This window comes from Perognathus longimembris, chromosome 13, assembly GCF_023159225.1.
Source record: "Perognathus longimembris pacificus isolate PPM17 chromosome 13, ASM2315922v1, whole genome shotgun sequence".
NCBI classification, from domain to species: domain Eukaryota; kingdom Metazoa; phylum Chordata; class Mammalia; order Rodentia; family Heteromyidae; genus Perognathus; species Perognathus longimembris.
The window spans coordinates 31,649,048-31,937,405 of record NC_063173.1 but is presented as its reverse complement, the minus strand read 5'-3'; the positions used below and the strand labels follow the sequence as shown (position 1 = coordinate 31,937,405).

Genomic DNA, 288,358 nt, shown 5'->3' with positions numbered 1-288,358 from the left:
CTTTTAAAGCACTTCATTTTTCTAGAATTTATGTGCATTATTCCCTTTAATTCTTAGCACAGGCTTGTGAAATGGGGTTAATTGTCATTATTAACAGCATTGCATATATAAAAAAAAACTGAGAAACAAAAAGCTTAAATGATGGGGGGGGGGGCTGGGGATATGGCCTAGTGGCAACAGTGCTTGCCTTGTATACATGAGGCCCTGGGTTCGATTCCCCAGCACCACATATACAGAAAACGGCCAGAAGTGGCGCTGTGGCTCAAGTGGCAGAGTGCTGCTAGCCTTGAGCAAAAAGAAGCCAGGGACAGTGCTCAGGCCCTGAGTCCAAGGCCCAGGACTGGCCAAAAAAAAAAAAGCTTAAATGAACTGAACAACTCCTAGGGGAAGAGGGAAAGGGGGAGAGGGGAGAGGGGAAATGAGGGAGAACCTAACAAATTGTACAAGAAATATACCCACTGCCTTACATATGAAACTGTAACCCCTCTGTACATCACTTTGACAATAAATAGTTATTCAGAAAAAAAGCTTAAATGATGTTCTTGAAACGATGGAATTAACAGCTAATAAAAAGTGAGTGTGTGTGTGTGTGTGTGTGTGTGTGTGTGTGTGTGCTCACTCATACGTTGGGATGAGATCTAAATTTTCTTAACTGTTTACCCAGAGCTCAGTGACTTTTAATACCCAGACAGGAGAAATCCCAGGTACAAAGTAAGGATGTAAGCAAGGTATATATCAGCTCATTTGACTCTCTTTGGCCTGTTTTCAGATGTCATTCAAAGCCTCTTAGTACTTTTCATCTTCCCAGAGTTCCTTTCCAGAACGTCTGGCTTCCCCTCTCTCACACCCCACCACTATGAAAAGTTTAACTTAGATTTGCGTCCTTGAACCATACAACTTCGCCTTTGCCATGAAAATCACCCAAATCCAGTTTCCAGGCCTCTTGATCTGAATTCTTGGCTCATGAATGCTAGGCAAACATGTACATTCAATATAATGTGTGGGGTGTGTGTGTGTGTGTGTGTGTGTGTGTGTGTGTAATCACAAGCCAAAACTGATAATTATGCCCAGTGATGTTTTGGTATCAATAAAATAAAGTCCTTCCTAACAACAAGGCTAAAAGAAACCAAATCATGCTGCCTGGGTAAGGACAGGCAGGCATGGATCATGATCCGTGAACTCCTAGTTCTCTGGCTCCCAGGCAGGCCCAATGCCTCAAGTCACTGGGTTAGATTCTTGTACACTGCTTCCCAGTCCTCCAGTCTACAGTTATAAGGGAATCTGTGCTGAGATATCTCGGCCTTACTCTTCTCCCATACTCTTTTCACAGGAGTCTTTGAGAGTTAATGCCCTCAGTCACTATGATGACTACATGAGGGAGAATTTCATAGGCCTGCTAGAAATAGGGTCAGAGAAATTCAATCATCCTTTAATTATACCATAGGGGGGGGAAAAAACTGCAAGCCCTTATTACCCAGCTTCTTGGAATAACTTCCTTTTGTTTATAGGTTCTTTCCAAACCTTTACTTCTTAGAGTGTTTAAAGGTTTCCCCCAAAATCACTGAATCTCATCTCTATTTTTAAAAGGTTGAAAACATTTCTCAGTGAATTTGAATGCTGGAAAACCTCTTAGCATTAAAGCAGCCTTACAGTTTGGTCTACTCTTCGTTGTTCTCACAGTGGCTGTTTCTACCAAGTACAGCAGTGAGGCAGGAATAAGAAGGGAGAGATGATGAGCAATTACTCACCTGCTTACCTCCTCCCAGGGTTCCATTTCAGCATGCTCAAGGAAATATGTGTTGGCAATGCTATTCTCAAGGTGATATGAAATGATTTTAGAGAAAACAGATGAACACAGGATCCTAGAACACATAGATTTGATTACTCAAGGCTAGTATAGGTTGTTGTGTCTCCCATCCTCCCCAGACAAGGTGCAAGCATCTCCCTGCCTCTTTGCCATATTCTCCTCAATTCCAGTATTGTTTGTGCCAGTAAATTGAGGAGTAGAACACCTTCTTTGTGCTAGTAAGTGCTGGACACTTTCTTTTTAAGAAGTTTATGGTGTTATGGAAAATGAAAGCAATAAATTTTTTATATTGTCCAGGAAAGAATTAAAGGTAAATTACAGAGGGGGGAAAAATCAAGGGTAACAATATGAAAGTGGGCTAACACCAAGGTACAAACTATAGACAAGAAGCAAAATACACCATGATATTATTCAGCCTTAAAAAGAAAGCAAATCCCAACACATAACACACTATGGAGGAAACTTTTAGACATTACACCAAGTAAAACAGTACACTCAAAAACACTCAAAACACTCAAAAACAGTACATTTTCCCATATATATGAAGTACCTACAATTGTTAAATTCATAGTGACCAATTATGAAATGCTGGTTGTCATGGACTGGGGAAAGAAGGGATTGGGGAGTGGTCTAGTGGTCATAATGCTTTAGTTTGGGAAGATGGAAAGTTCTAGAGGGGGATGATGGTGATTGTAGCACAGCAATGTGAATGCACTGAATGTTAAGAGCTTTGCTCTTAGAAGTGGTTAAAGTAGCCAATTTTATGTTGTAAATATTTTACCACAATAAAAACACTGGATTTCAAAAGCTTAGTATTTTTAGAAAGAATAAAAAATATCTCCTTCCTTCTTTTTATAATTATTAGAACTTAAAATGTTAATATCCTAATGTTTTAGATACCCTAGGCTAAATGAAACATGTTAGGGAAACTTTTTAATGCAAACCATCGAGGAAGAATTATAAAACAAATTCAGGAGGATCCGCAGATACACACACACACACACACACACACACACACACACACACACACACACACGAAATCACAAGGAATATTCACAACAAGGAATGAATATGTTTAAGGCCCTCAGATTAAATGTTTAAGAAACCTGGGCTAGCCAAATAAAATGTGCTTCCAGTCTGAATAACCTGGAGGCAAACTGTTCATGATATTTGACATAGAAAGTTCCATATTTGCTAAGAGGATGCAAATTTGAGTGCTCTCATAGCCAATGTAGAAAGAGATCTTTAGCCAGGCACATAGTTGACAGTGAGATAAAAGAAATAGTTGATAGTAAGATAAAAAAAAAACCCAATATATAATTATTCACAGATACTTGTGCCCTTGATGCTGAGAGGAAGAAATCTTTCATTTTCTGGCTCCATAGAAAGAACATCACAACAGACTGCAAATACCTTAGAGTCTGAGACAAGTCCTAATAAATGTTTCTAATCCTTTACCTCCTCAGAACCCATTATTTTATAGAACCATGGCATATAAGTCTTCTGCCAGAGGACAGTAAACCAAAATAAAGCTGAGTAGATGGTAGAGATGAATGCCAGTAGCATTGCAGGAAGGGTGAACTTCCTGAAGTCACCAGTGGGGCAACCCTTTCTAAAGACAGTAGGGCAGCAGTAGTAGCTTTAGGCAAGGTAGGGTTGAGGTTCTCCTTATACATAATGGGTACTCCAAAAATAGATGTTGCATGAATATGTAGATGTCTTAATCCATTTTAGGCTTCTATAACAAGATATTTTAGGCTGGGTAATTTATAAGCAACACAAATTCATTGCTTCCAGTTCTGGGAGGCTGAGGAATCTAAGAAAAAGGTGCCAAAGAAAATTAAAGTCTACTACAAGCTTGTTCTCTGTTTCATGAATGGTACCTTTTAGCTTGTCCTCAAATGACTGAGGGGCAAAAGAGCTCTCTAGAGCCTTTTTTTTTCCTCCAGAGCCTTTATAAAGTTACAAATTCATTATTGAAAGTGGACTCCTTGTGACTTACTTACTTCCTAAAAATTCTGCCCTACCCTATCCTATCGCACCAAATTTTGTGAAGTACCACTCTTCAGACCTTAGCAGTAGGGAAGAAAGCAGCATAGTAATTCCTAGGTCAAAGGTACAGAGAGAGCATTTTTGAGGACAATCTGGATGATGGGCATAAGCCACGGCTTTCCTAGTAGAAGAGGTTAAAAAAAAAATCTTCCATGACCTTCATTTCAAAGAAGGGGAAAGGAAAGTAATATACTAGAAGCAAAATGGAATGTTTCAGAGAGCGAGAGTGAGAGAGAAACATCAAACATGGTAAAGACTGAATGAAAGTCTGTGGTGGGTATGGAGATGTGCTTTTCAGATTTCCTCTCATTCTAGGTATGTTTCCCAGATGTATTTCTCAGATGGGGCCTTCAGCTGGCAGTTATTTTAGGGTTTGCTTTAGCTGCAGGGAATTCCCTTGTCCAAGAGCAAAGCTCCTCTCTGTGGTGCCCACATCCTGACACTGTTCACATTGGGAATATAAAGTTCAGCCCACCTCAGCCCAGGGAAGGCAATTCTAATTGGTGGTTTGTGCTCTAGAACTTGAATTTGTAAGACTTGTGTAGAGTTCAGTTTCTCCTATTTAATTTGACTTCTTCCCCTTCCTTTCCACATCTCTTGCTCCCTAACAAATATCCTGCAGCCCTAACTCCATCTCAGAGTATGAGAGGTTTAGTTCCACAGAACTGAATCTCTCAAAGCCTAAGAAACATGAAGAATAAGGGACACAAAAGCCCCCAGGATGCATCCTCTGTCTCTCATCTCTCCTATCTCTTTGCTTATTTCTTCTGTTTCAGATTATCTTTGCCCAAATATTGGGAAATTTGATCATGAAGAGCTTCTGGTAGTTTTGCCACAGAACTGATCAGATTGTTATTGCTTAGTCTCTGACAAAAAAAAATGTTCTGAATCCCAGGAATGAATGAATACAAATAGCATTCCTGGAGTCAGGTGCTTATCTCCAATTCTGGCCTGGGATGTCAAGGCATTATAACTGGACAGCCTTGGGCCAAATCTATTTCTCAGGAATGGGATTATGTAAGAACACATTTGTCAGCCCCATAGATTTATGGGGCTTGGGAGAGGGTTACTAAGTATAAACACGATGATAGCATTTACATTTTGTAGAAAGTAGCAATTGATTTTGAAGGATTTTGACATATATTTATTTATCTATTATTTTGTGATTCTAGGGATCAAAGCCAGGGCCTCACCCATACTTTCAGGGTGAATTCTCCACTGTTGAGCTATACTCCTAATTTGGGAATTATAATGTCATCATTACAAGTACAACATCTTCATCTAGCTAATTGACTTTCAAACACTTAAAGCAGCAGGACTCTACTCAAACAAAACTTAACCTGGGAACACCAATAAAGCAGATATGGACAGATGTACTGACTTAAGAGAGAACAAGAACCCCAAATCTAGTCTCTTATCCTTCTCAAATTCCATTTCTCTAAGAACCAATGAATTACCTTGTTCATTCATTCAGAGAGCATTCACAGTAATCTTATTCAGCCTCAGGCATTGTGCTAGATTCTAAAAGACAATGTCTGAGTCAGAAAAAATAATAAAAATGAAATGCCTATTTCTGGAGTATACTGTGATGATTGTAGAGCATAGCTTGGGAGTTCTATTCCAAAAAAAGTCCTGTAGAATTAGGGAGATGAGAAAGAATTAGGAGAGAAAAGTGATGCTTTAGAAATACTGACCTGGTATTTTTAGGACCTGTCCATTTCATTTGGGAAAGATTGATCATGTTGATTAATTAGAAGAGCGTTGCAAAAGCTGAGACAGGAAATGATGGGTCTAAACTAGAGGAAAGGGAGAGGAAATGGAAAGGAAGAATGGATACCAGAAGTAAAATGAAAGAAAAATTGATGAGTCTTGGTGACAACTTCTTAATGGATAGGGCTAGTGTCTATTAATGCATGATATTAAAACAATGCCATGTACATTTATAGATATTAGTTCTAACCCCATTTTCCAGCTCAATCAGATGAGTAATATATTCCAATCCACATTACTGCGCTTCCATATGAATCATTCATGCATTCTTGACAGCCCATTCCTTCCCATTCTTTTGTGGCCCTGACCACACACACATGTTTCTCATGGCTCAAATACAACACTGATGGCTGACAGCAGCCCATGCCATTCCTCATGTCCTCTTTGGACACAAATATAATCAGTAGTGAATTCTTGAGAGTTTAAATTCAACTGATATCAAATATGTCTTCAGCCAAGATAATGCTATCTAGCTTCTCAGGAATTTGTCTTGTGTCATGCAAAAAATTTAATATTCCATTTACATGTCTTAAGTTCATGAATAGTTCATAATATGATACTATAAAATAATATCCATGTATCTGGTCTTTGTAATGACTTGATACTTTTTGAGGCATCTTCAGGCTGAGGATACTAATACAACTTTTCCCTTGCACTTTCATTTTGCAACTTAGATTTTCTAAGAGTTTTGCAAGCACACTTCTTGAAATGTTCTTAACCATTGATTTTCCAGTGCCCTACCCAATACACACTTCATAGCTGAAGAAATTATAGACACTACCCTGGATTTCTTCCACATTTCAACCCTATGCTCTTATCCACGAGAAGATTATCCAAGAAAATATGAGGATGTATATGTTTTATAACAATTCTCCAAAAAAAAAAAGGATCAGGGATTTGTTAATTACCAAAAACTTGTTTATAGGCAAATCACTATAGGAAAGGATTGAAACTTAATTTCAAGGGCAGTTCATCTCTTTGTGTACCATACTTTTAGGTGCTTATTCCTAAGTATCCACTTAGGCTACCAGATATGTGAAAGCAGAGAGCATGTATCATGTGTTCTCTTATGTCACCCACTAAAATAGGGGTCACAAATTCAAGGCCATATGCCATTAATGTATTTGTTCATTTGACAAATGTTTATCGAGTGCCTACGATGTACCAGGCCCTGTTACAGGAACATGAGATATAGAAATACATAAGGAGGGCACAGTTGTTACCTTTATAGAGATGTACTGTGTAGCATGAAATTGACATAGGAAGAGTAGGACCTAGTAGAGAAGGAATAGGCAATAGTAAGAATTCTGAGTAGGTTTAAATGAAGGAAGTATAGAGGATGGAAACAATATAGAGACCATTGCTCCTCTCTCCCCATTCTTCACAACTTCCTATCCCTGCCTTAGTCCTCCATGAGCATGGCAGAGACAGGCATTGGCAAAGCACAGTATGCACATTAAAGTTCTAAATATCTCTGTGCCCCTTTTATTGGCCAACATAAATTGGTACCTCAGATCAAGTGAGAACATGATTGATAGTGGCTCCCACATGGAAGCAACTGGGGGTGACAAACCCATATTAATCTGTTCATTCACTCAGTAAAAATGTATTGACAAGTTACTGTTAATGTACTGATGAGTAATAACAGTTACTGACATCATTGGAACACATAGGTAGTTGTATAATGCAAATAAATATATAGTTACAATGCCAGTAAATCCTTGTGTATGTAACAATTAATCTGGGACCTTGTAATTCCTCAAACCTGAACTCTCAACGTCTAGTCACAATGAAAACGCAGCTACTGCATAATCTCCTCCAGATGATTTTTCCATATTTAGGTCACTTTTAATTATTCTAAAGTTCTCTTTCTAGAACCTGAGTGAACTGTCTAAACATCCTTATTCTAGCCACTGGGAGCACACATATAAAGCTGATATGCTTTGCCCACCAAGTGTTTATAAACCACTAGCCATCATTCCCCCCACCCCCTGCAGCCTTGTATTTCACAACCCCCATCCTATTGTGTGCTCTGTAAGTTCCTACCTGATCTTTGTCACTTCTCTTTGGACATATTGTACAGGCTATGGTTGGCTGATAGGTAGTTTGAATGGGCCTTATCCCTAGCTTCATACTCAAGGGAGATATTGTTGTTAGCTCTATACACTTTGCCCCTGGGCTCACAAGAAGCCCTGAAATCTATCTCTACACTTCTCTCTAAACAGCTATGATCCATGAATTTGTGCTGACATAACAGTAAAATATTTTTTACTATCCATGTCTAGCAATGTCCCTCTAAAATAAAAGGCAAAGAACTAAAGTGCAGGACCCAGTACTGGATTTTAATCCCTAGTTCATACTAGGCATAATTGCAACTTCAATCTGAATCATCTTAACTATCATCAATATGTGTTCTATTACCTGGCATGCTCTTGCAAATACTCAGGAGGCAGGCATCTGAAGGAATTCATATCCTTCATGCTTGCAGGGACCAATGAGAAAATGCAGATAGGTTTAACAGATCCTTGACACATTATCTAGTCTCCTCTTTTGCTTCTCTCTTGATCACTTATGATCTGACATAATCTTTTCCTAAGTCTGCTTAGATAAATCCCATAAAAAGTGTGAATAAGCATTGAAAATCTTAGGAAGGCCAAGATAAATAAGAATGAATCTCCTGTTTGGCATTCATCTAAGTCAGAATTACAAAAGCAGAATTATAAAAGCATTGATTTTCTATAAATTGATTTATAAACTAAACACAATCCCAGTGTAAATACCAGCAAACTAATTTGGGGAGCTAGACAATACAATGTCAATGTTTACATGGTGAAACAAACATTGAAGGATAAGTAAGAAATACGGAAAGGTGAAAAACTACAGGAGGTATATAGCCTTACAAAATGTAAAGACAAATGCAAAGCTTCCATCATTTAAACTGTTTGATCTTGGTACCTGAATATACAAATAGACATGTGATTAAGTAAAGTTTTGAATTAGATCCAAAAGTATGCAACTTATTATATGCTAAAGATAACATTTAAGATCTCTACGGTAATGAAAGACATTCTTTAATATACACTTCTTGTACAACTGGTAGCCATTTGGAGGAAGATAAAATTACATTCATATTTCACATCATCCATATGAAGACACTTCAAATGGATTAGATATGTAAATGTAAAAGTGAAATATAAGTAATAGAAAAAATCATAAGCAAACTTTAACCTCAGCGTAAGAAAAATCTCAAAAAACTCAAAATTCAGAAGCAATTAAAAGAGGTTGATAAAATTTGCCACATAAAAATTCAAAAACCTTTTATATTGCAAAAGCCCCATAAACTCAAAAGCCATCTCTATCCATGACTCAAGATTTACAACATATACCAGAAAGGGCTAACAGTCTTAATATACAAGTAATTAATCTAAAAAAAATATGAGAATACATGTCTTTAAAAATCCTGTTGTTTCCTCCTTTCTCTGTTAGTATTCTGATTCATGTGTAGTTCAGAAACTGTTTTGGTTTTCTCTTGTGACACAATATACATATAAAATACATTCTTTTCAAGTATATGCTTTGGTGGTTTTTGTTAAATTCATAAAAGAATATGCTTTGGTGGTTTCTGTTAAATTCATAATTGTGCAATCCATACCACAGCTTAACTCCAGAACATTTTCATTATCCTCAAAATAAACCCTATCTGTCTTAGCAGATGTCATCTCTCATTCTCGTCTTCCTTTGCTCCTGGAAACCACTAATCTACTTTCTATCTCTATGGATTTTCCTGTTGTGGATATTTCCTAGTAAGGGAACCATGTAGCACATGACTTTAATTTCTGGCTTCTTTCACTTTTTACAGGATGTTCTCAATCATCATCCACATTGTAGCATGATGGTTTGTTCATTTTTTAAGAAAATGACTGGAGCATACTAATTATACAAGTTAGTGTGTTTCACTGAGACATTTCTCTACATACATGTCATGAATTGATCATACTCATTCTCTCTCCTTCCCTGCTTCACTCTCCTTCCATCCTTTACTTATTCTCAAGTCATTTAAAATTTTCCATATGAGAGAAAATATATACTAGTCTATCTATATGTGTGTCTGATTTATTTTATTTAATATGATATCCTCTACTTCCTTTATTTCTTTTCAGAAACAACGGGATTTTGTTCTTTTCTTTATGGCTGAATAATATTCCACACCATATATTCTTTCCCCATCTGTCGGTAGATCACCTGGTAGATTTATTTTTCAATTCTTTAAAGCCTCTCCATATTGTTTTCCATGGTAGCTATACTAACTTACATCTCCATTAACAGGAAATAAGAATTCCCTTTTCTCCACATCCTTGTCAGCATTTCTAACTTTTTTGCTTTTGATTAATAACTGTTGTGAGACAGAATCTTAATGTAGTTTTGATTTGCATTTCCTTGATGGCTAAATGTATCAAGCACTTTTTCTGTATTCATTGTCTATTTAGTTCCTTATATATCATTGCCTTTTTAATTAAATATTGTTACGATAAAGGTGATATACAGAGGAGTTACCGTTTCATAAGTCAGGTAATGAGTACATATCTTTTTGGACAATGTCACCCCTTCTTTCCCTTCTTTCCCAGTTTGTTTCCTCACGACTCTGCCCACAATTGTGTAGTTTATTCTTAACATAGTGTCTACTGAGTACCACTGCTGTATCTGTTCACCTTTTGTCCCTCCATTTCTGTGTTCCCCCTTACTCTTGTAAAGTCAGGTAAATGAACAAACTAGACAAAAAGAAAAATCTAATTTCCATTTCCTAGAGTTTATTTTGACAAATATATGATCAGAGACACCGAGGCATTGTGTCTTTGTGTTCCTCCCCTAACAGTATCATGCCATGGCCACTGTGTTTGCAGCACTGAGGTCTGAACTCAGCCTTGAATTTACTAGTCTGGTGCTCTACCACTGGAGCCCTACAACTGCCCCTATATTACCTTCATCCTCTATCAGATGACTAGCCAGTAATAGTTTTACCCTCTTTTGTAAGGTGTATCTTCACTGTGTTGATTGCTTCCTTAGCTATATAGAAGCTTCTTAATGTGGTATATTCTCATTTGTCAGTTTTCATTGTTTTCAGAACTATTGTAGTCCTATCAAGAAAATCATTACCTGTGCCAATATCTTGAAGTCTTTCCACTGTATTTTCTGATGGTAATTTCAAAATTACAGATCTTACAGAAAGAACTTGATCCATTTTGAATTGATTTTTTTAAGTAAGTGTTTAGTTTCAGTTTTTCCACCACTATTTCTTGAAGAAGATACCTAGTTTTTCCAGTATTGTTTATTGACGGGAAAAACTACTTTTTCCAACACTGTTTGTTGAAGGGCTTGTACTTTTTTTTTTTTTTTTTTGCCAGTCCTGGGCTTTAGACTCAGGACTTGAGCACTGTTCCTGGCTTCTTTTTGCTCAAGGCTAGCACTCTGCCACTTGAACCACAGTGCCACTTCTGGCTGTTTTCTACATATGTGGTGCTGAGGAATCGAACCCAGGGCTTCATGTGTACGAGGCAAGCACTCTTGCCACTAGGCCATATTCCCAGCCCAGGGGCTTGTTCTTTCTTGAATGTTTCTTGTACATTTGTTTCTAGGTTCTCTGCCCTCTTCCATTGGTCTGTATGTCTTTTTTTAAATGCTAGTTCCAAGATGTTTCTGTATTAAAGCTTTTCAGTATGCTTAGAAATCGACATCATAAAAATCCCCATTGGATATTTTGTCATAACAGGTTACTGTGAGACCAAAAGTGTTAAAAAGAATCATGCACAAATGCTGTGACCTGGTGAGATATTAATCCATATAATAAAATAAATATTCATATCACAATAATAACATAATCAAACATATAAAGGAAAGCAAAAATCTTTTTCACAATAAACTCTAATTGACAAACGTAGAACATAGAAAACTGTCTACGGCCCTGAACGCGCCTGATCTCGACTGATCTCGGAAGCTAAGCAGGGTCGGGCCTGGTGAGTACTTGAATGGGAGAACATAGAAAACTGTAACATTCATATAAATGTCACAGTGATAATTATGTCAGACAAGTTTTACAGATAGATGGCAAAATTCTAAAAGTTGGCAAATGGGAATGCATCAACTTAGAAGTCTGAGGAGAAAAAAAAGATTTCCTGGCTGGAAGTAGTTTACCCAAGGTACCTTGTTAAGTACAAAGGGAACCAAAGTACCTTTAATGTAATGAAGGACAGACATGAACTCAACAAACTGATTGAGATAAACATCATCAGCCATAAATCATGTCAGCCTCAAGAAGTCAGTACGATGCACTGAGAAAGTGACAAGAGAATTTTTGAGGTATTATCATGAAGACCCACATAACTTAAATAATGAAATCTAAACTGAGTGATGTTGTATAAAGCAACAGAGTATTCATCAAGAGTGTGACTGTTAAAAAAGACATCGATATACAAGACTATAAAGAGGAGGTGAACCTCATTCCTTGCCTACTCTTAAAGTGCTAACCCAGAAGCTCTAACAGCACTTTGGTGCTGTGTGTATGTGTGTGTGTGTGTGTTTTATCAGATAGTATTTAGTCACATGACTGGGGATTTTTATGGTTGTACTGGGCACAATGACAGTAAACAGAACTGGTTTCTGTTGTTATAGAAGAAGCAAGAAATGAATGTGCAGGAATATAATTAGCCATCCCTAACATGACCGTGAACCAGGGAGAATTGTTAACAGCTCAGGAACACAACCGTGTCCTGTCTCTTGCAAAGAATTTACTTCAGTCAAAGACAAGGAGTGATGAAAAAGGGACCTAATATAAACCACATAGAGAGATTAAAAGAAAACAGAAGAAACAAACAGAGAAGACAAGTGGTAGATGAAAATAAAACATGTATCAAAAAAGAAAGTTGCATCTAGGCAACTGATCAAACATATTGCCATATAATCTAAGTATTTAACAAAACTTTTAACAACTCATCTCAAAGAAGAGTTGTGAAAGTCAAGGAAAGGCTGCCTAGCCGTGCTGGATTGAAGAGGAAATGAAAGAATCCTTTGGGTGTCCTGTCCAAAAAAATAAAATTGTCAAGTCACTAATGTGGATAATACAAAAGTGGATGGAAACCAGTTGACCTTTGCCATTTCCAAGCACCATTTACTACTATATGTTAGAGGGCAAATGCTAAGCATTTTGCAATCCAAGAATTTCAATGAGTTTAAACCAGAGGTCAGGAAACATTTTAGTAAAGAATCAAATGGTAAATATTTTCAGCTTTGTAGGTCATACCATCTCTGTTGAAATATTTGGTCCTCTGGTTTTCTTTAAAGAAGCCATAGATAATATGCAAATAAATGGATATTGGTATATTTATTTATAAAAACAGGTACCCTACTAGGTATGGATGGTAGGCTGTAATTTGCTGTCCCCTCAGCTAACCAATCACTCAACTATAAGGGAAAAAAAGAAATATTTTCAAGGTTGTGAGCTTTAAGAAGGTATAATAGAAAATGCAAGAAGACAAAACTTGGGTGGACAAAAGATAAATGAAAAAACAGAAATACTGGCAGAAAATAAAAAGCTAAAATATGCTCTAGTACCTGGCGAACAGAAAAAGAGGCATACCTTCCGGAGCCTTTGGCAGCAAGTTCCTTAGAGGCCCAGTGACGTGAAAGGATAATTCAAGAAACCAAGACATCTGTTGGAAGCCAGAAAAATTATGATCAGTTCTAAATAAAGAAGCTGATGTCACATTCACAGAGCCCTTTTAAGAACATCGAGCAATTCCCAGGGATATTTGGCTTGTTAACCCACAGTGACAGCTGAAGTTAGAAGGCCCCAATATTCTCAAATATAAAATGAACAGGGTGAATTTAATCAGGCATTCCTCAGCCCTGCCTACCTCATTAGAATCACCTGAGGCATTTTTTAATGCCTATTCCTCAGTCCCATCCTAGACCATTTATTTAAATTAGAATTTCTGGAGACAAGAAAGACGGTATTATTTTTAAGTTCCCCAAATATGTAGATATACCACCAATGGAGAAGACCACTAAATTAGATAATTTTTGAGGTACTTACCATCTCATATATTCTATAAACATAAATGTACATTTAATGTTCAGAATCAATTTGGGATGTACTTTTTTCTGAGTAGGGCAATAATGGATCTTGAAACCAAGGCTTTGAGCTTGCTACACAGGGCTCTACCATTTAAGCCACATCCCACAGCTCTTTGTGCTTTCAATATTTTCCCCTAATGTCTCACTTTTGGCCGTGTTGTGCCTGAATTGCAGTCCTTTAATTATGAAAGAGGTGACAATGATCAAGACCATTGTATTCATAAACTGCTTTGTTCAATGGCAGCTCCTTTGTACAACTACTTAAACATAATAAAAATGCAATTATTATTATTATTATTACTATAATAGTAGAAGGAAAACTGCAGCCAGTCACCAATGGCTCACACTTATAATAATCATACCTACTCATGATACTGTGAACTGAGAATTGTCATTCCCAGGCAGCCAGGGTATAGGAAAGTATGAGAGACTCTTATCTCCAATTAACTACCAAAAAGCTGGAAGTAGAGCTATGCTAGTTGTAGAGCACTAGCCTCGAGCAAAAAGCTTAGAAACAGTACTCAGGCTCTGAGATCAGCCCAGTACTGGCACAAAAAAAAAAGAAAGGAAGGACGGCAGCAAGGGAGGGAGGGAGGGAGGGTGGGAGGGAGGGAGGGAGGGAGGGAGGGAGGGAGGGAGGGAAAAGTAAAGAAAAAGGAAAAAGTTCCCCAGCAAGCAAGTTATCAATTATCATAGTATTTTAAAACTCTTAAGTTTTATAGGATATTTGTTTGCCTCTAAAGAGTACTTCACCTAATTTCAATCTCTAACCTACTTCTTAAACATTATATTTCCAAAATTACCGAAGTCAAAGAGAGATTCCAAAACAGGAAGAAAAGTAAATGAATCTCAATAGAGAAATCAGATGATTAGTAATGACTAGAAGTTCTAGTTTTCTGAACTTGAGCTATGTTGACTTGCACCTGTTATTAACAATGCTCTCTTTCACTCCCAAGCATTTTTCTAGTGTAGACAAAACACTAAATCACAACTCTACCATACATGTTAACAATAATATGTGAGTCATATCTCTATTAGAACAGATGCAAAAACTCATGCTTGGAAATACATTAATGATTAATAGTATGTCCTCACTCCTTTACAGGAGTGTGTGATTGAGAAATGGTCTTAGTCTGTAGTGTATGAGGTAGACCTTCAGGATGTCAGAGATTCAGTGATTATTGTCTTCATGAAGGGCTGCCAGTAGGACTTGAAGAATGGATAGTAGACAACAAAATTGAGGTTGCTGGTAATGAAGACAAACGAATTCAGATGGGAAACAGGACTTGATAGATGCTAAGAGAAAATCAAGTTGATGGTCAGAGTCCCAAAATCCAAATCTGATCAGAAGCAATAAGAGGTATGAAAAGTCCCAAACAGACCCCAGGAACAGGAAGAGGTTGGTATGTAACAACTTTGTCAAAGAAGTTCTTACTGTTTTTTCAGCCTTTTATTTGCCTTATCTCCAGGGTAAAGCAGTAAGCTACTAGCATTCAAGAAGATACATAAATGGTAATTTATACCAATTTTTAAAATGAAGTCCATTGTTGGAAAGACTCCTCCAGTTCAAATCTTTAACTAATTTAGACTGCCTGATTATTTAAAAAAAAAAAACTTTTCTAGTCAGGTTTTCAAAGAAGATGAATCAAAAGTCCAACCATCATAAACTAGTGTTATTTGATCTTCTAAGACTTTCATGCATTCGGTGGAAAATTATAGCCTGCAAGAAACACAAATAGAGGATCACATCAATCAAAGCAATCCCACCTAGGGCCATCCCAACATGAAAACCAGTGGCAGTGTGCACTTAAAGTGAGTTATAACATGTATTCATTCAACAACTGTTCATCTACTGTGTACTTTACACTGTCTCCTTGGCAAATTACAAAGTTTTGTGAAAATGTAGAAAACAAAAACAACAAGAATAAATATATCTATAACAGAATAGATTGTGGTTTACAGCTTGTGTAGAACATATTGATTTAATCATTGACTTAGTACCCTATAAAGCCTACAGAAAGCAGTGGCCAGCACCTCAGCCCTTAGTTTATCCCATTCTTCCTTTCCAGACCTTCAAACATCTCACCTTTGCTGCTTACCTTAAGGTTTAATGAGACTACTTCTTTCCAGCATACTCTACAATTGTTAAAACTAATTTTAGTCAAGTTCTATTTGCTGCAAATAAACAATTTTCCTGTGACTAAGACAGATGACAGACAATTTCGGTTTGGCAAATAAAGCAGTAATTGCTAGTGACTATGACAGATAACAAGGTGAATTTGATATTTTAATATAAGAAAGTAACAACTTTTTCTGACATTTGATAAAATTCATGGCAAGAACATAGCAGCAGAAGGTAATTTCTTCTTCAAAACAATGGACCAAAAATAGAAGGAAAGGGAAAACCCAGTGACAAGTGCGATTTAATCTTAGTGGAATTTCTTAAACTCAACCCTGGATTGAGTATAAAATGAGAGAGAAACAGAACTGATTTTTGAAGTATACTAAAGCCTATTTAATCAGATAGTAAAAATTATAGGCGGTTAATATCTTCCTGACATATACTGACAGGCTTGAGTTTTCATAATTGCATAATGAAATCCTACACTTACTTCCACAGGTTGAAGTTGGGCATCATGAATGTTTGAACAATCATCTTAGGCTATCACTGGATGACTTTGCTTATTTAAGCTTGGTCAAAGCCACTAGTTTCAACAATGTAGCTATGTTTGTTCTTAAAGCAATGTTTACACAATTATCTAAGTTGTCTCTTCTATGTAGTTACTTTCTGAAATGTAAATGGAATAGAAAGGGAAACCTATCAATATTACTAACCACTAATATCCAACCCCAAGCTACTTACAAAACTGAAGTCATTAATTGTGTCATAAATGGCAGATCTTGAACTGGAAGTATAGCTTAACACTTCACTAACATGCAGGAGGCCCTGGGTCTCCCTCCAACATGGCTATAAAACAAAACAAAAACCATTGGATCCTTTGCCATTTGTTGAGGACATTAGATCAGGCCACAAAACAAAGGATGAAAAATAACATCAGAAAAAAATGTATAAGAAGGTAGAGCTTTTACCAACTTTTTCCACATTTTTGATATAACTAAACATTCTTTATTCTGAAAACTGGTCCTTCATCAAAACACTGAGGGCTATTCAATATCTGTTCAATGTGCATATTCTGTTTCCTGTAGGTGTCAGAGAATTAAAAAATAAAATAAAATAATGAATGACTTCTAAGACAAAACCTGTAGATAGGCAAGCTAGATGTTTATGAGAAACTTCAATTCAGTTGAGGGTGACTAGAGGTCCCTTGCAACTCAAAGTAGCTAAGGATTATTTTACTTACTTATCTGACTGCCAATATCAGCTCCTAAAAAATAGAAGCTACAGTAAGGGTGCTACTATTTTGAACCAAATTCTGTCTAACAAAAGACTCAGTGGTTACCATATCATCCTAGAATCTGTAATAAGGAGAAGAAATACAGGGCAGGTAGGGCAGATGCTGACATATGCTGAAGATTTTTTAAAAAGTAGATGTCAAAAGCTTCAGTGGAAGGGGGTGGGAGTTATAACCCAGAAGGGGCAGAGCTGTAGATGAATCTTACTAGTTGTGTGGCACTAGCAGGATATTTTATTCCTCTACATCTGAATGTTCTCCTTTGAAAAGTAATGACAGCAAAAAGAATACAATCTGCCTAAGTAAATCCTTATTATCTAAGATTTTGTTTTCTTTAAGTTTTAAACAATGGAGGAAGTAGTAGTATACATCACATAGGTTTATTGGGAGAATGAACTAAGAAAATGCATGTAAAATGCATGTCATTGAGTTTGTCAAACATTTTAAATGCTTGCACACAATATTACCTACATCCTTTAAAATTTTATAGGGAAAGAGTAAGGAACTGGGGCTGGGAATATGGCCTAGTGGCAAGAGTGATTGCCCCGTATACATGAAGCCCTGGGTTCAATTCCCCAGCACCACATATATAGAAAATGGCCACAAGTGGCGCTGTGGCTCAAGTGGCAGAGTGCTAGCCTTGAGAAAAAAAAAAACAACAGAAAAAGTAAAGAACTGATGAAAGAAACTGGTCTGGTTGGCTCAGATATACAATGAATAGAAGATGGGAGAAAAGAAACGATAGATAAGAATGAACACCAAAGACTATTGTCAACTTCTAAGAAAAAGAGATTTAAAAGGCTAGCGGCTCAGAAATAAGGTTCTATGTCTAAAGACAAAGATCGGAACTTCTTTAGTTATAATCTGAAGGAAGAAGAGGGACAGAATTCACACTCCCTTTGAGAACAACCATGCAAAGTTAGCAGATGAAAAGGAGAAAGCAGAGCTACATAATTTCTATTTGAAGTCTGTATTTTCTAGGAGAATAGTCCTCAACTGAAAAGGAAAGAGGAAGCCAGGCAAAGAGAGTCGGCATCAAACAGTAGGTTAAAAGACAAAATGAACCCTCACACAAATTCTGGTCTCCAGATCCATAGACTAAATGGTGTCTCACAGTGATCAGAAATGCAATTGCTGAGCACAAGGAAACTGGTTATTATCATAAAGCTCTGAAATTATACTGCCAAAGAAGCATATATGGAGGTAGATATACACTCATTTAAATAAATGGGTCATTTTCCAGTACCATCAAGAATAAATAAATTAATAAGTCACTTAGATCTTTATAGATTTTATTGTGCTTTATAAAACCTACAGAGTTCACTTTGATGCATTCTTATATGTAATATTTAATTATTCAAACCAAATATGTTTCAAAAGCCAGTCAACCATTAGTACATATCATCCATTATGAAAATTGGCTTCATCCTTCCGAAGACTGACAGAGAGGTCAATGAAGACTAATTCTTAATCATCCAACAATTTTTTGAATATTTATTATATGATAAATGAACTGGGAATGTAAAGATGAGCTTTTCTCTCTACAGAGGGAGATACACAGTCATGTGAATGAATAGCATTCTAAACATAGTTTATAATACCAAATTCAGGTTCAAGGAAATGGCTATGAGACCCAGAGATAAAACAATAATAAAGTTGATACAGTGATAGTCAGAGGTGTGAACAATTGCTTTAGAAGCTATTTCTAGTTAAAGAAAAGATATCACAAGGCCTGAGCCTAGTGTATGATATTGGGATTTCAAATCAGGGTCTTTAAAAAAAACATTTTATTGTAAAGGTCATGCACAGAGGGGTTACAGTTTCCGAAGCCAGGTAATAAGTGCATTTTTTTTTTAACAGTGTTACCTCCTCCCTTGTATTCTGCCACTTTTCCACTCTGAACCCTTCTCCCTGCTGAAGTTGTAAAGTTCATTTCCATCATAGTGTCTAGTGAATATCAGTGTTGAATTGGTTCATAGTTTGTCCCACTATTTCTGTGATTCCTTTCCCTTTCCCAAACCAGATAAACTTATATACCAGACAAAGTGTAAAAAAAGAAAAAGAAAAAAAAACAGTGATATCAAGGAATTAACCAAAGGGAATAAAAGGAAAGAAAAAGAAATAATTGCAAACAGTAAGATAAAAAACAAAAAAACTCTTGTTTCTATTTCTTGGAGTTGATTTCAATTCGCATCATTTTATATGGTCATTTCTCATAGCTATTGAGCCATTGTGATCCTTTCCTAAGAATGCCTTAGGCATTTTCTAGTTATTACAAATGATGGAAATCATGCAGCTTATGTTTCTTTGGGTTGGTCTACTTTGCTTAATATAATTTTTTCCAAAATTTTCCATTTCCTTAGGAATGGGACAATATAATTCTTTCTTATGGAAGCACAGAATTCCATTGTGTATATATACCACATTTTCTTGATTCATTCTTTCACTGAAGGGCATGTGGGTTGATTCCCTATCTTAGCTGTGGTAAATAATGCTGCAATGAACTTGTGCTTGTAGCTTTAGTACAGGCTAGTTTGTGGTCATTTGGATAAAAGCCCACAAGTGGGATTGCTGGATCACAGGGAAGCTCTATATTTAGCCTTTTGAGGAACCTCCATACTACTTTCCAGAGTGGATGAACAAGTTTACATTCCCACCAGCAATGTGTTCCCTTTGGTCACATTCGGCCAGCATTTGTTATTATTTGTTTCCTTATTAATGGTCATTCTAACTGGGGTAAGGTGGAATCTCAAAGTTGTTTTGATTTGCATTTCTTTTATGGACAGAGATGTAGAGCATATCTTTGTTTATTGGCTGTTCTTATTTCTTCTTCAGAGAAGTCTCTCTTTATTTCTTTATTCCACTAGTTATTGGGGTTGTTTGCCTGAGGATTTTTTTTGGGGGGGGGGCTCATTCTCTTTAGATCTAAGTATAATTTAGATATGAGGTCTTTATCTGATGCATAAATAGTAAAAATCTTCTCCCAATCTGTGGCTTTCCTATTTATCTTGTTAGTTATGTCCTTTGCCATGCAGGAACACTTCAGTTTGATGCAATCCCATTTATCTAGACTTTCTTTGATTTGTTGTGTTTCTGGATCTTTATCTGGGAATTTTCAACCTGTGCCAAGGAGCCCTATCCCTTCCTGTAATGCTTTCAGGGTTTCTTGTCTTCTATTGAGATCGTCGATCCATTTGGAATTGACTCTACTGCAGGGTGATATGTAAGGATATAACTTCAGTTTTCTGCATGTATAAAGTCAGTTCTGCCAGCACCATTTGTTGAAGAGGTTGTCTTTCTTCCATCCTGTGTTTTTGGCTCCCTTATCAAAAATTAGGTGGTTATAAGTCTGTGGGCTCATTTCTGGGTCTTTTATTTTATTCTATTGATCCTTAAGCCTGTTCTTGTGCCAGTACCAAGCTGTTTTTATTACTGTGTCTTTGTAATAGAGTTTGAAATTTAGTATTGATATTCTTCCAGCACTGTTCTTCCTGCTAAGGATTGTTTTTTGCTATTCAGGGTTTTCTATTCTTCCATATGAACTTTTGGATTGCTTCTTCTATAACATTCAAGAATGTTGTTGTGATTGTGGTGGATATTGCATTGAATTTGTAGAAAGCTTTGGGCAGTATTGTCATTTTCACAATGTTAATCCTCCCAATCCAGGAGCATGGGATATTTCTCCACTTGTTTAAAGCTACTTTAATTTCCTTTTTCAGGTTTTTAACTTTTTTATTATAAATGACCTTTACATCTTTGGTTAAATTAATTCCTAGAAATCTTATTTTATTTTTTGAGGCTAGTACAAAAGGAGTTGCTTTCCTGATTTCAGCCTCACTCTTCTCATTGTTGGCATACAGAAAAACTAATGATTTTTGTGGTTTAATTTTATATCCTGGTACTTTACCAAAGTTTCATATCAGCTCAAGTAACTTGGGAGATGAATCTATGAGGTTCTTTAAATGTAGGATCTTGTCATCTGCAAAGAGGGAGAATTTTATTCCTTCTTTCCCTATATGGATCCCCTTTATGTTTCTCTCTTGCCTTATTGCTCTAGCTAAGAATTCCAATACTATATTGAAAAAGAGAAGAATGAGCAGACATTCTTGTCTCCTTCCTGATTTTAGGGGAAATGTTTTTAACTTTTCACTTTAAAAAGTATAATGCTTGCTCTAGGTTTGTCACATATAGCCTTTATTATATTGAGGAATGTTCATGGATTCCTAGCTTCTCCAGAGCTTTTATCATAAAGGAGTGTTGGATCTTGTCAATTTTTTGCATCTATTGATATGATCATGTAGTTTTTGTCCTTGCTCCTGTTGATTTGCTAAATAACATTAACTGACTTTTGTATATTGAACCAGCTTTGCCTCCCTGGAATGCATCCTATTTGGTCACAGTGTATGATTTTTTCAAAATTAGTTGTCCAAGTAGAATTTTATTGAGAATTTTTGCATCATTGTTCATCAGAGATGGAGCTACAGTTCTATTTCTTTTATGTGTTCCTATCTGGTTTTGGGATACGGGTTATGCCTGCTTCATACAATGAGTTTGGTAGTGATCTTTTGCTTCCCATTTCATTGAAGAGTTTGAGGAGTATTGGAGTGACTTCTCTTTGAAGGTCTTATGGAACTCAACTGTCAATCCAACTGGTCTTGGGCTTTTCTTGGGCGAGAGGTCTTTTAATGCTATTTCTATTTCATTACAGTACTTGTTAAGGGTCTATGTAATTGGCTTAAATCTTTTTGGTTTAGTTTGGGTATATCAATATTTCCTAGGAATCCTTCCATTTCTTCCAGATCCTTCAATTAGTTACTATAAAGGTTTGCAAAAACTTCTCTTATAATGTTATGAAACTTGTTTGTTTCTGTCCTGATGTTCCCTTTCTCATTTCTAATTTTATTTATTTGGGTGTGTTCTCTTCTTTTTCTGGTCACATTTGCTAAATGTTTGTCAAATTTTTAAATTTTTTCAAAGAACCAACTCTTTGTTTTGTTAATTTTTCTATGGATAATTGGTTATAATTCATTTATTTCTGAATTAGATTTGATTATTTGTTTCCCTCTAGTGTTTTGGGATTTGGATTGTTCCTCTTTTTCAAGGAGCTTAAGGTGAATTATTAAATTGTTGGTTTGATCTCTTCAGTGACCCACTGGTTATTCAACAATGTGTTCCTCAGTCTCGATAAGTTAGAGAATTTTCTATGGTGATTTTTTTATGTTGAGCTCTAATTTTGTTCTGTTATAGTCTGACAGGATGCAGGGAATAATTTCAATATTTCTGAATTTGCACATATTTGCTTTGTGGCCTAAAATATGATCTATTTTGGAGAATGTTCCATGTGCTGCTGAGAAGAATGTATATTCTGATGCTGCTGGGTAAAATATTCTGTCAAGTCTAGTTGGTAGATGCAGTTATTTAGTTCTGAGGTTTTTCTCTTGTAAGGTCAGGGTTTTAAACTTGCTCGACAAGTGTTCTACCACTTGAGCAAAGCTCCATCTTTCTTTGTTTTTGTTTTTCACTTTCTAGATAAGACTTAGTGCATTTGTCCCCAGCCTTGCACCACCATCCTCCTACCTCAGCTGCACCAGTACCTGAGATTTACTATCATGTGCCTCCACATTAATGAAATTTTGATAGTTATAGAAAGAGAGATTTTTATATGAAAGAAAGAAAGGAAAAACCTCTCATCTGAGGAGACAAAATAAATATTCAGGCAAAAACATGGATTGGTACCGCATACTTCAGAACTTCGTGTTGCTTGAAGACTGGCATGATAGCGCCACAGGAAAGATGTAGGCAGAGATGATGCTCAAAGAGCTATGGAAAGTCACTAATAGCTTTGAGTACCAGAAACAGGGTTTGAATTCAATTGTACCACAGTCACTATAATCATCACAATTCCCTCAGCATATAAACTTTATGTGCATTATCTTTCTTAATTCTTTCAATTGTCCTACAAGAAAACATGGCCTCCACCTCACAAAATGGAAGCTTGTTAAAGAGCTTGTTTAAAAGGCTTGTCTAAATTCATAATGCAATTTATGTGGTAAAATTCAGATTTAAATAGTTCTGCAATTTCAAAACTCATAGCCTATATAAGTAAACTATATTATTTTGATTGTTGAGTAAATTGAAAGGAAACACTTCTTTGGTCCATCTTGGGGCTTGTACTTGGGTTTTGGGTACAGCAAAGAACACTTTTGAAGAGGAAAGCATGGTCAAAACTGCATTTCTGAAAGATTAAACACAACCACACTGTAAGGGAACTGATTTACATAAGAAGTATTATACCAGAAGCTAGGAATCTTGGTGTGCATTATGAAACTTTATCTACTGTATTCAACTACTGATTTGATATCAGAAGAGGACCAAGCAAGATCAGTCAAAGCTTTAAGTCTGACTACAATTCAGAAAGTTCAGATAATATTAATAAATACGATACACAAGAGGAAATGAGATTTCTTGAGAAAGATTGTTAATCTTTTCTCAGGAATATTCATCTTGAGGTATTGATGGCATATATGCTTATCCTAAACCAATAACATCAGTTAGTTTCCATAGTACCTAACATTTAAATTCATGGTATGGAGAAGAAGAGTTTCAAACATCTGTAAGTGATTCTATCATAAAAGTACATATTTAAAACAAAATGTTAAATGGAGAGTTTGGGCTGGGAGGAGAATGAAGGAGAATGATGTAAAGGGTGCATATGGATCAAGACGCATTGAACTTATAAACTGATTTGTTGAATGGTAATTCCTTTGTATAACTACTTAATTATAGTAAATATATAATTTAAAGAAAAAAAAGAATTAAAAATGTTACACATAGCCCTGAAATTGAGAAACAATTAGTGATTTGATTATGCTTGAAATTCGTGTCCTCTTTTAATCTAGCCACCAGCATTGAGTTTTTTTTAAATTCAATTGCTTTGATAAATGTTTCTTACATGTTCTGTTATTTCTGAGAAATAGCCAAAGATCTTTCCCCCCTCAAGGAATGTTTCTCTTAAAATGTATCCAGTAATAGCTGAATAAATTGTTCAGCATGTAGATAAATAAAATACTCCAAATAACCAAGTAAGTATTAGGGTTATCCTAATATAAATTGGAAAAGGTAATCCAAACTCTCACTTTAAACTATAATTAGCTCATGGTTTTGAGAATCGTGCAACCATGTGGCCCACATGGTGAAAAGAGCACAATGCTGCTTGTACAGAGTAAATGGCTCGTTGTGGGTCTCAATGCCCAGTTATGTGCTAGAACTTGCACATTGGATATCTCATTTAACTCTAAACCACTCTGAAACTGGCAACTATTATCCTTATATTCAAAAATAGATAAGGCAGTTGGGGCTGAAAAATAACAGAACTTGCCCAAGGTAGGAAGTAGAGACGGTCAGGTTTCAAAAACACAGCTTAGAGCCATCTTCCTAGAAACCACTGCTCCATAGGAGCCAAGTGGAGTAAGAAGCAACTGCGCAGGCTGAAGCACAAAAGAAGAAAGATGAGGCAGAGGACCAAGTAAACAGGCTTGTGTACACATTGAGGCCTGAGGAACAGAAATAAGAAATACCATAGGTGCAGAGGCTGATACGAGTTGGACTGCAAGGCGCTGTCTACGATTTCCCTGTGGATCTAGAATTTCCATTGCCAAGATGATCTCTTAAAGATACCCACATTGTTTATAATCAAGCATCCCCTAATGGTTCTGTGCTCTGGACCTTTGACATTCTGGACTAGTTCTGTTCATAATTGTAGCCGAATGTGACACATGTACAATAAACCATCTCTTTTGCTGTTGCAAAAAAAAGGGAGGGGGGAACACAACTATTTTTGTTTTATTTTTGTTTTATTTTTGCTTAGCTTCCTTGCTTAGCTGATGATCTACCACTTGACCCATGCCTCTAGATCAGTTTTTGCTGGTTAATCAGAGCTAGGGTTTCACAAACTCTTGCCGAGGGTTGGCTTTGAACCAAGAGCATCCAGATTTCAGCTTCCTGAGTAGCTATGATTACAAGTGTGGGCCATTGGTATCCAGATATCTTAATTCTTTGTGCCTTATATTTTCTACTATTAGCCTTTCCTCAATTCTCTGCATCTTCCAACACTATGTTTGATGCATGTTTCTACCACCAATTTTCACACAAAAACAAACTAGTGCCTGTGTTCTACACAGCTATGAAGTTCTAGGGTTGTATACTCAGGATTCAAATTCACAGGTCAGGATTCATATTCTGGCTTTGCATTTGCTAAATTTACAAACTTACAAAATGGAATGGGTCTCAAGCTTACTTGGTAACATAAGAATAATACAACTCAAATGATACCTGGATCCAGGGACAATTGATGAAATGACCTTGTGACCTAGTGAATATAAAACCCTATTATTATTACCATATTGTCATAAGATGCTCTTAAACTTACTGTCTTTGGTTGCAATCGCCCGTTTACTTTTCTGTTTCACACTCAATTACATCATTCTTGAGACTGTCTTATTAAGCTGTGGTTAACCTAGAGCTTAGCACAAGTGCCTATCTGCTACGTAAGAGTCACCCAAATGCTTTTGCTAAAAGAGGGAAGAAAGAAGGGAGATAGGTAGGCTATGACTGCCCATTCCACAGGTGTTCACTTTTCCCTGGCACAACCTCCATTGAGGCATGTAAACACATGCAGATGAAAATAAACTGCTATTTTCCTTGTGCTCTAGCTAAGGATCAGAAGTCTTAGAAGGTAGATTTTGTTATGACATCCATAAGGCCGAGTATAATCTAGAATTCCTAATAGTTAACTAGTGATTGGACAAAGACAAAGCATAGGTGGTCTTTGAAGTATTGGCCCTCTTCAGGAGAAATGACTGGCATCCTTAGCACTACAGCCCAAGTCTGATGTATAAACTATAAGTATCCTCCCTATAGTCTGAATGTAGCCGCAAAAATCAATACAAGTCCCAGGCAGCCACTAACTCCAGCACTGTCATGAAAAACGCCCAGGGCTCACCTTTTCTTTTTTTTTTTTTAATTTATCTCATCTATGCCTATTTCCACTTTGTCACCTTCGTCTCCTAGCAGGCCAGAGCCTGTTCTTATTCTTCTGGTGGAAAGAACACATTTGGATTTAACTATGTATTATTTCTACCGATTCAAACAAACCTCTGCATACAAGTTAGAACAAAATAGACAAACAATTATGCCTGGTTAGTATAAAGCTAAAAGTAAGGGCGCCCATAGGCCATGATAATAAAACAGAATTCTTCCTAGTTCTCACATTTCTTCTAAATTAAGGTAAATTTCCAGTTAAGGATGCCAACTAGGCCGAAGTAATCACAGAGAGGAGAGCTGGACATGAGGATGAAGAGCCCTATTCATTAGTGATGCAAAAATCCATTGTTAGGAACAATTCTCTTAGGACAGCCTTGTGGATGCTGCATAATTCACGGAGCCCCACAGTACTTAGGAAGTGATGGTTAAATATTGAAAATCTGATTGGAAGATGGAAGTGGCTTCCTGCTCTTTCCTGTAATTGCCTTGTCTGATTTTTTTTTTCTCGTGAACAATGTATCACTGGAATTTTTGACTATGATAGAGAGCGCCCTCCTGAAAGTTCTGCCCTGAAGGCTCGGGACTTCAGCTCCACAGGAGCTATGTGATGGAGGGCTTCATATATTTCCACTGCACCTGCCATCCCCCTCTTCCCTTGTCAAGCCCCAGGATGTTTTGTAGAACATAGCAGCCTCTCCTCCCCCCAGCCTGTCTCCCTCCACTCTTGCACATTACGGGCAGCTTAATGAGTTGAAGAGACAGAGCCAGCCTGGGCATCTTATTACAATCACATTCCATTTTCTTCAAATAAACTCTGTTCAGAACAAAAGCAGGACCTTCTGGGCACAGCCTTTGTTGTGAATGTTTAATCATAACATTTTGGTGGGACCCAGAATATTTTGATGATTGCTTTCAAGTAATTTGTGATATACGTGCTTAGCGGATGATGTAACTGTGTATTGCTGATGTGCTTCTTTCCCTCCATCTCTTCATGCAGGGTACTTTTCTATGACAGTATCCTCTACAAATGCAAACAGATGTATTTCCCATGACCTTAACCCTGACAAATACAGTTTCTTTATAGATTTCAGTTAAAAGTTTTGAAAGTGTTTCAAAATGCAGTCTCCAAAGGCCCTGTTAATACTTGGACTTTTCACACTCCTGACCATTTTTAGATATCTCAGGAATGTCATAACAGTAATGAGATATCAGGATGAAGGAAATAATAGAAAGCATATAGGCTCTGACATTTAAAAACTTACCATACACATGTTCATTTCCCATAAACTTTGCTCTTAATTAACTCACATTATAGAAAATAGCTTTGAAAATGTTATAAAGTATATACTCAAGGGAAAAGTATCTAGAAGATAAAAGTGAGTGGAGATGTAAAAATCTTGTAGAGAGAATTCATAATACTTTGGGAGATCACTCTACAACTAAAAAGTAGAAATTTTCCTAATAGAGTTTTAATACATAAAACTAAGTTAAGATGGGTGCCCTTGGCTTATGTCTGTAATCCTAGCTACTCAGGAGGCTGAACTATTAGAATCAAGGTCTGAAGCTACCTCAAGGAACAAATCTGGAGACTCTCATCTCCAGTTAACCAGCAAAAAGGTAAAACTAGAGGTGTGGTTCAAGTTGTAGAGTATCAGGCCTAAGTACAAAAAATACAAACTCAAGAGCCCAAGGCCCTGATGTCAGGTCTTAGTCTCTCTCTCTCTCTCTCTCTCTCTCTCTCTCTCTCTCTCTCTCTCTCTCTCTCTCTCTCCCCCCCCCTCCCTCTTTCTCTCTCTCCCTCCCTCTCATTCTCTCCCTCCCTCTCTCTCTTTCTCTCCCTCCCCCCTCTCCCTCACACACACACACACACACACACACACACACACACACACACACTCCATTATAACCTCACACCTCAAATGCCACAATTGGTTCAATAATCATTTCCTGGTTTGTTGCTTTTTTCCCCCACGTCTAGTGTTAAAGGAGACAAAAAGAGAATTTTGAGCAGCCGGGAGTGTTCCTTATCTGTGCCTGCAAATACAGGCATCTTTTGTGTAGATTTTTACCAGTTTGGTAAGGTGATTAAAAACACTGGCTTTGAAATCAAAAGAGCTTGAGATTAAGATGATTTTGAAGGTTTTAAAATTATGACTTCTTATTTCAAAATAGTTTTCAGACTTGCAAGGTTGTACAGAAATGGTACTGATAGTTTCCATGTACCCCTCACCCAGTTTCCCCTAGTAAAAATGTCCTACCTTACCACAGTATTTTCAAAACTAAGCAAATAGGGGCTGGGGATATAGCCTAGTGGCAAGAGTGCCTGCCTCGGATACACGAGGCCCTAGGTTCGATTCCCCAGCACCACATATACAGAAAACGGCCAGAAGCGGCACTGTGGCTCAAGTGGCAGAGTGCTAGCCTTGAGCGGGAAGAAGCCAGGGACAGTGCTCAGGCCCTGAGTCCAAGGCCCAGGACTGGCCAAAAAAAAAAAAAAACCTAAGCAAATAATATTGATACAATACATTCTCTAGCACAGAGCTTATTTGTACTTAATTAGATTTGCATGAACTACCTTTGAGGGGTTTGTGTAAATGTGGCTAGTTCTATGATTAATTTAGCTATCACTATAATTAGTATATAAAACTATTTTATAACCAAGAAGACACTCTTGAGTTCATCTTCATACTCATACTCATATACTGCCTGCAAACTCACTTCCTGGCAACCATAGATCTATTCGCCATCATAATTTGCTCATTTCAATAATATATACATAGAATCATAGAGTATGTAACCTTTTGAAACTGATTCTGATCATTCAGCATAACCCTTTTAAAAGCTATCTGAGGCCTTTCATGTAGCAATAGTTGATTCTACTTTATTGTTGAGTAGAATCTTGTCATATGGCTGTTATACTGTTTGTTTTTCCATTAGCCTATTGTAGAACACTTAGATTGTTAAGAGTTTTTCACTGTTACAAATAAAGCTGTGGGTCGGGGGGTAATTCAGTGGTACAACACTTGCATAAAGCCAGAGTTTGGTCCTATGAACATTCATGAATAGAATTTTGAGTTTTCTTTTTTCTAAGATAAACATTCATGAAAGAGAATTACTACATGAAATGACTTTTGTGTGTTTAATAGAACCTATCAAAATTCTTTTCCAAAGTGGTTAAACTAGTTTAGATTTCTTACTAGTACTTGTTATTATCAGTATTTTATATTTTGGTTATTTTAATATGTATGTGACAGAATCACATGCAGGTGTAATTTACATTTTCATTATAATGATACGGAATTCCTTTTCTGCTTGATACTTGTCCTTGGAGGATTAAATCACATGACTAGAGGTAGAAAGTCAAGACTCATCATTGTGAGATATAGCAAGACTAAGTGGAGGCAACAAGCATGTTAAAGAGATTAAGTAACCTTTTCCTAAATGTGTTTAAGAAGGGTCAGATGTATAGCCTATTTGTACAGTGTGTACTTAGTATGCACAAGGGCCTTGCACTCAATTTTTATCACCAATATTTGTATGTGTGTATAGATATAAAATATCTATTGTGTATGTATATTGTATAAGATAAAATATGAATACACTAATGCATACGTAACTATTAATGTTATGATATAAATAAAATACAATGTAAAATTGACATATAATACAAGTATTATATATTCTGTTATATGTGTATACACACACACAATTCTCACAGATTATAAAGATATGGGAATAATTTACAGCACCAAGATGACTCTCCTATCTTTTTTGCTTGTGGGATAGAATTGGTTGGTGAGGCCACTCAACACAAAGAAAGTAGGAAGAAAAGGAAAAGAAACACTAAGGTAATGGTCTTAAATTTTTGTCAAGTGTGGTGGCACACATCTATCTGTCTTTTGTAAGGCTGAGGAAGCAAGATTGAGAATTGGAGGCTGCATGGTGAGGTCCTATCTCAAAAAAAACAAAACACAAACAGAATGACAAAGGTTTTCTATTTCACTTAAAATGCACTTTAGTGTTTTGTGTACATCCAGGTAAAGAAATTATTGGCAATTGGGAAAGTGGTAGATTTCAGTGCATGAACTATAAAATTGGGAGTCACCAGACTATTGGGATATAGAGTAAACACAGGGAGAACTCTAGGGAGCAAGAAATAGTTACCATATCTCATTCCATCAAAAATTTCTCAATCAGTTGAGATAAGAGAATAAAAAGCACAAAACTAGCACTTTTAAAATGTAATGGAACCTCAGGGCATGCATCACTCTTCTTTTACAACTCTTGTACCTTGAAATTGGCCCATCGTGTCTCAAATACAAAAGAACAAAGTGAACTGTGAAAACTTCCATTTTACAGCTGAGCTATATTCAGTCCTTGAAGCACACCACTGCCAATAGAAAATTCAGGCTGGCAGAGAAATCGGAGAATCCCACAGAGTTTCTAGCCTATGATATCAGAAGACAATGCGAATTCGTTTCAGCAGCCCCTTCTATTTGTGGACAAAGGCAAGGGACATAAATCCTGAGGGTGAAGTCTCCCAACTGACTCACAGAGTGTGGCCAGGAGGTGTCAGTGCCATAGTGACCAGTCATCAGTGGGAAAATAGTATTTGAGATGTAAGGTAGGCAATAGAAGATCCTGAGAGAATTGTAGGAATAAAGAGGCCCCAGGAACAAGAAAGATAATCCATTATTAGAACTGTAGTATCTAAAGCTTGCGGGGGGGGGGGGGGGGCGGGGGGGGGCGGCGAGCAGGGAGGGTGCTGAATCTCAGAGAAAAGTATTAAACACCTACCATGTTTAATCTGGTTTATCAACTACCGCATTTTATTAGTTCTGCCTCTCAATTGTCTTAAATTCAAGAACTCTGTGTATGTCCATTGCTATTGCTTTGGTTCAGGCTGCTATCATCTCTTGCTGGGACCACCTTTTCCCTGGTCCTCTGCTTCCAATTTTGCCCTTTCACTCTAAACTCACTCTTGTCACTACAACTGGAGTGACTTTTATTAGTATAAATCTGGTCATGTCAACTACTTTCATTTTAAAGTCGTTTCTGGATTTGTAGACCAGACAACGGACTGGAGAAAAGGTTAACAAATGTTATCCATAAAGGCCCATGTAATAAATATTTGTGGCTTTGTAGGCCACACAATTTTTCAACTCTGTCATTCAGTGCTGCCACTCTAGTGTAAAATCAGTAAAATAACAATAATTGATAATAATAAAAACAATAGATAAATAGATGAGTGTGGCTCATTCTAACGAAGTTTTGTTTCAACAAATGAGTATACAATGGATATGCTCCCTTTCCCTGGTAGGTTTGTTGATCCTAGAGTAGATCAAAGGCATTGTGTCTTTTTTATTAGGCCATTTGGATTGGAATTCTGAGCATGAAATCCTCAGAGAAGTTCTATTGTTGAGAATGAGCTGCCTCTATACCACAGAAGAGGCTGGGAAAGAACAGCAAGTCTCTGCTTTCCATAAAACATCTGTGCTGGCACTCATTACATCAGGTGCAGCTGTGGGTGCAGAAGCACAGTAATGACAGCTGGAGGGGAAGACAGCCTCCAGTTCCATTCCAAGAAGAAAGAAAAATATCTGAGGGTTTGGGTAGTAATGAAAAGTAGCAAGGAGAATCTGAGTATTAGAAAATTCCTGGCAGGTAGAAATGAAAAAGGATGGGCATAGGAGAGCAGTGAGCGATCAGAGGAACAGAGCAAGGACCACAAGAAAGAATAAGATAAGAAGCGGAGGGAGAAAGAAATACAAGGTACCTATTCTAGGCTCCTGAACCATACTCAGAAATGGGGGAGGGGGGAAATACTACTTCAAAGTGGGCAACATTCAAACCACAGTAACTTGTCAAACAAAAAGAGTTGCAATTACATTTGTTGCATAAACTGATAGAAAAGAGATATAGGGAATTTAAGAGAAAATTGAAATGAATTTGGGCATCATTCATTATAACATTTGTATTCACCTGGAAAATAACAATCATAAAAGCAATGAATGTGTTACTTGTTCACAGTAAGATTGGCGGGAAAATAGACATATTTACTTCAGTTCCATGTCATCCTCTTGCTATCCCAGGGTTATTTACAGTATGGACACAAATATAAAGAAAAGAGAGAGTCTGGGAAGATCTAGGCAAAGAAGTAGAAAACTGGCTCCCAAGACTCTGCCTGACCTAGCTGTTCCTACATGTGAAGCCTCATCTCACACCAATGTCCATGCTACTTTTCTTGCTCTACTTCTCTCTCTTATTCTCTCTGCCTAAAATATCCCTGGGTTAAAGATGTTGCTTGGTGGTTAGAGCACATGCTAGCATACATAGAGGAACTGGGTTTGATACCCAGCTACGGCAAGAAAATAAACAGAAAACTGTGATCATTCCCACCATACAACACCATCTTTGCCTAATGTACTCTAGGTGTGCTCCAGATAAAAAGATTCCATTGTTTTAAGTTTATGGCATAGAGGAAAATCTTTGGTTTTTTCTTAGTTCTCTAACAACTTTTATCTAACTGTGCAATTTGGGGTTATTTTATCATCTCTGAAAATTAACTTACTCATTAGGAAAAAACAGAGCTAAAAATATCAACTGCATGCAATACAGAGTAGTCAGAGAATTAGACACGACAATAGGAAGGGCTTTGAATAATACAAGGCACTATATTTGGAAACCTCCACAGGGACTGAACTCCTTCTCATCCTGTTCCTCATATTCTCTTTTCCTCTCTCCAGTAAGCAATAGAGATTCAGTTTCCTTTCCTCCTCTGTAATAGTTGTCACCTCTCAGTCCCTTGAAATCATGTTATTCAAGACTGGTTGTTCTCCCTATCCGTGATTGTATTTGATGACCTATGTATCTGACTGCTAATTATCACCAGAAAACAAAACTCTCAAATTGGTGTTGTTAGTCACAGAGCTCTGGAGATATTCTACAGTTCATGTTTCATATTTCAGAGTAACTAAAATGCCCTTGGACCTCTGCCTCCTCACTTTCTTCTCAAATATTAAGTATGACAAAACCACCCACTCTTTTTAATTTTTTTCTTAAATTGAATTATGTTTTATTTTCTTTAAGTGGTTGTACAAAGGGTTTATAGTTCCACAGTTTATGAGTACAATCAATCTTTATCATTGAAAGCATAGGTATCGGCTATCCCAGAGGACCATGTGGAGATAATCACAGACAGGAGAAGAAGGTTAAGGAGGTTTATTAGTGGGGCCATAGTTCCCACGGGGGAGGGAGCTACATGGAGTCTGCACCTTATCCATGTGGCAGCTTCTCTCTGGGGGTAAAAGGGGAAGTAGTTAGGTAGTGAGTAGGAGTGGCTCATTAGGTATGGGTGGATCTGGGGGCTAGTGGGAGGAGCTGAGGACCTGAGGCTAGGGAAATGCTAACAATCATGATCATCCCTGCCATCATTCTACCCCATCCCTCCCAACACTACCCAACCCTTCAATTTTCCTAGTTTCATAGAATATACATTGCATATTGTGATTACATTCTCCTCAACCCTTTCTGTCTTCATTTCTCTACTCCCTCTCCTCACACACACACACTTCAAGTACCAACTTCCGGATATTCATTTTATTCGACTGTAAGATTCAGATGTTAGCAAAATCCCTGAGAACGCTCCCTCAAGAATGTTCTACTAGGTTAAGAATGTTTCGCAGGAAGAGAGGTTTTAGCCTTGTCTGAGGTCACTTTATCCCCTGAAAGTCCCTAGTTAAGCTGATTCCATGACACCTCCACCCACAGACACAATCAGAAAGAAGAGAGGAAGTACATGGTGGAGAGCTGCCACTCTACAAAAGCTCTGCACACTGCTCACTAAACAGGCAGCTCTCTCCAGCTGATCTCAGCCCAACCTCTCAGTTCTAACTATTCAATCTTTGCCTTCAGCCGGTCATCATCAATCAAAAGTCAACAAGTGAGATAAAGACAATTAGCTGAAAATACCATTGAGAAGGAACCTTTCTCTGAAAGTTCACTCTGAAAATACTGGTATAACCTTTTGCATAAAAACTTGTCTGATGTCAGAATTGGAAAGTGTCCTCAATTCTGTAATCTGTGTTTTCTCTGGCTCCCTACAGTAATGTTCATTTCAGATTGATAGATTGCTCTAAGAAAAGGTTTATTAAAAATGGAGTGATTCTGTTTTAAGGAAAACTTTATAGGCGTGAAACAAAACCTTTACAGGCTTTAATGGTTCTTATGTGGTTAATTCGGTTCATTCTCTTAAGCTGTTCTGTGCTTTATTCTCTGGCATTACCGTTTAGGCGCTAATAACTAAATTTTTTGCAGCCACCTTGGATGACCTATGTAAATCCTTTCCCATCTTCTGTGATAACAAGATTTTATTTTGAGATTTGTAAAATTTTCTTTGCTCTGTTTGAGTACCATGACCATTTTGAAGAGTAGCTATCTATGACATACCCATTGTTCAGCACTTTGAATATAACTTTTAGTTTTCCACCCAACACAAGTATGTGATCAGGAAAAGAGCTCCTCAACATAAGCTTAGCTCCACTCAAAGCCAATCAAAGTGACCTCATAACCCCTGGCCAGTGACTGGATAAAGGATTAGCAAGTGGCCCCATCCTGCCCAGTGACATGGGACAGAGTAAGAATAGTAAGAAAACTTTCAGAGGTTGAAAAGATACCCAAAGCACTTCACAATTAATTCAAATTTAAGTCACAATATTAAAAGATGAAATACATATATGTGACACAGGTCCCTTCCAGAACCTCACTGGAAAGACAACAAAGAAATCCCTTGAAAGTATAAATTATATGAAAAAAAGAAGATATGGGAAAACAGTGAAATTCATTTGTACAACGAATATGCACTCATGAGAAAAGAGAGGGATGGGATTCAGAGTGGAAAAGCAAACAATGAAATTTGAAAGAAAACATTCAGACAAGTGGGAACTGACTTGCAGCCTCAAGAAAGCTAAATACAAACCATCCATGGTATAAGCTGAGAAGCCATTCCATTTCCCAGGAATGCCCCCATACTCTTAGGAACTGAAAACTAGCCAAACATATTTTTTGAAGTCTTAATTTTGAAAAGAAAGAAAACATATAGATAGCTCAAACTCTTTTTTATTCCTAGTCATTGCCTCACCCACAAGGAAGAGCTGCTCTGTGAAGTACCCAGTACCTGATACTGCATACACCAGAAAAGGGACGAAGTCACATTCCACATACTCATTTCTGAGAGCCTCATATCTCTGCTACAACTTGGGTTTTCAAAATGTTAGCAGCCATAATTGTATCCTCTAGGCAGAATAATCTCAAGAATCTATTCAGCTCAAGAGAAAAAAATTAGAGATAATATTGTAAAAAATAACTCTAGGAAAGCTGCCTAGCTAGATCACAGTGAAAATCAGTGAACAGTGCCCCATTAACTTCTTAGAGGCCCACCATTAACAAAGATTAGACTGCAAAGGATCACCCAGACATTTGATGAAGGCTCTACCATGAAGTAGAGAAACTAAAGCAGATTTTTAAAAAGCAACTGAGGAGATAGTTATGATGTAGGAAGAAGAAAACTTTAAGAAAGTCAATGACATTAGATACAGGAGAGGTATCTTGTATCAATAAAGTAAATAGCATGTTATTTCATAAGAGATGTGGGAAAGAGAATGAAAAGACAGAAAAGAGCTCTTGAAAATCGAAATTTTCAATGAAAAGTTAGAAGATAAATCTGAGGTATCCCCCTACAAAAGCAGAACAAAAAAGAAGGAAAAAAGAGGAGGAAGAGGAATAGGTAGAAGACAAAGAGTAGAGAAAAAAATCCAACATCTACATAATAAAACTGTAGAAAATGGGAAAAAAAAGATAGGGGAGAAAATCACGCAGAAGTTTTTTTTTTTAATTCTTAGTAATAGAGGTAGTCAATTTTCAGATTGTCAAATACAATTAATAAAATTACTAGAAGACACAAGGTTCTGGCTTCACCACCAAGACTATCAAAAGAAAAGAAAAGAACAAACTCACTAAGGCTTTAATGTGATCTGAATATTTATGACCTCTTCAAAACACATGTGTTGAAACCTCATCACAAAATTTGTGCTGTACAAGGTCATAGGCATATATGCACAAATATATTAACCCAGTGAAGTATAGTAGACACAAAAGAAGTATAACTCCTTTGAACAACTTATAGGTAGTTTAATAAATACTAACAATCTGAAACTTTTGGTGTCAGAGGTTAAGGGAAAGGGGATTCGATGAAGAAGGGAGGAAGGGTGGGTAAATGCAGTCATGAAAAATTACTTGTAAACTATTATATCCACCCAAATTACTCCTCAGGTATGTATACTTTATTTTCAATTTCAAAGTTATTTTCTGTATGCCCTATTCCAGAGAACTATAGGAGGATTTACTCCATCTGTAAAGGTGAATAAGCCAAAAAATTAATAACAAGAAATCCAGGGGGAATGGGGAGGAGGTAACAAACAGTACAAGAAATGTACCCAAGGCCTAACATATGAAACTGGAACCTCTCTGTACATCACTTTGACAATAAATAAGAAAAAAAAAAGAAAAAGAAATCCAGAAATACAGATTCAATATAAGAAATAGATATAAGAAACTCTGAGATGAAGGTAGAATGAGACCCTCAGGGTAAAGTGAACAGCAGACAAAGCGAAAAATTAGTCTATATTGGTATAAGTCAGAAGATTCTGGAGAAGATATATCTCTAAGGGGGAAAAAAGATTGATAAGTTGAGTTGTTAAGGCATCTGGCATTCATGAGGGAATAATCCTTAGTCCAAAGCCAAAATGCTCACTCAGCAAGATAAAAAGGAGGGTGAAACTGTGGCTCTTATGATAATTATAATTCTAAAAACATCCAGGTCTTCAGATTCATATTACATTAGATGACAAATGAGCCTAATTTAAATTGATTTATGTTGGGTCTTTCTATTTCTTGAAGGAAAAAAAATTATTAGATACATATGAAATTTGTTTCAGCAAATCAAAGGGGGAGTCAAGGTGCTTGACATGTGGTCTGGGATTTGGGAAGCCATCATGAATTAAGGCAATACACGCATTAGTCATCTAAACATCCTTGCTTGCTTTCTCCTGCATCTATTCAATCCCTTCACTGGAGCCAGAATTTCCTCTGCTTACTTACATCATCTGCTAATTTTTTTCTATTTTAGCGAGTTTTCACAGTGTTGTTCTAGTTTATAGCCTCATTTCAAATTGAACTCTCATTGTTGAAAAAGTATATAGAATAGAGCCAGTTCATATTTTAATAGTAATCCCTCCCTTTCCCAGTGTCTGATCATCTTTTTAATTCATTCCTATTGATTATACTTTCTGTCATTGTCAAATCAACACATATTGATGGGGGAAGAAAAAGAGTATTGGGGTCATGGTGATATAAAATTGATCATTTAGACTTGATCATTTAGATTGATCATTGCAACAGATGATTATTTGTAGGCAAAGGGTGGCTTTTTTTTCTTAAAATATGCTGAGACATAGAATACATTGCCTTTTTGAAACATCAAAAATCAGAAAGAATATACAAACTCCTTTAATGGCCCATTCCTCTTATGTTACCTCATAATAAAGTCATTTTAAAGTCCAAGCCATTAATTCCTGCTATAATCATTTTATCTTGTGATATCACTGGAAATAAGATATAGCAAACCCCTCCATATCAATAAGATCTGCTTGGGAAACTTATATCCCTTGGGTAGCTTCATCTTCAAGCCAAAAAAGAAAAAAAACACAAACAAACAATTCCATTTCTTTACACATTTGAAATAATATACCTCATTCACTATATTTAGAGAACTTATCACCATGAAATTCATGTGAGATCAGTTTCTGTTTAACAATAATGAAAAGCATTATGCAGAATACTAAAGGCGCTATTTTAAGATATGGCACTTTTATTCACAGACTGAATTGAAGTGAATACAATTTGCAGACAAAAAATATCTTCTCTTCTTGCCTTGATCATGAAATGCATAGGTCCTTTTCTAGGAGCCAGAAATTAATGATGGGTAATAATATATGGATCTGCATATAGATTGTACATTGTAAAGAAATACCCCTACACCAAAATAATGTTCCTTTAAATGCATATAAACTCTGTGATAGCTTAATTCATGCACATCTCTCTAGATAATGCTAATATGCATAATATATACATAGCAAGTTTTGACTGATTAGATGTGTATATATTGAAAGAGACAAAAAGACAAGTTAAAGACATGTAAGTATGTGCTACTGACAACTGGTATTTTAATATATATTTTAATAATTTAGTATGCCTTTACTACTGACCTTTGTTGGACCAGAAGAAATTATAAACTGGTTTAGTCACAACATCATGGCATATTCATTAAGGCTTATTCAAATACAGAAACGATCTCATTTGTAACCTATATGTCCACAAAATAAGAAATGTATTATTTTTAATATGATCAATAAGTGGTCGTTTGTCAAATGCTTGCTACATACTAGGAATGATGTGTGAGGATTTCATTTCTTTTAAAGATACACAGAGAAAGCTAATCTATATACAAATAAGGTCAAGTGTTTCTTTATGTTCTCATACTTATTTGTTTCTCCCCATTGAAGTTCCCATCACCCAGGCAGATCTGGTCATCTTAAACCTGAGCTTAGTGTTAAACTGCTCCCTTTGCCACTTTGTCCTTGATAGTAAATACTTCGTGAGATCTCTCATTGGCCCATGTTTTGAGAGCAGAAATAGTCTTCTTACCTAACTTTTTTTTTTTAACAATGTTATCATAAAAGCTAGCATTGTATGAAAAAAAACTGGAGAGAAATTACTGGGTTAGGCAAAGGTTGAATTCAACTTTTTCTACTTAGTATTCGTGGGTAAAAATGGTGCCAAATTCCATCATCTGGGAAGTGGTACAGGTAAGTAGATGATCTCTGTAATGCATATTCTTATATTTCAACATGTATGCACTAAACGATATTCAAATAGCTGGCAAACTATTATTTCTAGGTATGTCTGATGGAGGACAGGCAAATGCTCTCACGCTTATTTACCTGAGATATCCATCTTCTACAGTCACTGAACATCAGAACTCCAGTTTCTCAGGCCTTCAGGCTGGATGAAATACTAGCCACCACTCCCCACAAAGCTATGATTGGCTAAATTACAATACAAATGGAATGCTCCAATGTATGGATATGTCTTCTATTAAAGTGAAAGTAATGATTTGGAAAAGAAATGTGAATGTCTTGGTACTGATAAAAGTGTGTATTAAACTCTGATATTCATTTCTGTCTCCCCACCCTAAGGAGAAGTAGCCTCCTTGCCCTCACAGGAATTAGTTTCTACAGGCCTAGAAGAATTTACTTTCTCACTTCCAGTGACAACAGTGTTCTTACTCCCAGCCACCACACCAGTCAAAGTGGCATGAGCTTTTTAACCCCTGAGGGATTCACATTGCATGCTTAAGAAGTTGTCAATTTCTTCCCCTCAGGCAATTGCAATATAAGAGTGTACTGGTCCTCAAAACCTATCCATTCTCAAAAAAGAAAGTCTCGCCTTGCCTCTACATTCAAATTCTAGCAAGATCTGAATAATGTTACAATGTGTGATCCATGAGGAAGTATGTCATATGCCAAAAGAACTTCTGCAGGTTTTTAATGTATATAAGCAGAAATCTAGGGAATGTTTGTGGGGATAGGAATTAAGAGTGTGAAGTAATAATGAAAGAAATGTAAGTAAAATTGGATTAGGTTGAATTTATTGATATAGGTTTCCTAAACAGAGATTCTGTATTTATGTTGGAGCTTGGCATATCTCCAACAGTCTGGTTGGTTGGCTGGTTGATATATGCATTAAAAGATGGCCTCTCATAAGCAGATTGGAAGTGATCCATCCTCCTTGGTTTAATGTATGGATAATTTGGGAAATAAAATTGTTAGAGTGAAATTATTACTTATTACTTATCCATACTGGGAAGACTCAGAAAATGTATCTTTCACCAAAACTTTGAGAAATAAATTTTGAAGGGGGACCCCAAATTCCTCAAAGAGCTCTTTTATAACTTTTCTCTGTAGGCCAACCAGTGGAAACCATAGCCACTCAAAAGCAAAATCTAAGTAGAATGGGAGTAATTTCGTCTTAGAGTGGCAGGCCCAATTAGTAACACTCAACTGCCAAAATGGTGGTGGATAACAGCACAGTGAAAGTAGCAGTCAGACCTCTGACACTGACTAGTTTAATCGTGGTATCCTAAAAGTGCATATATAGGAATTCTATTGAGCTGTCAAAACATAAATATAGAATATATCATGTGAACATAAACAAAATCAAATAATAAAAACACAGGTCCACCCCTCAATCAATTCCAAAACATGCACCGGTTTACAAACTCAGAACTTCTTGAGCAAAGGGTAGGCCAGGTCCTTTCAAGGAGGTATCCTGGTGTACTACTAAAAAATTATGCTGTTGATCTTTCTTTCAGCTTTCCTCAACTGGACCTATGAACTTTCACCAGAAAAACTATGGAGTAGGCAAAAGGAAATGACCAGACCTCCCTTAGATGACTGACACCAGCTCCAAATTGCCATGTATTCTAGCAGAACATCATAGTGGCTTTTCATTCAGAGTACAAGCTTACAGAAGTCAGGTTACCAAAGGATTTTTAACTCAGGATCATCTCATAATGGGTCTGGTAGGCCCTTGACTCAATCATGTTGATTTATTTACAGTTCTGGAATGCGTAATTGGAATAGACATGCTACAACTTATATAACAGCTGACAAAATTTCCACATTAGTTCTCTGACCTCTAGATTGGGTGTGGGGAGGGCTATTATGGGGGAAAAAAAGTCCAAATGGAAGCCAATGGAATGATTTCTACCTACATAAATACTAACTCAAAAGGCAATACTGCATTCTTGGAAGGATTTTAGAGATTAGTGCCACCCTCAAGGACTTGAAAGGTAATGATTTCCCTCACATTCCCATTCAATCTCTTTGGCCTGTGAAAAAGACAGATGGATCTTAAAGAATGACTGTGGACCATCCTAAGCTTAACTAAATGGTGGCTCCATTCTCAGCTGCTGTACCAGATTTGGTTTCATTGCCTGAGCAATAAACACAAAGAACTGAGAACGTGGTGAAAAAGAATTTGCTACCCTCAATGGGAAGAAATTTTGAAAATATCTCTATCCATGCAAATGTTCACTAATAGGCAACCTCAGCCTTGAAGGACATTTAATAATCAAGAGGATACAGTGGTCTCTTTCCCCAGCCACTCCTGTCATTGCTTAAGGGGCTCATGAACAAAGTGCCATGGTGACAGGAATGAATGAAGTAATGTGGACTTCCATTCTCTAGCCTCATCCTGGTTATTGCCACTACTGAGTGTACAGTCTACCAGCAGCAGAATCCAGTGCTAAGATCCAATATGGCACCACTCCCCAGAGTGATCAGCCAGTCACCTAGTAGTAGGCTGATTGCAATAAATCACTTCAGTTGTAGAAAAAAACAAACATATTTTATCTTCGCTATCCCTGGGTATGGATTTGCCTGCCCTGTGTGAAATGCTTCTGCCAAAACTAGTATGCATGGACTTGCAGAATGCCTGATCTCCATCGTAGTACTCTACACAGCCTTGTTTCTGATTAAGAAACTAACTTGACTGCTAAAGAAGTGCAGCAATGGGTCCATACTTGTAGAATTCACTGGCATTACTGTGTTACCCTCTATCTTGAAGTTTTTCTGAAAGAATGGCTTTCTAAGTGCTCAATTACAATGCCACAAAAATGGAAGTACTCAAGCAAGATTCTTCACATGCTTAGAATCAGCATTCAATCTGGGAATATTTCTCCTATGATTCATGGGTCCGGGAATCAAAAGGTGGAAACAATAGTAGCAACTTTGATTCACAAGTGAACCACTAGAAAAATATTTTTTGTTTTGTTTATACAACTCCATGTTCTGTTAGCCTAGAAGTGTTAGCTCTAGAAGGAAGAATGCTTTCATCAGAAGATACAATGATAATTCCACTGAGCTGGATGTTAGCACTGTCACCCAACCACATTGGGTTCTTCATGCCTCATAGTCAACAGGCAGAGAAGGAAGTTATATTGTTGGCTAGGGTGACTGGTCCAGACTGCCAAGCAGAAATTAGACTGCACCTCCATAAAGAAGGAAAAGAACAGTGTGTCTGTCGTCCAGGAGATCCCTTAAGGAGTGTCTTAATATTAGCATTTCCCAGTGAGTGAGGTCATTATGAACCTGCATCTCAATCCAGGTTGAGATGAATGGTCCAAACCTTTCAGGAACAAAGATCTGGGTCACTCTATAAAGAAAAGAACCACAACCAACTGAGGTGCAAAAACACTATACAATGAGTAGAAGAAAGAAGTGATAAACTAGAATCATGTTACCAGTTACAGAAATGAGTATTGCAATTCTCATATATGCATCTGCTTCATTTTATTATAAACACATTTGTGTGTATGTATACATCTATTAAGCAAAAATAAAACCAAATATTTCTTTTGTCTCCTATTCATGTTACCATGTAATTGAGCATACATTGACTTTATATCAATATGTTGTATTGCTTATATGTCATTATATTTAAGTGATGGGTTTTCAGGAGAAGACTGAGCATTACTCAGGATATAGCTCCTCTTCTGGGAGAAGGGAACTTTTTTGCTTGTGAGCAGACTAACTTATTGTGAGAATTTTGACCTTAGTATTGTCCTTATTCAGAGATGAAGTGCTGTGGTTAACCATAACCCGAGGCAGCACAACAGGATACCAGTACAAAGAAAATAGAGAGAAGATGGAGACATAAGACATGAAAATCAGTGGGGACCAGAGGTCCCAAGGCTCACTGGCCTTTGGGCCCACAAGCAAGCAAATTTATTTGAGTTTATACAGAGGTTACCATGGATACATGCAAAAAAAATAAAGCATCTCTATTAATATTACAATTAGAGCTTAAACTGAGTTTGTCAGAGACATTGGTTCCCTTATTTTATGAGACAGGAGACTGCAGCCCAGGGAAAAGTCCAGACATGATGTCCACTTATCTAGTCCAAGGTTAAGTTGTCAAAGACTTTTGTCCAGCTTACAAGGTCCCCTGTGCAGCTGCCACCCTAAGAAAGGGGTGGGGGCAACAACCCAGTCTCTTAACCTCCAGAGCTATCTACTTTAATGCTTTCCACATTCCAAGTGCTGTCCAGGTGGCTTTCTAACCTCTCAAACCTTTTCCAGGTTTTACAGCTCAGCTTCAGAGTTCCTTACAAGTATGATTTAAGAAAATGAAGATAGGTACTCAGTTATTAAAGTGTGAGCCCATAAGGTTAATTTTACATGTCAATTTGAGTAGACAATGGGATTTCCAGGTTACTGTTAAAACATTGCTTCTGGGGTGTCTGTGAAGATGTTTCCAGAATAGATTATTCTCTAACTTGATAGAGTGAGAAGATCACTCTCACAAACATAAGTAGGTATCATCTAACCTGGTGAGAACTAAAAGGTAGAAGAAGAGAAGTAGAGCTGTGGCTCAAATGGTACTAATCTTGAGCACAAATGCTCAAGGACAGTGCCTAGGTCCTGAGTTCAAGCTCCAGGACTACCACAAAGAAAAAGTAGAAGAATGAATTTACCCTTTCCTTTAACCAGAATCTATCTTCTCTTGCCCTTGGGTATCAAAGCTCTAAACTTAGTTATACCAGCCATCCTACCTCACTCCTTCCTCTAGATCTCAGGCCTTTTGGACTTGGGCTGAATTTTAATATCTGATTTTTGGCCCTTTCTGGTTATCCAGTTTGCAGAAATATCATGGATCTTCTGTGTACCCATAAATGTGCAGGCCAATTCGTATACATGTGTATGTGAACAGACGTGTGTGTGTGTGTGTGTGTGTGTGTGTGTGTGTGTGTGTGTGTATCTTTTTGGACTCTGGAGAATCTTGACCGAAACAGTTCTCAACATTCATCTTGAAGATTTGGAGTTTCTGCTTTCTAAAATTCACCCAGTCTCCACTAAGGGGTGGCAGTGGCTATGAGAGCATAGACTTCAAAGTGACTTGGAGTTATCCCCAGAAGCTTCTTTCAAATACACCTTAACCTGGGAAAAAGGAGTCATGGCTAAGTTCCTCCTGTCACTTTGGAAATATGCCTATATAAACATATGTATAACACATATTCAATGGTGAGATATTTTCTTCCTCTTTCCTTTGTTGCCTTACTATGTGTTATATATGTATATATATAAGTATATGCATATATATGTATGTATATAACTATACTAAGTTACTATGATCAGTCACTTCATCTACTCCTCCATGCAGGCCAATGACATGTTTTTATACAGTCAGTCTGGAACTTTCCTGGTTGACCTAAATTCTAATCACAGAAGTAAATGAGTGAACAAATACATTTTTAAAGTAAAATAAATGTTGATCGATTTGTGGAAAGGAGAAAGATGTCTGCATATTTCCACAGTTATTTGCATTTGTTGCCCAATTCATCAATATTCTTGTTTTCTTCAGATGTAACAACAAATGTTGACTCTTTTTTAATGCAAACACTATTCCACCAAGTCACAACAGTCCAGTTCGTCCACATGACACTTCAAATTGCATGTTTTAGAGCATAAGAGATACAAATTTGCCAGTCCACCTCCTTGTCTATTCCACCAATTCTTTAATTACAGAGATTGATTAAACTTCAGCAGATGGAGGGTAGAGAGGAGGAAAATCCCTCCTGCACAGCTAGAAGCAGCTGCTCTTAATTATAAGACATTAAAGAAGAAAGCAGCCTATTAGCTCAGAACAACTGCAGAAACCAATCACAGAGCATAAAATCCTATCTTCTTCGATCTTTGCCAAATTAAGGCAGTTGTTCCAGACACTACTTCCTAAATCGAAATTATACATTAAACAAGGAGTTTCCTGTGATTATGTTAATACAAAAAATCAAGTTTGTTTCTATAGCACTATTTTATCGATGTAATCTACTCACACAACCAGCATATGCAAAATGAAAGTGTCAATTATTTTCAACACAGGAAATGAGTAGCTCTACAGGGTAATATTTCTATTTAAATCACCCTTAGATTTCTATAGTTTCATTTAATTTTTCTCTCTATAAATAAATTTCATGTCTACTATAGAAAATGGAGAATAACATTAGGCTTTAAGAAAGAATATAAGACTATCACATTTCCTATGCTATTACTTTATAATAAATATTACCATTTTGGAATGTATGCCTCTAGTCTATTTTCTACTCAAGGAGATTTGTTTTTAAAAGTAGTACATCACGCCAGATCTGTATTATATCCTCTTTTCTCTTTATGAACTCATGAATGCCATTTACATTAAATATTTCTTTTACATTATTTTATTGACTACAAGTTAGCCACTAAAGTAGCCTGGTTATAATTGAAAATTTTTTCTTACTACACATTAAGAATGGTTCCAGATTTCACTATTACAAACACTGTGGGATGACTCAGGATTGATCCATTTTTGCATCCATCTATGATCATTTCATTCTGTGTAATCCCTCAAGATAGATATGCTGGGTCAGAGTTTACAAAATTTTCATACTCCAAATTGTGTTCACAAAAGATTTAAAAAATGAATACTTTTTTTGATAAGAGAAAGATATGGGGCTGGGAATATGGCCTAGTGGTAAAGTGCTCGTCTCATATACTTGAAGCCCTGGGTTCGATTCCTCAGCACCACATATAGAAAAAAAGCCGGAAGTGGCGCGGTGGCTCAAGTGGTAGAGTGCTAGCCTTGAGCAAAAAGAAGCCAGGGGCAGTGCTCAGGCCCTGAGTTCAAGCCCCAGGACTGGCAAAAAAAAAAAAAGACAAATATAAAAACATAAAAGAAAGATATGTTATGCCAACTCAAGTTTTTTAAATCTTAAGGTTTTATAGAGTAAGTAAATGAAAGAAAATTACTTTTGAAAAGTCTAATGGTCTGCATTGGGGCTCAAGACAGGCATAGGCTTTTTTTTCCTATAGTTTTACAGCCGATTTTGTAGTATAGCCGGATCTAAGGACCACTGGGGCTTGTTAGTGAGTTTCCTGGTCTACCCAGTTATTTTATTTCTAGAGAAGAGGTAACTGAATTACAAACTCATAATTTTTTTCAACAGAATGACTAGAAGAGAATTTTTTCAGAGAGATGCAACTAAGAATTCTCAGAAATGAGTTTTATGGCTATCTTTTGTCCACATTTCTATGGATAAGCCATGCACACTAAATATGTAAGCTGCATCAGGAATTGAAAAAAAAGCAACAGAAACTGAACCATCTTCTCTGGAATCCAAGAACAAATCTATATGAAACAAATGAGGTGGACCCTTTTCACCTATTTGTCAGTTTAATTTTGAGATATTTTTAAAGGAATGAATCAATATGAAATCTGGAAATATGGTACCCAACACCATAAATTCTCACAGGCAGGAAGAGGAGATTCCACTATTTCCTCTTTCTAAGCTTTAGTAATCTCTTGGAACATTATAATCCTAAAGAAATCTGATCAGCGGCTTACTCACACTGCTCTCAGTTTCCAGTCCTGGTTAGCAGCAGTAACTTCCCTCCAGTCTCCCCTCCTCCCTCAGGCACAGTCAGCTGTCCATCCCTGTGGTTGCTAATTGACAAATAGCGTCTTCACCCCACTCACACCCACCCCTTAGTAGAGCATGCTTGTCCATTTATATCTTTGGCATTGTCTCATCATCTCTCCCATTTGACCTCAACCCTTTGCATTCAAGTCTAAACATCTCTGCAATTCTCATTGAGGGGCTTAACCATGCCAGCTTAAGCTGACAAGGAGATCAAGTTACTAAAGACAGGAACTATTTGTATCTGAAAATGTTGGCTTCTATTGTCTTTGGCCATTTCCTACAGGATAGAACCACATTGCTAATAAATAATACAAAAGTAAAACCTAATAGTTATTACTTTGTTTAATAGTCCAAGCATATTATGTGTGGTACCTTTAGTATTCACAGATAACTCATTTTATAGTGGAGAAAACTGAACCTTATGGAGATCAACATGCTCATTTAAGGCCACTGATAAATAACCAAGCAAGCTTCTACCATCCAATTTGAGCATCCACATGAGTGTTCACTTTGCTTCTAAACTTAGTCTTGCATGGAAAGCCATTCATTATTATTCTTCAAGTTATTGAGGCAAACTCTCACCTAATCACCATACTTCATGTTCTCGCTGAATACTATCTAACAATAGCAAATCTCATTGGAGTAAGCCACACAATCCTGCTGAGCTTGAACAGAGAATTCTACAAAAATCATCTCCAAATAGAGAGATTTCTTCTAGCTATTCTTCTAGTTATCTCTTCTAGCATCTGAACATCCCCCACCTTCCCAAATATTTTCGTGTCAGAGTTATTGGTTTATTTTCAGGAGAAGGTCTGTTTTCCTTATGCCTCTTCTTTATGCTTATACCAAATCTATCCATCTATCCAGACCATAGTCACATCTTCCATATGCTGAATTTGCTGTTCATTTACCTTCTGAGGAAGTCATTCCTTTTTTGCTCATAAATTTTGGGTTCACTCAACTATCAAATTGTTGGTATGTGTGCTATATTGTGGAGAATAGTTCATGTTAAAAAAAAAAAGATTAGGAGCTAGCTAACTAGGATAGTGGGGGGGGGGCAGGGAACGACAGAAACAAATTCAGTGTAACCCTGGCAAATTCCTTCTCTTTCTTGCTTTCATCATATTTCATATGAGGAGTTTAAGGTTAAATAAATTCAGTTCTTCTGTTTCTTTTTGGACATATTATCTTTGATTGAAATTCTGGAGATAGTTAACTAGTATTGAAAAGACATTAATTTTGAGTCCAACAACAACAAAAAAAGATTGTATCTAAACCCACATAACTACTATTTGGTTTCAAGTTTTACAATAAACAAATATGAAATTTTATTTAAATTCAGATGGCTTAATGCTTTCAGGTAAAACTAGGTTGGGTACACAAAATACATTTTCAGCTTAGTATATTTTCAATTTAGGATAGTTGCAATGGTATATGAGGATACAAACACATTCTAAAGCCACATTTGTTCTATGACTGCCTGGTTGTTCCAACACTATTTGTTGAAGGGGTATTTTTCTTATATTGAATTGTCTGTATAACCTTTTGAAAAAAATCACTAGAATGTGTTAGAATGGGCCTATTTCTGAGTTCTGTGTTTTATTCTATTGATTTATCATTTTTCCTTTATTGCACTGAATTGATTGCTGTAGCCTCATAAATCTCAGAATATGATAGTGTGATTTTGCCAGATTGTTTTTGTTGATTTCCCAGCCTTTCTGCGTTTTTTAAAAAAATTGTTCTGTTTGTTATACTTCCTTTGACCTTCCATATACATTTTAAAATACACTCATCTGTATCTATAAGAGCATTGCTAAGAGATTTGCTTAAAAGTGAGTTTAATCTATAGATCAATTTGAGGAGAGTTTTGTCTTTACTACACTGATTATTGGATTTACTTCATTAGGCTGTTATCATTTTCAGCACACAGACCTGGTTTATATCTTGTTAGATATTTGCCTAAATAATTTTGTGAAGCTAATGTAAATTTTTATATAGTTTTCAGCAGCTGGAGATATAGCACAAGAGTAAAGCACATGCTTAGAATGTTCAATCAACATACAACACACACATACAAACATAACACACACATACAAACACAACACACACACACACACACACACACACACACACACACTGAATTTCTAATTTCCCCATTGCTAGTATCAAGAAGTAATGACTATGCTGACTTTGTACCTTGCAACATCATTAAATGCACGTGTTAGTACATGGAGTCCTTTCATGGATTCACCAGGGTTTTCTGCATAAATAATTATATCATCTGAGAATCTGAGTGTCTTTTATTTCTCTTTCTTTCCTTATTAACTAGACAACCCACCCAGAACTATGTTGAGCAACAAAAATGGACAGTCACACCTTGTTGATAAGAGAAAAGCTTTCACTTTTTTCACCATTAAGTATCAGATTCCTATGCCTGGTGTTGTTTTTGTAGCACTGGAGTTTTGACTTCAAAGCCTTGAGCTTCCTAGGCAATTGCTGTGCACTTGAGTTATACACCCAAACCTAGATTGCATGGTTTTAGATTTTTTTTTTTTTCCAGTCCTGGGCCTTGGACTCCAGGCCTGAGCACTGTCCCTGGCTTCTTTTTTTGTTCAAGGCTAGCACTCTGCCTCTTGAACCACAGCGCCACTTCTGGCCATTTTCTACATATATGGTGCTGGGGACTTGAACCCAGGGCTTCATGTATAGGAAGGAGGCAAGCACTCTTGCCACTAGGCCATATTCCCAGCGGTTTTAGATTTTTTAAATCAGGTTTATGTTTTCCTTACTATTTCCAGATTATAGTGGATATTTATCATAAGACATGTTGAATTTTTTTCAACTTTTTTTCCTGCATCCATTGATAAGAGCAATTGATGAAATAAGCTCTTTCCCCTCTTCTTCATCTACTTCCTCCTCCTCCTCCTCCTCTTCCAAATTCTTCTGCGTCTCCTTCTTTGATATAGAATCTCAATATGTTGCCCAAGGTGGTTTCTAATTCCTGATCCATTTACCTCAGTCTCTTCAGTTCTGAGATTGTAAGTGTGAACCACCATGCTTGACTCTAAGATTATTGATATGGTGGGTTATAATGATTAAATTTTTTCCATCTTGAAACAGATTTACAGTCCTAGTATAAACTCTACTGGGTCATAATGTATTATTGTTTTATGTATTAAAGAATTTACTTTGTTCATATTTGTAAGATTTCTAAAAAATTTCTTGTAAAAGTAATGTACAAAGGGGTTACAGTTACATAAGTCAGGTACATTTCCTTTTTAACAGTGTCACGCTCTCCCTCATTTTCTCCCAGTTTTTCCTCTCTCTATTTCCCTGCACATCAAGTTGTATAGTTCATTTCCAACATAGTGTCTAGTGGGCTTCACTGCTGAATTGGTTCACCCTTTGTCTCACCCTTTCTGTGTTTTTCCCCTTCCCTTCCTCAAATTGGACAAACTTATATACAAGACACATGCTACAGAATCCAAAAACAGTGACAGAAGGGAATAAACTAAAGAAAAAAAACTAAAAGAACCATAAACAGTACCAAAAAAATTCTTTTGCTTGCATTTCTTGGAGTTCATTTCAATAAGCATCATTGTATGTGATCATAGCTATGGAGCCCTTGCAATCCTTTCCTAAGAAAAATATCCTCCTTTGTTCTCACTGTGTGAATCTTTAGACTGGTGTTTAATTAATCATGTCCAGGTGTGATTATTTATCTTTTACTATCTATTGGGTTTACTTGTGGATTTAAAAGCATTGAGGAATATTTATAAGATATAGTGGATCCAAAGTGTTTTATTCTTCAAAAAAATTTATACTGGCTTTGGTATGTGAGTAACTTTAGCTTCATGAAGTGAGTTGAGGGTGTTACCACCTCATCTTTTTTCACATACCAATTTCTGAAGCCTATTATATAAAATTTGTGTTAATTTTTTTTCATGTTTTAACAGAATTTTTCAGTGTAACAGTCTGTGCCTGGAAATAGCTCATTTGCTGTTTTGGAAACTTTTACTAGCAAATTCAATTCCTTTCCTTCTTTCTCTCTTCCTTTCCCCTTATCGCTCTCTCTCTCTCTCTCTCTCTCTCTCTCTCTCTCTCTCTCTCTCTCTCTCTTCCTTCCCTCTCTCCCTTTCTCCCTCCCTCCCTCCTTCCTTCCTTCCTCCCTTCCTTCCTTTCTTCCTTATTTCCTTTTTTTCACCAGTACCAGGACTTGAACTAAGGGGCTCATTTGGCTTTCTTGCTTATAGATTGTTCTATAACTTGAGGTATGACCCCAGCCCACTTTAAGGATGATTAATTGGATATGGTGTCATGAAGACTTTCCTGCCTGGTCTGACTTCAAACATCAAACCTCTAGGTCTCAGCATCATAAGTAGCTAGAGTTAGAGGGATGAGCCATTAGTGCCTGGCTACAAATTCAACTTGTCAAATAGTTGCACAACTAATTGAATTATATATGATATCTTGTGTAACTTTTGGTAATTCTAAAAGGTATCTGTGGTCCTATTTGCAGGACCTCAGTCTCCCTTGGCTCCTGCACGCATGTCTCTTTTACTAGGAAATACTCATATGTGTATATTGCCAGAGTACTCACAGTGTGTTGTTTAAAGATTTAATCAATTTTAAAAGACAAATGACTCCAAAAGCAATACTTACAAAATGATTTGGTGTAAACCAACTGGACAACACTTGGGGGGAGAGGGGAAAGGAGAGGGGGAGGGGAGAAAATGAGGGAGGAGGTAACAAGTAGAACAAAAATGTACTCACTGCCTTTCACATGAATCTGTAACCCCTCTGGATCACACTTAGACAATAACGAAAAAAAAGTTCCCTCCAAAGCTTATCTCCTGCTGTCACCCATCTATCTCAGTCAGCCACCTCTGATATCTCTTCTCCTTCCTCACCTGGACCAACTCCATTGTAGCCCCTATCACCTTCCATCTCGGGAACTCTTGATCTCTCCCACCTCAGGAACTTCCTTAAAAATCCCATCCTCCCAACTCTCCTTTCACTTACCCTAAATTATTTTTCTCTATCACACTTGTCACCATCCGACATTGTGATATTGCCCTTCATCCACTTACCTTTTTGTTGTCTGTTCCCCTGAAACACTCATACACTTTTATGAATAGAAGCTCCACAGACGAGGTTGAAGGCAGTTAGGTGCGCTTTTGTAACTTCAGCGACTAGCATAGTATATTACACACAGTCTTCTCTGTCTGACCCTCTTGCTCCTCCATGCTCTCTTCCCTTTGTTTGTACTCCTCTGTCTCTCACTATTTCCCTCCTCCTGTTACTCTTCTTCCTCTGTCATTTGTATATGTTTCATGGTAAACATTCCTTTGCTCTTGGAACCCTTGAGAAAATGGTGTCTAAATTACATTTTAGTCCTCTAGAAACAACTAGCTTACCTGGCAAAGAATATAAGAGGTATGGCATATTTAATATGTATATGCTAGAAATCACTGTATTAAGTGCTACATTATTCAAGGTAAATATGTGTTCCCAACTCACTACTTTATTTCAAAAAGAAACAAGTAAAAACACAATAAATAAGAGAACCACAAAAAGCAATATGTTACTCCATGAGGAGGGAATTATGAGAGGTTTAAAAATAGATCTAATGTGGTCAAGACAAATCTGGCAATAACAATCAATTAGAGAGAAGACTAATGGCACAGTGTGAGTTTGGTGCAGAAGTTTCCCCATTTGATCAACCCCCTAGGTTGATCAAGATGATTCAAGTGTTCCTCTCACAATGAGTCATCCATAATTTTAGGCTTGCTTTAGCTGTGTTTGTGGTTATGAAATGATCCTCATGCTACCATTCCTAATATTAGAAGATTCCGTTCTAACCAGTACAAATTGTTAGGCAAGGGAGTAGGTGTTTATAGTATGGGTTTATTTGTTCTTCAGCAGGCCTGGGTTACAGTGAACTCAGCATTTACTGAATAAGAAACACATACTAGAACTTTCCTTAATTTGCTGAATGGGACTAAACAAGAGGTGCTTGGGGGCACATTCAGGGGAACTCAAAGAGCTAGATGGAGGAGTGGAGAAGGTGAATAGTAATAGCTTAAGTGTTCTTCAGGAACAAAATTGCTCTTCCGAGTAAACATTTAGAAAACTGGCACATCCATAACTTCAGGGTTCAGAAGGCTGAATATGCCAAAGCAACAACAACAACAACAAAAATAAAGCCTTGAGGACATACCTCACTTCATCAGTGGAAATGTTTTAGAACTTTATTTCATGACCTCCAAGTTCAACTGTGTAAGGCAGAAATTTAAAGCCTCAAGAGACCAACTAAGAGGGGAACCATACAATATTTAAATGAACGTTCGAGAAAATGGCAGAAATAGCTTGAGAGTTATTCCTGAGTGGTAAGTACTGCTCATTTTCTCCATTTGATAAAGTAAAAAGTAGACCTCAGAGAGAAGTAACACTCCCAAGAGTCAGAGACAGGATGCAAGTCCTGTCCTTAATGGTTCAAGATCTTCACTTGTCTTTGCTCCTCATGTGCTGAAACTCTAGAAAACAGACTGTGGTATTCTAGGCTTGGTTGTACACCGGAATCACTTGGAATCTAACAAACTGCTGACACATGGGTACAAACTCTGTAGGTTCTGATTTAGCTGGACTGGAGTACAATCTAGACCACAAGATTCTTTTAAATGCTCCCCAGGTGATTTTAATGTTTGGTCAGAATTGAGAACAACTCTGGGGAAATTATTTTTAATTATAGATTCCTTGAACTCAAAACCAGGTTTTATGGCATTAGAGTCCCAGAGGTGGATTACAGTGATAATACTATTTTTATAATCTACCACCTATTTTATAATAGTGTTTTTATAATCTCCCAAGGTCTTGCTAGTAAGCAGCCAAATTTGAAGGCTTCTGTGGCTAGTTAAAATATACAGGTATTAGACCCAGTTAGTCCTTGCCTATGTTCTCATGAAGAGCAGACTTTATGAAATGGTCAAAGGAAAAGTGATTAATGTGAAAATGCTTTAAAAGCTATAAGGCATCATAGACTGGTAGATATTGTTATTATTATCATTATTACTCTGCCCTGGAATTCTTGATTTTTTAATCTCTGAAATTGACTGCCTCCAAATCAACTGTATCTAAAGGAAAGAGTCCCATCTTTCTAACTCTCTTCTAGCAATTCCTTCTTTTATCATCTGCACAACTCAGAGGCAGTCAATTGGCTCAAGAATAAGTAGCTGTATCTGATTAGAGGAAAGAGTACACAAAGGAAGCTTGCCCTAGTGAGGGGAAATGGAAACAGATGAGAATTGTGTATCTTCAACCGCAGGCATTTGTTGTCAAAGATATGAATTTAGCCAAAGGACTGAAACATTAGCCAATATGCTTTCCCAGCACTCAAATTCAATTCACAAATGAGACTTCCCATTACCCAGAACATCCCATCCCATTGGGAGCATACAGCATCTCCATCTGGGGTTTCTGTGTCTAACTCTATAATGGGAATATTAGGACTGACTTGGGAGTGGGAAGAAGATACATAAAGAAAAAGAATACATTACACAAATGCTTTCTCCATTCACCTCCAACTCTTACTTTCTAATGGGTCAGTACTGTTCAAATTTTCAGGAAATGGCGTAAAAGGGCGGATGACTTCCTGGGAATATCTAGGAAAAAATTGTAGAATATTAAGGCCTGAGATTCTCTCCTAGAATATGAGGGTCCATATCTATATCCTAACAAGTCTTTACCTTCTCTTTGGCTTCTTCTGTGGTCTAACTCCCTATCCATGGAGTTTTTCCCTATCCATGGAGTATTCTCCTATATAAACCTCTGGATCATGCATCTCATGGATAGAAGTGGGCAGTCATGATTTATTTTTTGCCAGTCCTGGAGACTGGGCACTGTCTCTGAGCTTCTTTTTTTGCTTAAGGCTAGCACTCTACCAACTTGAACCACAGCGCCACTTCCAGCATTTTCTGTTTATGTGGTGCTGAGGAATCAAACCCAGGGTTTCATGTGTGCTAGGCAAGCATGCTACCACTAAGCCACATTCCCAGCCTAGTCATGATTTTTTTTTAAAGATGTGATTTCTGAAAGAAAAATCAAAGAAAATTACCCAAATTTGGGGGAGGAGAACGAATATAATTATAAATATACATTTTTAAATCTCTATTACCTAAAGCAGTGTATAGCACCTCATTCCTACCAGAAACTCTGATGGCAACTTCTCCACCTCACTGTGCTACTACCAATAAGAAGGTATTTCCAGCATGGAAGTGGGTATTTCAACATAGACACACACACACACACACACACACACACACACACACACACACACACACACTACTGAGTCATGCAAATCTATGTATGAAACAACATATCCCCTCAAAAATTGTCCTTCAGAAAGAAATTGCCAGCTGAGGATATAGCTCAGTGGTAGTGTATTTTGCCTAGCATATGTCATTCCCTAGCTTTCACTATGAATACCACGTCAAGAAGAAGAAAAAGAGGAAACGAGGAAGAAAGAAGAAAGAGGAGGAGGAGAGGAGAAGGAGAAGAAATGAACAGGGAGAAAGAGAGGGAGAGAAGGGGAGAAGGAGGAGAAAGAATAGGAAACAAAGGAGAGGAAAAGGGAGGCAGGTTTTGTATTAATGTACTGTGTCACTGCTTTTCTTAAAACAACAAAGTACTCATTAGGGCAGACATGTTAATCAAATCAATGCTAGTTTGAACAACTAAGAAAAAGTTACCTAACAAAAACATTAAACAGAAAGCAAGTAAATTTAATGAATAGTATTTATTTCTGTAACTACAATCTCACAATTTTATTTATTGATCATAAATATATACTTACAAGATAATTTTTTTAAATCCTGGCATTAGATCAGTGGTAGAGTCACGGTACAATGCTTTTTTAGCATGCATAAGGCCCTTGGTTTGATTTCTGGCACCACATTTTTTTAAATCCTCGTATTATATAAGTTAGTACTTGAAACTATATGTAAAATTTCCTGTGCTAGATCAGGCACATACAAATGACATCTCAAATAAGTGAAAAATAAGTACTCTCAACCACTACTAGGTAACTCAAGCATTGATTTCAATAATAGGGAAAACATTGTTATCTTTCTTACAAAATGTGAGTAAGAAGAAAAATGATATAAAATTTGGGTTCAAAAAAGTAATATTCCTAACTATGCTTTTCTAAATGGAACTATATATACATATGTTCATCAAATTTCACGTTAAATATTGTAAACAAGCATTTGACTATTCATTCACTTCCACGCCTTATTTATCTAGGCTTCCAAAATCTCTTTTAAAATATTTGTCAGAAAAAAAATGGAAGAATACTTAGATTACAGGCATCAATAGGAGAATGGTTGATTCTCACAATATATTTCAGAGACTTAAAATGCATCAATACATTGTGACTCCATAAATGGTAACGAGATACATTATGGCATGCTTCTTGTTCTTATTTGAAAATGAAAACTGGGTGTATGTGAAACAAGAGTTCTTTGGGAGAGTGTAGGAAATATTGCTCTTTCTACAAAGGATATGACCAATCTCAAATGTACCTACAGCAGTTTCATTTCCTTGGGTCTCCAAGCAGAATTACTCCCATGTATAGGTACTGTCTTACTGCCACTATAGTGGAGCTATCTCCTCATAGGCAGTGCATTTCATCTAAGAGAAAGTTGAATTTACGTTCTTCACTGCATCCTGCTGCCCAGTGGAGGTCTACCCTTATCCAGTGATTGATTGATATAACAAGAGCTCTTTAGGTGTGGCCCCAATCCCTTAAACAGAGAATTCTGTAGTCCTTTTTACATTCAATAGTGTCATTAGGCCATTTACCTTACCAAATAACATCTAAGTACCAACTAATGGTAGATCACCTAGCACTTCCTATGTGCCATGTGCCATGTGCCATGTGCATGCTAGTGTAACATGAATTGTAACTACAATGAATCCAGCAACCCAGGTGTGGTATTAGTGATGATTACATGAATAATAATGACCAATGACATTAAGGCATACTATGTAGTAGGCCCAAAATAAAACTCTTAACACTTGGTTATGACTATAGTGCTCCCTGAAAATTAGTGCTGTTGTATATACAGTTAACAACTAAACCGGGAGTTAAAAAACCGATTCAGTAAAAGTATCTGTCCAGAAAAGTAAAAATAATCTAACCAGAATCACTTAACTAGTAACTGGCCTAGACCAATTGCTTAGCCCTCTATGGCATTTTATTTCACAATCTTTAATTCTCCAAAGTTTGCTTCCAAACTACTTCAGAACAAAAGTAGTTTGGCTATATCCCAGAGTTACAGTTTTTAATCAAAGTGACTGGTTTTAATACAGTAGCTCCAGCTTGTGGCAGACAGAAGGAAATAACGTACATTGGTAAAAAGACCACCTGCTTAAACTCAAAATTTTTAAATGTTCAACAATCAACTAAAACTATTTTTATTTTTGTGTTTCTTTGAAAAATTACTGCTTGTATCAAATATTTTATGCCTATTAACTTAAAAAACCTAAGAAGTGTTATTGATGTCATAGGAAAAGCCAGGCCAACCTAGACTTGGATCTAAATTTTGAGTTTAGATAAGATAGTCACTTCTTATCTACAAAAATGTGCATAATTATACTTTCTCTGTAGACTTTTCATGTCATGTAATTTATAAAGAATCCATTCAATAAATAATCATTTTCTGTTTAAAGAAATGGGCTTGTTTGCTTTCCTCCCCTTTTGGTGCTAATGTTATTTTGAAAGTTTTCATTAGGAAGGGATTGTATTATGCTCAAAGTGGTATTTTATTTTTAGGCTCACATTTGGCTGAAAAAGAGAAGAGTTAATACTAAGTATAAGTAAGGATGTATGCATGATGGCTCATATCTGTAATCATGGGAGGCTGAGATCAGAAGAATCACAGTTGGAGGCTAGCCTGGGAAAAATGTTCATCAGATCTCCATCTCAACGAATAGATGGGTACAGTTGTTGGGGATTCACACTGCCCTTCCCCCAGCCCTGGGTAGTGTGGGAGGGAGCCCCTCCCACCTTCCGGCCTTAACAGGAAGAGAAGCCCCCAGCCCTTGGGGCGAACACGTGCGTGCCATCATGGCGGGGACTTCTACAGAGACCCAGCTCTTGGGGGGCTGTAGCCCCCACCCACAGGGGAAGTTTCATGACATCATCTGATGGGCAGCCCACTCAGCCAATCAGTCAGTCACCTCAAGTCCTTCCCCTTCCACCTTTGTCATCGTAATAAATTCTTCCACCCGCCCTCTACGCGGCTGAGGCACATGGACCATCGAATCATCTCCCCGATGTCTCTCTCTCTGCTGCCATTCCACATGTAAGGGGACTGGGGAGGGAGACTTCGGCAACCTTTCCTCAATTTAGCGTAATCCATTAGAACACGCTTTGCTTTCTTCTGGCAGAGGGACAAAGCCGAGTCTTCTTTCATAGTTTAGAATTCAGGCATCTCCCCTGGAGAAGTGGGGAGAGGGGTCCCAGAGAGACCCCGACATACGGTGGTATGCACCTATGATCCTACTCGTGCAGGAAGCTTAAAATAGTAGGATCACTGTTCAGTCCTGCCTGTGTATGAATTGAACACTATCCAAAAATGATTAAAGCAAAAGGAAATGAGGACATAACTCAAATGGCAGAGAACTTGCCTACCAATGCAAGACCTTGAGTTCAACCACAGTACCATTTGAAAACAAAACAAAACTAATAAACAAGAATTTTAAAAAGCCTATAAGAATACCTGAAGTCTTCTTTGAGATTTGCTTTTGATGCAGGAAATTCAATTTTCCACCAACAAAAAAGAAACCTGGAGTTTTCTTGACAAAAGCTGCAGACCAAATAATCCTCTCAACACATATCTGCTAGTACATTTTCATAGCTGTCTTGCTGTTGCCTTTCCATCCAGAGAATCTTTTAATATAATGGATAACTAAATGTATTATTTGTATACTCATTCTATTAAAACCACATGATAGAATTTGAAGTATTGAATGTAAATAAAAAGAGAATTGTTAGATCTTCATAAAAATTATGTCTACACTAACACTAATGTGTTATTTTACCTTTACATTTGAGTAACTAATAATAACTCATTCATATTTTAGGATTCTTTTGTAAATATAGATTAAATTTTCAAATACAGATGCTCCTTGGATTAATATGAGGTTCCATTCCAATAACATGATTGTAAGCTAATTATTGTAAGTCAAAGTGCCTTAAAAACACACCTAATCTACCAGACATGGAATGCTTGCAAACACTGCTCACTAGAGACTATCAGCTATTTACCCTCATGGTCCCATGGCTGACTGAGAACTGAGGGTTTGCTGATTCTGCTCAGCATTGGAACAATTGTCCAGCTCCAGGAAAAGATCACAATTCAAACTTTTAAATGTGATTTGTTCTGAATGTGTGCTACCCTCACACCATCATAAACTTGCATCAGATGGTCAAGGATTGTCTGAATAACCTTATCTTTATTACTTTGCAGATGGAGAGTTCTGTTTTAAATCAAAGCAGTAGAATCTGCCAAGGTAGAGGGAAGTAACTGTAATTTTGGAAAGATTCTATGTTTCAAAAATGGAAATGCTCTAGACCAGACATTATACTGAATTAGATAGTCCATAGGATATAGCACAGGTATGTTTAAATCCTGGTGATATAAGAGCTATGGGCATGGCCTCACAATTGCACAGCTTTGAGTTCAAGGTTCAGTACTGACAAAAACAAAAAGTTCTGTTAATGTAACATATTATCCTGTTCACTTGCCAATAAAATTGGTAAGAGATGATGTCTTATAACTTTAGAGTTGCTATGAGGATTAAGGAGAATGATGTGCTTGAGGAGCCTGAGATCCAGTGTGAACTAAACATTCCAATGAATCCTACATACTTTTGCATGTTTCTGTGTATAGAAAGTCCTCCCCTGGCCAATTCTGAGCAAGCTGTATTAAGTAGTTTTAAATCATCAGAAACTAAAGGTAAGCTGGGAATGTGGCTTAGTGGTAGAGTGCTTGCCTAGCATGCACAAAGCCATGGGTTCGATTTCTCAGCACAATAGAAAAAGCAGGAAGTGGTGCTATGGCTCAAGAGGAAGAGTGCTAGCCTTGAGCAAAAGAAAGCCAGGGACAGTGCTCAGGCCCTGAGTCCAAGCCTAGGACTGGCAAAAAAACAAACAAAGAAACCAAAGGCAAACACCAAACAAAAATTAAAATAAAAGCCATTGTGGAAAAAAACCTATAACTATAGATTAAGTTATTTATTGTAAAACTCATAGAAAATATTTTGGAGGTATACATAAAAAAGGAGGGGAGGAGGTATCATAATTTAAACAATTCTATAATTTTCAAAAGTTTATGGCCATCTCATAGCTTTGTTGATCCATCCTTTTCACAGGAATACAATAGAAAAAATGAAGAATATACTAAAGGTCTCAGGAATCTTCCTCTTAAAGTTTGTTCTGTTATAGAAGCAGCTATTTGTAAAGCAGTGGCTAGAATTCCTTTTTCTGTTTAATTAGATTAAGTAACTTGTAGCTTCTTTCATCTTATTGATTATGGATAAAGCTTGGCATAGTAGTGTACTCATATAATCTCAGCATTGGAGTTATGATCCTCCTCATCAGAAAGATCATAAGTTCAAGGCAAGCCTGGCTACACAGACACTCTATTTCCCAAAAAAAGAAAAGCAAAAGAAATATTTAAAAAATGAGAAATACCCAGAAGAAATTAAATTTTGAATGAAGGCTATTTGGATAGCAATGCTTGATCACAATTTTTATGGGGCATAAAATATTGCTTTTTGTTTCAGCAGGCAACCCATATCCAACTGAGCAACACTCAAATAGCATATCTGATAATGGAAAGAAGTAGCCATTAACAAAATGTTCTTATTTTGCTTCATCTCTCAATTTTCATAAGGCTTTGAAATGATCTTCCACTTTCCAGGGGCACCAAGTTTTCCACACTTGGAACAAATGTGCAAGGTAGACCATTTCATGCCATGTAGCTAGCTAAGGAAAAACAATGCGTAAATGATTGTTAGTAGCATACAGAATTAAAGTATCCCTTATCTCATTTGATCTTCAATAACCCTGTGGCATTGGCAAGGCAGGTATTTTGTATACTCTCTATTTTATTTATGAGGAAATTAGAGCTAAAGGAGACTATGTACCAAGTAGTAAGGCTAGCAAGTGAGAAAATGTGTAGGACAGGGAAGGGGGAATGTTAACTTTCTCTCAAAGGGAGGGCAATGATGGACAGTAATAGAAGGGCAGACATCTTCCGCTAGAATAAGGCAATTCATTAGGAGAGTAGGGAGTTGATAATATATGGAAGCAGGCCATCTTCCTTGGGTTTTTTGGGCCTGAGCCTGAGATATTTTGCAGCTAGTTATAAGAATTCAAGTAATATGATTCATTCTGGCACCATTTAAACTTTAAGTACATGTCAGAAGTAAGAACAAAAGAGAATATGCCACCAACTTGACTTATTTTGGTGAATATAAAAGCTGATTACTCAAAGCTTAAAATAAGATGACTTATATAGCAATGCTTCTTACCCCACCCTTAGGGAGTGTTGGGTAGAAGGACTTATGTGTTGTGCTAGGTAGCATGAAGGGAGGGGAAAAACAGAGTAGGGCAACCCAAAGTCAAAGTCAACAACCTTTATGAATCTGAGCCATGGACTCATTGCCTAAAGGGACTGAGGGAGGAACCAAGTTTCCACCCTCTTCATGTAGAAATGAGAACAATTGTTGATAGAAAAAGGAAAATCTTTTCCTATTCTTCTCTCTCCAGAATAAGAATGATTAAGGCAGCACAATGCATGCCATCCCAAACCTCCATATCCTAATTAAAAGTAAAAATTGAATAATTTCAAAATATATACGTATACAAATGAGATATAAAATAGCAATGAGTAAGGTGTCTCCATCCTTGGGTCTAATGTGATTACATGCAGTAATTAATGATGAATTTGTAACCAGCCCTGTTGGCTGTGTTCATATGCCAAGTGTGGTAGTCTAATGGATCATCGGTTATGGGTGTAGATTTCTAATCTAAAGGCACTGAAACTGCTAGTAGAGAGTGATCAATTTTAAGCAGTTGCAGAAACTTGAATGTAGGAAAACGACAAACCCGCAAGAATTATCGGACTGAAAACCAGCCAGGTTTTTAGGTTAGTTACTTCGAAACAAATGTTATCTTATTGGTCCACAGATTTAGGGGGGACAGAATCAAACTCAAGTCCAGTGCATGCAGACAAGACTACAATTTAGCTCTCTGCCAGCCTGAGATTCCGCCTCAGGACATCTGTCCCGCTTGAATTTAGCCTGTCGTCCTGTGTGTGCTTGGACTTGTAGCATCAGTACCGACAGAGAGAACTGTGCTGCTGGATGGCAAATTCCTGTAGGCATGGCTTTGTGTGAAGCTGAACAGACCTCTCTCATTAGTAAAGACTTTGGATGATGGATTATAGTCCCTGGATGATCAAACCATGTCAGCCATTCCCACACATGGAGATCACATGGAATCAATGAAACCAGGCCAGCCTGAGGCCAAAATAAAAAGTAGGCCAAACCTGTCCTTAGCTTGCTCAAACCTGATGTCTATACCTGTCTCCTTTCTTTCAACATGCTCCACTTTTCCTGCCTTCTTCCTACTCTCCACCCAAACAAGGCCCAAACCTTCTTTACTGCCTCTGGCTATCTATGCATCTCTCCTAGTCACAGTCAACCGATTATGCTTTGCCCCACACCACCAAACACTTTCGGAGTTTTAATTATGAGACAGATAATATGCTGTGTACGAGAAATACAACTATATACTACATGAATGCGAGTACACCCACATCTGAGCCTTTATGAGATCTTAAAATCCTCTCAGTATAGTCTGAATATCCTACTATATGGTAGACATGATGCAGGTTATAGAAAAGGATGCAAAGATTAAGAACCCTTTTTTGAATCTCCAGAAACCTCTTGAAATCAAGAAAAGACAAGCCAGAGAGGCAGGAGAGCTATGTAATGGAAAGAGCTATGTGCTGCCTTTTCCACCAGCAAATATGAAAATATCTAGCTGCTCTCCCTACTTTTATCTTTGTCCTCTGTAATAAATAATAACAATAACAATGGATAGACCATACATCTATTTGCCATCTAGGAACCAGAGTTTCTCTTGAAAAACAAAAAACAAACCAAGCTACTTTCTGTGTATAATGTCCCAAAGGTTCCTTTGTTCACAGAACAGAATCCAAACTTCTCAGCTGATGAGGTTTAGTATGATAAAGTTCCCATCTTACTGTTATGTTCCTCAAACATTCCTTTTCTTTGGGCTTTTATCTATTCGGTCTTCTGACTGAAATATATTTCTGCTAGATATTTGTTTTATGAACCTTATACCTTCTTTGACAGCTCAGTTCAAAATACTTCTTTAAGAATGCTTTGGCTGACAAGCCTGTCTAAACAACACTTCCTCGATCAAGTTTGTGGATATTTTCTTTATGTGTCGCTATTCAAAACAACCTCCACCTTTGTTAATTTTTTGTTTGTTGGTTGGTTTACTTGTAGAGTTGAGCCTTCCTTCTCCAAAACTTCTCCATCTAACTTAAAGGCACCATCATTCTTGCAATGGTTTCAATGACACAGATAAAAAGAATGCCCAGCAGTCATCTTGGATACCTTTCTTTCTGTACAGATCACTTAGGAATCCTATGCATTTTATCTCAAAATGGAATTGCTTCTCCCTGCCTTCTGTACAGCCACCCTCATATTTCACTGCATTACCTCATAACTGGTCTCTCTGCTACCCTCTTGCTCCCACATAGTCTATTTCAACAGCACAGCCACAATGGCCTCTTTAAAAATGAGCCTATTCAAGTCATTTTCCCTCTCAAAATTTTCCAGTGGCTTCTACCTTAACTCAGTAAAAGCTGATAGATCTATGCTGTCTAGTTTATCACATGTGGCTACCAGGCCCTTTGTGAGGCTAGTTCTAATTGAGATGTATGGTAAGTGTATAACACTAGATTTCAAGGACTTAGCATGAAAAATTGAAAAAAATGCCTCATTGAATATTTCATGTATCTATTACATGTGGATATGTTAACATTCTTGACACATTGGGTTAATTAGTATATCATTGAAATTATTCTAACTTGTGACCAAATTATTCTAAAATGTTATAAATATACAAAAGTGAATCTAGACTCACATTTGTGTCTTGCATTTCATTTCTGCTACACAGCACTTACATAGAGAGCATGTAAGTAAGACAATGAATGAGACCACTTAGTGAATAAGTATAGGAAGAAAATAGAAGAAATCTAAGGATGGAATCTTGCAAGCCCTACAACATTAACAGGTCAGCGAGATAAAGAAGAACCATTTTAAAAGAACTGGGGGTGGGGGCGCGGGGGATATCCAATGAGATCAGAGAAGACTCAGATGATATCCTAGAAGTCAGACGAGTAATGTCATGCAATGGAGAGAGCAGTCGGTTGTTTCTTGTGAGATGAGGACTGAGAACTGATGCTTTGCTTTGAAAACATAGAAGTCATTGGGAATATTAACTGAGATGTTTTGGTGAAATGTTTCAGATAAAAATAATTAAAATGGTTCAGAAGTTAGAGAGTGAATTAGGAGTGAAGAATACAATGGATATCATTATGAAAGAGTTTAGTAATGAAGGGGATATGAAAAATAGGAAGGCATCTAGAGGTGAGTATAGAATCAATGAAGAGTGTTTTACTATGAGAAATACAGCCTGTATATGCTGATGGAAATAAAATGATAAGGATGAAGAGAGCCTCTCTAAAATTTCTAGAGTGAAATCTCTAGTCCTTAAGTAGAGACAAGGTCCTGGGATCTAGTGTATGAAAGAAAGGGTATGTTTTAGATAGAAACATGAAAATTCCCTCACTGTAGGAGAGCAGAGATATGAGTTGGTTGATAGAAGGGATGGAAGGGCCCTTCTCACTGTTTCCATTTTTAGTTAATAAGGAATCAAGGTCATCAGATGAAAGTGAAGGAGTAAGGGCTGAAAGTTTGGGAAGAGGTTTGAAATTGTGTTTGTGAAGTAACAGTGAGTAGACTGAATGAATTACAAGTTCTAGGCCCACTTGAATTTACAGGTTAATGTGTTTAAAGTAAGACCATGCAATAAGATTGTGTATTTTTCTCCAGCCAAGTTCAACAACAACAAAAACAAAACAAAACAAAAAACAATAGAATCGGAAGAAGATCACAAATAACTAGGGTTAAAGTTCTGCTGAAGAAGAAACCAGGAAAACCAGGAAGTCCTCAGTGTGTATAGTGAGTGGCTATTACAATCTAGGATGGATAAAAAGATAATAAAGGATGAATAAAGATATATGGAATCTGAAGGACAAAGAAGAGCCAAATGTATTATTGGATCAAAAAAAATTAAGTTAGGGTACTAGGTACTGTGAGTGGGAAGGGATGAAATGGTGGTCCTAGAGATTGCTGACTGTGGACAGACTATAGAAGGGTAGCCCTGTCTTTATCAAGTTAGAATATTAAGGGCTCCTTCTGCATGAATGAGTGGCTGAGGCTGGGGAGAATGTGAGCAGTTAAGAAAAGATCAAAGGACTCAAAAGCCAGAGTATTGAAATGATCCTCTATACGAAGACAGATATCACTTAAGAATTGTGACAGGTATATTGTTGGAATGAGTGAGCCAGGGGCTTTAGTCTTCAGACAATGGGAGTGAGTAACCCCAAGTCAATTGATGACTGCACTGATGAAGGCAACTGGTCATGATGTCATACTCCACACCAAAGTTCTTCAAGGCAGATGACAATATGATCGGCCAGTAGCAATGCAAAGCAAAGAGACTTACTTAGAAGTCCAGAATTCACATTACATTTCACTGACTCCACAAGAGGCACAATCTATTCAAAACAAGAAGAAAAGAAAAAAGAAGCCTGTAATGATTTACAGTTTCCCTATTTTAAACTCAAAGGAATGAAGAACAGAAAACAAGCACAATTTGATCAAGCAAAATACCTGCATTCTAAATATAGCATGTGGTTGTATGCTTTGTAGATCAACTTAAAGGAAATTCTTGTGGATTTCTGGTCTGGAGATGTTGCCTAATACCAGCATGGGAGAAGATATTTTAGAAAGTAATCTTTAACAAATGGAAAAAGGAAGAATAGTTAAATATAGTCATACTCAATATACATATGTGAAAATGAGACCATGTAACTTGAATGTATGGGTGGATTGGTAAGAGTTAGAAGAGAATGATAGAAGGGATGACCTGAATCAAGATACCTTGTACTTATAAACTAAGTTTTTTGGGTTTTTTTTAACAACAGAAAGCAGTCTTTAAACAGTACCTGGACATTTCTCCCCATATGCAGATGTTTCTATCATGAACTTCCTTCACATTAACGATAATCATTTTTTTAAAAAAATGGACTAAGGATGAGTATTCATCACAATTAAAAGATAATATTTTACCTGATTAACTCTGAATAAGGGAAGTTTAAGTCAAGTTCACTGAGAACCAGCGAGATGAGTCAGTTGCTAAGATCTGTAGAAATGTTCTTAATGATTTTTATAATTGTTTCCTTAATAATGGAATCTTAATAAGCAGGTCAATGTTAAATTAATAATGTGGAAGTACTCTAAAAAGCATATTAAAACATCATCTTAGTCCATTCATGCAAGCCATAATACAGTTTTTTTCCCCTTCCTGATAGCATATCATCTATCAGAAGGAAATATTTAAGCTAGGAGATGAAGGTTGAAACATAAAATTAACAAGGAGGAGAAATAATAGTTTTAACAATAGCCAGACAGAAGCTATGTAAGCCCAGAGCTATGTTCTTTTTTTCCCATTTATTCAATGAATGATCACTGAGTTCGGATAATATGTGAGACACTTTGCTATTGGCTGGAGAGTCAGAGATGAATAAAATACAGTTATCTCAGAGGTATGCAATCTCTGGCTGACAAAAAATAAACACTTCAGTAAAGATAACATAAGGTTGATCATTCATATGAAGTGTGTCAGTGAGAATGGGACATGTGGAGTGGTTAACAGAAGTTTACTGGACAGATAAAAGAAGCATGCTGAGTAGCAAGAAGAGCACATGAGAAGATAGAACAGATATCAATAAGCATAGCACGTGGAGTATGAGCAGCTCTATGGGGAAGGAGTGTATGATCTAGAAGGAAGAAGTAAGTTATGCTGCTGCTTATGGAATTGTCAACGTGCTTTGCTCTACATCTGCTACCATTACCCACTGTTACCACCTTTCTCCCCTAATCCTCCATCATTCAAAGACAGTCACTTTCCAGAGGAAATCCACACATAGCAAACATGTGGTATGTGTAGTTATTACTGATTAGGAGGTTGTGCAGAAGGATTACAGTACAAATATCAGAACTGTCCCATTGTGACCTTCTTCCCCTTCATCACCTTCTTCCTGCATCTCATCTTGACCCAAGTAGGCTAGCACTGAGTGACCTCATGGTGCAATGGTACCACATCTGATTCCATGTAGAATTTCTCCTTTCTTTTCTACAATTTTAGTACCTTACAACTATCCATTCAACAACAGACAATATACAAAGGGGACTCACTCTCAAAGGAATTTTTTTTTAATCTCTACTAAGAAACAAACTTTTCCCTCTGGTTATATTTCTAAAACATGGTTCTAAGCTATTGCTTCAAATTTTTAAATCCTGCAGTAGCTTTCTCTGGTCAAAAATTAAATAAGAAAGTAAATATCCAAGCATTCTGAAGCCACCGCAATCTGCCTCAACCTAAAGGTTAAACCATCTCTTTACTTTCATATCCTGTTCAATCGCAATTGTGTTTATCCCATGCCAGGTTTTTGTAGGGAATTGTTTGTTTGTTCTTTCTACATAGTTTTGTTCACACAGCTGTCTCTCTCTGGAATTCCTAGTCTCCAAAGAAACCTCTGTGAAAATTCTAATCATCATTGGACACTATTGGACACCATTTCTTTCTTACTAAAGTTGGATTTCTAGGACTGGGAATATGGCCTAGTGGTAAAGCGCTCACCTTGTATACAGGAAGCCCTGGGTTCAATTCCTCAGCACAACATATATAGAAAAAAAAGCCAGAAGTGGCGCTGTGGCTCAAGTGGTTGAGTGCTAGCCTTGAGCAAAAAGAAGCCAGGGAAAATGCTCCGGCCCTGAGTTCAAGCCCCAAGACTGGCAAAAAATTAAAAAATTAATAATAAAGTTGGATTTCTAATCATTGAACACCATTTCCTTGTTTCTACAGTACGATTTCTCCATCTAGGAGTTGCTAGCATTCTACACTGGATAATTCTTTGTTGTAAGGGTTGATCTTGCGCATTGTAAAATGTTTATTATATTCCTGACCTCTATCTACTAGATGAACATAACCATCCTCATTCCTAGCCACTATCCATAGTCCTGACTATCTTTTTTAAAAAAATCTCCAGATATTGCCCCTGTATTGTGGGTTTTCAAATCACCTCTGGTTGAGAAATACTCTGTGGTGTTCTCTGGTTACTTCCAATGAGAATTTATTAGTCATTAAAATGCCTTCAAAGAATTGGCTTGGAATATGGCCTAGTGGCAAAGGTGCGTGCCTCATGTACATGAAGCCCTGGGTTCGATTCCTCAGCACCACATATCTAGAAAAGGCCAGAGGTGGCACTGTGGCTCAAGTGGCAGAGTGCTAGCCTTGAGCAAAAAGAAGCCAGGGACAGTGCACAGGCCCTGAGTCCAAGCGTCAGAACTGGCCAAAAAAAAAAAAAAAAAAAAAAAAAAAAATTCCTATAAAGAAAACAAGTAGAAAAGCAACAATTCAGACACCACAACATCAGAACCATCTTTATTTCGTTCGTTTGTTGCATATGTGCCTCTCCTCTTCCACTGGGCTTGTGAGCTGCATATGTGCCTCTCCTCTTCCACTGGGCTTGAAGTGAGCTGCATATGTGCCTCTCCTCTTCCACTGGGCTTGTGAGCTGCTTGAGAAACGAGTCTTACTGGTAATCTCTAGGGTCAGCACAATGCTTTACCATGGTACATAACTAGAATGTACTTGTTGTATTCTGTTAATAGGGCTATTGTCTTGGAATGTTTTTCTATCTAATTAACTGCTTGATGACTCTATCAGTTCAAAGAATGAAAAAAAGCAAAATTTATTCTCTTTTGTAAAGTATTGTCTATTGCAGGGAAGTTACAAGACACAATAAGAATGATAGATCAGAAGGTTTATTGTTTATTTATTTGTTTTAATTTTCATACTGTAAGGGGTTTTGTTGTTGTTGCTGTTTTTTTTTTTTTTAAGATAGGGTCTCCCTTAGGAACCCATGCTAACCTTAGCCTCACAATTCTCCTGTCTCAATCTTCCGAGTGCTACCAGTGCCCTGTCTAGCTGGAATTGTTTTTATTGTGAAGTAAGTATTAATTTTCAGACTAAGTTTAGATTAACATAGTAATGTGGTTGATTTTAATTTAATTTGAGTTAGTTTGCAGAATACATAAGTTTTAATTTAAAATGTAATGGTTCCTATGATAAAGCTTATAATTGGTAGGATTCTGTATCACTTTCTATTTATTGCTTTGTTTCTGTTTTACAGGGCTTTATTTCTTTACTTTTGTTTTTTTTTTGTTTTGTTTTGTTTTTTTTGCTCATATTGCTAGAAAGTTGCTTGAAGGCAGAAACACGTCCAGCAATTCTTCTCTTGCCTATAGCACCTGAGTAGTAAACACTTTTGATTTAACTAGCTGAAAACTCTAAGGGGTTGGAGGCCAGGAAGTATATGACTTTATTGACTGACAATGCTCCAGAAACTAGCTTTAGGGGCAGGTTTTAGAAGTTGTGATATGGTATAACAAAACTTGCTACAGGATCATTTCTATATTAATTTCCTCCTTTTTTTCCTTGGGGACAGAGTTGAGATTTCATAACAGCTGTGTGTCATTCAAAAATCAAACCTCTGGGGGCAGAAATAAAGTATATACTTAGTATGCTTAAGATCTAAGTTCAATCCCCTACACCTAAATAAATTAGCAAATGCATGCACTTATTTCCCAGTTCTTTTGTAGTAGATGCAGTCATGTACTAAGTAGTTATGAATACTGAGATGAAGGCCAAAATATTAGATGGAACTAATGAAATGGGTGCTTTACAAGATGCTAACTCACAGCCAGCATAATGTTACATGCCTATACTTCCAGTGCTTGGTAGGTTGAGACAAGAGAATCAAGAGCCTAGAAGATAATCTGTGTTACAGAGAAAGTTCCAGGCCAGACTGAGCTACATAGTGGACTCTTTCAACAAAGCAGTCATGGGAGATTGTGATTCTTTACTCTCTTTTTATTCTGTTGTGCAACTCTTGAGCAATTACTAGAACTTCTCAGCCATCTAAGGTCATGAGTAAATTTGACTATGGATAGTGGCACAAAATGACAGAAATTGGGCTTTTTATTGATTCTGTGGAGTTGTCATTCTTTTTCCAAGTTGCCTACCTTTGAATTTAATTTTCTCACTCTAACTATACATTATTTTAGAATTTCTTATTTATATGCAACTTTACTGGATCTTAACTAATACATAAATGTTTCATTAGAATGCAAGAATATTTTAATGCCTGCTACATGCTAGGCCAATTTTATTTTAGATAGATAGATAGATAGACAGATAGACAGATAATGTCCCTCAAATTTTCATCATTTTTAGAAAATACAAATGTTCATGTCATACTTGAGAATTTCTGTATCAATTTTACATGGTGAGCCTCTTGAATGAATATATATATGCATATAACATAGTAGGTTATATACAATGTATAGTTTGTCATTTTGTTGATCTTCACAAAAAAATCAAAACTTGTCCTCTCTATTGCTTTTATTTTTATTCTATTTTTTCCTATCCCATGTTGTTTGTATTTTATTTTACTTCTCTCTAACCACTGTGTTTTATTCCTTCTATTTGGCTTGGGTATAATGTGTTCTTTTTTCAAGAATATTACAACAGAGAGTTATATAATTGCTTTGCAACCTTTCTTCTTTTTTAATATAGACAATCACTGCTATAAATTTCCCTATAAAACTGCTTTAGCTGCATCCTGAATACATTTTTTTTAAGCCTTGTGAAATTTTTTGTTAGACATAGTGAGGAATGTTCTGTGTATCATTTCCATTGTGAGGTTTTATTTATATTTTCCTATACTCCAGCATGGTTTCTGTTGTTTTGAGTAGACAAAGCTTTTCTTATAAAGGTAAAATGATTTTACTTGGTTTAGATAGATATTGAAAATGATTCCTGCTTATAACTAAAACTTTTCTTTCATAGATTAATCTAAAATCCAAGAAAATATTAGTTCTACTTTATCTTCTCAGTAATGTAATAATATGGGTCCTTCTTAAAGCATTGGTCAGAAATTTTATTTTCTGCTCTGGAGGAATATCTATGCCCTTTAAGCAAATGTCAGCTAATAGTGAAAGCTTTGTGCTACCAAGTCCTTTCTTGTGGCCTGTGGGCTTTTCTTATTCGCCTTGCTTTTTTCATAATTTGGCAACATTACCATAAACTCCATGTGACAAGTGACATCATTGCTATAATGAGAATTCCAAGCAGCACCACTGGATCAAAGCCCATCTGTGTGCCTGCTCCCACACTTGACAAAACAAATTCCAAATTCATTCAGCATGCCGGTGCCATTTAGTCACTGTGACATATCCTAAAATTTGGACTCTGTGCAAAAACCAGTCTGTGCCCACAAAAATTAATCATGGAACATATTTTATGACGTTTGACAACAACTTAAAAGGTTCCCATCTCTGGCAGGTGGCTCTGCCAATCTGCAAGTATGTGCACGACAAATTCTGAACAATACATTGTTTGGCTGAAAATATACTGTGAAGGACACAAACCCTGGTGAGAACCAGAGTGAGTCCAACCAATCCAAAATTCTTTCTCAGGGACACATAAGCTGACTGCTATCTTGTGAAGGAAGTACGATGGCCCCAGGTACTCATAGAAAGCCAAAGGAAAGGCAACATCTCATGTGCCAGGAGATGCTGAGAACATTGGCACAATTGCTTGTGTTGGCAGTACCAAGAGTTGGAGATGGCTAATTTAAGCAACCAGATCCTGGCAAACAGATTTATTTAGGGCAAGGGTGTGTCAGAAAGATGCCAGAAAAAATATATCAATCTGTACCTTATATGTACTATGGAGTGATGAAATAATTGACATTAAAAAAAAAGAAGTCAACATTCAACATTTTAGTATAATCTAAAACTCATCCTAAGAAGAAGTAAGGTTTACTTTTAGATCTCTGGATCTGCAACATAGGACTTTTGAATCAGAGATGTGTGATAATAGTAAAAGGTGTTCTTGAAGAGATTTCCCCCTAATGTTATTTTCAATTAGATGGAATACTTTTTTATATATTGTTCAGTTTATTTTAAAATGCAGGCTATTAACCCAAAGAAACATGGACTCTATGGTCTCTCTTATTGGGAATAATCAGTACAAGTTTAGGCTAGTCACAGCAGAGGATCACAAGAGCCCAATAGCTATACCCTTATGAACACATAAGATGATGCTAAGTGAAATGAACTCCATGTTAAGGAAACGATTGTTATATCACAGTTGTAACTACTTTCAACATCCCATGTGTATCTGTAGCTTCTATTATTGATGATGTTCTTGTATCACCTTCCTGTAGTTGTACCTACACTATCTCTGTAATCTTATCTGAGTATATTGGCAACTGTGTATACTGGTATTAGAACTAGGAAATTGAAAGGGAATACCAAAATTGAGAGACACAGGGTAAAAAAAAGACAAACAACTACAAAATCAATACTTGCAAAACTGTTTGGTATAAGTGAACGGAACAACTCATGGGGGGAAAGGGAAAGGGGGAGGAGGGAGGGGGGTACGAGGGACGAGGTAACAAACAGTACAAGAAATGTATCCAATGCCTAACTGTAACCTCTCTATACATCAGTTTGATAATAAAAATTTGAGAAAAAATAAAATAAAAATAAAATGCAGGCTATTTTGCAATCATTTGCATTTAAAGTAGGAAAGCTATTTATCCCAACTTCTAGTTTCCCGAAGAATATATATCATAGAAACTGTTGGGCAAAAAAAGGGTTGGGGGGTAGAGATTGAGGCTTCAATTAGATTGTCAAATGCCTGAATAGATTCTTTTACTAAGAGTTCCATTCTTCAGTAATATGTTACAATTATCTACTGGTTCTATTACATAGTTCAATGGGCAATAAAAAAAAAAAAAGCAAAACCTTTAGGACAAAATCTTGCTTCTTCATGTTATTTTCCATTTTCTTAGCTTCCCTAAACAATCCCCACCCCCCCCACCCCACCCCCACCCCCGTTTATTCACCCAGACCCTCTTTAATGATGCTTTCAGTAAACCTATTTGCAATTTCTTAGGTTAAGAAATATTCTGACATTCTACCTTGGGCTCTCATTTGCTTTACAAAAACTAAATTTGCATTAAGTTTGCTTTCACTGAGATTTGTGTAGACCCAAACTTCCTATTCTAATTTTAAAGTTCCCCTTCATCTCAAGACAGAAAGTAATAGGAAGAAGCTCTTTCACAGGAAGAGCAATTCTGGATTGGAAGGTCAGATGATTTAATTTGACAGTTCTGGGCTGGAAGGTCAGGTGATTCAATAGTCTGGCAGAGGCAATAAAAGCAAAAAAGCAGCTATCTCTCATTCAGGTTCAAAATTGCCTCCTTTGATACCCAAGACACTGATCCACTTTTTCTGCAGAGTGAAGCTGCTGTACTCTGCAAAGTGAAGTGATTGTATTCTCTGGGATTCTCCTAACTCTGATAGGACTTATCAATTACAGAGGAAGATTTTGAGACTTTACATTACAATTTTCTGGTTTTTTTCTACGTAGAGTACAATGGTTACTTCATTATTAACCTGAATTGTAGTTATCCTCCTCAGAAGGATTTTTCTAATACCTCAACTAATTTAAGATTAATTTTAAAATAGAAAAAACATTGCTTCATTTAACATAATGGTGGTAATTCTCTCAATAATTTGTCTCTGCAATTTCATAAAGAAATCAATTTTATTTGGAAAAGACCTTAGAAATCTTTTGAACCTCAAATGCAGGGTTCTTGTGCTAGAATGTGTATGGCAGAATCCTTAGAGAGATGTGAAGATGTGTTCCAATGTGAGTAAGTAACAGAGTTTAATCTCTAGCACACTTTTAAAAATATTGTTGTAATGTAAATTATCAGAGAAGCCACATGGTCTTGGAGTCTTTATTAGAGCATTAGCAGTCTGCAGGCAGCCAGTTGTTACAAAGGCCTGCGGCCCACAAATACACTTAATACTGTCAGGAAACAGGCCAGAGAGGAAAGACAGAACACAAACAATACCAACAAACCAATTCAGCTCCAGTGGAGGGCTGAAGTCGGACGCTATGGTGACCTGAGACAACACAGGACGAAGACATGTGGCATGGTATGATGGCACCTGAGCTGGTCTGACCCTAAGTAGTCAGGTCAGGGGCAGGGTCACAGGAAGCTCCCAGTCCCAAGCACTGGACAAGTTCAGTAACCTCTAGGCCAAGTTCCCACCTCTGTTTCGAGAAGGTCAGGAATACCCATCAACCTAGGGGAGGGAATTCACTTCCTGTGGGAATTCAGGCAGACCTATGAATACAAGAAGACCCTACCACTCACATGTGGCCAAGATAACGCTGTCCAGACTTGACCTCCTTATTTTAATATTAACACTAACAAAAAATGTGGAGCCTTTTCCCTAAGAATCTGATGTCCACAAAGTCCAGGAAATTCAAGAGAATCTATATTTAAATAACCATGTTTATATTAATATGTATACCAATATATATCAAGTAATTTTCATATGCAGATGATATGTCTCCAGTAATAAGTGATTTTCTTAAGGTCACACCATCACAGTATTAGAAACCAGAGCATCTGACATTTAGTCAGTTGTTTTTACCATAATGATGGGAAACTACTATGGAATTTGAAACATTTTTTACTAAAGGTGTAATATATTATACTAAGCATGTTAAGTGCATTGCCTGACATGCCCTAGTCCTCTGTAAGGGATTAAGGGATGTTCTACCTACCACTGGTCTACCAGAGCCAGGTTCACCATCTTCTCTACTTCATCAGCCACAGTAGATTGAACCAGGCAGAGGTGGATATCTGATCAAAAACAACAAACTGGGTCTGGGAATGTGGCTTAGTGGTAGAGTGCTTGCCTAGCATGTATGAAGCCCTGGGTTCGATTCCTCAGTGCCACATAAACAGAAAAAGCTGGATGTAGCCCTATGGCTGTGGAGTGGGGAGGAGGAGGAGGAGGAGGGCGAGGGAGTAGGGGGAAGGGGGAAGGGAAGGGGGAGGGGGAGGGAAGGGGAGGGAAAGGGGGAGGGGAGGAAAAGGAGTATGAGGAGACAGGCAGGGGGGAGGGGGAGGAAAAGGAGTATGAGAAGGAGACAGTGAGGAAAAGGAGTATGAGAAGGAGACAGTGCTCAGGCTCAGGCCCTGGGTCCCAGGCCCCAGGACTGGGAGGGGGAAAAAAACCAGCAAACCCATGGGATGGTCAAGCGGCTCTAGATTAAGCTGCTTTTGGCTCCTGTTATTAGGCTTAAGTTTTCCCTTCCCCAGGCCCACTATCTTGTCTAAGCCTGCTGTTTCTAGGGAACTCAAAAAACAGGGTGCCCCTACTTTTTCACGTGTGATGGTTCATCTTTAGCTAGGACTATTAAGGTGAATTTCTTGGTATGGATGTCTCACTTTCAACATCTTCAAACATGGATTGGGACTTAGATTATTGGTTCTCTTTGGATTTGAACTCAAACTATACTATCATATTTCTTGCAGACAATAAATATTAGACTTCTAATGCTCCATAGTCATCGGAGTTAATCTTTCAGAACAAATCTGTGTGTGCATATGCATTCTATTTGTTATTAATTTACAGAAACCTAATTAATACAACATTCATTCTGAAATCATCTTAAGTTCATTTATATTGGGTTTTCTTGCTTTTTAGATTGGCTAACTTCCTCATGTGGATGGAGCACATTTTCTAGTCGCTTTTAAGAATGTATGGAAAGCCAAAAACATTTTAGGACACACATACACATATGACAAATATATGCAAGTGCCATACACATATGCCATAAACACATACACACATATATGGCATATATGTGTATGCAATATACACACACACACATATATATATAATGTAAGGTCCATACATGCAGGTGCTCCTGCCTGTTTACTCCCCCTTCTCAGAGGTCTCATCCTAATGCACCTGGCCACAATACCCTACCCCAGCCCCAGTCCCAGATGAGGCATCGCCCAAGGGGAGACTCTCTCACTTGGCAGCAGGCCAGGAGCTCGGCAAAATAAAATTCTCTCTTCTGCCTGAATACCTCCATCTTCAGCTACTTACTTAATAACTCTTACATATACACGTAGTTGCTTTCTCCACTATTAAAAGAGTAGGTATTACTTAGGTATTCCTGGCTCAAGCTTATAATCTTAAAATACTCAAGAGGCTGAGATAAGAAGGTCAAGCTTCAAAGTTAGCCCAGTCAGAAAAATCCATGAGACTCTTACCCTCAATGAAAAAGTAAGCAAAGATGCTGGAAAAACTGTGCCAGCCTTGAGTGGAAAGAAAGCTAAAGAACAGCACTCTGACCCAGAGTTCAAGGCCCAGTACAAGCACCTTCCCCACTCCAAATAATAACTTAAAGAATCTGGCAGGTAGGACCTTTCCTCCTAACACAAAGTGGGAACCTGAGGCTAAGAGAAGGTGAAGAGAGCACTTTGGATTATAGATTATGGCTGTGGAGAACCTGTCAAAGGTGACGCCGGGATTAGAACCCTGCCTTTTCTCCCTGGAGGCCTCCGTTGGACAAGGCCTGAGGCAAGAAGCAAGGAACAAGAGTCAGGAAAAGGATTAAAATCAAGAGAGGGGGAAGCCGGGAGACTCGCCCCAGCGAGGACCTGGCTTGCCTGCCCCACGAGGGTCGTTTCTGTCAGTTCATTACTCCCTGAGATTTGAAGGTCCCCGCCCCCTCCCCTGCTCTCGCGATACTTGCCGGTCCTGGCTCCTCCGGCTCCCACTAGGCCCCGCCCCAGCCAGCGCAGCCCCGCGACGTCATTTCCGGTAGGTCTGGCATCGCTTAGAGAGAAGATGGCGGCACTGGGGGAACCTGTACGGCTGGAGCGGGGTGAGTGAAGTGATTCCCACACTGAGGTGGAAAGGGAGGCATGGGGAATGCGGAGACGCTGGAGGGGAAGAGAAGCCACCCAGACTGGCGTCGCGGAACCGGCCCGTGTCCTCAGCGCGGGCGGTCGCCCAAGTCGCTTTGGGCGGAGGGCGCTCGGGGTCCTCAGAGCCGCGGGCTTCTCCGGCCTCGCGCCGCTCTCACCCCTGGTTACAGCCGCAGGCCCGCGGTCTCCCGTGGTGGGCGCTTCAGAGGCATCACCCAGGGGCCTGTGAACCTGAAAAGCGGACTCCACACACCTGGTTCCTACGGACTACACGCATGTCTGTGTATTTGCACACACAAACAGCGTGCCCCCAGATGCACCCTGCTTCGCGTGCCCCCGCGCACAGGCACACCCTTCCCCGTATGCCCCTGCACCCACAGACGCACCATCCTTCCCCATGTTCTCCTGCGGCCCGCAGGCACACCCTTGTGCCTTTGCGCCCGCTGTCACACCCTTCCCTCCCCCCGGGTGCCCCCTGAACCCGCAGGCACTCGCTTCCCCATGTGCCCCCTACGCCCACAGACACGCCCTTCTCGTACTCGGGGCACATTTCCACAGGTTTCTACAAACACTCACGTGTCTCCCCTCTTATTTAAAAGCTAACTACCCAGTTACCCTGCAGTTTCTCGTGCTTTTGAGTTTGGGGTTTTTCCTAGCTGTCTTGCTTCTCTCAGAAAAGAAAGGGAGGTGCTGTTAAAAAAGAAAAAAAAAACCACAAACAAACAACAAAAAAAGCAGTCCGGCGATTTGATCTTGGAAAGGAGGTTACATAACCAGGTGGAATGTGCAATTCCTTTCTTTTTAACCTCACAATTGCAAACCATGATTGCTTAATTGCTCCTAGAGCAAACTCAAGGAAATAAAACCCATTGTGCTGTGTAGAGAGCTAGATGCCTATGAAAATACCCACCTGGCTATCCCTGTGCCAGAGTCCTGTTAGGGATTTTCAGTGTTTCACTCAGTCTTCTGTATTTCCTTTATTTCAAACAATTAATGCATGCTTCTGACACACCAGTATTAGACATGATTTGATAATGGTCAAGAAGTACCAAGTAAATAATTTTGTGAGTACTGTTGGTAAGTAAAGATTGAAATTTTTTTGTGTGCAACTAAAATTTGCACTTATATGCTGAGCATTAACATCCTCATAAGTAAAAGCATTTAAGTTTTTGTTATTACCTTTAACTGTACAAAGAAGTTTCACCCATCCCCACCTTTCAAGGAAATACATTTTTTAGAGTTAGTGTATTTAAGAGAGAACCTCTTTTCTCTATTGCCTTTCCAACAAACAGATGTGCTCTTAGGATTGTTAGTTTACTACTTATGATGTTCATCATCTGGAAGTCCTTTTTATAAATGGTATTGTTTCTCTCCAGCCCAGCAGGAAATTAATTAAAGCATGGTTTTATCATAGAATAGCTACTCTGGAAAAGAGGTACTGAATTAGGCTTAAAATGATAACGTCTTCCACTTGAACACGGTACTGTGTAAAGAGGAACAAACCTGTTGGTGTTAACAGGAGTAGGTGTTTTTCTTTAAAAGCTAGTTGCCTATGTTAGTGTTCTTTTGCATCTTTAAGGTAACATTCTGGGAACTTCACACTTCGGCATTAAGTATTGGTAGTCATGGCTTTACTTTTTGCTCTTACAGGGTTCTTTCAGTGGAATTATCAGTGGTTGCCATTTAGCTGGATACAAAAATCAGGTTTAAAAAAGTCTTAATTCTTTGAGTTCCAGCAAACTATTAACAAGTACTCAAAACAATTTACTGTATAAAATGAGTGCATACGATCAAGTTCTGGAGTGTCTTCCAATTCATCAAAACATACCTCCTGGAACACAACATTTCAGCATGTATTAGGGACAGTTTAGACTTGATATTTTACTTTTTTTTGGTGGGGGGTGGGGTTCAGTTGAGAGGCTTGAACTCAGGGCGTCGACAGTGTTCCTGAGCCTCTTTGTGCTCAAGGCCTGGTCTACCACTTGAGCCACAGTGCCACTTCCAGTTTTGAGAGGCTAATTGGAGATAAGAGTCTTCTGCCTGGGCTGGCTTTGAACCATGATTCTCAGTTCTTAGCCTCTTGAGTAGCTAGGGTTACAGGTGTGAGACACCATTTTTTGATAATTAAATTTTCTTTCTGCTGTGCTGGGTATTGAGTCCATGACATCACACCTGCTAGTCAAGCCTTCTCTCATCAAGCTATATATCCCTAGTCCTGTCTGACTTATTTGTAATGATTTTGAAAGTCAAAATAGTTGAACAAGCAGTTCCCACTTACCAGCCATTCTGGTGATGGGAAATCAGAATAGAGAAGGTCTCCATGTTTCCATTGAACTTGGCTAAGTCATGTTTAAGCTTTTATTATTTAGAATAGAAAAAAAAAGATCCTGCCTCTTTTAGTTGTAGGTATATCTGCAAACACAAAGCAAGTCTTACTAATTTTATACAAAAAAAAAACTTCCCAATCCTTTAGTATAACATTAAATTAGGAACTTCTTCCACTTAAGTTAAAAAAGGACAAGTTGCAGAAAGATGATATTCTGACTCACTGAGGTACACAAATGGTTATAGAAAACAAAATCAAAACTATTAAAGATAGGCTTTAGTAGTGTTATGAGTCTGAATCGTCTAAAGTTTCTTAAATCATAAATGCATTTTCTGCAGTGTATAACATGCTTAATGTATTTGTATAACTATAAAGAACCCCTGAATATTTCTTACGATTATTATCAGTGTCACAAAAGATGTTTGCTTGCTAGACCCCTTTGTGTATTTTTTCATTCAGTTACCAGTTACTTCATGGGGCTTGAACTCAGGGACTGGGCACTGTCACTGAGCTCTTTTGCTCAAGGCTAGTGCTCTAACATTTTGAGCCACAGTGCCACTTCCGGTTTTCTGGTGGTTAATTGGAGATAAGAGTCTTAATGGCTTTCCTGCCCAGGCTGGATTTGAACCACGATCCTGAAATCTCAATCTCCTGAGTAGTAGCTCAGATTATAGGCTTAAGCCCTCAGCACCCAGCCACCAGTTACTTCTTATGAGGTAGGTTTTACATGGAAAGAAAAGGAAAAGCAGCACAGTTAACTTGTTGAGAATCACGCAGCCAGTAAGAAGACTGAATTACAAGGCTAATTGTTTTTGTTTTTCTGTTTTGTAAATGTTTATTTCATTTTTGAGTGTTTTTGTTATTACTGCAGTTTGAACTCAGGGTTGCTTTTAATAGACCCTGTACTACTGAGCCACATCTCAGCTATATTTGTATTCATTGAACTTGTCTAAATTGAAGCACAGGGTTAACGATCATACATAAAATACAGGTCAGTAATTTTTTTTCATTTGTGCTATTATTTTAAATTTATCCTGGCAGATAACAGCATTTAAAACAGTTGTTGGAAGTTCGTATCTCCTTGTGTATTTCCTTGTGAAAATGAAATGGTATCACTAGTATACATTCAGTGTATACTAGTGTTCGTACTATTCAGTGTTCTGGTGCTGATAAGATGATTTTGTAAATTTTTATTGACTCAATAGTTCCTGATATTACTGCTAGTTTTTTTTGAGGCAGTGTATTCATGTGTCTCTTGTATTTGAGCTTTAGTTCTTTTCTGGGAATTGTAATGTTTTTATATTAAATTTGCTGGCATCTCCTAAAGTTTCTGTTTTTCAAGTAATAGTTCTACAATATCACTGTTTTTCTAATCTGTAAAATTCAGTGTGCTCAGATTTTACATTCCTGTTCTTTGCTATTGCATCAGCACATACCTGTGCACGGAGATATCTTTCCTCCTTTGTTTTCTACTTGTGATTAGTCCTTAGGGAATGAATCCTAACTAGTACAGTGTTTCAGAGGCATTTAGAGAATCCTTAGGGAAAATGATCAGTTTCTCTTTGTTTAACTCTAGATATTTGTAGAGCAATTGAATTGTTGGAAAAACTACAAAGGAGTGGAGAGGTACCACCACAGAAACTTCAGGCCTTACAAAGAGTTCTTCAGAGTGAGTTCTGCAATGCTGTGAGAGAAGTAAGTAAATGTAATTAAAATTTACTAAAAATTTGAGTTAATTAGCTCACATAAAACTGAAAGTTAGATTCAGAAATGTCTTAAGAAACAAACTTTAGAACATTAGAACTTGTCCCTCTCATTTTGGGAATTTCTAGGGCTTTGGGTTTTACTTAGTGGTGGAAGCACAAGATGCTCAACACCATAAATTTTATTGCTAGCAATACTCCCCTCATAAAGAAAAATTCCTTTGCAATTTCTAATAAAAAGGCATTTTACAAAGATACAGTTCTAACACATTAATTTCACAGAGAATTCAAATGTGGTATACTCCAGGACTTAATACAAGATGGCAACTTTGTGTTTTACAGGTTTATGAACATGTCTATGAGACTGTGGATATCAGTAGCAGTCCTGAAGTGAGAGCCAATGCGACTGCAAAGGTAAAAGCTTCTCACTTCATCAACAGTAAGAATTTGCCATATTTCAAAGGCTTGAAAAATGCAATGTTAGATTCATGATAAACATTTTATTAACAAGGTATCTTCAAACCAAAATTTCTTAAGTACTAAAAATAGGACTTTTTAAATTGGCTTTACATAAGGCATTGCAAGAATTCTCACACACTTATACACATATTATGCATTGTATTCATTATTGTGTTATGTGTTCTCTATATAAACACATACATACATATGTGTGTGTGTGTGTGTATATATATATATATATGTATATATATAAATGTCACTAATTTTGCAGTTGATGACTGATAGGAACCCTGAGGGTTAGATTGTCTAAGTACACAAAATAGTAAATAGTAGAACTGTGGTTATCCCCCCCCCCCCCGAAGTCTATTCCATTTTCTATAGTAGTAAGTTATGTCTCAGGGCTACGAGATGTTTGCTTTTTTTTTTTTTTCCCAGTCCTGGGGCTTGGACTCAGGGCCTGAGCACTGTACCTGGCTTCTTTTTGCTCAAGGCTAGCACTCTGCCTCTTGAGCGACAGCGCCACTTCTGGCCATTTTCTGTATATGTGGTGCTGGGGAATTGAACCCAGGGCTTCATGTATACAAGGCCACTAGGCCATATCCCCAGCCCCATGCATTTTTGAACTAATATTTTCTTCAAATAATTCAGATATTAACCTCAGTGTGAATTGTATGTGCTTAGAATACAGATATTTCTGATTGATAGTTACTGGTTCACAAAGGAAAATGTTAGATTATTTTAAATACAAATACTTAAATGTGAGTGTCTTTTATTAGAGTACAAAAAACCAGAGACACTTAGTTTTTGCTAGGCATTGTTGGGCACATCTATAATCCCAGAACTCAGGAGACTGAGGGGAGTTTAAAGACAGCCTGGGCTATATTCCTAGACGCTTGACTGAGAAAAAGAAACATTTCATCCCTCAGTTATCTAGAACCTTAATAGCTTACTGAGTTTGCCAGCCTTAATTCTATTTGTCAAATGAGGCCCTTTTTAGAGCTGTGAAGATACCACAGCGATTCAACAAGTCTTGTTTCTTCCTGCTTTCTAAAATAAGGTCTTTTTCAGAACTTCAAAGATAGTGACTATTCCGCAAGTTTTGTTTGTTTCTTTTGTACATATATCCTGGTCTGTCATGCAAAATGGTATCTTTCAAATTAAAATGAAATAGAAACTCTCAACCAGGGCTGGGGATATGGCCTAGTGGCAAGAGTGCTTGCCCCGTATACATGAGGCCCTGGGTTCGATTCCCCAGCACCACATATATAGAAAACGGCCAGAAGTGGCGCTGTGGCTCAAGTGGCATAGTGCTAGCCTTGAGCAAGAAGAAGCCAGGGACAGTGCTCAGGCCCTGAGTCCAAGCCCCAGGACTGGCCAAAAAAAAAAAAACAACCAGTGTTAAAGAGAGATGGCCATCATCTTTCATGTTTTTTTTTCTTCCTTAATACTAACTAGGTATTTAGCAAGAGTAACAGAAGCATTTGCATTAGCTTTATGTACCAGTCCTTTTTTTCAATATTGTTATTTTTTTATGTGCTCATTATTTGGGCTGTGGTACATACATACATAGCATACGTAGTGTAGCAGCCAAAAGAACACACATAGAGGCAAAAGACTTCTCTGTGTGCTGTTATAGGTAGGTTGTATCATGTACAAAGGTCCCTGAATGATTAAGGTTATGGGACCCTGAAGCTCAGGACTACTGGCATACCAAGAGGAATTTCTTCTCTTTAATGTACAGGGTTTATCTGCCCAGCAAGCCTGTCTGCCAAGCCCTTTGCACATAGAACTGCACACCAGGTCTTGGAACTGAATGAGCTAAAATTAACCTCAAAGTACCATGCCCTACACTGTTCTAGAGTATTCTTTTCAGTGGAATCTCTTGAAAAAAAAAATATGCTTAGCTGGATACCAGTGGTTCATGCCTTTAATCCTAACTACTCAGGAGGCTGAGATCTGGAGGATTCCAGGTTGAAGCCAGACCCAGCATGGAAGTCCTCAAGACTCCCATCCCCAGTTATCTGGCAAAGCACCAGACAAGCAAGCAAAGCAAGCCAAGTAGGTGAGAGGCCCTGAGTTCATCTCCTGGTACCTGGTGAGTAGAAGAAAGTCTGCTTAGTTCCTCAAACTAGCCAGGATGTTTAAAATACATACTTCAAAAGTAGTTTTAGAAGTAAGGATGTAGTCATAAGTTGCATAAGTCTCTGGCTTTGATTTCCAGCTCCTAGGAAAAAGGAGGAAGTGGAAGTGGAGAAAGAAGACTAGCTTTTAGAAAAGCATGAAAGAACTAAGGTGAAAGAAAATTTTTTTTTCAGGCTACAGTTGCTGCTTTTGCTGCCAGTGAAGGACATTCTCATCCTCGCGTAGTTGAGCTCCCCAAAACAGAAGAGGGCCTGGGATTCAATATTATGGGAGGCAAAGAACAAAATTCTCCTATCTATATATCTCGAATAATTCCTGGTGGAATTGCCGACAGACATGGGGGCCTGAAACGAGGAGATCAACTCCTTTCTGTCAATGGAGTGGTAAGGATGAATTTTATTTCTTCTTGTAGTAATGTCTTGTGACCACTGGGGGGTGCATTTGAATTAAAGTAGATAGAAGGGAAAACCATGAAACTGTAAATAAGATAAATAAAATAATAAATAAAATAACTGTATTTGGTACAGTGATGATTTTTTTTTTGTTTTTGGTGGTGGAAGAATCAGAACCATGGTTCTAGACAATCACTCCATCACTGAGGTACATCCCCAGCCCAGTGTCTTTAAAGCACTTTTAAGTGTGGTTGTTTTTTCTTCAATGTAAATTAGCAGTGCACAGTGTGGTTTTTATTATACACACACACACACACACACACACACACACACAGAGCCTTGTTCCTAGTTAAAGTAATGCATTGAATTAGGAATCTACTCTCATTTTACTTGTATAGGATGGCACCTGCTTGGTGTACTTCAGATATATTAAATAATGAGTATGCATTTATATGATAACTATGTTGTGACAGAATTTTCTACTAATGAAAATTATAAAACAATTTGAGTGTTGATATAACTTTAAAAGTTAAGTGTATCTTAAATATTCCTTTTGAGCTAATTACAAAATTAACTATTAATGGGTGTATGTCTGTGTCTGTGTCTATGTCTATGTTCCAGAGTGTCGAAGGAGAACATCATGAAAAAGCTGTAGAACTGCTGAAAGCAGCCCAAGGAAAGGTTAAACTAGTGGTGCGGTATACACCCAAAGTCTTAGAGGAAATGGAATCACGCTTCGAAAAAATGAGATCAGCCAAACGCAGGCAACAGACCTAATCAGTTGAAAACTTTATATTCCATTTTGCTCCTTAGCTACAGAAGTTTTGCTTGTGACCTACTGATGGCTGCAATGCCAGTTATTGTAAAACAAAACAAAAAATTTCCCGTGAAATCCTTGCCATTTTATAAATGCCTATTTTAACATCATTATGGTTGCAGAGATGCATACACTTTTCTGACAAGAAAAAAGTAAAAGGTATAAGGGCAGTTCTGCCCTGCTGTTTTTACAGGCCTTTTTCAAATGCAGATTTTATCATAAAATTGTTATAGATTTTTAAGACTGCTTTTTAAATATTAAAATGTACTTTTACATTCTTAATCTTTTTTTAGGAAAAAGGTTTTCTTCTTTTGGCTACTTATTTAAAAATAACAGTTCTCTGATTTTTTTGTTGTTGTTGTTTTCTTTTGCTTACCCTATTTTTTTTAATCTGTGACGTTTCTTTACAGTTGTCCAAGAAATAAAACATAACACTCTCACCTTCGGCAGATCATTTTACTGTCATTGTTAACATCTCTGCTGCATTTTGTACTTTGGACACATGCATTATATGTATATACATATATATGTATATATATGTATGTGTATATAACCAGTAGTAAATCTGAAATGCAACATATTGGAAGTTTTTTACTTTTATTTAAGCATAATATATAATGAATGTTCATTTATACTGATTTATACAAGTGAGCTTTTAAACACTGAAACAATCATTGCTAAAATGTATATTCTTTCATAAGATTTAAGCAGTGAGACAAGAGGGTGTAGTAGGATTATTAGCATTACTGAATATCCTTTTCTCTTGCTATTAAACAATATGTCAAAAGTTACAAGTGGAAGACAGGTGTAGATTTCATCCTCTGGAAATTTTTTACTGCCACTCATTTCCATTTAAATGTGTTTTTCATAATTTGTTCCTTCATGCCTAGGGGATGAGCCAGTTAGTTGGTGGGCAGAACTGGAAGAAAATGTCAACTCTCACTTCCTCCTAGGAGCTGTACAGTCTTGCTAGTTCAGCTGAAAGAACTGATTTTAAATAGGAAGAAGAGAAAAGGATATATGTGTATTTATAAATATACATATATATGATGCATAGGAATTATGGGGAGATTTCATAAGAATCTGTCAAAATGAGTAGGATCTCTGTATTAAATTAATTGGATTTAGATTGTATCTTTGTTTACAATTTAAGGAATACACTTCATGTCATTTGTCCACTGGATGTCACTATCTTACTACAAGGCAGCTATTAGTATATGACTGTGACAGATCTTTAGAGCTGCAGTTTATAGAGTTGAAATTTATTTACAGTCACAACTTACAGAAACGTTTATACTTTTAAGAACTTTTAAATGACAGTTGCTAAAAACATGATTGAAATACACAAGGAATTTGGCATATTAATCTTTCGTTTTTTTAAAGTGAGCATTTTGTAACATTCCTTCAGGAAGAATAGAAATGTACATTTTTTCTGCATGTTTGTGAACATTGTGAGGCTTAAAAAGAGTATTGCAGTTTTCAGTGTTTTGGGTTGTTTCTGTGTTTTTCTTTTCTCAGAACAAAGTCAATCAACATTGTTATTTGTCATTTAGGTATTGAACACTGGATTGCATGGTCGAATGTGTCTTTAATCTCCTACCAAATGTGCTTGACATTATTGATAGGATCATGTTAAATTGTGTATTTTCAAAAGGAATTGCTGTGTTTTTAAAATGTTGAGACCAAAGTAGTATAGACAAATTATGGACTTAACTTAATTATAAAATTATTAGAGGTATTTGTTGTAGAGCTGTATTTATATTAAAGGGAGGTACTGGTGCATATAAAAACAGTAATATTATTGTTATGCTTGTATTCTTGCATTTCAGGGTGAGTAAACTCTGAAGAAATCTTATTTTAGTGTAGCTACAGCTGCAGTGGCTTTTAAGGACATATCAACATTTCATTATAAATTATAGCTTCCTGGTTCATTGTTCTCAGCTGTTTGAGGACTTTCAGCCAAGTTAAATCTTTTTTGGTGTTCAAACTTAGTAAGTTGAGTAAGCATTTTTGTTTCTCCTGCAGTAATCCACAATCTGTTCTTGTGTGGGGGTTGGCACCTATTTAAAATTCTCAAAATAGGGATAGCTTAAAGGAGCCATATATAGTAGTTTTGCTTGGTATTGTTGAGCATGAGTAGCAGTGTTTTTGTTAATGCACTTCTCATAAGATATCTCAGAATTTTAAATTTTGACCACAGAAAAATTCACTGTGAAAGATGTATAATAGTGGTCTCATATAAATAAAGACATGAAGGGACTTTCATCCTGTCAGTGAATGTTTGGTAAATAAAACTTGGCACGTAGTAAGTATATTATAGGTGTTTAACTTGTAATGTACAAACATAAATGACTCCTTTCCCCAACTTTCCATTAATCTTTGTATAAATTTCTTGAGTTGACTAGGTGGTTCTCAACCTTTACTGCATCTTAGAAAGCCCTGAAGAGCTTAAAAGATTGATACCTGGCAATATCTTTGCATGTGCTTTTAATGCACATCCCACATCCAGGTTTGCAAACCACCAAGTTTTCCTTTACACTAAATTCTGTTCGCAGGTGTTAGAATAGGATAATTCAGTTTTTACCTACTATATTTCTCAGTCTTTGCTTAGTAGTGAAAGGCACTTAGCATTCCTTTTTGTTTGTTTTTTAAATAAACTTTGCCAGTAGTTTAAACTTAAACTTTTACCCCTCTCCCTTTAAATCCAACAAAAATAAGATTATTTGAAAAAGCATGTTTAAAAATTACAAGTAAATACTGTCATCGGTAATTCTGTACTGTATTAACCTAGCCACTGTATCCATTACTATAATACTAGACTGTGGTAGCCTTGTTCTTTAGGACTCATGGATTTACTTGTGTTTAGCTTCTGCTTTGTTTAGTTTTGTTTTTAGGGTTTTGTTGCTCAAGTACTTAAGTAGATTGACTCAAGTACTTTGTTTACCATTAAAGCAGCATTTAATTGAAGATATGGTTGTGGCTAATCTGAAAAGAATTGTCAGCATGACTTGGTATCAAATTACAAGAATACATGTTGTGACTTTCATCTTATGGAATGAATCATTGAAGTATGAAGGACTAGTAATTGTATTTCCTGAATAAATGTATGTTTATGAATTTCCTAACTTACAGTTTGTTTCCTCTGCCAACAGTATTGGTTTCACAATTTTTTTTTGTCCAGCATTCACTAGTAGTATTTCTTGAAAGATTGTTGAAGTAATAAGTAATGGGTGGAAAATTAGTCACTTGCTTATTAATTTTCAAGAACATTTACATTAATTTGTATGTGGACATGGTATTTGAAGTATTGACAAATGATCTTTGCTCTTTAGTTGCACCAATACACAAAATTGGTATAAAGTGATAACTTTTTTAATTGATGGCATCATTTTGCATCTAAATTCTGATTCTAAGCCTTATTTTAAATAAAGTTGTGTCAGATGTAATTCTTTTTTGGATCTGAAAAACGGACAAAAGACATTCTGTATGCTATGTGTAAAATGACTACATAGGTTAAAAACAATCCACAATGGTTTCTAAAATGAAATTTCAAATCTGTATTTTACTTTGTCTTTCATAAAATATCATTAAGAAAAAAAAACAAAAACTTGTGTTATTTCAAGAGTCAGTATGCGTGCGGCTGGCAGCACAGACTAGCACCACCTACTCAGATCTGAATCTTACTCTCAGCATTACTGTGAGCTGCAGGCAAGTCACCTGACTTCCCTGTTCTTCACTTTTCTCCTCTGTGCTCTGTAATAAGGGTGTATGTTAGGCCAGTATCTGTGAAGGGTCTGGAAAGCTGCCTGGCATAGTAAATCCCACATCAGGATCTTGTTAGCAGGAGGAAGTAATTACATTCAAGTAACTAAAATTAGCAGGTTCTTATTTTGGTGGTGAGTAAACAACTGTTATGCTTGAAAACAGAAGGATAAGATTCATAAGAAATTTTTATAATTCTGCCTACTCTGATCAAAAAAACTAGAATTTTAGGAAACATTTTTGTTTTCGTTTTTGACTATGTTGAGGTTTGAACTCCTGGGCTTCACGAAACTTGCCTGCCAGACATTCTACTGCTTGAGCCACACCTCCAGCCCTTGATTATAATTTGCTAATTTCTTGGATTGGGGTTCCTGCCAGAGGTTAATAGTTTCCTGCCTGACTTGTCTTTGTTTAGACAAGTTCTCCCAGTCACTGCCTGGTATGTAGTGACCAGAGCTGCTGCTTCCAGGGCCCAGGGAGAGGGATGGGTCTGAGGCTGCCCTGAGCTGCTCTGGCTCCAGTACTTAGGACTTCTGGATACAGTTGGGACACCTCTACTTGGTGATCTCTGAAGGCCGTTCAAGTTCAGCAGTATTAAAATGCCATTGGTTTGATGTGAACTATTTTTATCATGGGAATAAACTACCCTCAAAGGAACATTTACTGTATCAGTAGACTGATAGTCACTGGTGGCTTCCTGTCATTAGACATTCCTTGTACTGCTCAGCAGGACAAGTGTTCTCCACACTTCATCAAAATCAGACCATGCCTTTCCAGACTCACAGTAACATATTGCACTTTTGTGCTACTGGGGCTTGAACTGAGGCCATCTGCCACACTTTAGCAGGTGCTTCACTATTTAAGCTACACCCTATCATACTGTACTTCTGTTTTTTAAAAATATATGCATTTTTCTTTTACTTCTTAGGTTTGGTGATGTTTTTCAACAGGGTTTTTATTGTAAGAACCTTGCATCAAAAAGCTAATGAAAATGAACCAGTGAGTTACGTTGCATATTCAGTTATACATTTAAAGTATAAGAAAATGCACTGTAAACATTTTAATCATTTAAGGAGGTAGAAAGAATTAAAGTCAAGAAACCACATTAGGAAATAAAACCTGAGGGCTATTTTTTTCATTCCTGTAAAGTAAACTTGATTTTTGAGTCCTGACAGATATACGTAGTGCTGTTTGTGGGAAAGACCCTGAATATAAAAGAATGGAGTTTTAGCTGGTGGTGTGAGCATTATTTGTCCAGCAGGAACTGAGGGCTAGTGAGGTTAGAGTACAAGACTCGGGACATTCAATCACTTGTCAAGTTCACAACCTGTGGTCCACAGTCTCTTCTCACACTGAGGTGTCTGGGCTCAGGGACAGAATTTCCTTGCAGTACCAACCACCTTTCCCGTTGTGTTTGCAATCAAGTGCTACCAATGTTTAAGGTCCTAACACATGCTGGCTGTTCCTAAAACTTCCACCAGTTTCTCAACCTGATGACAAAAATCTAAGCCCCTCACCATGGCCCATCAGGACCTGCTTTGAGGCCAGCTTGTGGGTACATGACAGACCTTTACATGTGCTGATCCTCTGAAATCTCCAGCGTTTGCTGTGTGCTTCTTGTCAACTCCCTCCTTGCTCAAGATTGTAAACATTGGAAGGGCACATGGAACCTCAGAATAGTTCTGAGAACAATGCCTGGTACAGACCATGGTTGTAAAGAATGTGATGGTGTCAGGCTTAATCCACAGCACGGGGTGGGGGGGTGGGGGAAGCAGTAGTTACACTATTTTAGATAGGACAGAAAAGCCTTTGAGGAGATGACATTTGAAGAAAGACCAAAATGATGTGAATGAAGAAGCCACTCAGGTCAATACATGGAGAGTTGGGGGCTTGATGAGAACTAATAAAAAATATTGCCGCTCCTCACCAGGGATTTGAATATAGCAAGGAAAAATAATGAGTGGCAGATGGGGGACCAATATCACCTTGACTACTGACTCAGTCATACCACAAATATTTGTTGCATGTCTACTGTGGGCCAGTCATGTTCTAGGAGCTAGGAGTTATTCTACAGAACAAAATGAGCCCTAAGACCTCAGAACCCAAGGGCATGTTAAAGGCTGAGCAACTCATATACCTTCATCTTAAGCAGAAAAGATGGGCTTCCTAAAGTTACCAGGCTGATCCAATCAGTCACGGGTTTCTCTAATCATTCCCATCCGGGCTTACTCACTTTGAAAGGGTCTATTCTCGCTTTCCAACTTTACCAAAACTGAAAGCAGTTAGGACTGACCATGAGGTAGAAGTAAAACCTTGGAAGTGTGGTGTTTCAGCAGCCAGATAAACTAAGAACATAAATGTACTTTTTTCAGGAGGATAAAAATAAGCTATGTATGTTTAAGTACTTGTTGATCTTAATAGAGTGATTATTATTTCAGAATATATTTTTTGCAGATGACCAAGGAGGGAAGATGGGAGTAACAGACACACACACACACACTTTAAGACAGGTCTTACTGTGTAACCTGGTCTGGCCTTGAACTCTTAAGTTCTTCTGCCTCAACCTCCTGAGGCTAGATAGATAGATAGATACAGGCATACATGTTAAACCAAAAGAAAGACTGCAGGAAAGTCCTTTACAAATCATATCAATGCTGTCACATACACACACACACACACACACACACACACACACACACACACACACACTTCTTCCTCACCACCTGTAGACAGGGAACTCCTGGCTGATTTATTATACAAGGCATGCACCATCTTGTTCTCTTGCTTTTTCATATTTGACCACAAGGTGGTGCCAAAGTGTTGTCATTTCTAGCTTAGATTTCTCAGCAAACTTTCTCAAAACTTGCTATGAAATCGTTTTGGTTCTATTAAATAATAACATTACTTAAATAGAAATCATCTTTGTTTTTATCTCTTATAGCTTCTTTAACTAATTTCCATGAACCTGCTAATTTCAAAAAGGCTTTGGCAACTTTTAAAAATAAACCATAGACTATCTTAGATTAGCTTGTTTATATGATAATAAATTTATAAATATGGTTTATTTTGCATGAAAATTAAAGATTAAAAATTACACTAAACAAGGTGCTAGTGGTTTACACCTGTAGTCCTAGCTACTCAGGGAGCTGAGATCTGAGGATCATGGTTCGAAACCAGCTGGAGCAGGGAAGTCTGTGAGATTCTTATCTCCAATTAATCACAGAAAAAGCCAGAAATAGTGCTGTGGCTCAAGTGGTAAAGTGATAGCCTTGAGCAAAAGGAGCTCAGGAACAATGCTACGGCCCAGAGTTCAAGCCCCAAAACTAGCAAAAAATAAAAAGTAAATTAAAAATTAAAAAAACAATCATAGAGCAGTTAACCTAGATTCTAGTTCTGTCAGTAAAAAGGGTATATTTCTTTGGATCATTTAGCTGCCTGTCTGATTTCTCATGAATTTTTTTTTTTTTTTGAGGAGGGCCTCACTACATTGCCCACACTAGTGTTCTACTTGTGGCTGGGATTGCAGGCACAGGCTGCCATGACTGAGCCTGTAATAGAACCTTTTCTTTGTGGTTCTGGGGATCAAACCTAGGTCCTTACAGATGCTAGGCAAATAATTTACCACTGAGCTACATTTCAGCCCCAGAAATGAATAGATTTAACCTACAATGTCCAAAATTGTTTCTGTTTCTAATCCAGTTTCAGGTGTTCCAAAAGCCATCAAAGAAAAAGGATTTTCATAGGACAAAAGGTAAGAGAATTTTAACCACCAGAACCACCCAAAAGATGAGCTCTCCTACTTGTGGAAGTACAAAGATGCTAATTCCAGAAGTACCCCCCAACAATGTTAGGGATGCCATTTAACCTTAGAACCCCCCAACAATGGCAGGGATGCTATTTAACCTTAGCAAAGTGGTTGAACTACTGTCAAGTCCATTGTAACCCTGTGTTCTAAATGCTGTAAGTTAAATTGAATTGTAAACTGCTTCAGTCAAAGGCTTTGTGTCATATTTTAAATCCTAAGGTTGCCATGAAAATGCTTTAGCAGACTAACAAATGGGAAATTCTTTCACAAGGGACCACTCACTGGGCTAGTCTCTGTCAATGACAGCAAGTCTGCTTCTGGGAGATAGGAGATTCCTCTGGGAGGTGAGGTTTTTGTCTTGGAGACTCCACATCCTCCTTGATGGATGCATATAGGATGGTCACCTGGGGCCAGACACACATCTCAGTCTGACATCCCTGCCAACCTCCCTCAGCTAGCTCCCCACTTCCCCTCATAAATGTTTCCCCTAATAAATCTCTCAGAAGAGTAATGCTGCGCCAGTGTTTGTTTCTCAGAGGACCCAAACACGCACTGTCCCTGAGTAGAGTCTCATAAATTCTTGCATGGGGCTACCTTGACATCAGAAACTTTGAAACACTTGAAAATCCAGCCCTTTCCCCACTTCCTTCAATCTGAGAACATCTACAATTCAATCAATGGAGGTAAAACCCTGGGTTGTTTTTTTTGTTTGTTTGTTTTAAACAACAACAAAAAAAGAGTAGTAGCCAGGCGCTGGTGTCTCGTGCCTGCAGTGCTAGCTACTCAGGAGGCTGAGATCTGAGGATTGTGGTTCAAACCCTGGGGTTTTTGTTTCCAAAAGAAAAACAAAATCTTCCCAGGGTGATTTATATATGAGCAGGGCTGTATAGTCACATGTCTTTAGTCTTCAGTAGGTGCACAGCTAATCTTTCCTTGAAAGAGAAAAACATCCAGCAGTGTTGAAATGCTTGACAATGTTCTGTTATTTTAGAAGAATAAAAGGAGAAAACCAATAAAGTTCTGTAATCATCTCAAGATTTTCTATTTTGTTTCCTATTCATTAAAAAAAAACTTGCCTCATAGTTTTCTACAAACTGAATGTATATGGTTTAATAAATTAACATGAAATGAGAGAGATATAACAAAAATAATAAATACAGTACTACCACATTTTGACAATTAGACTTAGAAAATGGACCTTATCTCCGTAGGCCTTGTTTGTTTGCTTGCTTGCTTAATTTGTTGTTGTTGCTGTTGTTGTATTTGGTGGCAGGGTCTCACTGATAACTCAGGCTGGCCTCAAACTCATCATCTTCCTACCTCAGCATCTAAAGTAGTAGAATTTCAGATGTGTGCTGCCATGCCCAGCTAGTGTGCTTGTTGCTTTTGAGGTGTGTGTGTGTGTGTGTGTGTGTGTGTGTGTGTCTGTGTGTGTGTGTGTGTGTCTGTGTGTCTGTGTGTCTGTGTTCAGGTCCTGGGTCTTGAACTCAGGTGATGGGTGCTGTCTCCGAGTTTTTTTTGCTCATGGCTAGCAATCTACCTTATAGACTTTCCTGCCCAGGCTAGCTTGGAACTGTGATCCTCAGATCGCAGACTCCAGAGTAACTAGTATTACAGGTGTGACCCACCAAAGCCCAGTTGGTTTATGCTTTTGAAAGCATTGTCTCAACATCTTTTTTTAAAATTATTTCAAAGACATCTAGGACTATAATGATTACTTTGTCATGCTAAAGATGGAACCCAAGGGACCTCACATGTTTAGTAAGGGCACTAGTTCTAAATCATACTCCCAGCCTTGTGTCTTTTCTGAGACAGTTGTAAGTGTCCAGGATAAGAATGTGAACTCTTCCCTCACATCCTGTTCCAAGTTTCTCTTGCAATCTAAAACCTCTTATTGCCTCCTCTGTGCCTAGCTTTCCTTTCAACTATGTTCCTGTTCATAGGAAAGAGCTTTCTAGGACATTTCAGTCCCACACCACTAGTCTTGCTCCCTTCCAAGTATTGCTCCTCCTGTAGCATGCACACATTTGTGCGTATTTCCTGAAATAGTTGTTTCATCTGAACATCATTCTGAAGTGTTTATGTCTTACTTGGAATTCTAAGGAAGAAAAGTACCCAATGCTGTGACTACAATTTGTTTCTCAGTGTGACCTCCCAGTTGTCCTCTTGATTTCCTATTCTGTTTTTTTTTTCTGCCTTTATTCTTCTATCTCATACACTGTCCATTTTCTTTTCTTTCCTTCCTTCTTTCCTTTTCCTTCCTTTTTTCTCTTCCCTCCCTTTCCTCCCTTCCTTCCTTCCTCCCTTCTTTCCTTGCTTTCTTCCTTCCCTCCTTCCTTCCTTCTTTTTTTTTTTTTTTTGGTTGGTTGTGAAGCTTGAACTCAGGGTGCTGTCCCTGAGCTCTTTTGCTCAAGACTAGCACTCAACACTTTGAGCTACTGCTCTGATTATGTTTTTTGAGTGATTAATTGGAAATAAGAGTCTCACACACTTTTCTCCTGGGGCTGATTTTGAACCATGATCCTCAGATCTCAGATTCCTGAGTAGCTAGGATTACCGAGCCACCCTCGCTCAGCTTACTGTCTGGTTTCTTTAACACACATTTAACCTTTTGCCAAGTGGTGTTTCTGCACACTGACTTGGGAGGCAAGCACTCTTGCCACTAGGCCATATTCCCAGCCCCTGTACACTGACTTGGGTGTCCACACGTGGTTCTGAATTTAGAAGTTGTCTCCTTCTGAGCTAGAGTTGAAAAGACAGGGAAAAGAAAATGTAATTTAGAAAAATGAGGTATACAGAGAAAAAAAACACCAATGCTTCTGAAATTGATATCTAAGTGTGTTGAAATTTGGGGGACAATATGGGTCACTGGAAATACTGAGAAGGTTATCTGACCTCAGGATGTCAAACCAGGTCAGGAGAGTAAACCACTGAAGGACTATGTCCAACAATGGCCTGGAGCCAGTCCTGCCCGAGGCCTCGCCACCAGCGCTCACCACCCATCAGCTCTGCACAGGTGGGATGTACTGCTGCCAGCCAGCTTCAGCCTCTGCCCCAGCTCCTGGCAGAGGGGCCAGGAGCCAGAAGCCAAATTCTGCTACATGTGCATTCTAAAAGGGTATTTTTAATTTGGCAGTTATGTTACATTGGTATTTTGTTTTGTGTCCTTCAAATTAATCACTGTTTTAAATTATTCCCTAGGCCTCAAATTAGATGCTATTTCCAGTGCACAATAAGAACCCCCTAGGAGTATTCAAACAAAGGGAAAAGAGACATGGTTGGAAAAGCATCTTATTTAAGATGGATGGGATGAAGGCAAGCTTTAAGGATAGGATATGGGAACTCTGCCATTCCAAAGCATTGAACACAGGATGGGGGGCATCAGAAAGAACTGAGCTCATTGTAAGGGATGGTAATCCAGTTTTTATCTTAAAGATTCTATTATCTGAGTAGATGTATATCAGCTGTCTGGCCAACAGAAATTAGACCTGATTTTTTTCTTTTATTCATTGAATTCATTATGATTTGAAGTGATTACATATGTAATACATGTATATGTCTACACATATGCACTGATAGATTCTTATATTGCTATACATTCTTAGCTTCTAATTTTATATGATAGTTAAGCCTTTTTCTTTTATTTAAACTCAGTAAGGATTTCTCTCAGGCCATGTAGTTACACTAGGTTTAAAATATTGGAAATGTCATTTGAATAAAGAACAAAGGAAACTCTAAATACCCAGGACTTTCTTTGAGCCATTCCAGAAACTGGACTATTTTATAGTTTGTACTCGATTATTTTTTACCTATCCAATAATATACATTTTAGCATGATCCCACCATGGAGAAAAAAAAAAGGTTGCCTTCTAGGTGCATCTGTCTGAAAGTTTCATAATTCTGTAATTGGTGTTCAAAAATAAGCAGTAAGACTTCAAAAAGATTATCACTTTTTAATAAAGCAGGGTTAGAGAGCGATGGACTATGAACCAGAAGTAGTCCAATACGTGTTTTTGTAAAAAAAAAAAAATTCTTATTTTAACAAACAGCCACACTGATTTGCTTATATATTATAGATGGCTGCTTCCATGTTACAATGACAAAATAAAATAAAAGATTTTGGAGAGAGACCATATGGCCCATAAAGTCCCCCAAAGTTACTATGTGTCCCTGTATGGGACACACAATATGGAAAATGTTTGCTAGTGAGACATAGTGGTACATGCATATAATCCTAGCTACTCAGAGAGCAGAGATGGGGAAGATTGTGGTTGGAAGGCTGTCTAAGCAAAACGTTTGAGACTCAATTCAACCAACAGAAAGCTGGACATGGTGGTGCATGCTTGTCATTGCAGTTAAGCAAGGAACATAAATAAAGGCTGGCCTGGGCAAAAAGCAAGAGCTAGGAATCTTGGCGTAAGAGGCAGAATACTTGTTTGCTAAGCACAAGGTCCTAAAAAAAGGAAATAAAATATTTGTTGATTTCTATTGAAAAAACAAAAGAAAATACAACCTAATAGAAAACAAAGGGAATGAACAGGTCATGTAGAGAACTGCCTGCCAGATTCTCTAACACAAATGTGAAAAAAATACAGTTGTAATCAGGTAAATCCAAACTTGAACTATATTGAAATTTCAATTCATGGTCATTAGACTTGCAATTTTGCCTATAATATCACACACACACACACACACACACACACATATGAACAATCATACGTGTTAGAAAAATAGAAATAAAGTGGATGGATTAACAAATACTAGATACAGTTTTGTTTTTTTCAAAAGCAAACTTGACTGAGCAAAAGATGCCCTGCTATGTGGTCAAATGTTAGGTCTTGTGACTGTTTTTGGAGATGCTGAGCATTTGAATCTGTACCCTGAGTAATGAAGATGCCCTCATTAATGCAAGTAGACATTGTAGGCCTCAACAGAAAAGAAAGGTGGAGGAAGGTGATATTGTTCATTCTGCTTGTGTGGGACATCCACTTTTCCCTGCCCTCAGATTTCTGCCATCCTTGTTCTTAAGACTTCAGGTTCAGACAGGAACTACCATGTCTGCTCAGTTCTCAGGCATGGGAACTTGTGCTTGAACTAAACCATCAGCCTTCTGGGGCCTTCAGCATACAGTTAACAACTCATGAGACTTAGCTTCCTTAATTGCCAATACCTCAAAATAAAGCTACTTCTATATATTCTTATATGTCATTGTAATATTTCTGTTATTTGGCACACTCTTTCCCTTATTTTCCTCTTCCTTTCTTTTTACTCTTTTTCCCTTCCTTTTCTCCTTCTTTCCTTCCTTCCTTCCTTCCTTCCTTCTTTCCTTCCTTCCTTCCTTTTTTCTTTCTTTCTTTCTTTCTTTCTTTCTTTCTTTCTTTCTTTCTTTCTTTCTTTCTTTCTTTCTTTCTTTCCTTCCTTCCTTCCGCTCCCCCTCTCTCTTTCTTTTTCTCCTTCTGGAAATTGAATTTCAGGGCTTTGGACAGAAAGCATACACTCTTATCTATCACTGTGTTATGTTCCCAGTCCTCTGGGTACATTCTTTAAATGGAATACAACACAATAACAACATTAATTAGTGTATATACCTACTTCAGGAACAAGGAGAAAGCTTATAAGTTGAATGCAAAAAGCAAATTGCAGAACAGTATGATATGACACAACTTATGTAGACAGTACTCTATACCAGACTAGCATTCATCGCAGCATTTAAGAAAATGTAACGAACAGTACAAGAAATGTATCCAAGGCCTAACCTATGAAACTGTAACCTCTCTGTACATCATTTTGACAATAAATAAGAAAAAATAGAGAGAATTGAAAAAAAAAGAAAGAAAATGCTTGCTATTCAGAGAAAAGAAGAAGAAACAGTTTGGGAGCAAGTACAAAGGACACTTCCGACAAATTTGCAGCATCTTATTTAATACGCTGATTGAATAACCTTGGTTTATTTTTCTAAGTCAGCATACCTTATAGAAAGTGCAGTTCCTCAATGCAGGACTACATAAGAGACCCCACTGTCTTCCAAGACCATTCACCTAGGAGGCAGGACTTCTGAATACTCTTGTTCAGGTTCTGTTTACTAGTCTGCCAGGACAATGGCTAGTCATTTGCCTGGCAATCATTTAGTTCTATGTCTGTTGCATCAGTTGGAGAGGACACTTTCTCTACTGACCCCTAAGAACTACACAGCGGTTGTAGAGGCACTGCTGCCAGCCAGTATGCACATTTTTATTTTGATTTATGTTTCTCAGACAAGGTCTTGCTATGTAGCCTGACTGGCCTTGACCTCATGGTCCCCTCTGCCCATGTCTCTTGAGTGCTGAGAATACAGGTGTGTGCTACTACATGGGGCTCTCAGGCTACATTTTATATGGAGCCAGTAGACATTACAAATCCAGGTACCCACAGGGAGCAGTGTGTAGGCAGATTGATTGTTTTCTGCTTGTTACCAAATTTCTATTTGGCTTTATCTCCTGGTCTTGGTGATTTATGTAAAATCTGACTGTTTTAGTTTTATTTGGGGAGGGGGTTTACAACAATTGATAAAGACTAAATGGCTGATTTATCTTTAATACAAAACTCACACATAAATGCAGCATCTGTAAGAAATATTCACATTTTAATAGAGTTTATGTTTTACTATTAAGGTCCTTTGTTTCTAATCTGTCCTTTTCCATAACCTGAAAACCTTTTTTTCTAACTTTCTTTGTGTGGAATATTGTCTTTTTCCACAAAATTTACAATTCTCCTTTTGCTAAAGCTGAATCTTTCCTTTCACCTAAGTTGCCAACCAAAACATTTTATTCCTGGAAAGAAAGAACAAAGTTCTCCAAATATGGTTCATGGACCATCTGTACCACTCTCATCTCATGTGCTTCAAAATGCTGATAACTTGTCTCTTCCCAGGCCTAATAGATCATTCTACACTCTAAATAAAACTTTGCATGTGATTTGCATAATCATTAAAATTTGAAAATTACTACTTAACAAAAGTTAAGAAATGAAAAGCCAGCTATGGTGGCACATACCTGTCATCCTAGCTACTCCAACAGGCAGAAATAGGAGTTTTGTGGGGTTTTCTGCCCTGGTTAGCCTACAGAAACAACAGGTGATCCTATTTGTAAAACAATTAAAAGCAAAAAAGGAATGGTGACCTGACTCAAGTGGTAAAGTATGTGTCTAATAAGCAGGAAACCCTGAGTTCAAGACCTGAAAATGGCTCCCACAAAAAAAATAAGGACATGAATTATTGGGCAGAAATATAATTAATTAGTAAAATCTAAAAGTTATCTTAATAAATTCTGTTGTCTTTCAGTATTATTAAGAGAGGATATAAGACATAAATTAGGAAAAATGCAATTTCCCCTCATTTCATTTACTCACCCAATGTGCTCAAAAGCTACAGAAATGACTTAAGACACTGAAAATTGAGTTAGGAAAAGCTCCTAGAACACCAGACAGGGAGCCGGTAGTTGTTCTGAGATGATGTTATGAAGAGCCAGATTTCTTATCTCTGAAACAAGAGGGCAAAGCAAACAACAACAAACCCAAAAAACTAGAATGTTCCTGTTCTTGAAGTTGTGTCTAAGGCCTATACCGAGGCATTCTGTCATTCTTAAAACTTGACAAGAAGTCATGTCTGTACTCCCTGACTCTAGCATAAATTTATAGAATGTTAGTCATGTGCCCAACCTGGCATTATTTTAGCCATAAACTCTCAAATATAAAGATAATGGAAATGTTTCATCTGAAAACCTTTTAGGTCTGCATCAACTTGTTTCCACTGTCTTCAAGCTTACTTGCATGAGATCACTAGTTAATTTTACGATGGTGACATTTTAAACCCGACTTGCTTTAATTTAATGAGTTCATAAAAAAGTGTCTCCAATAAGAACTAAAACAACCCAAAGGAAGAGAGGAGCTCCCATAAAGCTACAATTGGTTCAATGAGGGCTTGGGGGGGTCGGTATCAGAGGCCATAGGGAATACAAGTCCACAAAGGGAGGAAATATTGATAACTACCTAACACCAAGATTCCCTCTGACTTCTAAAAGGTACTCATTCAACATTCAAAAGTTTTGTTGTTTGGAAAAATTACCCAGTGTTCAGACACACCATCCTCTTTGACCCTTACACCATCCCTGAGTTTTAGGATTTTTAAAGTGAGTGAGAAAGCAGTCTGGTTTGTATCAGGGATGATGAACTCCTCATTTAACTACCAAGTGTATAGAAAGATGAGTATAAAGATCTCAGGTGAAGTGAGAAAATAAATCGTTTTTAATGAAGGTCACAGCTAAAACCCAAAGATGTGGGTCAGATGGAAGGAAACGTTTTTTTCCTCCTCTTTAAAAAAAATACTTTTTTCCCTCTTTTTTCGTTTGCACAGCTCCCAAAGTCCTTGGCTCCTTTAGGAACAGTGGAGAGTCATTTGAAATTTAACTGAAGGCTCAGACTCTAGTTTTGCTTTTTCAGATCATCCAATTGAGCAAGAGCCAATTTCTACTGAGGAAGAAAATGACGGGGCGAGGGAGGTTAAAAACCAGAGTCCGCGCCTTCCGATCGTCTTATCTTCAACTCCACAACCTGCCATGCAAATAGAGGCAAGTCAGGGATTTTTGTTTGAACCACTATCACCACCACTACCACTACCACCACCACCACCACCTTGTCACTCATGCTCGAGAAATACGCCCCCACGATCTTACTCTTGACCAATGGCGGTCCCGCTGCCTGCATACTAATGAGCTCGAGACCTCCCCGGGCCAATGGTACAACGGGAGAAGGGTTAGTTTTTGCATGTACCTAAGTAATTTGCATAACCCAGCGGCTGGGGGCTTGGGAACCGGAGCGTGCAACCCTAGAAGGGAAAAGGACGGGAGGAAGAGCTTGAGCCGCGGCAGGCAGCGAGCGAGCCAGTCTGGGTGTTTGTGTGAGACCCGGGCTGGGGGCTGGGCCGGCCGGCCGGCATGGCTGAAGGCTACGCTCCGCAACCTTGAAGAGCGACTGTGGCTGGAGGCCGTGGGGGCCGAGCGATGGCAGAGCGCGGCCGGGGCAGCTGCGCGGGGCCGGGCTGCCTGGCCTGAGCCTCGGGGAGGAACGGGTGCTGCCTCTGCGCTTCCATGGAGCAGCGGGAAGGGCGAAACTCCGGAGCGCCGTGTCCCTGCGCTGTTACGGCGGACTGCTGACGGGATCAGCTCCGGCCGGAGCGTCTACGGAGAAAGCCCGCGGCCCGGCCCGCAGGCCGGCTGCCCCAGGCGGGGGGCGCGTCGGAGGGCAGCGGAGGTTGCGCTGTTCCGGAGACGCTGCGGGAAGGGGTCGGCGCGGGAGGTGGCCGCCGCAATGCCGGGCCCTCTGGGGCCGCTCTGCTTCTTCGCCTTGGGGCTGCTCGGCTCGGCCGGGCCCAGCGGCGCCGCGCCGCCTCACTGCGCAGCGCCCTGCAGCTGCGACGGCGACCGTCGGGTGGATTGCTCCGGGAAGGGGTTGACGGCCGTGCCCGAGGGGCTCAGCGCCTTCACCCAAGCGCTGTGAGTACCGGGAGGCTGGGCTGTGGGGTGGGAGACCCGCGAGGGGCTGTGGGGGTGGAGCCAGTGGTCCACCCCTCTCCACCCAACTGCCCTCCAGTGCCCTGGGGTCGGGGGTGGGGGTGGGGGACACGCGGATCAGCTGTGTCGAGGGGGCGATTGACACCCTTCCCCGTGCTGCGGGCTTTCCCAACTTTCCCTGTCTGGGTCCGAGCTTTTCCCTGTCCGCGAGGGGCTTCCTCTCAGACTTTCCGGGGGACGATCGTCGGCTGGGCCCAGTGTGTTTAGGGTCCAGAAGGGGGGGATGTGTGTGTGTGGGGGGGATCTGGGACCGCGTGTCCCGGAGCAGCCTTGCAAACCTTTTTACACGACCTGCCTTCTCCCGCGGTCCTCTGATGAGCTGGGGAAACTTTGGCCCCGGGCTAGGAGGGCGCCAAGAACTTGGCCTGCGTTTGCAGAGCCAGGCTTGGATCGCTGGGAGCACCTGGAATTCCCGGGGTCTTGGGCTGAGGGGAGAAGAAAACACCTGTACCTTGGAAGACCCGCCTTTCAGTTTTGGCCTTCACCTGGCCTCCACCTCGGCCCAGATCCTCTCTGGAATCGCTTCCGTCCAGGTTTCTAGAGCCGCCGAAAACAAGGGGGGAAAGAAGGATGGGAAATTACAGGCTTCTCTTGGTGAAAATACTCCTTCGATTCAAACAGGCTGTTTAAAAGCAGGAGTGCTGAGCTTGGGTTAGAGGGTGTTGGGAAAGGAAGCGTCTGGAGCATGTGCTCAGCGCTCTCTACCAGGTGGGCAGCTGTTGTGTGCCATACCTGAACCAGTAGAGCATTTCCTTTGAGTTGTCTGAGATGGGGAAAGTCAGTCACATGGTTCTGACTTCCAACACCTCTGTCTGCAGAGACCTGAGAGGTTTAAACATCCCCAGAAAAGAAATAATCTGAAAATAGATGTTGGAGGTGGTGTTGGCATCTAAAAAGAAAGAATAGTGTAATTGAGTGCCGGGACTGCTGTGCGCCCTCCTTCTTCTTCCTTGTGCTTTGTGGCTGACTGAATGATTAAATCAGGAATAGTGAAAGAGCTGTTTGATAGAGGAAGGGTCCGGGAGGCCCTCCCCGGGAGGTCCGGGAATTTCCTTTTACCTTAATGCTACTGAAAGAGACCTCTTGGTTTTGAGAGGAATAGGAGGGCCTGTGAGGAGTTTCCTTTTAGGCAGGTGGGGCACTTGCTGTATCTCCCCATGGATGGTGACAGACGGATCTCAGATTGGATTAATGAACGTTGAAGCTTATTGTCCTGGAACCTGTTTTATTTTATTCTTCTACCGAAGGTTCCCCCCCCACACACCCCCATTTTGCTGGAAAGGTATACATTTGAAGTCATTTTCCTTCAGTGTTGATGCAATTTAACTTTTCACCAAAAAAGTTAACTTTTCAGTGTGGAACATACAAAGGTACAATACAGAAGTGGCTGAAGATTGAGGAAAAGAAGGCCTGGATAGAAGAAGTGGGATAGTTTTCCTTTTTCCTAAATTCTTTAGCAATTTTTTTGAGGGGGGGAGGATTCATGCAGAGATGCGACTTTACCTGAATTCCCCCATGAGAATGTCTATATAATAGATAATCCCGCTTCTACCATTTAGGCCAGTTGTAAAGACCTTGTTTAACAGATTCCTCAAAGTTTAATGAGTAGAGTCATCCTGTAAGAGAAAAGGCCTGTTTTACATTGGTACCTAAAGCAGGAAGAAATGTCACGTTTTCATGAGAGAGCATGTTGCTCTCCAGAGAGCCACAGGCATCACCAGATAGACCTCCAAGGGCGTGAAATGCTACATCCTAGGAAAGAAAGTGCCTGTTCATCAGTAATAGGACTTTCACCAGTGATAGTGCTTCTCACCACCTGTGTATGTGTGTGTGTGTGTGTGTGTGTGTGTCTGTGAGTCTGTTGTCTGTCTATGTGTATGTGTGTATGCCTATCTCATATGGTCTCAGGACAGATTGTCAGTCTCAGGAAATTGTCAAAAACAGTATTCTCAGCATTTGGCTTTTTGCCCATCTTTGAAAAGACCACTAAAATAAGAGACTTGCTTCTTCTAGTGTAAGTGTTTTTAAACTTGTCAGTCAAAACTACTTTCTGCTGTGAGCAGCATTACCTAAGGCTGGGGACCAGGCATGTGTAAATGTTCATTTAGATGGCTGAAGGGATTCCTGCATTATTTGCTGGACCTGATTATGATTATGGTGAGGTCACCTCTTGTCACAGTTCACACAGAGTCATGTTCAAGGAAGTGATCTTAATAAAATTTAAATCCCGATTTTGCCATATCCAGACACTTCAAGGTTATTCCAAGGGGAGTGGTAATAAGGTCAAGTCTTAATCAAAACTGAGGAGAGAAAGAAATGAAGTCCCATGGTTGGATAGGGTTCTGTATAATATCTGTCTTACTGTCTTCTGGGAACCTGGAGCACAAGTTTTTTTCATCCTACATTGTATCTGGCACATAATTTGATGGTTACAGAGGCTGTTTCTGTGGCTTCATAGAAAAGTGATAGATCAGAGCCCTTGATCCCAGTGTTTTCCCTCACCACTGGGCAATTGTGTGGCCTTGGACAAGTCATTGTATTTTTTATTTGGTATGTGAGAGTTTCACTATCTAAAAAATAAAGCAGTTGGATTGCCTAGATCATCTCTGAGGGTACTTCTTGCTTCTAGAAGTTCTATGATTTTGTAATCCTTACACAATCTTTAGAGTGGCAAAATGACACTAATGTTAGGATCTTCTCATGAAGAGATGCCAGGAGTAGCAGAATATTCTTTTAGTTGAAGTCACACAAGCCTATTTATTACCACTCACTTGGGGGAGTTCTTCTTTGTGTTTAGAAGTGTGTGTTAGGAAATTTGCCATGGAGACTTGTTGCAGAATGCATGAGTAGTGGAGGCACTTTGCTAGGGTAGAATAGCCTTACTTGTTTCCTGTGGGTATGGCTTAACACTAGGAAAATAAAATCCCTCTGTTTCAGTAATTTGGATACTGTACAAAAAGTTACTCAATGTCCTCACTTCCACATAATTAGTCATAATTGCTCAAACCTTCACTGTTCCTATGCTGTACAGGAGCAAGTTCTTAGCCTTATCCTATGGAATTAATCATACCTGAAGGGCTTTGAAGATTTTTAAAATAATCTGTTGCTTTTTCTTCGTTTGCAAGCACCATTTCAGATTCTTCTCCAAAATATGTCTTTAAAAAAAATGTACCAAACACATTTCTCCTTTTACCGGTATCATTTGAAAGTATGTGCTTTTCCTGGTAGGTCAGCTCAATAATCAATGGCCAAATACTTGTACTTTATTGTGAGTGAAGATTTGAGATATTGTGATTTCAGAACTGTTATGTAGTGTTGTGGTGGTGTATTTGTTTTGTATATAAGTGAACTTCAAAGCAAGGAGAATATTATGAACATCTTTCAGTATAGATCCTTTGTCTTGCAAACTAGTGAACCAGTGGGTTTACTTGAGAGGAAAGAGCATTTCCCCAGAGAAAGTTTGGGGAGCTGAGTTCCAGATCTGTCAATAATTCACAGGAGTAACTTTGAGAGTGAGTCACATGCCCTTCCCTTCAGGGCTTTCGCTTCCTCAACTGTAAAACTAAGACAGCTGCTCTCACTGACCAGGGTTTTCTATTTAACTTGTTTGTATTTGTTTCTGTTTATTTAGGTATTTTGCAGTGAACGCAGGGCCTGAGGGTCTTGTGCATGCTAGGCAAGCACTCTCATGCATGGAGCTATATTCTCAGCCAGCTGTCAGTTCCACCGGAATGTTTCCATTGTATGGGGGACTTGTCTCAAAAAGCAAGAGTGTGCTGGATGTGGTTGGAGCGGTCTTTAGGACTTGAACCAATAATTCATTTCTTCTGTGTTTCTTAAGGCTTGCAGTGGCCAATCATATTTTATGATTTCCAGTCGAACTACGTGCTGTGGCTGTAATGGTATCACAAGTATTTAATGTCCCGGCACTTGGCTCTTCATTTTAGAATTGTAAGGTAACGTGTGACAACTTAATCTCTCAGGAAAGATCAAAGATGTGTATTCATAGGTGGATACAGGCAAGTTTAGGCATTTTCTTGGACTCTGTCTCTGTCAGTCTGTCTGTCACTCAGGTTCTTATTTTAGTCATCTTTAAATAGGGGCAAGTATTGATAGCTTGTAAATTTGGGTTATAGTTTGTGTTCTCCTTGGTTGTTCCTCTTCTATTAGTTTCAATTTTATTTGTAAATAACAGACATTGGACTAGATGATTAAATACCCATTAGAGCACAGCGTCTGTTGCCATACTTGTGTTAAAAGTTAAATTTTCAAATGTGCCTTTAGCCCTAAAGAACTGTAATGAATCTGATTTAGAGTGCACTTGTTTGCTTGTTCTTGTTTATATTTTTTCAAGGCAATTTGCTCCTAGGCAGCCCACACTGGCAAGCCTCCCACTCCCAATCCTTCTGCCTCCACCACCTGAGTGATGGGGTTACAGGCAAGTAACACCACACCCAAAGGAGCAGTCTTGATGACAGCTTTACTCTTTCCCTCTGTGAAAGTAGACCTCGAGGTTTTTAGGTTTAGAAATATGTCATCTAGCTTGCTTTTTTAACTCTCTTGTAGCCCATTTTGTAGTAAAGTCAAAGCTTCCTAGTTGACACATAAAATAATATAGATAGCTCTTTCCTTTCTTTCCTAGCTAGTGAAGCATATGGGTGTGTGTGTGTGTGTGCGTGTGTGTGTGTGTGTGTGTAAAGCTTCACTGAAGAATTTTTAAAATGCTTTATCTTATCAGTGAAGAAGGAACATTTAAGGCACACAGCAAATTGGCACTCTTACACAGTGTCTAATCTGCTCTTTTGCCCTTCCTTTTGAGCACTTAATGGTCAAACTATATGCCAAGTGTCAGCTCAATTGTCTAAAACTGGGAAAATTTAAAAATTGAGTTTTGAAATCAACCTTATCATGTGATAGATCATGAATTTATAGTTCATATTAACTCAATAACTCCTCCACTTACTGAAGTGTTTAGCAAGTTAGTCTTCTATGACCTTTTTAAATAGCACAGTGAACAAGGGTAGTGTCATACTCTACATTTACCCACACATAGATAAATATTTGTTGTTAAACTTTGACTATAGCTGGGCTAAAAAGTTAGATGAAGTGACTAAAGTATTTTGATGCCATATGCAGGCACTTAAAACTTCCAAGTGTTTGAGTTGTTTATATTTAGTCTCTGAGAGTTGCTTTTGTACCATGACATATTTTAATCATCAAAAAAAGTCCTCTCCCATGTCAGTATTTGGCATAATCTGTTATTTTAGATGTAAATGGCTGAGGTTTGTGAAATGTCCTTGTTAATTGTCTAGATCCAAGAAATGGCTTTAAAGTTTTTAAAAATTATGTTTCTTAACTTTTTGTCCTGAAAGGTCTTAAGGGGAAAACATTGAAGCCTGCTCTTGTAAATCATATGTTGTCCCATAGAACATAAGAATATTCTTGCAAGGAAATGTAAACTATAGATATTTTGGGAAGCAGCTGGGTATATGTTTAGATCCCAGCCTAGACTCTTGTCTGCTAGTGAGAAAACACATGCAGAAGGGGTTTATTGAATAGACTACAAGACATTTAGTGACTCTGTTCTTCATATTTAACATGTGCTTAAGTGTTTGAAGTGAAGAGAGGTAAAACTGTCTTACGAGCCCCTTTGCTAGTGTCTTTTCTATTAGTTTCTTCTCCTCTTCCTCCTCCTCTTTTTCCTTCTCCTCCTCTTTTGTCCACTTCCTCCTCTCTCCTCCTCCTCCTCCTCCTCCTCTTTCCATCTCTTTTGTTGGTGCTGGGACTTGAACTCAAGGCCTTATATTGTCACTTGGCTTTTGTACTCAGGCCAAGACTCACATTTCAGCTATACTTCCATTTCCAGCTTTTTTGCTGGTTAATTAGAGACCCAAGTTTCATGAATTTTCCCACCCTGGCTATCTTTAAATAGTGATCTTCAGATCTCAGTCTCCTGAGTAGCTAAAATTATAGATGTCAGCCATTTGAGTCCAATTTCTTTCCTATTCTTTTCCTCTTTTCTTTTTCACTCTGTTTTTTTTTTATAAAATCTTGCTATGCAGCTTCAGATGGCCTCAAATTCATGATGCTCTTACCTTAGCCTCCTGTGAACTGTGTTATTTTTATACCAGGGTAGTGTTGCCATGTTTGTTGTTGTTGGTTTTTTTTTTAATTTGAGTTTAAAAAATAAAGTTGAACATTTGAAGGATGGAAATACTGCATCAGACAATGATATAGTTTTGAATTTGAATCGGATTATCAGAATCAGTATCCAGAAAATCAGAGGTTATATTTTCCGCATTCTCTTTATGTTTTTAACGTTAAAATTGAGAAAGTTTTCCTTCTCTTCACAGTGATATGAACTTGGCAGAAAGATGACTACTTTACCTTGGAGCTGTTGTAGGCCTGGTTGAATAATGCGCCTAGGACCTCTTTAAAGCTCACTCTTTACTCCCCCTTGCCTTTGGGTTCCCTTGTGGAGCTCTAGCCATCCACGGTGGAGTAATTTAGCAGATGTGTTGACATCCAAACTCCTCTAAAGAGCTTGATTAGAGCTGTTTTCATGTGAAGGGGAATGAATTGGAACATTCCTGTGGTCTTCACGGTTCTGCTTTTGAAGGTGCAGAATGGTAGGTGGGTTTCCAAGCTGGCATTCTCTGAAACCCTAGTGATTGGGCTATGATGTTGATGAACTTCTGGGTTTGCCCTCCACCCCCTTTGCCTAAGGGATATATTTTCTGTGTGCAAAGCCCTTGAAGAAACTATATAATGCATGAAGGGTATGGCCCACAAGATGTTTTTAAGAGTGAAGCCCATTTTAGACTGCCACTGTGTTCAAAAGCTGAGAGCCTTTTTGCAGGAGAAATCTCTAGAGAATGAGCAAGCTTTGTCTCTGCACTAACTGGATCCCCAAGTATGTTAGTGTTTACTCATTAGTTGGGGGAGAAAAAACAAATACTATCAATTGTGCTCCTTCAGGTTTCTGAGCATACTTAGACTGTTCCTGTGTATCCCTTTGTACAACTACTTACGGATAATACAAATAAAATTGTATGCTCATCAGCTTTCTGTTTTAGGTACAAAATTAATCCATTATTTGTATTTTCTAAGTGCCATAATTGTCATTTGTGTTTTCTTTAACCCTCTTGCCACAAGTAAATTGAAATCTTCCCAGATCTCTTACTTAATCTGACTTCCATTCTAAGAAGGAATTGTTAAGGGAATTTCTTATTTGAAACATTTTAGAATTGTGTTTGAATCATGAGCTTAATTAATCGATATTTAGCAATTTAGCATAATTCCAGTTTCCCTCCCTTTTCTACTATTTCTCTTAGTTTGGATCCTTTGACTCTTTTTCTTTTCTTTTGGTCATGGGGCTTGAACTGAGGGCCTGGGCACTGTCTCTGAGCTCTTTTGCTCAAGGCTGGCACTCTGCCACTTTGCGCCACAGCACCACTTCTGACTCTTTATTTTCTTACAGAGAAAAAATATTCTTGTTGGTCTTCAGTTCTGTAAGGTTATTTTCAATCCATGGCTGTATTGTTATTTTTTTTTAATGTCACTGTTGACTTTTCAGTCTTCTATTATAGGTATATTTTGTGCTCAGATTTAAAAAATATTTATTTTATTATTATTATTATTAATGCAAAGGTGGCAAAAAACTCAGGAAGGTAATTCTAGAGCTTAGGCACTCTAGGTTTCAGGTGTTCCTTCTGCAAAAGGAGGGAAATCCTAGATCACCCTAGGAACTCTCTCCTGCCTGGCCTCCTGACACTGTTAGGACCCAGTTTGTTGTCATTTGTTTAAGGAATAGGTAAGCATTTCTGAACCCATTCTGAACTCTGGGTCCTTGTTAATGCCTGCTTAACTCTTCATTGGGTACTAATGAAAAAAACTGGGAAGTGTCTCATTTGGAAAGCCATAATGATTCTGCTGGATGAACAGCACTACACAGGCTTTAGAGAGATACTGTCTTGGAAGTGGTGCCACTAAGTTTCATACTGGTAGTGTTGTTACTCGGTGCTGCTTTCTTAATAAGGCTGGGCCAGTGACAAGGTGTTGCCCTCATAGGGGAACACAGTATTTCTCCTCAGATCAAACAGTCTGTGACCTTGCTCAGTACAGCCAGAATTCTGGTAAACAATGCTAACTTTGGGGATTCCCCCCAGGAATCATCATTTGCTTTCCTTCTTTCCAACTTGGACATGGGTAAGATATCCCCAGGATTGAAAAATGTAGCCCCATTTTTCTTTCTTCATGTCACTTATTTTCTAGAACTGTTCAGATTATGAGAACTTCTCTCTTAACTATGTTGAAAGTAGTATTTGACTAGGTTTTGGGTCCATCTTTGTTTATTGATATTGGGTACTAATGCTCATCTTCTCTGGACAAAGACTTAATTTTTTAAAAGTAATTTTTATTATCCACATTCTTCCTTTAAAATCTGTCATATTTCTGAAATGTTTTTGGCATTCTTACTTTTTATTTGGTGGTGGGACAAGACCCAGAGATTTCTGCATGGTAATAAATGCATGCTCTACCACTGAACTACATCCCTAGTTTCTGGCACTTAAATCTTTCACAAACTGAAAGAAATCAAAGACCATTTTGGGGGGATTTGTTTCAGACCTGATTCGAAAATAACTTGTAAAGCCAGAACAGCAGCTCACAGTGGTGGTAGTGTCTACAACCTACTTAGAATGACTGAATAGTTCAAATTCAGTTGTGTGTTTTGTACCTTGTATCTCTCTTAAAAGAAAAAAAAAGTTTGAGATGTTTTCCCATTACCATCTTGACATCTGCCTGGTTACACATGAATAGCTTGGCCCAGTCCCTCAGCAGGGAGACTACCCTGTCCTTGCTTTCAATAACCATGTCACCAACAAAGAAAACATATGGAATATTTCATTCCTATCCTTTACAAACAGAGTCTGAGGCTGTGAGGGCAGGCAGCAGAAGGCTTCATACTTCATGGTAGGCTGGCAGATTTGTGCACTAGCCATATGTTCTGCTGCTAGTAATCAGTCTGTGCTTTCTAAGGTCTCATTACTTTTTGAGGAAAGGAAATTCTGTATTTTGGATGAGTCAGTTTCCAAAATCAGTTTGACTTCTATGTTGATGTTTCCTACTTAATCACGTTTCACCATAGAGAATTTACATGTGTACACGTGTATGTGTGAGCACACACATGCTTTCATGTGTATGCACATATAGGTGAATGTGTGTGCATTTGTGTATGTGTATGCATGTGTGGGCATTCAGGTGCTGATCTTCCAGATTTGGTATGTAGTGTGTATGGGGAATGCAGATGCTTGATTCCCAGAAGAACATACCTCAAGGACTTATCTGCCTGTATGTTTATCTTCTTGTCAGTCTACAGAAAGAGATCAATTTATCATTCTCATGCTAGCCTAACACTACTCTTGGCCTTTCCAGCTGTCTTCTGCATAGTACGGGGCTTCTAGTAGTATTAAAGACTTCACATTGTGCCATCTGAATCCATTGTGTGGAGGCTTGTTGGCAGGTATGACTGAAGATGAGAAAGAACATGGAAAAGAGGGATAAGTTACTTTCTTTTTCAGGTCTAAGCAATTGCCCCAATGGCATCACCCCAGCTGATGTGTCATACAATAGAGAAAAAGGGGCGGGGGGTGGGGGGGGGAGAAGATTCATGTCTTTTTTGGGAAGTTGTTTCCTGATGTTTATTTAATCCCAGATATAATCATTGATTTAAATATATGTTTATGTATATATATGTGTATATATTTATACACACACACATATATATGTATATAAAATACAAGTCCTTTCTAATGGTCCTTGGTGTCATTACTAAGACCCCTTGGTAATGTGCTAACAGAAATTTATTGCCTTTACATAACAATGAGATCTCTCCCTGTATAATTAAAGTAAGCTAATTAAAAGAACTAATTGGCTTTCACATTTCTAATACAAGTAGTTCTTGATGATAATATTTTTTCTTTAAATTGGTTGACTCAGGGCTAGAAGTATGACTCAGGGGGTTTAGTGCCCCTCTAACAAGGATAAGTTTTGAATTCAAACTCTAATACTGCCAAAAGAAGAAAATTGTTGACTCTTTTCTATTTTATGGACCTTTGCAAATGAAACTTCTTGAAGTTCCCCCTCCCCCTTTAAATTTTTTTCTTATTTTTATATAAATGATGCAGTGTGGTATGTTCCATCTTCCTCTAACTGACTCCTAGTTATGAATTCATGGGAAAAAATTAAATTTCCCTTTATTAAAGTTCACCCTAACTTTTAGTGTACAGTTCTCTGATCTTAGATATGTGTATAGTCAAAAGAGACCACCAACATCATTGTCAAAATTTAGGATATTTTCATTGCTTACGCATATTTCCTTGTGAACTTTCACCCATCTTACCTCCCCCAGCTTCATACAACCACTGGACTAAGCCTTGCACTTTGCATAGATTTGCATTACCAGAAAGCCATATAAATGGAATGAAACAGAATGTCAAATTTTGTGGTTGGGTTTTTTACTTACTGTATTGCATGTGAGATTCTGTCATGTTGTTACATAGGTCAATATGAAATATCCCCTTGCATTATATGATTATCTGTCCAATACCCAGTTTGTGGACATTTGTCTTTTTTCCAGTTTGGAGTAATTACAAATAAAGCCATCGTAAATATTCACATAGAGTTTTTATATAAGAACAAGTTTTTATTTTGCTTGTTACAGGTACCTGGATATTGAATCATGTGGTTAAGTATATGTTTATAAGAAAAGGTTGGTCTCAATTGTAATGCCTTAGAACTATAGTGAAGTTTATTATCACCAATTACCTGGAGACTCAATATATTGTTAGCAGCACATGTAGTATTAGTAGAACCTATTAAAATTGATATTGTTGTGAAGTCCATACTTTCAGAAGAGTAAAATTATTAGCTTCCTTTTTGCTTCCCAATCGTTAAAATGATGCTATTTAGTGTCTACTGTGAAACATTTTGTATACAGTGGGAAATCTTTGAGTTATTAGGGTGTGCATGTATGTCTGGAAAATCTTATTAAAAAAAACATGGGCATTTGTTGAGGAATGGCTGGATCTACGTTGTATAGGAGGCCTGGCTCCATGTGCTGACTATAATTTCCATAATAACTATTCTGGCTCTGTGGCATGTTCCCATTTTATAGCTGAGAAAACTGAGATTTGACAGGATTAAGTAATTTGCTCAAACACCCCATAGTTAGTGGGTGGTAATTTGTCTGGAAGTCCACATACTCTGTATTTTTAGGTTTCTTCATCCCTTCTTACTGTTTTCTTGCTCATTTGACAGTTGACCAGAAAATAAAAAAAAAGGTATCAACAAAAATGTTAAGATATAGCTTTATTACAGGAAAAGAAAAGCCAGAACTGAATATAGAACTCAAAGCATCCACAGGGCTACATCTATGTATTCTGTGGGAGACCGTCCACTTGATTTAGGGGAACAAATAGTCACAAATCTGTGTGTTATGAAGTTGTCTTTATTTATGGAGACTTTTTTTTAAAGGTTAATCTCCCAGCTTCCCCCTTTACCTTCTAGACTTGGTTTTGGTTAATGATTATTTAAAACGTGCGCGCATGCATGTGCATGCGCGCACATGTGTGTGTATGTGTGTGTGTTTCTGTGTAAAAGAATTGGAAGTGTGAGTATTATCAAAGTACATTAAATGCATGTATAAAAATCACATTGAAACCCATTATTTTGTACAATTAATATGCACTAATTAAAATTTTGAAAGAAAAGAAAGGAGAAAAGTACAACTAAAAAACCCAGACTTGTTAACTGAACAACCAACAAAAGACTTCACATTATTTTTTTTTTTTTCTCAAATTTTTATTTTCAAACTGACGTACAGAGAGGTTACAGTATCATACGTTGGGCATTGGATACATTTCTTGTACTGTTTGTTGCCTTGTCCCTCATGCCCCCCTCCCTCCCCCCCTTTCCCTCCCCCCCGCCCATTTGTTCAGTTCACTTACACCAAACAGTTTTGCAAGTATTGCTTTTGTAGTTATTTCTCTTTTTTTACCCTGTGTCTCTCGAATTTGGTATTCCCTTTGAATTTCCTACTTCCAATACCAGTAAACACGGTTTCCAATATACTCAGATAAGATTACAGAGATAGTGTAGGTACAAACATAGGAAGGTGATACAAAACATCATCAATAATAGAAACTACACATACACATAGGACGTTGAAAGTAGTTATAACTGTGATATATCACTTGTTTCCATATCAAGACTTCACATTATTTTAATGGTGCTTTATTCTGTGTCAGGAGAGTATCAGTCATATGCTTTTAGTTTGTCTTTTTCCTTCTTTTTTGGAATTCATTTTTGTGCTATGTGAGGACCAGATCTCTTAGTGGGTTTGCTTTTCTATTTCTTGAGCAATTTTCTGAATGTGCTTCTTTAAAGCAAAACCTGGAAGATTAAAAAGCCAAGTGTGCAGTTTGATGGTTTCCATATAGCTCACTGGAATTTCCTGCCTCTCCTGTTGAAGATGTTTTTATAGGGAAGTCAGCATAAAAGTGAATCACCCAAGAGCCCCTTTTCCCCCTAAGGCATTTCATTTAGTCAACTTGCTATTAATTTAGTTGGTACTCTTTAGTTGACTTGAACACTGTGTTTGTTGATAGTGTGAGCTGATGTTTATTAAGCTGTTAATATTTTACAGACTTCATGAGTTCCTATTTGGATCTGTGCACTTTTTTCCCCCTTTAGCAGTAGAACTATTCATGATGGAGTCTGTGACCACAATTTCAATGCATTAGTAATAGCCAGCTCCAACCAGGAGAGTCATTGGCTTGGTGACTGCAGAGGTTGGTCTTCTCCTGGAAGCTTTTGCTTTTTTCCTTTCACTTAGGTTACTTTCTTCATCATGAATTGTTTTATGGTTTGTCTTGCCTTTCAGATAAATCACCATCATCTTGTTATTAACCTAGATGCTAATAATAATGCTATTGAGTTCCAAGCATGAAGTGAATGCTTTACATGTGGTATCTATTAATCCTCCTGACAGCCTTTTCATGTACATGCTGTTATTCTCCTTATTTTAGAAATGGAGAACTGTATGGGGGAGGGGGAAAGCTATTAGCACAAGTAAGAGGTAAGGTTTTATAGAGAGTGTGTTGGGGGATTTAAAAGCAGAGTTATTTAGTAGAGAGAGTTGTATGACTGTACCCTTCAATGCTCTTCCTCTGAGTATATTGCCTGTCTTGATAGGAACTATTCATGTTACAGATGGGGAATTTGTTCTGGAGAGCTTACGTCTGTTTGGTCCTCTGCCTGAAGTGTAGTCCTGTGATCTTAGAATATAGATTAGGAAAGGATCTTACAGGTCATCTTCCTCAGTGGACCTAAAACTTACCTGTGTGCTATCAGCCACTAGGCAAAGTGGCTCAGTCATTCCTTGGAGAAATCATGAAGTGTCTATGTTCCTAGGGCATATTTGTACACTGACAAGCTTGTAGACAGAATAACTTTCTTATTTGCTAAACTTTCTAGTTACATAAATTGTAACATGAATTTTTTTTATTCAGACCTCTCCCTTCTGTTAAAAGTTCATAGAAAATAATTGATTTGACTTATATCTTCCATTGATAGGAGAGGAACCCTGTTACATTTTATTCTATGACTTATCCAGAAGTAGCTGTAACCTTTTGGTGCATGTTGGAAATAAAAGGCAGAAGGAATAATGTTATCAGAACAAATGATTCTCTCTACAACTGTGTAATGTTTAATATTCAATAAGACTTTTTAGACATGTCTTGCTTGTACCTGTCAGCTAATACCATTTCTTGTGCTTTTCTCTTGTCTCTTTTAGTTTTTATGGGTTCAGTATTTTGTTAAAAGCATGGCCAGCAGTTAATATGAGATGGTGAATAAAAGATTGACTGTGAATTATCTTATCCATTTAAACTCTTTTTTTGAGAGCAGAAAATATGTATGTAGTGGCTCACAAGCACACCAGTCTTTGAACTTTAAAGTAAGAGTTACTTAGAGAATTAACCTTTATTTGAAAAATCAATTTGTTCAACATATTTATTAAATGTCTTGCATGTTAGGAGCTAATTTTGCTGCTGGGGGACACAGTAGAGGCTATTTTGAGTTTCTGAAGGGATGAAGAGATGGAATGGGAGTGATAGTACACAATAAATAAATAAGTAAATAAATAAATTATGTCAGTAGTATAAATACCATTAAGAATAATAAGCAAAATGAAGGAGCTTGGATTTTATCTATATTAAAACTCCTTCAGAATGAAGGAGTATGGATTTTATCTATACTATGTTATACAGGTCCATTTTAAACAATGCAAAATATGATTCCTTCCACCCAATAAAGACAATTTAATTAAAACAATGAATTAAATTACATATATACAAGTATGGGGTACTAGATAGCAATAAAGTTGTAAGGTGACTGATATAGTCATCTAGACTCATCAAGGGTATGATAATAAGTGATAAACATTCAATTTCTAAAGGTTATCTGATTCTAGATATAGGTCACTAGAATGGGCAAAGCTTCAGTGACATTAATAGTGGCTAACTTTGGAGATTGGTGTGGCTGTAAAGTGTAGTAGGAGGGGATTTTTTCATGGGCATGGAGTTTCTTATGGTTGTAATAATGGTCCATGAATCTAAAAATATGATTTAAGAAATGAGTGCATATGTAAAAAAAAGTAATGAAATCTGATGAAGGCCTCTAGTTTAGTAAATATCTGTACCAGAGTGAGCTTCTCAGTGTAGTTGATATAGCATTTTCCATTGGGAAAAGTTTGGTATATTCACTGTACTATGTGTAACTTCTGGTGAGTTTTAAATGACATGAGGTAATGAGAACAATATCAGACCTTATCACTTTAGAGGCCTGAGAAGCCATAGTCTTGAGTACATCTTTTAATTAAATAGTGAAATTGAATGTTTGATGCAAGACCTACAACCTGTGTGTGCTTGTAGGGTCAAAGCCCCAGTCTGTACCTTTTCTTTTTCTTTCTTTTGGCGCTGATCTCGGGGCTCAAACTCAGGGCCTTAGCACTGTCCTTGAACTGTTTTCCTCAAAGCTAGGTGCTCTACCACTTAATCCACAGCTCCATTTCTGACTTTTTAGTGATTAATTAGAGATAAGTCTCATGGACTTTCCTGCCTGGGCTGGCTTTGAACTGCTATCCACAGATCTTAGCCTCTTGAATGGCTAGGATTATAGGTCTAAGCCACTGGCACCCAGCTTCATTCTGAACCTTTTTTTTATTTTAGTGTTAACATTATTTTCCTTCCTGAGAGCATAACTAAATTTAATTTGTGATCGAGGAATTGTTGGAAGATTATGTGAATAGTCTCCATCTTTTTCCCAGCTTAACTCCTCCCCAAGCTGTGTGTGTACATGCACATGCCTGTATGAATTCTCTTCTGTGTTTTGAAAAAGAGTGCAGTATCTAAAGTATGCACTGGGTTTATAATTTAAATGTGTTTCATATTTTTGAATGGAACACACACATACATTCCTGTATGGAGGTATTTCATTACTGAGTACTCTGTGAATTAGTAGCCAAGTGTTGTTTTACTTCTGATGATTCAATATATTTGCCTAATTGCTAGATTAACCAATTTCTGGCCTCCCACAAAAAGCACACACATCTGTGTAAAGAGAGGATGAATGAATAAAGTTTTAGGGACTAATTTTTCTGTGGCATTTAAGCAACAATAGTTTAGATTGCCCACAACCTTAATTTCCTTTCATGAGTTCCTATAGATGAGCTTTGTCACCATTTACACTTGATTACTTCATTGTTAACCCCAGTGATGTGATTTAGCATGCAAAGACTTAATTATTCCTTTCTGGCTTAGTGAGAAATTTCCTTCTAATAATTGCTGCCACTGCCCTTTAGCCTCTTACACATTTAGTTTGTTTGGAACAACATGGTTGCTCAGTAAGCAATTCCAAGCTCAGCAGTGCCTGGAGCTGTCTTTGGACCATAATTTATACTTTGGGCACAGTGACTTGGACCTCATTTCTTAAGTGGTGACTAGTGGGGGTTGTTTGTTAGAGGAGCGGAGTGCAGCATTTGTCTAAAGTTGCTGTTCATGACTAAATTGTACTACATAGCCCTCTGTACAATAATCTCTCTTAAAATATAACATTTCCTTATTTTAAGTGAAAAAAATATGCCAAAGGTAGACATAAAAGAACTAGACTCTTAAAACCTTAGTTTTGCTTCTTGGAACTACTTGTTAGTGTTAAATACTAAAAGCTTGTGGATTTGTCAGGGATGGTTTTATAGGGCAATCACATGCAGTCCTAGTTATAATAGGGCAGACCAAATCATTGCAGGCTATGCCAGTAGCTATTTTTTTTCTTTGAACTGGAGGGTCAGATTTGTTCAATGAAATTCAGAGAGTTAGATGCAATGTTGGCAAGGAGATACTTCAGTTTACTTAGTTTTAAAATATAGTTCATTCCATATAGAACCCCAAAGCAAGGAATAGAGATGGACTGGAGTGAAATTATCCGAAACTAAAAGTTCCCTTTTTCTTTTCTTTAAAAAAAAAGTTACAGCATCAACATTATGAGAAATTTTGTTTGATTTTCCAAGTGGGTGTTTATAGAATTGCATGTTCTTCAGTCAGGAGCAAAGAATAATTACTCTGCCAGGAGGAACTGAAATGTGTAATACTACCCAGTTTTGTTTGTTTTCTATGCTGGTGTCTCTATAAAGTTTATGTGTCACTTTTTTGTTTGTTTGTTGACAATGCAATTTTAGAGTTTTAGCTCTAAGACCTTGGACACTGGTTTTCAAAAACCCTTCACATTTCTTCAAACCATTACTAGCTCTATTTTTTTAAAAAAAGAGGATTAGGAATGACAATAAAAAATTTGCATGCCATTCTGTTAGTGGGGTGTGTGTGGCTGGCTATACTATCTGAGAGCAGAATATCAGATTGATCAGGCCAAACTAAGAATGCTTTTGAGAGAGATGTTTTATGTAGATTTTCCATTTCCATTTCTGGGCATACAAGACACAATCCTCTGAGATTCTACCCCATCTTCCTATCCTAAGAAATGTCAGGGGACCTGGCTTCTTGGCTCACTTTTATACCTTGAATGGTATCATTTTTTGTGAATCTTAAAGCAAGAAAGAAATGTCAGGAACACATAATGAAAAGATGAAGGTAATAGAGTATTTATAATCATCCTAATTATTTAAAGATTGGCTAGGAAATGCAGCATAAAATAATTAAAGCCCTCCTCTGATTCTCTAGCCATCTCTTCCTGGAGGATAAGTTCTAAGATCTTGTGGTTGGACATACTATAGTCACACATTCAGTGCTTTTTCTGTCTTAAAAAAACAACAACAAAAACAAAAAAACCTCTACTAAATGCCTTAGTTTTTGTTGTTGTATGTGCAAACAACAAAACTAGCATTTACTTCTTTATAATCTGACAGATAAAAGATTAATTCTTCCCATGGTTGTGCGATGGCATCCTCAGCATATGATTTGTTCTTGACTCAAGGTCAAGAATATTCAGCTTTTCACTTGAAGGAAGCACTTCCTGGCTTTTCTTTTGCAGGCCAGAATTGCTAGCATCATTTTTCTCCTCCAGAGCCCTTAGTAAGTAAAATAAGGGTTTCTTGAACACATATGATATCTCAGCAGTTAATCTGATAGCGCTGATGGCTTCCCAGTGGCTTTCCCGAGGTGTGTGATCTTCTCAATGAGGGGTGATTCACATCCTGGGTGACATGGTGTAGGGTAATTTGAAATTTCACTGTACTACTCATAATGGCACACAACTTAAAATTCAAGAACTGGTCACTTCTGGAATTTTCCCATTACTATTTTTGGTTGAACATGCATAATAAAAGCTAAGAAAGCAAAAACTGAGGGTAAGGGATTACTGTATCTCTCCGGGGAATTACTGTATCTCTCTTCTATTTTTGCTTATAAAGTATTGGGCTATTGTAGGTGTTTGTTGCTTGATTTCTTTAGTGGTATCTTGAGTTAAACACTGTTCTTCATAAACGCCATCATTTTCAACATTGCATGGCTATTGCACTGATTTGTTAACTTGTAATATTTTGAAACTAAAATAAGTTCATAATTATCCTTCTGAAACTCAGTGATGTCCTCAGGAGTTATATGCAAATAAGCATGAATTTTACAGCCATAACTATCTAAATGGGATTTTTATCCTCTTGGATGAAGTTAGTAAGACTAGATATGGTTGGAGTTTTTGTTGCAGTTCTGTTAGTTTATGCTAGTTATACATAATCAGCTTAGTGAACCCCTTCCCCTATTTGCAAGGAACAAAATAAAAAAAGAAGTAAACCTGGTGAGGGTAGTGGCAAAAGGCTAGCACCTCTGACTTCAGGAGATTAGATACTGTGATTGATTTAAAGACCTCATTTCTTCTTGTAGATGTGACTCAGGCCTTTAACCCTAGCTACTCACAGGGCTGAGATCAAGAGGATCACTGTTCAAAGACAGTCTAGAGGCTCTACAAGATTCTTCAAAATAGCCAACTAAATGCTGAGCTAGAGGCATATCTCAAGTGGTGGAGTGCCAAGCAAGCAAGCTAGGCAAGTGCAAGGCCCTGAGGTCAAACCCAGGGCCAAGAAAATTAAACAAACAAACAAATCAATAAATACCAAGCTAATTTCTTGTAATCTGTTGTCCTTCAGGAGGGATAATTGGATACAGTAAAGCTTTCAAATTCAAGGGTATTTTTGTAGCTTTATAGTATAATCTAGACTCATGAAATAAAATTAGTGATTTTTTTTTTTTGAGAAAACAATGTTGACACTCAACAAATGTATGGCAAAGTCAGTTTGTTCTGATCAGACTCTTTTTAGCTGAACCACAATCAGGGTGATTAATTCTAAAATTGCACACAATTTTAGTTTAGTGATAGTTATATTAAAGTGAGGCTTACTAGAAATGCTACATTTAATCAAGTATTCTTGTATTTAATGGTAATATTTTTTTAAAGGATTTTGAAAACAAACTGATTTTGCTGCATACTTGTTTCTGACCCAATTTCTTTAATTTCATGGACTGGTAGTTTTGACTCGTAACAATGCTGCAGAGAGCAGTAACTATAACCTTAGAGCCACAGGGAGATCTGCAGCACATGTGTGGTGTTATTACTGTGGAGAACAACTGAGAAAAGTGTGAGGTTCATTGAGGTGTACTAAATATAACACTAAAGGTAAGGCTGGACAGCATAGGTAGCTTGGGGGTAGAATATTTGCACAGCTTGAGCAAGCAAGGACCTGGTTTCCATCTCCAGCACTGACAACAAAATGATAAAATAACATCCTTAAACCCTGTTGGCATGTCTTCCTTTAGTGCAGTGAGATGCTTTAGTTGTACAGATATTTTAAAAATATTTGAAGGCATTATATTCTCATATATATTGGGAAAGTATAATATCAGCAATCAATACAGGAGGCAGACATATCACTAGGTTCTTATTCTCAGAATGATCTGTAAATTCTCTGAGGTCAAGAATCAAGACTTGTCATATTTTTAGCATTTTTCCTTTGCCTTCATTTGTCCATTACATGTAACATTCCTCCCTCCCTCCCTCCCTCTTTCCCTCCCTCCCCCCTCCCTCTCCCTCCCTTCCTCCCTCCCTCCCCCCCCCCTCTCTGGTGCCAGTCCTGGGGCTTGAATTTAGGACTTCAGCACTGTTGCTGAGCTTCTTTACTCACTATTTCCCACTTGAGCTACAGCACCACTACTGTCTTTTTAAAGATAACAATCTCACCGACTGTACTGCCCAGGCTGGCTTTGAACTGCAATTCTCAGATCTCAGCTTCCTGAGTAACTATGATTATAGGCATGAAACACTGGCACCAGGTTTAGGGACTTTTACTTGTTGAGTAAATGGAAGGCATAGAAAAAATGCTTTAGTAAATTACACTTTAGCTGGCAACATTGTATCAATGAATTAACTTGCTTAACAAAGGTTCTACTTTGTACTTCTCAATATGTAGCTACATTGAGGACAGGGCCTTGGTGGGGGGAGGGGGGCGAGCTAAGGACTGTGCCTGTTTTATCAAGTACCAACCTCTTGTCTGACATTTTACTCAGAGAACACATTTGTGAGTTTGCTTGGTCATCACAACTCTGAGAGATCCCTGTTCATCCCTGTAATCCTAGCTACTCAGGAGGCTGAGATCTGAGGACTGCAGTTCGAAGCCACCTGGGATAGAAAAGTTTGTGAGACTCTTATCTTCAATAAATTACCAAAAACAAAACAAAAGTCAGAAGTAGAGCTGTAGCTCAAGTGGTAGAGCACTAGCTTTGAGCAAAAGAAGCTCAGGGACAGTGCTTAGGCTCTGAGTTCATGCCTCACAACCTGCAACAAACAAATGAAAAAGCAAACAAACAACATATAAAAGCATTTCAGTGAACTGTGTTGTCACTATATATCAAAAGTCAAGGTTTATAATCTTTCTCTCTGTCTGTTTCTCTCTCTTGTGCTAGTCTTGGGGTTTGAACTCAGGGCCCCTGTATGCTATTTTACTCCAAGGTGGTATTCTACCACTTGAGCCACACCTCTACTTCCTGCCTTTTGCTGGTTAATTGGAGCGTTTTAAGCTTCTTAAACTTTGTTGCTTAGATTGGATTCCTCAGATCTCAGCCTCCTTAGTAGCTAGGATTACTGGCATAAGCCACTGGCACTTGACGGTGTTTATCATTTCTACACAGGATTTGAACCCAGTCTGTCTGACTGCAGAACCAGTGCCCTTGTCCCTGCCATACTGGCTCCCAGTGCCCATAGCTGACACATAGTGTAGTGGAGATCACATAACATAGCCCAAAAGCACACAGGATGACTGTGCTCTGCAGGGGATAGACAAAGGGCGGTGGGAGTGAATTTACTCTGTTTTGGGGAGTGGGGAGGCTTTGCTGAGGTGACATTTGAGCTGGGTCAGTTAGTCTTCTGCAGGGCAGCTGCCCAGTTCTGCCTTGTTTGAAATAAGCACATTTACAAGAGAATAGTTGAGCACATTCCACTTGATGGATTGGATTGACAGACTGAAAGTAACTCCCCAGAATGATGGCTTTGTTAGGTATTTGTTCTCTGAGAACCCTACCTGCCACTCCCCTTTGGTGAATTGTGGCTAGAAAGCTGTCACATTAAGCTGTCACTCAGGGTATTTTGAGAGGGGGAGGGAAGGACAAATTATGGGCAGAAGTAGGTATTTTGAGAACTGTCTTAAAACCCGGAAAGATTATATTTCAGAGCATTTAAACATGAACACAACAGCCTTAAAAAAACTGTGCAAAAAGAAAACTGAATAATGAAAAGTTAATTAGGCTGTGGATATTTTTAAAGCTTAGACATTCTGATTCTTATCCACTCTAGTTATATGAAGCTTTGTTTGGGTCAGGACAGAAAAAGAAATCAATTATAGAACTAGACAAAGTTCTTATAGAGATTGTCTGTAAAAATACTGGCTCTTTCTCTGTGAGTTTAAAGGAGTCTCTCAGAAGCAGACTCAATTCCAACTTGTCTTGACCTTTGTTTCAGTTCTCTAGCTGTTTGCTTTAAGAATATCTCATGTGTTTGGCTGTTTCACTTATATGTGCCACTGAGAAATTGAAAGACCCATCTAGGTCTCTCTAAGTTATGGCTATTCATGGTTTTATTTCTGGAGAAATGGTTTAACAACCTTTCTGAGTTAGGCTCCTGCTTTCTTCTCTCCTAACCAAACCTTCTTTCATTCTCTGGCTCCCCAAGCTTGAAATCCAGAGAACTGGCTTTGTTACTGATGATAATATTTAAGCTCTAAAATTTTAACAGTATTTCAGTTGCAAATAAATGGAAATTGTGTATTCTGTTTAATGTGTTTCAGAAAAACCCTGCTATTTTTTTTCTTTAAATACAAGAAAACAGGCGTGTAATGCCTCATTGAAAAAGGCCTGTAGGGGTGCTTTGTACAGGTCTTAATTAAGGGCTTTGAAAGACCAAACAAAAGGAAAAAGGAAAATGCTACAGGGTTATTGTTATTCCACCCCATTGGCTCAGCTAGCTGACCATCCATTGGAGCATTTTGTCCATTTTGAAACTGAATGACACTTTTGTTCGTGATTAACAGAGGTGAAAGAAGCCAATTATTGGGCCGTCTTTTTCCATAGAGCAGCTGCTGTTGGATTTAACTGCAGGCAAATATGGCTTTTTACTACCACAAGGGTGTTGTGATGACAGTTTATTTTTATAGAACTATGTGGTAGAAAACAAAATCTGTCTGACTCTTGTTAGGATTATGCCCTGGAATTTATCACGAAAGCATGATTTTAATGGCTTGGTTCATATTTCTTTTTAGAAAACAAGATATATAGGTGTGTACCTGCATTTGATATATGTAGATATCTTAATATTTTTTGTGTGTAGATCTAACTTTACAGTTATGTAACATGCACTCTCAAGCTTTAAGCTTTTCTTCTTTCAATATTAAACCCTCATACCCTATTAAAGTTGCAAAGTAATTAGTGGGAAGCTGAGTGGTCTTGCCTCTAGTTCTTGTGATGTACAGAGTGCTTAGGGGAATGAATGAGTCTCAGAGATTTCCTTTCCAGTGGCTCCCACTCTGGTTTGCACTGGTAAGAATGGACTTCTGGGAAATCTCCCTTGGTCTTGGTATTAAATGAAGGTATAATGATAATATGTGGTGGGGGAACTGGAGGGGCAACTGTCTGGATCTACTCCACTCCGATATGTTCTCCTAGACAGAGGGGTAGGCTGGGGTGGGGGGTGGCATAGGCTGGTCAGCTATTATTTACTTCAATAACTCTCTAGGCCCTGTATCTTTTTTCCCTCTCCTTCATTTCCCTCCCCTCACTTCCTCTCCTCTTCCTGCCTCCTCTCCTTTCCTTCCTTCCTTCTCCTTTTCCCTCTTTTTCTCTTCCTTTCTCTTTTCTTTTCCTTTCATTCCTCCCTCTCTCCCTCCTTCTCTCCCTCCTTCCCCTTATTCCCCCCTTCCCCCTCTCTTTTTCACCAGTCCTGAGACTTGATCTCAACTCAGGAACTCAAGGTCTAGGTACTGTCTCTGAACAACAACTTCTTCTTCTTCTTCTTCTTCTTCTTCTTCTTCTTCTTCTTCTTCTTCTTCTTCTTCTTCTTCTTCTTCTTCTTCTTCTTCTTCTTCTCTCAAGGCCACAGCTCCACTTCTGGCTTTTTGAAGGTTAATTGGAAATAAGAGTATCACAGACTTTCCTGCACAGGCTGGCTTTCCCCTGATGTTCAGATCTCAGCCTCCTGAGTAGCTAGGATTACAGGTATGAACCACTGGCACCTGGCTGTTGTATCTTTGAAGCATTTGTATAAAGTGGATAAATTATCCTGTCTAGCATGTTTTTGGGTTAACTTTTGTAAGCCCTAGTTTAATCTGCTGGAATTTATAACACCTACCTGTCATAGTGGTTCTAAGAATTAAATGAGCTGAGCTTGCCATGTATACTAGTCCCTTGGGCATGAAAAAATGCCTCACATCCACTAATTCCCTTTCTTTCTTGTTTGTTGTAAGTAGTTCCTCCGGCTGAAATGAAAACCAAGCACTAAGAAGAAAAACTTTGCTTCTTCCTTAACTAGGTTTCTAAAAAAAATTTATGTTTTGTTTTTGTTTCTTTCCCCTTTTGATGGTTAAGTTTTCAGGGATAACTTAGTGACAATAAATGGCTTTTCTCAACAGCTCTGTCTTCTTTTTCATAAAATAACCAACATAGGGCTGGGGATGTGGCTTACTGGTAGAGTGCTTGTGTAGCATGCATGAAGCCCTGGGTTCAATTCCTTGGTACCACATAAACAAAAAATAAATTAAATCCATGAACTTTTCAAAAAAAAATGAAATAACCAACATGGCTCCATCTACTGAGTATAGATTACTGCCTTGCTATTAACTATTGCCTGGTAACATACTAAAAACATTTAACTTACTACTCACTTATCAGTTACATTGTGAACATGATTATATCATAAGTGGGTTATAAGCTCTCTGTAGATATCACTACATTAAAATGAAAGGAACAGGTCCTTCAAATAAAACAACTACAATATTTTCAGTTTGTGGTGAGGTAATGAGCCTGGTTTCTGTAGCTTAAAGTTATCATTTGAAAATCTGTTTAATATTTGAAGTTCATCTTACCTTAGTCCTAGAGAAAGTGCGTATGCTGTCTGTGGAATTACCACAATAGGTGTTATTGGAGCTCCTTTGAAGATCTCTTCTGTGGTCTGACTTTACCCTCTTCTCCATCCCAAACCCTTGCTTCTCCATCTTCTCTGAACCATTCTTCAGGGCTGATTTGCTTTGCAGCAGCTGGTTCTCAACTGAAGAACTGTTTGCCTGTGGACTCTTCTTTAGAGACCACTCATCCCCGTCTTGTGAAGGGAGTAACCTCACATCTCCTTTGCTGTCTACATGTCAGTCATTGGACTTCTGCCTTGGCTTCAGCTCTGTACTTTATAGTCCATGACAGGCAGTCCTGGCCCCCATTCATACTATCTTCACTGGGTTCTCCGTTGGTTCCTTTGGAGTTCATTTGTCCTCTTTTCTTCCACTCTGTCCTGTTAAGTATAAGTCTCCTCATTTACATCATATGGACAATTCTCGCAGTGTCCTTGCCACTGATTTCAGCCACCTCCCTAACACTGTGAGTTAGGTTTCGTTTCCACCTCAGCCATTTCTTCCCATGGCGTGAATACTCCTGGCTCCTAAATACCTCAGACCAAACCATCCTTCTTCTCTTCCTTCCTTCCTCTCCCTTCATTACTGTCACCACACACATTTTTCAAGCTTGTTCAGTCTTCAAGTCTCTTGATCCTTTTACTTTCTATCACCTATTTATTTCTATGGTCTGACTGAAGTCTACTCTCCATTCCCTTATGTTCTCTTATCACATGTCCTTCTCTTTCTTATTGATATCCTTCACTCTCTTAACCTGTTCTGTCTAAAGTGATTTAACTTAATGATGAGATCAGTTTGCCTGCTTGGATATAATGGTTAGATGGAGACAATACTTGCATGGGAGAAAAAAGCATTTCCATTGTGGTGCTATCTGGTTTTGCTCAGATCATTTAAAAGGATTAAATGATCTGAGTTTTAGTTGCTTTGGGTTATAGTTGCTTCATCTGCACCTAGAAGATACTTGGCAATATTTCTTTGACCCTACACATTAAATGATACTAAGTTTTTTGTTGTTGCTGTGGTTGTTGTTGTCTCTGCTTCCTTAACTACATTACTTTAAAAGTCAAGTAACTGGGGTATGCCTTAGTTTCTCCATTTGTAAAAAGGACTGAGGATATAGCTCAATGGTGAGCACTTACTGAGTATGTGTGAGGCCATAGGTTCAATCCCCAACATTGTGTATGGAGGGAACAAGACAAACTGCTACAAAACACTTTTACAGTCATGCTGCCTCTCAAGAAGGTTGTGAAGCTCAACTAATATCATGAATATAGAACTGCTTTGTAAGGCTCAATAATTTATATTGCTAATAATTAATTTTAGATGCTACTAGGCCATATTTTGAGAACCACTGCTTTAAGGAGTTCTAGATATGAGTTGTCACCTTGTTCCCTTTCCAAATACTTCCTAGCTATACTTTTATTGCTAAAATTCTGAATAAAGCCTCAGAGATTTTTTTTTAACTTACTTTTTTTTTTTTTTTGTAAAAAATGTTATTGTTGGGCTGGGGATATGGCCTAGTGGCAAGAGTGCCTGCCTCGGATACACGAGGCCCTAGGTTCGATTCCCCAGCACCACATATACAGAAAACGGCCAGAAGCGGCGCTGTGGCTCAAGTGGCAGAGTGCTAGCCTTGAGCGGGAAGAAGCCAGGGACAGTGCTCAGGCCCTGAGTCCAAGGCCCAGGACTGGCAAAAAAAAAAAAAAAAAAATGTTATTGTTGGGCTAGGAATGTGGCTTAGCGGTAGAGTGCTTGCCTAGCATACTTGAAGCCCTGGGTTCGATTCCACATTTCCACATAAGCAGAAAAGGCCAGAAGTGGTGCTGTGGCTCAAGTGGTAGAGTGCTAGCCTTGAGCAAAAAGAAGCCAGGGACAGTGCTCAGGCCCTGAGCTCAAGCCCCAGGACTGGCAAAAAAAAGTTATTTTTATTATAAAGGTGATGTTAAGAGTTTTTGTAATAATAAAAATTATAAATTTATTAGACTTCAAATTCTTCAACATCTTAGGCTTATTATTGTCTTATGTATACAAAACTGTATTTATGCTCAAATTAACTGATACTAGATGAACTTGGATTGAACATCTATTCAACCATGGTATGGAGCCTGTAACATCAGAATCTTTTCCCACATTGCTACATGGAAGTAAGAGATTGGAAAACCAGAAAGACATTCTTTCTCAGAGAATACAAGCAGGTGTTCCATAGAAAACTCAGAGTGAGATGGGGATTATTTCTATCAAGTTTCATAGAAGGGAGTGCAGAGTGACTTTCAGAATTGTTTTGAAGAAGGATCAGCTTCTGGGCAGGCAGGTGCACTTCTTCCCATGTTCTCTACACCTCCCACATCCTTTTACTCCAATATAGATGACTTACAGGCATTGTACTTAAGGGAAAATTGCAGGGTGACAAGTCATATTTAAATGTTGTTTCCTAGACTTTCTTTACATGTCCTCCAGTTTTTTAAGTATTGACTCACTACCTGCTTCATGAGATGGCCAGAGTACAGTGAGAAAAGTAGAACACAGAAAGGCAGCTAGAAGAAAAAATTCGTATATCAGGAGCCTTGTTAAAAATGCACCTGATGGAGCTGGGCAACAGTGGCTCATGCTTGTGATCCTAGGAGGCTATCTGAGGATCACAGTTTAAAGCTAGCCTGGGCAGAATAAGTTCATGAGACCTGTAACTCCAATTAACTACCCAAAGCCAGAAATGGAGCTGTGGCTCAAGTGGTAGAGCACTAGCCTGGAGGAATAAGAAGCTCAGTTAATGTCATATGTGTAGCTATGCAGGAAAACAGTATGGTGGTTCCTCAGAAAATTAAAAACAGGAATGTGATGTAGTTCAGGGCCCTAGGTTTAATGTCCAATACTTTAATCATAAACAATTTTAAAGCAGATTTGATTCAGCAATTCTACTCCTAGGTATATGTACCAAAGAATTGAAATCAGTATCTTGAAGAAATGTCGACATACTCTCCAAATACTCTCCTAGCAGTATTATTCATAATAATCCAAAGGTAGAAACAGTCAGTGCCCACGACAATGAATAGGGAAGCAAAATGTATATATGTACAACGGGATATTCAGTATTTTAAAAAATGGAAGTCCTTCCTTTTACTATAAAATATTTTCTGAGTGAAGTATACCATTCACAGAAGGACAAATGCTGTACATTTCTATTTGCATGAGATACTCAAAGTAGTCATGTTCATAGAGACAGAGAGTAGAATGGTGGCTCCCAAGTGCTGGCAGGAATGGAATAGTAACTGTTTAATGGGTGCGGAGTTTGTTTTGCAAGATGAAAATTTTGTGGCTGGTGGCCATAGTGGTGGTGTTGGTGGTGGTCGTATGAGAATTACATACACTTCATCTCACTGAACTATACACTGGAAATAGTAAATCCTATGTAGAACATAATATCTCCATTCTAAAAATGTCAGTAGTCTTGAAGATTAGTTTCTTAACTTTTTGATAGTTTAGGTTGGATAATTAATTGTTGTGTGTGTGGGGGGGGTGCTGTCTGAGATTAAAGGGAATTTGTAGCAGTTATTTCAACTAGGTGTTGTGTGTGTGAATGTGTGTGCACTCACACGGCATGCATGCAGACAAATGCACTGAGACTTGAACTGAGAGTCTCACATTCTTGCTCTACTTGCTTGCCCACAGCTGGCACTGTGAGCATGTCTCTCATTACTTGAGCAATGCTACTAGTCCAGCATTTTGCTGGTTAATTGGAGACAGAGTCTCTGGGACTTTATGCAGGGACTGGCTTTAATTCTCTGGATTTCAGCCTCCTAAATAGCTAGGATTACAGGTGTGAGTCAGTGGTGCTCAGCTATTTAAAATTAGCTTTTCTGAACACACACACACACAAACACACACACACGCACACACACTTAAAGAGATTGGGGTAAAAATTCACCAAAACTTTAGAAACAGGGACTAATTTGTTTCCATGCCTAGCATAACAGGGATTGAAAGGACAGATTTCATTCCTGTTCTGTTCTTGCAGGAAATACCTGACTAGGTGGCATTCAGTAAAAAATGGCCTCTTCCCCCAGTTTTAACTCATTGTTTATTTATACAGCATCTTTTACAGAGTGAATTTTATGGAAGTACCTTGGTTTTAGTAATTACTTCTGGGTAGCACTTTAAGACTGTTTTCAACACTAGGAAATAAGGTATCATTGATCTATCCAGCACACATGGATAATTATAATTTATTTTCAGAATAGCAGTTTGTAAAAATAATGGGCCCAACAGTAGGGTTTCTTGGCTATTTTTAAGGAAGAAATTACTGAGATGCAAAATAAGTTTCAAAATAAGAATGAATGTGTGTATATTTGGACGATCTTACATGTTTATATTGGCTGTGCTGGCCTAGCCACAAAGTGGCAGTTGGAATTCTGGGCCAAGTGGTTTAGTCTGCTATCCCCCCAATTTTAGACCCATCTCGGTTTTTATGGCTCATGTTGCTATCTAAATATTGGGTGGAAACTACAGAAGAACCAAAATAAAATGGGAAGGGGGTTGTTCAAAACTAGTAAGTAGCAAAACAAGCAGCTGTGTGCCAAGTTTTTCAGTATAACCCCATGTCTTCAACTTTCGTGCTTCCCCTTCCCCTCTCAATACAGAAAAAAAGACTGGCTAAATGAGTGGCCTCTCTGTCATACAAATATAGAATTTGTGACATATGATATTTAGGACTACAGTTAACTATAGCTCTGTGAAAGTTATATGATGACGCTGTGAACAAAACAGTATTAACACCTGCAACAAGAGCAAGTGGTCCAGTGGGCTGCTTTCACTACCTTATTATATAATCTATCATTATAAAAATTGTAGGCCTCTCAGAAGATATCTTCTATGCTTTCATGATTTCTTCCTCTGAGCTCATTCTCTCTTATTTTCTCCTTCATATACATGATGAAAAAAAGAAAAAGAGGAAGAATTGCAGAATGTATGTCTGAATCATATATAGCTTTCTAGAAAATGGAGGCATTTTAGAACATTTCTTAAAATCATTTGGTAGTAGTGCTTCTGACACTTTTGTTTTTAAGGCATTATGGTTTAATGATTAATGAGACAGTTTTGGGAAACGATTGCTTGAGTGTTCAGATTCTGCTTGACATCTCTGCGAGCTAACTTTGGGTAGTTGCATTTTCAGGTCTCTAAACTAGGAAGAACACTAGAAACTGTAGCCTCAAGATTGTTGTAGGGGTAAGGGGTGGTAATCATTTTCCTCTGTGCCTGGGACCAGTACTCTTGATTATTATTGAAAGTAGTATTGGTTAAAAGTGCTATTTGGCCAAACAACTGCTAACTTTCTAGGTATTATTAGTCTCTTCTAAATTGTTAGACTTTTTAGATATTAGACTTCTGTCCTTTGATAGAAATGAAAGAAGTGCATCCAGAGCAATAGAGATGGACATGTTATGTCCATCTTATGTCCAATAGTAACATCATACCCTCTGGGCTTTAAGTTGTGAGTAGTTAGAAAGTAGTTAGTAGTTCTTAGCTGCCTGTGTGACAATTTGCATGGTGAAAATTCGGGATGGTGATGTGATATATTTTTCTTAAAGTAACTATTTTAAATTATCTTTTATTGTAACATTATGCACTTTTTGATTTTTAAAACTTTTTAATTTCTTAACTTTTTGTTTGGTCATGGGATTTGACCTTGGGGCCTGGGTACTGTTCAAGCTCTTTTGCTCAAGGTAAGTGGTCTACCACTTTGAGCCAGAGCACCACTTCCAGTTTTTTGGTATTTAATTGGAGCTAAGAGTCTCACACCTTTGCTGCCCAGGAAGGCTGGCTTTGAACTGTGATCCTCAGATCTCAGCCTTTTTATTTTTTTTAATTATTTTATTTTTTGCCAGTCCTGAGGCTTGGACTCAGGGCCTGAGCGCTGTCCCTGGCTTCTTTTTGCTCAAGGCTAACACTCTGCCACTTGAGCCACAGCGCCGCTTCTGGCTGTTTTCTATATGTGGTGCTGGGGAATTGAACCCAGGGCCTCATGTATACGAGGCAAGCACTCTTGCCACTAGGCCATATCCCCAGCCCCTTTTTATTTGTTTTGCTTTTGTTGCCAATCCTGGGGCGTGGACTCAGGGCCTGAGCCCCGTCCCTGGCTTCTTTTTGCTCAAGGCCAGCCTTTTGAGCCACAGCACCACTTCCGGCTTTTTTTTCTCTTTCTATATACGTGGTGCCGAGGAATCGAACCCAGGGCTTCATGTATACGAGGCAAGTACTTTACCACTAGGCCATATTCCCAGCCCCCAGATCTCAGCCTTTTGAATGATGAGGATTATAGGCATGAAACACAAGTGTCTAGACCTTTTAAATTTTTTAATTGAATGCCCTCTTGCCCTTGAAAAATATATCTAATGGTTTTATAAATGTTTTCATGTGCTACTGATGACAGTTGGGTATTGATCTCTTTGTTGGAATAGGATTTGGTGGAATGAGGTGGGAATTATTGTATTGATTTAAGGTGTCAGAATTCCAAGAGTTGGATCCATAAGAGGATCTTTTTTTCTACATAGTCCTTGACATATGTATTTCTAGCCACAGCCTAAGTATCTGTGGTAACTAGATAGTAGCTTCTCTTACTGAATGGTACAGCTGAACAGGCATCCACTGTAGTATTCTTTCTGTTATTTTCTGTGAGCTGATTGGCCTTCCATTTAAGTATAGTGGAAAGGCCATAGGCTCCTACTCCACCCACCATTATTTTACTTTGGGTAAGTGTAAGTAAAGCTTTGAGTTATGAGTATCAGAAACAAACATATGCGCTGTTAGTGTTCACTAACACTAGGAATTGTTAGTTCCTTTCCCTTGGATAGCCTCTATTCGGTGTATCTAATTCATTCACCCAGGGCAATAGCAACAGACTTGTTCTAGAAACAAGAGATTTCTTATCCTTCTTCCTCATTCTCACCTTCTACCAACCAGATGTCTTCATTTTCAGTGCCTCTCAGTAGTCAGGCCTTCTGTTCTGGAAGTGGGACACATGGAGTTTCTATGTTGGATTCATGCCTTCTCTATGGACACCTTGTACTTTTCAGAGCAGTAGAAATAGTGCCTTGATGTTTACTTTACTGAGAACTCCAGTTTAGAAAGGGCTTCCCTATCTTCCCCAGCATTATGATAGAACAGATGTTTCCCCATTTGCCCAAGAAGGAACCTGAGAGCCTTTCTAAGAACAAACAGACATCATTTAATTTTAGAGTTGAGAAGGCTTTGCATTCCATGCTGGCTTCACATCCCAGAAGAAAAACTAGAAGCTCAGAAGAATTAGAGTCTTGCTTCAGGCCACATATGCAGTATTTGGCTATAGTCCTTGGGAACTAGACTCCAATATTAAGTTCCATTTTAAACTCACAAGTTGAACCTTGATTCTATGTGTTGGGCAACAGATGAAGAGAAGCCAAGAGCAAATAAAGCAGGACTCAGAGCAAGGAATATACAGGAATTGTGTAAATAAGACTGACTCCAGTTCTAAGAAATGTGCCTAGGAATAGAGTAAATGGTTTGCTTTTCTATTGTTACACACACACACACACACATACACACACACACACACACACACACACACACACACACACACCAGCAGCAGCCAAAGTGATGCTGGGTTATAAATTTGAGCAAAAAGATCTACACTGAGATTGTTTGGGAAGGACATTTTAGAGGAGTCCTTGAGAAAATCAGATTAAGTTGTGGAAGAGGAAAGGGATAGAGTATCCAGTGTGAGAAGTTTGGGGTCATGATTCCTAAAATATCTGTAGTAGAGGTCAGTGTTTTTGTTTTGCCCTTTGCTTTGATAAGTTTTTGGTTCAGGTTGGATCAATAGTTTTGTGAAATACAATCGGCTACTTTTTTGGATAGATGAAATGAAAAAGTAAATAAAAATACACATACCCAGGCTTTGATTCTTATGGCCTAAAAATTCCGTTGTCAGGTTGGCATGATGTGAGCTATCATGAGTCTCTACTTGTCTCATGCGGACCTGCTTACAGATAGGCTTCACATTTTAAAGTTAAGCTGGTTTCATGCACACCAAAAAAGAAAAAGCCAGCAGTGAGTGGGAGGAAGATGTAGCCAGAGCAAATGGAGGTAGGTGAAACACAGGAAGAAAAAAAAAAGTGGTTCAGGTGGTAGGTAATGGAGAATCTCCATTTCTTTAGGGATGGGGAAGAGTTTAAACATGACCTCAGCAGCAGTTAGGAGCCTTTACAAGTTCTTAGGTTGCTCAGAACTACTCCTGGTGACTGAGACACTTGGCTTTGTCAGCTCTGTGTATTTCTACAACTCCTGTTCCACATGTCAGTTGCTCTGCCATGCTTTATTTTCTTTATTTTCCTTTGTGGTAATCAAAGAAGACATACTCTGTTTTTGCAGTATCATCCTTGAATTTTGCCCTTGGGCTTTTTCCAGGAGAATACTGTGTTCTGAGGTCTGCTCTCCTGTGGTTTCATCCCCTCTGGGAGTTTTGTGGTCTCCTACAAAAGGGTCTCATTTGTTAAGCAAACATTGCTTCATTTCTGAGCATTTTGAAAGCAAGGTTAACTTGGGCCTTAGGGAGAGAGGATATTTAGAATACTTAGGACCCTGTGGGGCACTTTAAGGACTACAGCCCATCTTTTATAGGGTTGGCAGTCCAGGTATGTGGAGAGCCTTTCTATTTTTTGCCTATAAGTGAGTTACTGTGCTTTACCATCCAGAGCAATGTTTTGTTTCTGAGTCACCAGGGTCAGGAATTTACCTAAGACCTAGTGATAGCTACTAGTAGTCAAAGGGCTTCCAGGGCTTTCTATCACATGGAGATGATCCAATCCCTGGATGTGACTTACTTCATTTAACTCTCACAGCCACCTTGTGTGGTAGGTGATAATGATTCCTTGTTTTTAGATTAGGAAGCCTTCCTTGCAAAAGCTAATCAGCTGTTGCGGTCACAGGGCTAATCAATGGGGTTTGGGGAGTAAATGCAAGCAGCCTGTCTATAAAGCCACTGCTTTTACTTATTTTGTTCTTCTTGAGCTTGAGAAGTTTAATGTGGGAAGCATGCTCTGAGGATCCATCACCTTTCAAGAGTAATCCTTCCTATGCTCTGAGAAATACAGAAGAAAAATAGGGACCCAAGAATCAGGAAAGAAGACACACAGAGGAGAAATAAATGCCAATCTTTTTGTGTGATAATGGATAACATCAGATCATTTAAGCATCCAAAAAGTTTACATGGTTTTATTTAGAAGTTGTCAGATTTCTATAATATGTGAAGTTCTGGACCAGGGGATCTTTGTCTTTGTAAATGGGGAAGACCCTGAGCATGTAAGGGAATGACACATTCTGCATTCAGAGGGCATCAGAATCACCCTGAGAGCTTGTTAACATCCCTAAAGGGTCTGGGTAATGAATCTGGTCTATGGCATGAGAATGTGCATTTCCATCAAATTCCAGGTGATTTTGCCCCAGACTTCAAGAAATTCTATTTGAATGGTTAGTGTTAGCTTAGAGTATGTGACAGTTGTTTTCTAATAAAATAAAAGGAAATAAAGGAGATATTTAAAATAACAGTAACGAAGAGGAAATAAGCTGGATAGTAAGAGTTAACTGGGGCCACTTTATAGGGACTGAGGGAAAACTACCTTAAAGTGTGAAGGCAACACTGAGGTTGCTGGAGAAGAGTAATCCAGGCAGATCACAAGGGCAAAGTCCTGCAGGAACCAAGGATCTAGGTGTTTTAATCAGAAAAAGAAGTCCATATGAGTTTGAAGTGGGGGTGTGAGTAAATAAATGGTTTGAGATGAGAATGGGAAGAATTGAAGAACAAGTTTAGGTAAAGCGTTGATACAGAGCCAATAGAACACCAAGGGCAGGAGTGACATGAATTGCTTTTCTGTTGTAGAAAGATTGCTCTGGTTGCCACATGCAGGGTGAATAAGAGAGAGGGGTAAGTGTGGGCAGAGGGAAGTCAGTGTGTACCACCTGTAGTGGTCCAGAGAGACGGATACTGAAGATTAGAGCTGGACAGTGCAGATGGAGAAACAGAAATAAAGGTGAGTCAAAAGAACACGTCTATTTTTGTATGCTTTATCACAACAGTGAAAGGCTCAGAGTGGAGGCCTGTGAAAGATTCAGTTTTATTTATTTTTCCCTTAATATTTTTTGTTATTACAAATGTAGTATCTAGAGGGGTTGTAGTTACATAAGTCAGGTATAAGAGTACATTTCTATTTGGACAACATCATCCCTTCCCTCATTCTCTCCTAGTTTTTCCTGCATTTGTTCACCTTTTGTCCCTCCATTTCTGTGCCCCCTTATACTCCTAGAGACAGATAAGTGTAAAATCAAGATAAAAAAGAAAAGAAAACAAAAACAGTGACAAAGGAAAAAAACTCATTTCCATTTCATGGAGTTCATTTTAATAAATATTAGTTTGTATGATCTGATGCACATAAACATTGTGCTTTTGTGATCATCTAAGGTTATGTTTTATTTTATTTTTTAATTTACTTATTTTTATTTTTTGCCAGTCCTGGGCCTTGGACTCAGGGCCTGAGCACTGTCCCTGGCTTCTTTTTGCTCAAGGCTAGCACTCTGCCACTTGAGTCACAGTGCCACTTCTGGCCATTTTCTGTGTATGTGGTGCTGGGGAATCGAACCCAGGGCTTCATGTATACGAGGCAAGCGCTCTTGCCACTAGGCTATATCCCCAGCCCCTAAGGTTATGTTTTATATGTGCTGTTGTAGGAAGCAGAGAAATGCACACAAAATTAAAGAAATAGTGCTTTTGAAAAATCACTTATGTGCCATGGCTTTCCCCTCCTCTTTTTCTTGAGGGTGAAGCCCCAGCTATCTGGAAAACCTGGCTGTTCATGACAACTTGTTCTCTGTGCTCTCTGGTTCGGCTTTATTAACATGGAGTATAATCTCCGTGTGTGTGTGTGTGTGTCATTGCCTAATTGTTGGTATGTAGTGACTCAACTGGCAATTTAAATTAATAGACTGTGCATATAAGCCTACTATTGTTCTTCTTAGATCTCGATGGAGCTTTGATTGGCACTTAAGTGATGGTATATTTGAATTAATTACTGTAGCTGAGAAGAGCTGGGAAAACACAGGAGGAAAAAAATAGATAGTTGTGATGAAGGGTGAAAGGAATAACATTCAACGAGAGAGCGAGCCTTGCATACATTATCCTGGCCTGAAAGAATGAGGGGACCGATGCCAAGTACTTGCAGATTTCTGGGGGCCTGTCTGCCACCACACCCTCTGAGGTGTGGTCAGCTGGTAACTTCACCTGCTCACTGATGAGGAAACTAGCCTTCCTGATCAGCTCTCCTGTCCAGCCTGTTTCCTGCATATAAACAATCACATTGTGGATCCCTCCTTCTTTGTCTCTTAGATTTCTAATTTCTACCTCAGGCAGTCTCTTTCTTACATGTTTACACACATCCTCCTTAAACCTTGTATTTCTTTCCCTTTGCTCTTTTAAATCTTGCCCAGTTACCTCAGGAAATTCTCTTCTTTTCTTTGTTCTATTCTAGAACCAAAATAAGGGGGGAAAAATCTAGTCATGGTTAATATGTATGAGATTCATGCTGTGATAATCATATTGACAAATGATCCAATTACCAAATCCTGTGGCTACCCTCTGTACCAAGTCCCCAGCTGCCTTTCATGGTAGAACATTTTCTCTGCTTCAAGCTCTCCCTTTAGGTCCTTCCCTCCCTCCCTTGCCCTTTCTATTTCTTGAATTATTTCTCAAAATATGGTTTCAGCCATTTTCTTTTTTGGTCTTCACTTCCTATGCAGGTGATGCCATTAACCTCTGCAGTTTTCTTTCTATTGTGCACTCTTATACCCTTATCCTCTCTCTAGTATTCAGCTCAGTTCTGGTCTTGAGTTGACAAAACTTCCTGCTGGGTATTAAAAACCCAACATATCCAAATGCTTTTCTCTCCTATTGTGTCTTCAAGTGATGCTAGCTTTACTCTACCAATCTCATGGATTTAAAACAAAAACAAAAATCTAGGTAGCCAGATGCAGGTAGCTCACACCTGTAATCCTAGCTACTCACTAGGCTGAGGTCTTAGGCAGTTCAAAGCCTGCTCGAGCAGGAAAGTTCTTGAGACTCTATCTCCAATTTACCACCAGAAAACCAGAAGTAGAGCTGTGGCTCAAAGTGGTAGAGGACTAGTCATGAGCAAAAGAGCCTGAGTTCAAGCCTGACCACGTACAAAACCAAAAAGAAAGAAACAAAAAGTCCCCCCAAACCTATTGTAGATTAAAAAATCCATGGAGTCACCCTCAAGGTTTATCTTTACTTTGACAGCTATTCAATGATAAAATGTTGCTGGCTGTTTCTGAGGCGGCTTCTCTTTCCCTGGGTAGCTGTTCTTTTGGTTCAGAAACTTGTGATCCCTCATTTCTGTCCTTTTTACTTTCCTATTTTAAATTTTTTATATTTTTAACACTGAGGTAATGGAGAATGAACCCAGGGCCTTCTGCATACAAGGCAAGTGCCCTACCACTGAGCTATACCCCCAGCTCCTAGCTTATAGACTTTACAATTACTCTGTATTACTGTGCAGAACGTGTTTGTGTATTTATTTGGACTGTATATTTGAGGCATATAGAGAGTGCTCACCAGACACTAGCATTCCCTTTTAAAAATATACTGGGGAATAAAATCAAGCTAGCTTTTTAAAAACAGTGCAAGATAATATAAAAATAAATGGCTCGAGGCCTGGCTCATGTGTCAAATGCCTGTCAAACAAGGAAGAGGCCCTGAGTTCAAACCCCAGCATCACAAAAAAATAGAAATATATGAATATATAAATAAGATATATAAAAGAAAATATTTTTTAAAAAAAGAAAGGGGAGAAAAGACCAGAGGGCATCTCCTATCCTCAAAAAAGGAGAGTACTCATAAATCGAAGATGGAAATGACTGAAGCTGCCCACCTAATGAGGATATTTGGGTGCAGAGAATCAAAGTAGCTGGTGGAAGAGGGAAAGAGGCTCCATTTCTGCTGTTCCATGTTGTCTATAAGATAAAGAAGACACGTGGTGCAGGAGAAACACAGCTATTCTTGGAATTGAGGTCAGAGAGAACTTTTCCCCCAAGGGCTCTGATAAAGAGATTTCGCTGTAAGTTCATGAGTAACCTTACCAGCATTCTTAGAGTACTCACTGTAGTCATTTTTGTGGGACTGCGGCTTCTAATATCACTATACAAGCCAGCAGAAATTCATATTTCCACGTGGAAATTGATTGGAGGTAGTTATATATGTGTAGGGAATGGGAAAACTGTGCCTACCCATCAAACTTTCTTTTAAAAACATCCTTGTTTGCATTCCTGAAGAAGAAGAAGAAGAAGAAGAAGAAGAAAAAGAAGAAGAAGAAGAAGAAGAAGAAGAAGAAGAAGAAGAAGAAGAAGAAGAAGAAGAAGACGACGACGAAGAAGAAGACGAAGAAGATGAAGAAGACGAAGAAGAAGAAGAGGAAGAAACATTCTGACTTGTTTATTCAAATCCTTCACTATGGACATTCAATGGCCTCTGTAATCTGAGGCTGTGCCATCTTTGTTGGTTGTTCCTGACCTCAGTCTGCAGCCATCCTTTTGCACAGCAAACTCCATCCTAGTTAGAAGTGCCTTTTTGCTCTTTCTGGAATAACTGTCTCCTGGCTCCACCTTTATGTAAACTGAACTTCAGTTTTGGAGATCCCTCTCTCAACCTCTACCTCACTACCTCTTCCATCCCTCTCTCCACCTCTACCTCCCTGCCTCTTCCATTTAATTCCAGCTGCTTTGTTGCAGAGGGAATGTTTTCCCTATAGTAATAAGGAAAACACTGGTAGATAACTACAAAAGCTCTTTCTGTAAAAATGAACATATATCAAAGTATTTATCCCCTTTGAAAGTATCTACAAATCCATGCTAGAATTTCTGTCTTTTTTTAAAGCTTTATGTAAACTTGTTCAAAGACAAGTATTCTTGACAAGAGGAGACTTTGTACATTTGCTGAGCTAAGTGAAAGTAGGACTGTTTCTTGTTGGTATGGTATGTGTGTGAGTGTGTGTGTGTTTAATTGGAGAAAAGAGTCTCATGGACTTTCCTGCCCAGGCTGGCCTCAAACCTTGATTCTCAGACCTCAGCCTCCTCAGTAGCTACGACGACTGGCTTCCAGTGATGTTCATAAGTCAGAATTGTTGTCCTCATTTAAACTCTGTGTGTGTGTGTGTGTGTGTGTTTGTGTTTTAAATATGTCTTTAAATAGTGTATGAAGCCTGTTCATTCTTGTAGGAACCAAGGAACAGAACAATGAAGGGATTTGGCCGAGGGTTGTACATTTGGTGAGTGAGCAGGCTCTTGGTCTGGCTTCTGGGAGAAACACTTAACCATTATGCTTTCTAGTTCAGTGGTTGGACAAGGTGCTATTTATAGGATAAAGCCTGTAGTTTGAATTTTTGAGGGCTAAGAGTTTTACTGAAATCCAATTTTATATCATTCCTCTCAAGCTATTTTTAAGTCTAGTAACTTGTATGTAGGCTAAAACCTTACTCTGTGTCTTGCTTATTCCCAGATGTGTTTGCATGTGAGGTTTTATTTGGTATTACAGCAATTGACTTCAGGAAGAAATGTCTGTTACTGACCCTTCTGCTGTCCCAAAGAAGTGCTATGTTACATGTCTGTCCCAGAAGCAGATTAGGTGTCTTTTGTAAAGAAGATATTTCATATGTCCTTTCTCTCTTCCTGCAACTGGGCTTTTGCCTCCCTTTACAGGATGGAAAGTTGCCAAGCCTGTTTTTTTTTTTTTTTTTTTTTTTCGAAGTGCTAAGTATTTACTATGATTACTATGTAAAGCATTTAATGCAGTGTCTGGCACATCAGTCATTCAAAAAGATATGATGACCAGAGATTGTGCTAGAGGCTTGGTATGAATACAGTGAGCAAAACAAACTCTCTACCCTAATCAAGTACAGGTACTGGAACAGGAAATTTGTCAAATAAATATTGAAAAATAATACAGATGCTCAGTAAGTGTTTTTCAAGTGATTACTGCAGCAATATAAACATTACAATTAAAATTATTTATAATTCACCCTCTCACTCTCAGAAGTATCCTAATATAGATGATAAATGAACCAATCAACCCTCAAACAGCAATCTATCTGGATTTATGTTGTTGAAGAGGTAGAAGTTTGGGGTTGGATAACTTTGGGAAAAGGTTGAATAAAAGACTAACTCCTCATCTGTATAATGCTACAGTGATTACAATAGTTTAGAATGCTGGTTTATTGTACCAGGATATTTGGAATATGTTTTTATTCTGTTTATTGGTATCTGAACTATCTTCATCTTATTTTCTTTAATTTCATTTAAGCTTTATAGTGCATGAATGTATGAGTGTGTGTGTGTGTGTGTATGTGTGTGTGTGTGTGTGATATGAATCAAAGGTGTGTACTTGGTTTTGTTAGAGGTCAGGGGAATTAGGTATTCTCTTCCTTGCAGAAGTTTATTTTCTAAGTATTATTTCTTCTCTGTCTGCCAACCTAGCAGCAGCAACTGCTTCAATAAAACATCAAGTCTCATATAGAACTGAGAGAGTTTTCTCAGATAGATGTCAGAAAGCAACAACTCCCAATAATCTTTTTCTGGGTATCTTTTTGGTTTTTACGCAAATTCCATGGCAGCACATGGATTTTGTCCATAGCAAAAAACAAAGAACCATATGACCCATATTGACTGCAAAAGTTCAAAGGAATTGAAGGGTTTTTTGGGTGGTGGTGGTGGTGGTTAATGAGTTGTAAGTCATTCCCAAGGGACTATTTTAATGACTTTTTCTAAACCATCATTATCAATGTCTGTTGTCTTATACTTGACAGAAATCATTGAGTCCTTCCAGTTACATTTTTGAGTCATACCTAAAAGGATAGGATATATTTAATACATACTTAAAAAAAAATGGCCATTAGCCGGCACCAGTGTTTCACACCTATAATCCTAATTACTCAGGAGACTGAGATCTAAGGATCTTGGTTGGAAGCCAGCCCGAGCAGGAAAGTCTGTGAGACTCTTCTCTCCACTTAATCACAGAAAAAGCTGTAAGTGGCTCTGTGTGGCTCAAGTGGTAGAGTGTTAGCCTTGAACACAAAGAGGCTCAAAGACAGTGCCCAGGCCCTGAGTTCAAACCCCACAACTGACAAAAAAAAAAGGCCACCTGAGGAGAAGCACGAGAGAGATAGAGACAGAGAAAGACAGAGAGAGATCAAAGTAGAGATAGACAAGGAGAAAGAATGTATGAGTGTATATGTATATGTCTGTGTGTGTCTGTGTATGTATATGTGTGTGTGTCTGTGTGTCTTTGTCTGTGTGTGTTTGGGATGGGTGTTTTATATGCCTCATGGCCTGAAGGAAAGTGATTGCACCACAAGCCTGCATCATGGGAATGGTGAAATCTAAGAATGTGCGTTTGAGTTTAGGCCTTGACCATTGGCAGCTGGCCTTCAGGGTACTGACTTTAGAATTTTCCCTCTTGCCTCAACATAATGAGATCACTGTTTCAATGTCTTGGAAATTAGAACTGCTCTTGCTCAGGCCAATTATCGGACATACAATGGGGAGTTCCTGTTTGGATTTAGGACATTAGAAGGGATTTATTGGAATGTAGGATTTTTGTTCATGTTTAAAATTCTTACTGTTTTTTAACTTTAATGTCATTACCTTATCTCGGGATGGCTTTTTATTATTATTTACAAACATTTATGCCTAGTAAATGAAGAGAAAATGTCACAATGTGGTAACCATATTATCCTAAAACATCAACACAGGGTAACAGAATGGAAATTTAACTAGTGACGCTTAATGTTACTTTTCTTGGGACAGTTGAAAATGGTAAAGTCTCTGTGGATTTCAGTGGCATTCTCTCATACAATTCCTGTCAGTTTTAGCTGATGTCACCAAAATATGTTTTGTTTGTTTTTTGGCCAGTCCTGGGCCTTGGGCTTAGGGCCTGAGCACTGTCCCTGGCTTCCTTTTGCTCAAGGCTAGCACTCTGCCATTTGAGCCACAGCGCCACTTCTGGCCGTTTTCTGTATATGTGGTGTTGGGGAATCGAATCCAGGGCCTCATGTATACGAGACAAGCTCTCTTGCCACTAGGCCATATCCCCAGCCCTGATGTCACCAAAATATGAAAGTACTAAATTGTAGACAAAGTTTAAGGGGGACTGCTAGGCTCCTAAATCCACAGGGTCTGACTCATAGTGTTGGAATTTTGCCTAGGTCTAGATGGAAGAAAAATAACTATTTGGTTTGTAGTGGGGAGCTGGTAATTCTAGCTGCTCAAGAGGCTGCGATCTGAGAATCCTAGTTAGAAGTAAGCCCAACCAATTAACCAGGAGAAATCCAGAGGTGGAGGTGTGGGTTCAAGTGGTAGAGCTCCAGTTCTGAGTGAAAAGCCAAGTGAGAAAACAAGGCCTTGAATTCAAGACCCAATACTGACATAAGGGAGAGGGAGGGAGGGAGGGAGAGGGTCTGAATAGCCAATTTCTTATAATTTGGACTTTATTTTATGGTCCATACAGAAGAACTTGCATCTAAGCTAGGGGACATGTACTCATGCTGAAACAAAATCTCTAGAAACAATGGTTACCTTTACTATGCCTTACACCATCCAATGTTCTATTCTTTCCTATTTTAATTGTTTTCAATAAAGTTGGCCTTGACCCATTAAAATGATTTCACAACCCCTTAATTGGTTGAAAAAAAAAGTACGCATCTAAACAGAAGGTTTTGTGAGTATGCATGTTTGAAGGCAAGGACCATGAAGTAATGTTTTCCTATCAGCTCTGCTAATAAGTGTAGCCATAATAAAACATAAACCATTTAGTTAATTAGAATATTTACCATAATATGTGCTGTTTGGTTTGTTTCCTTATGAATAGTGCATTTTGTCTGCTAGGATGAAGTAATTGAGTGTTTCCAATCTGCCCAGACAATAATCCTTATAATACTTCTTGTTGCTGTAAAATAGCCTATTGAAATAGCATTTTGTCTGTGTGTCTTTGCCAATAATGAACAGTGTTTTGGCATCACAGGGTTACCAGAACAGCTGTTGACACCCAAAGAATGGTGTTCTCAGGAGAACACCATTAAGTGGGACACAAACAAGGAATATTATAGCTTAATCCTTATCTAGTCTGTATGATACCATATGGCAGGGGTCTAGGGCACATTGTGAAAAGTAATGTCCCTTTTGTCTTTAGAATTCATTTTTCTTTGACATTTAGCATACATAGTTCCAGAATTAGAACATTTTCTATGTTTTTCTTTAGATGAAATCACACCTTTCAAGACTCTTCTTGGTTTAATGACAAAGAAAACAAGAAGCTAAACTTATTACTATTAGAAACTATGGACCTACCCTAACTAGCTTTACTTTATTTTTTAAAAGTTACTCTTTAAGAACATGCCTTTCCTGTGGCCTATTTATGTATGGGTGTTTTGTTCCCCTCTTCTCTAACTTGTAGGATTTGCATCTCCTAGGAGAACATACCCTTTAGTGTCTCAGAGGCTCTAGTGCTTCATCAACAATGTAAACAATGACAGCAGAGAATATTAGATTTGGAAATGAAGTCATGTGTCCTGCTTAATTGCTAAACTCCTGTAATTCTGAAGGGGGTATATTTAAGCCTATATTCACACATTTGCTAACATAAGCAATGTGCCTACACATATAGATAGGAAAAACATGAATCTTATTTTCTTCTAATTATGCATGGAATGTGCAGGATCAAGAATGCCAGAGTAGGAGCAGAATGATGGATTTGGTAAAGGCCTTAGAAGTTAATGAGTACAAAATGTTTTACAGTAGAGAAGGATAAACTTTGGAGGGATGAATTTCTTTTGCCTAACTTTTGTCGTATTACCTATCATATGTGGCTGCCTGAATGATCTTTCTAGAGCAAACTTGCTTAAGCCCTGGCAGCTTTGCATGCTCCTGGAGTTCTAATTGCTCAAGGTCACTTATAAGGCTTTAGAGATATGCTTTTTGCTACTCTTAATAGCTTCTCTTACTTATCATTTGAAGCTATACTACATGCAATCCTTGAATTCCTGCATAGTTTTCTTTCTTGATTATACTACTTAAAATTCTGCAATTCTTTTTTGTTTCTTAGGCTCATTCTGTTTTTATCTCATTTGACCATGCTTTAAACATAATATTATTGACTTTGATATTAGCTGTTTGCTATAGTTCCTATGTTATTGTTGTTTGTTTTGCCAGTACTGGGATTTGAACTCAGGGTCTCACACTCTCACTTAGCTTTTTCACTCAAGGCTGGCACTCTTTCTCTTGAGCTGTAACTCTACTTTAAGTTTCCTGCTGGCTAATTGGTCACTAAGAGTCTCTGCCCACTCTGGCTTCTTACTGAGATTCTCAGATTTCATCCTCCTGAATGGTGTGGGCCACTGATGCCTAGTTATATACTTTTAAAAAGTGATGTTTGCCACTATTTAAATGACTTTCATGCCCCTCTCTGAGCTAGCAACTTGGAAGTGTGTAGGAGTGGTTTGGTTATATTTGATTAGTATGCTGGGGGGACATGGATGCCACATGCCTGAGAGGAGGATGACATGAATAATGAAGAATTCTCCTGTTCAACATGCCGGTTGTGTGTTTACTGAGAAACTGCCAACCTAATGAATGAGATCACAGATGGAAATAACAGCTCTCCATAAAATAATGTCTTTGTTTTTATAGCACCCTATACGAGCCCCCACTGGAGTCTTTGTTGAGCTTTGGGTCTGATTTGAATGTCTTTCCTTGCTGGGCCACTTGTATCGTAACGTTTCCTTGTTTTGTCCTTGTCTCTTCACTTGCAAAGCTTATTTTCTAATTGCCTTCTAAAGTTCTTGAGGGTAGACTTAAGTCTTATGTATCCAAAGACACAGGTGCTCAACACAGAGAATTAAGAGGCTGGGCCCATTGTTCTGATGCAAGTTGATAGCACACAAAAGCATAACAAAGCAAAGCAAAAACAAGAAAAAGAGTCCCAGCTTTCCTGATTCTCAAACCTGTGTTGAACACTGCATATTTGCATTTGCAAAAGGCTTAAGGAAAGGACATCTCTTGGGCAAAATTGGAGGAGTATATGTATTATATATATACATATGTATATCCTTATTTATAAAAAAGATAACATTGGTTTTGAGGCTTCTCTCTGTATAAGAGTTGGGAAAAAGTGTACAATTACAAAATACTATCAAAGTCAAGATACAGAACACCTTCATCATTCATCACTTTCCTCATTGATATTATGAATCTTACTTGCATCTGATTTGTGTGTGTGTATGTGTGTGTGTTTTGATTTGAGAAATAATGTAAACTCAAGGCCTGAACACTGTCCTTTAGCTTTTTTGCTCAAGTCTAGTGCTCTACCACTTGAGTAACATCTCCATTTCCTGCTTTTTGGTGATTAATTGGATGTATGAATCTTATGGCCTTTTCTGTTCAGGCTTGCTTTGAACCATGATCTTCAGGTCTCAGCCTCCTGAGGAGCTAGATATACAAGAGCTTGGCTTGTGTATCTTCTTTAGTGATATCTTTCTTCATATCTTCTGCCTATTTTAAAATTGGGCTTATTTTCCTTCTGTTGATTTTTAAAGTTTTTTAATATCATAATACAAGTTCTATATCTTTTTTTCCCCAAATTTTTTTCATTTTCTTAATAATGGCAATTTAGTTTTGAAAATCTTTAGTGGAAAAATTCTAGAAGGAGTAAAATAGAGGTTTTAGTCCATAAAAGTAGGCGATCCTAACATAAATACTCTTCATCTCTGATAGCAGAAAGTTTTTCTTCTTCTTTTTTTCTTTTTGTCAGTCCTGGGCCTTCTACTCAGGGCCTGAGCACTGTTCCTGGCTTCTTTTTGCTCAAGGCTAGCACTCTGCCACTTGAGCCACAGCGCCACTTCTGGCCTTTTTCTATATATGTGGTGCTGGGGAATCTAACCCAGGGCTCCATGCATACAAGGCAAGCACTCTTGCCACTAGGCCATATTCCCAGCCCCAGAAAGTTTTTCTATAATTTTTTTTCTTAGTATTTAAGTAGTTGTACAAAGGGGTTTCAATTCAACATGCCAGTTTCTGACATTGTCTCTTGATCCTTGTCATTTCTTCCTTCAGTTTTCTCTCTCACTCCAAACCCTACCCATCCCCTCAAGATTTGAAGCAGCCATTTTTCTTAGTCTTTGTGAATTAAGAAGATCATACATTTATCAAGTACCTCACAAAGATAATGAATTTACAAGGTGATAATTTTTTCTGCACTAATTCTTATTTTTAAGTGTTAACATAGTTGCGGTGGTGGCTATCTTCTTAAGGATTCAGAGGCTTCAAAGCAGTTTGGAAATACTGAGCCTAGGTATTTAGATACCAAGGAAGCTACCAGATAACATACTGCTACCTAGAACAGTTTGTAATAGAAATGTCTCATGAGACACTAGAAAGATATCTATTGGGACAACTAGTTAGATTCTATGAGTGTGTGGTTTACATATAGGCCTGGAAAATTAGCTTGGCACATGTGCTATGTCAGCCACATTTCTGTAGGTGGAAGAACAGCCTCTTTGGGAATATAGCTGGTCATATTTTCCAAATGTAAGTACATTTTTTAAAAAGTGAAATTTAGTCTAATGTTACAACTGCATCTGAAACAAAAATAGCATGTGGACTACTGTGCTGAATTTTAATGCAAAAGAAAAGAAAAAAAGAATCTGTCAATCTGTGTTTTGGCATAAAACCTTACCTTCTAAGTACAGTGTCTGTATATATGTGGATAATGGGTACGCTATAAGTGACTGCTAAATGGAAAGGCTAACAGAAAAAGGGTTTTATTTACACAATTTTTTCTTAATGTAAGGAAAACCCCTTAGGTAGTAGTATCTTATTCTTTCTGGCCTTCAGACAGCAAAGATACTGCCATTCCCTGATATATAAACTCCTCAGATGATATATGTTAGACTTTAGTATTTACATTTTTACTAAAAGATATTTTATAGGATTTGTTTTCATTTTTGTTTATTTGTTTTGGTTTTGTTGCCAGTCCTGGGGCATAGACTTAGGGCCTAAGCACTGTCCCTGGTTTCTTTTTGCTCAAGGCTAGCACTCTACCACTTGAGTTACAGCGCCACTCCTGGCTTTTATCTGTATATGTGATGCTGAGGAATCGAACCCAGAGCTTCATGTATACGAGGCGAGCACTCTACCACTAGGCCATATTCCCAGCCCTTGTTTTCATTTTAAAAAGGAATAATCTTAGGTGTCAAGAGGCTTATGTGTTCAGAGATCAGGGTATGGTTTTGTACTTGTAGCAAAACAACCTGCGATACTCTCCATAAGATAAGAAATATGGCCTGTGATTATTGGTGATTCTTGATATTACAGATTATTTTCTCTGTATATATTGTGTGTGTGAGAGAGTGAGAGCGAGAGAGCGAGAGAGCGAGAGCGAGAGAGCGAGAGAGAGAGAGAGAGAGAGAGAGAGAGAGAGAGAGAGAGAGAGAGAGAATGTGCGTGTGCGTGCCAGCCAGTCCTGGGACTTGAACTTGGGGACTGGGCACTGTCTCTGAGCTTTTGCTCAAGGCTAGTGCTCTGTCACTGGAGCCACAGTGCCACTTCCAGTTTTGTGATGGTTAGTTGGAGATAAGAATCTCTGGGACTTTCCTGCCTGGGCTATCTTGGAACTATGATCCTCAGCCTCTTGAGCAGCTAGGATTACAGATATGAGCCACCAGTTCCCAGTTTGTATTTTAGCTTTTAAAAATTGACATAGGTTAGTTTTTTTTTTCATCTCCCCATCAGGGAAGACATAGTTTAGTTTTATGATCATTAAAAGTGGGAAGAAAAAGAAATTACTTGCCCAAAGATATAGAACAATGTCAGAAAGGAAAATCAACTCTTCATAACCTTGACTAGAAATTTAGTACTGGTGTGTCTATACTACCTAGGGGCCGGGGGAAGGGGGGGAGAGACACGAGAGAGAGAGAGAGAGAGAGGAGAGGGAGCAGACATGAGAGAGAAAGAGAAGAGAGAGAGAAAGAGAGAGAGGACATGAGAGAGGAGAGAGAGAGAAGACATGAAAGAGAGAGAAAGAGGAGAGAGAAGACATGAGAGAGAACGAGAGGAGAGAGAGAAGGGGGAGAGAGAATGTGTGTGAGAGAGTTCTTCGAATTTGTTCCACTGGAGGCATTTTTCAAAGTTAGTTTCAGGTTTTGTTTTTTTGGGTCATATTCAAGACATCTTCTACTTGGAGACTGGCCTGAAATTCCTAGTTGGTTACCAAAGATGCTGGAAAAGTAATAGAGACTGTGATTACTATTATCATTGTTGTTGTTGTTATTATTAATGGTGTGTAGAACCAGTCTTAGGCCTTGCATAGGCTATGCAAATGTTTTACCATTAAATTGCATCTCCCTACCTATGCTTTCTGAATAAAGGTCTCATTTCAACTCTGACTGGCCTTGAACTTGTGGTCCTCCTGCCTTCACCTCCTGAGCACTGTGCCATGGCACCTAGCTGAGAGTATTCATTTATAATCATTTTCACAATGTACTTTTTGAATTGAAAGATATATCATTACTGTCTATGTTTTTTTCCCCCCTCTGAGAACTTTGTGTCCTTTAGACCTGTAATGGAATATCATGACTTCTGAAACTGGCAGGTAATAATTGAGATTTAATCAACAGTATGGCAGTAACAGTATGGTTTTCTCTAGTACAAATAAGAGTCCTTGTTCAAATTTAGATAACACTGGGTCAGTCACAGTGTATTTAAAATTGAATTATTCTGTGGCAGAAGGCCCAGCCAGGTGAAGGGGCAGTGGCTGTCCACAGTGGTACCTGCCTGGCCACCACTGAACAGGCCAGGCTCTCTTGGAGAGTATTTTATAGGGCTTTAAAAAAGTTCCTTGTTGAAACATGAATTTCCCTACTTGGGAGATATATTTCAGCATTAGCAACTTTTATGGGAAGAAGAGATGAGAGTTTAACCACAGGAGAGGTTTGTCAGTTTCAATGAAACAATTGCACCCTTTATGTTTTAATGTCAAAATCAGTAAGTATTCAGGTTTATTTTTCTAGTGAGATGCTCTGCTTCCCTGCTCCTTGCCCCCCTTGCCCTGCCCTGATGTCTGTGGTAAAAGTTTGGATTATTGTACAGTGTAGGTATAAAGTACCGACATATGTTCTGTCCTCACTGGTGTATCTTAGGAGATCTTACAACCAGGCAATGTGATGAAAACAAATTGATATAGAGGAGATTCTTCCACTAGCCTCTCTCGTTGAGTCAAAATTATATGTTCTACCCTTAGCATTATCACTGAATTGCTAGAAATCATCTTAATCGTGTGTGTGTGTGTGTGTGTGTGTGTGTGTGTGTGTGTGTGAGAGAGAGAGAGAGAGAGAGAGAGAGAGATCTGGTACTGGAGCTTGAACTCAGAGCCTTGGTGCTCTTAACACTTTTGCTCATAGCTGGTGATGTAACACTTGAACCATACTTGTAGCTTTGAGTTCATATGTGTGCCTTTGTGCTGGTATGCTGGTGTGTGTGTATGTGTGTGTGTGTGTGTGTGTGTGTGTGTGTGTAGTTATGTGTGCTTGTATTTGAGGCTTGAACTCATGGTTTGGGTGCTTTCCCTTAGCTTTCTTTCTCAAGGCTGGTGCTCTATCACTTTTGTGTTTTTTTTTTTCCAGTTAGTTGGAAATAATTCTCACAGTTTTCCTTCCAGGGCTGCCTTTGAACTGCTATCCTCAGATCTCAGCCTCTTAATAAGTACTTAGGAGGACAGGCATGAGCCACCAGAATTCAGCTAGTTCCTAATATTTTTAAGAATGGATTTTTCTTTCTTATCCTTCCAGAAATTTCATGTAAAAATGTAATTTTCTTTGATTTATGAGTATATGACCGTCTACCAATAAGTAGATGTTAACTTTTTTGCTTGTCTGTTTTTCAATGAAGTATTTGATCCTGAAGGACATTTCTAGTTTAAAATTCTTGACTCTTGGAATTCTGGAGTTTCAAATGAGAATTTAGGACCAAATCTCAGTTCCAGGTCTTATGGATGGGTGGCATTTATTGTTTCTCTCCTATAAAAGAGGTTTCTTTCTGGGAAAGCCACCAAAAGCAGCGCGGTGCTTGCTTGGCTTCCTTGTAGTCCTGTTTCAGTCTGCTGAGTTCAAATGGCTTCTAGGAATAACTAAAACAGAGATAATGGTAAGATTTGCCATTTCTTGGTGAGAATATCCTGTTACTTAATATTTTCTGACCATTACAGAAATCTGCAAGGGTCAGTTAGTACTGCCTCCATTTCACAAAGGAGCCAGATGAGCTTGCCAGAGATCACACAGCTAATGGTGGCTAACTCACATCTGTTTGGCTCTAAGGCCTATATTAATTTACCTGTGAAAGCCCAGATCTGAGGAGAGCTGTTGGCTTTCCTAAAATTGCTCTCCAGAGATGGTTATGACTTAATAGTGTCCTAACCTAGTATGATGTGTGTGTGTGTGTGTGTGTGTGTGTTTGTGTGTGTGTGTGTGTTGATTTGTTTGTTATTTATTTCTGGTAGAAACTTAAGGATGGTGTGCATCACTGGGTTTAATGACTGATGTTGCTTGGAAAGTTGCATTGCTCATGTAAATTTGAAGGTACCAATTTGCAGGATCATCATCCTCTCACTGAAGCAACTTTCTTTTACCTGTCTATTTTAATAATTCATATGGCTTAGGAGCCTCATGTATTTGTAATTTCTGGCACAGGTTTCCATTTGTAAATTGCTACAGTTTAGCTCATCACCCCTAGCATCCTTTCTAACCTCTTATTTATGGAGTCTGAGTAACATGGGTTCTCTTTTGGGTATTGGTGATGTCAGGTCTTGAATCTGCTCTTAAGACAGTCTGTAGGTTGTTTATCACCATTAGCCCTCATTATTTTAAATGAGTACCCACCCACTTCATACTCCATAACCACATGTTTCCCGAGACTCTCTGGAGATCCTATCTTGTAACCTACCCTCTACACCTCTCTTAGTGTATTCACAAATGTTTTAAGTGGAGCCCAGAAAAAAGATGAGGAAAAATATCTATACAGCCCACCTCTCTGAGCATGTGAAATTCAGAAAAAAATGAAAACAAATGTTGCTGCTATATCTGATGATTTAAAACAAAATCTTACAATGTGTTTAAAGTTAGTTTGTAAATATGGAGTCTCATTAATTGTATTTACAGCTCACAGCAAAACTACCTGTTAGATCTTGTTACTCTGAGAGGAAAAAAGTGAGAGAAGTGTGTATGTGCGTGAGTATGTGTGTGTGTGTGTGTGTGTGTGTGTGTGTAAACTGGAATGTACAGCATAGCGTGGCATAAATTGTCTTTAATTATGTGTCTGGAAAGGCAGTTAGTCGGTTTACTCCAAGACCTTTCTCTGATGAAGCAATTAATCAGATTTTCTGTTACTGTGGTCCTTACCTAAATTCAGGTATGTGAAGCCTAGAAGAAACTATGTAGTACCTCACTTTGTAAAACAATATATTACTAATTTATTGTCTGTTTCCCCCCATTTTTTATTTGAATGGCTCAAAAAGAATGAAATTATGTGATATTTTGCAGAATCACTTTTTATTCATATAACATTTTTCCTTTAAGTAGTTGTATTGTGCTCTTTTTTCTTTTTATTAATTATGTTTTTATTCTCTTTAGTTATTTAAAGGGATTTTCATTCAACAACTTGGTTTACAGTACAATACGTCTTGATCACCCTTTCATCATTCTCTCTCATCCCTCAAATCCCTGGGCCTGAGTCTATGAACTAACATAAGTTTCATGTCTATCTTGGATGCAATGTCTTTAAAAAATTTTTTTATTGTCAAACTGATGTGCAGAGAGGTTACAGTTTCATATATTAGGCATTGGATACATTTCTTGTGCTGTTTGTTACCTCCTCCCTCACTCCCCCCTCCCCCCCTTTCCCTCACCCCCACCCCTTGAGTTGTTCAGTTCATTTATACCAAACAGTTTTTTTTTTGTTGTTGTTTTTTTGTTTTTTTTTTTTTTTGGCCAGTCGTGGGCCTTGGACTCAGGGCCTACTGTCCCTGGCTTCTTCCCGCTCAAGGCTAGCACTCTGCCACTTGAGCCACAGCGCCGCTTCTGGCCGTTTTCTGTATATGTGGTGCTGGGGAATCGAACCTAGGGCCTCGTGTATCCGAGGCAGGCACTCTTGCCACTAGGCTATATCCCCAGCCCTATACCAAACAGTTTTGCAAGTATTGCTTTTGTAGTCGTTTGTCTTTTTTACCCTGTGTCTCTAGATTTTGGTATTCCCTTTCAGTTTCCTAGTTCTAATACCAGTATACACGGTTTCCAATGTAGTCAGATAAGATACAGAAATAAAAATATGGAACGCTTCACGAATTTGCATGTCATCCTTACGTAGGGGCCATGCTAATCTTCTCTGTATCGTTCCAATTTTAGTATATATGGTGCCGAAGCAAGCACAGTTGTGTTGTATTCTTAAGGATGATTTTATTGGTTGAGGGTAGTGTGTTTCCAGCAAAGATGAGCCAATAGAATTATATAGGAACTCTAATATTCATTTATGTTTTGCACTATAGTAAATGGCTCAGAAATATTCCATGAACCTCATGTGTTTTCTTCAGGAAGGTTTTGTCTCTCCATGGGGGATTGGGGCAAGGAAGACTGCAAAAAAAAAAAAAAAAAGAAGAAGAATGGTGACTCATATAAGAATGTAATATTAGTCCAGAAAGCCAATCAATCCTTTAGCCTAATTCTCTCATTTTATTAGCTAGCAAATTGTGGCTCAGAATTATATTGTGGCCATATCTGTGGCCTATTCTCACCCCTACCTTGGTGCTATTGTCCAGTATTTTGCCAAAGTGTTTACTACAAAGTAAAAAGATCCTTTCCCTTTCTCTAGCTCTAATAGGTAGCTAGCGGAAGTAGTATTGGGGCCTGAGTTTGAAAACAAGAATTCCTGGAGAAGTATATTAATAATAATGCATATTAGTAAATTACATTTAGTAGCCATTGTTTCCAATGATACAAAATTTTGGGATGTTGATGGGTCTTGTGTGACTATGAGAGCCATTTAAATGGAAGTTTCTTGTGCTGAGAAATTTATATAAACTTTTGATTCCTCAACTGGGAAAGCTATTTATAGTTCCCCCACCATCACACTATTCCCTCCACCCTCCCCAGTTTCAAGTAAAAGTACACTTTCTGAATTCTATTGATGATGCCAAAATCTTTCTTGTGGATGTTATCTTCCTACCTTTTGAGGAGAGTTGCTGAGGACCAAACCCAGGGCCTCCCATATGTTAACAAGCAAATATTTTTAACACTGAGCTATAGACCTCTAGTCCCTCTCTTCCTAGTCTTAGCCTTGGTAGGAATCAGGATTTGCTTTATATCTTGACTAGCAGTGAAGAGAATAACAGGATTCAAATAGGCTCATAGTCTGCAGTAGGATCATGGGCTCTGGAGTTTACATTTCCTCTTTCTTTACTCATTGAGTTACTCTTGGGGGGGGGTTATTTCACCAAAACATTGGAGAACATTAGTAAAGGGAGATTTTAGGTACAGTCATTGCACAAGCATTTGTTTCATCTATTGGATATTATTCTTGCTATTTTTGTTCCTGATGTTCTTCTTGCTATTTCCAACCTAAGAAGTTTTCTAGAGTTGCCCTGGGGAAAGACTAGTATAAAGAGATGCAAATATTACCTCTAAATATTAGTGTGAGGTAAGATGAGAAAGAAGGGACTTACCGTTGAGGTGCTGATGGTGTGTTCTTGAAAACAACATTTTACCTGAGTGAATGATAACAGTAATAGTCTTGTTAGCTGACATTGATCTGCGATTGATTTTACTTCTCACACCAGTTCTTAATATTTAGTCATAGAAATGCTGTATATGTGCACTTTTCAAGGTGATTTCTGCAGGGGAGACACTGAAAAGGCTCAAACACTGAACTCTCTCCCAGATTAAAGGCCCAGGAAGCTGAAGGAGTTGATTAACTGACCCAGTGCATGTTGGGATTTCCTTTCCCTTTTGCAGCTATGTTAAAGTTGTCTTCCACAGTGTTGCTATCAAGTGAAATATGGAAGAGAAAGTCAATTCAAAAGGCAGCTGCCAGGGAAGAGGAGAATGATTAATAAAGTGTTTCTTTTGCTGTTTGAACTAGTTAATTGTTGAGTTATATTGTTGAATGAGTACTGCTTTCTGCTGACGCTCTGAGGGAAAACTGGAAATGGACTGCATACCTATCATGTATGCACTTGTTTCTAGCCTGCATCTGTTCATAGGCTAAAATTGAAATCCACTTACAACTCTTACCTGGAGGACTTTTATGGGTTTTAAAGAAGACGTGACTGAGAGAGAACTAGGACATGCTTTTATTTTTCTTGACAGTAAATTTGGGAGCCATCTTCTGCAAACTTGTTTGCTCAAATGCTAGGGTATTTGTTAATTTTGATCACGTACAACACTTTGAATGACTAGAGCACTGGAAAGCCACACTGGTGTCCAATCATTGTAGTCACTTACTCACTGCAGTGATATTTATGTTTTATTTATTTTTATTTTTTTATGTGTGTTTTATTTTATTTTATTTTTTTTTTGCCAGTCTTGGGTCTTGAACTCAGAGCCTGAGCACTGTCCCTGAGCTTCTTTTTGCTCAAGGCTAGCACTCTACCACTTGAGCCAAAGCACCACTTCCAGCTTTTTTTCTATATATGTGGTACTGAGGAATCAAACCCAGGGCTTCATGTATACAAGGCGAGTACTTTACCACTAGGCCATATTCCCAGCCCCACTCCACGGATATTTAAAGGAGAAAATTCCAGGATTTAGGTACATTTCTAAATTATAGGACATGTGGTAAAAGATTTAGCATTTTTATGTCTTTGAAGCATTGCATTCTGAAACCAATATTATTGTTAGTCTTATGTCTTCTATATACGTTTTCCTTGTTTTTCTACAAAATGGCAGCACCTAATTAGTTTTTTGCTTGGTTAAATCCTTTAAGACTGTTGCCATTTAGTTAACAATATTCTTAACTTTATGTTTTGTAGAGATATCAGTATGAACAATATTACTCAACTACCAGAAGATGCATTTAAGAATTTTCCCTTTCTAGAAGAACTGTAAGTATTACTCTGAAAAGTGTATGAAAATGTGTTTTTTTATACCCATTCTCTTTGGAAACTTTTACCTTATTTCCTGTTCCAGAAATTCATGTATCTTAATAGTTTTAGTGGGCTTTATGCAGAGAAAATCATGTGGGTTTGTTTTTGTTTGCGGGGTGGGTGAGAGTGTGTGTGTGTGTGTGTGTGTGTGTGTGTGTGTGTGTGTGTGTCGTAGTGGGGGAAACAAATGAGTTTTTTATGTAGTAGAATTACTGAAGTTATTTTTGAAAGACAGAGCTAAAAAATAGTACTCCCACAGAATGGGCCTTTTTTTAAGGGGGGGCAGCCATTATAACCATGAACGCTGCTGATGACATAGGTTAATTATAGTGTGATTTCAAGATAACGAGGCTGCTGCATAATTACTATTGTTGTCAGAGGAGTTGCTATATGGGTAACAGAACCACAAAAAAAATAACATAGGGTGTTCCAGGGTCTGATGCAATAGACTAGTTTGACAGCAGGCAAGCAGCAAGCACAACACTGATAACAGATCTCCTTGGCTATTTACAGATGACTTTTGGGAATGGGATAAGGGCATGGGACATCGGCCAGGTCTCTAAACAACCCCTTTCACTCAAAGAATGTTTCTCAACTTACTAGAGTTTGCACTTCATTTGTTCATTTTAACAGTTTGCACTGGAGAGTTGTTTTTCACCTTATTTTAGTCTCCCTTTGGCTGTGCTCTCCACATGTGTTTGATGTCCATCATCAGAACACGTGCCTTTTAAATTTTTAAAGAATTGAAAAACTGCACTTTAAGAATCTTGGTGGAAAAAAAATGAACTCAGACTTGAAATAAACTAATATAGGCTTTTATAAGCAAAAGCTAAGTTTGTGGAGATAGGTAGGTGACTGTTGGATACTAAGAGCCTCAAAAATGTACAGTTCTAAAGGAATCCAAATTCAGAGTACAGATTGATCCATGCACTCCAGCTGCTTGACTGTTGGATCCAAGTCAGTGAATGTCTGTTTCCTGGCTTGGCTCAGCCCCTCCTTTAGGACAGAGAGCAGTACTCAAGATTTACAGATTGTTCTCCCAGCTTCTGACATAGTATTGAAATTGCATTTGAGGATTTAATAAAGTTAAGAAGAAAATTTTCTTCCCACACTACTTAATTGAACATAATACTCTCACAGAAAAAAAACAAAAAAAAAGAACAGATTATTTGTCACAAGTAGTTGAACTGTATCAAATTACTTAGCCTCTCTCTGCTTAGTTTCTTTGTCTAGAAGGTATGAGTAATAATAATCTCTCACTTTAGAGTATTTTGGCAAATACAGAATAAATTACTGTATACTAAATACTAGACAGGGTTTTAAAAAATGTTTTTAATTTAAAAAATTTAAATAGTAAAATTTAAATATTTTAAAATAATGTTTGGATAGTGCTGGGTGCCAGTGGCGCACACCTGTAATCTTAGCTGCTCAAGAGGCTGAGATCTGTGGATCTTGGTTGGAAGCCAGCCTAGACAGGAAAGTCCATGAGACTTTTATTTCCAATAATCACAGAAACAGCCAGAGGTGGCATTGTGGCTCAGGTGGTAGAGCACTAGTCATGAACACATAGAGGCTCAGGAATAGCAACCAGGCTCTGAGTTCAAGCCCCAGGACTGGCCAAAAGAAATTTTGTTTTGATAGTAAAATATTTACTTAAATTAAAATTTTTAAATAGTAAATATTTACCAAATATTATCTTTGTGTCAAAGGGGTGTACTGTATTTTATTTATGTCTTCCTTATGTTTTCTGTAATGAATATTATCTTGTGCTGACATTAGTGATAGGTAGTTAAAATTTTAAATCACGCTAAAAAGGAGTTAAATGTGCATTTGAAGCCTCCACCTTTACTGCCCTAATCAAGCATTAAGATGCTTTGTCTCCATTTTTTTCTTGCCTTATATAGTTTTAGGCTTTAGGATTAGTCTCTCTTTACAGAAGCAATTATGTAAAGAAAGGGCACCAACAAATGGTTGTTCAGCTATAGTATAACCACAGTGTTGTGTGATGTACCAGACAGGAAGCAGAGGAGTTCCCTTGTTTCTTGCTGAGGCCATTGTATACAGACCTCCTTTGTTGATGACTGTGATTGTCATTTATCCTTTAAGGGATTTTATCCTGGGGACTAGATGTGGAGTCAGACTTGCCTAATCTCTGCTTTGTGAAGTACACATCTTGGATTTCTTAAAAGTCTCAAATGACCAAGCACATGTCAACCTCATGAGTTCTACCAACCAACACTTTTAATTGGAACCAAATTGAATTTGATTGCTAACTCTTTGTAGCTAGGTCATGTTCTCTCCTACTATTGCAGTAACAAAGCCCACCAAATAAAATTTGGTACACCTACTCCACACACTGTATGGGATTTTACAAATAAATTCATTTAGCAGAACCAAGTGTTCAAAGTAAGCGTGCATATTCTGGCAATAGTTGGGGGCATGCAAGGGAATTTATTTTCTGTATTAATATAAACATGGTAGAAAGCCTGGTTTTTTTCTTTATAAAACAGTATAGTCAATTTGACATCCTCCCCCAAATGCTGCCATGACTATTGTAGTATTTCATAAACAGTGTAACCATTTGTCTAGAAGGCATCTGGAAATCATTTACCAGTGACTCTGAAGCTAAGACCCCTCAGTAGAAATGAATGATTGGCCGAAGGTTTTTTTTTTACCCCATGTGAATGAGGTGTTTTTTTTTTTTTTTTTTTTTTTACAAGATATGACTGAGTTTGTCCAAATTTGATATAGTGATCTAGGATGCTTAGAGTATTGGGTAGAATCACCTCTCAGCAGTAACAGTGGACAAAGTTGATCTAATGTTGAGGAAAATGTTGACAGATTTTTTTGTGTGTGTGTATGTGCTGGTCCTGGGGATTGAACTCAGGGCCTGGACACTTGAGCTTCTTTTGCCAAGGCTCATGTTCTGCCATTTGAGCCGCAGTGCCATTTCTGGCCTTTTCTGAGTAGCTTTTTGGAGATAAGAATCTCACAGACTTCTCTGCCTGGGCTGGCTTTGAACCAGATCCTCAGATCTCAATCCTTCTGAGTAGATGGATTATATGAGTTGCCACCAGTACCTGGCAAGATTTAGATTTTTACACATTAATTTATCCTTTAAGCAAACACACTGAATCCTATTCCATGCTAGGTCTTACAGTGGGTGTTAAGGGTATGATCTAAGCATGGTCCTGTCTTCAGAGCTGTTCTGCCTACTAGCATATCCACAACCTACAAGTGACTATTTACGTTTAAAATAGTGAACCTCAAAGAAAATTGAAAGTTGTAGTTTCTTAGTTGAATAGGCCATATTATACAGATATTTTGATTGATTGGTTGATTTAGTGGTGCTGGAGATTGAATAACAGGGCTTGAACAAAGTACTAGCTAAGAGCTCTATCTCTAGGTCACTTCCCTACCCTATACATTTCCAGTGCTCAGTGGCTACCTGTAGTAACTACTGCATTAATCCAGACATAGACCATTCTCCTCATCGAAGAAAGCTCTGTAGGACAAAGTTGATTCATTTTAGAAGAAGAAATGGAACTAACACATGCATAGTGAAGAAGTGTGTGCATATCAATGGAAGCATTGCATGCACTTGAGATTGTAAATGGAGAATCACTTCCCCTGAGCCTTGCTGGACGTACAGGAATTTTCCAGGTGAGGGTAGGCAGGAATGAAGCCCCAGGAAGAATTCATAGCATGTGCAAAGGCATGAAGAATGTATTTTCTACATATCAGGATGCATGAAGTAGCTTGTTATAATACGAGTCAAGGGATAAATCTAGAGAAATGTCAAGAGAGGAGGTGAGATCATGAAGAGCTTTTAAAGAGGAGACGTTTAAACTCTATCCTGAAAGGGTTTAATTTCACAATAGAGTAATAAGTAGGAAACTAGGATTCTTGCCTTCAGTGACTAGGTACCATTTACTGAGACTACTAAGTACATGAATACTAAGAACTAATCTGTTTGGGGGCCAAAGAATTCAATTTTATATACATATAATCATTAATAAAATCTGCAAAAAGCCTTATGTATATATATGTATATATATATCAGTCTGTTCTCATAACTATAAGAATAACCTACTTTACAAAGTTAGAAGTTGAGCTGAGGAAGTTTAGGGTCTTGTTCAGGTTCAAATGCCAGGCATTTTATTTTCCTGGGTCTTGATGTCAGGTTTCCAGAGCCCTATTCTTTATGAAACAAGTTGCGGAACGTGTATTTATTCTCAGGGAAATGTCCCATCTAGCTTTTTCAATATACATGAGATACATTAGAAACTATGGTTGTCAGTCATTTTATTTTCACATTTGACCTACTTCTGAGAGTTTTATAGCTCATAAACATGCTAACCAGTGAAGCCTTCCTTCTTCTTTTCTCTGGGAATATGAAAATGTAGGTTCTGGCCCTAAAGAGAATACATCTGAGGTCCTAAAATCTTGGGATAATCTCTTGATTTTTGCACTTCTCTTTAAAATGAGAATCTTCACAGGGACCACTATAAATGAAATATTGGATATTTGATACTAAGGTGCTTTGTATTCAGAAAGGGCTATATTCACATGAGGTCAGGTCATTCCACTAATGGTTGTAAACATGACTATCTTTTTCTTTCAGTACTTGGAGGAGATGTGGTTTTGCTTGGGATAAGAGTTGGAATAGGCCAATATAAACATCTGCTATCCATATTAAAAAGAAAGCCAGAAATTTTGGAAAAACTTACTTAGCATAGACTGAATATGTTACGTGGTGCAACATGGCCATAGATAAATGCTTTTTTCGATGTGTCAGGACACTGGTAGCCATTTGAAAAATGGTGGAAATTTAGAGATGTGAAAATAGTTTAGTTCAAAATTGCATAAGGAATACCAGCAACTTTTCCATAGATCTTTTCTGAAACAAACAAACAAAAATCCCTGTAGATATTTTCCAGATGTGGCAACAGGAGCAGAAACTTGCACTAGCACTGGCACTTGTTTTGTTATTGTTGACAGCACACTTTGTGACTGGGATAATGCCATTTATTTCCAAACTGAATTTGACTTTGGAGACTTCACAATGCTGAAGTATGGACTCAAGATCGCATGCCATTTTCTTTCAATTACAAGACAATTCAAATGGATATAGTACTTTACTACAGTGTAAATGAGTTAAACTAAAGGTTTAAAGTCAAACTATATGACCACAGTAAGGTTCCTTACTCCTCTAAAGGCCCTGTATTCTCATCTGTAAATCCATGATGATAAATTCTATCACCTCACAGGGGCACTCATTTTAACTAAGCATGTAGTTATGTTTTTAGCACATAATAAAATTTGACCACATGTTGGCTGCCATTATTATTTACATTTCATCTTAACATTATCTCCCTTTCGTAAGTTTGAATAATTCTAGCCAACAGTATTAATTTGGGTAAAGACTTTGAAAAAGAGTTTTAGAGATTTTAAATGAATTATTGTCAAATAGACTTACTGTGTGGGTTCTTTAGTGCTAGAGAAAGTAGCTGACTCTTATTCTCTTGTAATATACATATATGTTTGACTCACTTAACATTTCCTTCCTGAAGCTTTCCTTAATAAAGCCTTCCAGGTAAGCTCTATCAACAGTAGTAATTTCCCAGATAACACTAAATAGTTGCTCAGTTGCCTGATGATATTTAACAGCTTTGGAAACATTCTTTTGTTTCTAGTTAAGATCACCACTCATACTGTTGTCTGCTAAGCTCATGGAAGAGTGTTACTTGTCTGATTCACTGCATTTCCCATAATGGATCATTTTAGGATTGTTCAGATTAGGGAAATAGGAGAACTTGTTCTAATTTGGGCATATAAGGTTCTGGATTCCATTGTAGAGCATTGTTCTGTTGATTTTACCTTAACCTATAAGATTTTATAAGCTGTATTTCTGATTTGTTGATGAGGAAATCAAAGTTGTGTGTGTGTGTGTGTGTGTGTGTGTGCACGTGTGTGTATGTATGTGTGTGTGTAACAATGGTTAAGTAAGACCACAGAGCTCATTAGTAATGTATCATCTGGTGTCAGCCCCAGCTAGGTCTGCCTTTGCCCCTGTACATGTGAACAAATTGAGAAAAGATGTACTAGACCATACATTAACTCAGCACACTTCTGTCAGCTAAAGCACTGTGTTCAGTGCTGAATTAAATGAGATTCTTGCCTTCAAGGGAGATGAACGGTGTGCCCCAGCTATGGGAGTTCAAAGGAGAAGAGAAATTACTTCTAGCAAGAAAGATTAAAGAAGACCTCATCAAAGAGTTGGCATTTCTGGAGAGCCTTGAGGGATAATAGGAGTTATTCATGAGGAGATGTGCGAAGGAGCATGAGCAGAGATAGAGAGACTGATGAAGATGGGAGCAAAAATGTTGAGTTCTACTAGAGTTTGGAATTTTGAAAGGAAGCTATGAAAAAGAAACCTAGAGGGCTGGGGATATGGCCTAGTGGCAAGAGTGCTTGCCTTGTATACATGAGGCCCTGGGTTCAATTCCCCAGCACCACATATACAGAAAATGGCCAGAAGTGGCGCTGTGGCTCAAGTGGCAGAGTGCTATCCTTGAGCAAAAAGAAGCCAGGGACAGTGCTCAGGCCCTGAGTCCAAGGCCCAGAACTGGCCAAAAAAAAAAAAAGAAAAAGAAAAAAGAAACCTAGAAAGTAGTTGGGGGCCATGCTTAGGACCACTTTTGGCAGAGAAATGGAGGCAACTTCTTAACTGTCTCTTGAAGAGTGGTTTTGTTTTATGATTAGTTGACCAGATATGACCTTCAATAAAAGTAATCTCATAGCAGAGTGCTTGGAATTGAGGGAGGTCAGGAAACGAGGTTATGGAACTGGACTCTGGAGGATATTTTAGTTGAGATGTTAGGAGGAATAGAATAGCACTTACCCTTAAGACCATCAGAAGTGGGGTAGAAATTTGTACAGAATTAGAGAGAATACTGAAAAAAAATCAACAAGAGTAGATATTAAATCAAATTGTATGTAAACTTGTTGAGTCCAGGTGGGATGTGGACATGGAGGTGTGGAGTGCACAGTACAGATTCATGGGCCCAGATTTGGGAGTCTTCTATTTTGAGGTGATTACTAGAAACATGAGATTGAAAAGGCTTGCCAAGTAGAGAGAGCAGAAGAAAGGGAAGAAGGCCAAAGACAACTCCTTGGGAAATAACTTGAATCAGGGTGTGGGAAGAAGACCTAATACCGGAGAACTAGGGCAGAAGTTTGCCCCAGGAGCTATGGGAGAAGAGGCTGTTCACAAAGAAACCAGGCATCAACATTGTCATGCTGAAGAAAAATGCCCATAACCAGATTCTGAAGGATTTTTCTTTAAGTGTTGTAAGATTTGTTTCAATACTATTATTCAGAAATGGGAATTGGGGGGCTGGGGAATATGGCCTAGTGGCAAGAGTGCTTGCCTCGTATACATGAGGCCCTGGGTTCAATTCCCCAGCACCACATATACAGAAAATGGCCAGAAGTGGCGCTGTGGCTCAAGAGGCAGAGTGCTAGCCTTGAGCAAAAAGAAGCCAGAGACAGTGCTCAGGCCCTGAGTCCAAGCCCTAGGACTGGCAAAAAAATAAAAAGGGGGGGGGGGAATTGGAGGACCATAAATAAGTGATTTTCTAGGTTTTGGACTCAGTAAAGATTAAAATACATATTGTGTGTAGCAGGAATCCCCTGGGTTTAAGAAATAGAAACACAGTTGAGGCATTAATATAGAACTTATTATTCCATGTAGAACTCAAAGGTCCAGAAGTCAAGTTGGCTTCAGATAATACTGGATCTTGAGGCTTGGAAGATATAAGAATTTTGTTACACTGTCTATTTCTTGCCTTTATTGTCTTTACTTTTGTATTTTTGCTTCCTTTTGTTCCTATTGGAAAGATCCTGCCTCCAGACAGTGAGAAATATTACTTTCTGTAGTTCTATGTACCTTTGCACTCCATATGAATAAATCATGCCTTGCTGCTTTTAGCAGAAAGAAACCTTTGGGAGGGTTCTAGTTGGTGAGGCTTGCCTCCTGTGCCTGTCTTTGAACCAGTCACTGTGCATAAAATGGTGTGATCTCACCTGGCTGATGTATTTCATCCCCAATAGGAATACTTAGAATGCAGAAGTAGTCACCCAAAGCAAGCAGAAGAAAGGAGGAACGGAACACGGAGTTATCACAGCCCACTAGAATCTAGTGACTATACAGAACTGTAGCAAATGTTTAATTGGACCCATCTAAAATTAACAACATATTATGAAAGAAGAGTTGGGTCTCATTTAAAGCTTGGATAAACAAGGAGTACCCTCCAATAAGGAGCTGTAATTTTTACTTCCACCCTTAGAATTACTGCTCATATCAAGAAATAAAACTTTGAGCTCTTACACATGCCCTGTTCTAGAAGAAATCTTTTCTCTCCAAAGTAATCATAACTATGATTGGTTGTTTGTCTCCTTGTACCCTATGTCTATAGTGGTCATTTCCTGCATTTCTTTACAGTTTTATCTACCTAATGGGCATGCTTCCTGGAGGCTTCCTTAATGAAGCCTTTCAGGTAAGCTCTATCAACAGTAGTAATTTCCCAGATAACACTAAAGAGTTGCCCTCCTGATGTTATTTAACAGCTCTGGAAGCATTCTCTTGTTCCTGGTTAAGATCACCACCCTTATTGTTGCCTGCTAAGCTCATGGAGGAGTGTTACTTGTTTGATTCACTGCATTTCCCATAATGGGTCATTTGGGTGATAAAACTATAAAGAAAAGCCTTATTCCTAAACTTAAGGAAACAAATTTTTAGTTTTCCACCCTTAGAATTACTGCTCATATCAAGAAGTAAAATTAATTTTTGTCTAATTAGACTTACTGTGTGGGTTCTTTAATGCTAATAAAGTAGCTGGCTATTGTTCTGACTATTGTGCTCTTGTAATATACTCAGAATTACATTTGTGTTTGACTCACTTGACATAATTTACTGATAGTAAACCATGTTTTTTAACTTGAAAGTGAGGGAGAGGATTTCTTCTCATCTTGAATTTACTGATGTCAGGTATCTTACATCTTATATGAATGTTAAATTCCATTGAAGTTCATGATGAATGGATTATGTTTATTTAAAAGAAGGAAATGAGAAATGTGCTAGGAAAATTCACTATTTCCTTTGACAGCCCTTATGGTGTTTGGTCTGTGGTAGAAGTTCAATAAATATTTATTCATTGATGTTAGCTATAAATTGTAGGAGTATATTATCTTCTTAAATAGGTAGATAGTGCATATGCTTATTGCTTGAGGGTAAACAATTACATATTGTCAGAATAATTACTCACATGTCTGTGTTCCTCTTTCCCCTGTGTCGATGGAGTCTAAAAGACTTGTGCCTGGGTTGGCCTAGAACTAAGATTCTCCCAGTCTCAGCTTCTCACTTAGTATGGGATGACAGATACATGCCTGTGTATCCTGCTCTGGATAGGGAAGGACTCTGGCAACAACTAGCCTCGAACCAGACCCTCCTGTTCTCAGGCTGGGTTAATGGTATACACCATTGGCACCTACCTGCTAGCATGTTTTTGTTTTTTTTTTAAATTAATTTAAACACTGAAATCTTCTGTAGGTTACTTTAGAAGAAAGTATGAGGCAAAAAGCTCAATTTGGTACAAGTAGAACTTAAATTTCTTTAATTTAAATAAAGCTCTTTAGTATGTCCAAAGGTTCTAGGTCATCTATATCAACTGTTATCAGGGACATTTTACTTTTTGTTAGGCATTCCTGTTTTAATTTTTGTGCTTGAAATAGAAATATATATATTTATGTATCTCATATGAAAATATGTGCTTCATATACACATATGAAATATTTTCCCCTTTTTGCAAAGAAAGACTACCTTAAAATGTTGATAAAGTACTTAATAAATATATATATATTCTTTAAAATATTCAGCTTTTATACATAGTTTCATAAGAATTATATGAAACTACAAAGATCTTCCCTGGAATGTGAAGGTTGGGTAATGGGGCTAGGCATGTAGCTCAGTGGTGGAGTGCTTGTTTAGCTTGCACAAGGCCCTAAGTTCAAAGTCCAGCACTGAAAAAACATACAGACAAACAAAAACAGAAAAGAAGTGGGGAAAGCAGGCAAGACATTATTCATTGATCTAAGGCTACTTTGGTCTACTGTATCAAATGATTCTTTCTAGAATGTCCAAAGTGAACTAGAAAGGATGCTGTTTAGTTATTGGATTTGTTCATTTATAAAACAACAACAATGTCCTTTGCTCCTCTTAAATCAAAGTTGAAAATAACAAAAAAATTGTTATATTTCTAGAATTTACATCATTTATCTGTATTGTATGACCATAGGCAAGAAGTTCACATTCTTCATTCAAGAAAAAAACCCAAATCACAAAACAACAGAATAGTTTAATAACCTTGTCAAGACCACTGACAGAATTTTTTAAGGACCAATATAGTAGGATAATTAAAAAAAAAAGGCTATACTAATGTTCATATTTTTATTATCTACATGGACACCAAATATTCCTAGCTGGGAACCAATGAACCTCTTCAAATCTATATTTTTCATAGGAGCCAGTGTAGACATGACTGTACATATAGTTAGGTCATCACATATAAATGAATACATGGCCTATGACTTATAAAAGAAATATATATTATCAGGGCTTCCTCCCTACTCTCTCTTTTAAACTGTTTGCCAACATTCTGGCTTTTGCTGATCTTAACTTATATTTGATACAAGAATGTCACTGACTTCCTGTTAACTGCTTTATTATGGCCATACTTGTTCAGTTAGTTTTAAACTAGAAATATATTCTCTGAAGACAGGATGGTGCTTTGCCTATTGTACTTTACATGTAGCATGACGATCTGGCAATCTATCCACTTGAGGAAATTTAATGGTATCACAGGAGAGTCAGCCTGGACATGTTTGAATATGATCTGTGATACTTCCCTTTACTTGGCTTCAAGGTAGGTACAAAAAGAAACCGTGGAGGAGAGAAGATATGGCTGAGGGGCAGATAAAGGTTGATTAGAGAGAAGGGCTGTGCTCCAAGTACTTTTCTATTAGGACCTGACAAAAGAACAATCTTGTAATCACCTCTGCAAAAAAATACTTAAAAACATATGTAGAGTTAAGTATATGAGTGGTTGGGAAACTGTAACATTCTGCCCAATCTCTCCAACAAATGAGAGAAGCAGTCATCTGTGAGTTCTGTATTGTTTTTGTGCAAAGCATGTTTCCTGCAATTCTTTCACAGTTGCTGTGGTCTCCCTTTGCTTTCTCCACCCCATATCTCCTCACAACAGCTGCTGGAAACCACTGAGCCCTCATCTGTCCTCCCCGCAGCTCAGGACATGTCTAGTTAGTATATATTATTGTCCCTATTCCATGAATTCTTGTCTAGAATTCCAGCCAAATGGCTATGGTGAAATTTATATCGTAGGACAGAAGAAACTCAAATCCATACATTTCTCAACAAAGTAGCATCAATTGGTTTATTGTCTCCTTTGCACTTAGCTCTCTTACTTCAGTTGTTTCCCATGTTTTTGTGTTTTTTTAAATCCCAGTCTAATTCTGGTCTAGCCTACCTTGTGAAGTGTGGTATACTTATTCATTCTCAATGTTGACCAGTGTCCCAAATTTAACCAGCACTGTTTCTCCTTTCTCCCTTCTAGAAAGGACATTAGATAGAAAAATTGGTGTAGTACATGCATTAAGAGTAGAGGCTTTAGTTGAAACTTTTACTTCCCCCAAATCTTTCCCCTGAAAGGAGCCTCTAATGTGAATCCTTATTCCTTATGAATAATAAATGCACACAAAAAAAGATTCCTAAAGACATTACACACTGACCCATTTATATACTGTTTCAGGAATGGTTTCAGAGCCACTCGGCAAGCAGAAGTCCAATGGATTGATACTTCCCTCTCTTTCACCTCCCCCCTGCTCCCGGCCTTTTTGGTTTTTGTTGTTGTTGTTGTTGTTTTCCCTGTCTTTTCTTTCTTTGCTTCTGGGACTATTGTAGCAAGCATATTAAGTTGTGTTTACCTTAACATAGATTTGTCACTATTCAAAGCCCTTTTGATTTGTTTCAATTCTATTTGAGTATGTGCCCATTATGGGCAGTACATTGAGATACTACTTCTGGCCAGTAAGCTGATGTTTTGAGATGTTCTGGTATTTTAAGCCCCTCATCCCTCTTATTTAAGAAAATGTATTCTTTCAGCATATGTGCAGAATGACAGTTATTGTCTTGGCACTCAAATGCAGGCAAGCAGCTTTTTTTTTCTATTAAGAATATAAAGCGAAGTAAGAAAGTTCAAATGAAAGAGGAAAAAAAGCATACAGAAAAGGAAAATGAATTAGGGAAGCTTCCTGCTCTTGAACAGAATTACATTTCAAATCACATCTTACATTGGAGCTCAGTTGAGGCATTGTAGCAAACACAGGTTTCTGCTGCATGTAAGATTCTATGCAAAAGCATACAAAATAAATAAGAAGCTACTTCGTGCTTATCATCAAAATAGAGCACTTCCCATTTCTTCCAGTGATTAGAGGAAAACTAAGATGCATTCAGTGAGAAAGTTGTATCACAGGTGCCAGTGAATCAAAGGAAGGTGATATCAAAATGGTTTCATAGTGGCAGTAGTGTCCAACTTAGGCAGTCCAAACTAGGTTCCAATTGGCAGGGGCTGGAGTTGGGGTATTTCAGGTGAAGAAAAAAGGAGTGAGTAAAGAGTCAGGGGTGGAGAAAGCCTGGTGTTCTTGGACTATAATAGTGCTAAGGTGCAGAAGACAAGACCCACAGAGTTAAGGTGGAAAATAATAAGGTTTTAGGTCCAGAAAATTCACCAGGGGTAAAATGAGCCTTTGGGAAAATGCTCAAAGTTGTACTTTTTAAGATTTGGATCTCAGGGTATTATAATTAAGTGGTTTGAGGCAGGAGTTCTGTGGGAGTTCATGGCAGTAATCCAAGTGAGAAAAAAAATTGGGGCCTAAACTCAGGTAACAACAGAAAGAATAAGAGTGAGTAGATTGAGGGCTTGCAGAGTGACTCTCCCTAAGCTTGGAGACCAAAGCTTTGGGTACAGAGGGGATGAAGGAATGGAAGGAATGTCTGAGACTGTCTACTAGATACATAGACAGTTATGAAAGATGGAACTTGCTTCCTTCAGTTCTTATACTATTGTTACTACTGGGAGAATGCTAAAATACATACATACATACATAGTAGCAAATTAAAAAGGTTTTCTGAGGCCATCTACTGGGTTCTCAAGTAGTGAGAAATTCAATTAACTGTGGACCATAGCACAGAAGTGCAAAACCAGGCATGAAATGTAAAGTGCTTTCTTTCAGCACACTGGCGCTTCTCATACCTCCCCCCCATGCTTTTACACACACACACACACACACACACACACACACACACACACACACCTTCTACAACCCTCTTCCCCCTCTGAATGTGCTAAACCCTAAACAGAGTTCTGGTACAAGATCCAGTAAGAAAGACTGATTCCTTTTTCAGCCCTTTGCCTCAGGTCATCTCCAGCTGAGAGAAGGATGTACTGTTGTTCTGTTGGAAATTTCTCCATAATGTTGGTTCTGCTATTAGTGCATAGACAGAGCAGGCCTTGTTAGCTTTGGGCTGCTGGGTGAAAGGTATTAATATTCAAACAAGGTTTTAACTTTTCCAAATCGACTTTGCTACTTTTCTCCTTTCCGGGAATTATTTCCTAATCTTTTGGTGACACCCCAGAGGCATCACAGGTCAGGAGGAAATTGATAAGCATTGTAGTCAGCTAGGCAAGAGTTAGAATATTGACTTAAAGCTTAGATAAGTCAGCTTACCTCCCTGGTATCCAAATGTCTGTATTTGAGCTGTCCATATGATAGAGTATAGATCTATCATTGGCTTGGTTTTTTTTTTTTTTTTCTTCCAAGAATTTTGGGACTTTGCCCTAGCCCTGCTATTTATTCACTTTTCTCTTTTCTTGGATGGACAATTTTAGACCCAAAGCATGCCCTAAATCTGTTGTATTGCTGCTTTATAAAAAAAAAAAGAGCAAAAAACAAAAAAACAAAAAACAAAAAGGCTGTGAAGAATGTCATTGCTGGAGCCTTCTGGAAACCCAGCAACATGGTAAAATTAGGTAGATCCATTTCCCAATGTTCCACATGATATGTTTACTCTAGTAAGAAACCAAGTAATCAAAGTAGTGTGTCCTCTCGTGCAGCATTATCACTATCCACCACATACTAGGAATGTTTATTTCTCCAGATAGTTGGCTTGTGTTTCAGGATAAGCCTCATGCAGGGAGCTCATGTCGTCATTTATATTAAAGATAAGTAGAAGAGAAAGAGACTGCCTTTTGAAGTTAGGTTACTTTTAGTTTTCCCATGGTTTCTGAAGGAGCAGAGATTTGGGAAGAGGAAGCAAATATTTTGGCTAATGCGGTTAAACACTCTTTTTGTTGACAACTTAAGGTAATCAAGTGTTCTCTTTTTTGCCACCTGCTTTGTTACTTTATCAAATACTCTTTTTTTGTTCTTGAGCTCAGCTCAATCTACTGAACTAATCAAGGAACAGTGATAGATACAAAGACATTTAAAACAAACATAGCTTTTCTAACACTGAACACTGAACAGCTGGGGAGAAAAGAGTCAAATGACAATTTGAGTTGCTGGAGGGAAGATGGCTACTGCCTTTTAAGGCCTTGTGGAGAGGATTGATCTTTTGAAAGGTGACTTTGTAATACTTTGTACTATAGCTGTGGTTACCACTCATTGAATTTAATGAAGGAACTTGGGATACAGAACACCCTGAAAAGGGCTTGCACCAGGCTTATACTCAAGCAGACCAGGGATGGTGTGGCAAGTGCATAGTGAACATTTTCCAAGAGGAATTTATGAGAAAGCAGTTTCTGGCCATTGGTAGGTGGTGAGTTCATCAGTGAGTGTTTAAAGGGTGAAAATGATGTTGCAAGATGAAGCATTAAGAAATGTGATTTGCCAACAAGAAATATTTTTTTAAAGTGGAAGCAGTGGAGAGGCCTGAAAACTGTCATCTTCAACACTTTGTTTTACATATGGTGAAATCTGAGGGATAAAAGGCCATGAAACTTTAAAAAAAAAGTAAACTGAAGCACAGCAATATTTATGTGCATATGTATTTATGACTAATTTATAGCACAGTCCTACCTTGTAGTCACAACTCCCATGCCTTAGGTAATTCCATGTGCTAGGATTGCAGGCATTCATCTCCACTCCTGGCCAACACAGTCAGATTTTTAAGAATTTATTTGAGCAAACAACAATTCATGATTTAGGCATCCCCCAACCAGAAGTTGTTTTGTTCCTCCACCAATGGAGTCTAATAGAAGAGTTTCTGTTGGACCAATACAAAAGCAAAGAAAATATTTCTATTATCTACAAGTATACAATTGCCTTCTAAGTTTGTTGCTATTTCTGATTAGTTTACTAAGTTCTGTTTTTTCTCTAATACGAGCATCTCCAAGAAATAGAAATCAGAAAACCAAGTTTTACTGTTATTTCAAAGGTTTTGGTCACTTAGCGACCTAATGGCTTTGTCAGCTCAGAAGTTCTTCAGGCCTGATCCACATTTTAAGTGGCATTAACAAGGCTGAAGTTGCACTAGGAATGTGTCTTAGTGGCTTGTCTAGCATGCATAAAGCATTGGGTTTGATTCCTCAGCACCACATACACAGAAAAAGCCAGAAGTGGTGCTGTGGTTCAAGTGGTAGAGTGCTAGCCTTGAGCAAAAGAAGCTTTGGGACAATGCCCAGGCCCTGAGTTCAACCCCCAGGACTGGCAAAAAAAGAAAGAAAGAAAAAAGGCTGAGGGTGCTGTACCAAGTTAGGTGTTAGGAAATCTGAATTATGAGACTCCTTGAAAAGCACACAATATAGAGTGCTAAATGCCTTGTGAAGAAGAAGCAAAGTACATGGGGAATTGAGGTGCATAAACACTATGTTAAACCTGTGGCACCTGAGAATCCAGCACTGTTACCCATGTACTGGGAAGAAATCACTCAGCATACCCACTTTTTTGATCCTTGAGTCATTTCATTGCCCCTCCATCTTCAGCATCTTCTTTTTAATGCAGGTTTTCTTTTTAAAGTACAGATTATAGCTGCTTCACGGATATAAATTTGACAAAACGAGGAGCAAGAGGGTACTCAATTTTTACCATGAAGGTGCATAGCTATAATTTTCTAGTCCATGCTTGAAAATGGTATTTTAGTTCACAAGTGACTTTCTCAAGTTCTTGTCCTGTCTTTGTTTCTGTTTTACACTTTTCATTTCAGTATCACTGGGAAAATAGGAGGGGAAGCAAATTGTGTGCTTAGGTTTCTTACAAAAGGACCCAAAGGATTAATTCTCTTTCCATGTTCCATACACCACTCTTATCCCCATTAAATTTTTCTATTTAAGAATTGCTTTAGCCACACTTTGACAATGAAGAAAAAAGTTTAATTAAAAAAATGAGGGGCTGGGAATATGGCCTAGTGGCAAGAGTGCTTGCCTCCTACACATGAAGCTCTTGGTTCCATTCCCCAGCACCACATATATGGAAAATGGGCCAGAAGGGGCGCTGTGGCTCAGGTGGCAGAGTGCTAGCCTTGAGCGGGAAGAAGCCAGGGATGATGGTGCTCAGGCCCTGAGTCCAAGGCCCAGGACTGGCCAAAAAAAAAAAAAATTGTTTTAGGAAACCATTTTTTAAAAAAGACGTATGTCTCTGTAGGCCTTTATTGGGAAAGTTATGCTTTCAGTGACTCATGTGTGTGTGTGTGTGTGTGTGTGTGTGTGTGTGTGTGTGTGTGTATTGCCTAAAATATGCTACCTTGGGTTATGCTGAGATACCAGGCTGCCTCTCCTACCAAGGCATTCTCCCTTGGCAGACTGGTTTGCTGTGATCTGTACAAACATTTCTGCCTTCTTACTAAAAGTCTACATTTATGAGGCCCTTGAAAAACACTGCAAGCTGCACAGTGACCGTGAATAGCAAACGTAATTTGGCTTAATGTGTTTTGGCTTGCTTGACCTCACCAGAATAAAAATGTGTCTGCTTAAATTATTGTATGGAAAGATTTTTAAAAAAAAATTCTCAAAATGCTTATATTATTGGAAGAATCTTGAAATCATTTTAGCAAAGGTTGAAGTATGTGTTTCATGCCACATAGACTTGAGAAATGTTTAACGTAGAGTTTTAATCACAGATTAGATTATTGCACATTGTGAAATTTAAGTCTGAATTACTACTTTTTTTTTTCTCTTGCTACTTTTTTTCTAGACAATTGGCTGGCAACGACCTTTCTTTTATCCATCCAAAGGCCTTGTCTGGTTTGAAAGAACTCAAAGTTCTGTAAGTAATGCAATTTTAGAGTTTCACAGCTGGCTGTGTATTTTCTTTTTACATAGTGGACATGCTTGGAGCTAGGTTAAGCACAGTTTCTTTAAATTCAGAGTTAAAAGATATAAAAGGTGGCTGGAGTAGTTTGGGAGGATAGAGGTTGATTTAGGCAACGTTGGGTCTAGATATAAAAAGTTTAAACTAAATAATAGGCATTCTGACCTTTAGGCTATTACAGTTGTGAAACTAGTGCATCAAATCAGAACCATATTTAAGATTTACTGGCTGGGTTTATTTCTACATATTTTATAGCTACCAGAACTTTGGATTAGCTGACCCAAAAGGGATAAGAGTTTATAAGACCTTCAAATGTTAAAAGCATTTTAGAGCTGAAGGAATTGCTATGCCCATGATTTATATAGCCAGAGAAGGAACAGGAAATAAATTCCAGTGGTTAAGAGTTTGGAGGGTAGAAAACTAAGAAACAGGTGAAGTGACTGTACCTGCTTTTCACATTGGTCACAACCTGCCTGGGCATGGTTCTTTAGTTCAGTAAGCTTGGTAGGCCCCTAGGTCTTCCATCGCGTGGTTATGATTTGTGTCAGGCTGTCATTTCCTTGAAGTGACAGAAATGATGTAGGGCAAAAATTAAAAGAATCTCATGTTCAGTAGGGATCTGTGCCTCTTTTCTCCAGGCCATCACTCTTAGATGATGACTCAGTTTTTGTGTGGGTCCTATATGAAGATATGCCTGATTCTCTCTAAGAGCCAAGGGTCTTTCCTCCTGTCAGAACTGGCTTTATCTCATGGCCAGGTTTCTCAGGTCCGCTTTATTCCACTTTGAAAAGTTATTAGGTTTTTCATCCTGATTTGCTTATTATAATTCCCAGTTATAATTTGTTATACCTCCTGTTAACATTAACCAGTGCCTAGACTGATGAATATTAGTTAGGGTGTCTAAGGTTCCAGGAATGAAACAACCCTGGAAATGAAGGTTACCCCAGCAGGTGTATGTTTGGAGGTGGCTTCAAATAGCAACCCAAGTTTTATTTATGACTTCATATCAGATGCTTCTTTTTTTTTCTCTTTTCCTCTCTTTTCTTTTGCCATTCACTGTGAATGCCTTTTAAGGGATTAATGACTCCAAATTATTCAAGGAAAAAAGTGGTTATTAATCACTAACCAAAAATTTCCTTCCAGAACTCTCCAGAATAATCAATTGAAAACAGTACCCAGTGAAGCCATTCGTGGACTGAGTGCTTTGCAGTCTCTGTAAGTAACTTTTAAGTCTTCTGTAATCCTTGAAGCATGCGGAGGCTGCTGCTAAATGAGTATAGAACAGGATCACTAGGGCAAGGGGAGGCCTGTGTTCTCATCTGAAATTATAATTAAAAAAAAAAGGATGGCTAGGAGTTATTAACAGAGTATTCTCTGGTGAAGGAAAAGTTGGTCGTTTACCCTCTTTCTTATCTCTGGGTCTAGGAGAAAAGTGCATGGATGTTGGGTTTACTTCCATGAACATGTAGCAAATTTAGTGATCACATCTCTGTGATCTGAGTTAAGTGTTTACTGAAGTACTAGTATTTTCTACTCGACTGGCTCAAAGAAGCTTCTGTTTCAAGGGGTAATAATGATTAGGGCAAATGACTATAATTCCTTACTTGTGGACATCAAATATACGTTGATGGTAGTACTGTAGTTACTTGGGCTGCCTCTTTGCTAGGTTTTCTTTTTTGAACAAATTTGGTTTTATGTGCCATGTTTATGGTTATAACACGGTTTCAAACACATGTAGTCGCTAATGTTAAAAAAAACTTTTCAAATACTTCTCCATTTGTTTCTGCCTTTTTTGTCTACAAATAACTCATTTTTAATATCAATTCTATATTCTTGATAGGTGATGAGAAAATGACTGAAGAGGGAAGGAAGGATTTTAATTTTTTGTGGTACATTAAAAATTGTTATTATGAAGGTGATATTCAGAAGGGTAAAGAGTACATTTCTTTTTGGACAATGTCACCCTGAAGGGAGAGTTTTAAAGAACTTTGTCCAATATCAGACAACTCTAGGGCCAATTAATAATTCAAAACTAGATACATTTGTTTTAGAATTCTAATTACTGTATTAGTAGTTAATAGGAAGTGAATGTGAGACTGAAGTTAAAGACTAAACTATTGTAAAAGTTAAATGTTACATTCTATCTGTCATAAACAGGAGTTGGTCTTTCCATTTCTAGTTCAAATTTTCACATACATAGCCAGTTATAGAATCTAAGGATTTTACCTGGGATTTTACAGAGAGTAGAGTATTAAGATAAGTACAGGGGCTGGGGATATAGCCTAGTGGCAAGAGTGCCTGCCTCGGATACACGAGGCCCTAGGTTCGATTCCCCAGCACCACATATACAGAAAACGGCCAGAAGCGGCGTTGTGGCTCAAGTGGCAGAGTGCTAGCCTTGAGCGGGAAGAAGCCAGGGACAGTGCTCAGGCCCTGAGTCCAAGGCCCAGGACTGGCCAAAAAAAAAAAAAAAAAAAAAAAAAAGATAAGTACAGAATGAGTTTCTTTACGGAGATGTTATTTTGGTGAGTCTATACTCTCTCTCACCTCAGGCTGATGTACATGGAGGGCTAGAATTCTTTAAATATTTTATGTCTATCTGTATGTATGTATGCATGTATGCATGTATATATGCAGTCATTCATTTTGTACTGGGATTGGGACTTGAACTCAGGGCCTAAAGCTGTCCTTTAGCTTTTTCACTCAAGGCTGACTGTCTGCTACTTGAGACAATTCTTCCAGCTTTTTGTTGGTTAATTGTGGATAAGAGTCTCACAGACTTTCACTTTTTGTTGGTTAATTGTGGATAAGAGTCTCACAGACTTTCCTACATAGGCTGGCTTTGAACCTCCATCCTCAGATCCCAGTCTTTGGAGCAGCTAGGATTGCAGGCATAAGCTACTGGTACCTGACATTCCATTAAAAATTGTAAATAATTCTTGTTTTCATTTTTTTTGCTTCTGCAGAATTTATTTTCCTTTAAGGTCTTCAAACTGAATTGGTATTTCCTAGTACATAATAATCAAGATTAGATCAGTCATGGGGCTTGAACTCGAGGCCTGGATGCTGTCCCTGTGCTTTTTCACTCAAGACTAGTGCTCTACCACTTTGAGCATAGCTCCACTAGAAAGACCAAAATCTTATTTCCAACTTTAGAGTAGAAAAGTTCCCAGGAAAACATATGAACAGTTCTTTCTCATTGGTGATCACTAAGTATATTACAGTACATTTGGTATTTATTAATAGATTTAAAGTGTTGTTTTCCCACAGAAATCAATAGAGGGGGTTTATTTTAAAAGAAAAACATACTGTGCCCATCATTCATTAAGTCTCTTAAATTATCTCCGAAATTATGAGAGTTTGGATGGGACTAAGAAAACACATTTTTTTCTTTTATCTTTTTAGATTACTCATCTATTTTTATATGTAGCAGAAATTCAATGAGGTGCTATAGAAGAAGGAAATGTGAGTTTGTTAGCATAGTGGGTGTAGTGATCAAGTTAGATAGAACTGAAATTCTGTCCTGGTATAAAGCAGTCTTATCAGCAGTGCTTGAGTCAGTTTGAAAATCTGATCTTCAGACCCGAATTACAAGAAAAATTTCCTTGTGGTTTTGAATGGTGCTTAGAAGGAGCAAAGTCCATTGGAGTTGAAATTGGCCAGAAGTGGTTTGAGGCAAGTATGTGCTTAAGAGTGACTGTAAAATCTGATGGTGAATTGTTCATATTAAGTAAATAGGAAGAATAACAGCCTCTGACAAATCTATGAAAATGGCTGGAGCCTCTTCTGAACAAGATGTTATCCCAAGAATCTTCATATATTTTTTTTCTGTATTTTAGACCACATTTACACTGCCTGTCAAAGAATCTCAAAGATTAAGTTTCCTGAATTTTCCTTATACTTTGACACTGTTTACAACTACATTTTCATTACAGATCAGTCAGAGAAAGCTTTTGAGTACACACTTATTGATAGCAGAGACATCTGGCACTAAAACTGCATATAATATTTTGCAACTTTTTAAGTCAAAGATTTTAAGAATGTGAGCCTTAGATATAAAATAGATTCTTGAGAATAGAGAATTAAAGAATATTTTCAAGACAAAAGTAAGTCAATGCAGTTAATATATGGTTAACCTTTTAACAATAAAGTTGCACTTAAAAGCAATAGCTATTTCTTGCCATATGGAGTTTTAATAGTAAAATAATTTGAAGAAACTTACATAATTGTTTCACTTTGTGAGACATGATGCTATGTAGCAACTAATAAAAGCCAGTCAGTTGTATCATTTTCCTGGTTTGAATGTTAACAGTGTAGATTGATGGTACAAAATAACATTCCTCTCCCCTCTCCTCCCCTTCCCCCTCTCCTCTTCCTCTTCTTTTTTCATTTCTTCCCTTCCTCCCTCCCTCCCTCCATCCCTCCCTTCCTCCCTCCCTCCCCACACCCTCTCTTTCTTTTTCCTTCCCTCCCTTCCTGCCCTGCCTCCCTCCCTCCCTTCCCTCCCTCCCTCCCTTCCTTCCCTCCCTCCCTTCCTTCCCTCTTTCTTATGAGTACTGGACTTGAACTCAGAGCCTGTCCTTAGGTGTTTATTTTTAATTTTTAAATTTTTTTTTTTTTTTTGGCCAGTCCTGGGCCTTGGACTCAGGGCCTGAGCACCATCCCTGGCTTCTTCCTGCTCAAGGCTAGCATAGCACTCTGCCACCTGAGCCACAGCGCCCCTTCTGGCCGTTTCCCATATATGTGGTGCTGGGGAATCGAACCGAAAGCTTCATGTGTAGGAGGCAAGCACTCTTGCCACTCGGCCATATTCCCAGCCCCTTAGGTTTTTTTTGTTTTTTTTTTTTTTGTTCAAGGCTGGTACCCTACTTGAGCTACACCTCCGCTTTTGGCTTTTGGCGGTTACTTGGAGATTATTGGGGATAAAGTCTCAAGGACTTTCCTACCTGCACTGATTTCAAAGAACTGTCTCATGCTCTTTTCTTCTTGAGCTGACTTCAAACTGCAATCCTCAGGTCTTAGCCTCCTGAGTGTCTAGGATTATAGGTGTGAGCCACTTGTGAGTCTTAGAACGCTAAGATAATTTTCCTTAAATCATTGATTGGTCTGTATGTGAATACAAGCTTCACATACATGAATGTCTCCAACACCCATGAGTGAATTGAGGTGTAGTGATTAGCCATTTTAGTCATTACAATCCTTTTTCACATTTAACTTCTAACTAAAGGATTCAGTTTTTCTATAGTTCATATGTTAAAACCTTCCACTTTCCATAGTTGTGTTTTTTTGCTTATAATCTTTTACTTATATATACCTCTTCTAATTTTAGGAAAGTTGTAATACAGTGGAAGGTGTTTCTATGCTTTTATTGTCGCATTGATGTTTTGTATAGAAGACAAGTTCATTAATTTTTAGCTCTGAACTCACCTAGCTATCTTACTTTAAGGTTTTCCTTTTTCTTTGATAGTATATAGCATAGAATTAAAAAGAACTAGCTAATGTATATTATACCTTCCAGTATTTTATTATATATTAAATGGAATGGGTTTTTTTTTTTACCATATTGTAAAGAAACAATAAAGTACTTGGTGTGTGTGTACTTGGAAGTTTATTGCTGTTTATTTTATTCTCTGCAAATTCACATTATTATCCTAAAACAAGCAATTTAAACATTCACACTGCTGTAACATTGAGAAACTGAGGAGGAAGAACTTTAATTTTTTTTTTTTTTCCAGTCCTGGGCCTTGGACTCAGGGCCTGAGCACTGCCCCTGGCTTCTTTTTGCTCAAGGCTAGCACTCTGCCACTTGAGCCACAGCGCCACTTCTGGCTGTTTTCTATATATGTGGTGCTTGGGAATGGAACTCAGGGCTTCATGTATACGAGGCAAGCACTCTTGCCACTAGGCCATATTCCCAGCCCCTGAACTTTAATTTTTAAGTTATTACCTGGTCTACAAGAGATTCCATAACCAATACACATCGGTGTCTCTCCAGACTTTAGCTCCTTTTCTCCTGTGCTTAGTGACTCTGGCTTTCTGGTTTTCACTGGCTCCCACCAAGGTGATTTATGCTGCTGGGTGCCTTTGATCTTTGCCTAAACCCCTCTTTGCTTAGCTCCTGCTTCTACTTGTTCTTGTTCGTTTTTTAGGTTTCAGATCGGACATCACCAACTCTTTTCATAGGCCCTGGCACATGAACTTAGGATAACACACTAATTTGGCTCTTGCTTGCTCACAACCAATGCTGTCCTGCTTGAACTGTGCCTCCAGACAGTCTTCTTGCTGGTTGTTTTAGAAATGGTATTTCACAGACTTTTTTGTCCAGATGGGTTTCAAATCTTGATTCCCCTGAATCTCAGATTCCTGCTTACCTAGGATTATAAGTGTTAGCCACCAGCATCCAGCTAGATTACATCTTACAGATGCTTTTCCTGACCAAGTGAATTTTAACTAGCCACTTTCTCTTTAGTATCCATGGGTGTTTATCTCAGTTTCTTGTTTATTTATGTTGTAGCATGTTCCCATCACTCTTTTATCATTTTGTAATTTGTTTTCTATACTATATGGCCCCCACTTTGCCCCCAGAATGTCAGTCTCATGAGGACAATCTTTATTCCCGTGTATTCACTATTTTATCCCCTGAGTCTAAGATGCTTGTTTAAATCACATGAGTGGCAGGTTATCAGATTATCTACAAGCACAATTTAGTTGCATTATATAGTTAATTTGTATGATTATATGTTTAGTGTCTCTAACTAGGAATGGAAATTCCAGGAGATTGTGATTTTTTTTAACACATTCCTATCTCTTCATTAAAGCAAATCTCCCACACCACTCTGTAGCCAGTATTTTGTGAGTCTATTATATAGTAGATACCAGTCTCCCCTCCCCCGCTCCCCAGGGATAAGTTGTGGAAAAACCCAAAGAATATAGAAGTCTAGAAATGTTTGTTGCTAAGTGGATTCTTGAGTCAGCTGTCCAGTTTCCTAAGTAATCCCTTTTTCTTTTTAAGCATTCTTTTAATTATCTTGTTCTATCTGAAAGAAAGTGTCCATCACATAGATATTTTCCAGACATCTGTCTTTCCTCCACTGCTAGTCTGCCTCTAGAAAGAAGAATGCTTCTGGAATTGGGGACAATTATTTGGGAGGAGCCCAGAACTTGCCAGGCAAGGAAAGGAGGCAGGAACTCAAGTTGAAATTCAGAAAACTGGAGAGATTGGGATGTGGCTAAAGTGATAGAGCATTTTTTATCTAACAAACATAATGCCCTGAGTTGAAAACCCAGTATAGCAAGTATACAGAGGAAAAAAAGGAAGGGAGGGAGGAAAGGAGGGAGGGCCTGAAGAGGTGGGAAGGGGAGAGGGAAGAAGGAAAAAAGGAAGGGAGCAAGGAATTAGTTAAGGAATGGGATGAGGAAGGGAACAGAGAAAAGGACAAGAGTAGATGGGAACGAGAACATAATGTATAGAAACTTCTAACACTCAGAATTTCCTAAACTTGGAATTTGGCAAAGTTAAGGTTTGGGATTACAAACTCAGTAGTACAATACTTGCTTAGCATCCCTTAGACTCAGAGTTCAATCCCAAGCACAACAAGAAATTTAAAAAAATAGTAAGAAGGTTCCCAAACCCCATTTCTTTAAAAATAGACTGATGCTATGAAGTGTGTTTTTTTTTTCAAACAATTTTTTCCTGGTCCCTAAAGGTAAGACTGTGAGGCATGAATGTACGTGTCAAATGTCAACAAGGGATTCAGTGAGGAACATTGTGATTTGCCTAACACATACTTTCCCTCATCGTATTCATACCAGTTGTCTTTTTGTTGAAAAGTGATTACTCTAATTACACTTGGTTTTGCCAACAATAAATCTTAGGACTTAGTTTCCAGATTTTTCAGATGGGAACTTAAATTAAGTATGAATAATCCTACTAATAAGGTGTTCCTTAATTCCAAATTTGAAGAAGCTTTAAAGCCACACTAACTTTGATTGGGATAGTTATTAGTTTTTTCTATGGAGGATTTGGCTTTTACTTAATTGATAATTTTGGCAAGCTACATTTTTGAAAGTAATGCTGAGGGGAGTTTGCTTTGTACAAACTGACACAATGCTTTAATTTGTTTGATGGTATAAGGGCAGTTGGGAATCTACTGAAAATGGTTCACTGCTATTACACATTTGTAAGTATTTTCTCATTTTCTTTTTTGTGGTCCCAAATCAGAGTAACAATTAAATTTGTCATGAAATATTAAGTATAATGTGACACTGGAAATGAAGCACCATATTTAACCTCTGCTTAGTTTTTTTTTGTTTTTGTTTTTTTGTTTTTTTGGCCAGTCCTGGGGCTTGAACTCAGGGCCTGAGCACTGTCCCTGGCTTCTTTTTGCTCAAGGCCAGCACTCTGCCATTTGAGCCACAGCACCACTTCTGGCCATTTTCTGTATTTGTGGTGCTGGGGAATCGAACCCAGGGCCTCATATATATGAGGCAGGCACTCTTGCCACTAGGCCATATCCCCAGCCCTCTGCTTAGTTTTTTTGTCTTGCTTTTTTTGGTATTTTCAATAGGTACACTGCGAAATACAAAGTTCCAATTTGAGTTTTGCGAGAGCTTTCTTCTTTAGCCAAAGAGAAGTAAAACGAAGAGTTTTACTTCTTTAACCAGTGATAGTTGAAGGATTGCGATCCAGATATATCCCTTTTATTAAGAAATAGTTGAGAGAAGTGACGTACTTTCATATAACAGTCTTGGAAGGTTGTTAGGTTTAATACGGACTTCTAGAAATGAAAGAAATATGGGGGATGTTGTGGTTCTGGTCATTTTATAACTCCTTTTTATTTTCAAAGCCCTGAGAAAGTTGTGAGTTGGATTGACTCACTCCACCAGAATTCCTTATTGAGCATGGCATGTCTGTTCCTCTCAGGCGTTTAGATGCCAACCATATTACCTCAGTCCCTGAGGACAGCTTTGAAGGGCTTGTTCAGTTACGGCATCTGTGGTTGGATGACAACAGTTTGACAGAGGTCCCTGTGCATCCCCTCAGCAACTTACCGACTCTGCAGGCATTGACCTTGGCTCTCAACAGAATCTCCAGCATTCCTGACTTTGCATTCACCAACCTTTCAAGCCTGGTGGTTTTGTGAGTAATTTGAACTTTTGTGTATCTTATGTGTGTTGGGGGGGGGAGGGGATCAGATTTCTTGTGACACATTACTATGAAAGCACCTCCCTAATCCTTGTTCTGAATGATTAGTATTTGTGAGTGTTAACTTTTGATCAAGTTTAAATGAACATTCTGAGGGTTTTTTTTTTTGGTGTGGGTACTAGGGCCTTGAACTCCCAGCCTTGTGCTCTTGCTTGACTTTTTAAGGCTAGTACTACTCTACCACTTGAGCCACAGTTCCACTTCAAGTTTTTTACTGGTTAATTGGAGATAGGAATCTCATGGACTTTTCTAACCAGGCTGGGTTTGAACTGTGATAAGTTTTCAGCCCGAGGTGTAGCTAGGATTACAAGTGATTACTAGGATTACATCCTTGCTGGGCTTTGGTGACTTTTGAAATACTAAATGGGAGAATTAAAAAAAAAAAAAGAGGAATAACCATTAAGAGCAGCGAGTCTCCCTAAAATAAATGGTCATTTATATCATGAGAAGAAAAAATTAGGTCATTCACCAAACATACAGCTTTTTTTCTTGTGTCTTAGGAATGAATTTGTTTAGACAATGTTTAAGGAAGCAAAACCATTTTGAGACACAGAAATAAGTTCCAAGGGTACTCCTTATTTTCTTCAGAGAGTATATGACTCTCTGCTTTTAATCTTTCAAAATTTAGATAGAGTAAAGTGGTATTTCTTTTAAAATCTGTTTTCAATCCCACTGATATAAACTTACAGATTTGCTCCATATTATTCTTCCCATAGGAGAGCTCAACAAATTTTTGTTTCCTATAAGTGAAAAGTTAATCAAAGTGTGTTACATTTCCATGGGATTGGGGGTTGAGCTTCTTTCTTTTCTATATGTATTCTGTTTCCATTGAGTCTGTGCTCCATAGTCAGTGTTGAACTGTGTAGGTACACTTTTCCTTTAATTCATACCAATTTAAACATACTGAACAATTATAGTTGCTGTTGAAATATGCTTAATATATTTTGGTGCTTTTTTTCCACAGGCATCTTCATAACAATAAAATTAAAAGCTTGAGTCATCACTGTTTTGATGGACTAGATAACCTAGAAACATTGTAAGTATGTTCACATTGTAAGTCACTCCTTTGTGATATTGACAGTGGAATTCTTTTTACTGCCAAAAAAAGGAAAGTCTTTTGTTTGGAGTTCAGCTCATTTTGCTTTAAAACATGATTAAATGTTTGCCATGAAATCAGTTGTGAACCATCACTTAGGTTTAGTATTAAAAATGACACCTAAGTGTGAACATCATGTTCTTTCCTTCCCCAGATACATATTAAAAGCAACTGAATTTGCAAAGATTTATCTCTTCTCAGAAAATCTTTGTACTTAGCCTCTTGAGTAGATTTTCCTCATTTTCCTGCTAATAATGGAGCTGAAGTCAGTCTAGACTTTCAGGAAGCTTTTATGAACCTCAAATGGAAGCCTTAGTTTCTTGTTATTGTCATCTTCAATAAATTCTGTTTTATGGTATCTTTTTCTAAGAAGTACTATTCAGAAAATTTGTTTATTTTATCCTCCAGTGGTATGCAATTCTCAGAAATTTTTGAACTTATAAACTTGTTGACCTAAACACATCCTAGAGAAGGCATGGAATTTACTTTTTCTATTCAGTGTTCAAGAAGTTGTAACTCTTACTGTTTTCTTTCTTTATTCTTTTTGCCAGTCTTGGGGCTTGGAACTCAGGGCCTGAGCACTGTCCCTGGCTTCTTTTTGCTCAAGGCTAGCACTCTGCCACTTGAGCCACAGCGCCACTTCTGGCCTTTTCTATATATGTGGTGCTGGGGACTCAAACCCAGGGCTTCATGTATAGGAGGCAAGCGCTCTACCACTAGGCCATATTCCCAACCCCCTGCTGGGTTTTGAATGACAATGTGGTTGGTAAGGAAAGTTTACTAACTAGAGGGGTGATCTCTTAACATGCATTTGTTCCCAAAGGCTTTATGACTTGTGACATACATTCAGTATTCTTACATATTCCCCCTTTATTTTGCCCCAGGGACTTGAATTATAATAACTTGGAAGAATTTCCTCAGGCTATTAAAGCTCTCCCTAGCCTAAAAGAGCTGTAAGTATTGCTTCATCTTCTTAATACCATTATCCCCAGAACTGACCAATTTGTGTTCCAACAATGAGATCCTACATCTTCCTCCTCTTGAAATTGTACATAACATATACAAGCAGACATAATAAGCATAGTGTTAGATGCTAATAAAGCAAAAAGGCATGCTGTCCAGTCTCAGACTCACTGGGAAGGCAGGCCAGGAATATAGATTAGTAGCTGCTGCTAGTAGAAATAAGTGTTGAATGAATAGAATAAATAAATTATTCCAGAAAAAGCTTTCATTCTGGCTTCGAGTCATTGGGAGGGTCATCACTAAAGGGAAGGAATTTGACCTGACTTTAAAAAATGGAAACTAAAATAAATGAAAGAGATAAGGGAAGATGTTGAATACTGGAATTATCATAGGTAGACATAGGAATGTACATGACATAACAGAGATTGTGTGTCATCAGTTGACAGCTAATAGTCCATCCATTGCCTAAAGACAAAAATGAGAATACAGCAAAAGATATTTAGGCACTAGAACACTTTAATATCCCCATGCTAAAGTTCTCTGCTGATGACACAGCAGATAAATTCATCAGAGGGACACATTAGTTACAGGCAAAGCAGTGTGTTTAAAAATAATTAAATGTACTCCTAAAATCACCACATTTTTGAAAATCTGTATATGGTCATTATTAGTTATGTTTTGTATAATGTTGAATAGCAATGGATTCTCAGGTTTTAGCTTATCTTACTTCACAGAGGATATACATTTCAACATACTATTTTGTCATTCCAGGGGATTTCATAGTAATTCTATTTCTGTTATCCCTGATGGAGCATTTGGTGGTAATCCACTCTTAAGAACTATGTAAGTATTCTTGAATGTTTCTTTTAATAAAATATATCATCATGTAAACCCTCTCTTCACAAGGCCAAACACTTAAGAAAATGAAAATTTAGGCTTTTAGCTCTAGCTACACTGTGGGCATTGATTTTATAGTAAAAGACTGGTAAACATGAAAACTTGCTCTTTTTTTGTGTGTATATTTTTCAGACATTTGTATGACAATCCTCTGTCTTTTGTGGGGAACTCAGCATTTCACAATCTATCTGATCTGCATTCCTTGTAAGTATTACACAAGCTTAAAAACATACCTGAATATTTATACAGTCTGGAAAATGAAATGAAAAACTTTATGTATATATGAAAAAAGTTAACTGAAAATTGCTTCTTTTCTCCCAATTTCCTAAAGAGTCATTCGAGGTGCAAGCATGGTACAGCAATTCCCCAATTTGACGGGAACTATCCATCTGGAGAGTCTGTAAGTATGTGGCTTTGAAGAAGTAAAGGTAACTTGGCATTGTTCTCGCAGGGTGCTACTCTTCCTAATGATGATGATGGGTTTGAGGTCATTCCTTACAAGTTCCTTTCATTGAGAATCATGATGGGGGTGAATGTATTGGGTTCGGGGTCATTCAGCTCAGTAGAGCTACTTTGTGGACAGAAAATCTGAAAAGGTAACTAAACCTACAAAGTAATATCTCAGTGTCAAATTAGAAGTTTGGGCTTAGGATTTTAGACAAAGTTGGACCAATAGATGCAGATTATCAAGAGCAGGCTGCAAGCCAGGCACCGGTGGCTCATGCCCGTGGTCCTAGCTACTCAGGAGGCTGAGATCTTAGGATAGTGGTTCAAAGCTAGCTCAGGCATGGGTAGCTCAGCCAGGAAAGTCGGTGAGACTTATCTGCAATAAATTACTCACAAAAGGCCAGAAGTGGTGCTGTGGCTCAAGTGGTAGAGCGTTGGCCTTGAGCACAAAGAAGCTCACAGCACTCAGGCAGAGAGAAAGAGAGGGAGAGGGATAGAAAGAGAAAGAGAAAGAGATGATTCATGACTTTGGTAGAGGAAATACTGACATCCATTCCATCAGGGTCTTTTCTAACTCTGTATTTTCCCACCCTGAATTTCTAGTTTCATTGTTTCCTGCACATGTGGGCTGGCTTTGACAGGAGTTGATTTATCTCCTAGATAAAAGTTATTTAAATAAATAAATAAATTTATTATATATAAATGTGTATATCTTCTATACACACCTGTTCTAATGGTTTTTAGTGTCATTACTCAGGCACTTGGTAATAATATTCTAATAGAAATTATCGCCTTTACATAACAATGAAATCCTACCCTGTATAAATAATGTACACTAATTAAAAATTATTGCCTTTCACATTTTCTCATATAACTAGTTCTTGATGAGAATGTTTTAATACTTTAAATTCTTAAGTTTGTTGACTCAGGGCTGGAGATAGGGCTCAGGTGGTTTAGTGCCCGTGGAACAAGGCTACAACTTTGAATTCAAACCCCAGTAGTGTTAAAAATCATAAATGTATTGACTCTTGATAGGTTAAATTTTTAAAAATTTCCATTTTATGGTTCTTTACGAATGAAAACAGGACATGGGAAAGAGAGAAAGCATTAGCTATTAGCACATTCTGGAGAAAGAAGCAACAGAAACTTGGATTGACAACAGTGGAAACATAGGTAGGGGAGAATATTTTAAAATGCAGTGTCTAGGTGACTGAAAGAAAAGACAGAAAGAATATCCAGAGCTGGATGCTAAAGTGGTTTGAAACGCGTTGAGTGTAAGAAGGTGACACGTCATTCAGGTAATTGTAGCCAGAGTGTGACAAGTATGTATTTTTCTCCTGGTCCATTATTCGGACAGTATAAGCACCTTGAGCTCCAAGCTTTCTTACCTTACTGTAAAGATGATGTTAGATTGAGTGTTAATTCACCTTCCCACCTTTAATCCCACCAGGCAATGGGATTCAACGAATCTTTGATGCGCAAGCACATGAGAATTTATTCTTGTATATGAGAATAATTTTGTATACCATCCTCAGTTGAATTATTTTTTAGATGAACAATGCTTTTTTTTTCTCCCTACAGGACCTTGACAGGTACAAAGATAAGCAGCATTCCTGATAATTTGTGCCAAAAACAAAAGATGCTCAGGACTCTGTAAGTTGGATTTGTTCCCCTGTCTCTTCATACTTTTTTGCATGTACTTTACAAGTGTCCCGCTTTGTTTTGAGTGAACTATTTTCAGAAGTAACTTTAACATGTAATTACTTACGATTTACTTCTTTCACATAAATGGGCAGAGGTAGTAGTCTACTAGGGCCAGTGCTGTGCATCTGAATCTGGTTTAAGTTCTTTTGTCTGTCACAACTGTTCTGAGTCATGTATTGAACAAAGAGAAACTAAGCTAGGTTCTTCCTTGATCCTCTTCCTCTCTCCTTCTCTCCCTTCTCTCCTTCCCTTCCTTTCTTTCACTCTTTTTCCTCTTCCTCTTCCTACACCCTCCTCTCTGGGAATTCAACCCAGGGCCTTCACGTGTTATACAAGCATACTATTTCTGAGTTACATCTCAAGCCTGTGTTTTTGTTGTCTGGATTTTTTTTCTTTTTTTTTCTTCCTTATCTTGGCTCTGTCCTTACTCTTGATTCTCCAGGGGCATTCAGATCCCATCTGCTGCTCTTTGGTCCAATAGATCCTAAGATGCACAAGCAGAGCCTAAACCTTCCCCCAATCAGGAATGAAGTAAATATATAGCTTTCTAAAGACCTAGCAATAGATGATCTGAAATGGAAATAAGGATGTAAGAGTGTCACAAAGTGCTAAGTTGTTACTAAGCAGTCAGTGGGAGAGATAGTAACAAAATGACAGTGAGAGCAATTAAATGGTTTAAGTGGGAGGGGCTTAAATGTGATGGCCACCAATGAGAGTAAATAGTGATGAGGTTGGAAGGTAACGATTCTGATTCTTTATTTAATATGAGTGTTTAAAAGTAAGCATATGGTTTCCTTTAGGATTTTTCAGTGAAAAAGCAACAGAAATTATTTATGGCATAAACAATATTGGAAAACATAGAACATTTTCAAACACCTCTAGCTTTATCAACAAACTTTATATTTTCCATATTGTATTTTCTGTTTGTTGCATAATGTAATATATTCTAGCATATTTTATATTATCTATAGCCAACATTATATATTTGGACTTTATGAATCTTTAGCCTCTAGTATCACGAAGGTACCCTGGAAACTTACACGTTTTAGGTTAAAAAAAATTACTTTCTCTTTCTTCATTCAGCTCTTTTTTTTTTTTAAGATCTGAGTTCTGGTTTCAATGCTTCTGAATACAGTTTTTAGTATACTGTTCTAATAGTGACATTGATTTATCAATTTCTATTTTTTAAGTGACTTGTCTTACAACAATATAAGAGACCTTCCCAGTTTTAATGGATGTCATGCTCTGGAAGAAATGTAAGTTTCTCTTTGATTATTTTTGTTATGCTGTATTGGTAGTTCACTGAGCATTTTCTTTTTTTTTTTTCTTTTTTTCTTTTTTTGGCCAGTCCTGGGCCTTGGACTTAGGGCCTGAGCACTGTCCCTGGCTTCTTCCCGCTCAAGGCTAGCACTCTGCCACTTGAGCCACAGCGCCGCTTCTGGCCGTTTTCTGTATATGTGGTGCTGGGGAATCGAACCTAGGGCCTCGTGTATCCGAGGCAGGCACTCTTGCCACTAGGCTATATCCCCAGCCCCTCACTGAGCATTTTCTTTTTTTTAATAAACTGTTTTACTGTTAAGAAATTAGATTTATATAGTCAGATATTCCTTTAAATAAAATGGTAAATTGACCTTTTAAATTTATATCATTTGCTGGACACTGGTGGTTCATGCCTATTATCCTAAGCTACTCAGTAGGCTGAGATCTGAGGATCTCTATAGCCAGACTGGCCAGGAAATTCCATGAGACTTTTATCTCCAATTAATCACAGAAAAAGCCAGATATAGAGGCTGTGGCTCAAAGTCTTAGAGCAAAGTAACTCAGGGACAGGGCCTAGGCCCTAAATTCAAGCCCCATGACCATTAACAACAACAAAAGAATATAATTTATATCATCTATCATATCTTTGTGTGTGTGTGTGTGTGTGTGTGTGTGTGTGTGTGTGTGTGTGTGTGCTATTCTTGGGGCTTGAATTTAGAGTCTGGGTGCTGTTTCTGAGCTTTTTTGCTTGAGACTAGGGCTCTACCATTTCAGTCACAGCTCTGTTTCCAGCTTTTTGGTGGCTAATTGGAGCTAATAGTCCACAGACTTTCCTGCCCAGGTGGTCTTTGAGCCATGATCTTGAGATCTCAGTCACGAGAGTAGTCAGGCTTATAGGCATGAGTCAGGGGCACTTGGCATGTCTAGTTTTGTGTCAGTATGAGGTTTGCTATCTAGGCCTTGCTCTCCCTCAGATTTGGGGGAGTTCTACCACTCATGCCACACCTCCACTTTTGGCTTCATGCTGGTTCATTAGAGATAATTTTTCAAATTTCTCTTCCCATGCTGGTTTCCAACACTGATTCGCAGATCTCAGCCTCCTGATTAGTTAGGATAATAAACGTGAGCCACTGGTGCTCACTCAGCTAACAACTGCCCTTCATTAGACACCTATTCCTCAGGTATTCTCTTAGATACTATAAAAGCGGAGAAGGTAAACAGTCATGAATACTACAGTCCACTGTGTGCTCCTGTAGGACAGCTGTGAGGGAGCCTGGTTGGGCATGGTGGAATGAGAGGCACCAGCTGTCTGGTTCCTGTGCTACTTGTCTTTGTTTTTTTCTCATTATATCATCTCCCTTCTCTCACCTGAGTGGACTTCATAAATAATTTTGATAGTGTGCTAATTAACTTCCAGTTTAATTTGGGATGTAATAGCCATTAATCCTACTTTTTTTTTTATTTTCACGATGAAGAAATGGCAGTTCTGTTTACTTTCCACAAGAGCAATTATTAAGTATGAATAAATACTTAAACTTAGAAAATGCTTAACTAATGATGTTACTGCTCCAAATAGAAAAAATAATTTTTGTTTTGCTCTCTCCTAATCTTTCATTCCCTTCCTTTTTCTTTTTCTCTTTTCCTTCTCCCTCTTCCTCTCCTCCAATTCTTCTTCCTTCTCTTCCCCCCTCCGCCCTCTTCCTCTTCTCCTTTTGTTTCAGTTCATTGCAGCGTAATCAAATCCACCAAATAAAGGAAAATACGTTTCAAGGCCTGGTTAACCTAAGGATTCTGTAAGTTTTTCTGTGATTATTATTAAGACATTTTTTTTTGTTGAGCTATAAATTAATGTCACTGTGATTTTATACCAATAACTTCATTTAAAGATTCATGATCCATAAATATTGTCTACCATGTTACCACACTGCACTTTATATAATCTATTTCAGTACTTTTTACCTGAGCTAGTTGATGCTTTTGTACCTTAGTGAGTGAAAAAAAATTATGTGTATAGCCTGGATGATAGAGTTTATTTTCAAGTTTTAATAGTGAGGTTGTCAATTCTTTAGAGCTAGGGTATGAGTCAACTCTACTAGCTTGCTTCTTGTTTTTATAAATTAAGTTTTGTTGAAACTAATCCAGGCCTTTTGTTAAGTTTCTCATGGTTATGGCATAGTTGAATAGTTTCAACAGCAACCACATGACCTACAAAAGTAAAAATATTCATTCTTTGGCCAAGTAAAGACCAGAGTTGGCTGACTCTTGCTCTGGGCTGTCTATCATGAGTAATATAGCTCATTTATGTAGCAGAAGCAATGATATTAAAATTTAGTTAGGGTCAGGAGTGATGGTGCATACAGTAATCTAAGCTGCTTGAGAATGGAGGTAGAACAACTGTGGTCTAAATCCAGCTCAGGCAAAAGCACAAGACCCTATCTGAAAAAACAACTAAAAACCAAAAAGACTTGAGTGCTCGTCTAACAAGCACATGCCCTAGAGTTGTCCCCAGATATGTGTGTGTGCGCGTGTGTGTGTGTAAATGAATGTATGATTCCAAGTTCTGTCGCTAGATGTGTGTGTGTGTGTGTGTGTGTGTGTGTGTGTATTAATGGTGTATATTTGCATCGGGCATAAGCCTGGAAATAACAGAGACGATGGAGACAAAACTATTACTATCTTTATAGAACTTTAGTTCATAAAATGTAATACACTGAATTAATGCATATTTTTAAATATTGAAAAAGTTAATATATTAAATCTATTTTTCTGCTGGTTCCCCTTTAAGTAAACAAAGAGGCTGTGTTTATAGCTCGGGGGTAGCACAATGGCCCAGTGTGCCATTGATTTGTGTGCTTTGGATTTGTGTGCTTTGGATTTGGTCCTAGGTACCATATACAAGCAATAGCAAGCAACAACAAACATGTACTGTACTAGAGGTTATGCAATTGTTGTGTGTCTGTTGTGTCTATCTTTGTGGTGAATAGGCATTCTGTAGGTGTGGCAGTCATGGGGACAGGAGCTTGCTCCTAGTTGACTTTGAGAGCACTGATTGACAGCCAGGAAAAGCGAGTCTTTTCATGATTTACAACCAACTTGTTTCAAGTTTTTCTGTTATTCAGCAGATGTGTTCTGTAACGAACTTAACGAATCTTTAAATTTCCAACTTAAGTGTGTTTATAGATTACTCCTCTGGTTTGTTAATTCTGTAAAGGCAGAATTCTTTCAGGGTTCCTGAATATAGAGCTAGCTTTGCTGTTGACAGGATTTTTATTTCCTGCTTAGGGAAAGAAAGATATCTGTAACCCTCTTGGAATGCCCTTGTTTGGTTATTGATTATTTGTCTTCCCTCAGAGTCTTATCACTAACCTTTGAGAAGGCAAACACTATGAAGCCTGTTTTTATTTTCAGTGTTGTAAGGGCTGGGTTTTCTTCCTCTGGCTAATAGTACCAAAGGTTCTCTCATATCATTTATAGTTTTGAACTGGTACCAGAATGATAAAGGTGAGAATATTCACAACTGTTTTGAAACAGTTGCCAGCTTTGCTGCTATAGGGAACCTATTTTAAGAAATACATTTTCATAAAAGAGAGGCAATGAAGCCTACAGGAAAAAATGTTGCTGGACAAGATTGAAGGTCTTTGTTATCATCAAAGATATTATGTTTCATCTTCAGAAAAATTAACATGTTACTTCTAAATTGCAGAGATCTGAGTAGAAACCGGATCCGTGAAATTCACAGCAGAGCTTTTGCTAAGCTTGGGCCAGTTACTAACCTGTGAGTATGCAGATAATTATATGAAATATTATAAAAATTATCTAGAGCTATAGAGAGAAGATTTCTTTTTCTTTTATTGAGATAGTGTCTCACAATGTAGTTCAGGCTGGCCTTGAACACTTGATCTTCCTGCCTCAGCCTCCTGAGTGCTGAGACTCCAGACATACCCCCCTCCTAAACTCAGAAACTTGAGTTTTAACATGGTACAAATCAAAATAACTGTAACAATTTAGTTACTTCCTCATCAATATGATAAAATATATTGATATAGTAATGGCCTTTTACATGATAGATATATGGTAGATATATCATTTTACACACCAAACATCATTTTAGGGATATAAAGTTTATGATGTTAATGTATGTAGAGATGTTTTATGTGATTTGCTACATAAGGAGCTAACTCAAAGTCTCATTCACATTTTAGAGATGTAAGTTTCAATGAATTAACTTCATTTCCCACGGAAGGCCTGAGTGGGTTAAACCAGCTGAAACTTGTGGGCAACTTTAAGCTGAAAGATGCCTTAGCAGCAAAAGATTTTGCTAATCTCAGGTACGTTTTTGCTTATTGTTCTTTTTCACTGAGTTTACAGTAAGCCCCCAATTATAGTGTTCTTTGCTTTTGTTTTTTCCCCATTTTCTTTCCTTTTTTCCAAAATTTTCTTGCTAGATTATGTTTAAGAATATTTTCTAGGGGCTGGGGATATGGCCTAGTGGCAAGAGTGCTTGCCCCGTATACATGAGGCCCTGGGTTCAATTCCCCAGCACCACATATATAGAAAATGACCAGAAGTGGCACTGTGACTCAAGTGGCAGAGTGCTAGCCTTGAGCAAAAAGAAGCCAGGGACAGTGCTCAGGCCCTGAGTCCAAGTCCCAGGACTGGCCAAAAAAAAAAAAAAAAAAAAAGAATATTTTCTAACCTTATCTTCATAGATTTGGTAATAGAACATGAGTATTGTTGAGAACATGAACTAAAAATCCAGAACATTTTAGTGTTTTGATAAATAAAATGGCTTTTATCAATAAGATATCACAAACAATCTAAATGTGAACTAACAAGTAGATATAATGCTGTAAAACTTCATAGAGACCAGATTTATGGCATGATCTCATTATGCATAGTGAAAAGGACTTGAGACTATTATGGAGGAAGAAGACCATAAATACTTTCACTACATTTATATGAACAAAGTCAATTTATTTAATGGTGCAAAGTCACAAGTGGCCTTGGATATTGATGTGAAATGAAACTACCAGTTTCATATGGTAAATTGAGCATAGTTAAGACATCTATAAAAGGTGTCATAAGACTTTTTTTTTTTTTTTTTGCCTGTCCTGGGTCTTGAACTCTGGGCCTGGGTGCTGTCCCTGAGCTTCTTTTGCTCAAGGCTAGTACTCTACCACTTTGAGCTTCAGCTTTTTCTTAGTAGTTTATCATCATACACTTTCCCGCTCTGGCTGGCTTTGAACTGTGATCCTCAGATCTCAGCCTCCTGAGTAACTAGGATTACAGGTGTGTGCCACTGGCACCTAGTGATATTTACTTTCAACTGCAATATTATTATGAAATTTACATATGACTTGACATGCATTCAATTTCAAAGTGACAAGTTTGTGATATGTCTTCATGACTATCTTCATGAGTTTTACCTGAACGCTTTTCTTAGGTGAGGAAACTGAGGCCTGAGAAGAATAAATGGCCAGCACATATAAAGCACATGGCAGTTAGGTCTTCTTGACTCACCAATGGAGTTGTCAGAGATAAAAGTCGTTTCTAACCAAATGAAACCCCATCTGAGAAATTGAGACTCAATGTATATTTTATTATTTGTTTTTTATTAGTTGTACAAAGGGATCTCACTTCCAGAAGTCAGATTATAAGTACAATGTATGTATGTTGATCATTGTCACCCCCACCACCATCCTCCCTCATCTTTCAATGTGTATTTTACAATTTTTTCACCAGGTCTTTATCAGTACCCTATGCTTATCAGTGCTGTGCATTTTGGGGTTGTGACTCTTATGCACATTTAAACACAGAAGATAACAGTCTCCAAGACCATAGTGTGACAAAGGACAAAGGCAAGTGCATGAACTTTGTGAACCAGAACACTCCTTAATACATTAATCAATGTGTCTGTATTGTAATCAGTTTGGGAAGGATCAATATAATGTCTGTGAGAAAAATGGCATTTCCTGTGTGGCCCATATCACAGTCATGTTATTAAGACTGGATTTACATGAGGGGAAAAAATGGTAGGCAAATGCTTTTGAATTGCATCCACTTTTCTTTGATCATACTTTATGTGATATGTTCAGGTACTGCCGATGCAACCAATGTCACAAGCAATGTTGAAAACGAAGAGCATAGTCAAATAATTATCCATTGTACGCCCTCAACAGGTAAGGCCCAACATAATTTGCCATAATTTTCTCACTTTAAATAAACATAAATTAAGTAATCTTGACACTTATGGAGATAGATGTGAATTCTCTGGAGTAGGGGTGGGACTAGATGATCCTGTAAGGCCTACTGATTGCAGTGTGGTCGGCCTAACAGGCAGCTAGCTCAAGCACTTCTTGCAGGATCTCAGGGTCCTAGAATCCCACTATGCACATTAACAAGATTTTTCAGGGTAAGGATAGTATATACTGCTTGAGAGACACTTTGTCCCTCTCTCTCTCTCCCTTCCTCTTTTCTTCCCCTCCTTCCCTTTCTCTCTCTTCCTCCCTCCTACCCTCCCTGCTTCCCTCCCTTCCTTTTTCTATTTCTTTCCCTCTCTCTCCTCCTCCTCTTTTTTTTTTTTCCAGTACTGGGTTTGAATTCTTGTACATGTTAAGGATGTTCACTACCACTTAAGCTACTCCACTAGCCCCTATTTTGCGTTATTTTTGAGATAAGGTTTTACATTATGCCTCATCTGTCTTGGATATTACATCAATTTATGCTTACCTGTTACTTGGATTACAGGAATATGCCACCCAACCATTGTGTTTTTCTCATACCTTGGGAAGACAGGTACATGCCAAGGTGTGCAGCAGTATTATGTTTTATTTTAGTTTGATCCAAACTGACCTGGAATCTTGATCCCTTGATTTTTGCTTCCCAACTAGCTAGGATTACGGGCTTGAGCCTTTGTACCTGCAAGAGTCACTCCCTACCATATCAGGATTTGAACTCAGGGGCCATATATTTTGCTTCATATTCTTGCTTTGCCACTTGAGCTTTGTCTCTAGAAATGCTGGTTTTTGGGTTTTTTTTTTTTGTTGTTGTTTGGTTGTTTTTGCTGGTTACTTTTGGAGATAAGATTATCACAGACTTTTCTTCCCAGTCTAGCTTTGAACCTGGTTTCTCAGATCTCAGCCTCCCGAATAGCTAAGAGTACAGGTGTTATCCTCTGGCACTCAGCTAAGAAAGGCACTTCTTAATGCTCCTTTGATTCTTTCTACAAATCACTGGCCTATACGGATTTTTAATATAGTATTTTTTAAAATGTAACTAAGCCACTTTTTATGATTCATTAAATTTATAAGTCTTGGGAAAATTAATAAACTTCTGCTTTATATTTGGCTATGATTGCAATGTAATATTATACCTAATCTAACAAAGATGGATTAATAATTTGACTACAAAATAAACTATTTTTGGTGAAATGTAAAGGGGATCTCATTACTGTGATATCACAAGATAATCTGGACATTGATTTTATGTCAGTCACACATTACAATTCATTACTGTGACTGCCAGACTGTCAGCTTTTTGTGATGCTGAGCACTCATTGAATATTAAATACAGTGATTTGTGTAAAAAATAGGCTTTTTTTTTCTTGTATGATACTGGCTTTTGAATTCAGGGCCTTTTGCTTGCCAGCAAGTGCTCTACTAATTGAGCCACATCCTCAGCCTGATAATAAGCTTAAAGTTAGCAGATACAAATATGGATATGCATTGTGGGTCTCTATGTATTCATTTTTAGAAGATGGGTGACCACTCACTTGCTCCATTGGAGGTTATATGTTAGAGAGTATACATAAAGAGCTGAAGATCCAGTGGGAAGGAAGTCGCTTTCTTAAAGGGGAGGTTACTGATCATGCAGTGATTCCATGTCTTCAATACTTATTGGCCATGATAAAGCTGGTCTGAGCTCATGTTAAGATGATATTAAGGGTGAACTCAGTTGTAGTAAACATATACATGCATACATGTGCGTGCATGCACAAACACAGATGTGCTCATGCGGAAGCAGGCAGTACCTAGTACCTAGATCATTTTAGGTTTGAAGAAGGTGACAGGCTTCCAAAGAGAGAATCTGTTTAGACTTTTGTAAGAAAGTAACTCCACCCTTCTATGAAGCAGCTCCTCAATGGTGTCTTCTCCTCCCAGGTCAGATGAGCTACCCCTCCTTCTTGAAAAAGGATGAGTTCCCATACAGAAAGAAAGTTAAAGTTAAAGAGCTTCCCTTATTAGCACTTCTGGTAGGAAGAATTAAAATTAAATTTAAGTAACTATTTGTGTGGGGTGGGAGCAGTGGGCAGAGTGTATGTGTGCCAGTCCTGGGACTTGAGTTCAGGGTCTATCTGGGTATACTCCCTTAGCTTTTTTTTTTTTTTTTTTGCCAGTCCTGGGGGCTTGGACTCAGAGCCTGAGCACTGTCCCTGGCTTCTTTTTTGTTTAAGGCTGGCACTCTGCCACTTGAGCCACAGCGCTACTTCTGGCCATTTTCTATATATGTGGTGCTGGGGAATTGAACCCAGGGCCTCATGTATATGAGCCAAGCACTCTTGCCACTAGGCCATATCCCCAGCCCTCCCTTAGCTTTTTTGCTCAAGACTGACTCTCTACCACTTCAGCCACAGTAGCACTTTCAGCTTTTTTGCTGGTTAATTGGAGATACCATTGCCTAACCTTAAGTTACAAAATTTTTGTGTGATTTGAAAATCAGGTGAATGGCTTTTAGGTCTGTAAATATTTTGACAACTAAAGTGCTTTGTTGCATATATCAAATTTCATGACAGTTTGGAAAAATAGAATGTATCTTTTAGATAATTATAATGTATAGATTCTTGTGCTTTTTTTTCATTCGTAGTTTTTTAACTGAAGCACTTGTCACTTATGACATGGATAGCATGTGATAGTGAGTTTCTAGAAAAACAATTCAGTTATTGATGTGCTGGGTGTGGTGGGTTCTCCACCCCCCTCTCCACCTTAGGAAGTAGAAATCAGGAGAATGACAATTCCAAGGCATCTGGGCAAAACAGTCAAAACCCTTTCTCAATCAATAAAAAGCTGAACACTGTGGAGCATACTTGTCATCCCAGCATAAATGAGAATCAAGGTCCAGGTTCTCCTGCACTGGCAGTATGGTTCAAGAAATAGAGTTCCTGCCTAGCAAGTGTAAGGTTCTAAATTCAAGCATGAGTACCAGTACCAAATAAATAAATAGGAAAAATTACTAAATCTGTTCTCACAATTCATTTATATTGTAGTGTTGTTTGTATTAAGCCTTATATAAATAATTATATCAACGTGGGTTTAATCCTGGCTTTACTGTCTTGAAGAATGACCCTTGTTGAGTCAGAGGCTTTAAAATGTCAATTTCTCTGGCTAAAACCTGGAGATAGCTTTAGCCTTCCTCATCAGGTTGCCTTTTGAAGCTATAAGAACTAGGCAATAATATGTTCAAAATATGTACATATATGTATACTGTTATAAAATTCATGGGACTAGAAACAAGAAATGGGAAATAATATTTACTAAAGTCCAACTATGTATCCTGTATCCTGCTTAAGCACATTGTGTGTCTAATTTTACATGTTTCACAGTTCTGTGAAACAGGCATTATTATCCACAAGTGATAAAATGAAATTTATACAGACCTAACTTGCTTTCTCTAGGTAAGATTACATCTCATGAAGCATTTAATTCCAGGCCCTCAATAATTATCACATGCTTTTTATATTAGACACTTGCGTTGTGTCTTAATTCGATGTAATCTACCGTGAGGTGTTCCCCCCTTAGAAATACTTCTTTGAAACTTTATCTAATGCTTACTAAATGAAAGCCAGTTTATTTGTAAAATTAGCCTATTCCATGACTGAAATATCTTAAAAGTAGTCATCTTTCCAATTTGATTAATTTATACAGGTAGCAGATTCATTCTAGATTCAACTATCATTAGTCTGTGAAGTTGTTAAGCATAGGAGATAAGGCATTTTCTCAATTGTCTCTTACTGTATTTTTCTTTTTTCATCATAGGTGCTTTTAAGCCCTGTGAATATTTACTGGGAAGCTGGATGATTCGCCTTACCGTGTGGTTCATCTTCTTGGTCGCATTGTTTTTCAACCTGCTTGTCATTGTAGCCACATTTACATCTTGTGCATCACTGCCTTCCTCCAAGTTGTTCATAGGCCTGATCTCCGTGTCTAACTTATTCATGGGAGTCTACACTGGCATCCTCACGTTCCTTGATGCTGTATCCTGGGGCAGGTTTGCTGACTTTGGCATCTGGTGGGAGACAGGCAGTGGCTGCAAAGTAGCTGGGTTTCTGGCTGTTTTCTCCTCAGAAAGTGCCATCTTTTTATTAATGTTAGCTGTGGTGGAAAGAAGCTTCTCTGCCAAAGGTGTGATGAAAAACGGGAAGAGCACTCATCTCAAGCACTTCCAGGTCGCTGCCCTGTGTGCTTTCGTGGGGGCTGCAGTCGCGGGCTGTTTCCCCCTGTTCCATGGAGGAGAATATTCCGCATCACCCCTGTGCTTGCCCTTCCCTACAGGAGAGACCCCATCGTTAGGATACACTGTGACCTTAGTACTGTTAAACTCCCTAGCGTTTTTATTAATGGCCGTTATCTACACGAAACTGTACTGCAACCTGGAAAAAGAGGACCTCTCAGAGAATTCCCAGTCTGGCATGATCAAGCATGTGGCATGGCTTATCTTCACCAACTGCATCTTCTTCTGCCCTGTTGCGTTTTTCTCATTTGCACCCTTGATCACTGCCATCTCAATCAGCCCTGAAATCATGAAGTCAGTCACCCTGATATTTTTCCCGTTGCCCTCTTGCTTGAATCCAGTCCTGTATGTGTTCTTCAATCCAAAGTTTAAAGAAGACTGGAAGTTACTGAAGCATCGTGTTACCAAGAAAAGTGGATCTGTGTCCGTGTCCATCAGCAGCCAAGGGGGTTGTGTGGAACCCGATTTCTACTACGACTGTGGCGTGTACTCTCACTTGCAGGGGAATCTGACTGTGTGCGACTGCTGTGAATCTTTTCTCCTGACAAAGCCGGTGTCGTGCAGACACTTCATCAAATCACACAGCTGTCCTGCATTGGCAGTAGCTTCTTGCCAAAGACCAGAGGGCTATTGGTCTGATTGTGGCACGCAGTCAGCCCATTCAGACTACGCCGATGAAGAGGACTCCTTCGTCTCGGACAGTTCTGACCAGGTGCAGGCCTGTGGAAGAGCCTGCTTCTATCAGAGCCGAGGATTTCCTTTGGTGCGCTATGCTTACAATCTACCAAGAGTAAAAGACTGAAGGACTGTGTTTCCGACCATTTCCTCATCAACCAAAATCACAGTGTTTTATAGAGTGGACCCTATTCTGATCTTTCTTCTGGGAAGCATGTCTGTAATTACTGTTTGATACCATGTAGAGGAAAGGCAAGGTAGCAATTTATTTCTCAATCCCAGATATTTTCAAAGGACAGGTGCCTAAACTATAAATTGGTGGGAAAAGGAAAAAAATGTAATGTCCAAGCCATGTGGGGGTCTATTTGAAATAAATAAAACTTGAAAAGAATTTGGGTGTAGTCTTGCGATATAAAGTTCGTTCTTTGTGAGTCCTAAGATGCAAATTTGTGTCTGTTTCAGAATAAAGCACAAGGTAGATAACAGCTGTTAATATTTTTTTAATTTAAATGTGATTTTATATAACTGAAAAGTCTTACTAATTTTACATAATATTTCATCATTAATCTCAGGACAATTTACTGCAGGGGTGAAAAAAGGGACGGTCTCCCAACTGGCACTGTGAGATTATGCACAGGCATTACCTTTTTGTTTTGTATTTTCATCTTGTTCATGTGATTCATAAATCTAAAACCTGAAGATGTCTTTAAAACTATATTAACAGCTGTTAGATTTCTAAAAACAAAACAAAAACATAGCCTAGCTTTGGGTCCTTATACATTGCTTTGGTTGTGATCATAGTAATTTTTTCCCTCAGTATTTTGTAATTGCACTACTGAGGAAAAGCAACGGGCTAATCATTGTGTGGGTTTTGTTGATTTGGCTAAAAATAAAGAGATTTGAATCGTTCCTGAGGGATTTGATGGCTCTGTGCAGTTTTCCAATTGAATACGTGTTTTCTGACATCTCTTCCTCTACTGATTTTTCCCTCAGTTTTGTGGGCATGTGCTCTACTAACAGTTTGTAACAAAAGATAAACTGGGGGTAAATATAATTAAGTTATTGGAAGTAACTTTGAGTAACTCTGACAGAAGGCACTTCCATTTATTTCTCAACGGCTAGATTTTCCTGTACTGCTAAATGGACATATCTATACACCTTCTCCACTCACTCACTTATAAAATGGCCCATTCAGTGGCTCAGATGTTGAACTCTAGTTAGACACACAAATGTGCCATTGGGGGAGGGGGGTTGAGAGTAGATAATAGTAAAGTTAAGTGCTATGTCCTTAAATATTTTCTAATTACTTGATTTTCATCTGTGGGCTTCTGATGTGTTTCTATGTGGAGTCATAAAGTTATAATTGCTCAGTAAGTTTTTTTTTTTTAAATGAGGTCAAATCAATTGCAAACCCACTGCCATGTGAATTAGCCTGAATATACAAAAAAGTTAAGCTAAGTTGCAGTTTAATAATTAAACTGTACATACTGTGCATATAATGAATTTTTATCTTATGTAAATTATTTTTAGAACACAAGTTGGGAAATGTGGCTTCCGCTCATTTGTTTAATTAAAGCTACCTCCTAAACTATAGTGGCTGCCAGTAGCAGAAAGTTAAATTGTGGTTTATATACTTTTTTTTTTGCATTGTAAATAGTTTTGGTTGTACATTGTCAGTGTAATAAAAACAGAATCTTTGTATATCAAAATCATATAGTTTGTATAAAATGTAGGAGGGGTTTATTTACAGTGTGCTGTAATTTTGTATGGCCAACTATTTACAAGTTTTAAAAATTGCTATCCTATTTGTATATTTACACATGTGATAAATGGTAAATCATAACTTGGTAAGAAAATCCTAATTAAAAGCTTTTTTCCTACAATTCAAGTTACTGAAAACTTCATTCATTTAAAAAATAGGGCCAAGCACCCATGGTTTATGCTAGTAATCCTGTCTACCTAGGAAGCTGAGGTCGGAGAGTTGGTGTTCAAAGCCTACCTAGACAGGAAAGCCTGTGAGACTCTTATCTTTATTTAACCAGCAAAAACAAGAAGTAGAGCTGTGGCACAAGTGGTAGAGTGCCAGTCTTGAGTAAAAAATGCTAAGGAGTAGCTCCCAGACCCTGAGGTCAAGTCCTATTACTAGTGTGTATGTGTAAGTGTGTGTTGTGTGTATGTGTGTGTACACACACATGATATATAAACGTGAGAAATATAAGTAGATAAAATAAAAATGTGAGAATACAATATTGCATTCAGTATTTTGAATTATTAAAGTTTCTAGAAAAGAATCTATTTTGCTTTACTTTATAGGTATAATGAATTTACTTAGTGTTTTGTAGGAAAATTTAAAGAGTATTTGAAAAAATAATGGAAGTAACTAATAGTGAACTACTTTGAAAATCTAATATTTAAGACTGCTTCATTTAAATTTTGAAGTAGTTTTCTCCTAAGTTTGACTATATCACAGGAAACAAATTGTGAAACTTAAGAGAATGCCAATTAGATCTTTGTTTCAAAGACAATGACTTTAAAATATCTGCATGGTGTTAAATAAACATGGTCAACTGCCTGAATATTAAGTATTCACAGTGTTCAATCCCTCATCCACAAATGAGAAATCAGTTGCTTTAGTGAAATTTAAATAAATCCTTGAACCAGGTAAGAACCAGGTAACACATGAGGTGTTGTGTGTGTGTGTGTGTGTGTGTGTGTGTGTGTGTGTGTGTGTGTGTGTGTTTGGGTACAGGGGCTTGAACTCAGGGCCTCATGCTTTGCTCAACTTTTTTTACTAAGGCTAAGTAACCTGAGTAGATAAGATTATAGGTGTGAACCCCTGGCACCTGGCTGTTTGATAAGTATACTTTAAATTTCACGTAGACTTAAGTTTCTATAACCAAAGAATACTATAATTACCCTTCCTTTACACATTTACTCCATTCTAATCTCATTTAACTTCACCTTGGTTCACTCACCCCTGCCCAACCACTCTGCCTCTTCTTTTGAAGCTAAGGCATGTTTCACCAGTAATTCTTCAATATGTCCAGTGATGCATTAAAGTTGTAGACTATACTGCCATAGAACTGGAAATGGTATTTTTGTAACAGAAAGTTACCTTCACTTGCAGAAGGCTTCAGAACCAACAAAAACAATGACCTCAAGTACAGCAGCACCATGTTATTGCCTCATAGCTTTGGGGGCTCATTGTTAGTCATAATGGTGACCCCCAAAGCATCAAAGAAAAGGCATATTTTGTTTAGTAAAGCACCTTAAGGAAGGAAAGTATATTGCATTTTTATATTCCTACACTGAAATTGTTTGGTGGAAACATTTGGAGTTTAAGTGGTAAGTTTACATTATTCCTGAGCTGGAAGCTTTGAGGAGTAGTGAAATAATATTACTGTAAGATAGATTATCTCCTGTTTTACACAGGAATAAGTTAGGATTGTAAAGGTCAAACAGCTTAAGGATATTTATTGAGGAAAACCATTAATTCAAAACCAACTTTTTCTACTAAACCTTTTTCTCCCTCTCCAGAGTTAGGTTATCTCTGTTCAAAAACTGCATCTCTTCCTTGGGAAGTGCCAAAGAATTTGATGTTACTAATACTAGAAATATTCTGACAAAAAGTTTTAACCAGTTATGCTAATATTCAATAATTAGGGTAAAGAAGGAAACTGTTCATTCCTTGATCATTTAGAGTATTTAATATATTGTTCCAGATTTCTTTCATTTTTACTGTGTTTTTACTGCAAGTTTTAACACAATACCTCATTTAAGTAGTTGCAGGGTTGCATTTTTGTATTGCTGTTTTTTTGTGTTTGTTTTTTTACTTTGTGAAAACATTTAGATATTTATTTATTTGCCAGTCTTGGGGCTTAGACTCAAGACCCAAGACTCAAGGCCAAGTCCCTGGCTTTGTTTTGCTCAAGGCTAGCACTCAGCCACTTGAGCCACAGTGCCACTTCTGGCCTTTTCTATACATGTGGTGCTGAGGAATCGAACCCAGGGCTTCATGTATACGAGGCAAGCACTCTTGCAATTTTTTGGTAACTTCAGCTTCTTTGTCCTGAAATTATCTTTTGTTGCAATTAATTTCTGCCATGTCCAATTGTTTTGTGTCAAATTTTGCCCAAATCTAAATGACTTCAACAATTTTTTGTAGCACCCTCGTCTGCAACAAGTTTTTGCGTTGTTTTTGCCACTGTTCTCACTTTGTGAACCTGAAGCAGAATAGACAGATGAGGAAATAAATTATATTATTATTTAGTGATGATATTTCTGAGCAATTGTATTGGACAAAAGCTCTGTTTGTCTACAGGTGTACACAGTTTTATCAGCATGAATAAAGCATCCAGCTTCAATTTCTCCCTTGCTACCACCCCTAACCCCTGAGGAGCATGCCCCCTGAGGTATCACAATGTTTCCTTTTCTCATAAGACACTTATCAACATTAAAAAAAATGACCTTTCATCATAAAGGAATGAGGGTTTTCTTGGGTGGTTACATACACCTGTAATCTCAGTATTCAGGAGGGTGAGATAAAAGGATTTCAAGTTCTTAAGACAGGCTGAGCTATATAGAGAGATCCTGGCTCTTAGTCAGATAGACCTAGATCTTTAAAAAAAAAAAAAAAAGAGTTTATGGTAAGGATATCATCTACCACTTAGCACAAGCTAGAGGGTTAGCATGTAACTAAAGACTTGAAAGAGGCTAAAACATCCACACGCTGCTTAGGACAAACTAGTTCCCTTAAGATGCCAGAAAAATAACACTTCTAAAACAGGAAGACTGTGCCAGATCTGTGTGCTGGTGCCTCATTCTTGCATTCCTGACTACTCAAGAGGCTGAGATATGAGGGTGACAGTTTACAGCCAGCCCATGCAGAAAAAGTCTGTGGACTCTTCTCCAATTCACTAGCCAAGATCTGGTGTGACTCTGGTGGAGCGCTAACAAGAGCACAAACAAGAAGCCAAACAAGAGCACAAGGTCTTGAGTTCAAATTCCAGTACCAGCACCCCTCCCCGCGAAGAGCATTCTTAGATAAAAGTTCTCCGCCTTCTCCCAAAAATATGGTCACTACCTCAAGAAATTACTACTGATAAATTTATATCCTGATCTCATTTAAGGAGGGGGGGAGGCTCTGCCTTATTCACTGACAGTAACTCATTTCATTTACCAAACCGTTTATTAACACCACAGCAAACAAAGTTGTCATCAGGAAGCCAGGGCCGATGACCACGGGAGGTGCGGAGTCGAACAAGGTCATAAACACAGAGCACCTTTCAGCCACGGAAGAAGGGCAGACAGAGGACCTGAACCCTCAGAGGAAGCCACGCTCTGCAGGCCCAGACAGAGCCTTAGCGTTCCCCAAGCGTCGCTGTGGCAACGCGAGGTAGGGGGCGGAGCCTGTCCGGATTGGCTGGGCTGGGCGCGTGCGCTGGGCCTGCTGGGAGAGCCGGGCTCTGTGGCGGCGGCGCCGGTTTGAAGTTGGCTGGGCCCGATGTGGTCGGTGGGGCGGTGGCGGCCCGCTCCTCCGCCTCCCTGCCCCGACTTCCTCACCGACTTCGGGCCCAGGTCTCGGCCCACTTCAAGATCACTCCCGGTCCTGATTCCGGGCTCGCAGGGGCGGGGACTGGAGGTGGTGAGGACGCCTGAGTGTTCGCCGCCGCGGCCTCTTAGCTGCAGCAGTTCGACCTGGTCTCTGTTGTCTCCCCTCGGCCACCATAGCCGCGTGTTTGAGGAGGAGGAGGAGGACGAGGACGAGGACGAGGAGGAGGAGGAGGAGGAGGAGGACGGCGGCGACGGAGAGGATGAGGAAGCCGTGAACGGAGAGGCCTGTGACCCACCGGCCCAGGTTGAGAGCCTGAGAGGATTGGATTTACAGAGGTGCGCCAGGTAAACCGAGGCCCCTGGCCAACGCAGGTCTCCTCAAGATTGCTTAGGCACCCCCATCCCCCGAGAAGCAAGCTGAAGCACCAAAGGAGGCACCTGGCATCTTGAGGTGCCGCCCCGTTCTGCACTGAGGCCTGGGCAAGTGGTTACAGATGACCACGGGTTTCCCGTGGTTCTTACCTCCTGAGAATATGACGATTACTTCTATCTCACCATCCAGGAAAATGTGGATAGTTCACAGACATGCAGAACTTTGCGATTACAGGAGTTTTGTAAGTCCACAAGGGCTCTAGAACTTTTGCCCATAATCTTTAGCACCAGAATATGTTGTGTGTTAGGCTTCAATAAGCAGGCCACTTTAATATAGAGAGCTGACATACAGAGGCTTATCGAAGTCTACTTCAGCTTGCAGAAGCAGGCTGTGTTTTAGATGTGCATGAGCTTTCCATGATGCCTGTAATGGAATCCTAGCTACTTAGGAGCCTGAGATCCGGCAAAGTGCCAGCGTTGAGTAAAGAAGCCAAGGGAAAGAGAGCATAAGGCCCTGAGTTCAAGGCCTAGTACATACTCCGGGACACACACACACACACACGCACACACACACACACACAAGTTATTAATGCATCAAAGAATGGTAGATCGAAAGGATTATTGTTTCTACAATGATTGAGCATACATTTGTGTTTTCCCACCTAGGTTTAGCTCTTGGGCGTCCTAAAGAAGATATACGTGGTTTCTACAACATTCACAACATTAGAACAGATCAAGCCATTCATTTTACAGATAAAACCGTATCAAAAAGATCAGATATAGAGACATACTCCTAATTATTAGCAGATCTGAATCTAATACTCCAGAATACCCCATCACATTTTCCCTATAATACTTGTCTAAATTGGGAGTATAGAAATAAAACCAAAGGCCTTATTCCTGAAAGGAATATTACTGAGACAGGCCTAATAATCCAAGTCCATTCTAGGATTCATTCCTTCTTTTTATCCCATCTTTAGGAAGCATTTGCAAGTTTCTGATTATCAAGAGACGTAATGCACAAGATGGGAAATTTAAGAAATTCAGACTAGAGAACCCATGCTTTTTGCATAGAAATAACAACTATGTTCAGTATTAAGTATATGAGAGTTAGGAAATAGAATATGGAATCACATGAAGTGATCCATGGCCACAAGACAGCCTCTTTAAGAATGACAAATGAACATACACTGATAGCCACTATTCAGGCTGCTTGTAGCAACAAGGAACAGACCTGTGATTGCTAGAACTCAGTTCACAGCATTAGAGTGTACAGTTCATTTTTTGTTAGAGCCTTTGATTTCTTCAGGATTGAGTGGGTCTCATACATCTTGAAAATTTTAAGGCTTTGAGAAATATCTTCTGTTCATAGTCAGCATTGGTGGACATAACCAACTTCAGCAATAAATGGCCGTCAAGACCTACAGCATAGTTAGAGCCTTGCCTTGGCTTCCAAGAGCCAAAACACTAACTAATCAAGTGGAGGCTGATGGTTTGGGATGGACCTAGCCACACCGGTCGAAAGCCCATATGAGCTGGCAGCACCATAAACCAAAGGTTGCCTTCTTTACCATATTTCAGTCTTTATGAATCAAAACATAACTGGGACCTGGATCTGAAAAGAGAATGAAGAATTTGCAAAAGCTCCAGGTCTCAGATGCCTGTTAGATACTAGTAGATGCTGTAGTTACATTCAATCATTTTAGAAGACACCTTCATTCTACCTATTTCTTGCCCTTAGTTGATGCTCTCAACACCCGGAGGGTGGATACCGCAAGGGTAGCAGGTTGGGGGAATAGGCAGCTTGAGTCACAAGACAGCCATTGTTTGGGGATATGAACATGCGCTGTGTGGAGCAGAGACCAAACCACAGAGAGCTGTGGGAGATTATATACATTTTGTCTGCCCCTCACCTATTCAAGTGATCTGGTGATGACTCATTAATAGGGTAAGACTTCTTTGTGATTGACTCAGGAATTGGCTACACAAAATGGATGCAAATTCAACATGATACTCTCCAGATAAGTAGAAGCCTAGATGTTGTGTTGACTTTCAAGTGTGTTGGGCAGCATTGTTAGGCCGTTTAAAGTTGGCTTCAGACCAGATAATGAAAAATATTTTTCTGGAGTCTTCTGTAGTATATTTTGGGCCTACTATTCATCCATTCAACTCTTTCTTGTTTTTTATATTATTATTAGGTCATGCATGAAATAAATGGCCACTTTATCAAGCTTTTCTTAATTATGGGTACAGCTGTAGTGGGTGACCATTTTTCACACATTAAAATGTTAAGGCAAGAATTTTAGTATTTAAATTGCAATTGAAATGGATTCTTCTTTTTGTTTTTTGTTTTTTTTTTTTTGTTTTTTTGTTTTTTTGTTTTTTTGGCCAGTCCTGGGCCTTGGACTCAGGGCCTGAGCACTGTCCCTGGCTTCTTCCCGCTCAAGGCTAGCGCTCTGCCTCTTGAGCCACAGCGCCGCTTCTGGCCATTTTTTCTGTATATGTGGTGCTGGGGAATCGAACCTAGGGCCTCGTGTATCCGAGGCAGGCACTCTTGCCACTAGGCTATATCCCCAGCCCATGGATTCTTCTTTTAACATGTATTTCATATTCAAGGCCAGTCAAGAGTTTGTTTTCTTCTTGTTCATGGCAGAGGTTAGACAAGTAAAAGAAAGCCCCCAGCAATCCAGTTGTTTTGCAGAGATCCACAGGCAATAAAGTAATGTCAGAACTGAGTCTTAGAGCTGGACTTGGTGGTGTGGCATCTATAACACCAGCATTTAGAAGGCTGAGGCAGGAGGATTTCAAGTTTCAGGCCAAATTAGGCTAATGTAGCAACTTCAAAGCCAGTTTGGGGTAAATATCAGGACCTTATCTAAAAAAAATCTTGGCGTGAGAGTAGGGGTTAACTGTAGCAGAGGCAGCAGCAGCAGCAGCAGTAGCAGTAGTAAATACAGAACAAGTGCTTACTGAGTGTTCAGAACTCTACTGAGGTACTGACTACTTAGCATACATTGATTCACATCATACTACAGTGTGGTTTCTACTAATGTCATCTCCGTTTTTTCAAGTAGGAAAATAGAGGCTTAAAAGGTTTAAAAATATACATACCTAGGAAAACTGGTAGGGAGGATTCCGACCTCCTCCCACCAGGCTATTTTATTTCTGTGTTTACACTCTTAACTGCCCATGTGTGGCAGTAGAGAAAAGGAATTTCAGTTTTAGGGCATAGCAGCCTGGTACAGCCATTGGGGAAAGAAATAGCTAGAGGATAGATAGGAAGGGGTTAATTGATGGTTTTAGGTAAAGGAACCACTGAAGAATTTTGAGATGGGGAGTGGCATGGTAGAAAGATGCATGTTTGGAGGGGCAAATTTGGCAACAGGTGTTGGGAATGGTTTGAAAGGGAGGGAGGAAGACCATTTCTGTTCATAGAATGATTGTAAAGTTGAGAAGAGAATGTCTTGGGAAATCTGAAGGATATGTAATTGACAGGAAATGCTTGTATGGATGTTGGGGTTAAAGGAGGGGGTGGGGTGGGAAAGGGAAGCAGGTGGAGTACAAGATGTGAGTTTCTGGTTTGGGTCCTGAATAGATGGTAATGTACCTTTCACTAAGGATTATAAGACAAATAAACTTTTTCTTGGTAGAGGATAAATACTGGAAGATAATTAGATCTGTTTTGAACTGGTTTTGTTATCTAGTAGATCTATCAAGTGATTGGAGGTAGAAGATTAGAATCTAAGATGAAAGTTTGATGTGGAACCAATATGGTTTATAGTGATAATCAGTTTATAGTGATAATTGAAGCTGTGGTAAGGTCATTCTGCAAAAATGAAATAATATATCAACTACATTTTTCCCACTAAGAATACAAATTCCATAATGGCATGAATGAATAAATACCATCCCAAAAATACTTAATTTATGAGGTAGAAAAACTGTGCAGAGCAGTTTATAAAGCAACTTGTTTTCTAGAAGGAGCCATGCTAAAGACACAACACATTGTTCCAGAGATTTTTGTGCTAAGGACTAGAGCTGCACTGGGTGCCGAATAACTTCTCTTTCTTTGGATTCTATGATTTCATTCTTTTTTTTTTTTTGCCAGTCCTGGGCCTTAGACTCAGGGCCTGAGCACTGTCCCTGGCTTCTTTTTTTGCTCAAGGCTAGCACTCTGCCACTTGAGCCACAGCGCCACTCCTGGCCATTTTCTATATATGTGATGCTTGGGAATCAAACCCAGGGCTTCATGTGTGCCATGCAAGCACTCCTGCCATTAGACCATATTCCTAGCCCTTCTTTGGATTCTAATTGTTAAGCCTTTCCTAAGTTTTATAAGATCTTTATGTTCAGTGTTCTTTATTTGTTTATGTAGTTATGTGTTTGTTTTGTTTTCTGTGTTTTTTTTTTTCTGCAAAGAGATAGTAGGCTTACAGAAGATATGTAGAGATGGAAACTATGATAGGATATAACCAGTCTGGAGAGTTGTTTATATTCTTGAGAGCTGGCAGAAGGGAATCAACCAACAAGGCTAAATATTGAAGACAAGGGCCATAGGAGCTGTAGTGTAGTTACGTGGCAGAGCTCGGTTAGCAGGTTTGAGGTCCTAGGTTCTGTCCCTAGCACTAAAAATAAAACAAACAAGAGAAGGACTATTTTTTTTCTTGTGGCTTTTTATTTCAAAACAATTTCAGACTAACAGAAAAGTAAAAATGAGAATATTAAAAACATCTGTTCATCCTTTACCCACAACCCCTAATTGTTAACACACATACTTTATCATTCTGTGCATATATGTGTTATTTTTTTCCTGTACTATTTCAGAGAAAGGGAAAAGTCTCCACCCAGGATCTGTTTAGGATTATGTAATCATGTAGTTAGTGGGTCCACAAAGTAGTTTTAGGAATAAATATCACCTTGCTTAGTATTGAGGCAAATAAATTGGGTGTGGGTTACTCTAATAGATTATCTTTGCTCAGAATTGAACATATGACCTTGCACATGCTAGGTACCTACTATGTCTCCGAGCTGTGTATCCACAGCCCTACAGTGAATTCCTAAACAATGTGGTCTTAGAAAGTGAAGGCAAAGAGCAGGGGGTTTGCTAAAGTGACTAGAGTTACTGGAAAATTTTTTCATAAGTTATGTGTGTATGTGCATGTGTGTGTGCATGCTAGTCCTAGAGCTTCAATTCAGGGCCTGGGCACTGTCCCTGAGCTTTTTGTGCTGAAGGCTAGTGCTCTACCACTTGAGTACAAAAACATTTCTTTTTCTTTCTTTCTTTCTTTTTTTCCGTGTGTGTGTGTGTGTGTGTGTGTGTGTGTGTGTGTGTGTGTATGTGTGTATGTGTGTGTTTAATGGGCGATAAGTGTCTCCCAGACTTTTCCTGTCTGGGCTTGCTTTGATTTCTGATCCTCATCTCATCCTCCTGGTAGCTAGGTTTACAGTCGTGAGTCACAAGTTTCTGACCCTGACCCTTTCCATGATTTTTATATGATGCATATATATATACATATATATTTCATATATATGAGTTCAGAGTCAATATATCCTATATACAAACATTAATTGAAGTCTCATATATACAGGGAAGAATTCAAATGATGTAACAGCTAACTTAGAGTCTAACAAAAATGTTTATTGGGTGGGGGGTGGTGGTAGATCAACTAGAGAGGGGAAGACAAATGAACAGAAGAGTGTTAGAATGCAGTCAAAACAGTACATATCCTATAAAATTGAAAGAATTGAGGGGATGGTTGGGGTTGGAAGGGATGGGAAGAATGATGAAAGGAATGATACTGATCAAGAATTGCACTCATAAATTGACATGTTGAACAACTACTTAGAGGTAATAAGAAAAATGTACAAGGAAAAATTATAATACTGCAAGTACACTACTAAATCTTGCTTTCATTGTGCAAGGAAGTAATTTTGACTAGTAACGAAAGAGGTTCATGTGTAAATGCTACAGTGTTCTATGTTTCGTAGCAGTGAAGTTAAACCAGGAGATAATCAAGAAGAACAGAAACAGGTGCACTTACCAGAGAGCAGACTGACGCCATGGGAGGTATGGTTTGTTGGCAAAGAAAAAGAAGAACGTGACCGGCTGCAGCAGAAAGCTTTAGAGGTAAAACTAGACAGTTCTTTTTATTTAATCCTGAGTGCACACAGTTGAACTGCTTTGTAAATTAAAATGCTCATTGTCTCTGAGAACAGTGATTGTGCATTGTGTTAGCGTACTACACTATATTAATTTTAATCATATAGAAATAAGATGTGTACATTAGGGAAGCCCTTGTAAATAAAGCTAATGATAATTAAGAGAAAAAATATATTTCTAGGTCACCACCTAGCGATAACCATTGTTGTTAATATTATGGCATGTAGCTTTCCAGACTTTAATTTTTTTTTAAAATACAGTTAACCCATTGGTGCCTGCAAAAGATTAGTTCCAGGACCTTCATGGATACCAAAATCCACAGATGCCCAACTCCCTTATGTGAAATGTCATAATACTTGTATATAACTTACGTACATCTTCCCACATGCTTTAAATCATCTCCAGATTTCTTGTATTACCTAATACTATGTAAATACTATGTAAATGGTTGTCATGCTATATTGTTTAGGGAACAATGCAAGGAAAAAATGTGTCATGTTCAGTGCAGGCACAATTTTTCCCCGTGAATATTTTCCATTCACACTTGTTTGAATCCACAGATGTGGAACCCATGGATACAGAGGGCAGACAGTATATGCAAATGCCTATATTCAGACCCACAGTGGAACCTTTTTATATGTATCTTTTTATAATGTAAGTTTAGCTTTATACTCACTTCATTTTTTGAAACAGACAAAAATTGAAATAGATTTGAGAATGTAACCCTCTCCCCCCCAAAGATCACATGCTATCCATATGTGCTAGGGTGAGAATTTGTTGTCTTTCCAAGTGTTTCAGTTTCAGTCTGCCTTTTTCCCAGTGTAAGGGCATTTTGGTATTGGTGCTTCTCTTTTTGAGCTTTATTGCTCAAACTCCAAAAGATAACTAGTTTCACTTATATTTCCATGAGAATCTCTTATTTCCTCAACTGTTTTTGTTTGCTAATGAGAATCTTACCAGCAACCAATTAGATTTGTATAATTTGGCATCCCTTAAATTCTCTATTCAGCCAGATTGCCTTAATTTGTACATAAAATCGATTTGCATGGGGAAGTATACTTTTTATTTTTAAGGAAATAGGATCAGACTCTTATAACTCCTTCTTTTCTGCCTGTCACATTATTTATACCTTTGTTAAAAAATGTTGGAGACTTTAGGAATCAAACCATAGGCAAATGCTCTACCACTGAGCCTACACCCCCAAATCCTTATTAAATATTTTTAGCATCATTTTAAAATGGCAGTCTGATACTATTAAAGTATATTCAGAATGTATTAACCGTATATTAAAATATAACTAACTGGTTCACTGTTTATTTCTGTTTAGTCTTAGTTACCATGTTATCATAAAAATCATGAGAACTAAAACCTAGCCTTTTATTTAAAGTTTCACTTTCATAGCGATTTTGAAACTGTTATTTCTTTGATAAGTTTCTAACTAGGTAGGCAGTCAATATTTTCAGGAAAGTTGGCATAGTTCAGCTGATTGTAGAACCTAGTAAATTCTGTTGTTTTCCTATTATATGATTTTTTTTTGCCAGTCCTGGGCCTTGGACTCAGGGCCTGAGCACCATCCCTGGCTTCTTCCCGCTCAAGGCTAGCACTCTGCCACCTGAGCCACAGCGCCCCTTCTGGCCGTTTTCCATATATGTGGTGCTGGGGAATCGAACCAAGAGCTTCATGTGTAGGAGGCAAGCACTCTTGCCACTAGGCCATATTCCCAGCCCTTATATGATATTTTGTGCTTCTAGAATACAGAGTTCACTTCCTCCTTGAAAGTCTCTTGGTACATTAAGGAAAAGAGAGTCACTTCAAGTCTACATAAAACTATAGAAAAATGAGAAAGCTTGGGCTGAAGTAGTCACTTAGAAAAAGATTGAAAATTTTTTCCCCCTGTATGTGCTGATCCTGGGGCTTGAACTGGGGCTCTCTCTGAACTTTTTTGCTGAAGACTGGCACTTTACCACTTGAACCACATCCCTACTTCTGGCTTTTTGATGGCTAATTGAGATAAAAGTCTCACAGATTTTCCTGCCCAGGCTGGCTTCAAACTGTGCTCCTTAGATTTAGCTTCCCCAGTAGCTGGAGTTACAGATATGAGCCCCTGGCAACCAGCCCAGACTGAAATTACAACTCTGTGATCTTGGGAAATTTATGTAAAATCTCTTGGCTTTCCACTGTTTCTTTCTCTATAAGTCAACTCCGAGAGGAGGAATACTGGAGGGGTTCAAAGTGTAAATTCTTCAGCTGCACTTCTGCATTCAAAACTTAGGCTTTGGGGCTGGGGATATGGCCTAGTGGCAAGAGTGCTTGCCTCGTATACATGAGGCCCTGGGTTCAATTACCCAGCACCACATATACAGAAAATGGCCAGAAGTGGCGCTGTGGCTCAAGTGTCAGAGTGCTAGCCTTGAGCAAAAAGAAGCCAGGGACAGTGCTCAGGCCCTGAGTCCAAGCCCCCAGGACTGGCCAAAAACAAAACAAAACAAAAAAAAAAACTAAAAGAAAAAATTTAGGCTTTGGACAAGTCCTTAACCTCTGTGCCTCAATATCTTTACCAGTGGAAGGTAAACAATGATATTTACTTCCTAGTGTTGTTGTACTGACTAAATATAGATGAGGCTTTGGCCTCCCACATATGTGGAAAACAATCAGTGAGGATCATTATTTTGCATGAAAGAAGATAATCTGATTCGTTTGGAGAACAGGCTAAAATAATGACTATAAAGTCCATACCAATGATTAAGCATAGAGCAGGGGATAATTATTTGTAAGTATTAAAGGCTTTCCATGTTTTGTGTAGTGTGACATTTCTCATGGTTACTTGTTGTGTAACTCTGAAGAGATTAAGATATTTTCATGTGAGTTTTACATATTAGTTATGCCAAAGATGTTGTGACATCACTTTATGTCAGCTTATTTTGTACTGCTTAGTGTTTACATTCTTTTCATGCCTTTCTCATTATTTCTGAAGTCATGCTTTATTTTTGTTCTTATTGACTATAGTTTATTGTTTTTACAAATAATAGAGGTACAAACATTCAAGGTACAAAATTTTATCCTTAAGAAACAGGTACCTCTTAAAGGGAAGGTGAGAGAGAAGTAAGTTTGCTAAGGTTTCAGTTAGTATCAGTAGAGCTGGATTCTAGTACTTTTGATCTGCAACCCAAGTGCTTTTCCCACTATATCAAGATATATTTTAGAAATAAACACCTCTTACTTGGCATTTATTTGTTTGCATTGCATTGACTGGCTTCCAACTTGGGGTTTTCCTGTCTCAGTCTCCCTCCCAAGAGCTGGGATTATAGGTATACACCCCCACACCTAAACTTACACTGATATCTATATTTCCTTCCTTTAAAATTTAAAGACAAGTATAGGTTAGTTAGGTTGGGTCATTAAAAAGATCATCCCAACTCAGCAACTTGCTTTTTGTGATGTCGATTGGTTTCAGACATTTCTTTGAGATAGAATTTGAAAATTATTAAAATTACCCACTTGTAAAATCGCATACATTTATAAGGTTTTGTTGAGATTATAGATAAATGTGGTAAACATGAGCATTAATTATGTGATATATTGATTTTGTTGGTTATTTACATTTTATTTTCATTTCTTTTACAGATCTTTAGCTAGCTGCCCTGAAACCTCTAATCTTTAACTTGTTCTAATTTTCACATTTTAATATCATTTCCTTAAAGATATAAAAATTACCTGTCTTTCTTTCCTTCCTTACCACTTTAACTTTGACCATTTAATTCATCAGCCCTTAATGAAGGCATATAGGGCAAATAGAGTTGGCAAAACTTAAAACTAATTTTTTATTGTTATCTTGTGTAGTAAAAAGTCATTAGACCATAGTTATGATGTATTGAAATCTTAAATGCAAGTTAGATTTTAATTTTTACAAATGTTTACCTTATGGGAAAGAACTATAGTATTGTTGAAATTCAATAGTATAGCAAAAGATTGAGTAAGGGACTTTTTTGAGAGAACATTTCTGCTATAGTGCCCTGAAAGAGGCCTGTGTTGGTGGTGAATTGATGATGTTACTAAGGTTGAAAAGTTCTAAGAAAGACAATATGAGGTATATTCTGAGTGGGCAAATTGCTTGGATAGACATCCTGTGATTAGAGCATTATATAGGTTAGTGGTAGTATTATTAGATACTTGTGGACTTAAAAAAAAACTTGTATACTAACATTAACAAATTTGGCAACCATAAAATAGGAATTCAAGATCAGATTTTACCTCCTGGTTGTTGAGTTGCATGGGTTTTTCAATGATTTAAATGAAATCAGTGATGCCTAGTTGTACATTTAAACTTTAAAAAAAATTGGACTAGATAATATTTTTGAAATACAGATGTCAGAACTATATCTATATATATTAATATAAATGTATGCACATCCATAGACTTATGTGCATGTACACATGTGCATGTTTTTTCTTCTTTTCTTGCACAGTTGAGACATTCTTCCCTATAACATGTAGTTAGGTAACCTCCTAATCACTTACTCAGAATAGTGTTCATCCCTTCAAACACAATCTTCAGCCTTTGTCTTTAGGAGCTCTAAATCATTCCTTTTGCTGTATAGTTTTGTGTCATAGTGCTTGATTTGTTTAGCCTGTCTCAAAAAACTTTTATCAAAAGAGGAAATTAACACCACAGTTTAATTTTCTAATTCCCTCTCAGACTATCTCTCCATTCTTAAAAAGCCATTTCTTCAGTATTTTAAGAAAGAGGGCTATTACTGACTACCTTAGTCCATTTTGTTTCACCATCTCTTCACTTCTCCTTCATTTTGCTAATCTCCTATTTTTATACACAACTCAAAATCTAGCACTTTGGCATACAGAGAATGAGATAACATCAAGACTTCTAGGGATTCTTCCTTGTATCTTTCATCTATTTATATATCATTGTAGGACTTATAGTAGATATTCTATCATTTTGAGTGAGTAATCAAGGAATATACTATAGAAGTAGTGAAGAATTTAAAAACCAAGATGGACATTTGTCTAGTGTTGAAAATTGGAAAGCTTTCTGAGTGAGTGAAGTTATTTTTTATGCAATGAATTTTTAGGATGCGAGGTCATGAAAGATAGACAGGTATCCTATGATCAGTCATTTTAACATGAAAAAAGTATGCCCTTGTTATCACATTTTATCTTCATTTAAGTCTCTAGAATTGGTGTGCAACTTGGAAAGTTGTCCTCACTACCACTAAATGTCTTGGTAAGTCTTATGGGAAGGGAAGAATGAGGAGAAGAAGAAATAAGTAGAAGATATGTAAGAAGTATCTGATGATTAGTATCTAAGGAGAGAAAAGAAAAAGAATCAGTAATTATAGTTGCAGCGTCCTGGAGAAGTCTAGTTTGAACAGCTTTCTCAGTGTGGTAATTGAGCTGATGAGTGACAGAGTGGTGGCCTTGAGCTTGTAGTTTTATTTGGCCATACCTTCCACATTCCTTCTCTTGAAGAAATGCCCAGACGTGTAGATTCGAGTGACAGCAAGGCAGTTAAATAATCTAGGATATGAATGTGGTTTTGTTTTACACCCCAGCAGCTATGAAATTAGTGAAGAAAATTCCAGCTTCTTTTTTTTTTCCTCTAAAGAAAATGGAATCGTTTCTTGCATTACTTCTTTGGTGTAACTCTGAATTAAAATTTCAATTTAGGAATTTTTAATTCCTGTCCTTTATCTTCATCAAAAATTTTAAATTTTTTTATAACTGTAAAAAATGCAATTCTCATGAGTTACTGCCAGTAGCTTATTGTGATGCCAAAATTTATGTGTGGGAAAGTTGATTTCAATGAGGGTAATTTAGCTGAAATTTAGTCTAAGAAACTAGTGTTTTGCTGCCAAGCAATTATTTGCATTTCTAAAAAATGACATATTTTTAAACCAATGCTTTCTTTCATTATAGACTAGTTTTAAATAAGTACTTGTCACTAATGCTGTGTATTCTAGGAAGGAAACTATATTCTTCTTTAGACTCAGCCTTTTTTAAAAAAATGTGATTCGCATGTTTCTACTAAAGGTTACCTTTCATTTAAATAAAATCTGCAGGAATTGAATAAACAACTAGCAAAAAGAAAAGAAATGGAAGAACGTGAAAAAAGAAAGATAATTGCTGAAGAAAAGCACAAGGAATGGGTTCAGAAAAAGAATAAACAGGTAAGGATGAAAAATGTGCAAACATACTAACATTTCTTTTCTAATGTCTTTCTTTTCTTTTCATTAGCTAGGTTTGTTTTTTTTTCCCCTCTTAGGGTTTCTTGAATTCTGTGTTCCTTGACGTTTTTCTTGTTTCCTTACCCTCAGGGACATTTACTAAATTTTTATCTTCTGACTTCTACCCTCTAGTTTCATTCATTATTTCTTCCTGTGCCTTCCACTTGTCATGTACCACTTATAGACACTAAGTTTGTATCACTAGACCTCAACTTTTATAGGTTTGGATTTTCACCCATGACTGGCAGGTATCTTTAAACTTGTATATGTAAAACAACCTGTTTTTCTCATTTTTAACCTTTCGTTTTATCCTGTAGAAGCTAGATACTTTCTTCTAAGATCTGTTATTTTTATTATTTCTGTCTCCTTAGTCACCTAGGCCTAAGAATTCTTTCATGATTCCTAAACATTTCCTTTTCCAAAAACACAACCTTCTCCTCACTCCTCCTTAAAAAAAAAAGATTTCCTAGAAATCTTAAGCTTAAAGTCTTCAGGGATGTATATTCCTGAGGGATTTTGAGATTGTGTCCCTTGACATGTCCTTTCTCATTCTCCCACCCCTTTTTTTATACAGTGTTGCTCGCATTTTCGTTGATAGCTAGTCTTCTACCCCTTCCAGTTTCTCTTGTGGTAATTAGAGATAACTAAGAGTCTTTCCAATTAGTCTTTGTGAGCTGACTTCAACCCAAGATTCTCAGCTCTGAGCTTCCTGAGTAGCTAAGAGTATAAGATCTAAGAGTATAAGTATATAAGATCTGCGAATGCCCACATCATTTCTTTACATTTATATATGACATTTCTTCAAGATAGAATTTCATATCCTTCACTATACTTTTTCCTTTTTCATCCAATCAAATTATTTACTATGTGGGGTAGTCTTGTTCATATGTTAGAGATTTTTTGAATATATAATTTTGATGATACTTTATTATGCACTGTCTTGTAGATGTGTATGTTTGCTGTTTTTTATTGTGCATATGCCTTTACTTCCCTTGTTGACTTTAAAATCCTTAAGAGCAGGAATTATTTTCATGTGATATATTTATCTATTTAAAGATTTAACATATTTTGTATATAATAAAATTTATTAATTAAAAATGAATTAATTTTCTTTTATTTCTTTTTCTTTGATGTTGAGGATAAAATTTAAAACCTTATACATGCATACCGGGCAAGTGCTCTATCACTGAGCTACACACTAAGCTCTTACTTTAAATTTCAATATACTGTTGTGTTGGCATACACATTAAGAATTTTTTTTTCTTTTGTTGGTCATGGGCTTGAACTCTAGGCCTGGGTGCTCTCCCTGAGCTCTTCAGCTCAAGGCAAAAAGCTTCTCTTGTCTTCTAACTCCATTAAGCTAATTTTACCATGCCAATCACACATAGTTGTTGTCTAAGTATATAAGATACTTCTGAACCATCCATAACATACTTGTTGTTTTAATTAGTGCCAGTAGATCTAACTCAGTAAATCTAACACAATTATTTGAGGAGGAAAAGCCTTTCTTTGGAGCAAAGTGGCTTGTCCTGACATAAATCACTCATTACTAAAGGGAAGATTTCAGAAGGTTGGAAATGATTCAAAAACGAACCCTGAAAAATAAAACTTGGGAAATACTCTTGCCTATTAATGAATAATTGATTGCTCTGTGTGTTTTTTTTTCTTTTTTCTTTAAAACTATCAGAGTTCTTACAACCTTGGCTATATTAACCTCCATTTGGAAAGACTGCTCTCCTGGTTCTTCTCTTCCTGTCTGGCATCTCGTTTTTTTGTTTTTTTCTTCTCTGTTTACATTTCATGGTGTGTGGTCCTCTGCTGCCTCCAGCCCCATTCACATTTCAAGTATATCTGTGACTGTTATTTTCTCTGTCATTTTCACTGTGTTCTAGCAAAAAAGAAAAATCACACAAAAGAATTTAGGTAGCCATTAGAAAAGCTAGTTTCTAATGACTGTAAATTGTTAAATCCTTTTGAAATAAAATGACTCATCTCTCCTGGTACTTTTATTTTTTTGTTGCCGTGCTAATTTGTTTTCTACATTAGTTTTCATGGTGTTGAAGTATGTGTGTGTGTGTGTGTGTGTGTGTGTGTGTGTGTGTGTGTGTATAGTAAAAAGGCTTTTTAGTTTTAGTGTTGTAAAGTTACTTAAAAATAAAATTAGTTTTGAACCTCAAAACATAACTGATATTTTTATGTAAAATGGGAATGCAGACCAACACAGTATCTGATTGATGCCACTATTATCAGTGTATCACTCAAGCTGTCAACAAATGTTTACTCAGCTTTTTCTGTGTGCCAAGCAAGTAGTATTAGGGGAACCCAAATAGAAACTTAAGCACCTAGTTGTTCGTTTCCTTCAGTTGTGAGAAACAAAGGTTCTCTCAGGGCACCATCTTAAAAATAGGAAGATTTATGGGGCTGTGTGTGGTGTAGAAACAATGGGAAGCAGCTGGAAAACCTGAAGCCACTTAATGGCCAGCTACTCTATTTTGTTATTAGTATCTCTTTTATGTTCTGCTCTTCTTTTGCTAACTTAGGCATTTGATTCTCTTTTCTTTCATTTAAATCTTACTAAAAGCTATCTGATTTTTCTTTTTAAATATTAGTTCTAAACTCACTTTTATTTTATTTTATTTATTTATTTATTTATTTTTGCCAGTCCTGGGTCTTGAACTCAGGGTCTGAGCACTGTCCCTGGTTTCTTTTCGCTCAAGGCTAGCACTCTGCCTCTTGAGCCACAGTGCCACTTCTGGCTGTTTTCTATATATGTGGTGCTGGGGAATCGAACCCAAGGCTTCATGTATAGGAGGTAAGCACTCTTGCCAGTAGGCCATATTCCCAGCCTAAACTAAACTAACTTTTATTAGCACATTATTTTATACAGTCCTGGATTTCTTATGACATTCAGGAATGTATTTAGTCATGTTCACCCTCTTGTCCTGCTTTCTGATACTTTAGCTTTTTTTTTTTTTTTGCCAATCCTGAGCTTGGACTCAGGGCCTGAGCACTGTCCCTGGCTTCCTTTTGCTCAAGGCTAGCACTCTGCCACTTGAGCCACAGCACCACTTCTGGCCATTTTCTATATATGTGGTGCTGGGGAATCGAACCCAGAGCTTCATGTATATAAGGCAAGCACTCTTGCCACTAGGTCATATTCCCAGCCCCAAAGCTACAATTTTAATACCACAAAATATACTTATCAGTTCAGTATCCCAGAACCTTCCCCTGGGTCCCTCCAGCCAGCCCCAGCTCCAAGGAAGCTTAGTCTTTCTAGTTTGTAGATTTGATTTGCCTCTTTTAGAATTTCATAGAAATGAAGTGATGAGTATATACTATTGTTTTTTATTTATCTACTTCACATGCCATTTACTTATTTTTTATTACTGAGTAGCATTCTGCAGTAGCACAAGTAGTTTATCCATTCACTAGCTGGTAGACATATTTGAGTTATTTTCAGTTTGGGGACAGTATGAATAAAATTCTATCACCACTTACATACAAGTGAATAGTTGATTTCATTTGTACTGGCAAATACCTAGAACAAATTTTTAGACTATATGGTAAGTATATGTTTATCTTTATACTTTCTTTATACTTTATAATATCTTTTAACTTTTTTTTTTTTTTTTTTTTTGGCCAGTCCTGGGCCTTGGACTCAGGGCCTGAGCACTGTCCCTGGCTTCTTCCCGCTCAAGGCTAGTACTCTGCCACTTGAGCCACAGCGCCGCTTCTGGCCGTTTTCTGTATATGTGGTGCTGGGGAATCTAACCTAGGGCCTCGTGTATCCGAGGCAGGCACTCTTGCCACTAGGCTATATCCCCAGCCCATCTTTTAACTTTTAAACTGCTAAATGCTCATACCATTTTACATTCCATTACTATTATATGAAAGTTCCAATCTGCATTTGTTTTTTGCCATCTACTTGATATACTCTGCTTCTAAGTCATCCTACTGAGGGTGTAGCCAACTGTCAATGTTCTTTCCAAGCTCTCTGAGGTCTAATAGTATTTAGCATTTCAGCTCATTGCATTAGTCCTTTAAGGCTGACATAACAAAATAGCGTAGACTGGGCAATTTAAACTAGAGAAATTTATTTCCTCACAGATCTGCAAACTGGAGATCAAGATGAAGGTGTGTGCTGGATTTTTTTTTTTCTGTACACACACATCCTGATGTTTCTCCCTCTTCTTGTAAGGATGCCAGGACTGTTGAATTGAGGTTCCACCCTAATGACCTCATTTAAACTTAATTACCTCTTGCACGGTCTGTCTCCAAATACAGTCACACTGGGAGTTATGACTTCAAAATGGGAAAGGGGAAGGGGACAACACACTTAAGCCCATAATACTTGGGACTGTTTCTGTATCACTTTTTTTTATTCTTATCAGAGCTTGAAGCAATTCAACCAGCTTGGGCTACATAGTAAGGTCCAGTCTCCAGAAGAGTGTAGAAAAGAAATCTGATTCCATATAAGAAATATTTTAGGCTTTCTGGCCATACAAGGAAAATATTCAACTTTGCCCTTAGAATGCAAAAACAGCCATTAACAATAAATGTATAAATAAATGGGTGTGCCTATATTTCTATAAAATGTTATTTATAAATATACATAGTTGGCAGACCAGATTTGACTTCTGGGTCTTCATTTGTGAGTGTCTGATCTTTGTAAGAACTGTGTAGCCACAGATTTGCCTGTTTCTGCCCTTATACACAGTATTAAATAGGTATCACTCTTTTCTGTACCTCACCAATGGTAAAAGCAAATCCTTTATCTATTTCTAAGAATTTAGATTGACAAACTGTCCACAAAATGTATGGATATGTGACTCAGAGTAAGGATGATCATTCATTATAAAATGTGAAGATTCAAGACAGTCAAACATGTAATTTGTATCCATTAATTTATTCAACAATTGTTTACTGAGCACTTGCTGTTTGCTCAGCACCATCCCAGAGTCTGAGTAAACTTTGCTGAGCAGGATCAGCAGAGATGGGAATTAAGTATGTGATTGCATGTCCATTGTATGTTTTCATAAAGTATATTGTGCCAAACACATGATGGCTCCTATTTTAAGAAAAAATTAGATTACTATATATAATAATTCTTCTGTGAGGATCATAAAAAGTGTTTCAATGATATTTCATTTTTATTTAAGAAAAGGAAAGAAAAGGAACAAAAACTTAGTAAAGAAATGGAAGAAAAAGCAGCAAAGGAACTGGAGAAAGAACATTTGCAAGAAAAGGCAAAAGAAAAATATCAAGAATGGTTAAAGAAAAAAAATGCTGAAGAATGTGAGAAGAAGAAGAAAGAAAAGGTATTTATATAAAAGTGACCAGTCAGAATACACGGCTTTGGTGTTTCAGAATGACCACTCTATTTTAGAAAAAAAAAGTATATTTAGAAAAGCGCTACTCTCTTAACATAAAATAGAGGAAGCTGTTTTTATGTCTATGGTCTTGTGTTCAACATGCATTTATCCTGACTTCTATCATGCTGTGTTTAAGTTCAATGGGAATTTGTAGTTTTCTTTCATTGAGTATACTAATAAGCCTATTTATGTATTTTATTCAGGCTTAAGACATTTTTGGCACATATTTTTGGTGCACTTTTAGTCATATTACTATATATAGTTCTTTTATAAATAGTAAATTGCTTTTTTCTTCTTGAGTTTGATATGTTACTATTGTTCAGCAGTAGACCTCAGATTCTTGGTTATGTACACCTTCGCTGTTTAATTATAGAAATACAATTGAGTATTGTGGCCAGAAAGTCATTAGAGTGGGAGCATCTGGATGGGGGTCAGTGAAATTTGAATGAAACCTTTAGTTATAGTAACCATGAAGTTTTTCTGGTGTTGTCACTTTAAGGAAAAAGAAAAACAACGGCAAGCTGAATTACAGGAGAAAAAGGAAATAGCAGAAAAAAAATTTAAGGAATGGTTGGAAAATGCAAAAAATAAACCTCGTCCAGCTGCAAAGAGCTATGGTTATGCCAATGGGAAACTTACAGGTTGGTTTTTATGTTATGTGGCTTCATAAGTATGGTTTACAGAGGCATAATGTTATATATTTTGTTTCTTTTTGACAGAAATAGAAATGTATAAAAATTATTTTTTTCGCCTAAACTACTATTTTCCAGAAGATTATATTATGACATACCATGTCACTAAGGAGGTACAACAAATTTATTGTCATTCTCCAAAAATTATATCTTACGGGCAGAAGTTGAAAGCTGCCAACTTATATTTTAAAGCCATGGCTTGTAGGACTGTTGCTATAGCTTAGTGGTAGAATGCTTGCCAAGGATATACAAGGCCCTGGGTTTGATTCTTAGCACCACAGAAAACAAAAACCCAGAAAATGATGATTCCTAACATTAGGGAACCAAATAAAATCCTTGGAACTGAAGGTGTAGCTCAGTGGCAGAGCTACGTTTAAGCATGTGCAAACCCCTACGAGCTTCAATTCCCATCATCCCCTGAAAATAACCTCTTACATTTCTTGGATGATAAAACCTTAATTAGGATATGTTTAAGGGGTCATTTTGCCTCCCATCTTTTTAACCTTCTCTAAAGACAAGCTTCCAGTGTCTTTGATACATTCTTTTTGTAGGGTGGAATACTAGACAGCATATGACCAAACACAAAACCTGTTGGCCTGATTATAAATGGCAATTCATGTGTTTCTTTGTGCTTCATGTTGGAAGCTCATACCTTGCTGACAGCTGCCGTCACTTGTTTAAGTGATTTATTATTAAAAATACTCCCATTCTGTTGTGTTCACACACTGGAACATATTCCAGACTTTGTTTTGACCATCTTGGTGAAGTGTGTGTTGACATATCTATGCAGTCAGTGTGGGCTGCCAGTGTCTGAAAGACACATTCCCGCTGTCAGGGGTCGGCCCCTCTCACAGGTCACAGAGGTCATCCATTTTAGCTACCGAGCATGGCCTATTCCTTTTGTTTTAAGTGTCTTGTTTAGAACAAGACTAATAGGGTAATAAGCAGTGATTTTGACCTGATGATTAAATAGTAAAGCTTTAACTTGTGCATGGAAGGTATCTATTCACTAGAAGTTGTTAAACTAATGAATTGTGATATTAAATTTTTCTGCATTTTTAAGAAGTTTAATTCTAACAAGCAGTTATTTCCCATCCTTATTTTCATAGCAGTTTTACAAATTCTTGTCAGTTATACAAATTATGAATTAAAGGAATTTCTGCATCTGTATGCTCTCTCTCTTACAAAATCTTCTTTCATGCTGTTATTAGTTGTACGATATTACTATTTTAAACATCAGTAGAAGAATGTTTTATAATAGTAACCAAAATTGCAGTAATATTGTAAAATCTTATTGATTTGTGCGACAATAATTCAGAATTTCAGTGGTTTAGGAAGAATCTTCATTCACTGTAGCTCCATATAAAAGATTTTTCTGTAAACTTTAGTATCTCACAAGAGGAAACTGGTAGCCAGTAATTTCCCACTAAACTGAGAAAATGAAAGTATTTTGATTCAAGGGCTCTAAAATGAGCTCAGTGCCAGAGGTTCATGTCTACAGTCCTAACTTCTCAGGAGGACAAGATCTGAGGATCGTGGTTCAAAGCCAGCTTGAGCAAGAAAGTCTCCAATTAACCACCAAATATGTTGGAAGTAGAGCTGTGGCCCAAGTAGTAGAGCACCAGCCTTGAAAGAAAAAGCTAAGGGACAATGCCCAAGCCCCATCCCAAAAAAGAGTTCTAAACTTAAAATTTGCTTAGTAAACACATTTATAAGCATTTTTATTTTTCTTTTAAAGCATTTTCCTTTAGGGTTTAACATTATTTGACTTCGTAGAATTATCATTTGTTGTTTAATATTTGTTACAGTATTTACTGTACTTGAAAAGTTACTGTGGTCTTAAGCATCTTCAAGTTTTCTACTTTACTAAATGAAATTTAGTTTTTTCAGTGATAGACATCTTAACATTTTTAAAGAAATTTTAAAGTAGGGGTGTTTTTCTATCCCAGGTTTTATTTAATTATTTTGTTCTGATTTTTTTTTTATGAGTTTAGGTTTTTACAGTGGAAATTCCTATCCAGAGCCAACATTCTGTAATCCAATACCATGGAAACCAATTCATATGCCTCCTTCCAAAGAAGCTAAGGATCTATCAGGAAAGAAGAATAAAAGACCTGTAACAAGTCAGCCGCCCAGGTCACAATCTCTGGTAATTCACAAAGCCAGAAGCAACCTTTGCCTTGGAACTCTGTGTAAAATACAAAGATAGTATATGTCAAAAATAGCTTTTTTTGTTGTTGTTGGAACTACTTGATTTTAAAATCAGAAATTGTTTGTTTTTATACTGCTCAATCAGTAAGTCAACATTTGATGTGATTATTAAATACCATTTTTAAAAATTTATATATGAACTCCTGGAGCTATTGAGGAAGATGTTTTCTACCTTTTGATTTTTATAAAGTTTTTAAAGTTGACCTTGACATATTGTTTTACAAGATAGGTGACTGAGTATCTTAACAATTGTGTTTATGTTTAGTTTTTATTAAAGTTATACTGTAATACCAATAAACAAACAGTCCTTGGTTTGTTCTCTATTACTTGCCTATATTTTTGCTTAGAACATAATAGTATTGAGTAATTTATTCCAAAAGGTGTTTTTAAGTTGCATAAATGAGTTGGAACTAAATGTAATGAAAACAGTCTTCATTGATAGCATTTTTTGTATTGTCCTAAGTAGGTTTTGTTGCTTTTCTTATTTTTGGCCTGGTGTGTTTTCCAGAACAGTGGCTTGAACCCAGGGCCCCTTCAACTTTTGCTTGGTTTGTTTGCTCACCCTTTGAATCATACCCCAGCCATTATGTACTTTTTGGTACAAAGCCTGGCACTACATGGCTCCAACTGTCTTGCTCACTACTGGGGGATGATTGTTCAAGGACAGCCCAGACAGAAGGAAATTTTTGAAACTTCATCTCAACAAGTGCCTGGGCATGGTAACCTTTCTGCCTGTTATTCCAGCTACAGGGGAAGCCCAATAGCTGGGTGCAGTGACGTGCAGATGGCATCTGCCATCCATAAAGAAGCAGTTAAGAGGATCACAACCTAGGCTAGCACAGACATAAAGTGAGACCCTCAGAAATAATCGAGACAGGCTGGTTGCTTTTGGGATGTGGTCCTGTCTATCCGTGTGTGCATAGATAATGATCCACCTGTTTCAAGCTTCTCATCATAGCTAGGATGACAGACTCATGAAACCAAACCTGTCATCTTTGTGTTGAGATTGAATCTTGCCACTGATCCTGAACTGATCCTGAACTCTGAAACTCTCCCATTCTCAGCCTTCCAAGTAACTAGGGTTTGAGTGACTGTTTTAATGTACACAGTTCATTGCATTGTGTATATTTATCATGTTGTATAATCACCACTACTGTCTAGTTCCAGGAATTCTTTTACAACATTGTACAATTAATATGCACAAATAAATGTGGGAAAAAAGAAAGAAAAAATAACCAAAGTAACAAAGGTTGGAATTGGTGCTCAAGTGGTATAGTGCTGTCTAACAAGTTGGAGGCTCTGAGTTTAATTTCTTTTATTTATTTATTTATTTATTTATTTATTTATTTATTTTTTTTTTTATTAATTGGACATAAATTTTTTTACAAGGTGTTGTGCAAAGAGGGTGCAGTTACATAGTAGGGCAGTGTGTACATTTCTTATGATATCTTACAACCTGTTTTTCTATCCCTTGTCTAAGTCAGGTTGACATATATGCAATATACAATGTATCAAGAACATATACAGTATTCACAGACTTGGTCTCTACTGTCTCTCCGTCTCCCTTTGTTAACAGTCATATATCAGGGAGATCATGCCCCTTTGTTTTCTGTGTTCTAGGCTTGTCTCACTCAACATTATTTGTTCGAGTTCTGACCATTTCCCTGCAAATAACAATATTTCACCATTCCTAATCACTATGTAGTATTCCATTGTGTATAAGTACCATATTTTTTGGATCCATTCGTCTGTGGAGGGGCATCTGGGTTGTTTCCATATTTTAGCTATTGTGAATTGTGCCGCGATAAACATGGTAGTACAAATGCCTTTTTGATATCTTGGATTTTGCTGTTTAGGATAGATACCTAGGAGTGGTATGGCTGGGTCATAGGGTAGGTCTATATTGAGCTTTTTGAGAAACCTCCATACTGTTCTCCAAAGTGGTTGTACTAATTTGCACTCCCACCAACAATGGAGAAGGGTTCCTCTTTCCCCACAGCCCCTCCAGCATTTGTTGTTTCCTGAGTTCAGAGTATAGGCCATTCTAACTGGGGTGAGGTGGTATCTCAGGGTTGTTTTTATTTGCATTTCCTTTACTAGCAGGGATGTTGAGCATTTCCTCATATGTTTCTTTGCCATTTTTATATCTTCTCTTGTGAAGTCTCTCTTTAGCTCTTTTGCCCATTTCCTAATAGGTTTATTGGGCTTGGAGGGGCTTAGTTTTTTGAGTTCTCTGTAGATGACCGATATCAGGCCTTTGTCTGTTGCTGTGCTGGTAAATATCCTTTCCCATATCGTTGGCTGTCTTTCTATTTTGGTGGCTATGTCCTTAGCTGTGCAGAAACTTTTTAATTTGTAGTAGTCCCATTTGTCGAGTCTTTCTCCTATTTGTTGTGCCCCTGGGACTCTATTCAGGAAGTTCCTTCCTGTGCCTATAAGTTCTAGTGTCTTTCCTACTCTGTCCTTCAGTAGTTTCAAGGATTCAGGTCTGATGTTGAGGTCCTTGATCCATTTTGAGTTGATCTTGGTGCATGGTGATAGGCTTGGGTCTACTTTGAGTTTTCTGCATATGGCTGCCCAGTTCTCCCAGCACCAGTAGTTGAAGAGGCTATGTTTATTCCATTGTATATCTTTAGCTCCTTTGTCGAATATCAGTTGGCTGTAAGAGTGCGGTTTTATTTCTGGGTCTTCAGTTCTAATCCATTGGTCTTCTGATCTGTTTTTATACCAATACCATGCTGTTTTTGTTATGATGGCCTTGTAGTAGATCTTGAAGTCAGGTATTGTGATACCTCCTGCATTGCTTTTTTTTGCCTAGAATTGCTTTGGCTATTCTAGGTTTTTTGCTGTTCCATATGAATTTATGGATTGGTTTCTCTATTTCAGTGAAGAATGTGGCTGGGATTTTGATAGGTATTGCATTGAATTTGTATAACAATTTGGGCAATATGGCCATTTTCACTATATTGATTCTGCCTACCCATGAGCATGGGAGGTCTTTCCATCTCCTTGTGTCTTCTTTGATTTCCCTTATTAGATTTTTGTAGTTTTCATTGAATAGGTCCGTCACGTCCTTGGTTAAGTTGATCCCTAGGTACTTTATTCTTTTTTTGGCTACTGTAAATGGAATTGTTTCCATAATTTCCTTTTCTGTTTGTCTATTGCTGGTGTACAGAAAAGCTGCTGACTTTTGTGGGTTGATTTTGTATCCTGCTACTTTGCCAAATTGGTTTATTAGGTGTAGGAGTTTGGGTACTGAGGTTTTTGGGTCCTTCAGATACAAGATCATGTCGTCTGCGAATAGGGATAACTTGATTTCTTCCTTGCCGATGTGGATCCCTTTGATGTCCTCCTCTTGCCTTATTGCTATGGCTAGGGATTCCAGCACTATGTTGAACAGAAGTGGGGAGAGTGGGCATCCTTGTCTTGTTCCTGATTTTAGGGGGAATGACTTAAGTTTCTCTCCATTTAATATGATATTAGCAGTTGGTCTGTTGTATATGGCTTTTATTGTTTTGAGGAATGTTCCATCTATTCCTGTTCTCTCCAAAGCTTTTAATAAGTATGGATGTTGTATTTTGTCAAAGGCTTTTTGGGCATCGACAGATAACAATGTGGTTCTTGATTTTAGTTCTGTTTATGTGGTGAATTACGTTGATTGATTTACGGATGTTGAACCATCCTTGTGACTGAGGGATGAAGCCTACTTGGTCATGATGTATGATATTCTTGATCACTTTCTGGATCCTATTAGCTAATACTTTATTGAGGAGCTTTGCATCTGTGTTCATTAGTGATATTGGTCTGTAGTTCTCTTTTTTTGTTGGGTCTTTGCCTGGTTTGGGAATTAGTATGATATTAGCTTCGTAGAATGAGTTTGGGATTTCTCCCTCCATTTCTATTTCGCGGAAGAGTTTGAGGAGTATTAGAATTAGCTCCTCACTAAAGGTTTTGTAGAATTTGTTGGTGAATCCATCTAGGCCTGGGCTTTTCTTAGTAGGGAGGTTCTTGATTACCTCCTGTATCTCACCGTAAGTTATTGGTTTATTTAGCTGATTTATTTCTTCTTGGTTCAGTTTGGGCAGTTTGTACTTCTCTAAGAATTGATCCATTTCTGTAGAATTATTGTTTTTTGCTGAGTAGAGGTTTTGGAAATAGCTCCTTATGATTGTTTGAATATCGTGTGTACTTGTTGTAATTTTTCCTGTGGAGTCCCTGATTTTACGAATATGAGTCTCTTCTCTTCTTTTTTTTGTAAGTCTTGCAAGGGGTCTGTCAATTTTGTTTATTTTCTCAAAGAACCAGCTTTTAGTCTTATTTATTTGTTGAATGGTCTTTCTATTTTCAATCAGATTTATCTCTTCTTTAATCTTTGTGATCTCTCCCCTCCTAGTCGTTTTAGATTCTGTCATTTCTTGTTTCTCCAGTTGTTTTAGTTTCATCGTGAGGGTATTCACCTGCTCTGCTTCCATTCTTTTAATGTGGGTGCTGAGTGCAATGATCTTGCCCCTCAGTACTGCCTTAGCTGTGTCCCATAGGTTTCTTTGTGATGTGTTTTCTTTGTCATTGTGGCTTATGAATTCGTTGATTTCATCTTTAATTTGATCTGTGGCCCAAGTGTTGGATAGCAGCGTGGGGTTTAGCCTCCAAGAGTGTGTATAGGCTCTGTGGTATCCTTTGTTGTTGAGGGTTACCTTTAATCCACTGTGATCAGATATAATACATGGGATGACGTCAATACTTTTGTATTTGCTGAGGTTCTTTGTGTGGGCTATGACGTGGTCTATTTTGGAATATGATCCATGGGCTGCTGAAAAGAAGGTGTATTGGGTCTCTGTGGGGTGAAAGGTTCTATATAGGTCTGTTAGATCCATTTGGGAAATGGTGTTATTTAGGTCCTCAGCTCCCTTACTAATCCTCTGGGTGTTGGATCTGTCTCTTGGAGAGAGAGGAGTATTAAAGTCACCCACTATGATTGTGTTTGCGTCTATCTTGCTCTGTAATTCTTTGAGAATTTGCTTGACATATGTCGGGCCTCTTTTGTTTGGTGAGTATACATTTATCACTGTGATTTCTTGATTCTGTATTTTTCCTTGTATTAATATGTAGTGTCCTTCTTTGTCTTTTTGAGTGGACTTTAAAGAGAAGTCAAGCTTGTCTGAGATCAGGATGGCTACACCTGCCGTTTTGGTGGATGCATTTGCTTGGTAGATCTTGCTCCATCCTTTCACTCGAAGCCTGTTTTTGTCCCTTGCTGTAAGGTGGGTCTCTTGTAGACAGCAGATGTCAACTTTTTGTTTGCGAATCCATTCTGCCAGTCTGCTCCTCTTTATCGGGGAGTTTAAACCATTTATATTTAAAGAGATCAAGGATAAGGGTGTTTTTTCTCCTTCCATTTTCTTGGTGGGCTGTTTTTTCTTCTTTTTTTTTTTTTTTTTTTTCTTCTTGTCTTTAGTGAGCTTGTGTTTCTGCTGGACTTTGGCTATTGAAGTTTCTTTCTGATTCTGTCTGTGTTTCTTTTACGATCTCTGTTGGGTGTGCTTCCCCTCTTAATATTCGCTGTAGGGCTGGTTTTTTATTCACATACTCCTTTAGCTCCTCTTTGGTGTGGAAAGATCTGGTTCTTCCTTCGAATGTGAACTCCAATTTCGCTGGATATTTGATCCGAGGTTGTAAATTGTTATTCTGAAGTACTTGGATGGTGTTCTTCCACTCGCTTCGAGCTTGGTAAGTTTGTGTGGATAAGTCAGATGTTATTCGAATCCTCTTCCCATTGAAAAAAGTTTCCTTCTTCGCTTTGGCTGAATTCAGAATTTGCTCTTTAATCTTGAGGTCTGTAGTCTTGAATATTATGTGCCTTGGGGTGGCTTTCCTGGGGTCTGGCCTGCCAGGTGTCCTATAGGCTTCGGTTACCTGGATGGGGTCCCCTGTGAGATTGGGGAAGTTTTCTGCAATAACTTTATTGAGAACATGATTAAGCCCTCTGCTCTGGTATTCGGCTCCTTCTTCTATTCCAATTATGCGCAGATTATATCTCTTGTCTTTGTCCATTAGTTCCTGGATTAGTCTTCCCTGAAGCTTCACCTTTTCTTGGAGTGTGGTCATTTTCTGGTTGTTGTCAGCTGCTTCATCGTCCAGGCGAGAGATTCTGGATTCTATATGGTCTACTCTTTGTGTCATGGTTTCAATTGCGGAGTTTATGGATGTCAGAGAGCTATTTATGGTTGTCATATCAGCTCTGATCGTGGAGATTTCTTCCTTTAAAGAGTTGTATTTTAAATCTATTTTTTCATGCATTTCAATTCTTAGGATGTGGAGATTTTCTTTAAAGGCAGCTTGCATTGTATCCATTTTTGCTTCCATTTCTTTAAAGCAGGTTTGCATTGTATCCAGTTTTGCTTCCATTTCTTTCTTGGCTTCCTGGGTGTCCTTCCAGATTTCCGCTCTAAATTCCTGGAATTGTTTTCTGATTTCATTTCTGACGCTTTCGATCATTCCTGTTAACATGGCCTCATTTGCTTTTTTAGTCTCCATCTCCTCTTCAGTCGTGCTGCTTTTTGGAGCTGGCGAGTTGGCTTGCCCTTTGATGAACTGAGTTATGTTTCTTTGTGATTTGCGCATCTGGAGATCTGGATGGCTTCTCAGGTTTGGTTTGTAGCTCCTCCCTCCCTCCTGTGTAGACGTGTCTACGGCAGCAGGTGCTGTCGCTGTGTCCCCGCCCACCAGTGCAGGGTACGCCTACCAGAGCGGGCGCTGTCGCCGGGGGCCCCGCCCTCCTGTGCGCTGTGCGTCCAGTGCAACAGGCACTTCGGCGGGATATGCCTCCCAGAGCAAGTCCTGGGTTGTTGGGTTGTGCTTGCGCCCTCCCACGAGTCCGTTGGGGGGGGGGTACGTGTGGGGCCCAGTGGGATCGACTGTCCGGGTGTGGCTTGGCACCTTCAGACCTCACCTCCGCTGTGAGGAGGGGGGACGTGATCAGGCTCAAGTGACCCTGCTGGGCTGGTATTGCCCACCAGCGCCTGTGGTTTTAGTTGTAAGAGTCTGCGAGGTCCAGGCGCCTCAGGTGGGGTTTGCACAACCGGCTGTCTCCTGGCCCCTGTTGGGAAGGGGGCGGGGCCGGTTCTGCCAGTTCAGGAACCTGTGGGGTGTTGGTGCTGCTGAGTGAGTTTAATTTCTAATACCACAGATCAATAAGGTAATAATGAAAACACTTAACAGAAGGTAACAGCACAGAAATAGGGAGTGAAATTTGAAAACACTGTTTTGTGCTTTGGTTCTTATAATAATCTTGACACACTAATATTTTGCTTCACTATAAAAGTTATACGGGAATTTTAACTCACTTGTTGGATTTGAAACTAGGATTATCAGCATTCGTTTTAATATTGAAAATATTAAACATTAAGTTACATTTTACTGAGATTGAAATCACAGATCTTAATGTACATATATGTATATACATGCACACACACATATATATCTTGAGAATAGATGTATAAGTGATTATTAAAATGGTCCTCAAAAACTTATTATTATTTTTTGCCAGTCCTGGGGCTTGAACTCAGAGTCTGGGCACTGTCCCTGAGTCTGTCCGTGCTCAAGGCTAGCACTCTACCAACTGAGCTACAGTGCCACTTCTGGCTTTTTCTGTTTACATGGTACTTGAGTAATCGAACCCAGGGCTTCATGCATACTAGGCAATTACTCTATGACTAAGTCACATTTCGAGATCTACTTTATTAAATTTTTAAGTCTATCTTTATAAAGAAGAGTCCGCTTTAGAGGATGATCAAGACATGAAAAAATTGTTCATTTAAAACTAATTTCTATTGGGATTATATATGTGTATATAAATACATACATACATATATACATATGCATACACACACATATATCCATCCCCTGGTATAGCTAGATTAGGCATCTGTCCAGTTTCTTGTGATAGATAGTGGTGTTTATCAATGCAAGGAAACAGAATCTTTGAAGGTGACTAAGAAAGTATACATTTAAATAGATGAGGAATCAGTAGGTTTTTTTGGATAAAAAATATAGAGCCTCAATCATTTGTAAAATTGGATAATCATTCCCTTATAAAGGAAATTAATTTCCAGGTTAGCAATAATCTTATGTGTAAATGTATTCTGTTCAGCTGTGTGTCAGTGGCTCACACCTATAATCCTAGCTACTCAAGAGGCTGAGATCTGAGGATCCAAGTTCAAAGCCAGCCTGGGCAGGAAAGTTCCTGTGAGTCTCTTACCTCCCGTTAATCACAGCAAAAGCCGGAAGTGTTGCTATGGCTCTATGGAAGAGCACTAGCCTTGAGCACATAGAGGTTCTTAGTTCAAGCCCCACAACTACCTACATTCGCTTCAGTCCTTTTTGCCCCGTGACTAATACATTTTTTCCAAAGAAATGTCTTTGCCAACAACCTAGAAGACACTGGAAAGAAGAAACTTCTTTGTGATTAATCTTTTGTGTTTAATTGAACATACCAAATTTAATTGTGAACACACGAATATAAAGGGTTGATAGAGATGCAGGTTTGTTGCCCAGTTGAGAAATGTAGTGAGAAGCATTTAGACTTATCAGTCTAACAATTACTGAAGCTACAGCGATGGCTTGCATTTCCCAAGGAAGTCTCAAATAGTCTCAGCCTTGTTTCATTTGTTAATTCAGTGCATTTTAATCAAGAGCATACCATGGCTGCTAAGAAGATGGGCTAAAATGAAATGTAGGGAAAGAGCATAAAGGTTAGGGGGAGGGAAAGAAGCCACTGAAGAAGCAATGAAGTGGAGGAAAAGACATTCCACTAGAGATAAGGGCGTTTTCAGAGGAGAAATGAAAGGTTCTCTGTAGCATTAAGTGCTATTAGGGCTTCAAGTGGGTGAGTAAGGCCTAGGAGCTACCGAGTTCCTAGCACTGTGTGAAATTCTGGTTGAACAAGGCTGACTTAGTCCAGACCAGTTAATATTTCCATGCCAGCAGAGTTGGCAGCTAAACTGATAGTACTATAAAGTCTAACTTATGAGGTCTTAGACCTCATAAGCATTAGCATTTGTGGGGGTCAGAATAAGCTTCTAGGAAGAAGTAATACACTAAGATGCAAGCTTGAACAACCCAAATAAAATTTAAGGTTTAATCATTTTGAAGGCTGGAGAGTAAGGAATTGGTTCAGAACACTGGTGGTTCCATATATAACTTTTTTTTTTCAACTTCAAAGACCACTACTACGGGCTGGGAATATGGCCTAGTGGCAAGAGTGCTTGCCTCTTATACATGAAGCCCTGAGTTCAATTCCCCAGCACCAGATATATAGAAAACGGCCAGAAGTGGTGCTGTGGCTCAAGTGGCAGAGTGCTAGCCTTGAGTAAAAAGCCAGGGACAGTGCTCAGGCCCTGAGTCCAAGGCCCAGGATTTGCCCCCCTAAAAAAAAAAAATACCACTACTAGGTGATATGTCAGCTTTTGGACATAAAAGAGACTTTCAGATAGCTTGTATACATTGTGCATTGTTATAGCATTGCAAAGGAAATTTCTAAATTCTTAGTCATTTGCAAAGAAAATCTTTGGAATTACATGGGAAAATAAACTTTGAGGTTTGATGGAGAAAAGGAAAAAAATACAGTGTCTGTGGCTTCAAGAGTCTGAAGCAGTACAGACAATACTATTTAAAAGATAAATTGCTAGTGATCTGATTATCAATTCAAAGCCTGCACTTTTATGAACTTGGTTATAATGTTCATGGCGTAGGTAAATAATCACCAGTTGTACTTTATGTGTACAAGCTAATCTTTTTCTAAAAAGAAAATAGAACAATATTCGTGGGCTTCTTAATATCCTAAATTAAATTCATATGTTAGCTTGAGAAAACACACACACATTTACTTTACAATGAATATTTACCTACTGCTGTTGATCATGGCAGCCTGCCTGGGAGAAAAGTTTTTAGAAACGGCAGTGGTATCATGAATTTCCTCTTAAAATTGAGAAGGGAGAAAATACTCGGTTATTATTCAGACAGGAGGAAATTATGCCTTGCATTCATAAGAACAAGTCAACAAGGAACACTACTCTTTTTCTTTCTTAGAAAACCACAGCACACACCTCCTTTCACTTTTCCTGCTCAGTTTCCTAGTAATAGAACTAGCATATGAACTTGGGAAAGGGGGTTCCCATCCTCCCCACCCTTTTCATGGCTGTGGGAACCACCTGAGGGCCAGCAGGAGATGTAAGCTATCTTTGTTGTTTTGGTGGCAGTGAAGGGCGGTGTGGGAGTGGAATGTTTTCTTAGTTTGAATACTTTTAGCAACCATGCAGCACCTACCTGTTTACAATTCCAACTCCTTCAGCCAAAGGCTTTTCTTCCTTGGCATAGACTGAGATATAAAGTGCCATGGAGGTTCAGCTAAAATGAACATTTCATTTGTCACTTAGTAAGAAACAGTCACCAACAATGTATCTGTCCTATGAAGCGCCTTTAAGTGGCTGAACTTGAAAATCTCCTCTTTAGGATTGTTATTTTATGTGGTTTATTTTTAGATGTTTACGATGCAGATGCTGTTTGCTTCTTATCTCCAGTAAAAGGCAGTGAGGACGCCAACATTTCCTTTTGAGAAGGGTAGACGTGGAGGAAAAACAGCTGCAGAGACTTCCAAACCACATCCAGTTCCTGCTGGAGGTAGCACAGGCAGGGTAGCCTCGGGTAGAACTGGGTGGTAGATTCAGAGTACTGCATCTGGGGTCTCTGGGCAGTTAGCTTCTAAAAGCATATCTCAGAAACCCATCTTTGTAGTCACAGTTATAGTGTTATGCACTGCAAATATTTCCACAGGTGCAAGCATCACAAAAATGATTGCAAAAGAACATATATGGCATTGAGCTAATTGACAATATTTTCAAAGTACTTTCAACTGCATGTGCACACTTAAACTAGATTAGAAATGAAGCCTTAATCCTGTTCTCTCAACCTTCAATGACATATTTAGGGTAATATAAGTTATCCACTCTGGAATCAGAATAAGGGCTAATTTAAGTTCTCTACAGTGAACTTAAAAAGAAAACCAATTAAAATGCGGTTGGGGAGAGGGAGGAGCTGGGAATATGGCCTAGTGGTAGATTGCTTGCCTTGTATACATGTAGCCCTGGATTCAACTCCTCAGCACCAAATATATAGAAAAAAGCCAGAAGTGGCACTGTGACTCAAGAGGTAAAGTGCTAGCCTCAAGCAAAAAGAAGCCAGGGACAGTACTCAGGCCCTGAATCCAAGCCCCAGGACTGGCAAAAAAAAAAAAAAAAGTTGGCTTTTCATGATCACTTTGTGCTATAAACTGTAATGTTGTGATAAATATTCCACACCACTAGAGCATTCACCATAACCCCAGTCTTTCATGCCACTTTCCAGACTTCCTTTTCTTTTTTTGTATTTCAGCCATGGACCAAAAAATTCACACTAATCATCAGATTCCTGAAGCATCTCCAAAGCATCTTTGGGAATGGTAGATGCAAGAGTGCTTTAAGTTTTAGACTGCCAAGAAGTCACTTTCTTCAGGGAAGTCCTCAGAGGGGCCCCATGCTATAGATTTTGAAAGACAGTAGGTGTTTGGGGCTTGGTAGAAAGGTGTATCCATAGGCTTGCAAGCTACAGACAGGTAAGGTGTTTGAGGCTTACAGGGCAAAATTCAAGATAAATCTGGGGAAACTGAAAAGACACAAATACCTAGCTTTGCATGAGGTAGGACTAGAAAAAAAGACTACAAAAATAAATTGGAAGAAATTGGAGAGAACAATAAAGGGAGTGACATTGATCAAGATGCATTGCATTCACAAACTGACATGTTAGTTTGAAACTCCTTTGTGCAACTAAAGAAGAAAAAAAAAGTAAGTTGCACCCAGAATTCTAAGATTATTTTTCAGTGCCATTCTAGGCAATATGTAGTTAAATCTAAGGATATTTGATAAGGAAATAGCCAGTAAAAGTTAGACGTTAGGAAAATGATTCTGGCATTGTTGTGCATCACAAAGCTAACTGCAGTTTAGCTCAGAGAGCATAGACAATCAGATTAGGAAAGAAAGGCCTGAACTAGAGTAGAAAAGACATCAGTTTAGGAGCTATGAAGGAAGTTCATATCTCAAACTCAATGTCTATGAGACTAAAATAATTGCTACCCCCTAAATCTGCTCCTTATTTTACCATTCATTTCACCATTCCTTCAAGAGATGCGTATCAATTGTCTACCACAGGCCAGTGGCTGTATACAGTCCTGATAACTTAGTGTTCAGCTCTGCCAGGTGTTCCGGCTTGACCTTAGTCCACATTTTCATCTCCATGTATTGCTGCTTATTGCTGTTGAATTTATACCCCAAATCAGTGACACTCTTTTCACCCATCTTCACATTAGAGTTGTTTGGGTGAAATCCAAAAGCCAGGCCACATCCCAGGTTGATTAAGTCACAGGCTTTTTATGAAGCTTCTTGAATGATTCCGATTGGCACATGAGTTTGGGAACCACTGTTAAGTCTTTTTTTTTAAATGTGACCTCTCTTTCCGACTCTACTACCACAACACTAGTAATTTCTCACCTGGATTACTGCATCAGCTTCCTTGTTGGTCACTGTGCTTCTAATCTTATTCCCTTCATATTTATCTCCTCCACAGCAACCTGGTGACCTCCCAGAAAAGCAAATTGAGCCATGTATATTTCCAACTCTTCACACTCAACCTTCTACTTGTGCCTGAGCAGCTCTCCTTAGCCTTAGCCTACTGCATACAGGTCCTTTGATGAAAACTGCATGGTGATTTTGTGTGTGTGTGTGTGTGTGTGTGTGTGTGTGTGTGTGTGTGTCCTGGGAAGTAGTGCCAATTTGTGCAACTTTTTTAAAGCATACTTTTTTAAAACCTCTTTTTAAAAATTATATTTCTATCTTTAAGTAATTGTACAAAGAGGTTACCATTCAACATTTCCATTTATAAGTACAATGCATCTTGAGCGTATCATCCTTTCATTCTCCCCCATCTCTCCCAACCCTCCCCTTTCCACTGCATTGAATATGCATTGAATATTATGAATTCATTGTCTACTTCCTTCTTCACTCATTACCACTTCTTTGTTCTCATCTTCTTTCCCCCATTCCTATATCTCTACTTTTGCTTAGCACCATATAATATGGACCATATTGCTACCTTCTTATTTGCTTTCATAATCTCTTTTCTTTCACCAATCTTTACTTTGTTACTTTTATTCTACTCCAAAGTCATGCCGGTATCCATTATAAAACATATTGTTTCTATATTTTATGCCTTTTCCTAGTTCTCTCTTTCCGAAATGCCTGACTTTTATTGTTACCAATGCTGTCTAAACCTTCTCTGACTCTTTGTTCTCCTTGTTCCCAGAACAAGAAACTCATTCTTGAGGTTCTTGTATATTTTCTCATTAATCTCGCTATGTTGTACTATAATTAGCTATTTTAATGATTGTATATTTGTGTTGTCCCCTAGATTTAATTTTTAAAATAGTTTTGATTTCACTTACTCTGAACTTCTGAATGTAAATGATTCAGAAGCTAGCATGCCAAAACAGCCATATCAGGGACTGGGGCTTGGTTCAAGTGGTAGAGTGCTAGCCTACAAAGGGCAAATCCCTGAGTTCAAATCTTAGTGCTACCAAAAAGACAATAAACATTGGAAGAAACTTTATTCAAAATATTATAATTATCCTGGGCAGGAAAGTCCCATGATACTCTTTATCTCTCCAAAAACCGACTCAGAAAAAGCGGAAGTGGCACTGTGGCTCAGTAGTAGAGCACTAGCCTTGAGCATAGAGAGGCTCAGGGACAGGGACAATGCCCAGGCTCTGAGTTCAAGCCCAAGACAGGATCTCTGTCTCTCTCTGTCTCTGTCTCTGTCTCTCTCTCCACACACACACACACACATACACATACATGTACATATATATGAGATATATAAAATGTACAAGTTAATTTGTTGTTATATAGTCACCCTACTATACAATAGCATACAACTTCTTTCTCATCTTAGTACCCTTCATCGACCTTTCCTCAGTTCTCTCTGCTTTTTCTCTAATAGCCTCGGGTAACCACCATTTTACTCTTAACTTATATGAGATCAATTTTTTTTTGTCCATTGGAAGGGATTTTTAAGGGTAATTTCATTCAAGAACAAGAGTGGGGTTAAAAAAACACTTACTGAATTTGAGGAGAGTGCTACCTATCCAAGTGGAACTATTCCATAATGTTTTAAAAATATAAAACTATTATACATTCCAGAGAATGAACAGAAAGGTAGGTGAGGTTTCTGAGAACAAAGGACAAAAGATAACATTACATAAGAAACAAGAGATAAACAGGAATCACTTAAGACATTTATATAAAAAAGAACAAGTACATTGTCATAAAAGACACAGAGAGGAAAAGTGTTGTTGGGGTGGCTATGGGCCTAGGACACAAGGAAGTTCAGACTACAAGTGCTCCTGTAATTCTTCTGATTTGACTTCTGCTTTAGGAAAGAACATACATTAAGGAGGAATCTAATCCTCCAGGAATTAGAATAGACATGTTTGTGGAAGTCCTGACCCCCTTCATCATAAAAAACTGAACCAAGACTCAAAGTCTTTCAAAAAAATCTCAGTCTAATGATTGCATCCTCAGAAAAATGCACATAGGTGTACATACAAGTGCACTTTTACAGACAATTTTTCAGGTTACCACCAGTCTCAAAACTATCCCCAGTCAAGTTTCCTTATGGGTCCCCTACCTCCTATGAAACCTATGGTTTTATTGTCAGATATGGGAGCTCTTTTGGGCATGAAGATGGGTGATATATTTGAGGATTAAATATTGTGAGAGCCCTCAAAAGCTGAACTGTGAGACCTGAAAGGATTGGGAGGATTGAAGACCTCCTCCCACCATGAACTCTCAGAACTCGGAGTTTCCTGAACAGATCAGTCAGTCCTGGCTTGACAGGACTATCCTGGGTGTAGGCTAACTCCACCCCAAACTTTCTGGGAGGTTGGGGATAGGCAAAATCCAAGGCAAATTGTAAGTCATTTACTGTACACCTCTACCTCTTAAGATAAAGAAGTTATTTATCACCTGAGTCAGATTATATCACATAATTGGTGCTTGTGACTTCAAGGATATTGTGACCTCCTTTCTTCACCTATGCCCCTGTACCCTATTCAATAAAATTACAAAATGGACCTTGGGTACCTGAAGCTGGCAGAAGGCTTCAGGCCCCTGCTACCCTAAACTTCAAGTCCACAGTGTGGTGTCTATTACTGTCTCCTCCCAGGCCACAATAAATGATTTCCTCTATAGATCCAGATCTGTAGAGGTCATAGAAGAAAATTATTGTGCTTCCTGCCTCCAAGGCACAATAGGCTAGGGAGTGGTTTCCCTTGGTGTTTCTAAGTTTGCTCAGCCTGTCCGTTGAACAATTCTGGATTCAATCTATAGGATAACCAAGTTACGATCCTAGGCCTACCGGACATGGGGCTTCTCCAAGCCTTGGCTTCGGCAAAATCTCCTTCAGAGTTTTGACCAGAAAATAACATCTTCCATCTACCTGGATTGCTTTTTACTTTGAGTACTTTTAAATGATTCGTCTTCATTTACTTCTCTCTGTGTGTGTGTGTGTGTGTGCACGTGTGGGCGCGCGCACGCGCTGGAGCTTGAACTCAGAACCTAGACTCTGTCCCTTAGTTTTTTCTCTCAAGGCTGTCACCACTTTAAGCCACAGCTTGACTTCTGGCTTTTTGCTGGTTAATAAGAATCTCATGCCTTTTTCCTGCCCCAATGGCTTCAAACCTCAGTCCTCAGATCTCAGCCTACGGAATAACTCCATTTCCAATTTAGGAAAGCAATGAAAACATTCTGCATCGTGGATATAGAAATATGGTGTTTAAAATGTTAAGGGAGAAGAGAACAGTTTTTAGTCACTACAAGTCCAAGAAAAGAGCAGTGCTGAGGGAAATCCAAAACACTGAATTATTTTTAAACTGTTACACTTGACTGTGATTTATTTTATGAGGTCATTTTTGTACCTCTTTTCATTTGGGGTTAGCATAAAAAAGATTTTGCAAATACTATACACAGTGGAAATAAACATGTTGGAAAATTGACTCGGGTGCAAAATGTGTTTCACTGGTCCTTTGCATGTCATTAGTAACTGAGACTTGACATCTCTTCAAAACAGAATTCCATAGTTAGATAAATAATACATTTTTAAAGAGGAATATGAACTTTGGGTGATAAAAGTGATGACTATGAAAGATTATTAGTCTAGAAATAATTGTCGCGGCCAATTGTGTATTTGCTTTTTAAAGAGATGATGAATATGCTTTTTTATGAATATGGTTTAATATTTTGTGCCCTGGGGGAACAAGGGGAGTTTTCAGGTGAAGGGTTGGTCTGGATCATGCATTAGTGCTGGATCACATAACAGCACTTTTCAAAGTCTACAGAATACTATACCACAAAAGTGATTTGTACTGTATATAAATTTAAAAAGCAACTAGGTTGGTGCCAGTAGGTCATGCCTGAAATTCTAGCTACTTGAGAGGAAGAGGTTAGAAGCATCATGGTTCCAGGACAGCCTAGGCAAAAATTGAAATAAATACATGACTCCATCTCAATAGAAGGAGCTGAATGTGGTGGTATGTGTATGTCATTGCAAATATGATGAGAAGTATAAATAGAAAGCTAACCTAAGCAAAAATACAGACCCTATCTCAAAAAAATAATCAGAGGAATAAGGAGGACAAATATGGTCAAAACACTTCATGTACATGTGTGAATATGAGATGATGAAAATGGTTTGGGACTGAGGAAGGAGAGACGTAGGAAACTGACGGAGAAAGAAGTGAATCTGATCAAGGCGTATTGTATACACAGATGGACATTTCAAAAGGAAACCCCATTGTACAACTTACTTGAGCTAATAAAATATGTGAAAAAACGCCCAAGTAAATAAGGCTGGAGATGTGGTTCAAGTAGTAGAACACATGTCTACCAAGCGAGAAACCCTGAATTCCACTTGTTTTCAGCCTTGCTTCCTTGAGCCCATCCACTTTCTCCCCAGACGCTTCTACCACCGAAGGCTGCACTTTAGGGCCTCACATGCCTGGGTCTCTGTAGCCTTCTGGTCTTCCCCATTTGGTGTTTTCCTGGCAACTTAACAAAAGTTTTCAAATCTTGTTAATTCAAAATTGTGTTAATATAAAAAAACTTAAAAATTCTGCCTTAAACTGGGTGCCATTGGCCCACACCCATAATCCTAGCTACTCAGGAGGCTGAGATCCGAGGATGAAGGTTCAAAGTCAGTCCTGGCAGAAAAGTTTTTGAGACTTCATCTCCAACTAACCATCAAAAAGCTATACTGGAGGTGTGGTGCAAGTGGTAGAGCCTCAGCCATGAGCAAGCAAGCTGATCTAGAAGGCAAAACCCTGAGTTCATGTTCTAGTACCAGCACACTGCCTTACTGTCATACAAACATATGTTGGGGGGGTATTTTTATAAATATTATTTTGTTTTACTTCTTTTTAACATGCTAATTTGTGATTTGGTAGGAGAACATTTAAATACAAAGATCCAAAATTTGTTTAAGAGCTTTATTACACTTTCTTTTCAGGTCTTAAACAGAACTAAAGTTACATGGAATAACCAAGCAAGTTAGGTTATGCATGGATGTACATGGATGGCTACATTTCATTCAACATGATGCTTTAGATTAGCAGAACTAGTGCTTGGAATACTTCCAACAGGACATTATCTACAGAGAAAAAAAATATTGTTGCAGATTAACTACATGGAAAGGTACTACTATTGCATGCTATCACTGGGGGTGGAAAACAGCCTTTTAGTTATGTTATAGTTTCTTCTATTTTTAAAATATAGGTTCAAGGATATAGTTCAGCAATAGAGAGCTTAGAATGTATGAGGTCATAGACTTCACCCTCAGTACTGTTTGCACAGGCGCACACGCACCCCACCCCCAAATACGTGACAGTGTGTTTGTGTTTGTGTGTGTTCAGGCAAAACAAATTATTTTAATTTACCCTTATCTAAAATGTTGAAGCAATGAAACAATATGAGTGAGTTTATAGGCTGTTAAAATTGAACTGAGATGAAATTTAAACTGATGCAAACTGAGATTGGCTATGCCAGAGTTTTCATATTGGTGGTCTATAGACTGCATTTAGCCGTGGGTTATGTATACATAGCCTGACACACTCTTAAATCTTTTGACTTAGTTGGCAGGGTTTCAAATAGTGAGTTTGTACATCTATGCCTGAGTTTCCATTCTCTCTTCTCTCTTTTTGACAGTAGTACGAGTTGAACTTAGAGGCTTGCAATTGCCAGGAAGGTGCTCTGCTACTCCAGCCACGCCTGTAGCCCTTCCATTCTCTCTTAATAAGATCGAAGGGCACCAAGCACACCTTCGGACATGGCAGCATGTGGCGCAGCCTGGAGAGGGGATACTTCCATCACAGGGTATGCCCTTTCTAGTTTGCCACAGTTCTTTCATGGTTGGAATGGGTGGATCTTCTTCCCTCTCCCTCTCTCTCTCCCTCTCCTCTCCTCTCCCTCTTCTCTCATTTCTCCTCTCCCTCTCTTCTCTTCATATTTCTTTTCTTTGGCAAGGTCTCACTGGCTTTGGAATCATGACTCTCCTGACTCAGCCCCTAGAGAGTGCAGATTTTACCTCAGTTAACCATTTGTGGCTAGATTTCTTTTTAAATTTTTAAAAAATTTTATTCATTTATTTTTGGTTGGTTGTGGGTCTTGAACTCAGGGTTTGGGTGCTGTCCCTGAGCTCATTTGCTCAAAGCTAATGCTCTACCACCTTGAGCTCTACTTCTGGTTTTAAGTAGTTAATTGGGGATAAGAGTCTCACAGGGACTTTTCTGTCCCAGCTGGCTTCAAATCTTAATCCTCAGATCTCAGTCTCCTGAGTAGCTAGGATTACAGGCAGGAGCCACCAATGCCCAGCCAGGCTAGATTTTTTTTTTGAGATAAAATTCTTTGGAGATATAACATAAAACCAATCATTTCAAAATGAACAATATAGTGGCATTTAATATATTCACAACGCTCTGCCACCATCACTGCTGTCAACAGTACTGCAGTAATATACTGGGTATACAGTGTTGTTCTTATATATTGGTTATTATTTTATATGTTGTCTGGCTCTGTTGACAGGGGCTAGAGAAGAAGGCTTTCTCACTCCCAACTACTACAATTTTCTCCCTAACTTTATGGGGGAAAAAAGCTACAGCAAAGCACCAATGACTCTCGTCTGCACTCTTAGATACTCAAGAGGATGAGATCTGAGGATCAGTGTTAGAAGCCAACCCAGGCAGGAAAGTCCTTGAAACTCATCTCCAATTAACTACCAGAAAACCAGAAGTGGTGCTGTGGCTCAAAGTGGTAGCACACTAGCCTTGAGTGAAAAAGTTCAGGGACAGTGCCCAGGTCCTGAGTTCAAGTCCTATGACTGAGCATAAAAAATTACAAAGACTGTAGGCTAAAAAAGAAAAATTCTTTAGGTTGATGGCTTAGCATATGAAAATGCATATGCTGGCAGAACTGAAAGCAAGTAGAGCTGAGGACAAGCTCAAGGTAGTAGATAGGAAATCTCTCTGGTTCTTTGAGTTAAACAGTATGACCTTATTGTGTTGTTTCAGTTTTGAATTCCAAGAACTCTAGATATGCTCAGGATCAAATGTAAACACCAAAATGCATTCCAAAATTCCAAGAAATGATTTTTGGATGCTCTGGGTCATTGGTCGCCTCCCCTGTGTGTAATCAAGAGCTGATGATGGTATACGTGATAAGCAGTCTTTTCAGGGAAGGCTGGATGTTTACTTCCTTGTGGGAGTGCAGAGTTCTGCCAGGTTTTTTGTTGCTGTTGTTCTTTTGCCAGTCCTGGGGCTTGAACTCAGAGCGTAGGCACTGTCCCTGAGCTTCTTTTGCTCAAGGTTAGTGCTCTACAACTTGAGCCACAGTGTATGTGGTACAGAGGAATCAAAGCCAGGGCTTCATGCATGCACAGCAAGCACTCTACCACTAAGCCACATTCCCAGCCTGAGTTCTGCCACTTTCGATAAGAATATTTTTTACAGAATTCCCTGTTCATTTCCCTGAATTTTAAAATGTTGTTCAGAAGAGGAGGAAGGTGAAGTCTTGTGTCAGAAAAAATTCAAAGAGCCCTACTGGGAGTCACAACTTGAGCAAGACTGAATATCATAAAATATGAAATGGTGACTATTGAAAGAACAAGTTTGCAATCTTAAACTAGACTCCCATAAAAAATAAAGCAGTTACTCTTTTTTTTCCCCCTGGCCCTCACTTTATTCTTTTCTTTCACATTCAGCTTTTATAATACACTTGTCAGGATAGTGATTAAATTCCCATTTGTATGCTGACCATGAGGACTGTTTGGCTTCCAAGTTGGTCAAGTTGAAGTGCTTTGAAGCTAGTAATCTGCTGAATTAGCCGACTTCTTTCATGGTCTTCCTGAACAAACAGATCCCTTTAAAAAAAATCCCTGCTTTTGTTATTTCAGGTGGCTTAAGCCTGTTATTCTTGCATAAAGATGTAAAGGGTGTTCCAAGACAAGTTCAAAGAGAAATTTAGAAATAAAAATGTTAAACAGATTAAAAGGTCCTTGAATATAATGATCATGTCACAGGGTGAAAGATGAGGTTAAAATTGGTTATCACTTTACAGTGTAGTCAAATATAAATACATATGTAGTCAAATATATATGCATTATGCATTACATAATTATATAATATATTATATACAGTTTATATAATATATACAATATATGTATATATATATATATATATATATATATATATGATTAAAAGTCCCAAGATAGCGCTAAATTTTAGAAGGGAATGATATTGGGACAAACCTTGGAACACTATTTATTTATTATTAAAAATTCAAGGCCTAGGACTCTTACTCAAGTCTAGCTCTCTACCAATGGAGCCACACATCCATTTTAGCTTTTTGGTGGTTAATTGGACTTAGAGTCTCATGGACTTTTCTGCCTGGAGAACAGTATTTTGATGGCCTGGTAGGTTGGCTCTGTTATTGGTCTCATTGTACAGCTTGATGAAACTGAGGATCAGAGATAAAAATTCTATGCCTTGGAATCATATATGTTAAAGGAAGAATTAAGTCTACCTACCAGCTTGAGTAGGCAATATAGTAATCAGAACATGAACTGCAAAGGCATGCAAAAATGGAGTGGGAATTATTCACAGTATTTTGTTGTTGTATTCTTGATTAAAGCCATTCTGACTAGGGCGGGATGAGTTCTCAATGTTTTGGTTTACTTTTCACTTATGGATAAGGATGTTGTATACCTCTTTGTCTACTAGCCATCAGATGATGGTTCTGAGGACCAATCGAAATTAGTAAATCGAAATTAGTATCAGGCCTTATTGGAAGCAATAAGTTAGCTTAATGTGCAGATATTCTTGTTACCTCTGTTACATTTTTCTGGCAAAACAAGGATTTGAACTCTGGTTCTCACTCATACCAGGTAAATGCTAAAACACTGAGCTATGCCTCTAATCCTATTTGCTGCTGGTGATTTTTGAGGTAGGGTAGTGCTTTTATGCTTGGAACATGGTCTACCAATATTGGGCTTCCAGATAGCTAGGAAAACAGGTGTGCTTGTTACTGTGTCCATCTCTTCATTCTTCTGCCTAGTCTTGCCTTGAGCTGCTATCCCAACAATTACAGACTCCAGAGAAGATACCATCCACTGGTCCCTGGTTTATCTCCCTTTTCTAACAAGAGAACTTTAGTATAAAGAAGCTAAGTTGCTAATTAGTAGCAAAACTGGGTTTTGAAAAACTAAGTGTGTCATTTGCTATATGAACAGGCATTTCATTGCAGTCATTGCATTACTGCCGCAGAAAGAGAAATGCTTACAATATTTCAGAATAGCATCAATTCTTAATATTTCTTTCCATTTTTGTTGTATCTTAACTAGTAAATATTGGATAGGATAAGGATATGAAAATAATCAAGTTCACAGGCCTATTTGGTGTTATCTAAACTAATGCATCTGAGTGAAATCAGAGAGAAGCAAATTAATTTGTAGCAAATTAAATTTCAAGGATAAATTTAAATAACCAGTGCTACTTTTTAATCTATGGGAATGTAAGATGGACTTAACAAAATATAGTGATGAGGGAAAAATATATATCTAGAAATGTATCCATATTTTTGTATGTAAACATGTTTTGGTGTAACTTCAATGAATTTAGTCAGTAGGACTCCTAAAATTATGTTTGGGGACTGTCTTTCTTTTATACATTTTGCTTTTTGACTATGAAAGGTTGCCATGTGAGTTTACTTTTTAAAATAAAACTGGAAACCAGGCACCAGTGGCTCACATCTATAATCCTATCCAATCAGAGGGCTAGGATCTGAGAATCACTGTTTTAAATTAGCCCAGGCAGACAAATCTGAGAGTCTGATCTTCAATTAACCCACAAAAAGTTGGAATTGGTTCAAGTGGTAGTATGATTGCTTTGAATGAAAAAGATAAGGGGCCTGGAGTTCAAGTCCCAACACTAGCATTAAAACAGCAACAAAGGCAAAAACACAAACAAGAAAAACATGGCTCTCCAAGGTTCATTTTTTTTCCTTTCCTTCTTTGTATCCTAGCCATACCAATGGCTCGAACACATACCTGCAGAGCTGTACAAAGTAAGCTTTAAAAACTCCATAATTTGGCTGGGAATGTGGCTTAGTGGTAGAGTGTTTGCCTAGCATGCACAAAGCCCTGGGTTCAATTCCTCAGCCACCACATAAACAAAAGAAGCTGTAAGTGGTGCTGTGGCTCAAGAGGTAGAGTGTTAACCTTGAGCAAAAAAAAAAAAAAAAAAAAAAAAGCCAGGGATAGTGCTCAGGCTCTGAGTCCAAGGTCCAGGACTGGCAAAATAAAATAAAATAAAATATCTCCATAATTTAGTTCATCAAAAAGGCCAAGAAAAGTTTGGAACCAGAATGTTGGAGCCAAGAAAACTTATCACCTTCTAAAAATGAATCAGGCACTAATGAAGAAAACAGAACCAATTGTAAGGCATAATTACAGCACACCCATGTAGTATGTGTTAAGCTCTGATACTTTCTTTAATTTCTCACAGGAAAGAAAAATCTAGGCAATGTTTCCATTGTTTAAATTCCCATACATGATCATATCCTGCTCAGACAGTGCTTTGCATATATCTTTTTACAAGAATATATATAAGCATATATATTAATTTGTATGCAAACAACTAAGTTTAACTTACTAGAAATTTGGTTCTTAAAGGAAGTTCAGAGGTTTAGCTCCTCATCCTGGTTTAAAAAAGGAGGAATACATTGTTTTGTGGCTCTAATTTCAATAGCCAATGGTCTCAGGCAACTGATGACTCTTTTGCTACTTATAAATGCTGGTGAGCTCCTATTTAGGAAGGAAGTCTCTATTTCTTAAACTTGTGAAGTTCCCCCCCAAATATTTCATCTTGAAGATATCTATTCAACTACATTAACTACCACACCAGTAATTCTTAACCTTTGCAAACTTTTGGGGGCTTCATGTCACAATTGCACACCAATCATATTAATTATTATTTTGATGGTTAAAATGAGTAGGGGGTTTACTGTGTTCCAAGCACCTTGCTAAACCTTATGTATATACATTGATCACTCAATGCCTTCATCCTTACTACACTTGGAAACCATGTTTATTTGGTTGGCAGTGTTTGCTTGAAATTTGAGAGTTGTTCCGAACTCAGTTTTTAAGAAAAAAAAATTCCTTCTTCAGGATTATTAACTGTTTATTGCCTGAAAATCTAATTTCATTTATTTAGCATATGATTTTATACAAATGTAGGGAAGAGATAGAAGACATCAAGGAAGAATAGATGAGCTAATACATGCACTGGAATTTAAAACACAAAAGGCTGAGCATGGTGATACATACCCATAAACTACTCAGATTGTAGAGAAAGGGGAATCATTGTCTGAGGACACCCTGAGATTCTGAAAAGCATATAAGGAAAAGGACTTTAGTGTAGCTCAAGTGGAGAGTACTTGCCTAGTAAACAAGGCCTTGAGTTCAATTCTAAGTACTATTAGACACAGTTAAATAGAGAACAAAAAGGGAAACGTCATCCCACAGAGAGGGACAAAAGATAAATAGGCACAGAATCACTTCACATGGGTAATTATATATCCATTTTATATATTTTTGGAGGTCAGGAATAAGGGAAGCTGAAGAAGATATGGAACTGTCCATGAAGGGTTAAGGAAGCAACAGTGACATGGCTTAAACTTCACATATGATGAACTTGTCTGGAGTTTTAAAGAAACAAAAGATGTTCCCAACTTAGAAAGCTTGATTAGCTATTAGCAGAAATCATCAACACTTTAAACAAATGTAGCGTCAAGACAGCAATTAGGCAGGATTTTGGGGGTAAGGAAGAGTTAAGAATGTAGAATGAGGGGCTGGGAATATGGCCTAGTGGCAAGAGTGCTTGCCTCCTACACATGAAGCTGTCGGTTCGATTCCCCAGCACCACATATATGGAAAACGGCCAGAAGGGGCGCTGTGGCTCAGGTGGCAGAGTGCTGGCCTTGAGCGGCAAGAAGCCAGGGATGGTGCTCAGGCCCTGAGTCCAAGGGTCAGGACTGGCCAAAAAAAAGGAATGTAGAATGACAGGTTTTTGAACTGAGAGATGTATTAGTTGAGTATAGATTCACTTTTTCTATCACTTCTCTCAAGTGTAAGAGATGTAACCATGAAGGTATATTTCTCAAGAGGGTGGTAGTTTATGCTTGAATGGCTCCATAGGTCAATTGGAACCTGAGCAGAGTGCTCAAGTACATAATCTTAGCTACTGAAGAGGCTGAGATCTGAGGATGGAGATATGAAACCAGCTCTATCAAAATACATAGAGAGACTCCTATTTCAATTAGCCATCAAAGTGCCAGAAGTTGAGCTTTGACAGAAGTGGTAGAGCACCACAGCAACTTTGAAACTTCAGAAGAGAAAATTTTCTTTATATTTGGTTGGTCATGGGGCTTGAATTCAGGGCCTAGGTGTTGTACCCAAGCTTTTTTGCCCAAGGCTAGCACTCTACTACTTTGAGCCACTGCTCCACTTCCAGTTTTCTGGTGGTTCATTGGAGATAAGAGTCTCATGGACTTTCCTTCCCAGGCTAGTTTCAAACCTTGATCCTCAGATCACAGCCTCCTAAGTAGTTAGGATTACAAGTGTGAGCTACTGGTTCCTGGCAAGACAAAAATTTCAAGACTCCATTTACAAAATAACCAGCACAAAGACAGGCTGGAGGCATGTCTCAAGTAGTAGAATGCCAGCCACGCAAGTAAACCACGAACATATAAGCTCAGAATTCTAACTCAGATCCTGGAAAACAAACAAACAATATGCTACCATGAAACATCATATAATTACATAGGATAGTTAAAAAATGCACATGCTTTGCAATTCATCAATGTCCCAAAGCACTTTTTAATTTTTTTGGAGTCAGGTCAAACAGATATGTAAACCAGCATTAAAAAATTGTAATGAGATATAATAAAATTAAACAGAATAGTATAAGAATAGAAAATAACAGAATGCATTGCTAACACAAGTTTGTGTATTATTTTGTTAAATTTTTGAGTTGCTGATAGTAAAGTTTTATATTTTTCTATTAATCCTTTTGGGTTATGTTGTAAAATATATTTCTTATTGTTAGCCATGTTCAAATTAGAAAAAGATTCTTATCGTTATTGTAAAGGGTCAGATAAAGAGCATATTTCTTTTTGAGCAATGTCACCCCTTCCCTTGCTCTCTCCCAGTTTTTCCCTGCTGTCCCTACCCACAAGTTGTATAGTTCATTTTCAACAGAGTGTCTAATGAGTGTCACTGCTGCATTTGTTCACCCTTTGTGCTACCATTTCTGTCTCTTCTCTTACCCTCCCAAAGACAGATAAACAATGAAAGTTCAAAATTTTTTGAGAGCTGCATCTTAGAAAAATTCTTATATCCACAAAGATACCATTATGAAATATAGTATTCTTTCTAACCAAAAATCAAAGACAGCTCAAATATTCAGCAACAGTAATATGGCAAATAAATTGTGGATTAATCATGTAAGGAATCTACAGAAATAGAAATGTAGGAACATTGCAGAGTATTCATGAAATAGTCAACAAGAGTGCAAATACATTATTACAGGTATATACACCCAAAGGGGACTTCCAAACTATTATTACAAATGAAGAAGTCTCTAAGTATAATCAGCATAATGTAACATTAGACAAAATTAAAGATACACTACTTAAATCTATACACACAGGTGTTAAAACTGTAGAGAAAGGCCAGAGTTTACCATGGGGTGGGAAAGAGAGAGAGTAGGAAGTGTACAACGTGTGTTTGAAGATCCCAAGAGTGCTCTATTAATTAATGTAGGGGGCAAACACATACTTGCATTTTTTATTACTTCATTTAAATGGGTATGTTTACATGATTTCTATTTGCAGTTTCAGAATTCAAAATAGTTTTATATCACAAAAAGTGGGATATGAAAGTGTACATGGCCAAATTGCTACTTCCTAGTAAAATAGGCTCTTTGGACATGGATTTCTCTTCCAAATAGCCATAATTTAAACTATTCCAAGGCTTTTTACTTGGTGATGCCATTTCTTTGAGTTAGCACCATTTCAATGTTGTTCTGTTGCCCGAGAGTCACCATCTCCACTCATTCATCTATCACAAAATTTATAAAGGGACCAAATCCCCACAATGTTCTTTGGATGTGTCTACTATTATTTCATTTCAATAATAGCTTCTTGTCCATGATTTTTTTTAGCTTGGGAGAGTGAACTTTGCTCATGGTCTCCACTTGGTTGACTCAGAACTATTTTTTCACAATTCAGAATCATTAAGTAACAAAGAAGCAAGAAGACAATTTGTGGAGTAGGATCTCTTTTTTTATTGGAACTAATCATTTATTTTATAATAAAATACATGTGTTTCAATAAAACCTTTTCCCCAATACAACAAAGAGTATCAGACAAGTAAATTATGTCTTTGATAAATAGTGTTATTATGATAATAGTATTTAGTAACATCATTAAATTCATTTTATATCTTGTGTTACTTTACATTTTTCTTATTTTGTCTTTTTTTCCATTTGAACCTTTATTTTATTAGCTATGCCGGTATGAACACATAGATGATGCTAAGCGTAATGAACTCCAAGTTAGGGAAACAAGTGGTATATCATTGTGGTAATTATTTTCAACATGCCATGTGAAACCGTACCCTTTTTTCCCCTCTCATATTCCCTTCCTGTGGTTTTACCCCTGCTATTACTGTATCTGATCTTAGTACCCAGGATACTGTATATACATGTATTGGAACTAGGGAAGGGAAAGGGCATACCAAAATCAAGAGACAAAGATGAAAAGACAAATCACTGAAAAAGCAATTATTTATAAAACTATTTGGTGTAAACCAACTGTACAACTAATTGGGGTGGGGAGAAGGAGATGAGGATGGGGGGAGGTGGGGGACAAATGAGGGAGGAGGTAACAAGTCAGATAAGAAATGTACTTGCTTTGGGCTGGGAATGTGGCTTAGTGGTAGAGTGCTTGCCTGTCGTGCATGAAGCCCTCTGTTTGATTCCTCAGTACCAGAAACAGCGGAAGAAAGATTCCTCAGTATCAGAAACAGCGGAAGAAAAAGCCTGAAGTGGCGCTGTGGCTGAAGTGATAGAGTGCTACCCTTGAGCAAAAGGAAGCCAGGGACAGTGCTCAGGGCCTGAGATCAAGCCCCAGGACTGGCAAACAGAAAGAAAGGAAGAAAAAGAAAGAAAGAAAGAAAATATACTTGCCTTACATATGAAACTGTAACTGCCCCCCCGTACTTCACTTTGACAATAAAGAAGAAAAAAATAGAAATGTACTCACTACATTACATATGTAACTGTAACCTCTAATAAAATTAAATTAACAAATAAAATAAAGGTGGAGTAGGATCTTTGCAGAACACTAGTGAATGGGAATTTCTTGCAAAACATTTGTGAAACCAGAGCAGAGGATGGGAGAGCGGAAGATATTTTTGGCTTGCATGTGGGAAGAGAAGGCAACTAGGGGCATTCAAGGCTACTGGACTATCCACTTCAACAACATGAATGGGGTCTCCTGACAATGAAGGGTTAGGTTTGCTTGGGAGGAATGAAGGAAGGAAGAGAGTATTGAAGGTTTAAAGGAGTATCTCACAAAGTAGATCTGGCATGCCACTGATGATATTTGGAGGTTTATTTCACGGCTTATGTGGGCAAAGTTTTAATTTTAAAAAGTTATATAAAGTTATTTCAATGCAAAGATCTCTTAATAGTTTTATGTCTACTATGTTCTGGGCAGTAGCACAACAAACCTAATATTTTATGGATGTTACTCATAAGGTAAAAATGGCACATTACAAACTCATGTTAAAATTAAATCAAGGTAACAAACAGTACAAGAAATGTATCCAATGCCTTGCCTACCGTATGAAACGGTAACCTCTCTGTACATCAGTTTGATAATAAAAATTTGAAAAAAAAACAAAATTAAATCAAATAAGATCTATTCAGGCTGGGTGTGTTTATAATTTTAATTCCAGCACTAAGCAGACTGGACATTGTGAGTTCAAGGTGAGCCTAACTATAAGTGAAAAAAGACCTGTTGAGTAAATACTAGCGTGCATGCTATTTCTTATGACAGAAACTGTTGGTTTGGGGAGGAGAGGGGAGGCCCTTGTCAGCTAGGAATCACAAAAGTGAACAGCCTACCCTGCTGAGCCCTGTGCTGTTAAGCTCTGATGTTTGGTAGTTAATACCTTTAAACTTATGAAAAATTTGACTTATAATGTATAGATGAGGGCATAAACCCCATGAGAGGTAGAAAGGGCATTTGTAGTTTACATGGCATTGGTTAGTCTTGAACTCCTAGACTCAAACGATTCTCCTATTCCACCTCCCAATATGACAGACATTCACATTGTTTATATCAAGAGCCCCCATTTCCCTTGTTGGACTTGCAATAAAGGGAGTAGGATACACACACATCTGGTCATCCAGGTTGAACTCTGCTAATGGACACAGGTTGGAGCTGCTAATCAACGGAGCAGATTAAAAAAATTTTTTTTCAGTACTGATGTTTGAATCCAGGGCTTTATATTTTCTAGGCAGGTACTCTTATTGATCCTGCCACATCCCCAGTCCTTGTGCTCTGGTTAATTGTGAGACAGGCTCTCACACACCCCTACCCCCCTACTTGGACTGTGATCCTGTTACTTAGACTTTCTGCTATAGCTAGGATGATGGGCCACAGCACCACTCTCAGCCTTTTCTGTTGAATTGGGGTCTTGTGAACTTTTTATTTTGCCAGGGCTGGCCTCAAACCACAAACCTCCTGATCTCTATTCCCCACAGCAGCTAGGATTACAGATATGAACCACCATGCATAGCCTGGAGAAGACATTTTTTAAAGTGATATTGCAGTAAGTTGGAAGCCCATGATGAGAAGCCCACATTCTCAGAGAAGTCATGTGAGGCATGGAAGGATGTTAGATGTGTTTAGTGTGTAGTACAGGGAGGTGCTATTTTGAATGTTAGAAATACAATGAGCAAGATAGACATGTTCCATTCCCTCATAGAATTTATGTGGTGGCACATGCATGGTGGTACATGCCTGTAATCCTGGCACTGTGTGGAGGTTGAAGCAGAAGGATGTGAAATCAGGGCCAGCCTGGATTATATGGTTACACCCTGAGACCGGGGGTGGGGGGGAGTTGGGGGAGACAGACAGACAGACTTAGGTGAATTAGTGAGTCATGTCTGTTCATTTTAGCTTTTCCAAAGGTATTGGGAATGCTAGGATGAGGAAGAGCTAAGAATGAAGAGCGAAGAATTTAAAGGCAGTGCTGATTTTTTGTTCACTGGGCAAAGTTCTGTTATATTCACTATGCTGCTGCTTTAGGCTTTTCGCTGAGCCAGCTTGTTAGCCTGCGGTATGCTCCTGCATTTGAAAAATTGCTTCCAATTGCTACTTCCCTAGAAAAATTTCAGTTTGCTGCTAATCCCAGGCATGCCTGTGGGAATGCTAGAATGTCTTGATGGAAATAATCCACTTGCTTTTTAAATGTTAGCAAATATATACTAATTTGTTAAATCCATTTAAATAGTGTGAGTAGTAAGCTAAAGACACAACTACATAGACATAGGAAAAGATCACAAGTAAAAGAGTAAAGAATGTTGAAGTTATCTCCTTTCAGCAGTTAGTGTCTCAAGATTATCTTCAACAGATGTCAAGGAGTTCTGAATGTGAGGTCTTTGGGGTCCTGGTGGGTGAGTGGATACCCTTCAGTGTGGTCCCTGAACTTCATGAAATGGCAAGGAAACATTTGCAAATATATTGGGTCCATAATTTTTATCATGAAAGTCAAGAATGACTTCTATAAATCCTTTGAAAGCAGTTACATTAAGATAAGAAGATAGAATCTTTGTGATGACGTTACAGACTTCCTGTAGGGTAGAAAGTATGACACAGGCCTGGGAATCACGACCACCTGACCACCACTGTTGGTTTTCTTGCCACCACCCCCATGTAACCTTGTGAAGGTCTCCGTCCCAGTTCACATTTTCTTCTGAGTGAGAGAAACCACAATTTGTAGGTTTTTTTTTTTGTGTGTGTGTTAGACGATCAGATATATATAGGAATGTTTCAAAAGCAAGGTTGTTACCTAAAAGAAAGAGGCTTTAGGACATATGGACTATCCCCTACCTGTAGTTGGTGTGTGTTCTTAGTCACTAGAGGGAGCTTTAGGATTCAGGGGAAAGATAGGCCAGTGACATCTATTCTTGAAAGCTTGAGGCCTCCATAAAGTAAATTTAAAACAATATTTGCATTTAGATGTTTTCCAACTCAGATAAATTTTTGTAAAAGCAAATTTGACTGTAATTCCTTGGGACCATTAACCTATAGGTTTCATCCTTCTAACTTAGAAAATGGTGAATTTAATTGGTGGAAAAAAATCCTAGAGTTGATGTGGAATCAATTTTAAATCATGGAGAAAAAAAGTACAAAACACAACTTTCTGAGAGGTCATAGAAAATAAGCAAGTACTTTTTCCTTATCAAATCCTAGTCATTGTAAACTGGAATAGAATGAGGAAAGGGGTGACATTGTCCAAAAAGAAATGTACTCATTATCTGACATATATTACTCAGGGCCTGGGTGCTGTCTCCAAGCTCCTTCACTAAAGTCTAATGTTCTACCTCTTTAAGCCACAGCTCCACTTCTGGTTTTTTGAGTGGCTAATTGAAGATAAGAGTCTCATGAGGACTTTTCTTCCTGGGCTGGCTTTGAACCATGATCCTCTGATCTCAGCCTCCAGAGTAGCTAGGATTATAGGCATGAGCCACCAGCACCCAGAAACTTTAATTTCCTTAATGAAGCCCTGTGAGGTTCTCAAGTGGTATGATTTTTCTCATGCTAGAGTGGGAGAAATGTGTTTATTTAAGAGTATGATTGTTGACTTAATACGTAGGACCATATATAATGAAGTATACCAACATGAACTCCAAGATTTGGAAACAAGAGGTTCTTATTATGTACTGTACATAGTTTTTTAAATTTAATTTTTAGTCTTTCTTTCATCTCTCTTAATTTTCTGTACCTTATGTCTTTTGTGTAAGATTATTTGATTTGATCAGGGAGGGGAAAGGGAATCATTGAAACAGCAGATCAAAGGACAAACTAACACAGTGATACTCACTTAACAATAGGTTGGATATCAACCTTACAACTTGGGGGGAGAGGGGAGTAGGGAGGGGTAAGTGGGGGAAAATGAAGGATGGGGTAACATTATTTAAAAACAAATGTACTCATTACCTTACTTATGTAACTGAAGCACCCCCCCCATCACCTTTTCAATAAAGATAAAAATTTATTAAAAAAATAAAAAAAAGAATGTGATTGTTAACACTTGAAGCCCCAAGAGAGCCTAAATTAGATTATATGACACAGCAAAAGACTTGTAAGTCAGATAATCAGTATTTCTCTGCCCGCTACTGTGTGTTATTTTTTAATGAAGAATATTGGTTCCTTTTTTGGGTTTCAGCTTCGCTCTGTGATTCTCACTCATAGTCTCCATCTCCCCTTTTCCTATATACATGGAAGGCCTAAAGGTCTTCCTGTATTGTGGAAGAACAGGACATCAGGTGACCAGATTTAGGCCCTGGGCCAGGTATATTGTGCCAGGAGCACATATTGCTTATATTTATCAATTTTTGGGGGGGAGGCAAGGATCTCACTATTAGCCTAGGCCGATCTCAAGCATAATCCCCTTCTCTACGGTCTACTGTACATTTGCCCAGTGCTGAGATTACAAGTGTGATCCACTATGCCCAGCATATACATCTCATTTTGGGGCAAAATTTATTTGGAGAAGGTGGAGTCTTGATATTTCTTTTCCTGATAGCTCCCAGTGCTTCAGTTTCCTCCTATTGAAAAGCAAATGTCTGCAGAAGATGGTGAACATGATCTCTTTTTTCATACTCATTAGCAGGAAATCATGTAAAGACTTACACTCTGATGTTTCCTGCAGTCATAGCATTTTTTTCTTTTCTATTTTCGAGTTGAAGTAGTGTAGGAAATACATCCTTTATGTTTCATGTATTTCTCCTACCTGGATGTTCCATAAGCTTCCTCTTCTGGATGACACTCTGGCTAGAGCTTACATTGCAGCTGTTGGTGTCTCCTAAGTCTCACCAGCAGGAAGGGATTTCTCTCTTCTGACAGGGAGACAGGAGATTGCAGGTTATAAAGGATGAACCCTGCTAGGCTTGTTCAATGGAGTTTATGAGAAACAGCTGCCTTTGCTTGCCCAGGCACTTGTTTAAGACTCTCCGATCCATTATCCCCAAAGTTTAGTAACTAACTGAAACTAATCAGCTGATTTGGGTCATACTAAGCCCAAGGCTCCGTCAGCCCATTTAAACATTTGTTAACAACAGGAAATTTCCTAGAACAAGTTGAATAGCCTGACCAATGATTGCAATCTGAGTCATTTTTACCTTTTGAAACAGAGGCTGATGTTTCTTCTTATTCGTTTTTTTTTTGCCAGTCCTGGGCCTTGAACTCAGGGCCTGAGCACTGTCCCTGGCTTCCTTTTGGCTCAAGGCTAGCACTCTGCCACTTGAGCCACAGCGCCACTTCTGGCCGTTTTCTGTATATGTGGTGCTGGGGAATTGAACCCAGGGCCTCATATATATGAGCTCTCATATATATAAGCTCTCTTGCCACTAGGCCATATCCCCAGCCCCTGATATTTCTTCTTAAAGTTTTCAGTTAGGGAAGGTTAGAAGGTGAGCAAAAGAACCACTGTGGCCTAATTTAGGGCTTCTTAAAATTCAATATACACAAGAATCACTTGTGTCTTTTTAAAATGCAGATTCTGGCTCAGTAGTTCTGGGAATAAGGTTGGAAGTGGAGAGCTGATATTCTAAAATGCTCAGGGCTTCCCAGGTGATTCCAACATGGCTGGTGTTTGGACTATGCATTGTAGCAGGCCATTCACAGTTTAAGCTCTTATTTCCTGTCTCAGGTTGAAGCATAGAGTTTGTTGAGGAATGTCATTTCTAAGCCAATCCCTTGACAGTCTCAGTAAAGAAGAGTGACTAAGGAATGATTTCAAAGCCTGTGAAAAATCATGTCTTCTGCTAATGAATAATTGGGAAGCCATGACTCTGAATTCCAATTTAGAGCAAATCAAAACTTTGAGATTAGATTTGTAAAGCACATAGAAAAGAATAAAACAAGACCTTTTTTTTTTTTTTTCCTCTGTGTATTATTCTTCCTCCTTACCACCAGGTAGCCATTCTGGTGTGATGAGATGAGTTTTTCTTTAGGTATGGAACAACTTCAGGTTTTTCTTGTATCTTTTCTCTGGACAGCCATTAATTTGACTAATTTTATGTTTTTTTTGGATCTACTATTATTTCCACAATAGAAGGACATGCCCTCTATTTTATAGGCTGCAAGATTAGAAATGACCTTCAGACTCAAGGAGACCCATTTCTCTTTCATATTTATATTTCTACAAGTTGCCTCTGCTCAAAACACATTTGGTGATGGAGATTTTCACTATTTTATCTCTTGTTCTTTGAACAGTTCTGGATGACTTTCCAAAAATTGATGTGGTCTCTCTGTGGTTTTTGTCCATTAGCCCAATTATATCTCACAGGGGGAATGCCTTTGTCTTGATACATCATGCATATTGTTGGGCAAATAATTTGTCCAAACCCAGGGTTTGGGCTTCTCTATGTCTTTGACAATCCTTCATAGGGCAGAACACCCTTAAACTTCATTTAAAAAATTTTATTTATGTTTTGACTATGCAATATTGAGGGATTGAACCTAGGGCCTCATGTGTGATAGGCAAGTGCTCTACCAATAAGCCACATTCTCAGTCCAGCTTTAAACCTCTGACTTGAGTAATAAAGTTTCAGAGTGAAATTGCCAAGAAACTGCACAAGCCAGGAAAAAAAATAGGACAGATACTACTAAGACTTTACCTAACTTGATTTTTTTAGGTGTTTAAAATATATAGTACAGTCTTTTGTTTTCCTTTTTTGGCCAGTCCTGGGCCTTGGACTCAGGGCCTGAGCACTCTTCCTGGCTTCCTTTTGCTCAAGGCTAGCACTCTGCCACTTGAGCCACAGCGCCACTTCTGGCCGTTTTTTTCTGTATATGTGGTGCTGGGGAATCGAACCCAGGGCCTCATGTATACGAGGCAAGCTCTCTTGCCACTAGGCCATATCCCCAGCCCTTTTGTTTTCCTTTATTGTCAAAGTGAATTAGGTAAGGCAGTGAGTACATTTCTTGTTCAACTTGTTACCTCCTCCCTTATTTTCCCCCCTCCCCCTCCCCTTTTCCTCTCCTCCCATGAGTTGTACAGTTTGTTTATACCAAATGGTTCTGTAAGTATTGCTTTTGGAATAGTTAATCTTTTTATCCTTTGTCTCTTGATTTTGGTATTCTCTTTCCCTTCCCTATTTCTAATACATGTATATACAGTATCCAGGGTACTAAGATCAGATAAAATCAGATACCCTGAAAACACTACAAGAAGGAATAGGAGAAACTTCCATCTCTCTCTTTTATGAACTTAAACCATAAGTAAAGTGCAGGATGAGGATGATGACTCATAAATTTTCACACACCTACACCATTCAGTTGGAATCTTAAATATTTCTCTTCTTCACCTATTTCAGAAATTTTAAATGGGCAAAACTGGGGTTTCTTCTCCCATGTTTGAGAACTTTTGTTTCCTTTCTTCTTTTCTTAGTTGACAGTCCTGGAATTTGAACTCAAGGCCTCCTTCATGCTTTGTTGTGTGAGCATTCTATCACTTGACCCACACTGCCAACACCTTTGCTCTTCTTATTTTATGGTCAATGGGTTATCTGTTCTCCTAGGTTTCCCACTTGTAACATCTTTCTCTGCCTTGGAAGACATATTACTTCTTCCTTCATCTGTTATCTGTTTCTTCTTTCTGATTCTTTCAACAAAAGGCTTTATCCAACTCAACTTTAGTTAGTAATGGCTTTTGATCCCCTTAAAATATCCTTGACAATGTGCAAGATAGCTAGTGCTTTATCTGCTACCTCAGCATTATTAGCTTTTATTTCTGCATAAAGGGCTCTAGGTGTCTTCTATGTAATGGTTTTATAGTAGGAAGAACCAGGAAGCATGATGAGGTAATGGGTTAGAAAAGGTTTTGGTCTTGGGGTCCCTTAGTACAATTTCCCATCACACAGCTCTCTCATTAGATAGTACTAATACTCTCTATGCAATTGCAATAGCTCATATTGCAGGTGATTGGCCATTACATCAGCTTGCTTCAGGTACTGTGCCTAAGGCTCAACAGCTTTCTGGTTTACTGCTCACCACAAGCCTGTGATGTAAAAAGAAGGATTTTTGTGTTAAAGATTAAACACACTAAAGTGCAGAGGGGTAGAGGTAATTTGCTTTGCAACACAACAGCTTTTACATTACAGAGATGGGGCTCTGATTGAGGTCTAACTGAAGCCTATGCGGCCACTCTTTCCTCTGACCCACCAACAGAGGAGAAGCCTAAAGTGAATAAGACTCCCCAGACAAGCCCCACAGTGTCCAAATTGATTGTAACCTTCCTATTTTCAATTTGAAAAACCTCCCATTGCAGGGAAAAGCTTCCCTGGCTTCTGCATGCCCAAGAATAACAAGTATCTGTTATTTAATTATGAGGATTTATTATAGAATGGGAGGAGGGATACTAACAAATACCATCTGGGATAATTAAAAGAACTGTGTTGCCGAGTGTATGTGGTTTTTCTTTTTTCAGGAGGGGAACAGTTTCAGCAACTTTTTGGCATATGGAGTCTGGCATGGTTTAATAGGATCCAGGTACTAGAGACATGCCTGTGCTATTTCTGATGCAGCAATCCGGTCCCATCACCTTTAATGAGTGTGAAGCAAAGTTTTTGTACAATGTCAGGCCTCTGCAGGTGGGTCTATGCCTGTGCCTAGATTCCACATAAAAAAAAAAAAATCCCTATGAGTGTCTCTCTCTCTCTCTCTCTCTCTCTCTCTCTCTCTCTCTCTCTCTCTCTCTCTCTCACACACACACACACACACACACACAGAGGCAATAAAAAGACACCCAAATCCTGCATTTTGGATAAGTGAATCTGTTTGCAAAAAATTTATAGCGTTTCCCAGAGTGGCCACCCACAGAGGAAGCAACATCTGGTTGTCATACTGTCACAACAGGAAAGAGTTGTACTTGCTTGGGCACAGGGTGAAACAGAATGTTCTTCATGACTGCATGAAAGACATGTAGTTTGAATGGACCCTCGAGGCAGCAAACTTCCTCATTCTCAGGACAATGTGGCGTATGTATGGGATAAAAGTTTGTAGGTGTCTTCATCCTAGTTTCTATGATATCTTAGCAATACTGAAATAGACTTACACTGACCAGAAAAATATGAGACTCCAGAGAGATAGTTGCATATTTTCAATCACAAGGAACATACATTAGTATTTATTAAGACAGATGAAGAAGTATCTCTATTCCTGGAAATATATTTCACTTAAACTCTGTTAGCCATGAAAGGTAATTTTCATTCATTTATTCATGTATGTATTTATTGACTCGTCAAATATTTGCCATGTGTCCGCATGAACCAGGATGTTACATACAGTACTTGAGCTACAGAGAGATCTGAGAGACTTTCTTCCCCCGGGAAGGTAATAGGAAATGAATGAATGGCCACAGAGCTAAATAATTGAGAAGCACTGTGTTTACAGGAAGGCTGAGAAAGAGCATTAACCAGCCTACAGGCATCTACAAGGCTTCCTGGAGAAGATGCTTTGTAAGCTGGGCCCTACTGTGTGGTTAGAATTTTTCCAGAATTTTGTATTTACAAAAAAGTGCCTCTGTCTTGTAACAAGAAAGAGGCACAATGACTAAGTAGACATGGTTTATACAGCAGGTGCAGAGGGGAGTTATGAGGATGGAAGGTAAGAGTGAGAATTTAAATATATAGACTGGAATGTTCAAGAATGAGTACAAGTCAGGGTGGCTTCCAGCTTCAGGTGAGTGAGATTGGGACATCCACCACTTCCTAGGTGTGTGGAGCAGAGACAATTGCGGGGTATTTCTCAGTTCCTGTGCTTCATAGAACTTTCAGGTTGCAATGAGAGAACATATGCAAAGCACTCTGCTTAAGGCCTGGCTTACTGGAATGTTAATAAATACCAACTCCTATCATCATAATGCTGTTAGCATCATCACATTCTTTCGTGATTATTCTTTTAAATCCTTTGAATCTTTTGTCCCTAAATCGTCTTTCCAAAGAAAAAAATAGAGAAATGAGGACAAAATAAACCTAACAAATGTATAAATATAAATGTAAAAAGATAATGGCAAATAAATGTGAAAAAAATACATAAATGTCATAGGAAAGTCTCACTTGTCAAACTACCTCAAGAAGAAATAGAAACAGGAGTACTACTTAATCATTAAAGAAAAGAAAGTAATATTTAAAAGTTGACCTTCTTACCTAGGCTGAATGGTTTGTGCTGAATATTTCAGGAAATGATAATGCCACACTAGCACCAATATCACTAAAGCTTAAAAGTAAAGGACTATTCCCTACTCATACAAGGAAGAGTTTAAGAAAGAGACTCCAAATCAGTCTTACTTTAAAAAAAATGTATATATCAGCAAAAGATTAGATGACTCTGGGTCATAATCTTTTTCACATGAACTTCTCCATGTTTATTATCTTTCAAGTTGCTGACTTTTATGTCAGACTGGACCAAAATGTTAGTGTAACCGAAGAGAAAATCTTTGTAGAAGCCCTGGATGTCTAAGATTATGATCATTTGACAGATAAAAAAGCCAGATGATTCTGGATATATGTTAATCATTGGGGTGAAGGGCACTTTCAAAAAAATTTTTTTAAAGCATCATTCCTCAAACTGGTATTATGTATGGCTCCTTGGCTGAGTCCATATATATATATATATATATATATATATAAATATTTTTTTTCTTTTTCTTCTTTTTTCCCCTGTCCTGGGGCTTAAACTTAGGGCCTGGATGCTGTCCCTGAACCTTTTTGTGATAAAGGCTAGCATTCTACCACTTGAGCAACAATGCCACTTCTAGCTTTTTTGAGTAGTTTATTGGAGATAAGAGTCTCACGGGGACTTTTCTGTCCAGGCTGGCTTCGAACCACCATCCTCAGATCTCAGCCTCCTGAGTAGCTACGAGTCCTTACAATTTTAAAAGGCAAACTCTCTGAAGTCAAACTCTTCCACATCACAAAAAGAACTGCTACCCTGTACCTTTTCAGCAGCAGCAAGAGTTGTTTTGCTCCAACTCATGGCACAGTTCAGAAGGGCAGACGTGACCACAGTATCTCCTGTTATTTCAGGGCTCACATATATTTTCATTGGCTCTCTTTCCCTGGCATTTGCTTTCTGTTATTTTTTCTATGGGTTTGGCTTGCAGGAAATCAACAAAACATTTCTTTCTTTCTTAATCTTTTTCTTTCTTTCTTTCTTTCTTTCTTTCTTTCTTTCTTTCTTTCTTATTTTTTAAATAAGAAATGAAGTTCATAAGGATGAAGTATTCTGAACTAGAGGTGATTGGATACAACGCAGGGAATGTGCACTGTATTCAGTCTGTTCAGCAGCATGGGCTTGTGTATGATATGGCTAATATGAGTAATGACCAAGGCATGAAGACTGCTGTCTCACTGCCCAAGGCTGGCAGAGCCTCTCTTCCTTGCTTTCCAGCCGGGTTCCACAGTGGCTCAGCTGTGGTAGACCAGGGGGACTTACTACAGCCCAAACTAAACTCCGAGGAAAGAAGAAAGCTTCAGTTAATGAATTATTTTCCACGGTAGCCTCAGTTATAGCTGATTGTTTTCATTTGTAAGATGTGATGATTGTCCCTTTGCAGTGGCTTATTCTGGTGGCATGCTGAACTCTCTGCAGAATGTGCATCTGGGAAACAGATCTTCAAATAAAACACTATCAGGATTGCCACGGTGGGGTCAAACTGACAACAGAGACCTCAGGGCCAGGTGTTACAATGATGTCATACCTCAGAAGAGATGGTAGGCTGAGGTGGAGGGATGCGGTGAATTTAGTGGTCCCCAAGCTTCTCTGCATATAGAATCAACTGGAGTTCTGAAAGTCCCAACAGCCATGTTCCTCTTCAAATTCTGTGACTGAATTGGTCAGGTAGTCACCTTTGAAAGTTTTAAAAATTCACAGGGGGTTTAGGAGCTTGACTACTGAGGCAGTGGTCAATACCCAAAAGTGAAATTATACAGCTCTGGTTTGAATCTCAACTTCAAGGATTACTAATGATGTGGCTTTGAGTTTTTAAACTTTTGGGGGCCTCAGTCTTCTTATTGGTAATATGAGGGTTATCTTCTCTCCTGGTATGGTTACTCTGGGGAATGTGTATCCAGAGTTGCATCCAGAGTCAGAGAGTGAGGCAGCAATGCATTTTATGTTTATTCCTAGCTATATGTTCGCTCATCAGTGAAGCTTTATATGGTAGAATTGTGATGACTGTGGGTGTTAGGGTCATGAGCCTTTGTTTGAATCCTGGCACTATGGTTTGATTTTGAGCAAGTTTCTTACTTTTGAACCTTTATCCCCCTTGTTGATAAAATTGATATTTATGCTTAACTCTTTTGGGTTAGAGACAATTTTCATGCACTTAGCATGTAGGTTGAATAATATAAAACTGCTTTTTCTTGGGAGGTTAAAAGATGGGAGAATTTAGCAATTTCATGGTTGACCTAACATTAAGTTTTCAGAAATATTAGTAGCAGTATCTATAATTATTAGTCTGTATGTGGCTTTAAGAGAATTACTTTACTTCAGAGGGTCTTATTTTCTCCATCCATGAAATAGACACCATAAGGCTCTGCCTTCTGGCTGAGCTTCTTGGTCTGTACTTGTAGTCCCAGCTAGTAGAGTGGGTGAAATGGGAGTAGTTGAAGAGTGGCACCCAGGAGTTTGAGCTCAACTTGAGCAAGATAAACAGATACTGTCTCAAAAAAAAAAAATCAACCAAAAAACTTTGCCTTCTTCAATAAACTGCTATGCAGTTTCATTGGTTTAAATGGCATGATGCTGATCTTGGCAAAAGATGAGAAAATTATAATTAAAAATATTCTTAGAAACTGGGCATCTCATGTGGATAATGATAAATATTGATTCTGAGAGAGTGAGAGGGGTATGCTTTCACGATGTGAAAGTTGGGGTGAAATTTAGGAGGGAGATTGCACCATGTAGGGCTTGGCCTTTTGTATTTGGACAGGAAATGACTCTTTTAGCCTGCCTGAGTTCGGTACCACTCAGTACCATGGAGAAGAGAAGGGTGAAGCCCATGGTAACTAACATTTATGTAATAATGCTTATCATATGATGGCCTCTGCTCAAGTTCCCTACATGGATGACCTCATTTAACCCTCAGAAAGTCCTGTCACTGTTCTAGCTTTTCACTGAGGATATTAATGCACTGTCTTAGTTATTCTCTTCATTACTGTAACAAAATGCCTGTCAGGAAGAACGTAAGGGAGGAGGAAGGATTTGTTTTACCTCACTGTGTCAGAGGATTCAGACCTTCATGGCTGAGAGCATGTGCTAAAGCAGAGAAATTCACATGGTGGCATCCAGGAAGTGGGGGAGGGGAAGAAAGAGGAGGGGAAGAAGAGAGAGAGAGACCAAAGGGGGCAGAGCAAGATCCAACTTTCACTTCCTCCAACCAGGGCCTCTTCTCTGCACCACATCTCAAGAATGCTGGTCTATGACACCATCAGTGGATTAAACCATTCATTAGGTCAGAGCCCTCATGATCATTGTCTTCTAATGCCTTTGCAGACACACCCAGAGGTGAGATTTACTTAGTCTCCCAGACATGCTCAATCCAGCCAATTTGACAATTAAGTGTAACCATATTAAGAACAGATTATTAACTATCACATACATATATATATAAAATGTGTGATAGTTAATAAATATATATTCAAACATAACAACAAAAGGAACTTAAAAAAGCATGATTGTGAAGATTGTTTTAGATAAATGCTCAAAATGATAACAGAATATGAAAATAGCATTTTACCTAGAGATCTTCTATTCTTTTTCTGCTTCTCACTTTCAATGTAGACTTATTTATTTTTACTAATACATAAACCATAAACATTTCACATAGAAAATGTCTCATGGTTTATGCTGATGGAAGGTTATTCTCAATTTAAAATAAAACATTTTTTGGTTGTTAACCTCATTTTCATCCTAACATTTTGGGTGGCCTTAGATGAGCAAAATAACTTTCCCATGTCTCTAGTTTCTCCACCTATAACATGGGTCTAATAATGTCTCCCTTGAAAGCATGTTGAAGAGGTTAATTATCATAAACTAATTTTTTTCTTTTGCTTCAGATGCAGACTAAAAACCCAAAGGCCACCCAGGTTTCAGCCCTGTGGTAAAAGCCTGGCTTCTCTTGGACAGAGACAACAGTATTGCTTCTTGGTGGGATTCCAAACCCTCTTGCTGTCTGCATAGGGCAGTGCTGGGTCGCTTTTTTCACATGCACCATTCTTTGGAGTGAGTTACCATAACTACCCTGTGGTTGGCAAGTACGTGGTATCATTGATTCTGACGTTACTGGGACATAGTTTCCAAGTAATTGGGAACTTGAAGGCAGTGACAATGTCACTTGATATATTCATGGTCCAACAGAGAGAATATATAGAAAAAAATGACAAAGAACTGAGAATTTTAGTATGGGGAAATGACTCTATTGGTTTATAAAGCCACATCTCTCCAGTTGCGGACCACAGTCCAGCAGAATAGGCCATTACCTGGGAACACATCTGGAATGTAGAATCCGAACCTCACTGTGGCACTACTGACTCAGAGTTCAGATCCTCTGGCAAAAAGAATCCATGAATGTTTGGCTTTCCATTAAAGCTTGAGAAACAGCACTCTGCTTGCAAGTATAGTTATTATTACACTGCAAATGGTGGAGCTGGGCAGCCTGTAGAAGTGTACTAGATAGGAAAGTCCATGTTCTATCTTCTTGCCGCAGGTAAGGTCTGAGTTCCGCAGGTAAGGTCTGAGTTAGCGTTGAGCTGCAAACTAACAATCAAGTAGAGTTTGATCATTGCTACTGCAACAAGGTATATATTCCTCAGTGCAAGAAATTTCCTCTTTAAAGCAGATTTTTATAGTAGTGCTTGTAATTTTGTTACATTTTGATTTGCTGCCTTTATTTTTTAAAAAGCTCAAGGAAAGAGAGAGGATAGTGGAGAGAGAAGTGAGAGAAGGAAAAGAAGGCAAAGAAGAGAAAAGAAAGCATCTGAGCCAATAATATCTTTCCATGAACCTATCTGGGTAAAAGGAAGTTGTATTAATCTTTAAGGACTGATATGCTTTTACATGTTTTATGGAAATAGTTGAACAATATCAACAAAATAGGATACTCATTTATCTATTATTTATTTATTCCCCCTTTCCCCTTTCCATTTACTTATTTCTGCAGACTGTTAAAATGATCAACCAGAGTGAAATACAACTTAGTTTTGTCATTTGAATGAAGTCCAAGCACTATTGAGCTATTTAGTTTATTCCTTTTTAAGCTAACTTGTACTATAATTGAATGATGTTTGATATAATTTGAACTTAATCAATTACTTTATCTAGACATTTGCTCATAAATGGCTGATAGATTTATAAAAAGACAACCAGACATTTGTTGCTTCCTCGAGGTATACTGAAACCACCTGGGATCTATTCGTATGAAAAAAAAAACAAAACAGAGCTCAGCTGGGTGCTGGTGGCTCATATGTTGAATCCTAGCTACATAGGAGGTTGAAAGAAAAGGAATGTGTTCAAGACAGAAAGCAGAATAGCCAGAAAGACTCCATCTCCCAAATAACCATCAAAAAGCAGGACTGGAAACATGGCTCAAGGATGTCAGTGGAGTAAGCAAGCCAAGCAAGTGTAAGGCCATTGCCATACTGGCCAATAAATAAATAAAATAACAAGCAAATAAATAAATATATCTGAATCTCATAAAGATTCTAAATATAATACAAGAAATAAAGAGGTCTCTTAACTGCCACTTGGACATTTTGGAATACTTGTTCTTGGGTCACTAATCTAGAAATACAGCTGCCTTGCCTGTCATGCTGTGAGAATCCTGTCATTAAAGAAACCTCATGCAAGCAATTCAGTTGTTAGTCTAGCTGACTGTCACAGTCAGCTGTCACCCTATGAAGGAAACATTAAGATATTGATCTGGCTTCAATAGAGACTCCAAATGAGAACCACCTGGCCAATCTCAGTCAATCTGTAAAACTAAGAGGTAATAATAATAATAATAATAATAATAATAATAATAATAAAAACTGAGGCACTAAGCTTTGGAATGATTGGTTAAATACTATCATGATGGACTGAAAGTCTGTGTTCTCCCCCAAGTAGGCAAGCAACCTTTCCTTAGATGGTGCTCACTAATTCTTTTTTTTTTCCTTTTTTGTGGGTGATCAGTTCCTGTGTAGACTACAGATTACATCTAACCCATTGTGGATATCCATTATTTTCTTTGGTGTTGTGTCTGAATTCTGAGTGAGCATACAAAGTACAAGGCAAACGACATGCTCTTGAAGCCATTTGGGCCTTAGCAGGTCTTCCATGTGTCTTGGCTATTGCTTGAATATTTTTCTTCATGTCTGCTCACCACTTTGGGTCTGTGATATGTATTACATCTTTTATAGTTCTCAGGGCCACAGGGAAAGGCTGGAAGGGGCCCATCTACCGGGGCACATCCTATACCCTGTCATTCACTTTTGTGGTATTTCTTTCTTCTCGACAGTGGATGAGGTTTACTCTTGAAATCCACTGGGCTGCAGGTCAGTATCACCTGGGGCTTTGTTAGAATGCAGAAGTTCAGAACTTGCCCCAGATTTCTTAAAATGGAACCTTCATTTTACCAAGATGCTATGATTGGGTTCTCATGCATAGTTTAGTGCCAGGACACTGCCAACAGTATTGATCACCTTCTAAAACACTCTTTTATAAATATATCATCAAAAATCTTTCATCCCAGTTATCCATAGATGTTTCCCATCAGCATGATTACAGCAGGCACTCCACTCTCTTGGGAGATAGAGGGGACTAGGGTGGACCAAGTGGAGATGTGAGAATTTGGGTACTTAGATGGGGAAGGGACAGCTTTTCCTGTGAAGTTTAGTCATGGATGCAACTGTCTAGATGTCTTGGTCAATATCAGGTCTCCTCTTGCTTGTCAAGTAATGGTAGATGTGGTTTGTGGTTTCAGGACCTGTTGCATGTTGTCAGATGCTAGTCTGAGAACCCATTGGTTTCAGTTGGCTCAGAATGGGACATCATTCTACTTGTTTTTCTTCTCAGGGAAAAGAAGGAGTTGAAGGTCATCTGCAGGGAATATATCTGGTACAAAGAAGGTTGACAAGTACTGGATTTCTTGGAGCAGCCCAGGTTAGTATTTGTTTACCAGAAAATATTGTTAGAACCAATTTCACTTTCAAGAGTCTCTCAGATTGAATGATAACTTGTGGGTCACATGAGATATGATAGGTTCTTGGGTGTAAGCTTGCCTTTCTTTGGGACTCAGTAAAAATGAATCTAAGAAGCTAGCTCAATAAATATTCTTGATATTTTTTTGTTTCTAAGGCCCTGGGTAAGGAAAAGACTGTCATTCAATGAAGGAATATTTCAGAGCACTTTGATCACATGAGTTTTTATAAATGTGTTTTTATTTTTAATTGATACATTGTGAGTATGCATATTTATGGTTTGCATTGTGATGTTTCAATACATGTTTGCAGTGTTTTATCCGAACTTATTAATGGATACACCCATCACAATAGAAATTTATCCTTCTTTTGTAGTAGAAACATTAAAAATCCTGTTTACTAGCTGTTTTGCAACATTCCACTAATTGTCAACAGGTTACATAGAGATACAGTACAGGAGAAGTTATTCTGCCTACCCAACTGCATGCCTGTATTCATTTGTTGTGCCAAGTCGCAAGACCACCACCAAGAAGACCACCGAGACTCAGACATTCCAAAATGCAAAAGCAAGGCAAGGCTTTATTTAAGCGAGCTGCAACTCGGGCCTCGTCCTACCCACCGACACAGTGGAGGTTAGGAGGGAGCCCCGAGCTGCAATTACACAGGGCTTATAAAGGCAAAGAACAAGGTTACAACAATCAGGTGTTCAAGCAAGCAAGATTAGGTACAGGTACAAATCTGATTGGCTCAGGGTTCAATTCTAAAATGGGGTTCACGTGGTAAAATGGGGTTCATGTGGTAAAATGGGGCCTGACTTCAAAGTCTGGCACTTCACATTAACCTAGCCTCTCCATCTTGTCCTGCAACACACCCTTCCCAGCCTCTGCTACATACTCTTAAATTCACAATTTCCTTGAGGTCAACTTTTTAGAGTCTACTTGTAACTGAGAACATGGAGTATTTAATTTTTGTAGGCCCATCTTAGTTTACTTAACATAATGTCTCCTGGTCTCATCCATGTTGGGCCAAATACAGAATTTATTATATTTTTAGGGTTGGATAATGTACTATTGTGTATCTCTATATACATTTCCTTTGTCCACCAAGTGATTGGTACACATGTGGGTTGATTACATGGCTTAGCCATTGGGAATAGTGCAGATGTCTTTTAGACATACTGATTTCAATTTCTTTGAATATAAAACCAGTAGTAGAACTGAGGGCTTTGAAGGTAGTTCTATTTCCAGCTTATTTATTTATTTTTGCAGTACTAGGGTTTGAACTAAAGGCTTTGCATTTCCCAGGCAGTCTCTTTTCTACTTGTTTTAGTCTATCAGTCCTTTTTGACAGTGTTTGTTTTCAAAATAGAGTGTTGCTTTATGGTAAAGCTTTGATCCTCCTGTTTTTGCTTTCCCATGTTGCTTGATTAATAGACATGTGCCACCATACTCAGCCATTGGTTGAGATGGAGTCTTATTAACTTTTTTTTTTTAACTTTTGTGCCAGTTTTGGGGCATGAACTCAGGGCCTACGTGCTGTCGCTGAGCATTTTTGTTCAAGATTAATAATCCTCTACCACTTGAACCACAATTCCTCCTCCTGATTTTTGGTGATTAATTGGAGACAACAGTCTCATGGACTTTGCTGCGTAGGCTGACTTTAAATCATAACCCTCAGATCTCAGACTGCTGAGTAGCTAGGATTACAGGTGTGAGTCACCAGTGCCTGGCAAATCTTATTAACACTTTTTGCCAGAGTAGCCTCAATTGCAGTCTCTTTGCCTCCAAGTCACTGAGGCACAGGTTGAGCCATTTCTTCCGGATATTTCTAGCCATACTCTTTTCTATAATGATAGAACTAGCATACATTACAAGTAATAAATGTGTAAGAGTTTCATTTTTCTCTAAATATATTCTCATTTAGCATTTAGCATTTCTAGAATGTTTAAGGAACTTGGCATGTATTGAACTATTTCTAGGCTACTGCCAATTAGATCATGCCCCATCACATTGATCTAATCTCTAACTTCTTCTGTCTTAGTTATCTTTTGGGTTATTGCTGTCTCCATCCAGGTCCAGATGCATTTTCAACAGACTTGAACTTTCCTTGCTACTATGACAGAATAAAGAATGTATTGCTATGAAACTTGTGCTTTCCTTGATCTTTGTGTCTCTAGCTTTACATTACTGATAAGATGTTGCTTCTAATGCCTTGCACTCTAGGTTGGAAGTAGAAAGCGAACCTGAAAAGCCCTCACGAGGAAGTGAAGCATCTTTAGACAAATTTATTATACAGACATTCTGAAATTTAAAATGAAATTTAGTACAGGTGGTTTAAAGTGGGAAAACAGCCCCAAGCACAACCGTAACAAAATCCCCAGCATATTCATTCTGTGTATTTCCTGATGCCTATCCAAGGCTGTGAGGCATATCACACAATTCTCATCTCCACACTCTGTGGCTCCTCTTTGTATTTGAGCCTTGCACACCTAAGGTGGAGCTCAGCAAAATACTTCTCTCCTCTTGTCCCACCTGGATGCCACAAAGTAGACATTCTGGTGCTTCTAATAAAGGTTCAGAGCCAGGTTTTGTTTGTCAATCCTGGGCAGATGCTGGTAGATTTGGAGTGAGAGAACACAAAGAATTAGGCTCTAGGAGATGTGTATATTTGAATGAAACTTATTGTGATGCTGTTTGGGGAAATTGGAATTTATTTTTCCAGTCAAGCTGGCAAGTGTTAGATTTCTCTTAGGCCTTTGTAACTCATGACCTTATGTGAGCTCACATTCTGCTTTTTTCTATCTCTGCAGCACCATCATCCTTGTTTTACAACATGAAAATAGCTAAGTTGCTTAGCATGTCTGCCTCCCTTGGAAAAGACATCTCTGATGAGTTTTGCGAACACTCTTTGCAAGCTCAAAAGCACCATGCACCTGGAAGGTGGGATTGCCATTCTGAGGAATTTATTTTTAGAGGCTGATTTCCAAACATATTTTCAAATGGCAAAATAATGCTTACCTTTCAAAATGGTCACCTCCAAGCTTGTCTCCTAGAAACTCTCTGCCTAGGTTTGTCATTGGAGCCAGCTTAGGAGAAATCCATGCGAGATTTGGTCTCTGCAAAATTTCACCTCATTTTGACCTGAACACTCCTTTCTGGCTTGGTACCCAGCCTTGTTCATCAGATTTTGGCAATAAACACCAGTTGACTTTTCCAGAAATCAAAATATCCATGGAAGGTTGTAATCTTGCCAGTATTGAAAAGATCCAATAGAATATACTGAGATTTTTTTTCCAGGCAAATTCGAAAAGACACTGAGTGATTATTATGTGTTGTGGGCAAGGATCCAGTTTTAAAAGGTAACCATGACATGAGAGATAGTTCAACATTAATAAAAAATCACCTAAACAAATGTGAACAAAACATACAAAAAACAGAACCCACTAAAAGGTGAACCAATGCAATAGTGATACTTACAATACAATAAGCTGTAAACCAACTGTACATCTCAGGGGAGGGTGAGGAGGGAATTGGGGAGGGGGGAAGAAAGGTAGGAACAAAGCAAAGGAGGAGGTAACAAGTTTGATAAGAAGTGTACTCACTGCCTTACATATGTAATTATAACCCCTCGGTACATTACTTGACAATTTAAAAAAGTTAAAAAAAAAACCCCACCAAAACAGAACCCACTTTGATGAGAGCTCTGAAGGAGACAGTGTAAGGGAGAGCTCCTACTAGGGAAGACTGGAAGGAGCAAGAGTAGAAAGAAGGAGGGAATGCAGGCCTCTGTAGGGATTGGGCATCACTTATGTAATGCCTCCATAGCAGGAGAATGACAGAGATTTGTAGTAACAGAAAGAAAAGTACTAGGGCTACAGCTCAGGAGACTAAAATGAGAGGCTATCAATAGTGACCAAAATACTCATAAACTTCAACTATCCTGAACAAGTCAGATCACTCTCCTTACAGAACTTTCCACCTCAAGATTTTGATCTTCATCCTAAATCCAATGCTCAGCTACTGAAATATTCAAAGTTAGGATGAGACTAAGAACCACACTTGCATTTTGAAAAGATATTTCTGGTTTCATCATAGAGATAGGACTAGCCTTTGCCTTACATGCCAAGATGTCTAGTTTGGTTGAGATTATTATGCTCCCACCCCCTTTCTCTGCTCCTTCCCAGTGCTCTGCACACATCTGGGCAGCAGCTGCAGAAATGGGATTCCTGAGGCTCTGGCTAATTTGTAGCATTATGGAGACAGTGCCTGGCAGTAGACTGCTCCCATTAGTGCTGCTCATGTTCACATTGTAAGCTTGATGCCTTCCACATGCTCCTGTTTTATTCTAGTCATCCTGGGGCTAAGCCAGTAATTAATTCTTCGGAAGAGTTCAGTCCAACCTAGTGTCTTTCTTTGCTGAAATTTATAGAAGAGTTTTGGCCTGTGCATGTGAACCAATGGGAGAAATGCCTTCAACTCATGAGGTGCTTTGTTGTCTTGTTTACATATTTTCATAAAGTCATGGAGTCAGAAGGGCTTACAGAATTAGACATCCTATCCATATCCTGGGGAGAAGTTTCTAGTACCTTCTAGGGACTTGGACTACAGTTCCATCAAGGATTCTTTTTTTTTTTTTTTACCAGTCCTGGAGCTTGAGCTCAGGGCCTGAGAACTGTTCCTGGCTTCTTTTTGATCAAGTCTAGCACTCTACCACTTGAGCCACAGTGCCACTTCTGGCTTTTTCTATATATGTGGTACTGAGGAATTGAACCCAGGGCTTCATGTATACAAAGCGAGTACTTTACCACTAGGCCATATTCTCAGCCCAAGGATTCTATCCTTGATCTGCTTTCTTCTTTCTATCTTTATTACTGCCATCTGATCTGTCTTCTCTCAACTAAACTACCACAATGACTTTCTAGACAGTTTTCTTGCTTCTATGCCAGTCTTTGATCCATTCCCCACACCATAGCCAAAATGACCTTTTTTAAAAAAAACAAAACCAAAAAAAACCAGCAGTGAAGCCAGTAACCTGCCTAAGCATCTTCAGCACTTCTTATTGCCTTTGGATTAAAATCCATACTCCTTACCGTGCTGCAAAGGCTCAGCTTTCTTTCTACTTTCCAACTTTCTCTCTCAACAGTTTCCCCCACATACACATGTGCTTCAGCACTCACTGCTTGCGTTCTTTTGGTTTGTCAGACACAGACATTTTTGTTTCAGAGCTTTTGCATAGAATACCCTCTCTTTAGGTCTCTGCTGAATTATTAACTACACAGAAATATTTCCTGATGATATATGTATGGTGTTCTATCCCACCAATCTCAATTTCTGGCCTCTTACTGGTTTGCTTTATAATACAACCCCTGTTCTTAAAAAAAATAGTGTATTAGAGTGTTTTTTTGTCAGCCTGTTTCTCTGGCTAAAGTATGGACCCCAGAGTAAGGGGACTATAATTACCTCATTTACTCCTATCTGATTAGCACCCAACTTATAGTAGTTATGTTCAATGAATGTTTGTGCAATAAATAATAATGGAATGCTTTTTGTTTAACAGCTACATGCTTTTTCATGAGGTAATTGTTTAATGTGAATCTTATAGTTATGGTTTCCTCTCCTGATAGGTATCTTGAGAATTCCTTTTGCATAGTGGAGACATGTCCAGAATTTAAAGACCATTATCATGTCCATTTGAAAGCTTCTTTTCTCTAGGCAAAACATCTGTCATTGAACTCTTACCATCTGCAGTGCCATCTTCTTAATCCATCCTCTTGTTCTTTCAGCCTACTAAATTCCTTTTGCTTTTATAATCTGTCATCTAACAGTAGTTATTTATCTCATATCCAGGGCAATGTACAAATTTCATAAATACCCAAGCTATGCTCTCATTCCATTTACAAGCATATATGTGGAATGTCCCAAGAGACCCTGCTTCAGTCACTGATAATTTAATGAGCCCATGGGAAAACTAGCAAAGACCCTTCCATTAATTGTGTTTGCAGAGAGCAAAAAGTTAAATATTTCAATCAGAAAATACATTTTTGAAGCCATTTTAATGACATTTTCAATGGGAGGTCTTGCTTACTCCAAGAAACTTGCAAATTGTAATATATAGTATAGTCCATGACCATTTGCATGATGGTCATCAAGACTATGTATCTGTATAAAGTCATGATTCTGCTATGTGATATATAGTAAATGGAAAAAGCACAATGCCAAATTATGAGCAAATTCTCATTTCAAAATATGTGGTTTTCACATTTATAATGAAAAACATACATTTCTAAGAATGCTTACATTTCTCTAGTGAAAACCAGTACTTGAGAGAGCCTTGCTTTCTTACAGAAATAAGGTCAAGAAATATTTTTGTGGCAATAGGAGTCCAGTGATGTTTTTGGGGACTGGGAGACTGAAACTCCTTCTGTTGGTTCATTTTCTCTTTTCTTTGATGAGTATTGTACATGTTAGGCAACCATTCTACCACTGAGTGATACCCTAGCCTTTCCTCGTATGTTTTAAATACTCCAGGGACATAAAATACATTTAAATCCTACTTCTAAGGCTCTTTATTTTGAATGATACTCTTTTCTCTGTAGTTTTTTTTTGGTCAGTTGTGGGTCTTGAACTCAGGGCTTGTGTGTTATCCCAGGTCTCTTTTATTCAAGGCTACTGCTCTACTCCATTTGAGCCACAGTCCCACTTGTAGTTTTTGAGTGGTTAACTGGAGATAAGAGTCTCATGGGGACGTTTCTGTCCAGGATGGTTTTGAATGATTCTCAGATCTCAGCCTCTCAGTAGCTAGGATTAGAGATGTGAGCCACTCACACCTGACTTGTAGTTTATTCTTATGAAATAATGTGAAATGGATATTGACATTTATATATTAAAACATTTCCCTTCTACATTTCCTTCTGTCCTTTGGTTGTTGATTTCAGGATATTCCAACTATTAACTTTACCACCTTTTTAATTTTCCTTGCCTACAGCAAACTTTACCTATCCATATTTCTGTTTCATCATATGTAAAACTAATATTGATCACCACAGTAACCTACAAAGTTCAGAAAAATATAAAGACAAAAGAAAATATTACCCATGTTCAATCATCTAGAAATGACCCTTATATTTTTTAAAGAATTCCTTTGGTATAAGGAGTTTCTGGGTGGTAATGCCTTTGTCTCTCCTATGCTTTCTTATTCCAGACTAACTGTGATCTTTAAATTCCTAAAGTGATTTGAATTTCTTTTATGAACAGTGATGTAGAGCACTTTTTCATATGTCTCTTGGCCATTCTCATTTCCTCATCACCCAGTAAGAATGTCCTATATCAAGAAAACTAACAATAACAATTGTTGGAGGGGATGTGGCCAAAAGGGAACCCTACTTCATTGCTGGTGGGAATGTAAACTGATTCAGCCACTCTGGCAAGCGGTATGGAGATTCCTCAGAAGGCTAAACATAGAACTCCCCTATGACCCAGCAGCCCCACTTTTGGGCATCTACCCAAAAGACCACAAACAAAATCACACTAAAGCTGGTGGCTTTAGCACAACAATGTTTATCGCAGCACAATTTGTCATAGGTAGAATCTGGAACCAACCCAGATGCCCCTCAGTAAACGAATGGATCAGGAAAATGTGGTACATTTACACAATGGAATTTTATGCCTCTATCAGAAAGAATGACATTGCCCCATTTGTAAGGAAATGGAAGGACTTGGAAAAAGTTATACTAAGTGAAGTGAGCCAGACCAAAAGAAACATGGACTCTATGGTCTCCCTTATAGGGAATAATTAGCACAGGTTTAGGCAAGTCACAGCAGAGGATCACAAGAGCCCAATATCTATACCCTTATGAACACATAAGATGATGCTAAGTGAAATGAACTCCATGTTATGGAAACGAGTGTTATATCACAGTTGTAACTACTTTCATCGTCCCATGTGTAACTGTAGCTTCTATTATTGATGCTCTTCTTGTATCACCCTCCTGTGGTTGTACCTACACTATCTCTGTATCTTATCTGAGTATATTGAGCATATTGGAAACCGTGTATACTGGTATTAGAACTAGGAAATTGAAAGGGAATACCAAAATCGAGAGACACAGGGTAAAAAATAAAAGACAAACAACTACAAAAGCAATACTTGCAAAACTGTTTGGTGTAACTGAACTGAACAACTCATGGGGGGGGGGAAGGGAAAGGGGGAGGGGGAATGAGGAACGAGGTAACAAACAGTACAAGAAATGTATCCAATGCCTAATGTATGAAATTGTAACCTCCCTGTAATTCAGTTTGATAATAAATACTTAAAAAATAACTTCACATAGTACATTAAAAAGAACAAAAAAGAAAAAAAATTCCTAAAGTGAAAAGGGTGGTTATTGGTAAATAACGAATTCATTGTAATGGGGCTTTGGGAGCATTTTTTAAAGAAAGGTTAGTAAGAAGAGGCTGTTTCCCTTCTTCAAATGAACCCAGTAAACAGCCACTTATTCTGTTCCCATGGAATTGCATCCTATCCCATCAAGGTCTCATGTGGAGAAGAACTTAATATTAGTCTCCCGTTTCTTTATTCCCTTATTCATCTCAGTTCTCACTTCCCACTCCTAGGCAGTGCTCCAACTCCCAATGATGTTTATTAGGGACAGGCCACCCAGCTAGTCCTCCTATTATACTTTATTGTCTCTTCTACTTGACTCTTTCCAGGCTTGCATTTTTCCTTAGTTGCTTCTTATAAAGATGGCTAGTGTTTCATCTAGACATGACTCCCAGGTCCAAATCTCAGAAGAATCTCATTTAAGTGGAATGATTCAAGACCTTAGGGCTGTAGCATTTTACTGTAAATGTGTGTTTAATCTGATTTTTAAAAATACTATATCCAAGATAACTGATTCTTCTTTCATGTTTCCATAATAAAACCAAAAGAACATAATGAAACTTTTCATAATTTGTGAAGTACTTGCAGGTTCAGAATTTTGGATAAAGTCTCTCATTTCCAATGCTTGATGACTGAAACAATAATATACAACCCTAAGTTTTCTCATTACTCTTCAGTCTTTATCCTTAAGACCTGACCATCTGTTATCAACAACACTCAAAGGGGGAAAATTTGTAGAAATGATGATAAAATAAATGATGGAGGATGATATCAGTAAGGCCAGGGAAACTTGGAGTCATGATGGGCTTTAATTCATGTGATAGCTGGATTTCAGGATAGCCAGTGAAGAGAGGTCCATTAGTTGAGCTTTCATGGAGATGTAGAAGCCTAGTGCAATCTTTTTATAGGATAAAGAGGAATGGGTTGCAATCCCAATCTCAGGGATCTCCTGTGGGAGAAACTCATTACATTGTGGTCTCCCTTGACCTCCAGCATTTGTTCATCTATTTGAAACACCTATGCATGTGTGATAATAAAGTTACTTTTAAGCCTGGAATGGGAGAAAATGTAGAATAAAGTCTTGTAACATAGAAAAAATTCAGGCCAGTTGCTGATGGCTGATGTCTGCAATCACCTACTCAGGTGGCTGAGATCTGAGGGTCATGGTTGGAAGCCAGCCTGGGCAGGAAAGTCCATGAGACTTTTTTCCATTTAGCCACCAGAAAACTAGAAGTGGCACTGTGGCTCAAAGTGGTAGAGTACTGTCCTTTTGCTCAAGGACAACACCCAGGCTCTGAGTTCAAGTTCCATGACTGATTAAAAAAAGAATTCAACAAATATTAACTGCTTGGTAAAGTTAAAACATATTTGGATTCTATTTTGATCTCTAATTTTCTGAGTAACCTTGAGAAATTGCTTATTTGCTCTAAGCTTTAGTTTTCTCTTCTGTAATGATGACAATCAAGCTTTCCTTATAAGATTGCTTTAAGGCTTAAATGAATTAACGCAGATAAAATACACAAAACAATTCCTTTTTAAAATGTAACAGAAGTTTTTTTTCTGTGTTGTTTATTGTTTCTTTTCTTTTTATCTTGTGTGTTCATTTATCTGTCTTTAAGAGGATAAGCGAGGGGAGAAATGGAGGGACAGAAGGTGAACAAATTCATCAGTGGTACTCACAGGTTGTGGGAGGAGATGGAAGGAAAGGAAAAACTTGGAGAGAGTGAGGAAGAGCTGCAGTAAAAAAAAAGAAATGTGCTTATTACCTGACTTTTGCAACTGTAATCCTTCTGTACATCATTTTTAAAATAAGAATAAAAATATGTATTTTTAAAAACAGTAAAAATAGTTGCCAAGTAGCAGTAATCTTAGGAAGAATTGTTAATGTTATAAGTAGTATTTAATGTCAGTAACTAAAAACTTCTAGCTGTACTTTGGTATATCAAAGTGTTATACATCTTTTATATTGTCACAGTTTATTTGTTGAGAATAAGTCTGGATACACTACAAGGACTCAATAGGTCTTCCTTGCTGTATCTTTTGAGAGATGGAATTAAAATTTAAATGCTTGATTCTTCCTTTAGCCCTTCAGATCATACAGCTTTTCTCATTAGTTACAAGGTTATTGTAGTAAATCTGATTAATGATGTAAAAAACATTTCATGTATGAAAAATAGCAGATAACGCCTCTAATGCTGAAATTGCCATTTATGTCATGAGTGTGTTTCTGGGGAAGAGTTGCTTAATGAGGTTGATTTACCAAGTCAGAATTACAACCCCCAGAAATGAAATCCAGGAAATGGTAACAAGAGGTTTTTATTTGTTGTGGTTTTTGTTTCTTTTTCTTTTTGTCTTGTTAGCTCACTTATCTGATTTCAGGAGGATAAGGGAGAGGGACATAGAAATGGGGGGACAAAGAGTAAACAAATGCAGCGGTGGTGCACATTAGACACTAAATTGAAAATGAACTACACAACTTGTGAGTGGGGGATGGGAAGGAAAAACTAGGAGAGAGTTAGGGAAGGAGTAACACTGTCCAAAAAGAAATGTACTCATTACCTGACTTATGTAACTGCAACCCCTCTCTATATCACTTTTATAATAACAATACTTTTTCTAAAAAAGAATTACAAGTTCCAGAGGCTTGCAAATTCTGGCCAAAGAAGCTGTTTGCTTGGAGAGGATTATCAAACTCTGCAAAAGTATCTTACTTGCTCTTATAATGAGCCATACTTCCTAGTGGGTTTTTTTGTTTTTGTTTTTTGTTTTTGTCAGTTGTGGACTTTGAACTCAGGGATTGGACACTGTCCTGAGCTCTTTTGCTCAAGGCTAGTATTCTACCACGTTGAGTCACAGCTCCACTTCCGGTTTTTGAGTGGTTAGTTGGGGGTAAGAGTCTCATGGGAACTTTTCTGCCCTGCCTGGTTTTGAGCAACAATTCAATCCTCAGATCTTAGCCTCCAGGTGTGAACCACCATTACCAGGCTTCCTGGTGTTTCATTATCTTGCATATTCTCATTTTCTTCTCTGTCTCTCTGTCTCTGTCTCTGTCTCTCTGTCTCTGTCTCTGTCTCTGTCTCTGTCTCTCTATCTCTCTCTCTCTCTCTCTCTCTAGCAAAACAGGTTTGAACTCAAGCCCTAAAGCTCATTCATTCAGCTTGGCTGGTGCTCTATCATTTGAACTATGCCTCCAGCCTACCTTTTTGCTAGGATCTCTTGGGATTTTCTTCACTGGTCTGATTTTAAACTGCATTGTTCCACATCTCAGCCTCCTGAATTGCTAGAATTATAAGTATAAGCTCTAGCACCCTGCTCCTTTTTCATCTATCTTGATTGTGGGTTTTGCCAAGTGATTTCCATTGGCCAAAGGTATAATAATTATATAATGTGGTCAGAGTTTTGATAAACACTTGGACTTGAGAGCATGTCTTTTTGGAGAGCTTCCTCTTGGAATGAATCTAGGCTTCTTGCTGTAAGAGAGCGCTGGATAGAACAAGGAATGAAGAGAGATCATGTGGAGAGACCCTGAATAACAACAGCTGACTTGGACATTCCTTCTTCAGCTGAACTCACACTTGACTGCAGCATTAGAATGACCTCCTTTACATGGTGTGGAGCAGATGAGCTACCCAGCTATGCCCAGCCAACCAACCAATGGACGGACTTTCCACATATAATAATACATTGTTATTTTAAAATACTAAATTTTGGAATAGTTTAGCAATAGATAATGAATATTTAATCTCTTTTCTACATTCCTCTGGGACCCATGGGACAGAACAAATGGAAGTGTCCCTTGATATATGTTAAAAAATTGTAAAAAATTATAGTCATAGCCCTCACTTGGCCTATGAGAAAGAGATCATTCAACCTCTGAAGTGCCTGAACTTTACAAATGTAAATACTTGCTTCATTTACCCGTTATTAATCAGATTGTAAGTTATTTGAGATAATTTCTTTTTTTTTTCTTATTGATTGTTAAAGTGATGTACAGAGAGGTTACAGTTTCATATGTTAGGCCTTGGGTACATTTCTTGTACTGTTTGTTAACTCCTCCCTCATTCCCCTATCCCCCTTTTCCTTTTCCCTCTCCCCCCATGAGTTATTCAGTTGGTTTACACCAAATGTTTTTGCAAGTATTGCTTTTGGAAACATTTGTCTTTTTATCCTTTTTCTCTCAATTTTGATATTCCCTTTCACTTGCCTAGTTCTAATACCAGTATATACAGGATCCAGTGTACTCAGATGAGATACAGTGATAGCACGGGTACAACCACAGGAAGGGGATACAAGAGGAACATTAACAACAAAAAAGCTACTGTTTCACATTGCATGTTAAAAATAATTAAAACAGCGACATAACACTCGCTTCCAAAATGTGGAGATCATTTCATGCAGCACCATTTTATGTGTTCATAAGGGCATAGCTATTGGGCTCTTGTGATCCTCTGCTGTGACTAGTCTAAACCTGTGCTAATTATTCCCTATGAGGGAAACCATAGAGTCCATGTTTCTTTGGGTCTGGCTCACTTCACTTAGTATAATTTTTTCCAAGTTCTTCCATTTCCTTATGAATGGGGCAATGCCATTCTTTCTGACAGAGGCATAAAATTCCATTGTGTATATGTACCACATTTTCCTGGTCCATTCGTCTACTGAGGGGCATCTGGGTTGGTTCCATATTTTAGCTATGACAAATTGTGCTGCGATGAACATTGTTGTGCTGGTGACTTTAGTGTGTTCTTGTTTGTGGTCTTTTGGGTAGATGCCCAAAAGTGGGGCTGCTGGGTCATAGGGGAGCTCTATGTTTAGCCTTCTGAGGAATCTCCATACTGCTTTCCAGAGTAGCTGAACCAGTTTACATTCCCACCAACAATGAAGTAGGTTTCCCTTTTGTCCATATCCCCTCCAACATCTGTTATTGCTAGTTTTCTTGATAAAGAACATTCTTACTGGGGTGAAGTGGAATCTCAGTGTTGTTTTGATTTGCATTTCTTTTATGACCAATGACATACAGCACTTTTTCATATGTCTCTTGGCCATTCTCATTTCCTCATCAGAGAAGTCTCTTTGTAAGTCTTTAGCCCACTTGTTGAGGGGGCTTTTGGTTCTTTGCAGTTTTGGTTTGGAGGAATTTAATTTTTTTAGTTCTGCATATATTTCAGATATGGGGCCTTTGTCTGTTGTATGGCCGGTAAAGATCTTTTCCTAATCTGTGGGCTTTCTGTTTATCTTTCAAGCTATGTCTTTTGCCCTGCAGAAGCTCTGAAGTTTGATGCAGTCCCATTTGTTCAGCATTTCTTTGATTTGTAGCATTTCTGGGCCTTTATTAAGGAAGTTCCCTCTTGTGCCACGGAGCCCAAGTGTTTCTCCTACTCCTTCTTGTAGTGTTTTCAGGGTATCTGTTTTTATTTTGAGGTCTTTGATACATTTGGAATTGATTTTGTTGCAGGGTGGTATATAAGGATCTAGTTTTAGTTTGTTGCAGATGTTGAATCAGTTTTTCCAGCACCTTTTGTTAAAGAGGCTATCTTTCTTCCATTCTATTTTTTTAGCTCCTTTATCAAAGATTAAGTAGGCATAGTTCTGTGGTTTCATTTCTGGGTCTTCAGTTCTGTTCCATTGGTCTTCAGGCCTCTTCTTATGCCAATACCAAGCTGTTTTTATTACTATAGCTTTATAATACAGCTTGAAGTTTGGTATTATAATTCCTCCAGCACTGTTCTTTCTGCTTAGGATTGTTTTTGCTATCCGCTGTCTATTATTGTTCCATATGAATTTCTGGATTGCTTCCTCTGTTTCATTAAAAAATGGTGTTGGGATATTAATTGGTATTGCATTGAATTTGTAGATAGCCTTTGGCAATATTGCCATTTTGACTTTATTGATCCTCCCAATCCAGGGGCATGGGAGGTTTCTCCATTTCCTTAGTTCTGCCTTAATTTCATTTTTCATGTTCTTAAAGTTCTCATCATAGAGGTCTTTCACTTCTTTGGTTCAGGTTATTCCTAGGTATTTTATGTTTTTTGAGGCTATTGCAAAAGGACTTGCTTTCCTGAATTCTGCATTGGTCTTCAGTTCATTCTCATATAGAAAGGCCATTGATTTTTGAGGGTTTATTTTATATCCTGCTACTTTGTCAAAGTTTTGGATCAGCTCTAGTAGCTTGGGAGTAGAGTCTATGGGGTTCTTTAAGTATAGGATCGTGTATGTCAACAATGAAGAGAAAAAGTTTAACTTCATCTTTTCCTATTTGTATCCCCTTTATATTTTCTTCTTGCTTAATTACTCTAGCTAGGAATTCTAGAACTATGTTGAAGAGGAGGGGAGAGAGTGGACATCCCTGTCTTGCTCCTGATTTTAAAGGAAATGGTTTTAGTTTTTCAATGTTTAGAATTATGCTTGCTGTTGGTTTGTCATACACTGCCTTTATTATATTTAGGAATGTTCCCTGGAATCCCAGTTTTTCCAGGGCTTTTATCATAAAAGGGTGCTGGATTTTATCGAATGCCTTTTCTGCATCTAGAGATATAACTATGTGATTCTTTACCTTGCTCCGGTTGATGTGGTGGATTACATTAATTGATTCGTGTATATTGAACCAACTTTGCATCCCTGGGATGAATCCAGTTTGATCATGGTGTATTTTTTTTTTTTTTTTGATGACCTGTTGAAGTTGGTTGGCCAGAATTTTGTTGAGAATTTTTGCATCAATGTTCATCAGGGAAATCGGTCTATAGTTCTCTTTCTCTGATGAGTCCCTGCCTGGTTTTGGGATGAGGGTTATACTGGCTTCATAGAATGTGTTTGGTAGTGAACTTTCTCTTTCAATTTTATTGAAGAGTTTGAGAAATATTGGTGTGAGTTCTGTTTTGAAGGCCTTGTAGAATTCTTCTGTGAATCCGTCTGGACCTGGGCTTTTCTTGGATGGGAGATCACTTATTGCAGTTTCAATTTCATTGCTGAATATAAGTCTGTTAGAAGCTTTAAATCTTCATGTTTGAATTTGGGGATATCAATTTTTCCTAGGAAATTGTCCATTTCTTCTAGGTTCTCAGATTTGTTGGCATAAAGGTTTGAAAAATAGTCCCTTATTGTGTTCTGAATTTTGGTTGTTTCTGTGGTGATGTAACTTGTTTCATCTCTGATCTTGTTTATTTGGGTGTGCTCCCTTTGTTTTTCGGTCAGATTTGCTAGGGGTCTGTTTATCTTGTTAATTTTTTCAAAGAACCAACTCTTCGTTTTGTTGATTCTTTTGATTTTTTTTTTTTACTCTAAG

General features: G+C 38.1%; 3 protein-coding genes, 2 long non-coding RNA genes and 1 other non-coding gene across 8 annotated transcripts; 4 read left to right on the top strand and 2 right to left on the bottom strand.

Annotated features, from left to right (window-relative positions):
• Nucleotides 1-77,061: 77,061 nt before the first annotated feature.
• On the top strand, nt 77,062-86,318 carry Lin7c (lin-7 homolog C, crumbs cell polarity complex component). The gene is made up of 5 exons (XM_048360149.1): nt 77,062-77,135; nt 81,081-81,199; nt 81,550-81,621; nt 83,982-84,191; nt 84,822-86,318. The coding sequence occupies exons 1-5, from the start codon at nt 77,099-77,101 to the stop codon at nt 84,975-84,977; spliced, it is 594 nt and encodes a 197-aa protein (XP_048216106.1). The 5' UTR covers nt 77,062-77,098; the 3' UTR covers nt 84,978-86,318.
• Nucleotides 86,319-91,863: 5,545 nt separating this feature from the next.
• On the bottom strand, nt 91,864-121,633 carry LOC125361592. The gene is made up of 4 exons (XR_007212966.1): nt 119,088-121,633; nt 102,194-102,197; nt 95,816-95,827; nt 91,864-91,875 (listed from the first exon to the last, which is right to left on the bottom strand). It is a non-coding gene; the product is annotated as an uncharacterized LOC125361592 (long non-coding RNA).
• Lgr4 (leucine rich repeat containing G protein-coupled receptor 4) lies at nt 101,411-202,763 on the top strand. The gene is made up of 18 exons (XM_048360136.1): nt 101,411-102,111; nt 156,567-156,638; nt 174,009-174,080; nt 175,269-175,340; nt 183,049-183,264; nt 184,295-184,366; nt 185,311-185,379; nt 186,161-186,232; nt 186,419-186,490; nt 186,618-186,686; nt 188,315-188,386; nt 189,628-189,693; nt 191,419-191,490; nt 193,401-193,472; nt 193,900-194,025; nt 195,440-195,555; nt 195,793-195,876; nt 199,729-202,763. Exons 1-18 carry the CDS (start codon nt 101,927-101,929, stop codon nt 201,003-201,005), a joined length of 2,856 nt encoding a protein of 951 aa, XP_048216093.1. The 5' UTR covers nt 101,411-101,926; the 3' UTR covers nt 201,006-202,763.
• Nucleotides 153,866-153,972, bottom strand: LOC125362816. The gene has a single exon (XR_007213119.1). It is a non-coding gene; the product is annotated as a U6 spliceosomal RNA (small nuclear RNA).
• A 3,193-nt stretch (nt 202,764-205,956) lies between the features above and the next one.
• On the top strand, nt 205,957-228,106 carry Ccdc34 (coiled-coil domain containing 34). 3 transcript variants are annotated; one of them, XM_048360143.1, is made up of 7 exons: nt 205,957-206,635; nt 206,672-206,776; nt 212,792-212,930; nt 219,038-219,145; nt 224,362-224,520; nt 225,074-225,215; nt 227,261-228,106. In XM_048360143.1, exons 1-7 carry the CDS (start codon nt 206,382-206,384, stop codon nt 227,473-227,475), a joined length of 1,122 nt encoding a protein of 373 aa, XP_048216100.1. In that variant the 5' UTR covers nt 205,957-206,381; the 3' UTR covers nt 227,476-228,106. The 3 variants fall into 3 exon arrangements, with proteins under 3 accessions (XP_048216100.1, XP_048216099.1, XP_048216098.1); XM_048360142.1 differs by having other exon boundaries at nt 205,992-206,621; nt 206,652-206,776; nt 212,795-212,930; nt 227,261-227,799; XM_048360141.1 differs by having other exon boundaries at nt 206,311-206,621; nt 206,652-206,776; nt 227,261-227,798.
• A 16,869-nt stretch (nt 228,107-244,975) lies between these two features.
• LOC125361591 lies at nt 244,976-264,103 on the top strand. The gene is made up of 3 exons (XR_007212965.1): nt 244,976-245,305; nt 245,816-245,983; nt 263,949-264,103. It is a non-coding gene; the product is annotated as an uncharacterized LOC125361591 (long non-coding RNA).
• The last annotated feature ends 24,255 nt before the right edge of the window (nt 264,104-288,358 follow it).

Excerpts from the sequence above, each read along its gene's own strand:
- Lin7c (XM_048360149.1), top strand. The coding sequence starts at position 77,099 with ATGGCGGCACTGGGGGAACCTGTACGGCTGGAGCGGG. Across the intron at positions 81,622-83,981 it reads GAGCCAATGCGACTGCAAAG|GCTACAGTTGCTGCTTTTGC; the intron begins GTAAAAGCTTCT and ends TTTTTTTTTCAG. Across the intron at positions 84,192-84,821 it reads TCCTTTCTGTCAATGGAGTG|AGTGTCGAAGGAGAACATCA; the intron begins GTAAGGATGAAT and ends TCTATGTTCCAG.
- Ccdc34 (XM_048360141.1), top strand. The coding sequence starts at position 206,382 with ATGTGGTCGGTGGGGCGGTGGCGGCCCGCTCCTCCGCCTCCCTGCCCC. Across the intron at positions 212,931-219,037 it reads TGCAGCAGAAAGCTTTAGAG|GAATTGAATAAACAACTAGC; the intron begins GTAAAACTAGAC and ends TAAAATCTGCAG. Across the intron at positions 224,521-225,073 it reads AGAAGAAGAAGAAAGAAAAG|GAAAAAGAAAAACAACGGCA; the intron begins GTATTTATATAA and ends TGTCACTTTAAG.
- Lgr4 (XM_048360136.1), top strand. The coding sequence starts at position 101,927 with ATGCCGGGCCCTCTGGGGCCGCTCTGCTTCTTCGCCTTGGGGCTGCTC. Across the intron at positions 189,694-191,418 it reads TGTCATGCTCTGGAAGAAAT|TTCATTGCAGCGTAATCAAA; the intron begins GTAAGTTTCTCT and ends CTTTTGTTTCAG. Across the intron at positions 195,877-199,728 it reads CCATTGTACGCCCTCAACAG|GTGCTTTTAAGCCCTGTGAA; the intron begins GTAAGGCCCAAC and ends TTTTCATCATAG.